Source organism: Rhinoderma darwinii, chromosome 6, assembly GCF_050947455.1.
Source record: "Rhinoderma darwinii isolate aRhiDar2 chromosome 6, aRhiDar2.hap1, whole genome shotgun sequence".
Lineage (NCBI taxonomy): Eukaryota > Metazoa > Chordata > Amphibia > Anura > Rhinodermatidae > Rhinoderma > Rhinoderma darwinii.
In genome coordinates this window covers 62,456,766-62,745,123 of record NC_134692.1, presented here as the reverse complement: position 1 = coordinate 62,745,123, position 288,358 = coordinate 62,456,766, and the positions used below count along the sequence as shown (strand labels likewise).

The 288,358-nt window shown below is 42.1% G+C and overlaps 3 protein-coding genes across 5 annotated transcripts; 2 read left to right on the top strand and 1 right to left on the bottom strand.

Moving 5' to 3' along the window:
* Positions 1–13,089: 13,089 nt before the first annotated feature.
* On the top strand, positions 13,090–21,632 carry FZD5 (frizzled class receptor 5). The gene is made up of 2 exons (XM_075829884.1): positions 13,090–14,146; positions 15,397–21,632. Exon 2 carries the CDS (start codon positions 15,537–15,539, stop codon positions 17,253–17,255), a length of 1,719 nt encoding a protein of 572 aa, XP_075685999.1. The 5' UTR covers positions 13,090–14,146; positions 15,397–15,536; the 3' UTR covers positions 17,256–21,632.
* Positions 21,633–70,401: 48,769 nt separating this feature from the next.
* On the bottom strand, positions 70,402–149,271 carry CCNYL1 (cyclin Y like 1). The gene is made up of 10 exons (XM_075829880.1): positions 148,707–149,271; positions 132,426–132,500; positions 120,006–120,040; positions 117,872–117,972; positions 99,752–99,787; positions 96,956–97,007; positions 95,443–95,562; positions 91,249–91,415; positions 74,748–74,910; positions 70,402–74,194 (listed from the first exon to the last, which is right to left on the bottom strand). The coding sequence occupies exons 1-10, from the start codon at positions 148,870–148,872 to the stop codon at positions 74,078–74,080; spliced, it is 1,032 nt and encodes a 343-aa protein (XP_075685995.1). The 5' UTR covers positions 148,873–149,271; the 3' UTR covers positions 70,402–74,077.
* Positions 149,272–149,310: 39 nt separating this feature from the next.
* On the top strand, positions 149,311–234,702 carry METTL21A (methyltransferase 21A, HSPA lysine). 3 transcript variants are annotated; one of them, XM_075829883.1, is made up of 5 exons: positions 149,311–149,483; positions 172,844–172,921; positions 178,020–178,196; positions 198,744–198,855; positions 233,532–234,702. In XM_075829883.1, the coding sequence occupies exons 3-5, from the start codon at positions 178,050–178,052 to the stop codon at positions 233,918–233,920; spliced, it is 648 nt and encodes a 215-aa protein (XP_075685998.1). In that variant the 5' UTR covers positions 149,311–149,483; positions 172,844–172,921; positions 178,020–178,049; the 3' UTR covers positions 233,921–234,702. The 3 variants fall into 3 exon arrangements, with proteins under 3 accessions (XP_075685998.1, XP_075685997.1, XP_075685996.1); XM_075829882.1 differs by lacking the exon at positions 172,844–172,921 and adding an exon at positions 168,124–168,280; XM_075829881.1 differs by lacking the exon at positions 172,844–172,921 and having other exon boundaries at positions 149,312–149,483.
* The last annotated feature ends 53,656 nt before the right edge of the window (positions 234,703–288,358 follow it).

The following is a 288,358-nucleotide window of genomic DNA, read 5'->3' as shown; positions in this document are numbered from 1 at the left end:
ATAGGATAAAAGGTGATCAAAAAGTCGCATTTACCCCAAAATGGTACCAATAATAACTACAGCTCGTCCCGCAAAAAAAAACCCTCATGCCACTACGTCTATGAAAAAATAAAATTAGTTAAAGAGGCTCTGTCACCAGATTTTTCAACCCCTATCTCCTATTGCAGCAGATCGGCGCTGCAATGGAGATAAGAGTAACGTTTTTTGTTTTTTTTTAAAACGAGCATTTTTGGCCAGGTTATGACCATTTTTATATTTATGTAAATGAGGCTTTCTAAAGTACAACTGGGCGTGTTTAAAGTAAAAGTACAACTGGGCGTGTATTGTGTTCGTTACATCTGGGCGTTTTTACTTCTTTTACTAGCTGGGCGTTGTGTATAGAAATATCATCCACTTCTCTACACAACGCCCAGCTTCTGGCAGTGCACAGACACAGCGTGCCGATGTGTCCTCGCTCGACCGACACGATGCAGGACCTGGGGCAGGAAGTGAGTGACGTCACAGCGTGATCTCTCGAGAACACGCTGTGTCTGTGCACTGCCAGAAGCTGGGCGTTGTGAAGAGAAGTGGATGATACTTCTATACACAACGCCCAGCTAGTAAAAGAAGTAAAAACGCCCCGATGTAACGAACATAATACACGCCCAGTTGTACTTTTACTTTAAACACGCCCAGTTGTACTTTAGAAAGCCTCATTTCCATAAATATAAAAACGGTCATAACTTGGCCAAAAATGCTCGTTTTTTTAAAAAAAAAACGTTACTCTTATCTCCATTGCAGCGCCGATCTGCTGCAATAGGAGATAGGGGTTGCAAAATCTGGTGACAGAGCCTCTTTAAGGCTCCAATAAGTCAGGAAATAAAAAATATGCAGTTGTGCTGGCCCGAGGGGAACATTTCTTCTGTTTCAAGAGGCGATTTATCAAGGACCTAAAATTAGGGAACCAGGAAGGGGAGGGACCAAACATATCTGCTGGAAGCGAGGGTGCCCGTATTATACCAGGACAACACTTTCCCAGCAAAATTCCCCAAACTGCAAAGGTGCGGAGTGTGGACCAAAAGGGGCATAAGAAAGGATACCATTTATCAGTGCGACACCGGCCTGTGCAGAAAGGATTGCTTCACAGCGTAACACACATCTATGGATTATTTTATTGGTTTTTTACCCCATTATTATGCCACCTGACTATGCCCATGTACTCTGCCCAGCTTACATATGTCCCCACATAAACGGAAACACCAGCAATACTCAAACAAATCTACTACCAAGCAAAAGCCGCCCTCCAAAAGGCAAATGGCGCTCCCTCCGCTCTGAACCCAACAATGTGCCCAAACAGCAGTTTCCTTCCACATATATGGCATCGTCATACCCGGGAGAACCCTTTTAACAATTTTTGGGGTGTGTGTCTCCAGTGGCATAAGCTGGGCATGACATATTTGTCACTGAAATGGCATGTCTAGAGAAAAATATAAATTTTTAATTTGCACCATCCGCAGTGCAATCATTTATGGAAAAGACCTGTGGGGTGAAAATGCTCACTACACCCCTTAATAAATGCCTTGAGGGGTGTAGTTTCCAAATGGGGTCACTTCTGAGGGGTTTCTTTTTATTATTTCACATCTGAGCCTCTGCAGTTGTGAACCAATACTTTGTAAATCGCCAAATTAGGCCTCAATTTTACATGGTACGCTTTCACTCCTGAGCCTGGTCGAATGTCCAGGCAAAAGATTAGTGCACCATGTAGGGGGTTTCTAAAACCCGGAAACACCGCATAATAATTAGAGAGCTGTCTTGTTATGGTGGCACAAGCTGGGCACCACATATTGGCATATCTATGGAAAAAATCCCATTTTCACTCTGCAACATCGAGCGCACAGTAATTTCTACAAAACATCTGCAGGGTTAAAATGCTTACTACACCCCTAGGTAAATGCATTGAGGGGTGTAGTTTCCAAAATTGGGTCACTTCTGGGGGGTTTCCACTGTTTTGGGCCCACAGGCGACCCAGAAACCAATCCAGCAACATCTTCACTCCAAATGGTGCTCCTTCAATTCTGAGCCCTGCCGTGTGCCCAAACAGCAGTTTATGACCATATATGGGGTATTTCCGTACTCGGGAGAAATTGCTTTACAAATGTTGGGTTCTTTTTTTTCCTTTATTTGTTGAGAAAATGAAAAATTTGGCGCTAAAGCTACGTCTTATTGAAGAAAAAGGATTGTTTTTATTTTCACTGCCCAATTCTAATAAATTCTATGAAACATCTGTGGGGTCAAAATGCTTACTACACCCCTAGATGAATTTCTCAAGAGGTGTAGTTTCCTAAATGGAGTCACTTTTTGGGCGTTTTCATTGATTTGTCCCCTCAGGGGCTCTGCAAATACGACATGGCCTCCGCAAACCATTCCTGCTAAATGTGATCTTCAAAAGCCAAATAGCGCTCTTTCCCTTCTAAGCACTGCCGCGTGTCCAAACAGCCGGTTATTACCACATGTGGGGTATTGTTTTACTCGGGAGAAATTGCTTTACAAATTTTGCGGTGCTTTTCTTTTTCTCCTTCAGTCCTTGTGGAAATTAGAAAAGATTAGCTAAACATACATTTTCTTTGAAAAAATGTAGATTTTTATTTTCAGGGCCTACTTCCAATAATTTCTGCAAAAAACATGTGGGGTCAAAACGCTCACTATACCCCTAGATAATTTCCTCAATGGGTGTCGATTCCAAAATGGGGTCACTTGTGGGGGTTTCCACTGTTTTGTTCCCTCGGGGGCTTTGTAAATGTGACATGGCCTCCGCAAACCATTCCTGCTAAATTTGAGCTCCAAAAGCCAAATAGCGCTCTTTCACTTCTAAGCCTTGCCGTGTTTCCAAACAGCCGTTTATTACCACATGTGGGGTATTGTTTTACTCAGGAGAAATTGCTTTACAGATTTTGCGGTGCTTTTTCTCCTTTAGTCCTTGTGGAAATTAGAAAAAAAATCGCTAAACCTACATTTTCTTTGAAAAAATGTAGATTTTTATTTTCACGGCCTATTTCCAATAATTTCTGTAAAAAACCTGTGCGGTCAAAATGCTCACTATACCCCTAGATAATTTCCTTGAGGTGTGTAGTTTCCCAAATGGGGTCACTTTTGGGGGATTTTCACTGTTTTGGCACCGCAAGAGCCCTTCAAACCTGACATGGTGCCTAAAATATATTCTAATAAAAATAAGGCCTCAAAATCCTCTAGGTGCTCCTTTGCTTCTGAGGCCGGTACTTCAGTCCAGTAGCACGCTACGGCCACATGTGGGATATTTCCTAAAACTGCAGAACCTGGGCAATAAATATTGAGTTGCATTTCTCTGATAAAACCTTCTGTGTTATAAACATTTTTTTATTAAAAATGTATTTCTGCAAAAAAATATGAAATTTATAAATTTCACCTCTACATTGCTTTAAAACCCGTGAAATGTCTAAAGGGTTAAGACATTTTCTAAATGCTGTTTTGAATACTTTGAGGGGTGAAGTTTTTAAAATGGGGTGACTTTTTGGGGGTTTCTAATATATAAGGCCCTCAAAGCCACTTCACAAGGGAACTGGCCCCTGTAAAAATAGCCTTTTGACATTTTCTTGAAAATTTGAGAAATTGCTGCTAAAGTTCAAAGCCTTGTAACGTCCTAGAAAAATAAAAGGATGTTCAAATAACGATGCCAATCTAAAGTAGACATATGGGGGATGTTAATTAGGAACAATTTTGTGTGTTATAACTGCCTGTCTTACAAGCAGATACATTTAAATTGAGAAAAATGCTAATTTTTGCAATTTTTTACTACATTTTGGTGTTTTTCAGAATTAAATACTGAACATATCGAGCAAATTTTGCCAGTAACATAAAGTCCAATGTGTCACAAGAAAACAATCTCAGAATCGCTTGGATAAGTAAAAGCATTCCGGAGTTATTACCACATAAAGTGAAACATGTCAGATTTGAAAAATGAGGCTCTGTCAGGAAGGTCAAAAGCGGCCAAAGAGGGAAGGGGTTAAGCAGGTAACGAAGGTTTACTAGTGAACCGGGTTAGAACAATATATGGAAAATAGAAATCCCTCACTGAGCCAATATACATGAATATCTATCGGTAGAAGTAATGACATAAGTCATATCATAAGGCCAAGTATAAACATGACACATGTAACAAGCAGTAAAATAGGCAATATATCACCAAGTATCATCTGTCATGTACAGGATATCAGGCGGATCGATGAGGTAAATGCGAAGGGCCATTAGGCAGGTGCCCAAGGGTCACTCAAGCCGGTGAAGGATGCATCTGAAGCCATTCACGTGCCTCGGCCGGGCTATGTAGAAAAACCACCTTTTCATTATAGGCAATTAGAAGATGGGAAGGTTGCGCCATAGAGTATAAAATGTTGCGTTCCTTAAATTTTCTTTTGACTTCTGTAAAGGTGGCTCGTTGCTTCTAAATGTTTGCAGAGAAGTCAGGAAATAGTGGAGTTGTTGAATTTCAATGGAGCTTTCAATCTTGCTTGACGGAAAGCCGTGTCTCGATCTCTGTTATACAGTAGCTGAACCAAGACAGGCCTGGGGGTAGCACCTGGAGGTGGCGGCTTGGCTACAACACGGTGTGCTCTTTCAACCACAAAGCAAGTGGAGAAAGCGGTTTCCTCTAAGTTAGTCTTGAGCCAATGTTCAATGAACGTTTCAGGAGTTTGACCCTCAGATTTTTCCGGTAAGCCAATAACACATAAATTGTTGCGGCGGAGCCGATTTTCTAGGTCATCAGTCTTGGACTGGCAAGCATCTGCTTTCCGTGTAGTAGCAGCATGTGTAGTGGCAAGAGGACCAACCCTGTCCTCTACCTGACAAAGTTGCTCCTCCAATTCTCCCATACGATCTCTCAAGTTCTGCATGTCTTGACGGAGCAGACTGACATCAAGCTTTATCTCATAAATCTTGCCCGTTACAGAAGTTTTGCAAGCATCAATAGCTGTCCGAAGTTGCATAGAGACTTGACGGAGTGAAGGTTCTGGTTCATTGTCAGAATCCATGCCGCTCTGTGATTGAGTGTCTTACTCTCTATATTTGATATGAGTAGATCTTATCTTACGTGGAGAAGAAGTGTTCTCGTCTTGTTCAGTACGAGCAAAATCTTTCAGCTTATCCACCGCCGACTGATGTTTAGATCTATGCATGGTGTATAGTGCAGCTGAAGTGGACAAGTCTCACCCCAACAGTAAATTAGCAGTACAGATAGGATTATTCCAGCAGATACAGTCTTCCTTTCGGACAGCGAAAACAAAAAACATTTTTTCATTTTTTTCAGGTATACATAGCCTTTAACCCCTTAACGCATTATCATGTATATGCATGTGATAAGGGTCATAGGGAAGTATGGAGGGCACTCACGGGCTGAGCATGCTCCATACCCTGTGGGTGTCAGCTGTGTTTTACAGTTGACAAGCCAGATTAACAGTCGGGAACAGCGATCACGCTGTTCCTGGCCGTTTAACCCCTCAAATGCTGCGGTCAATCGCGACCGCAGCATCTGAGGCGTTATAGAGAGGGGGCGCCCCCATCCGACAGCTCATCGGCGCACCCACACCTCGATCGGGGTGCGCCGGTGGTTGTCATGGCAGCCCAGGTATGCCTTTTGTCAGGCTCTGTTAAGCCGTGTCTCTGGCACGGCTTAACAGAAGCCTGTGAAAATGACGATATACTGCAATACATTAGTATCTAACAATTGCTGGTTCAAGTCCCCTAGGGGGACTAATAAATAGTGCAAAGAAAAAAATTAATTAATTTATTAGTAGTGAAAAAAAATAAAAAATATTAAAAGTTCAAAAAAAACAAAACTTTTCCCATTTCTCCTCTAAAGTAATGTAAAAAATAAACATAATTGGTATCGCTGCATCCGTAAAAGTCTGAAATATTACAATATACCATAATTTAACTCGCACAGTGCACGCAGTAAAAACCAAAAAATGTAAACTGCCAAAATCGCTGTTTTTTGATCACATTAGCTCGCAAAAAAAATGTAATAAAATGTGATCAAAAAGTTGTACGTACCAAATGATACCAATAAAAACTACAGCTCGTCCCGAAAAAATATAAGCCCTCACACCGCTCAGTCCATGGAAAAATAAAAAAGTTATGGCTCTTAGAATGTGGTGAAACAAAACAATTTTTTTTTATGAAAAAAGTTTTTCTTTTTAAAAGTAGTAATATATAAAAAAAACACCTATATAAATTTGGTATCACCGTAATCATATTGAGCCGCGGAATAAAGTTCAGTTGACGTTTTTACTGCACAGTTTTTTCCAATTTCAGCCCGCAAATAATTTTTTTTCAGTTTCCCAGTACATTATATGGTACTTCAGGACCAGACCCATTTTTTCAAATCTGACATATTTCACTTTATGTGGTAATAACTCCGGAATACTTATACCTATCAAAGCGATTCTGAGATTTTTTTCTCGTGACACATTGGACTTTATGATAGTGGAAAAATGTGGTCGATAAATTCAATATTTACCAGTGAAAAACACCAAAATGTTGTGAAAAATTGCAAAAATTTGCATTTTTCTAAATGTAAATGTATCTGCTTGTAAGACAGGCAGTTATACCACACAAAATTGTTGCTAATTAACATCCCCCACATGTCTACTTTAGATTCGCATAATTTTTTGAACGTCCTTTTATTTTTCTATGACGTTACAAGGCTTAGAACTTTAGCAGCAATTTCTCACATTTTCAAGAAAATTTCAAAAGGCTATTTTTACAGGGGCCAGTTCAGTTGTGAAGCGGCTTTTAGGGCCTTATATATTAGAAACCGCCAAAAAGTCACCCCATTTTAAAATCTTCACCCCTCAAAGTATTCAAAACAGCATTTAGAAAGTTTCTTAACCCTTTAAACGTTTCACAGGAATTAAAGCAACGTAGAGGTGACATTTTCAAATTTCATTTATTTTTTTCCAGAAATTCAGTTTTTAATCTATTTTTTTGTAACACAGAAGTTTTTACCAGAGAAACGCAACTCAATATTTATTGCCCAGATTCTGCAGTTTTTAGAAATATCCCACATGTGACCCTAGTGTGCTACTGGACTGAAGTACCGGCCTCAGAAGCAAAGGAGCACCTAGTGGATTTTGGGGCACCATGTCAGGTTTCAAGGGCTCTTTTGGTGCCAAAACAGTGGAAATCCACCAAAAGTGACCCCATTTGGGAAACTACACCCCTTGAGGAAATTATCTTGGGGTATAGTGAGCATTTTGACCCCGCAGGTTTTTTGCAGAAATTATTGGAAGTAGGCCGTGAAAATGAAAATCGACATTCTTTCAAAGAAAATGTAGGTTTAGCTCATTTTTTCTAATTTCCACAAGGACTAAAGGAGAAAAAGCACCACAACATTTGTAAAGCAATTGCTCCCGAGTAAAACAATACCCCACATGTGGTTATAAACGGATGTTTGGACACACGGCGGAGCTTAGAAGGGAAAGAGCGCCATTTGGCTTTTGGAGCTCAAATTTAGCAGGAATGGTTTGCGGAGGCCATGTCACATTTGCAAAGCTCCTAAGGGACCAAAACAGTGAAAACGCCAAAAAAGTTACTCCATTGAGAAAACTACACCCCTTGAGGAATCCATCTAGGGGTGTAGTGAGCATTTTGACCCCGCAGGTTTTTTGCAGAAATTATTGAAAATGGGCCATGAAAATGAAAATCTACATTCTTTCAAATAAACTGTAGGTTTAGCTAATTTTTTCTAATTTCCACAAGGACTAAAGGAGAAAAAGCACCACAACATTTGTAAAGCAATTTCTCCCGAGTAAAACAATATCCCACATGTGGTAATAAATGGCTGTTTGGACACACGGCAGGGCTTAGAAGGGAAAGAGCGCTATTTGGCTTTTGGAGCTCAAATTTAGCAGGAATGGTTTGCGGAGGCCATGTCGCATTTGCAGAGCCTCTAAGGGACCAAAACAGTGAAAACGCCAAACAAGTGACTCCATTGAGAAAACTACACCCTTTGAGGAATCCATCTAGGGGTGTAGTGAGCATTTTGCCCCCACAGGTGTTTCATAGATTTTATTAGAATTGGGCAGTGAAAATAAAAAAAATCCTTTTTCTTCAATAAGACGTAGCTTTAGCTCCAAATTTTTAATTTTCTCAACAAATAAAGGAAAAAAAGAACCCCAACATTTGTAAAGCAACTTCTCTGGAGTACGGCAATACCCCACACGTGGTCATAAACTGCTGTTTGGGCACACGGCAGGGCTCAGAAGGGAAGGAGCGCCATTTTCTCTTGGTGTACAGATTTTGCTGCATTTGGTTTCTGGACGCTATGTTGCATTTTCAAAGTCCCTGTGGGACCAAAACAGTGGATCCCCCCCAGAAGTGACCCCATTTTGGAAACAACACCCTCAAGGTATTCACCTAGGGTTGTAGTGAGCATGTTAACCCCACAGGTGTTTTGCAGAAATTCGTGTGCACACGATGTGGGAGAGTGAAAATGGGAATTTTTCCTTAGATATGCCAATATGTGGTGCCCGGCTTGTGCCACCATAACAAGACAGCTCTCAATTATTATGCGGTGTTTCCCTGTTTTAGAATCACCCTACATGTGGCACTAATCTTTTGCCTGGACATTCGACAGGGCTCAGGAGTGATAGAGTACCATGTAAAATTGAGGCCTAATTTGGCGACATATAAAGTATTAGTTCACAACTGCAGAGGCTTTGATGTGAAATAATAAAAGAAACCCCTGAGAAGTGACCCCATTTTGGAAACTGCACCCCTCAAGGCATTTATTAAGGGGTGTAGTGAGCATTTTCACCACACGTGTCTTTTCCATAAATGATTGCGCTGCGGAAGGTACAAATTACAATTTTTCCCTAGATATGCCAATTCAGTGTCAAATATGTCATGCCCAGCTTGTGCCACTGGGGACACACACCCAAAAATAGTTAAAAGGGTTCTCCCGGATATGGTGATGCCATATATGTGGAAGTAAACTGCTGTTTGGGCACACTGTAGGGCTCAGATAGGTGGGAGCGCCATTTGGGTTTTGGAGCGTGGAATTTGCTTGGTAATAGTTTTGTTTGGAGTATCACTGGTGTTTCCGTTTATAATGTGGGGCATATGTGAGCTCGGCAGAGTACATCAGGGGCATAGTTGGTATAATAATAAGGTAAAAAAAATAATAAAATGATCCATAGATGTGTATTACGCTGTGATCGATCCTTTCTGCACAGGCCGGTGTCGCACTGATAAATGTCCTTCCTTATCCCCCTTTTGGTCCAAAATCCGCACCTTTGCAGTTTGGGGAATTTTGCCGGGAAAGTGTTTTCCTGGTATAATACGGGCGTCCTCGCTTCCAGCAGATATGTTTGGGCCCTCCCCTTCCTGGTTCCCTAATTTTAGTGCCTAGATACATCGCCTTTTGAAACAGAAGAAATGTTCCCCTCGGGCCGGCACAACTGGATATTTTTCTTTCCTGAATTATTGGAGCCTTAACTTATTTTATTTTTTCATAGACGTAGTGGTATGAGGGCTCTTTTTTTGGGAGGCAAATTGACTAAAAAACAGCAATTCTGCCACAGTTTTTTAGTTTTTTTTTTATATACAGCGTTCACTATGCGTTATAAACTACATGTTACCTTTATTCCGCAGGTCAGTACGATTCCGGCGATACCTAATTTATAGAACTTTTTTATAACTTTTTGTACAATAAAATTACTTTTGGAAAGAGAATGTATTTTGTCTTTCGTCATGTTGTGAGAGCCATAACTTTTACTTTTTTTCGTCGATGGAGCTGTGTGAGGTCTTGTTTTTTGCGAAACGAGGATAGATTTTATAGGTACCATTTTTGGATACATGCAAATTTTTGATCACTTTTTATTTCAATTTTTGGAAGACAGTGACCAAAACAAAAAGTAATTATGGCAGTGTTTTTGAGTGGTTTTTTTACGGCGTTCACTGCGCTGGATAAATAACATAATATTTTTATAGTTCAGGTCGTTACGGTCGCGATACCAAATATGTATGGCTTTATTATTTTTTTTCTATAATAAATGACTTGATAAGGGAAAAAGGGCGATTGTGTTTTTTTTTATTACATGAAACTTTTATTGTATGTGTTACAACTTTTATTTTTACTTTTTTTACACTTTTTTTTTACACTTTTCTTTAGTCCCACTAGGGGACTTGAATGTCCAACTGTTTGTTTGATGTTCTAATACATTGCACTACCTATGTAGGGCAATGTATTGGAACTGTCAGTTGTTCACTGACAGCAAGCCGATCAGGCTCCGCCTCTGGGCGTGGGCCTAATCAGCTTACGTAATGGCAGACAGGAGTCCATTGTTAGGGCTCCTGTTGCCATAGTAACAGTCGCCAGCCTTGCCTTCGCACGGCAAGGCTGCCGATTTGCTACAAACCTCTAGGATGCAGCGATCACAATGGATCGCTGCATCGAAGGGGTTAATGCCAGGAATCGGAGCTAGCTCCGGTTCCTGGCGATAGATCGGGTGTCCGCTGTAACATACAGCGGACACCCACTGCTGATGACGCCGGCTCAGCTTCTGAGCCGGAAGCTGAGCCGGCGCCATCTTGCCGATGGTACCGGAAGCCTCCTGGGCCCCGCCGACGACAGGTCATAGGAGGATTCCGTTACTGGCGGACCGGGAGGTATTAGCCCTCCGATCGCATTTGCAGCCACTGTCAACCGAGCGATCACGTTGCTGGGGTGCCGGTGGCTATAAACTCCTCACATGCTGCGATCTCTATTGAACGCAGCATGTGAGGGGTTAATCGGTCGGGTCGGAGGCTAGCTCCGGTCCTAGCCGATACCTCAGGGTGCCAGCTGTAACATACAGCTGTCACCCGGCGGTGATGTCGCTGGCTCAGCTCCTGAACCAGCTTCATCTCCATCACGTACAGTAACGTGAAAATGCGGTAAGATACCAGTTTTAATCACGTTACTGTACGTGATTCGGCGGGAAGGGGTTAAAGAAACTACAACTCCTCCTGCAAAGTTATGGCTCTTGGAACACAGGGAGTGAAAAACGAAAATGAAAAAATGAAAAACGGCTCAGTCGTTAAGGAGTTAAATAGTAAGTACAATTTTTACAAAACTTTTGATATGTCAGAGAGACATATCAGTGCGCGTCTGGGTGAGAGACCGCCGCCATCGCTGAAACAAAGAAGCAGAAGGGCTCAGCTGAGCGCCCTAGACCTTTGACTGTGATCCACGCGCCTTATTAGGCTAGATTCACACGGGCGTTGCGCATCTCAGACGTGAAAAATGGGCGTTTTTCACATCTGAGGTGCATTCGTGCTCTGCGCTGCGGGACGCGATATCATGCATCCCCCATAGACTAGAGTCTATGGAGGGATGCGTGGAAAAAATAGGACATGTCCGTTGAAACAGCAGCCGTGGGAACGGCCACATTGAATTATATAGGTCCATGGGACGGCCGTTGTTTTAACGGCCGTCACACAGACGTATAACACGTTCGTGTGAATAAGGCCCCATGCACACGAACATAAAAACGGCCATAATTACGGGCCGTAATTACGGCACGTTTTTACGGGCCCATGGACTTCTATTGGCCACGGGTGCCTCCCCGTATGCTTACGGGAAGGTGCCCGTGCCGTTGAAAAATATAGAACATGTCATATTTCAGGCCGTAATTACGGCACGGGCAGGCCCGTAGAAGTCGATGGGGCTCCTGTAATTACGGGTGACTATGTGTGTGCACACGTAATTACGGGAGCGTTGCTACAGGGAATTACAGTAAATAGTCACTGTCCAGGGTGCAAAAAGAGTTAAGCGATCGGCAGTAACTCTTTCAGCATCCTGGACAGAAACTATCGATCACAATATAGATCAACCTGTAAAAAAAAAAAGACGTTCATACTTACCCAGAACTCCCTGCTTCTTCCTCCAGTCCGGCCTCCAGGGATGACGTTTCAGCCCATGTGACCGCTGCAGCCAATCACATAATGCAGCGGTCTCATGGACTGCCGCGTCATCCAGGGAGGTCGGGCTGGATGTCGATAGAGGGGGATGCGTCACCAAGACAATGGCCGGCTAAGTATGAATTTCTTTTACTTTTACTGCGGAAAGGGCTCCCCCTTCTCTCTATCCTGCACTGATAGAGAGAAGGGGCTGCCGATTACTGCCGATTACTGCAGTGCAATTTTGCAGTGAATACGTGCCCGTAAATACGGGTGGAATACTGGTGACACGTAAATACTGGTGCAATACGGGTCGAATACGTGTGACCAAGGACCCGTATTTACGGAAGGAAAAAAATACGTTTGTGTGCATGAGGCCTCAGACTTTAGCCGGAAGACGGGATCATAGACGTTCTATGTGAGCCATCTTTAGCCTAACAAGGAGCGGCGATCACAGCTGAGCGCTTCTGTTTCCTCGTTTCAGTGTTGGTGGGAATCTCAGCCCCTGAACTCCTACCAGTCAAAACTTCTGATTATTCTCTATGACATATCAGAAGTTACTCTATAAATCTTTTATTAGCAAGTATGGGAGTTTTGAATTAATTCTACGGGGAGATTTTTGGGGCGCAATTCGTCTGATCTGTCTAGGGCAATTTTCTTACGGCCGCGCCTTCAATGTCACACAACTTTATTTTAAAATACTGGAAAACTCCAATAGCTAACATTTTATATGGCTGTATTGCAGTGACAGGGGGGACGGGAGCACAATTTGCAGTTTTAGGTGCAGACCTTCACAGTGCCTGTGACCCCAAACAAACATCAATACAGCTTCAGGGTCTTGTAACATCTTCTGGACGTCGCAGCAGTTCTCATATCTGCGTCATTTCCATAATCCTAATTAGAAAATCAAAACCAATGGATAACTAATACCAGTCCTGCCCGTTACCGCTAATGTCTGGACGCGACCATCAGCGCAGTACACACTGGGAAGCGCTAAGGACAAGGGCGGGGACGTCTTATCTAAAGAGGGAGGGTCAAGGAATTGTAAACGTCCAATCCGTTAGCAGAGGGCGGGGTCACACTGACAAATGGGTGTGTCTGGCGGAGATCCCTTTTGAGCACAGGTAGACAGATAAGAGGAGTGCGGGTGAGCGGCGCGGCGGTGGTTGGTGCGGTCCCCGGGGGATACGAGTTTATAACAAGCCCTGGATCCGGGTGTCACCGCAGTCCTCAGCATGGACTTATTACTGGCAGGGCACGTGATTCACAAGTGTCTGCTCCTCAGGCGGCTATGGGGCTCCAGCACCCGACTGTGAACTTCACTGCAACTACGGAAAAGTGCGATGGTGACCAGCAGCCGTGTCAGGACGGGACTAACTGACTTGTGTCAAGACACCGGGCGCTTCCATCACCCAGAACTTCTTATATGGGGCGAGAATAGCGCCGAGTATCAGTGACAGTCATAGCGCAGCACCGATCACAGCTTCTCATCGGTGACAGCCAGAGCGCTGAACTATTCTGATCATCGGGAGCGCAGAGCTGGGAGTAGCGCCGAGTACCGGTGACAATCTGAGCTCTGCATTATTCTGATCACTGGGAGTAGCGCCGAGTACCGGTGACAATCTGAGCTCTGCATTATTCTGATCACTGGGAGTAGCGCCGAGTACCGGTGACAATCTGAGCTCTGCATTATTCTGATCACCGGGAGTAGCGCCGAGTACCGGTGACAATCTGAGCTCTGCATTATTCTGATCACCGGGAGTAGCGCCGAGTACCGGTGACAATCTGAGCTCTGCATTATTCTGATCACTGGGAGTAGCGTCGAGTACCGGTGACAATCTGAGCTCTGCATTATTCTGATCACTGGGAGTAGCGCCGAGTACCGGTGACAATCTGAGCTCTGCATTATTCTGATCACTGGGAGTAGCGCCGAGTACCGGTGACAATCTGAGCTCTGCATTATTCTGATCACTGGGAGTAGCGCCGAGTACCGGTGACAATCTGAGCTCTGCATTATTCTGATCACTGGGAGTAGCGCTGAGTACCAGTGACAATCTGAGCTCTGCATTATTCTCTCTTTATTCGGACACGTCCAAAGTTCACTTGTTTCTGCTGCTGAGGGAAACCTGCACGACGCTTTGTCCACGTTCTGCACATGGCTCTGAGCTGCCGAACTCCTCCAAGCAATGACATGAAGGTATAATATTATGTAGACAATATTGAAATGATTATATTAATAATAATAATTTACTGAAAATATTTATATCATCAATGTTCATTTATAACTCCATGTTTATATTGTATTTCACTGAACTGTACAGAAAATGTAATGACTAGTTACTACGAGGTTATTATTGCTGTTATCAATCTTATTAGGAGTAGTAGTCCATTATCAATCATTATATAATAACCTATTCCACTGCACTGCACATAGTGATCGGTGAATGCACGAGTTGTAGTAATAGATAATAATAATAATAATTATCCACATTATTTGTGGTGGCGATAGTATAGCATTATTATGTATTATTCTTCACTATATAACATATTCTACATGCTGTGCGGAGAATAAATAGAAGTAGTAGTGGTGTGTTACTGCAGGGGTGATCTTATATCACTCATGTGTTTCCATATTTAATATAACGCATTGTTAGATTAGTTCTTTATGACTAGAATACTTTTCTACAGTATTACATGCTAGGTCTTTGGTGTGAAAATGATCAGTCTAGTCCTGTATGTTCCTTCCTGACATAAATGTAGCGTTCTGTACTGTCAATGCATATGTTCATAAGCATGTATGTGTGTGTGTGTGTGTGTGTGTGTGTGTGTGTGTGTGTCTATGTGTGTGTGTGTGTGTGTGTATATGGTATGTATGTGTGTGTGTGTGTGTGTGTGTGTGTGTGTGTATATATATATATATATAGTGTGTGTGTATAGATTTATATAGGAATATGTGTGTGTATATAGATTTATATAGGAATATGTGTGTGTATATAGATTTATATAGATGTGTGTGTGTGTGTGTGTGTGTGTGTGTGTATATAGATTTATATAGGTGTGTGTGTGTATATAGATTTATATAGATGTGTGTGTATATAGATTTATATAGATGTGTGTGTGTATATAGATTTATATAGATATGTGTGTGTGTGTGTGTATATAGATTTATATAGATGTGTGTGTGTGTGTGTGTATATAGATGTGTGTATATAGATTTATATAGATATGTGTGTGTATATAGATTTATATAGATGTGTGTGTGTGTGTGTATATAGATATGTGTGTGTATATAGATTTATATAGATGTGTGTGTGTATATAGATTTATATAGATATGTGTGTGTATATAGATTTATATAGATATGTGTGTGTATATAGATCTATATATATTAGTGTAAATGTGTGTTACTGGTATTAGCAATATTAATAATCCTCCTCTTTTCTTTAGTAAACACTAGACTAAAGCAATACAAAGTTCAGTGGGCACGCCTGAAGATTCACAGAATATCCCCTCTGAACATGTTTCTAAATACTTCAGGCTGTTCTTAAAGGGGGTTAAAAAAGAATTGGCATTCACCCATTGAAGACATGGCCAAACTGAATCCTGGAGTCCTTGTACTGGGCCTCGTATTCATCCTGCAAGTACCTGTGCCCGTGTCTGCAGCATCCAAAGCAATTGTCTGTCAAGAGATTACTGTACCAATGTGCAAGGGCATTGGATATAATTACACCTACATGCCCAACCAGTTTAACCATGACACTCAAGATGAAGCCGGCTTGGAAGTGCATCAGTTTTGGCCCTTGGTGGAAATTCAATGCTCGCTTGACTTGAAATTTTTCCTGTGTAGCATGTATACACCTATTTGCTTGGCTGACTACAAGAAACCTCTTCCACCCTGCAGGTCTGTATGTGAACGGGCTAAAGCGGGGTGCTCTCCACTCATGAGACAATATGGCTTTGGTTGGCCGGAGAGAATGAATTGTGACAAGCTTCCACAAAATGGAGACCCAGAAAACCTCTGTATGGATTATAACAGGACTGAGACCACCACACATCCACCCTTATTTGTAAAACCAACTCATCCACCTAGAGGACCAAAACACTTGACTCCTCTCCATAGTCAGAGGCAACCAAACGGTGACTGTGATGGGGTATGCAAATGCCGAGAACCTTTCTTCCCCATAACAAAAGAATCCCATCCCCTGTATAATAGAATCAAGACGGGCCAGGTGCCAAACTGCGCCATGCCGTGTTTCCAGCCCTACTTCACTCAGGATGAGAAGACATTTACTACTTTCTGGATAGGATTGTGGTCCATATTGTGTTTCATCTCAACCTTTACTACTGTGGCCACATTTCTGATTGACATGGAGAGGTTTAGGTACCCAGAACGGCCTATCATCTTCTTATCCGCTTGTTATCTCTTTGTATCCATTGGCTACATTGTCCGACTTATAGTAGGTCATGAAAATGTTGCCTGCAACAGGGACCACATTCATTATGAGACGACGGGACCAGCTCTCTGCACAGTTGTTTTTCTTCTGATCTACTTCTTTGGAATGGCTAGTTCTATCTGGTGGGTGATCTTGTCATTTACATGGTTTCTGGCTGCTGGCATGAAGTGGGGCAATGAGGCCATTGCCAGCTATTCTCAATACTTCCATATGGCTGCGTGGCTCATACCAAGCATCAAATCCATAGCTGTGCTTGCTTTAAGTTCAGTGGATGGCGACTCGGTTGCTGGAATCTGCTATGTGGGTAATCAAAACCTGGACAATCTGCGTGGTTTTGTGTTGGCTCCTCTAGTAGTATACCTCTTTACAGGAACAATGTTTCTATTAGCTGGCTTCGTGTCACTCTTTAGAATTAGGAGTGTCATAAAACAGGGTGGCACCAAAACAGACAAACTGGAAAAACTGATGATCAGGATAGGCATATTCACTGTACTGTACACTGTACCTGCCACCATAGTGGTTGCCTGTTATATCTATGAACAGCACTACAGGGAATTTTGGGAAAAATCCCACAACTGCTCTTGTTCTGGGGACAAAAAGAGATCCAGGCCCGAGTATGCCGTTTTCATGTTAAAGTACTTTATGTGTCTTTTGGTTGGTATAACCTCAGGTGTATGGATTTGGTCTGGAAAAACGTTGGAGTCTTGGAGGAGATTCACTAGTAGATGTTGCAGAAGCAGCAAGTCTATCAATGCCTTGGCATACAGTGAAGCCAGCGCAGCGCTAACAGCAAGGACTGGTTTTCCAAGTTCAGCTTTATACCACAAGCAAGTGCCAATGTCTCACGTTTGAACAATGCCCCTTGCACTGCAGAACATCTGGACTGCCATCTATTAAGCTATGGTCCAATTTTTACGTGTTGCTGTTATTTACTATTTCATGCTCTGACAATCTTTACATTGCGCCACTTTTACTATTGTTCGTACGCATATTTCAATATAGATGCCCCTGAACTTAAGACTGTTTGAAGGTGGAGACCAGCTCTAGGTAATATACATGATCATTTTGATAAAAGGTCGTACCTTTTAAATCCTGTCCTATATTACGTTTTCGTCTTCTCTTGCGGTGCGGTGACCTGTTTTTTAACATTTTCTGTATCCAAAATGACATGTAGGGCACAATTTAAGGGACAATGGGCGCTACTGATCACCCGATTCTAAGGCAGGGAAATGTAGAGCACTCCTTTATTTAATTATTCCGAGCTACAAGTTACGGCTCCTCCAAAACGAGAGACTCTTATAATGTTTTCTAAATGTATGTCTTTCTGTTGTAAATCAATAATCAATGAGTAACTTAAAGAGACACTGCCGCGTAGAACAAAACGGAAATGTGCATTTAGTCCAAATAATTTTAATGTAATACCTCTTTGTAATATATATTTCTTTTGGTTCTGCTATGACAATTTGTTACGTGCAGAAGCGGATGTGGTCAATAGCAATAAGGACACCTGCAGGCTATCAGCGGCATTACCGCACAGTATAAACCGCAGGTAATACGTAATACCATTTCTAAATTGACTCTTCTTTCTAGCAGTGGTTGCACAGATAGATATGTGAAGGTTCTCGAGCGGGCCAGCATTTTAGATCCAATGTAACAGATCTATTGTTATTGGTTCTCATTTTTTTTTTAGTGAATTAATTTCTTACACCCTCTTATAACACAGGACCATCTGGTTCATAGATAGTAAAAATGATTCCTAGTCGTGGCTCCGTAATTTATAAACCTATTGTGTGTTTTGTTTTTTGTTTTTTTGTGTAATCTGTACCACCAAATTCTTAAGGGTTAACATGAATTGTGTGTTTAGGCCTAGAAAAAAAAAAGTACAGCCGTTCTGTATGGTGCATTGTGACAATCCGTTCTGTCACGTTTTTGTAATCTGTAAAACTGGTCACCATGTCCTGTTCTAGTATTTGTTTTACCATCCATTGTGTGTGCAGCCGACCCACCTTCTTCTTTATGTATACACTGAAAACTTGTTCTTATGAATTCCACATGGTCACAATTGCTCTGTTTTATGGCTCTAGAACCAACAACATATTCGTGGAGTGAGGACGATGGCAGTGCGCAGAATAAACACAACAGCGTCCCGGTGTATGGGCAACAATTGTTTTTTAATTTCCTTTTAGTCACCAGTGTAACGTCTTTATAAAGTCCGGTCTCTGCATTTGTGAACCACTTATGTCTCCATAAATCTTGGAGAAAATATTAATTTTCTTGTATCCACGGTTCTAATATTTCTGATTTCAGGAATTTTGATCCAAGTAGATTTATATCTGTATTTGCTCACCGGAACTGCCCGTAAAAACCAGAATGCAAAAATCCACAAATGACTTTAGCTCGGACATGTGAATTCTTCTAATAAGACACGAGGTAAAACAAAATAGTCCTCTACAATTCCTAGCATAATAAAGAATGTGAAATAGCTCATGAATTGGCTGGTTCACTCCTGTTGTCACATGCTTCACCCGGGGAACTCAATAAGCGGCCCAGGCTCTTCAGTGCTCTTCTATTTGACAATGGCAAACAAGCAGTGCCCATTGTGAACGCTCTATGGCATTTTTGTTTGATTTGTCACGCTGTTTATCAAAGAATTAGACATGCAAAAATGGTTAATAAAATGAAAGGGCTTCTAAATCTAGGTACAGTCACTTATAATGCCGTTACGATAACAATTCCTACATGGTTTGGGCTAATTTTTAGCCTTGCAACTGATATTTGTTCAATTGTTTTATTGCATCAGTCCTTTTATAGTCCTGCTTGTACAGTAACGACTTCTGCCCCATTTCTTTTTATTGAATTAGTAATTGCCACTTGTCATTTACACACAGCATGACCTAACACCCAACCATATAAAACAAACACATGTAGCAGAGCTCAGTGGTCAGGTAATTCTTTCAGGCTGCTAATTCTCTGATTTAAAAAAATGCAATAGATTTATCTACAGTTCTATACTACATCACTGACCCAATATACATCGTGTCCAATTCTGCTATATCAGTTGACGCTAATTTAAGTTGACCAGACAAAATATGTAGTACCTCAGCGCTGGGTGGTTGCTGTTTCAAATAATATAAAATAACCTCCAAAAAATAATTTAGCACTGATTGTTTATGGCTGTGTTTGTTATGGGTTTACACTTTGCCATACTGCTGTAAAACAATACCTTTATAACATTGATCGAGTGGGTTAATGGGAGGAGACTATCCGATGGCCAAAAATGTCAGATTCATTTCAATTACAATGGCAGAGTTTTTTGGCAACTGAAAAGTTACTAAAATTCATTTACCTGCAGCTATTATTACCGGATACAATTGAAATATATGTGATCTAACAAAAACTCATCGAATGTAAGTTCACCCTGTGATCAGAATTACCCACCCTGTGATCAATATTACCCACCCTGTGATCAATATTACCCACCCTGTGATCAGAATTACCCACCCTGTGATGAATATTTAACCAAAGTTAATTCTAATAAAATCCATTGAAACAAACAATAAAACATCAGCTGAGAAAATTAGTACAAAATGACTTTCTAAAATCAGCTAATTTGTATCTCAATGTTATTTATATTGTGGCATTTTCTTGATCGTATATATTTCAAACTGCAATTCTCTTCTCTTTAGGCCTTCTTACAGGGGCCAATGATCGGCAAATGCTCGCGCATCGGCTCGCGGTGAGGGGTTGGTAATTCCCACAATACTCACCTCTTCTCTACCCACTTAAAAACTGCTGTCTGGCCAATGATCTTCATACGCATGTACCATATTCTGGCAGAGCTCTCCACTAGATTGATCTGGGATGTAGTCACTTACTCCGGTTCAAACACTGCAGTTGTTTCTCGGTTTCCATGTGCCTTTTGTGTATGAAAACCTAGCGAGAGATCTCAACTAGAGACGCAACATAAAGGTCTCCGTCGCTTACCTCCTTTTAGTTTAACTCCGTTAACAATTCTCCTTGGGCGTTATTTACACGAGCGTATCCGATTTGCATCTGGAAAAAAAATAATTCATGCATATAAATAACTGTGTTGCGTTAGAGTGGTGTCTGTGTGTCATCTGTTTTTCTAATCCGTTTTCTCCTCTGCAAGCGTTTCCTGGTTTTAAGTTTATTTTTTTTTCTGCATTTTTTTTTTTCTTTAGCAACTAACCCATGAAAAACAGACAGCACATGTATGTTGTCCGTGTGCTGTGTTTTTTCATACAACCTCAGACTTTAATGAGAGAGTCTGGTCCACAAAAACTGTCCAGAATAGGACATGCTGTGAGTTTCTTGCAATGGACACATACTCTGTGGAAAAAAAATTTTGGAATAGCCCCGCTGAAATGCATGGGTCAGGGTGCTTTACGTTATTAAAATGACAGCTCACTGACCAAAAACACGCTCGTGTGAATAAGGCCTTAAAAAGACAAATGCAAGTGGAAATCTCAACACAACTGCATTGTCTGAACTTGGCAAACTAGCCGGTATCTAGATGTGTAAACCTGTGATCTTATGTTGTACCTCATGTATTGCATCTATAGTCATTTGAAGTCTATGTATATATGGTGTATATGTTGTCTAATGGAATTTATTCTATGTGACCAGGGCTTGTATATCTTCTTGTTGAACTTAATTGTATTTTCTATTACATCACGTTTAATGTTGGATCTTGGCTCTAAATAGGCACTACACAGACCAGGATTAGGTATCGCGCTGGTGAAATATACATACTCGTGCAGAATTTATGACTATGTATCAAGTGGACTAATATTATAGGGTTATGTCTAATTGACAACTGCCTTATAAGATCTCGGAATTTTATATATTGTAGTCTATTTTCACATTGAAAGAAAAACTACAATTCCTGCTAATTGTCAAGAAGATAATCTCTGGTGCTGGTATATTACTGGTAGAATCAGATTTATTCTTTTCTTCCCTCCCGCCAAAGCAAGCTCAGACCCAAGCACTTATTAATATTGGCACCCAAGACTGTTTTGGAATAACTTTAAAGAACGCCATCATTTTCCTCAGTTACTAAAGGGAACCGACAACATGGACATATTTTGTACATTTGTGTCCCCTTGTTTCATTTATATAAAATTCTATGTATTTTATTTTGTGTAAAGTTAAAATTTGAAATTTATTCAAAGAAAATTGTATTAAAGACTAGTTATTTATGATGGGAAGCAAAGAACTGTCTATTTTTGTTTGTTCTACTGTTCTTAATAATTGTAGAGAAAATAAAACTAAAAACAATTTCATTCAGTGGTGTCTCCTTATTTTTCAGTGGCTGCCATCTTTTGCACATCCACCACACAAAGTCTAAGGGCATGGCCAGACGTGGCGTATTTCTGCCGACACTGATCACATCAATGCCGCACATAATCTGCGTTTCAGATTCTGTTGCGGCTTTGACTAAAATGTGCAGGAAATTGATGCGGATTAGCCGTTGCGTATTCAGGTGAAGAGTACACCCTGCTCTCTTTTAAAACATTTCATCTCAGTCTGGCTATAGACCTAGAAACACATAGGTCCAGCCAGAATGAAGAAATATCCTTTTCTTAAAACCAATACGCAACGCAACACATATAACATCTGTGGATTTCATTGCGGAATTTTGAATCTCCATTGAAGTCAATGGAGAAATTCTGCAATGAGTCCGCTACACGTCCGCAACAGCCAGTGTATGCTGCGGACACCAAATTCCGCACCGCAGCCTATGGTCCGCAGCGGAGTTTTCCACCACGTGTGCACGAACCTAACTAAAAAGGTGTGGAAACCAATGGAGAAAATGTCTGCTGCAGAGCAATTCCGCCCCGTCTGGCCATGCCCTAAGAGTCTGCATCTTATAAAATTAAAGGGGCTACGAATATATTTGTATGTAAATGTTACAAAAATCAGGAGACAGTAATTTTTCACGTTCAAGAACATTACCAGTAGTCACCAAAATACTTTATATACAACTTGTAACGGCTATTGCTGCGGACAGTCTCTTCAGACTTACCACCTGATGGCTCCGGCCATGGATGTCTGTGTTCCTGGCGGCGTCTCCCTCCAGAGAGACGCTGGTACTCACTTCCGAGTTCTGTCACTGGTTCCCACAGGGCACGTGCATGGCCTTAATAGACAGCTGGACGCGTACTGGCCCTTTATCAGTAATTCGCCCAGAATGCTGCTGGACTATAAAAAGGGCTCTGCCCACTTGTTTCTTGCCTGTGAATTGTTTGTATACCTAAAGTTTGTCTTGCAAATGGTCTCCCAGTGTTTTTCAGTTCCCAGTGTTACCCGTTCCTGCTGCCTGTACCATGTATCCCGTGCTATCGTATCTACTGTGCCATCTACAGTGTAAGTCAAGTTGTGCCACTGCTACTGTCTACATTGTCTCAGGTACTCTTTCTGGACTATAGACAATGTTTTGTACCTAGTTGGCCAGCTGCTATCCCGCTACGCGGTACGACCCAGTGGGTCCACACCCTGTGCCGTGACACAACTACATCTAATGAGGGATTCATACTAAATCTATATAATATGTTGTGTTCTTACTGCAGTAATTTCAAGTTCAATTAAGTTTGTGAGACATCAATAGTTGGGGCTTGAGGCATTTTTTTTTCAAGAAGACAACCACTGTATTAGGGCATATGGACGTCTTAGAAGGACCCCGTCTATGAGCCAAAACAGAGAGCCAAGCTGTAAGAACAGCTTCTACCCTGGCAGACTCAAGCTGTCCATGTATTTATATGTACTGCAATTTATCTGAATGGGGGCCACTAAGGGGACATTATACTGGGTGGGGTCCACTAAGGGGACATTATACTGTGCATGGGGCACTACAGGGGGCATTATACTGTGTGGGGGCACTAAAAAGGGCATTTTACTTTTTTATGGGTCTTTATTTATGATGGGGGTGGGGTGCCATCTGTCCTAAGGCCGGCCCTAGAACCATCACAATTGCCTCTTGCATTGAGTTCCATCGTTTCACTGCTCTTACAGTAAAGAAACCATTTCTACATGGATGGTGAAATAGACATAATTGATGCCCCTTGTTACAGTCCTAGGTATAAAGCCATTATTAGATAGGTTTCTCTGCTGTCCATTTATATGTGATCTGTTTTGTAACGAATCCGAACGAGTCCCTGTGCCAGGGTGGGGTTGCCACATTAGAGAAAGGGGTACATTTTATGCGCTTTCCTCTCAACTCCTACATTATCCTGAAGCATGTAAAACGACAGCCAGTCCAATATCCTGGGACAGTTAGTGGGAGAGAAACAGCTGATGGTGCCTTGATATCCTCCAGGCTTGGGAAAGGTTACAAGGCCTACACAGCTTTCCTACTGACCATATGAATAAAGGCTCTCTATTTCTTTTATTTGATGGAATTCTATATCACAGTTTTTTCTGCATGACATGTCTCTGCAATAAAGCACCTGTTTGGAAAACACCTTCTTTCCTCAAAGCTATGACGCAGCGTGCTACAAGACAAGGACTTATAATGAGTCCGTCAGGTTTCTGTTTTTTTTTTTTTTATTACAGTGTAAAATCGAATAGTAGACTATGTTTTTCTGCACATCAGATGCCACAGAATGGAATCCTGACCCCAGAATGAACAGAATCTATAACACAACTGAGTTCAATTGTCCTCTAATATTAGATAGGGCATGACCGTAAAGAGCTTTTGTAGCATCAGCTTCAGTTTTGCAATATGTATTTTATTGTTTTGTTTTTAATTTAGTAGGTAAGAAGCTAAAAAAGTTCAAAGAAAAAAGTTTACTACATCCGTCAGTGTAATGCACTGACTTTATTCAAAAGCAGGTGCACAATAAACTCCTTAACCAATGGCTTGTCATCATATTCTTTCGCAAGGCCTAAAGTACAGCTTCTACACCCAATATATACATCAACATGTAACAGATAGAATTAAATACATTGCATCAAACATCTGAAAAAAATGTATCATTAAGAGAAACAAAATAGAAGTATTGCAGAGATGGTACATTTTAATCGCTATATGAAATAACAAAAATGTTAAACAGCAAGCTATCAAGGCTACTTAAGTCTCTTCATCAGTCAGTTACCCATGACAAGGTATTATAACTACAATAGTTTTGTTTTGCTTCTGTTATTGAGAGCAATAAAAAAATATTAATTCACTGGCTAACACAAAACCAAAGTTTTATCAACATTGAAAAAGAACATACAATGATAAAACAGTACAATAAAGAAGAATAACATCTCTGATCCTCTGCTTACAAAAAACAGAAGTCCTAGCGTGGATTATTAGAGAATAATTTATTTGAAGTGCGACCTGGGCATTTGTTTTTTGTCTTGCAAGGGACTTCCGGATCAAGTCTTACGAGGCATGCACCCACATATCCATTTTTCCTGTGCTGCTGATTGTAAATGGGAGCAGCCAAACACAAGATCAAATAAATAGCAAAGAGAGAATGTGTATAATGGCCAAATCTAAAGTTACGAACTAACAAATTTACACTACCGGGTGGTTTTTTTCACCATGAACCTACCTCGTACCAATATGATTTTAATCTAAGTAAATGCAGACATGTTCCATATGCATTTTGTTCCAAATTTTGCAAATCAAGATATTTTTCAAAGACCACATGTCAATTAAAAGTATTATTATTATTATATTAAGAGATATACATAGGTAGACATACAGATATGCTTGTATCCTCCCCAGCATCCTCCGTCAGTAAATTTGTACTTCGCATATAATGTTGGTATATACTTTATTATTTTTGAACTGTGACCCACCTAAATCCACTTGATCTGAACTCCAGCCATTGTAGGAGACTATAATGCATACTTCCAGCATGTTTAACCCTTCTCCATTAATCCCATGGCCTCACAACAAGAGGTTCCTTTAAAAAGCATAGTATCATATTTACACTTTCTTATATTATGATGGCCATTGTGGATTGTGCTTGGTACTACTTTTCATGTATAGCTGATAGTAGTCCGAAATTTCTAGAGCATCAAATTTGTGTGAAAGAAATTGGATTGTGTGGTCACGGTGCTCTTATCCTTTAAAAGAAATGTAATCTTTCATAATTCTGTATTTTTTTTTTAAATGGGAACTACAACAGATCCCAGAATAGGAAACAAGAAAACATTCCAAAAGGAAAATCTTGGGAGTGTTGTCCTTGTTCCCTCTTGATGGTCTGGGAAATTGTCCTATATCATGCTTTTATTATAAGAGGCTGGCTTTGTTGACCTTCCTCACTTCCCAGGACTAATAGACCAATGAATAAATAATTAAAATAGAAGGAATCCAGTAATGACTTTTACTCATTTATTACTGGAATACAGGAGATACGCAAGTCACATACCCATCTAGTAATGTTATGAGACAAATTACTGCCTGGTTAAGCTAATGACATTTTCTTTTACAATACAAAAATGGCTTACTGAACTTTATGGTCCTTATTTTTTGTCGGATACAAAACAGTTTTCAAATAAAGATAAATTTTTTTATTGATAAATAAATACCATATCTTGTTTTTAATTTACAGTACCGGGTTATTGATTAAACCTTGTAGTTAAATAACCACATGATTCATGGATAGTTTTCCAAGCTTAAGCGCCTATTCACACTGCAGGGATAGTCGGCCATGTGACGGCCGTTTATTTAACGGCCGTGACACGGCCGCAGTAAAAACAATAGACCAGGCCGTCAAAAAATGGAACATGCCCTATTTTGGTCCGTTCTCACATAGAAGTCTATGTAAATCCAAATGACAGCCGTGCTTTCTGATGCTCGCTCTCTCCTCCTCCTCCTCCTCCTCCCAGTGCGGAGTGCATGTGAGGAGATTTTTTTTTCTGTAGGTAATGCCACAGCCCCCTTGTAGATAGCACCCTCCGTAGATGGAACCCCCCAAACCAAAGCGGCCATTTTTATCTGCCGACACCCAGACCCTGTCATATGAATAGAAGCGATGTGGGGAACGGCAGAGCACCGCACCAAGTCAGGTATGTATAAATGTACTGTGTAATGTAATGTACTTCAATTGTATCCGCGTCCTTAGGAAGCAGATATAATTGAAAGCGCCGGTGATGCAAGGGAACCATCAGTTCCCTTCCTTATCATTTGGCGCTTTTCTTGTGGCGCAGGCGGCGTGATTACATTATCGAGCCGCCTGCCGCCGTTCCGCTGGAGCATGCCTGATCAGAAAAGACCAGGCCTGCATAGGCAGAAACATTATTGGTGAGCCCCACCGACGTTACACTTAGCACGGGGACTCCTTTGTGTCTGAATGAGTCCCCGCACTAGATTTATAATGTTGCACGCACCCGAAAATTCTGGCGTATCTCGGGTGATCCTGCGCCACTTACAAGGCTCAGTAAACTAAGCAGTGACAGCTCTAAGCTGTCATTGGTTAGTTTACATCACGTGGGGGCCAGTTACCTAAATTCATTGGCCTACTTTTAAAAGGAAGACCTAGGAAGAAATAAGTATGATAATGGTCTTGCTTTTTTACGTATTAGTGTTGCTAATAGTTTTTTTGGGTGTTTTTTTACATGTTTGGTCATTGGACTACATCGGATTCGAGGACTACTTCAATGACGGCGTTTTAATTTTCAATAAATTGCTTAACAAGGGTTGCGTGTGCGGGGGTCTTATTTCAATAAAAAAAAATGTTTGTGTTTTTTTATTTTTTATTTATTACTACTGCCTTAGTAATGGCGACTGTCTGATAGACAGCATCCATTACTAAGGCGGGTCTTAGTATTAGCCAGTGAAGAGGCTAACACTAACTTCCTATTACCCTGGTGCCCACCACCACCACCAGAGTTGCCGGGAAGAGCTGGGTCCAATCCAGTACCCAACCATCTGAAGTGATGGTCGGGTACTGGGGCAGCTGCAGGCTCATATTATTAGGCTGGGAAGCCCAAAAACCATGGCTTGCCATGGTTTACTTTCCCACCCTGGTAATGCTAGTCTGTGGCTGCTTTATTATATCTGGCTGCTTATGAAAATTGGGGGAGAGGGGGGGGGCTATATATATATATATATATATATATATATATATGCGGAAAGCAGCACTGTGATGAAAAAGGATGACCTGGTTGCAAGCCCTTGAATGCCGATCCAGCATCCAAATCACATATACAAAATAAAAGAATGGCAGCACACCTGCAACGTTTCGCTCAATGGAGCCTTTCTCAAGCTAGACATCTATCGATATATATATATATATATCCTCGTCCGGACACGTGACCAATGTCCCAAAATTCGTAACAAACTCCAAAATACAAGGCAGCACTCCAGATTTAGTTAGAAAAAATAGGATCACCTTAATCACCACTTGCGACGTATCAGCCCTACTCCATGGGGCTTCTCATTGCTTGAGAAAGGACCCATGGAGTAGGGCTGAAATGTCACAAGTGGTGATTAAAGTGATCCTATTTTTTCACTAAATCTGGAGTGCTGCCTTGTATTTTGGAGTTTAAAATACAATAAATATTACATAAATAATATGTAATAAGTGTGAGTGGGAGGGCCAGAGAGGGACAAGTGGAGGAGGTGGCAAGATTTGAAAGAGTAGGGAGGCAGGATTGGGGGAGCAGAGGAGGAATAAGAGGAGGGGTGAGTAGGTTGTGACTAAAGTCTGGAGAAGTAAAGGGGGGAGAAGTGAAGGAGGGAAAGCAAGAGGGGGGAAAGGGAAAGAAGGAGAGCAGGAGAGGAAGTAGGAGGGGGGAAGGACTGTACTGTAAATTGAACCTGAGCTGCGTAGAAAGCGAGAGATGTATGTAAGTAGAATGGAACTGCTTGAGAAGAAACTGCACTTTGTTGGGCCTGCATTTTAGGTCCTCGAGCCCGTTGCAGGTGATGGGCAGGAGCAATGGCGTATTATAATATGGGCGGTTCGGGCAGCCGCCCGGGGCTCGAGGCTCCCAGGGGGCCCATCTCCGCCCGAACTGCACACACCGCAAAACTATGCAGCGCTGCTAGCTGATGCGCTGTCCCACTTCCAACTGAATCTGCGTCCGCTCCAGCATTCACTCTGCCGTGAGCGGCTCGGTGCAGGCAGGCGCGATGTAGTGACGTCATCGCGCCTGTCTGCACGGAGTCACTCACAGCACAGTGCAGAGGAGGAGAAGCATCCTCCACCATCGTGGGAACCGGGATAGGTAAGTAATTATGTTTTTTTATTTATTAGGTACGTACATATGGAGGCATTATACTGTGTCGCAGCTATGGGGGCATTATACTGTGTCGCAGCTATGGGGGCATTATACTGTGTCGCAGCTATGGGGGCATTATACTGTGTTGCAGCTATGGGGGCATTATACTGTGTTGCAGCTATGGAGGCATTATACTGTGTCACAGCTATGGAGGCAATATACTGTGTCGCAGCTATGGAGGCATTATACTGTGTCGCAGCTATGGAGGCATTATACTGTGTCGCAGCTATGGAGGCTTTATACTGTGTCGCAGCTATGGGGACATTATACTGTGTCGCAGCTATGGAGGCATTATACTGTGTAGGGTCAGCTAAAGGGAAAATTATACTGTGTAGAGGCAGCTATGAAGGGCATTATACTGTGGGGGCAGCTATGGAGGACATTATATTGAGCAATTACAAGAGCTGCAGGTCCAAGGGGGGAGACGCTGTGTAGCACTATATCTAAGGGGGATTGCTGTGTAGCACTATATACAAGAGGGGGAGGGCTATGTGACGCTATTTACAGAGGGGGAGGACTGTGTAGCGCTATTTACAGGGGGCTGTGTGTGGTGCTATCTACAGTGTTTGACACAATTATATTCAGGGGCGCAGTCTATGGTGCTATAATATTTAGGGGCACAGTGTTTGTACTATTTTATTCAGGGGCGCAGTGTTTGGTGCTATTATATTTAGGGGCACAGTGTGTGGCACCATGATAATATTATCTTTGTTTATAGGTGTGGAAATGTTGGAAAAGTGAGGAGCCAAAGACATCTGAGTGGCAAATTCTGCAGAAATGGGTCATGGCCGGGAAAAGTCGTCATGAAGTCTGGACTGGATGGAGAAGAAAAGAGGAAAAAAACTACGTCGTCACCTGTGAGTCACTAGGTTTATAGACAATCTGTCATCTCTACTGACATGTTTATTATAGGAAATCCTTGTATTTCACAAAGTCTTTGTGCAGTTCAGGACTGATAGACAAATAAGTGTTACTATTCCCCTTGTCAGGAGAATGTGTCCCTACACGGTGCGATACTGTCAGCGATGGTTGGAGACTGTCAGTATGTGGGGACACTGCCTTTTGACAAGGGGAGTAGTAACACCCATTTGTTAATGTCTGGACAAAAAGGAAGTGTTAACAATAGTTACAGGGCGGCGGTGGAGAAGGGGGGCCCAAGTTTGGATAACAGCCCAGGGCCTATGGTCTACTTAATCTGCCACTGGGCAGGAGCCTCCCTGTGATTGTGTGCGTGAGTCATGTGAGCAGTGGTGAGTACGGGCAGGGGCCTTCCCACATGTGACAGCATAAGCAAATGCAGTGCAGTCAGTTGCAGCCTACTAGGCCTTACATTGCCGGACCAACCAAACAAGTCAGCCAGCCAGCCATCATCATCTGCCTGCCTGAATTGTGTCTAAGACTGTGCCTCATATTGAGACAAAATGAACTTTTTCCCTGCTGTGGCTGGTAGCGCTGTGAACTACATGCATAGTAACGTTTGCGTTCGCAACCTCTCTCCTGCTTCATACCATGTTTGCCGCGACACACCTGAATATGGCTGTGGACTCTCCGGGCCCCCACCTTACAACTCCACAGATAATACCATTAACACCAGCAGGAATATTAGGTGTTATGGTGCACATGCACACTAGATAAGTCAGCCAAACTCACTGGGACAAGCTGACTAATGTGTATGGGGTGGCCCTCCCCCGAAAGCAGATGTCAAAGAATAGAAGGATCGTTGAAGTCGAGTTTAAACATGTCAGATCCTTTGTTCCAGCTGGAAGGGAGAGATGTCAGAGCTCAGTTTCAATGCTCGGGACCCACCTCTATGAGCTAGAACAGAGAACCACACTTGCCGACTCCATCATAGATGCTGAGATGTCTACATCTGTCTGTCTTCACCCTGCAAAATCAACTGTGGTGAGACATCCCCTTTAAACCCTTCACTACCCTAAACGAAATGAGATATTAAGTATTAGCCCCTGAATCTATATAGATGAATAGGGATATTCCCAGGAATATTCCAGCATTAACCACTTTTTAAGAACTTGATATGTAGTACGTGGAATGGCCAACAACAAATTTCAAAGGCAAATGCAGGATTTTTAATGACATGAGGGAAATTACGGACCGTAATTACAGACCCATTCATTTCTATGGGCTACGGACACCTTTCCGTATTTTTACAGATGGGTGCCCGTTCCATAAAAACGATCCGTAAAATATAGAACAAGTCCTATTCTTGTCCGTAATTACGGCATGGACTCCACATAGAAGTCTATAGTCGCTTGCGTAATTACGGGCGGCTTCGGAAGTACTGTCGTAGCCGTCTGTAAATACGGAAGCGTTGCTAGGCAACGCCAGGTTTTCAGACATTGCATATCATTTGTGGTTTTCTTCTTTTTGCGGATCCGTAAATACGGATGCATTGCGGACCATATTTACGGACACCATTCCGTACATGCGGATGATTTACGGAGGAGTATAAATGACTACAGATTCATATTTATGGATGGATGAAATCTACGGTCGTATGCACATGACTGTAGCCGTGGGCCACCCGCAATTTACGGACCGTGCACACATGGATTTCAATGAGCCCAGTCCGCAAACCCGGACCGTATAATGACTTGTCCTATCTTTTTGCGGTCCGGGTTTCCAGCCAATGAACAGAATATGGAAACAATGGTTTTGTGCATGAGTAAATAGAAATGAATGGGTCCGTAACTCACCCGCAGATTTGCTGGTGAATTGCGGACGCAAAAATACGTTAGTGTTCATGAGGCCTAACGCTGTAGCTGGCCAACATTGACTAAAACGATCAGGTTACAGAAGACATCAGTTTTTTTTGTATTCGTATGCTGAATATGGGTACATACACAAAATACATTTTCACCCTACAGCTTACAGACATTATGTGAAATCACGTTTATTAGGCATGATAGTTACCGCTTATAATCACCTCTCAAATAAAAAAGTTTATTACAGGGCGTGGCAGAAACTGCAGATGAGACAGGGCTGGGGGAGGGGTGGCACCGTAATTTTCCTAGATAATTTTGTTATGGCCTTCAGCTGGGTTCACACGGGGCATTTAGGTTACTGCAGTATTTTTAATTTCACAAACTGCTGTTTTTTATTCTGCTGCGATTTTGATTAATTTTACAACTTACTAAGGTACATTTAATAACACAGTAGTGTAGAGTATGCCAGTGTGTAATTCTAGAGCAGCAAGCGCCGGTTAAGGAATATAGGGCTATTATTCAGACATCATTTTGTACATACCAAAAGTGGTAGAATGATTCTGTAGATCAGTTGCACAAAGTATGACTTGCAAGGGTCTTCCCCTTTTTTTCTTGCGAGACAAAAATGCTGTTCGGGTGGCAAGCAGTGCCAAGGGGCTTGATAAATACAAAGCTTCATGCTAATAATAATAATAAATTAATAAAGGCCCCCATATGGCACATTGTCGGACAGGGTAAAAATAGTCATACCAAACAGTGTCTAAGAATATGTTCCATAAAGAGTAGTGCCCAAATAACAGTGCCCTATGTTGGCCAAATAACATACACATACAGTTGTCTAAATAACGCAACACAGTGCGGCCAAAATCATACTTTTCCAAAAGAATATGCTATAAAATGCCTAAGCAATGGCACAAAAAGTAAATACAACCATACAGTTCTCAAATAGCAACATACAGTGACCAATTAGCAACTCCATATAGAAAATAATCTAAAAACAGTGCTATACAATGTCTAAATAATAGCATTATACAATTAATATTCTAGTTCTGGGACAATTTCCTAGAACTTTGTCTTTCTCTTTAAATGTACCCACATTCTCAGCAAAAAGTACTTGTCAACAAGACTTTAGCACTCTATTTTACATGGACTGGACCACCGAGTTCATGATATCTATGCTTCTAATTCTTTGTTTTTAGGGACAGCAATCCTTTTCTATTTTATCTCCTTTTTAACCCTTTCAAGACCAAGCTCATTTTGGCCTTCAGGACCAGCCCCATTTTTACAAATCTGACGTGTCACTTTATGTGGTAATAACTTGCTTTTGCCTATCCAAGTGATTCTGAGATTGTTTTCTCGTGACATATTGTACTTTATGCTAGTGTAAAAATTTGGTCAATAAATTCATTGCTTATTTGTGAAAAACACCAAACTGTAGAGAAAATTTGCAAAAATTATGACTTTTCTAATTTTAAATGTATCTGCTTGTAAAACAGATAGTAATACCACACAAAATAGTTACTATTTCACATATTCCATATGTCTGCTTTATATTTGCATAGTTTTTTTAACATTATGTTATTTTTCTAGGACGTTACAAGGCTTAGTACTTTAGCAGCAATTTCTCACATTTTCAAGAAAATTTCAAAAGGCTATTTTTACAGGGACCAGTTCAGTTCTAAAGCGGCTTTGAGGCCCTTATGTACTAGATAGACCCCATAAATCACCCCATATTAAAAACTGCACTCCTCAAAGTATTCAAAACAGCATTCAGAAAGTTTCTTAACCCTTTAGGCGTTTCACAGGAATTAAAACAAAGTAGAGGGGAAATTGACAAATTTTATTTTTTTTGCTGCAATTCATTTGTAATAAAAAAAATTCTGTAACACAGAAGGTTTTACCAGAGAAACGCAACTCAATATTTATTGCCCAGATTCTGCAGTTTTTAGAAATATCCCACATGTGGCCCTAGTGTGATAATGGACTGAAATACCGGCCTCAGAAGCAAAGGAGCACCTAGAGGATTTCGTGGCCTCCTTTTTTTAGAATATATTTTAGGCACCATGTCAGGTTTGAAGAGGTCTTGTAGTGCCAAAACAGTGGAAATCCCCCAAAAGTGACACGGTTTTAGAAACTGCACACCTCAAGGAATTTTTCTAGGGGTATAGTTAGCATCTTGACCCCACAGGTCTTTTGCTATATTTATTGGAGTTTGTCCATGAAAGTGAAAATCTACTTTTTTTCTGAAAAAATATACAAAAAAAATAATATTTGCAAGGAATAAAGAATAAAATGCACCCCAAAACTTGTAAAGCTACTTGTCCCGATTACAGCAATACCCCATATGTGGTACTAAACTGCTGTTTGGACCCACGGCAGAGCTCAGAAGGGAAGGAGCGCCACATGGATTTTGAAGCGCAGATTTTACTGGATTGGTTTTCAGTGTCATGTCGCGTTTGCAACGCCCTGGAGGGAGCAAAACGGTGGAAACCCCCCAAAAGTGACCCCATTTTGAAGACTACACCCCTCAAGGAATTTTTCTAATGGTATAGTTAGCATTTTGACCCCACAGTTTTTTTGCTGAATTTAGTGTAATTAGGCCGTCAAAATGAAAATCTTTTTTCTGAAAAAACATAGAAATGTTTAATTTTTACAATGAATAAAGGAGAAAAATCACCCCAAAATTTGTAAAGCAATTTGTCCTGATTACAGCAATATACCATATGTGGTAATAAACTGCTGTTTGGACCCACGGCAGGACTCAGAAGGGAAGGAACAATATTAGGCTTTTGGAGCTCAAATTTAGCTGGAATGGTTTTCGGGTGTCATGTCGCATTTGCAAAGCCTGAGCCTGAGGTACCAAAACAGTGGAAACCTCCCAAAAGTCCCTTTAGGGGACTGGAACGAGCGATCATTAGGTCGCTGGTACAATACACTGCAATACGAATGTATTGCAGTATAATATCATATTTACAGACTCCTGTAACAGCGCGATCGCTGTTCCTGTCCATTAGGCCTGATTTACACGAGCGTGTGCGTTTTGCGCACGCAAAAAACACGGCGTTTTGCGTGCGCAAAAGGCACTTAAAAGCTGCGTGTGTCATCAGTGTATGATGCGCGGCTGCGAGATTTTCTCACAGCCGCCATCATTATGACACTCCGTTTGGATGTCTGTAAACAGAAAAGCACGTGGTGCTTTTCTGTTTACATTCAGAGTTTGACAGCTGTTGCGCGAACCACGCAGATTGCTCGGAAGTGCTTCCGTGCGGCATGCGTGGTCTTCACGCACCCATTGACTTCAATGGGTGCGTGATGCGCGAAAAACGACGAAATATAGAACATGTCGTGAGTTTTACGCAGCGGACTCACGTTGCGCAAAACTCACGGACTGTCTGCACTGCCCCATAGACGTACATAGGTGCGTACAACACGCGTGAAAAGCACGTGCGTATATTACGCTCGTGTAAATGAGCGGGCCCAGCGCATGAGCCCGCTCCATATATAACCCCCCGCACCACGACATGCTATTAAGTCGTGGTGCGCGAAGGCGTTAATGCGCAGCGGATGGTGCAAAGTGAAAATTAAAATTTTCCACTGATATGCCATTTTAATGCACAATATGTTGTGCCCAGTTTGTGCCATTGAAGACAAATACCTCGTACAATGTTGAGCGGGTTCTCCCGGATATAAAATATCATATATGTGGACGTAAGATGGTGTTTGCGCACGCTGTGGGGCTCAGAAGGGAGGGAGCGCCATTTGGCTTTTGGAACGCAGATTTTGCTTGGTAACTGTTCTGTTTGGGGTTTTGCTGGTATTTTAGTTTATAATGTGGGGGTATGTGTAAATTGGGCAGAGTACATCAGGACATAATAAGAGGGTATAATAATTCTGTAAATAAATAATAATCCGCAGATATGTGGCCAAGGTCGCACTGATAAATTGCGCCCGATCTTATCCGCTTTTGGACACTGCACAATTTCTGTCGTTATACTTTTTGAGCCAGAGTTATTTTTATTTTTTCCTCACGGGAGCTGTTTGAGGGCTTATTTGTTGCGGAACAATCTGTAGTTTTCATTGGTACCATTTTAGGGTACATGTGATTTTTTTATCACTTTTTATTAGATTTTTTTGGCAAGCAAAGTGACAAAAAAAAACAAATTCTGACAATGTTTTTTGTCTTTTTTTAAATTTTTTTACAGTGTTCACCGTGTGCTATATATGAAATTTTACGTTATTCTGCGGGACGATACGATTACGGCGATACCAGATGTATATAGTTTTTTTTATGTTTTGTGGCGTTTGCGCAATAAAATCACTTTTCGTTAAAATTATTTATCCTTTGTGTCACCATATTCTGAGAGACATAACTTTTTCATTTTTCAGTCAAAAATGCTGTGTAAGGGCTTGTTTTTTGCGGGACGGCTTGTAATTTTTATTGCTACTATTTTGGGGTACTTTTTGATCACTTTTTATTCTATATTTTTGGAGGGTTGATGACCAAAAAAATAGTGACTCTGACATTGTTTTTTAAATTATTTTTTTTGCTGTGTTCATCCTGCGGGAAAAATAATATTATAGTTTTATAGTTTGGGTCGTTATGAACGCGGTGATACCAAATATGTGTACTTTTTTTTAACATTTTCATTTTTTTCCTATAATAAAAGACTTATTAGGGAAAAAAGCATTTTTTGTTTTTGTAACTTATAACTTGTTTTTACACTATTATAAAACATTTTTATTACTTCTTTTTTTTACTTTTTACTTGAAGACCTGCAGCACTGATGGCTGCTATAATACATTACACTACCTAGGTAGTGTAACATATTATAAAAGATCAGTGTGACGCTGGGAGTCACACTGACAGGAAGCTTATGAGGACCGGCTGCTGGCTGGTTCTCATAGGCTGCTGTGCATGGCAGACCCGGGCGCTGTTGTATGGCCTCCGGTTTTGCCTTAAAACCGACTGCAGCACCCGCAATCGGTCCCCGGGAAAGTTTGTTGTAGCAACAAATTTTCCAGTTCGTTGCTACAACAAACTTTCCCTGCGATCACATGACCGGGACCTGAACCAATTAGGTCCCGGTCATGTCTCCGGGACTAGAGGCAGGGGATAACAGCGCGATCCGGGTGTCAGCGCTACTCTATGACACCCGGATCGCGCTTTTAACACCCACAGTGAATTCACGTCGGCGCTGTACAGAGCCCAGCAAGTGCCGACGTGAATTTACAGTGGGCGGTCGGGAAGCGGTTAAGGATGTATGGATGTTTTTTTTATGTCCTCGAGATATTTTAATGATATATTTAGTTTTCTTATTTAACCCCTTCCCGCTGCAGCCCTTTTTCAGATTTTCATTTTCGTTTTTTCCTCCCCACCTTCCAAAAGCCATAACATCTTTATCTTTCCGTCGATATAGTACTATGAGGGCTTGATTTTTTCGGGACGAGTTGTAGTTTTTCGTAGCACCATTTATTTTGCCATATAATGTACTAGGAAACGGTAAAAAAAATTATTTGTGGGGTAGAAAATGAAAAAAACAGCGATTCCTCCATCTTTTTTTGCGCACCGTTTTTACGGAATTCACTGTGCAATTAAAATAACATGTTAACTTTATTCTCTGGGTAAATACAACTACGGCGATACCAAATATATATAGTTTTTTCTATATTTTACTACTTTTACAAGTATTTTGTGTCGCCAAATTCTGAGAGCCACAACTTTTTTTATTTTTTCGTCGATTAAGTAGTATGGGGGCTTATTTTTTGCGGGATAAGCTTTAGTTTTTAATAATACCGTTTTGGTGTAAATGCGACGGTTTGATCACTTTTTATTTCATTTTTTGTGGGAGATTAGGTGACCAAAAAAATAGAGATTCTGGCGTTTACAATTTTTTTTTTACGGTGTTCACCGTGCGGGTTAAATAATGACATATTGTAATAGTTCAGACTTTTACGGACGTGGCGATACCAATTATATTTATTTATTTTTTTACTATGCTCTAGGGGGAAAATGGGAAAAGGTTTTTTTTTTTAACTTTTAATATTTGTATTTTTTTTTTACACAAAAAAACAACTTTATATAACAAATTTTTACTCTTTTTTATTAGTCCCCCTAGGGGACTTCAACCAGCGATCGTTAGATTGCTTGCACGATATACTGCAATACTAATGTACTGCAGTATATTGTGATTCTGACAGGTAACTATTAAGCTACAGGGCTTAATAGGTGTACAAAGATGGCGGACCTGGGGGTCTTCATTATGCCCGCAGGCAGCCATAGCAACCATCGCCCCCCCCCCCCCCCGCGATTGCTTTGCGGGGGGCGCGATGAGCTTTTAGAGGAGGTCACCCCCGTCTTTCTCACGATTTAAATGCTGCGGTCTCTGTTGACCGCTGCATTTAACGAGTTAAACTAGCGGGATCGCGCTCGAGCGCGATGCCGCTAGTTACTCTGAGGTGTTGGCTGTAACAAGCAGCTGACACCGGCATCGTATGAAGCTGGTTCACTCCGTGAGCCCTCTCCATACTTCCCCTACCCGACTTTGGCGTATGAATACGTCAAATGTCGGGAAGGGGTTAAAACAAGTATAAAAACCTTTGAATTCCAAAAAAACAAAAGTACTTGTCAAAGATACAGTTGCGGAGATGCATTTTTTTGTTTCTTTTGTAGGATCATTATTGCTCATGTGTATACAATGCCTTAAAGCCTTTTGTCCAATTTGTCTTAAACCCCTTCCCACCCTGCTCCATAAATGCATGGTGCCATCCGTGGGCTGCCCCTAAATCACGGGCCGTGCACATGGCCTTGTACATTCATTTAGACATGTCCTACCTTTTTGCTGTCCAGGGTGCCGGGCATTGAATGGGACCGCAAATCACCTGAAAGTGTTTTTGTGGCCGCAATTCACCCGCAAATCTGCTGGTGAATTGCAGTCCCACTCATTTCTATGGGCCCATGCACACAACCATGGTTTCCACGGTCTGTGCATTGCCCGGGAGCCTGGACCGCAAAGAGATAGGACATGTCCAGGCTCATTGAAATGACTGTGCACGGCCCGTGATTTACAGGCGGCCCGCGGACGACACCATACATTTATGCGCCATTGATTCAGTCAAAAAAACGTAAACCTCACAGAATGGTGACAAATTGAAACCATTCGCAATGTTTCCGTCACCATTGATATCAATAGTGAGGCAAATGTAAACAAAGCTTTCCATTTGCCTTTCCGTTGAGGGGTTCACCCGGCGGACACCTCCGACGGAACCCCTCAACGGAACGCCAACACTGATATGAGCAGGCCCTATGCCTGATCAATTGCAGAAATTGATAAATATACGGTATATTTAATGCACATTTATGTAATGTTAATCAATACTTCTGGAACCAGTTTTGAGTAGAAGTTTTAGTAATCTCACTACTCCCAAATATTCCCTCAGGTATGACATTACAGATCATAGTAACATTAACATAGTTGAAGTCCATCTCGTTCAACCCTTTTCCTTACAATGTGGATTGCTGAGGAAAGCAACACCACTCCCTCATGAGCCAGAAGCCATTTATCCTACTTTTTAGGGGGACATTTTTTTTTCCGGTCACCAAATACAACAAGCAGAATAAATCTCTGGACCAACAACACAACTCATCTCCAGTAATCGAGTGCACTCTTTCAGTGAATTCAACATCACAACTTTCTCTGGCAGAGAGTTCCATAGTCTCACTACTCTTACAGTAAAGAATCCCCTTCTACGTTTGTGTAAAAAACATTATTTTTTCCCCCTTGTCATAGTTACATTACTGGGTATAAATTAGACAGTTCTATGTTTTGACCTCTGTATCCAAATCCATTTGTAATAGAACACTGTCCTCTGTTGTATTATATACTTTACACAGTTTAGTATTATCTTTAAAAAAATTACATTCTACCTTGAAATCCCACTACTTGGTCACGAATATATTACAAATAATAGGGAACATTAATAAAGGGATTTAAAAAATATTCTTTTTAGTTCGTATATTTCATTATTTATTCCTGTATTGTCTGTATAGACAGTGCAGTAGGATGTGTATTTTATAGCAGCTGAAATGAATAGGAGTCAATTGACGAAAAAATCATAAAGAGTATTAAGGTAAGTCCACAATTAGAATTTTACTGTGGATTCACTGAGAATTCCACTCCTGCTACATTAATGGTGCTAAAATCTGCTGCATTTCTGCAGCATGCTAGTGCTATTACCTACAAAAAACTGAAAGGTGTAAATTCACCCTTATAGTTTCCAGGAAGGTATGTAGTACAGACCCCTCCCCTGGAGACCAGAGAGTGACAGGAGATCTGCATAAAGAGCTTATAGGGGTTTTTCAGGGATACTACTTTTTTTCCAGGCGGGCAGCGCACGAGCACTGAGGAGTTTCATTGAGAAGAAAATGGGGCGGGCATTGAGGCGTAAGCAAAGAATTCAACGGGGCGGGCATTGAGGAGACTGTGGACCAATAGGATGCCTCAAACCCGGGTATATGTCAGAAGTCCAAGGTTTGAGGCATCCTATTGGTCCACAGCCTCCTCAATGTCTGCTGCATTTATTCTTTACTACTACTTCAATAGCACAATTTTCTTTGCGTGCATGCTATTTGCTCGTGTGCTGCCCACTCCGAAAATTGCGGAATAGCATGGACGCAAAGAAAATCGTGCTGCTATTGAAGCAGAAGAAAAGAATGAACGGAGCGGACATTGACGGCTGTGGACCAATAGGATGGCTCAAATCCTGGTATATGTCAGAAGTCACGTGTTTGAGGCATCCTATCGGTCACGGCCACCTCAATGTCCGCTCCGTTCATTTTTTGTTTCTGCTTCAATAACGGCACCATTTTCATTGGCGCCTGCATTCTGCCCGCTACGATGGTATCTACATATATACAGGAATGTTGGGGATTACATATATACAGGGATAATGGGGATCACATTAAATATCCAAGGTCCGATCATATGATTCTGTACCCGCACGGCAGATAAAGCAGGTGGGCGGGATAAACTAAAGGGAGAACTAGTGGGGAGGGCCAATAGACACGGAGGGGGCGGAATAACTAGTAAAGAACAGCCCTGTGTCGTTACATAGGTCAGTGAGGTATTGACACGGGACTGTGTGTATACTAACTCTCCTGCACGAGCCGGTGTCGAGAGAAAAAAAAGAGACAGGTGGAAATCAGAACTTCCAGCAGGGAGAATAGGCGGTAAAGGGTATGTTCACACGGCAGCCTCCGTTACGGCTGAAATTCCGGAGCTGTTTTCAGGAGAAAGCAGCTCCGGAATTTCAGACGTAATGGCAAGTGCAGGCGCTTTTCGCTGCGTCCATTACGGACGTAATTGGAGCTGTTTTTCCATGGAGTCAATGGAAAACGGCTCCAATTACGTCCCAAGAAGTGACAGGCAATTCTTTGACGCGGGCGTCTTTTTTACGCGCCGTCTTTTAACAGCGGCGTGTAAAAAAAATGACCGTCGTTACCATACATTGTAAAACCCATTCAAATGAATGGGCAGATGTGTGCCGACGCTTTGGAGCCGTATTTTCGGACGTAATTCGCGGCTAAAACGCCCGAATTACGTCCGTAAATTGGGTGTGTGAACCCAGCCAAATGCTTATGACTTAATACAGAATGTATAGTAGGAACTTTATTCACTATTTACAACGAGTATTAGTTCAAAAATGTTGTGTCCCTGGAAAACCCCTTTAATCTGCGTATATAAGTGTTACTATCCATTATCTAGGCCTCCATAAGTACGATAGAGCTGTTACAAACTTGTCCAACCTCCAATAATGGGATGACTCTCAGCAAAGCGGACAATACAGAAATCAGGAAATATCAGCTCATTGTGACTGCTATAGTGGTCAGCAGGGCAGCCATCAGGAATTTCTGGGCCCCATACTGCCAATGAGTCTGGGCCCCCGCCCCCCTCGTTATTAGGAGGGGGGGGTGAAATGTAAAGGGGCGGGAGGTAGGGCACATCAAAAAGAAAACTCTTTGGAGGAGCAGGGCAGAGACAGGAGATGGGTGTCGGAGGGCAAAGTGGAGAGACTAAGTGCCAGGGCTGGGAGAACTGAAGGTAGCAGTGGTAGCCAGGGGGAGACGCAACCTCACAGGGGCTCTGTGGAGTGACAGGGAAGAGACAGGTGTGTGTGTGTATGTGTGTGTGTGTGTGTGTGTGTGTGTGTGTGCGTGCGTGCGTGCGTGCGTGCGTGCGTGCGTGCAGAATCTGTCAGGGTGTAGGAGGGCAATATAAACAAAAATCATTGCACTGAAGCCCTATACACAGCAGAGTCACTCACCAAAATGTTGTCCCTAAGATCTCCCACAGCCACGGGCATGCCTGGATGATGCTTTTGCTTTCTCTCCACACGCTGCACACACGTTATCTGTGTAAAAAACACACAACAAAATTAATTCAGACACCAAACCAGAAAAAAAATCAGATCCTAGACCAGACCTGTTAGGTAATTCAGACACCTTTCCACCAGACCCCTACCTGTGGCCAGAGTTTAGCATTTAGACTTTTATCTACAGGAGAGTGTGTGTGGCGCTATCTACAGGGTGCAGTGTGTGGAGCTATTTACAGGGGGCAGTGTGTGGAGCTATTTACAAGGGGGCTCTGTGTGGCGCTATCTACAGGGGGGCTGTGTGTGGCGCTATCTACAGGGGGCAGTGTGTGGAGCTATCTACAGGGGGACTGTGTGGAGCTATCTACAGGGGGACTGTGTGTGGAGCTATCTACAGGGGGCTGTGTGTGGAGCTATCTACAGGGGGGCAGTGTGTGGAGCTATCTACAGGGGTCAGTGTGTGGAGCTATTTACAGGGGGCAGTGTGTGGAGCTATCTACAGGGGGGCAGTGTGTGGCACTACCTACAGGGGGGGGTGTGTGGCACTATCTACAGGGGGGGGTGTGTGGCACTATCTACAGGGGGGTGTGTGTGGCACTATCTACAGGGGGGTGTGTGTGGCACTATCTACAGGGGGGTGTGTGTGGCACTATCTACAGGGGGGTGTGTGGCACTATCTACAGGGGGGTGTGTGTGGCACTATCTACGGGGGTGTGTGTGGCACTATCCACAGGGGGGTGTGTGTGGCGCTATTTATTTTTAAAAAACGAGCATTTTTGGCCAAGTTATGACCATTTTTGTAGTTATGCAAATGAGGCTTGCAAAAGTCCAAGTGGGTGTGTTTAAAAGTAAAAGTCCAAGTGGGCGTGTATTATGTGCGTACATCGGGGCGTTTTTAATACTTTTACTAGCTGGGCGCTCTGAAGAGAAGTATCATCCACTTCTCTTCAGAACGCCCAGCTTCTGGCAGTGCAGACACACAGCGTGTTCTCGAGAGATCACGCTGTGACGTCACTCACAGGTCCTGCATCGTGTCAGACGAGCGAGGACACCGGCACCAGAGGCTTCAGTTGATTCTGCAGCAGCATCGGCGTTTGCAGGTTAGTCGATGTAGCTACTTACCTGCAAACGCTGATGCTGCTGCAGAATCAACTGTAGCCTCTGGTGCCGGTGTCCTTGCTCGTATGACACGATGCAGGACCTGTGAGTGACGTCACAGCGTGATCTCTCGAGAACACGGCTGTGTCTGCACTGCCAGAAGCTGGGCGTTCTGAAGAGAAGTGGATGATACTTCTCGTCAGAACGCCCAGCTAGTAAAAGTATTAAAAACGCGCCGATGTACGCACATAATACACGCCCAGTTGGACTTTTGCAAGCCTCATTTGCATAACTACAAAAATGGTCATAACTTGACCAAAAATGCTAGTTTTTTAAAAATAAAAACGTTACTGTAATCTACATTGCAGCGCCTATCTGCTGCAATAGCAGATAGGGGTTGCAAAATCTGGTGACAGAGCCTCTTTAACATAATACAGACGTGGGTAAGATATTTACTTTCTATGGGGGCAGGAGGAGATTTTTTCAGGAGGCTCCGGGCAGCAGCAGCCGGACACAGACATAAGTTAGTACTCACTGTGTCTGATGAAGACGACGACGGCTGCTGCTGCTGCTGGACGTATCCTCCGATGCTGAGCTCATAACTCCCGCTGCTGTGATGTCTCCTCCCCACACGCTGTCACGCTGTTGTGGAGGAGGAGGGGCGGGCACATCTCACGCTCCAGCGGGCCCTTACGGTTTCATTCCGATGTAATGAACAGGCCCCTGCTTCGTGATGGGACCTGTTCCTTTCACCGAAATGAAATCGTAAGAGCCACACTGCCGTGAGTATATTAATTCCAGCAGCAGAGTGCGGGCCCCATTTTTTTAAATTTATGCCCGGGCCCCTCACTGCATTACCCCCAGTACCCCCCTGATGGCGGCCCTGGTGGTCAGTTGTAAAAAGTGGACAATTGTAAAGGTGTTTTTTTTCTACATTGATAGTCACATTTTATTTTTAAATATTTATACTAAAACTTGATTTAAATAATATGTACATTTTTAGTTATATATTCCCTTTAGGCTGGGTTCACACAGAGATTTTGACGAGTTTTTTGATGCGGAAACCGTGCCGCAAAATGCGCCAAAAAACAACCCAAAATGCCTCCCATTGATTTCAATGGGAGGCGGGTGTTTTTTTCCAGCGAGCGGGAAAAAGAAGGGACATGCCCTATCCTAGAGCGTTTACACCTCTGACCTCCCATTAACATCAATGGGAGGCAGATAAAGCGTATTTCACTGCGTTTTATGCCCGCGGCGCTCAATGGCCGAGGGCGAAAAACGCTGCGAAAATCGGCGTGCAGCCAGAGGAAAATCTGCTTCAAAATTCTTAGGCTGGGTTCACACAGAGTTTTTTTGCAGGCGGAAATTCTGCCTCAAAATTCAGTTTGGAAGTTTGAGGCAGATTTTCCTCTCCTTGCATGCACATAGAAAAAATGTGAAGTTGACGGGCCGCTTTACTTTCAAATATGATACAACACAAAATTATTGTTAATCAATTAGTTATTTGAACTACTATAATAATAATACATTACTATAAAATTACTACATTACTATCACAATAATACTACACTACTCTAAAATGACATTACTAGAATAATAATAATAATAATATTACATTACTATAATACTACTACTACAACATTATAATACTACTACATTACTATAATAATTCTACATTACTATAACAATACTACATTACTATAATAATGCTACATTACTATACACTACAATAATAATACTAACTACTATAAAACGACATTACTAGAATAATAATAATAATAATATTACATTACTATAATACTACATTACTGTAATAATACTACTGCATTATAATACTACATTACTATAACAATACTACATTACTATAATACTACTACATTACTATAACAATACTACATTACATTACTATAATACTGCATTACTCTAATACTACATTATTATAATACTACTACATTACTATAATACTACATTACTATAATAGTTCTACATTACTATAATAGTTCTACATTACTATAACAATAAAAGATTACTATAATACTACAACAATACTACATTACAATAATACTACATTACTATAATAATACTACATTACTATAATACTACTACATTACTATAATAATACTACATTACTATAACAATAAAAGATTACTATAATACTACAACAATACTACATTACTATAACACTACATTACTATAATAATACTGCTAGATTTAAACTTACCGGAAATTTTGCGTTTTACGCCTCGAATTACGCCCCTAATACACCTACAAACATCTGCCCATTGCTTGCAATGGGTTTTACGGTGTTCTGTTCCCACGAGGTGTATTTTTACACATCGCTGTCAAAATACGGCACGCAAAAAGACGCCCGCGAAAAAGAAGTGCATGTCACTTCTTGGGACGTTTTTTGAGCCGTTTTTCATTGACTCCATTGAAAAACAGCTCCAATAACGACCGTAAAATACGCAACGAAAAACGCGAGTTGCGACAAAAACGTCTGAAAATCAGGAGCTATTTTCGCCTGAAAACAGCTCCGTATTTTCAGACGTTTTTGGTCACTGCATGTGAACATACCCTCAGTGTCGCTAAATGCAGTCTGGCTGCTCAGTTGGCAGCGCTTGACAGACACAAGAATATCAAGATTGGGCAGCCCCTTTTTAGAGAGTGCAACAGTGCCCTCTGTAGGTATTTCTGCACACCCCCCTAGATACTGCCACAGTGCCCTCTGTATATAGTGACACAGACACACACGCACGCACGCGCGCGCACGCACGCACACACGCACACACACACACACACGCACACACACACACACACACACACACACACACTATAGATAGTGACAGCTCCCTGTAGATAGCTCCATTAGGGCTCACTCTAGGAGTGGAATCCCTAGCCAGAGTGTTGCCGACACTTATCCCACGGGCCGCGTGTTTGAGACCCCTGATGTAGAGCATTTTTCTTTCAGATTTGTTAAGTCCACTGTGCTGCATGCACTTAATACAAAGAAATGTTCCTCCATTTCACAAACATTTGTGTGCAGCTCCTATTTAGGTCAACGAGACCTGTATATACACACCACATGGCCAAAAATATGTAGACAATCCTACTTATTGTTGAGTTCATGTGATTCAGCCACAAATTGCAAACAAGTACATAAAATCAAACACAAAGCTGCAAGTGCTATTATTGTGTAGTGGAAGCGTCTAGGAGTATTAGTGCAGCCACAAAGTGGTACACCATGAAAGCTAGTGTTAAAGATCGTGGTGTGTATAAATCACTCACAATTGAGTTCCAAACTGCCTCTTGAAGCGACATCAGCACAATAATTGTGAGAAGGATCGGCCTGCTTTATGCAGGGTTATCGTGGAGAACAATTAAGATAGAAGAGGCTGTACTGCAGATAAAAAAGAGAATAAGGGGAGGCCTCCATGACTAAAATTTATGTGAGGGGTAACGAGTTGGGTGGTCTATGGGAAGTTTAGGATAGGGTTAGTAGGAGGGATAAGGGGTTGGGTGTTTAGGGGCTGTACCTTTTCCCTGTTGTCTCTCTCCCTCTCTTCGCCAGGACGCTGAAGCAGGAACATGTCCCCCGGCCACTCGCCCTGGATTGGATTTGAGTATTCTGGCAAAAGTTGCTGTTTGGTGGTTTTTACTGGCAGGTGGATGCAAGCTGTGTGGGGATGTCTCAGTTGGTCGTGGTGTGTTGTCATTGCAGCTGCAGGGGGGGGGTCCTTGAAGTAGGTAAAAAAAAAAGTGGTGGGGGGAATGCATCATGGGATGCACTCGCCCAATTAGTTGGAAGACGGCTTCTTAGGGTGTTACCGCTTTTGAAGGCTGTGATATATATGGTGGAGGTCATCTGAAAAAGGTAATCGGTGCCCCAGAGCCGGGTTACAGCTGGGGGTAAGGTATTGGTGGGGAGATGACCAGTAAATTAAATATCGGTGGCTTCAAAGACTTGCCCCTGTCATTCGGTTTGTTAAAATGGTAATGTTATGACCCTGATAGGGTCGCAGTTTGTTATTTTTGTATATGAAGAATTCCTTTGTGGGAATTCAAAAGTTATTTTATTTGGTTATTTAAAATTCCTTGTTATTAAAATAATAAACGGCTGCTGTGGTCATTAAAATCCAACTCTGTTTCGGTGTCTGCTTTATTAAAAGGTAAGAGGCATATAGGGGTACAACTCGACTTATGTGAGTCATGGACGTCATCGCTCTCACGGATGTGTATTTTGTATTTTGTTAGTTGCATGTATAGCTCTGATCCTGGGTTCTCAGACTGATCACCTTTTCTCCTGGGTCAACAAGGATTTTATTCCCTAGTTCACAAATTGGCCAGACGTGTGCAGTGTATTTGCCTTCTTCTGGATCAATAGCTTTAGAGTTGGAATCGTATTTATTGTATCTAAAAAATTATGTTTAATAATAAACATCTTTGGAGGCGCATGCGCGCGGGGCTAATGGTGGACGTGTTTGCCTAGAGCTCCGCACCTCAACGGGAGTATCCAGCTATTTTCAGCCATTTACAGCCGCTCACCTGGCTCACAGGGATATTTTGATGGCGAAAGGGAACGCCATACAAGTCCGGGATCATGACCAGATCGACGGCTGCTGAGCCGGAGCTTCCATTGCAGATTGCACACGCGGAGCAGGCCATGATGGCGCCGGACCCGCCTCACTCACAGTTGCAGGCACCCTCACTGGACCCGATACACAGCGTGGATGGAGGTACCCCATGGTTTCAGAGCCCAAGCCCTACCTCGGATTTGTTTGGTGAAGATGACTCCAATGCTTACTCCACTGAACCTGTGGTACGGGGGTTTTTAATTAGCCTGGCTGGGCAGGAGAGGTCTTCTCAATTATCCCCCACACAGCTGAAACTGGGGCATATTCTGGTGACAAAGTTCTTATTGCACGCTTTTCACAACTCCTACAGCAAGAACTTGAAAAAACGTGTGTAAAGATCACAGCAGACTTTCATGCTCTGGGGTCTAGAATTGAAGCAATGGAGACTAAAATTGATAACACAGTGACAACTGTTAACAGCACTGATTGACATATACCAACAGCTGGAGGAAGCCCACTCTAAGCTTGAAGATATGGAAAATAGATCCAGACGGGAAAAGGGTATAAAGGGTCTGTCAGAAAACATCATGGATTTAGAAACTGCGGTACACGATCTTTTCAAACATCTCCTCCCTGATTTACCTGACGGCAACTTTGATATTGACAGAGTGCATAGGGCACTCACAGCTCCCCGCAAGGATGGTCTGCCCAGAGACGTGTTGGTGAAGCCTCATTTTTACTCTGTGAAGGAACAGGTTCCGAAAGCTTCCAGGACCTCTGAACAGTTACGCCTGCGTAACTGTGATATACAGATCTTCGCTGATCTGGGTTCTCGTGCGATCCAGAGGAGTCATTCATTAGAACCTCTCCTCCAAGTCCTGATACACCAGGAGATTAGATATAGATGGCTTTTCCCTTTTCGTCTCACATTTTCCTATCCCAATCGGACACACAGTTTTGCTTCTCTCCAGGAAGGAGAGGCCATTATGGAACGTTTGGGACTTATTTCAAAAGATGGTGCACCCCCGCCGAGGAAATCACCACCGCCTGCTTCTGCCTCTTCTACAGCCCGTCTTCGACCGCTCTGGAGCTCCAGATCTTCGTCCCGACCTTCGACTTCTACTACCTGAACTTGCAAGTCCTTGATGCATTCCTGATATAATTCTCACAGGATCCTCTGATTGGAACTTTCTCCACGTACTATTTCCCTTTACTGTTTACGATTAACGGTTAATTTTACATTAATATAGCCTTTACGCTGGTATTTTATGCTGTTGTCCTTCAGCTAGATATGGGCTGAGCTGTTGAGAGCTGGCCCTCCCGTTGGGTGATGGCATGCCCTCCTTGGGATCTTGAGAGACCTCACTGATATTATATTGTTCTTGGGGGTGGTGATCTCTCAACATCCCCCTTGGCCCTGTTTTGGCATTGCTCTACATCTTGCTATACGTACCAAAATTATTTGTTTTTATTGTTTTCTCTTTCTTACTATTGCTCCTCTTCCCTCCTTTCCGGTCTCCTTCTTATGATGGTCGAATGTCTAAGGAATTGTGCTTTCTGTGAACATATTACATAGTTACATAGTTTGTACGGTTGAAAAAAGACACATGTCCATCAAGTTCAACCAAGGGATGGGAAAGGGGAAGTGGGATAGGAAAGGGGAAGTAAAAAATTTCTACACATAGCAGTTAATATTTTTTTGTTCTAGGAAATTATCTAAGCCTTTTTTAAAGCCATCTACTGTCCCCGCTGCGACCAGCTCCTGCGGTAGGCTATTCCATAGATTCACAGTTCTCACAGTAAAGAAGGCTTGTCGCCTCTGCAGGTTGAACCTTTTTTTCTCCAGACGGAGGGAGTGCCCCCTTGTTTTTTGAGGGGGTTTTACATGGAACAGGATTTCACCATATTTTTTGTATGCGCCATTCATATATTTATATAAGTTAATCATGTCCCCCCTTAGTCGTCTTTTCTCAAGGCTAAATAGGTTTAGTTCTTTTAATCTTTCCTCATAACTTAGATTTTCCATGCCCCTTATTAGCTTCGTTGCTCTTCTTTGTATTTTTTCCAACTCCAGGGCATCCTTTCTATGAACTGGAGCCCAGAACTGGACTGCATATTCTAGATGAGGCCTCACTAATGCTTTGTAAAGTGGTAATATTACATCCCTGTCCCGCAAGTCCATGCCTCTTTTGATACACGACAATATTTTGCTGGCCTTTGAAGCAGCTGATTGACACTGCATGCTGAAATTTAGTTTATGATTTACAAGTACACCCAGATCCTTCTCAACAATTGACTCCCCCAGTGTAGCTCCCCCTAGGACATATGATGCTTGCAGGTTTTTCGTACCCAGATGCATAACTTTACATTTATCTACATTAAACTTCATTTGCCAAGTGGACGCCCAAACACTTAGTTTGTTTAAATCTGCCTGCAATTCATGAACATCTTCCATAGTCTGAACTATATTACATAGCTTGGTGTCATCTGCAAAAATAGAAATAGTGCTATTAATCCCATCCTCTATATCATTAATAAATAAGTTGAATAATAGTGGTCCCAGCACTGAACCCTGGGGTACACCACTTATAACTGGGGACCATTCAGAGTAGGAATCATTGACCACAACTCTCTGGATACGGTCCTTGAGCCAATTCTCAATCCAATTACAAACTATACTTTCTAAACCTATAGTCCTTAATTTACCCATTAGGCGTCTATGAGGGACAGTGTCAAATGCCTTTGCAAAGTCCAAAAACACTATATCCACAGCGGCCCCTCTGTCTAGGCTTCTGCTTACCTCTTCATAAAAACAAATCAGGTTGGTTTGACAGCTTCTGTCCTTTGTAAAACCATGCTGGCTGTCACTTATAATACTATTTATTGTCACATAATTCTGTATATAGTCCCTCAATAGCCCCTCAAACATTTTCCCCACAATTGATGTTAAGCTTACTGGTCTATAATTACCCGGCGAAGACCTAGTGCCCTTTTTGAAAATAGGCACCACATTTGCCCTGCGCCAGTCCCTTGGCACTATACCACTCATGAGAGACTCTCTAAATATTATGAAGAGGGGGACAGAAATAACAGAACTAAGCTCTTTAAGAACTCTAGGGTGTAACCCATCTGGTCCCGGGGCCTTGTGTACATTTATTTTATTTAATTTAGCTTGGACCATATCTACATTCATCCAATTCAGTATATCAACTGATAAATTAACAGCACTGGCACCGGCTACATCAGCTGCTCCTTCTTCTGTTGTATATACAGAGCGGAAGAACCCATTTAGTAACTCTGCCTTCTCTTGATCCCCTGTGACCAACTCCCCATTACCATTATCTAGGGGTCCTACATGTTCAGACCTTGGCTTTTTTGCATTTATATGCTTGAAGAATTTTTTAGGATTTGTTTTACTATCCTTGGCCACCTGCCTTTCATTTTGTATTTTTGCTGATTTTATTACATTTTTACAGATTTTATTAAGCTCTTTATATTTTACAAAGGCTGCAGATGTACCCTCAGATTTGTATTTTTTAAATGCCCTTTTTTTGTCATGTATTGCCCCTTTCACAGAAGGTGTAAGCCATGTGGGGTTTAAATGTAGTCGTTTATACTTGTTACCTGTAGGAATACATTTTGCACTATAATTACCCAAGGTAGATTTGAAAATCTCCCATTTATCATTTGTCCCATTATTTGACATTAGTTCTTCCCAGTCTATATCCTGAATTGCCGCCCTCATCCTGGGGAAATTGGCTTTCTTAAAATTAAATGTTTTTGCCCTCCCAGCCTGCGTTTGTTTTTTAGAGTATAGTTAAAATGTAACTATATTATGATCACTGTTACCGAGGTTTTCACGAACATTGACATTCCCAACAAGATCTGTATTATTAGAAATTACCAGATCCAACAGAGCTTCACCTCTAGTCGGGTCTTCCACAAACTGGCCCATAAAATTTTCCTGCAACAGGTTGAGGAAATGTCTCCCCTTTGCAGTTGAAGCCGAACCATGACACCAATTAATATCCCGGAAATTAAAATCTCCCATTATCACTACAGTACCCGCCTGTGCAGCCCGCTCCATCTGTTTATATATTTGACCTTCTATCTCTTCAGTTATATTGGGGGGTCTATAGATTACACCAAAAGTAATTTTTTCAGTGTTTACTTCCCTTTGTAATTCCACCCACAAGGTTTCAACCTCCTCACAGTCTTCACCCTCTAATGTCTCATTTACACTCACCTTCATATCGCTTCTCACATACAGACATACACCACCACCTTTCCTATTTGCCCTGTCTTTCCGAAACAGTGTAAAACCCTGTAGATTTACAGCCCAGTCATGTGAAGAGTCCAGCCATGTTTCAGCAACACCAACTATATCTATATCTTCTTCCAGTATTAACCCCTTAAGGACGCAGCCTTGTTTTGGCCTTAAGGCTCAGAGCCCATTTTTCAAATCTGACATATTTCACTTTATGTGGTAATAACGTCGGAATGCTTAAACCTACCCAAGCGATTCTGAGATTGTTTTCTCGTGACACATTGGGCTTCATGTTCGTGGTAAAATTTGGTCGATATATTCAGTGTTTATTGGTGAAAAATTGCAAAATTTAGAGAAAATTTTGAAAAAATTGCATTTTTCAGAATTTAAATGCATCTGCTTGTAAAACAGACGGTTATACCACCCAAAATAGTCACTAGTTCACATTTCCCATATGTCTACTTTAGATTGGCATCGTTTTTTGAACATTCTTTTATTTTTCTTGGACGTTACAAGGCTTAGAACATAAACAGCAATTTCTCATATTTTTAAGAAAATTTCAAAAGCCTTTTTTTAAGGTACCTGTTCAGTTCTGAAGTGGCTTTGAGGGGCCTATGTATTAGAAACCCTGATAAAACACCCCATTTTAAAAACTAGACCCCTCAAAGTATTCAAAACAGCATTTAGAAAGTTTTTTAACCCTTCAGGCATTTCACAGGAATTAAAGCAAAGTGGAGGTGAAATTTGCAAATTTCATTTTTCTTGCTGAATTTCAATTTTATTCATTTTTTTTCCTGTAACACAGAAGGTTTTACCAGAGAAATACTACTAAATATGTATTGTCCAGATTCTGCAGTTTTTATAAATGTCCCACATGTGGCTCTACTGCGCTCGTGGACTAAAACACAAGCCCTAGAAGCAAAGAAGCACCTAGTGCATTTTGAGTTCTCTTTTTTATTAGAATATATTTTAGGCAGCATGCCAGGTTTGAAGAGGTGTTGAGGTGTCAAAACAGTAGGAATCCCCCAATAGTGACCCCATTTTGGAAACTACACCCCTCAAGGAATTCATTTAGGGTTGTTGTTACCATTTTGACCGCACAGTTTTTTCACAGCACGTATTTGAATTGGGCACTGAAATGAAAAAAATGTCATTTTCTCCAATAAAATATCATTTGTGATCAAAATTTCTTATTTTCACAGGGAACAAAATACCCCATTTTGTTGCCCAATTTGTCCTTAGTGTGGCAATACCCCATTTGTGGTGATAAACTGCCGTTTGTGCCCATGGGAGGGCTCAGAAGGAAAGGAGCGCTATATGTTTGTTGGAGTCCAGATTTTGTTGGATTGGTTTTCGGGTGCCATGTCGCATTTGCAGAGCCTCAGAGGTATCAAAGCAATGGAAACCCACCAAAAGTGACCCCATTTTGGAAACTACACCCCTCAAGGAATTAATTTATGGTTGTTGTTAGCATTTTGACCACACAGTTTTTTCACAGCACCTATTTCAATTGGGCTGTGACATTAAAAAAATGTCATTTTTTCCAATAAGATGTAATTTTTTACCAAAATTTCTTATTTTCACAGGGAACAAAATACTCAATTTTGTTGCCCAATTTCTCCTGAGTGCATCAATACCCCATTTGTGGCAATAAACTGCCGTTTGGGCCCATGGGAGGCCTCAGAAGGGAAGGAGCGCTGTGTGTTCTTTGGAGTACAGATTTTGCTGGTTTGGTTTTCGGGTGCCATGTCGCATTTGCAGAGCCCCAGAGGTATCAAAGCAATGGAAACCCACCAGAAGTGACCCCATTTTGGAAACTACACCCCTCAAGGAATTAATTTATGGGTAATGTGACCATTTAGACTCCATAGTTTCTTCACAGAACTTATTTGAATTGGGCTGGGAATTAAAAAAATATATATTTTTTCCAATAATATGTCATTTTAGCTAAAAAATTCTTATTTTTACAAGAAATAAAATACTCAATTTTGTTGCCCAATTTGTCCTGAGTGCGGCAATACCCCATTTGTGGTGATAAACTGCCGTTTGGGCCCATGGGAGGGCTCAGAAGGAAAGGGGCGCTATGTGTTTGTTGGAGTACAGATTTTGCTGGTTTGGTTTTCGGGTGCCATGTCGCATTTGCAGAGCCCCAGAGGTATCAAAGCAATAGAAACCAACCACAAATGACCCCATTTTGGAAACTACACCCCTCAAGTAATTCATTTATGGGTGTTGTGACCATTTTGACCCCATAGTTTCTTCACAGAACTTATTTGAATTGGGCTGGGAATGAAAACAAAATTATTTTTTTCAAATAATATGTAGTTTTGGCTGAAAATTTCTTATTTTCACAAGAAACAAAATACCCCATTCTGTTGCGCAATTTGTTCTGAGTGCGGCAATACCCCATTTTTTGTGATAAACTGCCGTTTGGGCCCATATGAGGGCTCAGAAGGAAAGGACCACCATTTGGCCTACTGGGGATTTTCTAGTGCGAAGTCATGTATGCAGAAGCCCCTGAGGTACCAGTACAGTTGAAACCCGCAAGAAGTGACCCCGTTTTAAAAACTACACCCTTAAGGCATTCATCTAGAGGTGTAGTGAGCATTTTGACCGGAGACCTACACCCCATAAACTGTAATGTGGGTTCTCCCGGGTACGGCAATACCCTACATGTGGCTGTTATCAGCTGCCTGGACACACAGCAGGGCTCAGAGGGGAAAGACGAGGGGGGATAAGATGTGCGGAGTGCATCAGGGTAAGTAAAATTGGGGTAAATTATAAACCAAGGGATGGATGATAAATTTTAAAACACTCTTTCATACAGAGCTCTGGTTATTCGGGACATGCGTCATATTGATATATTGTGTCATCCGTTATCGCCCTCTTATAGCAGACTTTGCACCTCTTTTGACTTTTTCCCTTCTTGCCAGTTTGGGGAACTTCTGGAAAGTGTTGCCCTGGTACGATGCGTGTGGCCTTGCTTCCAGAAGTACTGGGTGCCCCCCCTTCTTGGTCCCTAAAGATTAGGTTCTTGATAATCACCTCTTGAAATTCCAGGAAAGTTCCCGTCTGGCCTGCTCATCGACGTAGCACGTACGCATTGTACAAAGCCATCTGTATGATGTGCACGGCCAGCTTCTTATACCACACCGCATGGCGCTGTAGGGCTTCAGGGCTTTATCTTACAAGTCCATCCCTCCCATGTACCTATTGTAGCCCAGGATGCAGTCTGGTTTGGGGGTGGCCTTTCCTTCATATATCCTAAAACTGTAGGTATACCCTGATGCACTCTCGCAGCTTATACATCTTCACGCCATACCTTGCCCTCTTACCCGGCAGATACTCGCGGAATTGAACCCTCCCTTTAAAATGTACCAGGGACTCATCAATAGAAATACACTTCTCGGGGTGTATGCTGGGAAAACCGGGCACTGGAACGGTCTAATAGGGGTCTCCGTTTATACAAACGGTCAAAACTGGGGTCATCTCGGGGTGAGCACGGCTCATTATCAGTATAATGTAAGAAGCGAAGTGTTGCCTCATTTATTTATTGTTTTAGGTTCCAGTTCAGTTCTGAAGTTGCTTTGAGGGGCCCATATATTAGAAACCCCTATGAAATACCCCATTTTAGAAACTAGACCCCTCAAAGTATTCACAACAGCATTTAGAAATTTTATGAACCCTTTAGGTGTTTCACAAAAATTTAGAGCAAAGTAGAGGTGAAGTTTACATATTTTTTTTGGTCAGAAAATCCTTTTTATACCATTTTTTTTATAACACAAAAGGATTTATCAGTGAAACGCAACTCAATATTTATTGCCCAGATTCTGCAGTTTAGAGAAATATCCCACATGTGGCCCTAGTGCGGTAATGGACTGAAGCACCGGCCTCAGAAGCAAAGGAGCACCTAGTGGATTTTGAGGCCTCTTTTTTATTAGGCACCATGTCCGGTTTGAAGAGGTCTTGTGGTGCCAAAACATTGGGAACCCCCCAAAAGTGACCCCAATTTGGAAACTAGACCCCTTGATGAATGCATTGTAGTTTTCTTGGGGTGCATGCGGCTTTTTGATCAGTTTTTTTACTATTTTTAGGTGGCGTGGTGACTAAAAAACAGCAATTCTACTATTGTTTTTTTATTCTATTTTTTTTACAGCGTTCACCGTGCGCTATAAATGACACATTCACTTTATTCTGCGCGGCGATACGATTACGGCGATACCAGATGTTTATAGTTTTTTTTTATGTCTTATGGCGTTTGCACAATAAAATACGTTTTGTTAACAATCATTCACTTTTTGTGTTACCTTATTCTAAGAGCCAGAACGTTTTTATTTTTCAATCAATAAAGCCGTGCAAGGACTTTTTTTTTGCGTAACGAACTGTAGTTTCCATCAGTACCATTTTTAGGTACATGCGACTTTTTGATCTCTTTTTATTCCATTTTTTGGGAGGTGAAGTGACCAAAGAATTGTGATTGTGGTTCGGTTTATTATTATTTTATTTTACGGCGTTCACCACGCGGGATAAATTATGAAATAATTTTGTAGTTCAGGTCGTTACGGACGCGGCGATACCAATTATGTATAGTTTATTTGTTTGTTTATATATTTTTATTAATAATAAAGGACTGATAAGGGAAAAAGGGGGATTTTTACTTTTATTACTTTTAAATCTTTTATTTTCTTATTTTTACACATCTTTTTTTAACTTTTTTTTTACTGTATTACTTTGTCCCACTAGGGGACATGAGGGCAGGAGGCCCTGATCGCTATTCTAATACACTGCACTACATGCGTAGTGCAGTGTATTAGAACTGTCAGCTACTCACTGACAGCAAGCATAGTGGGTCCTGACGATGTCAGGACCCACTAGGCTTCCGTCTATGGCATAGCCGGACGCCATTGTTTGGTGTCCGGTTGCCATAGTCACCATCGCCGGCCGCTATCGCGTAGCAGGCCGGCGATGGCAGCTTAACCCCTAAAAAGCCGCGATCTCTATAGAACGCGGCTTTTAAGGGGTTAATCAGCGGGGACACAGCGATCGGTCCCCGCTGCAGGAGCTGTGACAGCTGCTGAACAAGACAGCAGCGGCACAGCTCCTGTATGTGTCGGGAGGACGGCCGAAACGGCCGTTACTCCCGAGACGTACTATTACGGCATGGAGCGCGAACGATACAGCTGCCATGACGTAATAGTACGTCAAGGAGCGGGAAGGGGTTAAGGCCTCCAGCTCCCCCATTTTGCTTGCTAGACTTCTGGCATTTGTGAACATACACTTTAACTTGCCTTTAAATGTTTCAATTTCACTATCAGAAATGTGATTATTTGACATTTGGGCCTTTTTATTTTCACTGCTGTTTTGTAACGAAAGGATCTCCTTATCTTGTTGCCTAGTCCTCTCCCCACCGTCTGTTTCTCCCCCCACCAATATAGTCTGACCTCTCTCTAACCTAACTACCCCTTTATTTCCTACATTGGCCTCCCTCCTCAGTCCTAGTTTAAACACTCCGCCACCCCAGCTAGAATTCTCTCCCCCAGCACAGCGGACCCCCTTCCATTTAGGTGCAAATCATCTGCAGAATACAGTTTGTACCCCAATGAAAAGTCAGCCCAGTGCTCTAGGAACCCAAATCCTTCTCCTCTACACCAAGACTTAAGCCATGCATTTAACTCCCTGAGCTCCCGCTGTCTTTCCTGTGATGCGCATGGCACAGGCAGTATTCCTGAGAATACTACTTTGGAGGTCCTTCCCTTCAGCTTGTAGCCTAGTTCTTTAAAATTATTCTTAAGGCTCCTCCACCTACCATTTATTCTGTCATTGGTACCGACATGGACCACAACAGCTGGATCATCACCAGCCCCTCCCAGCAATTTGTCCACCCGTTCCACCACATGCCGAACCCTGGCACAAGGGAGACAGCAAACCATTCGGTTGAGGCGGTCTTGGCGACAAATTATTCTATCCGTCTTCCTGATTATAGAATCCCCTACAACTATCAATTGTCTTGGCTTACCTGCATTACCATCCCGCCGACTACTAGCTGGGCTGTTCTCCCGGCTGTTAGGGAGATCAGTATCCACTAGGGCTGCCATTTCTGCCATATTGGTCATGGCTGACCCTCCATCCTCGTTTAACATTGTCACTCACAATGTTCAAGGTCTCAACTTGCCGACTATATTTATTTAAGCATTCCAAACATATAAATCTTTGCATTGTGATGTTGTGTATTTACAAGAACTGCATTTCTCCATTAACTCTTGTCCTAAATTTATGCATAATCATTATCCTTTGTCTTATCTAGCGGTAGCTGCGGAAAAGAGGAGCGGAGTGGGCATCTTTTTCAATAGAAACCTTCCCTTCACACATCAAACAATGGTGGCAGATACTGAGGGCAGGTATTTGCTCATAAATGGTACACCACAGGACACCCAGGTCACATTTATTGCTTATTATTTGCCAAATGAAGGCAAAATAAGTTTTTACAATGCAATGTTTAGAAAATTACTTCCCGATTTCCTTGGTAAAGTGTTTTTAGGTGGGAATTCTAATGTAGCAATGGATCACCTACTTGACAAAACGATCACAGGTCCCTCGTCCCCCCCCCCCCCAAACAGGGGTTGCAATTAGCCAAACTCTTACACTGCCATGATTTTGTTGATGCTTGGAGATCCGCCAAATCACTCCACCAGGGATTACACCTTTTATTCCCATGCCCACTCATCGTACTCTCGCATAGACCATCTCTTCCCTCCATCTCAGCTCTTAAATAGTCTACTCTATGCCAAAATACACCCCATTTCACGGAGAGATCATGACTTGGTTTTGTTTACATTGGATTGCTTCTGGCTTAAACCTCGGTCTAGTTCATAGCGTTTGAGTCCCTTCTGCCGATTCCCTGACCTGGGAGTACTTATTTTTTGTTTTAAGGCATTGGGGCTTTGGCGATAAATTTATTACCCTTTTGAAAAGTCTATACTCTACTCCATCTACCCAGGTAATGATCAAGGGATTTTTCTCAGACCGTATAGCCATCGCCCATGGGACGAGACATGGGTGCACTCTCTCCCCATTGAGCCCCCCCCGGCCCACCTGATCAGGATGAAGAACGACATAAAAGGAGTTGAGGGTAGGGGGTCAGTACAGTGCAATATATGCGGATGACATCTCATTGGTATGGTCATCCCCTTTTACGTCCCTCCCGAATCTTTATCACACCTTAGACCAATCTTCTCAAATCTCAGGATTGAAAGTCAACCATGACAAGTCCGAGAGGTCTCGAACATCAGCATTCCACGGCCAAGTTGATACAACTAAACTTTGAGCGGAGATGGAGGGAAGGCAAAATCTCCTATCTGGGGGTTCACTTCACACCTTGTATTTCACCCTTTTTTGCACAAATTTCCTCCCCCTAAAACTGAAAACAGAACTGTTGCACTGGGCTTCCATGCCTCTTTCCTAGTTCGGCAGGATAGCAGCTATTAAAATGACGATTCTTCCCAGAATCTTATACTTCTTCTGCACTTTACCAATAGATATTCCTACCCCCTATTTAAAAGACCTTCACAGGCTTATATTGTCCTTTATTTGGGGTCCTAAATGATGTAGAGTCCCACAAAGTACTCTCTATGCTCCTAAAGTATCAGGGGGATTTGGTTTACCGAACCTCACTAAATACTACTATGCTGCTCGCCTGAAACCCTTAGTCTCACTCCACAGTGTAAGTAACCAAACACGTTGGATTTCTATTGAACAGGCAGCTACTCCAGATGTTCCTGTAGACCAGTTACTATGACTGAAACCCAAACAAAGACCACCTGTGTTATGCCCGCTCCTCTCTTCTTCCTTGGCGCTGTGGGATAGGTTGAATCAGATTCCGGCTCTATTCTACACACACCCCTGCAGCCAGATTTGCTAATCCTACCTTTGCTCCTGGAATGCAACAGTCAGCGTGCCAATGGTAGTTGGATAAAAATCTATACCGTATTGGACACTTCTTTCATAGACTAGGCGTAAAACCCTGTCATTTTTATCAGTCTATATATCACATGCCGGACTATGAGATTTTTCGATTTCACGAGATTCACCATTTTATGTCCTCATTTAAACCTACTTCGGTTCTGCAAAGTACTTTAGTATTTGAGTATTTATGCTTGAATAATTTTAGTGGTCCTCATCTCTTGTCTAATATTTACTAGTTTTTGGTTTCTCCATCGGACAAACGGTCATATTTAAACCGAGAAATAATACCTATTGTTTAAAGGGCATATAATTAATATATACTGATTTTGCATATGGGAACCCATATAAGATATGTAAACCGAGAAAACTTCCTTTAGACGCTATAAAAATACCATATCAATCATTGTATAGAAAAAATACAAAAATCTTTATTCAAAGACACACGAACAGTTGTACATACCGTCTTAAAAGAACACACCCATAAAAACAAATGTACAAAAAGTACACACAAGGTCAGTGTATATCATGGGGCAGGGCAAAATAATGGTGATAGCATAAGTCAATTTAAAAATGACATACTATATATATACCCACTATATGCACGACCAAAATTCACATGATAGGACCATAGTTACACCATAACAAAGTTAATATAGATACTTCTCAAACAACCATAGGACATGATACTTCACCCACCATAAGCCATATTTACTGCCAATACATTGTCCAACACCCCAACACGCGTTTCACACCTGGCTTTGTCAGGGGGTGCTGGATAAGTGTGATAAGAGGCTTTAAATAGTCAGCACACAGCTGAAACTAAATATATGTCATATGTCTATGTGGGAGAGGGACTTACACACATCCTTTAATGTTAGGGAATGGCAAGATATGGCAGAACGTACTGCAAAAATTTCCATTTTAACGCTTCGCTGTTCGAAGCCAATTATAAAGTATTTTTACAATAGTACTTAGTTTCCTCTAGACTGGCCAAGACGTTCCCTTCTTCCTCATCTTCTTGCTTCAGACACTATGGATGTGTGGGCGACCCTCTGCATATATGGTGAGGTTGCCCAAAGGTATGCCGGTTCTGGCAACGAATCTTTAATATGTTATATTCTATAACTCAGATTAACTTGAAACTTTCCCCCGTCACAGGCATTACTTAATGAAACCATCCCTGGATTATCTAAGGCCTCTCATTAATTTGTGGAGAAGAAAAGTTGTAGTATTCGGGACACGGCGCCTGACCGGTAAGTATTCAAAACAAAGTATTTTTCAGTAGACTTTATTTGTAATTGATACTACGCGTTTCAGGACCAGACAGGTCCCTTCCTCAGGTTCATACCTGAGGAAGGGACCTGTCCGGTCCTGAAACGCGTAGTATCTATTACAAATAAAGTCTACTGAAAAATACTTTGTTTTGAATACTTACCGGTCAGGCGCCGTGTCCCGAATACTACAACTTTTCTTCTCCACATCCTGTGTTCGATCTCCCTGGAAACAGATTTTTCTCTCGTGGGATAGGAGCGGGTGGCAGTCGACATCCACAATGATCTTCATGAACTCTTGTTTCCACGCTAAGCAGTAGTGTTGTGCCTATCCTAGCACAGCCAGGTAAGTGTACCAGCTCACCTCTCCGCTCACACTGTCCCCCGTTCTTTACAATATTACCTTAGAGGAGCGCCGTTGTCCTCCTCTTTCCTTTTTCTTCATTTAGATAGCTCATTAATTTGTATCCTTTCTTTTCCTGGCAGCCAAAACTGCTATAGCTACATCCTGGAAAAGTCCTGTAATTCCTCTTCATCTGTTTAAGACTAAACTGAATTGGATTATGGTCATTGACTGTTTACACTGTATGGTCTCATATAAGGAAGAGCTCTTCCTTCAAGTTTGGCAGCCATGGCTCAGTTACCTTGGGACTATCTGTTAGGTTAATTTTGCCTGTAAGACATTTGACCCTCATTCTTCTACCTTTCCCCCCTCTTTCCCTCCCTTTATTCCTTCTTTCTTTTTTGAAATGTGGCAATATTTGGACTATATGTCTGTCAGTCATGATTCAATTTATGGGGATTGCCCCCGGATGCTAATTGCATTGTTTGGTGTACAGTTTATCTTGAAAACCTTCAATAAAAATTATTGAAACATAAAAATAAAGAGCTTTGTCTCCCTGAAATTTAAAAAAAAAAAAAAAAAAGAATAAAACACTTCAAAGTCTTGTGGAAAGACTTCCCAGAAAAGTGGAGGCTGTTATAGCTACAAAAGGGAGTCCAACTGCATATAAACGTCCATGGTTTTGGATTGGAATGTCCAACAAGCTCATATAGGCATGATGGTCAGGTGTTCACACACTTTTGGCCATACAGCTTAGTTTTGGGCCATATTTGCACCGATTAGTTCGGTTTATGATGCATTTTTGTTTTCTTTTTGAACCAAAACCAGGAGTAGTGGATCTAAATCCAGTTCGATCTTAAAAAAAAAAAACAAAAAAAAAAAAACTAAAAACCCCCCCAAAAAAACACCATAATAAAACTGCACTGTGTGAACAAATAATACCCCCTAGTGGTGACAACAGGCTGCTGAGTATTGGGAGGGGAGGTATTTGACGGACAGTGATGTTCACTAAAGAACTTTTTTCCGTACAGTAGAATGTAGCATGCTGCCCTATCTATACATAATAAAAGAAACCTGCATCAATGAGAATTGTATTGAAAACATAGTTCACATTTTGAATGTTTGCTTACATATACTCAGTACGTTTTCAAATAAAGTTGGTCTAAAAGCTTATACCACTTCTGTATGGCGATAGCATAGTAAACACTTGTACACTTCCCAATTATTGGTCATTACAATGACTCATTGTGTTAACCGACAACTAATTTCATACCCAGTTATTTGCCAAACCTATTTTATGTCAATTTCATATAACAAATTAGCTTTAATGCCCTACAGGGTAGGTGTTGGATGACTATCTGGGCGTGAACATAATGTATTGTCAAGCGAGAAAAACACGCATGATTTTGTTTGCATGGTACATTGCAGGTAAAATCATGCCACGCTTATCAAGAGATTGAAACACTTCTGAGGATAGACTTCCTGCCTTCTATTTAAAATGAGGGTGTGGCACATTTTTTTTTTCAAGTTAAACTAGATCCTACAAGAACAGAGGACAAGCCAGTTCATTAATAAGGATTTGAGGATTTGGAGGCCAACAGAAGCTTGGAATGTGCGCGCCAGAGGGGAATGACCTTGTTCAGCATTTGTACACAGTTTACATAGACACATTAGCCATGTGCTATTGGAGCTAGATGTAAGCTATCAGCTCATCTCTTAATTACTATGTTACACTGACATTTAATGGATGTATACAGAAATCTTATAGCTGGGGGGCATTCGAATGGAGGTAAAGGCTCAGAATTTGTAACCCAACTCTACTGCAGAAACCTAACAGAGAGCCTGTGGAACCTGCGACTAAAAAAAAAATAAAAAAATATATCCCATAGAAAAAGATATACATAGTTACATAGTTACATAGTTACATAGTTAGTACGGCTGAAAAAAGACACATGTCCATCAAGTCCAACCAAGGGAAGGGAAAAGGGAAGGAAAAATTTCTACACATAGGAGCTAATATTTTTTTGTTCTAGGAAATTATCTAACCCTTTTTTAAAGCCATCTACTGTCCCTGCTGTGACCAGCTCCTGCGGTAGGCTATTCCATAAATTCACCGTTCTTACTGTAAAGAAGCCTTGTCGCCTCTGCAGCTTGAACCTTTTTTTCTCCAGACGGAGGGAGTGCCCCCTTGTTTTTTGAGGGGGTTTTACAAGGAACAGGATATCACCATATTTTTTGTATGTGCCATTAATATATTTATATAAGTTAATCATGTCCCCCCTTAGTCGTCTTTTTTCAAGGCTAAATAGGTTTAATTCTTTCAATCTTTTCTCATAACTTAAATTCTCCATGCCCCTTATTAGCTTCGTTGCTCTTCTTTGTATTTTTTCCAACTCCAGGGCATCCTTTCTATGAACTGGAGCCCAGAACTGAACTGCATATTCTAGATGGGGCCTCACTAATGCTTTGTAAAGTGGCAATATTACATCTCTGTCCCGCGAGTCCATGCCTCTTTTAATACACGACAATATCTTGCTGGCCTTTGAAGCAGCTGATTGACACTGCATGCTGTTATTGAGTTTATGATTTACAAGAACACCCAGATCCTTCTCAACAAGTGAATCCGCCAGTGTAGCTCCCCCTAGGACATATGATGCATGCAGGTTGTTGGTACCCAGATGCATAACTTTACATTTATCTACATTAAACTTCATCTGCCAAGTGGACGCCCAAACACTTAGTTTGTTTAAATCTGCCTGTAATTCATGAACATCTTCCATAGTCTGAACTATATTACATAGCTTGGTGTCATCTGCAAAAATAGAAATAGTGCTATTAATCCCATCCTCTATATCATTAATAAATAAGTTGAATAATAGTGGTCCCAGCACTGAACCCTGGGGTACACCACTTATAACCGGTGACCATTCAGAGAAGGAATCATTGACCACAACTCTCTGGATACGGTCCTTGAGCCAATTCTCAATCCAATTACAAACTATATTTTCTAAACCTATAGTCCGTAATTTACCCATTAGGCGTCTATGGGGGACAGTGTCAAATGCCTTTGCAAAGTCCAAAAACACTAAATCCACAGCGGCCCCTCTGTCTAGACTTCTGCTTACCTCTTCATAAAAACAGATTAGGTTAGTTTGACAACTTCTGTCCTTCGTAAAACCATGCTGGCTGTCACTTATAATGCTATTTATTGTCACATAATCCTGTATATAGTCCCTCAATAGCCCCTCAAACATTTTCCCCACGATGGATGTTAAGCTTACTGGTCTATAATTACCCGGGGAAGACCTAGAGCCCTTTTTGAAAATAGGCACCACATTTGCCCTGCGCCAGTCCCTTGGCACTATACCAGTCACTAGAGATTCTCTGAATATTATGAAAAGGGGGACAGAAATAACTGAACTAAGCTCTTTAAGAATTCTAGGGTGTAACCCATCTGGTCCCGGAGCCTTGTGCACATTTATTTTATTTAATTTAGCTTGGACCATCTCTACATTCATCCAATTCAGTATATCAGCCGATATATTAACAGCACTGGCACCGGCTACATCAGCTGCTCTTTCTTCAGTTGTATATACAGAGCTAAAGAACCCATTTAGTAACTCTGCCTTCTCTTGATCCCCTGTGATCAACTCCCCATTACCATTATCTAGGGGTCCTACATGTTCAGACCTTGGCTTTTTTGCATTTATATGCTTGAAGAATTTTTTAGGATTTGTTTTACTATCCTTGGCCACCTGCCTTTCATTTTGTATTTTTGCTAATTTTATTACATTTTTACAGATTTTATTAAGCTCTTTATATTTTACAAAGGCTACAGCTGTACCCTCAGATTTGTATTTTTTAAATGCCCTTTTTTTGTCATGTATTGCCCCTTTCACAGAAGGTGTAAGCCATGTGGGGTTTAATTTGAGTCGTTTATACTTATTACCTGTAGGAATAAATTTTGCACTATAATAACTCAAAGTAGATTTGAAAATCTCCCATTTATCATTTGTTCCATTATTTGACATTAGTTCTTCCCAGTCCATATCCTGAATTGCAGCCCTCATCCTGGGGAAATTGGCTTTCTTAAAATTAAATGTTTTTGCCCTCCCAGCCTGCGTTTGTTTTTTACAGTATAGGTAAAATGTAACTATATTGTGATCACTGTTACCGAGGTTTTCACGAACATTGACATTCCCAACAAGATCTGCATTATTAGAAATGACCAGATCCAACAGAGCTTCACCTCTAGTCGGGTCTTCCACAAACTGGCCCATAAAATTTTCCTGCAACAGGTTGAGGAAATGTCTCCCCTTTGCAGTTGAAGCCGAACCATGACACCAATTAATATCCCGGAAATTAAAATCTCCCATTATCACTACAGTACCCGCCTGTGCAGCCCGCTCCATCTGTTTATATAGCTGAACTTCCATCTCCTCAGTTATATTGGGGGGTCTATAGATTACACCAAAAGTAATTTTTTCAGTGTTTACCTCCCTTTCTAGTTCCACCCACAAGGTTTCAACCTCCTCACAGTCTTCACCCACTATTGTCTCTTTCACACTCGCCTTCATATCACTTCTCACATACAGACATACACCACCACCTTTCCTATTTGTCCTGTCTTTACGAAAAAGTGTAAAACCCTGTAGATTTACAGCCCAGTCATGTGAAGAGTCCAGCCATGTTTCAGCAACACCAACTATATCTATATTTTCTTCCAGTATCAAGGCCTCCAGCTCCCCCATTTTACTTGCTAGACTTCTGGCATTTGTGAACATACACTTTAACTTGCCTGTCAGTTTTTCACTTTTATTATCAGAAATGTGATTTGACATTAATCGGTCCTTTTTATTTACACTGATGTTTTGTAACGAAAGGATCTCCTTATCCTGTTGTCTAGTCCTCTCCCCACATTCTGTTTCTCCCCCCACCAATATAGTCTGACCCCTCTCTAACCTGGCTACCCCTTTTTTTTCTACATTGACCTCCCTCCTCAGCCCTAGTTTAAATACTCCGCCACCCCAGCTAGAATTCTCTCCCCCAGCACAGCGGACCCCCTTCCATTTAGGTGCAAATCATCTGCAGAATACAGTTTGTACCCCAATGAAAAGTCATTGTTAAATAAAAGTTAGGATTATATAATATGTCATCTTTTGCTAAAATTACGGGACACAACAGTAGCAATGAAGAAGAGTAAACAAAATGAGGGGAAGTAGTTACTCATTTAGGCAAAATACATTTGCAGAAAAGGGCTAAGAGGCGGCAGCTATAGCAGAAACCACCTGTTTGCTTTTGTCTGCAATGGAGACTCCACGTTCACAAGCCACAGTCAAATCGAGTTTTTGATGCCATCTTCACATAACTCCCATTTTTCTGAGATTATGCAAAAATTACAGTAAAAACACAAATTGACCCTAATGAGTACAGACTTTAAAGTGTACCTACCGTTTCAGTTAGAACTTCAGAATAGACCATTGAATGTGTTTACACTAGGAATTACACTATAACTGACCATTATATGACTTCTATCCTGCAATTATCAGCAGCTTTCCCCTCTGTAGGCTTCATTTCGGATTGCCAGTATTTCTAAGCTAAGCTCCAGAGGGAGTGCTTACTTCTATGATGTCTCCTATACACTGTACACAGAGAAGATCCTGCTCCCCCATCTCTCTGTAGAACACCCTTCAAAAGTAGCAGAATCATGGAGGACATTATACAGCAGCACTTAGCAGTGCAATTGTGAATCCAGGACTGGGGTGAGTTTGAGGCAGCACCCAGGGTATTGTACCCATGCCCTAGGAGAGAACATACAAAAACAGCAAAGTAAACGGTCAACAATACCCACACCACCAGACTATATAAACCACAACCACCAAAACAGCAACGTGATTTTTTTTTTCTTTATTTTGTCCTGCTGGGACAGGTAGTTGTGACTACTAAGCAGCAAGTTAATTATTTAGTCTTTTTTTATAGGTTACACTCTGAGGGCACCATCCCGATTAAGGATTTTTTTTTTTAATTTAAGCAATTATATACATTAGACATTGTTCTAATTTTTTCACAAGTCAGGAAATATTATTAGTTTCTAATTTATAACATTTCCCTGTGCTGGTCACTAGAGGGAGCAATTCCCAAAATTGCAGCATTGGCATGTGGTAAATCAACCACATTGCTTTATGCTGCAAAATTTGAGAAGACACACTCGCTCTAGCGTCCTCAAACAATCCTCCCTCCTTTATCCTGGCTAGTGCCAGGAGAAAGGAGGGGATTGAATGTTCAAACCTCCTACACTGTGTGCCGCCATGTTTTGAGCGAACACACAGTGTAGTAGGCTTACATACAGTGTTAATCACACACTAAAACACTTACATACACAGAAATAACTTACCTGCTCCTGCCGCCGGCGCTGCCGCCGCCCCTCCATCCGCTCCTAGCCCTTGCTTCTAATCACACGTCCGGAAGCCTCGACCGGAAGTTGTCATCTTACTGTCCGGCCACGTCTTTCGGTCCACAAGAAAATGGAGCCGGATGTTGCTCGGCCGAAGACCTTCCATTTGGACTGTGTGGGACGGCTCCCGTTCGCTTTCTCTATGGGGATGTATGTGCCGTATTCCATCTCTGTATGTGTCGTTAATAAAAAAAAATGGCAGCCCCCATAGTGAAGAAAAAGTTAGAAAAAAAAAAAAAAAGTAAAAACACAAACACAAATAAATAACATTTCTTTTAATAAAACACTAAAAGCAAATTAATATAAAGAAAAGATTTTATCGCGACACCCTTCCTTTAACTTTAATCCTTTGAAGAATCTTCTGACTAGGTGAAAATTTAAAAAAACAGAAGTCCAACAACACAAAGCGCAAAAAAAAAAATAAAAAAAAAAATCGGACCCAGAGTGTATTAACTTTGAGACCTGCATCAAATCCCTTCTGAAGGGAGAGTAAGATTCCTGGTAAGTCAGACCGTTCAGGGCACTAATTCGCCTTCTTGCACAAGTCACTGAAGATCTTCCAGACTCTATGTTAGTAGAAGGCCTATGGGAGGACAGGAGTGTCTAAACAACATCAGGCAAGCCTTGATTGGAAAATGTCATCCTTTGAATCCCCAAGTCGAAAGACAGAGGTGGTCTAGACTCCCATACGGGAATCCAAAATTTCTTTCCTGACTGGCAGATGCCAATAGATTCCCTTCTATAGACCGAAGTCCAGAAACCAAGCCCTTACGGTCCAGAAGGGTATGATCACTACGCTGTATCACTGTCTGCCTTGTCCTCTCCGATTGTTCGGAGAGCACTCTGAATGCTCAGAAAAGGAAGAAAAATGTTAAACAGGTACCCACACCAGGAAAGGCCCATCGCATGATTCATGTGCTTTCCTATTCTAGCAGTCAGCTCCTTGTGCCACTCTGCTTGTTGAGGTAAAATACTGACATTACTTTGTCCGATTGTCCCTTGACCTGGGAGTGCTGAAGCAGACTCTTGAAATGAATTAAGCCCAGTGTGACTACTGTTCTCTATCATGAGGATAACACTTTCTTCTTGAGACCATATGCCCTGGACACCTTGACGAAGACCTCCCAATCGAAGTATGAGGCATCAATCATTAAGATAAGCCGATTCAGAGGGGCAAAATATTTCCCCTGTGAGAAACTGCTCTCCGTTAACCACCAGGTCAAGGATGGTCTTGTCTGCTTAGGAACCAATGCCTGCTGGTCTAGGTGGGTCAAAATTCTTGTCCCACACCCTGGGAAGAAATGCTTGAAGAGGTCAGAGATGGGCTTTTGCCTAAATGTACTGCATCTATCGTGGTCAGGTACCGCAAAATCTTCATGAAGGACCTGAGGGACAACTGTGGGTTCTGTTGAGAATTGGGGGAAGATATGGAAAGAATCTTCTCTGGAGGAAGCATTTCATGGCTTCTGAATCTATGACTAGACCTAAGAACTTTAGGAGACGTTACAGGCATCAATAGGGACTTCTAAAAATGTATTAGGAACCCATGTTACTTCAGGCACTAAGTGGTTATCTGGATTTGGTCTAGGAGAGTATCCCTGAAAGGAGGCCATCAGGAGCAAATTGTGAAAATAGGGGATTATGGAAATGTCCTGCATCTGAAGAAAAGCAGCAAGGACTACTGAAACCTTTGTAAATACCCTTGTGCGGAGAATAGGCCGAACGATAAGGCTGTGAACTGGAAATGTCCGTTCTGGACGTGAGCCACCCTCAGAAATTTTCTGTGACCTCTGTTGATGGGAACATGAAGGTATGCATCCTTCAAGTAGAGTTCGGCCACTTGTTGTCCGGCTTTGGTACAGCAAACACGTGAGAGTAAAATCCCCTTTTTTGAAGATGAAGCAAAACAAATTTCAGTGCTGCCTTTCTTAGGAACTCGTCTTGGAGAGACGAAACCTGAAAATTCCTGTCTGAGTTCACAATGTATTTAGCTCGGGAAGGAATGGCAAATTCTAGCCTGTAGCCTGAGTGGATGATTTTGAGGACCTATAGATCTAAAATGAACCCTTGTCAGGTTGGGAAATCAGGGCTTAGTCTTGCTCCCCACTAGAGCGTCTGCTCTTCTATCCATTGGATTTCTTAAGGAAGAAATAGTCCGAGGGAAAGATCGATTCGGTAAAACATAGCAGGCTTCAAAAACCTTGACTTCAAGCTTATAGATAGCTTTGAAGCAACTACCTAAAACCAGGTCGTTTGTCGCCCTCTCTCTGTAGAATCTGCTTAGCCACTGGATGGTTAGAAAAAACACTCTGCAGCTGCTCCCTCCTCCTCCCCTTTCCACAGTCCTCTATGGGCAGCAACCGTAACCTTAACCCACAGTGAGCAGATAATCAATTTTCACTACTACCTCACTGAAGACTGACTTTATCAATGAATTTAGAGGGCCTGGTCAGTGCAGAAGATGGGGGTGGGAAATGGGGAGAGGGCAGTGTGTGATAAGTAGTGAAAGGTATTTTCTGTAACAAGTCAAACGCATTTTCTTATCTGCCCTTATACTAGGAGATGTATCCTTCTTTTCTGTGTCAGATTTCTACTGGGCTTTCAGAAAGTATTATAGCCAGATATTGGTATATTTGTTTCCCCTTTCAATTTATTCCTAGATTACATGTTCTTTTACAGTCAAAATCAGAGACAAACATTGTTTAATTAAAATAGAGTTTATTATTAGCGTTTTTTTATTATAGACATGAGGAAGCAAAACCACCTGAAAATTTCGCATTAGTTTTAGAATAAACCAATTTGCTGCAGAGAGCCCCAGAATCTAGAGAGACTACCGACGTGATGGCACCATGTTATTACATAATAGATGGTCTTTAATTATACCCTTAGAACTACAATTATAATCTGCTCTCCACCACCTTCTATATGAATTAGCAACAGTTGTTCTAAAGAAACAAAACATGAAGTAGAAGAATAAAATCTACTTAATAGTCTGGTGTGCTCCTGACAGGTTTGAGACTGAGACATTCCTCTATTGAGAAACCGTTCTTCCAATACAATCTCAAACATTAAAAACAATTCTGTCAAATAGATATAGGGCACAAAGTTTAAGGATTGTAGAATATACTGAGTTAAAGAGGTCATACAATGAGGTCTGATCACTAGACCTTACACACATTCAAACCTTACACAAAAGGTCAGGAGGATCTCCATACTGCATCATGACATGATACATTCATGTTTTCCTACAATTTAAGATCATAGACATTTCCAAATCTAGTAAAAAAACAAAAAATAAAATAAAAAAAAGACACCGAGTATGCCATGTGACTAGTAAGAAACAACAGGGAAAGCTTTACTGATTTGGTGGGAAAGCATATTTAATTTAGCATAAAGATTGAGAATTAAATCAAGAGATTCCTCCAATTACAGATGTAGCCAAGTTTATCTTGACTTGCTGCAGCGTGATATCACAAAAGCCATTGAAAAGTTACTGAAAAAGTCAAGTGAAAGTTTCTTGCCACTGTATTTAATGCGTTAAGAGTCAAGATAAAGATGGCTACATCTGTAAATTTGTAAATAACTATGATAATTGAGGATATCTGATAATTTTAAATAAACGCCAGATACAGTAAAAATAATTTTAGTGTCAAACTGCATCGCCCTGTGTGAACCTGGCCTTGGAGCAGTGTTTTCCAACCAGGCTTCGTTGTGTTTTTTCAGTTCCACGGTCAGGGGTTTCCCCAGAACATAGCAGAAGTTCGACCTGTCAGCTTCATAGTACGGACAGCAAACAGAATTCAACCTGCTCAAAGATTTAATCAACACATCTCAGCCAGAATATAGCGCTAGGAAGAAATTATAGAATACTTTGCCCGGCCCTAGCTTTCAGGTAGGTATGGGAATAGGGGTTCCATAGGAGTCAAATAATTGTTCAAAGGTTCCCCCATGGTAATAAGGTTGGGACTAACTGCCTTATAGAAAACCTTTTAGACCGGGCTATCCTCTATTATTTTATGTAAAATTAAAAGGTCAGGACTATTTGATCACAGCAAATTAAATTAGTGGTGAAGGTTGTGCAACATGAAATTACAGTTAGAATTGTTTAAGTGTCGTAAAAACAAACACGTCCAATTTGATTCCAGTTCCCTTATTTCAGACATACTTTTATAAGCAAATAGCCCAAAACAGAATTGACCATACAATGCATGACCAAGTTATTTAGGAACTCCTGTTCAGGTGTCTGGTAATGCAGCTCAGCCCCATGCACAGGTGTGGCGTGGTTTCTGGGGTTGGTGGGAGCAAATCTTATTCTAAGCTGGTTTATGCAACAGTCAGCATGCAGTGTATACACAGAAATGGCGGGGGACCCGAACAGCGACAGTGAGGCAACCGGGTAATTCTAACATTTAGTATATTTAAGTTTATTATTTTAGGAATTTTGCCCGATTTTTTTTTTTTTTTTTAATCCTGGAAAACCCCCTTAATCATTTTTTAAAAAAACCAAAAAAGTTAGCCTCTTTTTTGCGTGCATATTGAAAAGATGCAGCAAACATGTGTGCCATATCTTTAAAGCATTTGGCTTCTATCTTTATACAGATTTCCCTGAATTGCAATAATATTATTTGGGGTTGTGGCTTATCTTCAAGTTTATAAAACGTGCACCAATTTCACATACGTCTGTGTGACATGTTTATGAATTTGGCACACAAACATATTTAACTATATTTGCCCCCTCCTCTGGCATAGTCAGACTTCGCTACCATAGGAATGGTAAACCATGTAGTAAGGAACTTAAAGAGGCTCTGTCACCAGTTTATAACTGCCCTATCTTCTACCTAATTGAATAGGCGCTTTAATGTAGATAGGTAATGTGTTTTTTTTGACAAAGTTATGAGCATTTTAAGTGTTATGCAAATTTGTTCTTAATGCCCAAGTGGTCGTTTTTTTACTCTTGACCAAGTGGGCGAAGTGGAGGCGATGTCCGGTCATTCTCCCGTCACTTGTGTGAAGGAACTACGGGAGTAAGTGACAGCACAGCGTGATCTCGCTCTGCTGTGGATTAGGCTGGACATGAATGGAGAAGTGTATGATGCGGATTGGTCAGCGTCATACACCTCTTTACTACGCCCACTTGGTCAAGAGTAAGAAAACGCCTACTTGGGCATTAAGAACACATTTGCATAACATTTAAAATGCTCGTAACTGTCAAAAATAAATAAAAAACACCACATTACCTATCTACATTAAAGCGCCTATTAGCTTAGGTAGACGTTAGGCAATTATAAACTGGTGACAGAACCTCTTTAACCTTTTCTGTATGCTTTTCTTGAAATTGTAAGGACTTGTAGAAACACAGCAACTAAACATATTAGGAGTTGCTCCCAGGATGGTAATTACAGAAAAATATCGCTGCATGTTAACATGCCGCATAAATGGTGTCGGTTTTCCAATCTGTAAGCAAAGCAATCTGCAGGGATCTGTAGACTTTACATACGAGTGAATCTGGAACTTAATCCACAGAAAAGGAGATAATTAGTAACAGGAAATGCATGAAATACATTTTTACATCACTATGAGCTCAGAATATGGTGTAAAGTATAAAAATCTCAAATTTATTTCATTTAGCAGTTCCTTATAATACATAATATCCAGAAGAGCACCAAGAATTACAGGAGTACAGGTTAGATTAGGTTGGTCTTGAAAATACACCATTCTTTGGATAGTCCCCATCATAACCAAACCATTTTGTAGTTGTGCTGGTAAATATAGACCAATGGAAAAATTACACTGACCTATTAAAAAGCTTTTGGATCAGAGGACATCATATAACCCCCTCTGCTTAAGCCTTATTTAGTGGCTTAGTGTGGTTAGGAAAAAAATGCATTAACACGTCATCGAGTTAACTGTAGCAAACAATAAAAAAAAAAAAAAAAATGGGTAAGAGGGATCAAGAAGGCAATAAAACAAGTAACTATAATCACATGATTAGTGTTCGTTTCTAAAACGTAATTTCTATATATAGTGTTAAAAAGTCCGTTCACAGCTATAGGCCTACATAGTAAGCATACAAATGTAGGTGGTAGAGGGGTTTTGGAGAGAAGGACATCACTTTAGATGCACCATGTTATTCTGTGTAAACTGACTGCTTCTCTTCATTACAGCCTCTTCACTATATTCATGATGTATGCTCCTTAGTCTCCAAGAAGGGCTTGCAGTGTCCCTGGGTTCACAGTCCATTGCCCCCCACAGCCCTCATGCTGGAAGACACTGCTGGCTTGAAATAGTGTGTAAGAGTGTGTGGGAAGCTTGGTAGTGCCTTGGTATCGGTGATGCACACGGATCATGTTGAAGCTGCTCCTGCTGGTCATGCCTCAGGAAATGATGGCATTAGAGCGCCGAATGCCCACTAGGTTATCAGCACTGATGGACCGGCGCATAGCAGCTTTAGAAAGGTCCTTGTACTTATCTTCACAGAGCCTGGAAATTGCCTGGGCAAAATAAAACAATCACATTAAGGCAAACCACCATTTTCAAGCACTACATGCAGCAATGCAATAATAGTACAGACAATACACAAAAGAGTCAGACAAAATTGAAACAGCACTCCTATGTAGCGTGGGTGCCACTTGGAAAGGTTCTTCAATCCATATCACTTTAGTAAAAGAAATCCACGGCACTCGAGTGAATGAGTGCCATAGATTTCTTTTACTATAGAAATACACAGATTGCCAGCAAAGCAGAAGCAAAAAAACAAAAAACCCAAAAACAAATTCCTCTCTCAAATGGTCATATATCGCTTTTTAAGGATCAGTTCACACAAAATCGTGTAGCGGGAAGATTCCTCCTCCCATTGACTTCAATGGGAGGTTCAGTGCTTTTTACTGCTAGTTGGAGAAAAAAAAAAACAGCTAGCGGGAAAAAGCAACGTCCAACTCCCATTGGAATGAATGGGAGGCGGAATCCTCGGCAAAATTTCTGCTTTGAGAACAGGGCCTAAGAGGATCTCTTATTAATGCAAAAATGGAAGATATGTTGGCTTACCTCTAGTTTCTGTGCTCTCTCTTTACTAAGTGGCTCTAGCTGAAAATTGAGATTGTTGTCATCCGCTAGAGAACGTAGGTCAAAGTAGTATTTGGCATATACACTGGCAGGAACATTAATGTTGAACTGCAGCAACTCCAGGAAGTGTCTCTCCATTTCATTCCTGAAATGAAAATAAATGTTAAGAATAATGTGTAAATCTATAAGACAATCTAAGTTATCAAGAAACAAGCGGTTACTGTGTGGGCTGTGGTCTAGACATACGCATACATAATGCCGTATTTTCAAAATTGTCTGATGTCCAGCCTTGCGCAGCCAAACTCATTCATAAATCCAAATGGACTTAGAGCTAGAAGTAGGCATTTAAAAGGTTAATCCAGATTTTTGTTTTTCGGTAATGGCTGCAAATAAGAAATACTTACCTATCCTTTCCCCCAGCGATGACGCTCCGCAGGCACTCCCAGTAATTAAGGAAGGAGTCTATCTAGGGGGTATAGTGAGCATTTAGACCCCACAGGTCTTTTGCAGAATTTATTAGAATTAGGCCGTGAAAACGAATATCAACATGTTTTTTCACTAAAATGTTTGTTTTTTTTTCATTTTCACAAAGGATAAAGGAGAAAAAGCACCCAATAGTTTGTAAAGCAAATTCTACAGAGTACGGCTATACCCCACGTGGTCATAAATGTTTTTTCATTAGAAATTCATTAAACCCGTCAGGACTGATCCATTTTTTGCTTTTTCAGTTTAGTTTTTCCCTCCCCGCTTGGCAAGAGCCATACCGTTTTTTCTTTTCCCGTCAGTAGAGTGGTGTGAGGGCATATTTTTTGCGGCAGAAGTTGTAGATTCTAGTGACAGCATTTATAGTACCATGTAATGTACTGAGAAACTAAAAATAAAATTCTTTGTTGGAAAAAGCTGCGACTCCCTCCATTGTTTTTTCGAGTTTCACCGTGCGGTAAAAATCGACAACATAATATAAATTACGGTGATACCAAATTTGATTTTATATATATATATATATATATATATATATATAATTTTTTTACTACTTTTACAAAGTAAAAACTATTTGTTAAAAAAAAATAAAAAATAAAATAAAAAAAAAAAACCACATTGTCTTACCATATTCTGAGAGGCATAACTTCATTTTTTGGTCGATTGAGCGGTGTGAGGGCTTATTTTTGGCGGGACGAGCTGTACTTTTTATTGGTACAATTTTTTGATCACTTTTTTTTTTTTTTAAAGCCAAGGTGACAAAAAGAACTGCGATTTTGGGGCTTTAATGCTTTTTTTCACGGCGTCCACTGTGCAAGTTAAATAATGGTATATTGTAATAGTTCTAACTTTTACGGATGCAGCGATACCAATTTTATTTTTTACATTACTCTCCTTATTTTATTTATTTTTTTACACATTGTATTAGTCCCCCAATCTAATGATTGCTGGTACAATACACTGTACACAGTATGATGTCAATTTTACAGGCTCCTGAAACAGCGCGATCGCTGTTCCTGTCTGTTAGTCCCAGGTGTCAGCTGTAACACACAGTGGACACCTGCAGCATATGGAGCGGGCTCAGCGAATGAGTCAGCTCCATATATAACCACCCACAACACGACATGCTAGTAAGTCGTGGTGCGCGAAAGGGTTAATGCACAGCAGATGGTGCAAAGTGAAAATTAAAAATTTTTACTATGCCATTTTAGTGCACAATGTTGTGCCCAGTTTGTGCCACTGAAGACAAATACCTCACACAATGGGGAGCGGGTTCTCCCAGGTATAAATGGTCATACATATGGACGTAAACTAGTGTTTGGTCACGCTGTGGGATTCAGAAGGGAGGGAGCACCATTTGGAGCGCAGATTTTGATTGGTAGTAGTTTGGGGTTTTACTGGTATTTCAGTTTAGAATGTGGGGGCATATATAATCTGTGCGGAGTACATCAGGGCATAATAAGAGGGTTTAATAATGTGGTAAATAATTCATAGATGTGTGGCCAGTGTTGCACTGATAAATGGTGCCCGATCTTATCCACTTTTAAAAGGCTATGCACAACGCTATATTCCAAGAGCCAGAACTTAATTTTTTCTCCACCGGAGCCATGCGAGGGCTTATTTGTTGCGGGACAATCTGTAGTTTTCATTGGTACCATTGGGGTACATGCGATTTTTTCGATCACTTATTTTTCCATTTTTTGGCAAGCAAGGGGAGAAAAAAATAAAATAATTCTGAATGTTTTTGGTCTTTTTTTTTTACTTCTTTTTTTTTTACAGTGTTCACTGTGCTCTATAAATGAAATTTTATTCTGCGGATCAATACGATTACGGCAATACTAAATGTATATATCGTCTTTTTTATGTTTTGCGCAATAAAATCACTTTTCTATAAAATAGTTTATACTTTCACCATATTCTGAGAGCTATACATTTTTTATTTTTCAGTCAAAAAAGCTGTGTAAGGACTTGTTTTTTGCAGAATGGGTTGTAGTTTTTATTGGTACTATGTTGGGGTACATGCGACTTTTTGATCACTGACGCATTGCCGCTGGTCTTCATCTGGGGTTTTAACGCAATCACTAGCTCACAATAGAAGGTTTGTACCGTGTTTCCCCGAAAGTAAGACAGTGTCTTACTTTCTTTTTATCCCCAAAAGCCCCACTATGTCTTACTTTCGGGGTATGTCTTATATTGGAAAAAAATATACCGTAGCATACGTCCTGGATGACGTTTCAGGCCATGTGACCGCTGCAGCCAATCACAGGTCAATCACAGGCTGCAGCGGTCACATGGACTGCCGCGTCATCCAGGGATGTCGGGCTGGATGTGAAGAGAGGGACGCGTCACCAAGACAACGGCCGGGTAAGTATGAATTTCTTTAACTTTTATTACAGAAAAGGCTGTCCCTTCTCTCTATCCTGCATTACCGTATTTCGGCGCGGTGACGTATGGAGAGGGGGGCGGCGCGGAAGTGGGCAGGAGGCGGCAATACCCCCGTGTTTCCCCGAAAGTAAGACATATGTCTTACTTTCGGGGTACGGCTTATATTAGCCGACCCCCCTGAAACCCCCGATACGTCTTACAATCGGGGGTGTCTTACTATCGGGGAAACACGTAGTAAAAGTGAAACATTGATGGTGAATACAGTACAACACATTGCTACTTGTTCAGATCACAGGTATATAAAATCTTCTAGGCTGCTACCAGAAAAAGTTCCATGTAGTGCACAGAGACATGCTCCAGAGCAGCAATCCGCTAATTTTATTTCTTCATTTATTAGGCTAACAAAAGCAATACATTTTAAATATTAATGTATTTTTAACGGCTTTGTCTTGTCCCCGATACCCCTGTTCAGTGCTTCAAATTTATGGCTTGTGGCATTTTGGCCTGCAATACTGTTTATGGTCATATGTCCCTGGGCAGCAATAGCTTAATTTGCTCTTAGAGGGTGCAAAATGGTTTTGATTGGCTTGTATTTGCCACAAATGCTCTTTTTTTTTTAAATACTATTTTTGGGGCTAAAGCCAGGAGTGGATCCAAATGGATGGAAAAGTATAAAAAAAAAGACAGACATGATTCTTTTTTGCATTTACTTCTAGCCTTCGTTTAAACCAGGGTTGGGGAAAGTAATGTGTTCTGGCCCTCTGGTACCCCAGAGTTACCAAGAACAAAGGGCCACAAGTCTATTTCAGGTCAGAGGATTAGCCATGTGCATGCAGCCACTAAAAGAGCAGAGTTCCTATTCACTGTTCTCAGTAATAGTGGGGGTCACCCGGACGTTGTCACTCCACGTACTGCTACAGAGACGTGAAATCAGATGACTGGACCACTCCTAAGCTGGCACGCACCGACCTCACTCAGACCGCCAAAGCCGCAATCACTAGTAGTGAATGACACTACTTGGTTCTGTCCGCCCGTCCTTCTGCTCCTAAAATTTAGAAATATAGCTGAGGCTCCATGTAGAGTTAGGACCTAAATGCATTTGCCACGAGCCATGGCCTACTCAGACACCTCACCAAAGAGAAGCAGTTCCAGCCATCACATCATGGGCGAGTTAATTAAAATGTTTGACCAAATATAGCAGGCTCATTTTTAAGTTCATAATTTTGTATGGCCCGCGAATGATGTTATAAACTGGCCCTTGGCAGAAAGGAAAAAAAAAAAAAAAAAAAAAAAAATAAAGTTTCCCACCTTTGGTCTAAAAAAAGAAAAAAAAGAAAAAAGAAAAAAACCATTGCTTGTGTGAATACAGAGTTACCATACATGTAGTGTGTCCGTGTGGAACATAGCACATGCCTGACATCTGGTTGTCCTTTGGTTCGGTCAATAATTAGATATGTAAAGCCCAATTCTTTTACCCATCCAAGGGAAGTGATCACATTCATTGCTCAACAAGACAAAAACGCCTAAAGAGCGACACCAAATTAATCACAATCAATACATCTGGCTGTAAAGGTTTGTTCACAAGGATGTATTACAAACTAGCCGTGTAGGGAACTGCAGCTTGGAAATTAATTTATTGTGAGCCGGAGATGTGGGCCCCAGGAGTGGAGTCGTTTCTTCCTCCCTTAGCTCTCATGCAGACGCTCTACACTGGAGCAGATGAAAGGAATGATACTTGCTGTTTATTAGCTCCGATGAACTCGGCAACATTTTCACGAGATTGATAACAGGAAAAGGCTCTTTTTTTTTTTATTATTACTAAAGTACAGACATAACAAAAGTGGTTGGCACATCACCAAGGTAACAAATGGATCAGCGCAGAGCCGAAGCTATTATCTCAGTGAAAAAGGGCTCTTGAAGCAATGTGGACTCATCGCATAATAAATAAATGACACTATGGAAAAAGGAATTCCCCTGCCCCCTTCCTGCAGGATGAACAAAAATAAATATATATATAACAAAATAAAAAAGATCAGTAAACAGCAAGCCACCATGGACAATTGTGTTAATATAAACACACCTGCCAATGACGGTTCTGATATGGACTGCACATTTTTGATAGTGGGTAAATATAAAATAACGTAAAAAAAAATAGTGGCCTAAAATATATATATATCTTTAAATATGGTAACAGATAAAAAAAAAAAAACTACTCACGGTATATAAAGAAAGACCAAGACAAGGTCACCATGTACGGTTACCAGGATCTGTGGTGGGCCAGGTTTGGAGACGAAAACAAAAGCTGATCAAGCACTTTTAACAGTGCTTAGCAGATTCTGATCCTACTGCCTTTTTTCAGGAGAGCGGAGGATGGCCGGTGGACTAATGTGAGTCTATAGACTCAGCTATCTTTAGCTCTTCAGAAAGGATAGATGTAAATAATAACCACACAATAAGCAATCAATTCTATTACTAATGGAGTGAAACATTTCCTTATATATTTAAAGAGTAACCACACTTTTAAACTTTATATATAATAGACCTATGAAAAGTTTGGATCGGTGGGTGTCTGGGTGATTAGACGCCCACCATTACCGAAACAAAGGTCGTAAGTGCTCAGCTGAGTGATTTGCACCTTCAGCTGTGATTAGCGCTCCTCTCCAGACGGACTTCTAGACGTTCTATGAGAGCCGTCTTCAGCCTGACAGGGGTTCCTGATCATCACAGCCAACGGTGCAAAGCGCTTTACCGAATGCTTCTGTACCTCAGTTTCAGCAATGGTGGGGGTTTCAGCACCTGGACCCCCACCGATTCAAACCTCTAAAATGTCTCGAAGATATATAATCAAATGTTTGATAAAAGTGCAGTTTCTCTAAGTTAAGAATATGCTCATTACCTATAGGTGAGCTTTACATGTAATTTATTTTCCGCGGTGCTTGCTGCTTTCCAGCTGTGTTCCAATAGGGCATAACTGATCTATGATCTAGCTTCACTACAGCGCCCACAGGGAAGTCTGAAGTAGTCTGGAATCCACCTCCGGCCTCACCACTGCTGGAGGCTGCTGCTCCCCAGATTGGCTGCTATGCGTTTATAGCATGGAGAACAGATTATAGCAAGGACAGAATTACTAGAACGTGAAGGCTACTGTAATTTGAACTGTTTGGGTCCAGGTCTTGCTGCCGCAATACAGACGCTAAAAAGCATCTGCATTATGGCCATAGATTCATGCCACATTGACCACTAAGTATTTAATGTGTTTCTAAAAACCACCACAGCCACTTGAAATGCATGTTAAGGGGGTTTCCGCATCGGTTGGGGTCAGACCCCCATCAGTTAGCAAGTGAGTATATTCCAGCAATATGCGGTCACTTGCTTTGATGGGAGATCGGGCAGGGTTAATATCTCAAGTTTCTAACAATGAACTGATTAAGACATGGGATTAAAAGTATTGAATTTATATTTATACTAGAAATGCAAACATAAAATTCTGCTTGCATATCTTTTAAGTAAATGTATATTTAATTCTCTAAAATACAAAAAACAAAACAAACAAAAATAAATAAATCCCTTTAATAGGGATGTAGAGATAATGACCTTAATAAAGTTCTGTTCAGACATCTACATCAGGGTTTGTCATAGATTGACATTTTTGCTGGACAGGAAAATTACTGAAACAATGTCGAAAACACGATGGAACCCATTAAAGTCAGATCTGACACTTCTGTTTTTCCATTTATTCCTTTCCTCTGACGGTACAGAATGGAAATTTTAGTGCAGATGTGAAGAGAGCCTCAAGGACATCTGCCGACTTAGATGCGTCAGTGATCATAGCTGTAAAACTGGCCGCACAAATGATAAAGGTCATTGGGATCAGCTGTTAAAATGTGCAACGTAGCAGCCCAAAAGACCCCTTCATATTTGCCGTCAGTGGAAAGAAAGAATAGCATGTGAGATGTCAGCATGCCCCATCCTTTGTTCCCCTGGAACATTAGAGCTTCCAGGTGTCAGGCTGTGGCTTAGTCCCCTCTTTCTACTGAAATAAACATGTATGCTCAGCCGATCTAAACATGCATGTTCATGGGAGAGATTAAAAAAAAAGATAGCTGAGCAAACATAGTCTATAGGTATAGCCGGCTTTAGAATGAGTAATAGTAGTTGTATAACCTCGGAAAAATCTAGTCAACATGGAGGTGGTCTTTTTCAGGGACCAATTTTCGATTCTTCTATGTTCTGCGTATAATGGCCATCTTCTTTGAGAGATCCAACCCTCTAAAAGTGCATTTTTCACTGTATATTTATGGTGCTTAAACTGGCTAGAACACATCTAAAAAGCGGACAGGCTGACTATCTTGACCAATGAAATCCTGTGTGTCCCTGGGAGCTTTAGTCGGTGTGGCCTTGCATCGTAAAACAATGAGAAATCTTATTTCTTAAAAAAATTAATAATTCATACAAAAACAAAAACTATATTTATTACAAATGGTCTTCTGCACACGAACACGACTACACAATGAAATACCTGCAAGGGTAAGGTTCTTGAATAGATCACAGCCAAAATTAATTTCCTTTCTGTGCTCAGCGCACAGGTCTATAGAAATGTAAATCAGACCAGACATCAGATGATCATTGCACTAATGAAATCACTTTTCTGCTTTTGTTCCTATTGTCCTAATATATTTTAAATGCACACAAACATAATGCTTCAAGGATCAGCAGCGAATGACTAGAACACTAAAAATACTGCCCACATAATTAAAGTACAAACCCATGAGTGCGGATGTCACCGACAAATAGAATAATTATAGGGGGAGTAAAAGGGAGAAGACCTTTCTAGAAAGGATACAACGTCTGGTGATGAAAATAAGGGATTTGTTAAGGGGATTACGGATTTCACTAAGCATTACAGTTAGTCGCTCTCACAATAAAGACAACGAAATTTACACCAAAGTTTAATCTTCTAGTTCTGCATGTTGCAATATCAATAGGTACAATTTGTATAGCTATGGAGGGGGGGGGGGATTTATTAAGACTGGCGTTTCATAGGCGAGTCTTGAGAAAAAAAAAAAAAAAAAAGAAAAGCTCGAGTAAGAGGTGAGAAATGTATTTAGACCTAATAATTTTGTGGCACCTTTGGCTGTCCACGCACCACTAAGTGAAATCTATGCCAGCCAGATACCGATATAAATTTGACATAAGTCACGCCATCAGACCGCAGTAAGGAGGGCATTCAATAGAGCGGTGACGCATTATTTAACCGGTTCCCGACCACTGGCTGTGTATTTACGGCCGGCCGTCAGGGTCCTTAAAACCCGCGCCATAGACAATTTACAGTGCAGATTTTAGCTTGCTGCCCGAGTGAGTGACTGCCAGGGACCCTGAGGAGCATTCGCTGCTTCTATCTTATAAACGGCGCTCAATGAACGCTGTGTATAGGAATAGAGGCAGCCGTGCTAGATTGGTCCCGGTGATCATGTGACTAGTCACATGATTGCCGGGATTCCCTTATTGGCAGACTGCTGCTGGGTCCATCTAGACCCAGCACAGCCCTATTATTGACAATAGCTGCTGTACAACCCGTTACAGTAAAACATGGTGTAAAAGAAAAAAATAAATAAGTCCCCCAAAGGTCTTTTCTGTCCTTTGAGGAACAGACCAGAGTAATAAAAAAATATAAAAGTAAAGTGCAAAAAAAAAAACAAAAACACACAATACCCACCCGAGAAAAAACACGTTCTCCCCGCCAATCAGTCGTAACGCTAGCCCTGAGCCAATTACACAAAAAAAAAAAACAAACATGAAATATATAAAAATTTACAGTGGACAATGATCACAAATAAAAAGGTGTATTTTGGGGAAAAGGAAAAAAAAAGTAAATTTTTTTTTTTACTATTTTCAGACTTTAACCCCTTGCCGCTCCTGGACTTACTATTAGGTCATGGCAGCTGTATCGTTCGCGCTCCATGACCTAATAGTACGTCTCGGGAGTAAGGGCCGTCCTCCCGACACATACAGGAGCTGTGACAGCTGCTGTCAGTAATGTCGGTGGCTGCGGGCTGTCAGCTCCAGCCTCCCGCTGACAGCCGCAGCCACGAGTCGGCAAGCGCTGGCCCCAGCCTCCTCCTCAGGAGACGCCAGCGCTTGGATCCACTCACATCCGCCGGAGCCCGCAGGGTGCGCGCGCACGCTCGTCCCCGCTCTTAAAGGGGCAGCGCGCGCACCGGACATCTTGAACGACCTTTGACCCGTGAGTACCCTGGGCAATAAGAGAGGTCCAGCCCCCGAGTTCGATGCCTGAGCGTTGTTAGTTTTCCCAGTCTGTCTTGCAAATGGTCCCTTAGTGTTTTCCGTTCCTGTTGTTACCCGTACCTTGTTCCCCGTTCCTGTTTCCCGTGCTTTGCTCTAGTATCTAGTCGTGCCACGTCCTGTGTCATCTGCCACGTCCTGTGTCATCTGCCACGTCCAGAGGAATCCGCCACGTCCAGAGGAATCCGCCACGTCCAGAGGAATCCGCCACGTCCAGAGGAATCCGCCACGTCCAGAGGAATCCGCCACGTCCAGAGGAATCCGCCACGTCCAGAGGAATCCGCCACGTCCAGAGGAATCCGCCACGTCCAGAGGAATCCGCCACGTCCAGAGGAATCCGCCACGTCCAGAGGAATCCGCCACGTCCAGAGGAATCCGCCACGTCCAGAGGAATCCGCCACGTCCAGAGGAATCCGCCACGTCCAGAGGAATCCGCCACGTCCAGAGGAATCCGCCACGTCCAGAGGAATCCGCCACGTTCAGAGGAATCCGCCACGTTCAGAGGAATCCGCCACGTTCAGAGGAATCCGCCACGTTTGGCGCCATCTGCTGCACCCATCTCATCTGTGCCAGAGCTGCGGCCACCATCTGGACTATTCAGGTACCCTTGTGCGGGACATTGTATTTCTGGGGTGTCCTGTTTGGCCAGCTGCCTCCCCGCTGCGGCAGTACGGCCTAGTGGGTCCACTAACCCGCTCCGTGACACTGTCTTGTTCAGCAGCTGTCACAGCTCCTACAGCGGGGACCGATCGCTGTGTCCCCGCTGATTAACCCCTTAAAAGCCGCGTTCTATAGAGATCGCGGCTTTTAGGGGTTAAGCTGCCATCGCCGGCCTGCTACGCGATAGCGGCCGGCGATGGTGACTATGGCAACCGGACACCAAACAATGGCGTCCGGCTATGCCATAGACGGAAGCCTAGTGGGTCCTGACAACGTCAGGACCCACTATGCTTGCTGTCAGTGAGTAGCTGACAGTTCTAATACACTGCACTACGCATGTAGTGCAGTGTATTAGAATTGCGATCAGGGCCTCCTGCCCTCATGTCCCCTAGTGGGACAAAGTAATACAGTAAAAAAAAAAGTAAAAAAAAGGTGTAAAAATAAGAAAATAAAAGTTTTAAAAGTATTAAAAAGTAAAAATCCCCCTTTTTCCCTTATCAGTCATTATTAATAAAAATATATAAACAAATAAACTATACATAATTGGTATCGCCGCGTCCGTAACGGCCTGAACTACAAAATAATTTCGTTATTTATCCCGCACGGTGAACGCCGTAAAAGAAAATAATAAACCGAACCACAATCACAATTGTTTGGTCACTTCACCTCCCAAAAAATGGAATAAAAAGAGATCAAAAAGTCGCATGTACCGAAAAATGTTACTGATTGAAACTACAGTTCGTTACGCAAAAAATAAGTCCTCGCACGGCTTTATTGATTGAAAAATAAAAACGTTATGGCTCTTAGAATAAGGTAACACAAAAAGTGAATGATTGCACAATAAAATACGTTTTGTAAACAAACGCCATAAGACATAAAAAAAAAAACGACGTAATCATATCGCCCCGCAGAATAAAGTGAATATGTAATTTATAGCGCACGGTGCACGCAGTAAAAAAAAAAAAAAAAAAAAAAAAAAAGAATACAAAAACAATAGTAGAATTGCTGTTTATTAGTCACCACGCCACCTAAAAATAGAATAAATACTGATCAAAAAGTGCACCCCAAGAAAACTACAATGGATTCCTCAAGGGGTCTAGTTTCCAAATTGGGGTCACTTTTGGGGGGTTCCCAATGTTTTGGCACCACAAGACCTCTTCAAACCGGACATGGTGCCTAATAAAAAAGAGGCCTCAAAATCCACTAGGTGCTCCTTTGCTTCGGAGGCCGGTGCTTCAGTCCATTACCGCCCGAGGGCCACATGTGGGATATTTCTCAAAACGGCAGAATCTGGGCAATACGTATTGAATCGCGTTACTCTGGTAAAACCTTTTGTGTTATAAAAAAAAAAAAATGGTATAAAGAGGATTTTCTGACAAAAAAAAAATGTAAATTTCACCTCTACTTTGCTATAAATTTCTGTGAAACACCTAAAGGGTTCATAAACTTTCTAAATGCTGTTGTGAATACTTTGAGGGGTCTAGTTTCTAAAATGGGGTGTTTGATAGGGGTTTCTAATATATGGGCCCCTCAAAGCAACTTCAGAACTGAACTGGAACCTAAAAAAATAAATGAGGCAATACTTCGCTTCTTACATTATACTGATAATGAGCCGTGCCCACTCCGAGATGACCCCAGTTTTGACCGTTTGTATAAACGGAGACCCCTATTAGACCGTTCCAGTGCCCGGTTTTCCCAAGCATTCACCCCCGAGAAGTGTATTTCTATTGATGAGTCCCTGGTACATTTTAAAGGGAGGGTTCAATTCCGTGAGTACCTGCCGGGTAAGAGGGCAAGGTATGCGGGAAGATGTATAAGCTGCGAGAGTGCATCAGGGTATACCTACAGGTTTAGGCTATATGAAGGGAAGGCCACCCCCAAACCAGACTGCATCCTGGACTACAATAGGTACATGGGAGGGATGGACTCTTAAGATAAAATCCTGAAGCCCTACAGCGCCATGCGGTGTTGTATAAGAAGCTGGCCGGGCACATCATACAGATGGCATTGTACAATGCGTACGTGCTACGTCGATGTGCAGGCCTTACGGGAACTTTCCTGGAATTTCAAGAGGTGATTATCAAGAACCTAATCTTTAGGGACCAAGAAGGGGGGGCACCCAGTACTTCTGGAAGCGGGGCCACACGCATCGTACCAGGGCGGCAACACTTTCCAGGAGAAGTTCCCCAAACTGGCAAAAAGGGAAAAAGTCAAAAGAGGTGCAAAGTCTGCTATAAGAGGGCGATAAGGGATGACACAATATATCAATGTGACACGTGTCCCGAATAACCAGAGCTCTGTATGAAAGTCAGTTTTAAAATTTATCATACATCCCTTGGTTTATAATTTACCCCAATTTTACTTACCCTGATGCACTCCGCACAGCTTATCCCCCCCTCGTCTTTCCCCTCTGAGCCCTGCTGGGTGTCCAGGCAGCTGATAACAGCCACATGTAGGGTATTGCCATACCCGGGAGAACCCACATTACAGTTTATGGGGTGTAGGTCTCTGGTCAAAATGCTCACTACACCTCTAGATGAATGCCTTAAGGGTGTAGTTATTAAAACGGGGTCACTTCTTGCGGGTTTCAACTGTACTGGTACCTCAGGTGCTTCTGCATACATGACTTCGCACTAGAAAATCCCCAGTAGGCCAAATGGTGGTCCTTTCCTTCTGAGCCCTCCCATGGGCCCAAACGGCAGTTTATCACAACAAATGGGGTATTGCGGCACTCAGAACAAATTGCGCAACAGAATGGGGTATTTTGTTTCTTGTGAAAATAAGAAATTTTCAGCCAAAACTACATATTTGAAAAAAATAATTTTGTTTTCATTCCCAGCCCAATTCAAATAAGTTCTGTGAAAAAACTATGAGGTCTAAATGGTCACATTACCCATAAATGAATTCCTTGAGGTGTGTAGATTCCAAAATGGGGTCACTTCTGGTGGGTTTCCATTGCTTTGATACCTCTGGGGCTCTGCAAATGCGACATGGCACCCGAAAACCAATCCAGCAAAATCTGCACTCCAAAGAACACACAGCGCTCCTTCCCTTCTGAGGCCTCCCATGGGCCCAAACGGCAGTTTATTGCCACAAATGGGGTATTGCTGCACTCAGGAGAAATTGGGCAACAAAATTGAGTATTTTGTTCCCTGTGAAAATAAGAAATTTTGATAAAAAAATTACGTCTTCTTGGAAAAAATTTCATTTTTTTAATGTCACAGCCCAATTGAAATAGGTGCTATGAAAAAACTGTGTGGTTAAAATGCTAACAACCACCATAAATGAATTCCTTGAGGGGTGTAGTTTCCAAAATGGGGTCACTGTTGGGGGATTCCTACTGTTTTGGCACCTCAACACCTCTTCAAACCTGGCATGCTGCCTAAAATATATTCTAATAAAAAAAAAAAAAAAGAGGCCTCAAAATGCACTAGGTGCGTCTTTGCTTCTAGGGCTTGTGTTTTAGTCCACAAGCGCAGTAGGGCCACATGTGGGACATTTCTGAAGACTGCAGAATCTGGACAATACATATTTAGTAGTGTTTCTCTGGTAAAACCTTCTGTGTTACAGAAAAAAAAAATGAATAAAATTGAAATTCAGCAAGAAAAATGAAATTTGCAAATTTCACCTCCACTTTGCTTTAATTCCTGTGAAATGCCTGAAGGGTTAAAAAACTTTCTAAATGCTGTTTTGAATACTTTGAGGGGTCTAGTTTTTAAAATGGGGTGTTTTATCAGGGTTTCTAATACATAGGCCCCACAAAGCCACTTCAGAACTCAAGAGGTACCTTAAAAAAAAATGCTTTTGAAATTTTCTTAAAAATATGAGAAATTGCTGTTTATGTTCTAAGCCTTGTAACGTCCAAGAAAAATAAAATAATGTACAAAAAACGATGCCAATCTAAAGTAGACATATGGGAAATGTGAACTAGTAACTATTTTGGGTGGTATAACCGTCTGTTTTACAAGCAGATGCATTTCAATTCTGAAAAATGCAATTTTTTCAAAATTTTCTCTAAATTTTGCAATTTTTCACCAATAAACACTGAATATATCGACCAAATTTTACCACGAACATGAAGCCCAATGTGTCACGAGAAAACAATCTCAGAATCGCTTGGGTAGGTTTAAGCATTCCGATGTTATTACCACATAAAGTGAAATATGTCAGATTTGAAAAATGGGCTCTGAGCCTTAAGGCCAAAACTAGGCTGCGTCCTTAAGGGGTTAAGCCTAAAAATGTTAAAATGGCAAAAAGGGGTATATAAAAAGGATTGAAAAATAAATAAATACATACCACATTGTCTACAGAGAAAACCATCGCAAAAAAAAAAAAAAAAAATCGCATCGCTAGCCCAATAAATAAAAAAGTTATAGCTGTTTAACTAACGCGTGCTAAAAAGGGCTAAACGGTGTCTGGTCCTGAAGGATCAAAATAGCCCGGTCCTGAACCGGTTAAAGTCTGACTGATGCAACAGCAGCGTACAGCGCTTGGCTGTTTCCAACAGCTCCATACACATTGAATGCTGGCTCGAGCGCCGCTCCATTTAAGCTTCTCACTGCATGAAGTGAAGTGAGAAGAAGCTGGGTGCTGTGGACTCGCTCTTAGGATGGATTTACACGAGCGTGTGCGTTTTACGCGCGCAAAAGGCACTTAACAGCTCCGTGTCATGTTCATATGGTGCGCGGCTGCGTGCTTTTCACGCAGCCGCCATCATTATGACACTCCGTTTGGATATTTGTAAACAGAAAAGCACGTGGTGCTTTTCGGTTTACATTCATTTTTTTACTGCGGTTGCGCAAATAACGCGCGTCCCACGGAAGTGCTTCCGTGTGGCACGCGTGATTTTCACGCACCCATTGACTTAAATGGGTGCGTGATGTGCAAAAAACGACGAAATATAGAACCTGTCGTGAGTTTTACGCAGCGGACTCACGCTGCGCAAAACTCACGGACTGTCTGCACTGCCCCTTAGACTTGCATAGGTCCGTGCGACCCGCGTGAAAATCACACGGGTGGCACGGACGTAAATCACGTTCGTGTAAATCCGCCCTTCGAATGAGGGTTCCTGTGGGTTCAAAATGCTCTACACCCCTAGATGAATTCCTCAAGAGGTGCAGTTTCCAAGATGGGGGGAGGTTCAGTTTTGTCCCTTCGGGGCTTTGCAAATGCGACATGGCCTCCGCAAGCCATTCCTGCTAAATTTCTACTCCAAAAGGCGCTTTTCCCTTCTAAGCCCTGCCATGTGTCCAAACAGCTGTTTATGACCACATGTGGGGTATTTTTTACTCAAGAGAAATTGCTTTATAAATGTCGCAGTGCTTTTTCTCCTTTAGTCCTTGTGGGAAAAAAATTGGCTAAACCCACATTTTCTTAGACAAAAAAAAAAATTTAGATTTTAATTTTTACAGCCTACTTCCAATAATTTCCGCAATAAACTTGTTCGGTCAAAATGCTCACTATACCCCTAGATAATTTCCTTGAGGGGTGTAGTTTCCCAAATGGAGTCACTTTTGAGGGATTTCCACTGTTTTGGCACCGCAAGAGCCCTTCAAACCTGACATGGTGCCTAAAACATATTCTAATAAAAAAGGAGGCCCAAAATCCACTAGGTACTCAATTGTTATGAGGCCATAAGCACACTAGGACCAGATGTGGGATATTTCTAAAAACTGCAGAATCTGGGCAATAAATATGGAGTTGCGTTTCTCTGATAAAACGTTTACAAAACATAATTTATTAAAAATGAATTTCTGCAAAAAAATGTAAATAAAAAATATGACATTTGTATATTTCGCCTCTACTTTGCTTTAATTCCTGTGAAACACCTAAAGGGTTAAGAAACTTTCTAAATGCTGTCTTGAATACTTTGGGGTGACTTATTCAGGGTTTCTAATATATAAGTCCCTAAAAGCCACTTCACAACCGACACTGGTCTCTGGAGAAAGATAAAAAAAATAAAAATAAAAATCGCCTTTTGACATTTTCTTGAGAACGTCACAAATCGCTGCTCAAGTTCTAAGCCTTGTAACATCCTAGAAAAATAAAAGGTTGTTCAAAAATCGATGCCCATCTAAAAGTAGACATATGGGGGATGTTAATTGGCCTCAAATTTTGTTTAGTATAATTGCCTGTCTTACAGGCAGATACATTTAAATTGTGAAAAATACAGATTTTCACAATTTTTTGCAAAATTTGGGTGTTTTTCACAATCGAATACTGAATGTATCGAGCTAATTTTGACAGTAACAAAGACCAATTTGTTACGAGAAAATCTCAGAATCGCTTGGATAGGTAAAAGCATTCCTAAGTTATTACCATATAAAGGGACGTCAGATTTGCAAAATGAGGCTGTCAGGAAGGCCAAAAGTGGCCAAAGCAGGAAGGGGTTAAAACAATTCTAAAATGTACAACAAGCAAATAATGGAAATCACAATGATATTAGAAACTGTGGCAGACATTTTTTGATGATCATAATCATTACAGTTTGGTAATTACCGGTTAGACATCTTCAATGACATGTAATACAAAAATACTAGTCGCAAAGAAAAATGTGGTTCGATACAATGTTTCATTAGAATTACTTGCCTGAGGTCTAGCGCCCCACATTTTTACCAATATATCTGTTATTTGGGGGAGGGACACACACACTTACATGTCTTCTACTGTAATGTCCTTCAAAATCTGGCAGTAGTCCACATTCCATACAGCCTGATCATCCCAAACCTTAGAGGCCAGCAAGATTGCTCCCAAAACAATTCTTTTCCAGTTACTGGGGCAAATATCCATTTCAGCATAAGTCAAAAGTCTTTCCAGGTAAACCTATAGGTGCAGAAATGGATAGCACTTTACTATACGAAACGACAGAATGACTACAGCAACAATGCAACACTGACATCTAGTGGCTAAATAGAACTAAACATTAAACACCAAGGCCTGGTTTTTGTTTGTTTTTTTAACCATAACTAGGAAGGGATTCTATGTAAAAAAAAAAATAAAAAAAATAAAAATAAAAATTAAAAAAAGTACAATTTGAAACCTCTCTTTTGGAAAGGTTTTTATATTCAGGGATATTTCCCAGTTTACTTAAGAAAAAAAACACAAAAGAAACCCCAAAACCAAACCCACAGGTATACTGACCTGTACGCGAATATAATCATATACGTCAGGTGATCTATATGTCAGATGAACTTGGTATAAAGCATAAGAAGATGCAAGATTCACTAAACTGATAGCCCTAATATACTGGTTTTGAAACCATCCACATATTGAGGAGTGTGCCATCTATGGGGCACTTTTTTTTTCTGTAGGGAAGGCAGCACTTTGCCAAATCCAGTCGAGCCATAATATTTTGACCACCAGCTAATATCCTATCCAGAGTATCCGCCGTGTGCAGCATCAATGAGATGCTGGTAGGTTGTCTCAGGTATCTGGAGCCATGCGGACTGCAGTGCATCCCACATTTGCTGGAGGGTGCGAGGGGGAGGATCCATAGAGCGAACAAGACTATCGAGGTGGTCCAACAGGTGCTCAATTGGGTTAAAGTCTGGGGAATTAGGGGGCCAGGAGAGCAATTGGAAGTCTTGGTTGTGCTCTTCCAACCACTGTGAGACATTTCTAGCCGCGTGACACGTCGCATTGTCTTGCTGAAAGATTCCATCTGCCCCAGGGAAGACAAAGAGCATGTATGGGTGGACGTGATCTGCAACTATGTATTCATACCCAAATCGGTTCAGAGTGCCTTCCACATTGAGTGGGCCCAGGGAATGACATGAAAAAATTTCCCAGTCCATAATACTGCCCCCACCAGCTTGTGTTCTTCCAGCCATGGTTGCATGGCGTTTGTTCTCGGATGTTTCTCGCCTGACATGCCAACGTCCATCCGTTCGATGAAGCAGAAAACGTGACTCATCGGAGAATGCAACCCTTTGCCAATCGGTGGTTCAAATCCGGAACTGCGGTGCAAAATAAAGCCATTTTTTTCTGATGCCCCTTTGTTAGCATAGCAGCAGTGACCACCCATCTGCTTCGGACCCCATACGCAGTGGGGTTAGCTTAACTACCGTTTTAGACACACGTCTGGTAGCCCCCCTGGTTGATTTGCATGGTGAGCTGCTCCACTGTAGCAAGTCGTTCGTCCCTCTCGCACCTTTGCAGCCGCCGTTTACATCTCATATTAATGGCACATGGTGCTCCGCAGTTTCCACATTGGTTATTCCCAATGGTGCCGTTTGTCCACTCACAATACACTTTCACCACAGCAGCACGCGAACATTTCACAAACTGCGCTGTTTGAGAAATACTGCCACCCTTGGCCTGAAAGCCAATGATCATCCCTTTTTGAAACTCTGATAAATTGCCCCTTTTACCCATGGCAACAACGAGTGATAGACAGCCTATCGCACACCTTATATACCCACTAAGCCATCCCACGACACATACCCACTAAGCCAGCCCACGACATTAACCTCATTGATTTATGCTACAAATTTGGGGTGGACACGCTCTCCTCTAGTGTCCTCACACAATCCCCCCTCCCTTCTTCTGGCTAGTGCCAGGAAAAGGAGGGGTTTGAAGGTCTGCAAACCTCCTACACTGTGTGCCGCCATTTTTTGAGCGACTGCACAGTGTAGGAGGATTAGATACAGTGCTCAGCAGACAGTATCACACGAACATACATGAACATAAATTGCCTGCTCCTGGTGCCGCCGCTGGTCTACACTCCTTGCTCCTTCGCTTCGTTGAACATATGGCCGGAAGTAGCCATCTTACTGTCCGGCAGCGGCTTCCGGTCCACATGAAAATGGCGCCGGATTTCGCTCTACAAACGGCTCCCGTTCGCATTCTCTATGGGGTTGTATGTGCCGTATTCAATCTCTGTATGTGTCGTTAATCGACACATACAGAGATGGAAAAAAAAATGGCAGCTCCATAGAGAAGTAAAAGTAAGAACACAGTAAAAAGTTTAAAGTCACAACACTAATAAAATTTTTGTTTATATCTTATTAAAAGCAATATAATAAAAAAAAAAATAATTCATGACACCTTCCCTTTAAACACTGCATAATGTTTGCGACTATAATGTCTGCAACTTTAAAATATACTTGGTTTCATTGTCTCACTATTTTCAAGATCTTTGTTGAAAGTGAATGTGAACATTCTGGTTTACATCCAGAGGCTGAAAAACTTGTCATATCCGAGAGTTAAGGTGATATTCCACAGCCAGACGATATTTACATGTGGGATGTCAGCACTCGTTTGCTCCTTTCACAAGGAGCTCGTGCGGGGACAAGCACTCGTTACTCTGATCACTCGTCCCCATACATTTCTATCATGTCGGCAGTAGGTCTCCCTGTTTACACAGCGAGATGCACTGCTGACTACGATATTTTGTGCATTTAGACTGATGCATCAGCCGATAAATGAGCGTTTGCTCGTTCATCAGCCGAACGTTGCCCTGTTTCACAAGAACGCTCGATTGCCGGATAATTGGCCGGTGTAAAAGGGCCTTTACTTGGGCCTCGTTCACACCTGTGTTGGAGGCTCCATTAGGAACCTCCACTGCAGATCCGGTCAAAAACACAGTAAACAATACCATAGACTGTATGCTGCGCGATTGTTTCTGGTAAATCCAAGGACACCTCGACAGAACCCAATAAAGTAAATCGGTTCAGTCGGCCTGCCAGTGGTGTCCGTCTGACAACCAAACCGGCGCTTCAAGTATTTTGTTTCTGCTTCTCTGACTGAGAAGTACAACGGATACACCGACATAGGTGTGAACCCAGCCTTAAAGTGTACCTCCAATTATATAGAAAAACGATTAAACCATGGGATTAGTAGAACTGTAGGTACACTTTAAAGGGAACTATACTTTGACATGTCAAGTTTTAATCAAAGTGACATGTCAGAAGTTTTGATCGGTGGGGGTTTGAGCACGGAGATCCCCACGGATCACTAAAACAAAGCAGCAGAAATGCTTGGGTTAGGAGATGGAAGCCCGGACTTTTATCTTCATTCACTTATGTAACACTTTTACCTTTATTCTTAGATGTCTCAAAGCAAGCTAAAAAGATACGTCCTCTTTCTTAGACAAACTATGAATCTGCTGCATAGCTAAAAATATGAGGATTCTGAGCACGTAGCTAAAATATAGGATGATTACAGTTATAACGAAACACGTGATATAAAATGATATAATGTGACAATGTACACGTGTTCTTTCCTGATGACTCCAGGTCAAAATCCCTTGAGATTTAGAGGAGGAGGAGACATGGTCAATATTGATTGGATAGACTGAAGGCCATGGCCCCTCTTATGTGACTGGAGAGGAAGACATAGCCAACACCCCTTTTAATGATATATAATCCATGTATTGTTTGCGAATAAACTAGAGAAATCTGATTGCACTTACATATATGGCGTCAAGTGTGTAGTTTCTCTTCGTTGCATCGTCAAGCTCTCCCACATATTTTAAACCAGATAAGAGACTACGAGGTCCAGTTGATGACCTGCCTAAATTGATGACCCTAACAGTTAGCAGTGTGCCACTTTGTTTCTGACCAGCTCTGCTTGGCTTTCCTCGGAAAGTGTACAGGATTCATGAACGATCTGACAAACCATTCGTGAACAATTTGACAGGGCCACTTCGATTTATATTTGTGTTTTCTGGGAAACATTTAGACGCAACTAAAAGTCACTCGAGAAAGTGGCCTGGCTGCAATGAAGTAGCAGGGGATAAAAAGGAGAGTATTCAATTTTGTCCAGTAAATGACAGCATTTGCTAATAATTTTTTCTATAAATGCTGGAAAACCCCTTTAAAAACAAATTTCTCTTAACCTCGGTACTTACTAAAGTGACAATTGCACACTCGGCTGTCAGTTGAGCTGCACTGAAGAGAGTCCGCACAAAACGGTAGATGTGCTTATGATCTGGATCATGTTTACAGTATTCTTCGGACACCTCTTCACGCTGAAAAAAACACAATAGGACGTCAGAGGTAACAGAAATGATTTTCAGGACCAAGTTCAATTGAATAGTAATGCGATTTGCTAAAATCTAGTCTTGGCTGTTCATAAGCTCAGTAATTCGTGCAGCTAACAGAAAAATGACTTCATGTTACAGGACTACATATAAAAAAAAAACAGCTTTGAGCAGCATTAGGGCACACTCACCTGTGGCGTACTTGCATTTCTCTCGTTTTTGCGTTCTAGAATATTTTCTACCATAGGCATACATTTTCAAGGTTTACGCATACGACATGTGAGTGCAACCTTACAAGCTGTACCCATTTTATTTCCCCACCAGTTATTATTCTGGCAATTAATAGACTCTCCAACAAGCAATAAGAAAACACTAATGGGAGATGCCATAGAGACTAAGTCGGTTCTAAAATTTCTGAATAGGGACATCTTGTAGACATTACCAAAAGGAAAATCATGATCAAAAGGAGGACCTAAAGAAGAAAGTGTGACTTAAAGGAACAGTGTCATCACAAATTTTTTTTTCATATGTTAAAGATGTTCGTGCTTTATTAAAAACGTTTATATTTATTTGTGTGTTTGTGTTTTACTTTTTCTTATTTTTACACTTTTTCTTCCCTATGGGGGCTGCCATTTTTTGTTCCATTTCTGTATGTGTCGATTAACGACACATACAGACATGGAATACGGCAGCCACAGTCCCATAGGGACTGCGAACGGCTCCCGTCCCATCCACTTCTGTGTACGCCGTCTGTGTGGGAACTGCGCATGCGCCGCTCCCACACAGTCCAATTTGAAATTGGCGCCGTCGGCGCCATTTTCCTGTGGACCGGAAGTCGCGGCCGGACAGTAAGATTACTACTTCCGGTCGCTGTTTCCGGACTTGTGCACTTGGACCAGCGGCAGCAGACGGAGCGGACGGGCCGGAGGGAGCCGCGGCGGTAGGAGCAGGTAAGAGATTTCAATGTATGTTCGTGTTTGTGTGTGTTTACTACTGTATGTAAACCTACTACACTGTGTGTTAGCTCAAAAAATGGCGACACACAGTGTAGGAGGATACACCGTTCAAACCCCTCGTTTATCCCGGCACTAGCCAGGATAAAGGAGGGGGGGATGCTGAGAGCTCACTAGAGCGAGGGCTTTTTACCCAATTTTGCAATGCTGCAATTTTGGGAATAGCTCCATCTAGTGACCAGCAATGGGAAATATTATAAATTAGAATCTAATTTATAATATTTCCTGACTCGTGAAAAAAATAAAAAATTTTTTAACAATGTTTAATCACCTACACACTAAATGTTTAATTAAAAAAAACAAACATGTTTTTCTGGCAACACATTCCCTTTAAACAATGACTGATATGCACGATAATAAAAACTTACCGTTAAAGGATGCAGTTTTTCATCAAATATGTCCAAGGATCTGTCTGCATCTCTAGAAGACAGTAAAGTATGCCAATTAGAATTCTAAAAAGTTTTCAGGTTTGGAATTTGGATTTAATATGTTAAAAAAAAAAAAAAAGTTAAATATAGAAGTAGAATTAGTAAGTAAAATACATTATTTTAATAATTACAATGAATTACCAATATTAACAAATATAAATGTATGCGATAAATAGGGGCACCCGTTTGCTAGCTCCCTTTTATAAAGGTTGCAATTTGTATATTGGGGGAATTGTGGAGTGCTCTTCACAATGTAACACTTCAAATAGTGTCAGTTCACACAGTGCAGATTTAACATGCATTTAAGCCAAAACCAGAACTGGATCCAGGAAAGCAGACCTATAAGGCCCCATGCACACTAACGTAAAAACGCCTGCAATCACGGGCCGTAATTACGGCTCGTAATTACGGGCCCATAGACTTCTATTGGCCACGGGTTCCTCCCCATATGCTTACGGGAAGGTGCCCAGGCCGTTGAAAAATATAGAACATGTCCTATTTTAGGCCGTAATTACGGCACGGGCAGGCCCATAGAAGTGACAACGTGTGTGCACCCGTAATCACGGGAGCGTTGCTAGGCGACGTCAGTGGATAGTCACTGTCCAGGGTGCTGAAAGAGTTAACTGATCGGCAGTAACTGTTTCAGCACCCTGCACAGTGACTACCGATCACAATATAGATCGTGTAAAAAAAATAAAAAAATAAAATAGAAGTTCATACTTACCCAGAACTCCTTGCTTCTTCCTCCAGTCCGGCCTCCCGGGATGATGTTTCAGCCCATGTGACCGCTGCAGCGGTCACACTGACTGCCGCGTCATCCAGGGAGGTCGGGCTGGATTTCCAGAGGGACGCGTCACCAAGACAACGGCCAGGTAAATATGAATCTCTTACGTTTACCTCGGAAAGGGCTGCCCCTTCTCTCTATGCTGCACTGATAGAGAGAAGGGGCTGCCGATTAGTGCAGTGCAATTTTGCAGCGAAAACGTGCCCGTAAATACGGGTCGAATACGTGTGACCAAGGACCCGTATTTACACCAGTATTTACGGGAGGGAAAAAATAAGTTCGTGTGCATGAGGCCTAAGGACTTCCTTTATATATTTCTTGTTTAGATTCCACTCCTGGCTTTGGCTTAAAAAAGACATGCAAAATCTGCAGCAAATCTGTACTGTGTGAACAAGGCCTATAAGGTGGCATACCATTTTTCATACGTCGATATAGCGGAATTTCAAGAAATGTTTAGGCTAGGCTCCCATCTGCATTGGGGATTCCGTTAGGAGCCTCTGTCGCCGATTGTCAAATTTGCTAGCAAACATTTTGCAGAATGCTGCACTATTTTATCCAATAAATTGGACACCATAACCGAACCCATTATAAGTCAATGTGGATAGTCGGGCGCTGCTGTTCATCATTTGACTGATCCATCACAGGATTGACTTTTTTTCCTTCGGGGTGAAACAGAAAATCTGAATTCTTAGCATATATGTGAACCTAGCCATAAACGTGGCCTCTTTAAAGGGGTTTTCCAATGACAGAAAATGTTCCTAATTGGTTAGGCCTCATGCACACGTCCGTATTCTTGTGAGTATTTTGCTTCAGTATTTGGAAGCCAAAACCAGTATCGGAACATAAAAAGATTTGCACCACTTCCGTGTTTTGGACCCACTCCTGGTTTTGGCTTCCAAATACTGAAGGAAAATATGGACGTGTGCATGAGGCCTCAGGAAATGTAATATGAAGAAACTAACTAATATACTTTCACAACTGCAAGGATGTCGAGGATTTCCCTGCCCTGTCATATGGTCCCGGAAGTGGAGCATTTCCCCTTAGCTGTGACGTGTCGAGACAGCCGCAGGATGCAGAGGCTAATTTTGTTGCTTATAATACCATTCACAGGTTGTTACGGTTATGGGGTTACCAAGTAGGTAAATATTTTTTTAATTGCTTTGGAATGTTTATTTAAAAGTTTATTTTTCTTGCTTTATGTAGATTCTTAAAACAGTTAAAAAAGTGGAGTGTTTCTTTATTTCCCCATCCATTTCTACACTGGTGTTTCAGTGGGGTGCTGTGTGCAGAAATACTTACCAAGCGCCGCATCTTGTAGTTTTCGGGTCCAGCGCCACTCACATGATCTACCCTCTGACTTATCTTGAATCGAGGTGCTTTTCAGAAAACGAAGGGAGGCTCCCAATGCATTCCTATGGAGCCTCATTCTGGCTCCGATAGGAATGTATGGAGAGCCTGAGTTCCGGTAAACTGAAAAGCAGTGACATCAGACAGTTTAGCAGGAAGACCACGTGAGCAGCGCTGGACCAGAAAACGACAAGATGCGGGAGATCGGTAAGTAATTCTGCACACCGCACCCGACTGAAAAACCAATGTACAAATGGAGGGGGATATAAAAAAAATAAGTGGAGTGATCCTTTAATGTTAGTTTTACCTTTCTATATTTACTTATTTCTATATGCCTGTACAAAAAACCCACAGGTAAAAGAGGCATTTAAAGTATGCACTCACAGGCATCGTCACAGGACACCTGCTCGGTCTTCACACTCCGTGTAAATACATGTCCATTTGAAAGCGGCCCCTCAACTGCAATGTATATATGTCCAAATGCAGGAAGGGTTTTTCAAAGTGTTTATAAAGAAATACCTATTGATTTGTTAATAATGGATGTAGTGTGCTACTATTAGGCTTTATAGTTAGGTGAATAATCCGCAGAAGAGCATTTTCCATACCTGTTCTTTATGTGGTAATATATTGCTAAGGTAACACTGAAAAACAAAAAGAAAAAACAAACAAAAAAAGGTAAAAAGGCACATAGTGGTAAAAGGAAGAAAAATTACTATGAAAGAAAAAGAAAAAAAAAAAAAAAAATAACAAAAAGCAAAGGATTGCAGATTGGACAACAGATATATTGTATACAATGAAAATGAAGCAAAGCAAGAATATTGAACCTACTACCCAGATTCAGTGTGAATTCATGTAAAAATACCAGTGCTGACAGTGTAACAATTGCCATTTCAGGTTTTTATGTAACAGACCCGCACTGGGTATGACACATAGAATTTTTGTACCTACCAGTAAAATCCCTTTCACGTTGAATTCACTGAGGGACACAGTACCATGGGTATAGACCGCTGTCACTAGGTGTAATATATGTATATATTACACCTAGAGCTGCACCCTCTTCTGAGCACTCCGCTCCTCAGTTTGTACCAAGACATTTAACACAATATGTTTCCAGTGAGAATAGCAAACTCAAGAAACCCAAAAATGTAACAAAGAAACAGGACGGGACCGGCGTCCCCCAGTGAATTCAACGAGAAAGGGATTTTACCGGTAAAGTGCAGAAAAATCAGTTTTTTCATTAAAGTAGTCACTGGGGAACACTAACCATGGGACGTCCTAAAGCAGTCCCTTAGGGTGGGGGAAAAAAAAAAAATCATAGCCATGCGAGCAGCCTAAACCACAGCTGCTTGCAATACCATCCGACCCAGACTGGCATCTGCAGAAGCCAAAGAATGGTTCCGGTAAAACGTCGAAAAAGCATGTAACAAGGACCAGATGGCGGCTTTACAGACCTGAAGGGCAGAAGCCTGATACTGTACCGCCCAGGAGGCCCCAACTGCCATAGTAGAATGAGCAGTGACACGGAAAGGGGGGGGGGGTTCCCTACCCTTAGTGTAGGTCCTTTTAAACAGCAAACTGTATTAAAGCTAGCAATGGTGGCCTTTGAAGCCAGGCCACCCTTAAGAGGGCCCTCAGGAACAAGTAGGGAGTCAGTCTTCCGGAAGGACTTCATATCTGCAATGCAGACACGAAGGGCTCCAACGACATCCAAGCAATGTAAGACACGTCCTCGTGGATGAGAAGGTTTAGGACAAAATGAAGGAAGGACAATGTCCTCATTAAGATGGAAGGTGGAAACCACCTTAGGAAGGATGGCACAGGACAGTAAACTACCTTTCAGGATAAGATCCTGAAAGAAGCTTCCCACAAAGATTTGAAGCGTGCAACCTGGAGAGCATCAAGGACCAGATTGAGCTTCCAAGGTTCCAGAGGAAACAGATGAGGAGCACAATGTGCGACTCCTTGCAAAAAAAAAAATGTCTTCGTTGGAGCACGGAAACCAAAATGAATTGGAAAAGAATACATGGGTCTGAAACCTGCACTTTTAGAATCCAAACACACCTGCAGAAAAGCCAGAAATTGTGGGATGGGAAACCAGCAGGGGTGAAATAACCACCACCACACCTAAAATAAGCCAACCAAGAACAATGGTAAATCCATTGGGATGGAGTCTTCTGGGCATTAATCATGATCTAAATGACCGGATCAGAGAAACCTTTGAACTTCAAAACCGGGGTTTCAAACACCCAAGCCATCAAACGCAGACGAAGTAAAGCAGGCTGGAACATTGGACCTTGGGAACAGAGGAAGTGGCCACGGGGCATCTGCTAGCAGGAGCATGATATCCACGTACCAAACTCTGCGAGGCCAGTCTGGGGCCACAAAAATGGATGGAATTCCTGCATCATTGACTTTCTTCAGCAATCGAGGCAGGAGTGGAAGGGGCAGAAAAAGATAAGAGGTTGAAGGATGTCCAGGGGAGAACCAGAGCATCGGCTCCTATGGCCTTGGGGTTCCTGGTTCTGGTGACGTAGTATAGGCAATTGTGATTGAGGTGAGAGGCGAAGAGATCCACGTCCGGGAAGCCCCAATGAAGGCAAATGCGTTAAAATATCTCTGGAGAATGGTCTCTTCATCCAGAGTCCAGACGTTCCCGGCTCAGGTAATCCGCCTCTCGGTTATCCATTACTGGGATGTTCACTTGCAGGGACGTTTTGTTCTGCCCAGTGAAAAACCTTGGCGGCTTCCCTCCATACGGCCTGGCTTTTCACCTTCCTGATGATTGAGGTACGCCACGTCTGTAGAGTGGTCTGTTTGTATCCACACGGGAATGAGACAGGGCCAGTTAGATGGTCCTCAGCTCCAAGATGTTGCTCTAATGTAGAGCGGAGCTTCTGGGTCATACCAGGTGCCTTGTACGGTGAGGCAGCCGGAGACCACCCCCCCCCCCCCAGCCGGACAAACTTGCAACCATTGTAATGAGTTGCCATTGGAGCGTTGTGAAGGGGTTTTCTCTGAGAGATGTTGGGGAAAGACATCCACCAAAGCAGCTTCCTCTTGACTGAAAGGGCAGATGGATCATCAGATCCAAGGAGTCCGGAGACTTGTCCCAACGAGATAGAATTGCCAGTTGTAGATATTGGAAGTGAAATTGAGCAAATGGGACTGCCTCAAAGGTTGAGACTATCGTCCAAAACTCATGGAGAAGCGGATGGAGCAACGTGCATTCCTGCAGACTAATGTCTCTCCCTGTCAGTGTGGAGATTTTGTCTCTGGCTGCCCAAGTATCCAGGACCATCCCTAGAAACTCCATTCTCCAAGGAGTGAGGGATGACTTGGTGCTCTTGAACAGCCATCCGAATCTGTGGAGACAATCCAGTGTAATGTCGAGGCTGTCCAAGTTGTCCTGTTTGCAAGGTGCCATCACCAGAAGATAGTTCAAGTATAGGATAACCGCTATCCCCCTGGATCTAAAGAACCGTGGCCAGCCCGAAGGGGAGGGCCACAAACTGGAAATGCTGATGTACTTGAGCAATGGGAACATGAAGATAAGCATCCATGCCATCTATTGAGGACAGGAATTTGTCAACCTCCAAGGAAGCGAACACTGATCATCGCAGAGACTCCATGCAGAACCTTAGAATCTTCACATATCAATTGAGATGTTTTAGATCCAAAATGGGTCGAAGAACTCAGTCCTTTTGTACCGTGAAAAGGTTTGAATAAAACCCTTTGAACAGTTCTGGAGTTGGTACTGGAACAATTATTTCTTGATGGAGGAGGCTTTGAATGGCTTGAGAAAAAGCATGGGCCCTGGAGGGAAACAGAGGGTGTAGTGACCGGTAAAAACGCTGGGAAGGTGAAAAGAAAACTATTTTGTAGCCTGTCGACAACCTCCCGCAACCAGGCATCTTCGACGTTTGAGCCATGTCTCCTGGAAGGAGACTATTAGGCTGTGTCAGAGCGGGTCTGTTGCGGGGCTGCCAGGAGTTTCTAGACCGGAAGTAGGGTCTCTGCGCTCTGAAGGGACAGGAGTTCTGCCTCGGACGTTGGGCCGAGTACCGAAATGAACAAAACCCTTCTCGGTCTTATCTGTAAAAAATTAAAGAAAGAAGCGCCTCATGGTGCAGAACTTCCAACGACAAAGGAGATATTGGACAAAGGTGCAAGTGTTATCCTCACCTGAGATAGCTGTGCGATATCCAGGCACAACTCTGATGAAGCGCATAGGGGAGATGAAGTTGCTGCTGCTTGCTAGCCAATGGGACAATAGGACTCCACCGCGATGTTTCAATATTCAAACAGGAAAAAATGAATGCTAAATAGCGCTACTCATCAAGATAAGAGGTCATCAAGCTTATTAAAAGCTGAATGACTATTAGGAAGCTTGATGACCTCTCATGATTAAGTAGCGCTATTTAGCTTCCATTTTTTCCTGTTTGAATATCTTTGTCTTCTGACTGAGGGAACTGGGCGTGGTATTTGATGACGTTTTGGAAGAAAAAAGTGCTCCTTCCTCCTGTAGCCTCAGGAATTATTTGACAAGGTTAGGTCCATATAGGAGATCCTGGGCAAATGGAAGGGTGCAAACCTTTCTAGACCCACTATTTGTATCCCAGTTCCTAGTCCAAATGGCCCTGCTGACAGCTACCGTAGCCATGGCCTTAGCCGCCCTTTGGGCAACTTGGACGGAGACGTCACAGATCTACTTAAATATCTGCAAAAGCATCTACAGTTAGCAGGGAAGTATCCAACGGAGTCTTCTGAATCAATTGCGTCCTGTAGTTGAGTAGCTAGTTCAATACTAGCCAAGCTAACCCAATATGCTGCAAAAGAGGGTCTGACTGAAGCTGCAGCTGTGCTGAAAGTGGTTTTGCCACAGACTCCACTTTGGCGTCAACAGAATCCTTTAAGGCGGAAGCATCTGCAACCGGTAAGATAGTATTTTCATAAAGCCAGGCCATGGGAGCATATACCTTGTGGTGAGCTGACCATTTGGCAATACACTCATCAGAGAAAGGAAACATAGTCCGCACTCTTGGGCACGAGCAAAGACCAGTCAGGGTGTTTCCAAGCATCAGAAAACAATTGGTCAAAACCCTTATGATCTTTAAAGACCAGAGGGAGTCGACTGCGGCGATGCAAGAACTCATTCTGAGGGTATTCAGCAGGATGATCCGCAATCTTAAGTACCTCTCTCACTGCCTGAATGAGATCCTTCACAACAGGAGGACTGGATTTGCTTTTATTACACTCAAACTCAGAAGAGACATCCCATGAAGAAGCTGGTTCAGATATATCTCTTGAATGAAAAGAATGAAGGATGCCGGCAACATTTCTGTCCAAACAGGAATCAGAGGAAGAATGATATCTCTTCGATCTCCCGGTTTGCTTGCAGGATGCACTAGAACGAGTACAATCCAGGGAAGAATGTCTGGGGGCATGATGGACTATTGTGCCTGAGAGGTTTCAGACAATTGGGACGCTAACTGCTGAGGAAGGCGTTCTAAGGCATCTGCTGTGGCCTGAGAGAGGCGGGCGAGATCATCAACTGCCTGGGTGAAGGAAGCCGCCCATTGGGGGGGGGGAATATGCTCACTAGCCATGGTAACAGGGGAATCATGCTGTAATTTAGGCAAAGGGCATTGAACAGACTGAGTCAGCCTGCCTGCATGGAAACTTCGTACTGCACCGCGTACATGCCAAGTGTGTTACAATGGGTTGAGGGTCTTCGGAGCTTTATCCATTGAAGACATAATGAGCCTTTTACAAAAAAAAAACAAAAAACACAATAGCTAATGGCTATCCTACAAGACCCCCTAGGTGCTGTGTCCCCCATGAAAGAATGTTTTCAGCGTTGTATGACTTCTGTACACCCCTCAGTGTAGATGGAATTCACTACTGGTGATAGAGGAAAGCGTCTGAGGAGAACAGAATAACCCCTCTCCTCCAGCAAAAAAAAAAACCCACAGCGCACTGGTTGACAGGGCTGGCATGTGACTCAGGTCCCACCTGGTGACCAATCAGAACGCGAACACAGTGTGAAAAACCGTAGGGGCGGGGATCGAGCATGAGGGGGGTGAGACCATCTTGTGGCCTAGCAGAGAACCAAAGCCAGGGCCTAAATTAATTGCGCTGCTGGCGGAATACGGCGGCTTGTAAAATGCAGTAAAACTGCTGAAGTATGTCTGTCAGCACATAGGTGTTAGAAAAACCATTAGTAAGGACAACACCTCAGAATGTAAAACCCCTCTATATATAATGCCGAAGAGCCCAAACCACAACATCTCCCAATGGTGATGGTGGTGGTGGTGGGGGAGAACTTACCTTTTAGTAGTCTTCAGGCGCAGCCGGTCGCTCCTTCGGAACACGCACACTCTTAGCGTGGCTGTCTGGCATCTTCAACCGCAGGTGCAGTAATAGGGTACTGGGTGACCAAGGTGGGGAACATCCACCAGAGAGGTGGGAAGAGCAACTGCCAAAAAGGTAGGAATCTGCTGAAAAAGTGTGAACTCCTTCCGCCCAGCGCCCGCAGGTGAGTCACCAAGTGGAACACACAAGAGACTCGCATCCTGCACCTGAAAAAGCAAAGGAAAAAAAAAAACCTAGCAGAATTACCGGCAGCGCAGGACTGGTCTGCCTACTATCGACACCATGTTAAAACTGAGTGATCATTGCCCACTGGGCGAAGCCACACTTTTTTAAATATAATTTACCTAGTGTTAGCCTATTAGGAACAGCGGCCTATACCATGGTACTGTTCCACCCCAGTGAATACTTTAATGAGAAAATAATGTAAATTATGTACAATGGCCATACATAGCTGCAGGTAAAACAGCAGTTTACCTGCAAAATTCTGTGGCCATTAATGAATACACCCTTTTATAGTCATGCAATTTTGCAGGTAAACAGCAGCTTTATCCGCTAGAATGCACAGCTATTAACAAGCAATTCGACAACAGGGTGCCGAAGTAACTATCAACCGTGTCAATGCCACTCCGTGGGGCCTTACCCAAACACGAAGAGTAGGGAGGGGGAAAGCTGACAGTCAGGCACAAAGTTCTGTTGAATATATGCCAGAATTTGCAGACCACCAGCTAACTGAAGCAGTTACATAGATTCTACAGCAAAAAAAGGGTAGGAAATTTTAATAAATACTATTTAAAAAGTAGCTTAATTTTGCATTTAGAAGGCACATTAACTAAAAAAAAAAAAAAAAAAAAACAATTTAGTGAGTGTGAAAGGTTTCCATAGCCTTTAAAGAAACCTCTGCTTTGGAGCAACTATTTACAATCTTTCACAACTAAATTTTACATAAAATGCTAAGCGTCTTCATAGCCCTAAGGACTTATTATATTGTACCTATTATGAGTTACAAGGTTTTCCCTCTATTAGGCCTAAAGAAGCACTCTGACTACGCCTCCCATTTGCAAGTGTGTTGTGGTGCAATGTAGTCACGTGTATCGGCTTACCTGGTGCTGTATTTCAAGGGTAGCCACTCCATTCCAGGTTGCCAGTGTAAATCTACATTTATCTTTGAAGAAGCACTACAGCTTTTTGTTTTCCCACCCCTTTTCCCCACGTTTGCAGATGTGTAGTCGTGTATCGGCTTTACCTGGTGCTGTATTTCAATGGTAGCCACTCCATTCTGGGTTGCCGTTGGGTCACCTGATAGTAATTCAGGCTCCCTGTATCTCACAGCATCTACAGTAGAAACCGCAAGTCAGGCTCTCAATGCAAGCCTAGGAGGCTCACATCGAAGCGCTCATAAATTTGCATTGAGAGCCGGACTTACATTTTTTTTCTACTGTAGTCGCTGTGGGATACAGGGATTCTGAATTACTATCACGTGACCCAACGGCAACCCAGAACGGAGTGGCTACAATTTAAATACAGCACCAGGTAAAGCCGATACACATCTGCAAACGTGGGGAAAAGGGGTGGGAACACAAAAAGCTGTAGTGCTTCTTCAAAGATAAATGTAGATTTACACTGGTTTGCTTTAACAAAAGATCAGTGCATTGTGGGACTTCAGATACCCGTTACATAGTTAGGCTATGTTCACACATGGCAGATATGCTGCCTAATGTACATAGCGTTTCTGCCTGGAACCTGCAAGGAATTCTGGCAGAAAAACCGCAAATTGTGGAGGAATCTCCGCTGCAGAAAGACTGCTAGAACAAAAAAATACTTACCCCATTCTCCATTGTTATAGCGACAATTTCTTCTGTTCTCCGTGTAGCCTGGCCTCCTGGGATGGCGCTGCAGTATGTGATTGGCTGTAGCAGTCACATGGGATGAAAAGTCAACCCAGGAGGCTAACCTTGATAGGGAACAGAAGAAAGTGTTGCTATGACAACGCCCAGGGGTAAGTATTAACCTTTTTATTTATTTTAAACAAAAGTTTTTCCTTCTGATTTTTAGGGAGACAACGCCACAACAAACGTAATACTTGCTTTTTGTTGCGGGTTTTACCTCCCTAATGAGTTTAAAGGCTATGTACACCTTAGAATTTATTTTATTTTTACATATCTATCAGTGACATTTGTGCAACTTTCCAAATACTTTTTACTTAAAACTATTAACTTTTTGAGATACAGCCGCTTTGTATCCTGTATACAGAGCAGCTGTATCTAACTCTGAAAGCTGTAACCGTCTGGTCAGCGGCACTGACTGGTTCAGTGATAGACATGCAGGACGCGCTGAGAAGAGGGATAGAGATCTTACCGATTACATCTAAGTTCATAACTTAGATATGATGAACAGGTGGATCCTGCATGGACCCGCTGACACAGAACCTCTCAGTGCTACTGACCTGACTGACTCGTGCATGATACAGCTGCTCTGTATACAGAATACAAAGCAGCTGTAAAAAACACAATTTCAAAAAGGTGTATCAAGCCTTTAGTGGGGAACATTTGCAACAGAATTAGAAAAATAAAAAGTTAGGGCTCTCAGAATGTGGTGAAACAATTTGCACATTTTTTTTTATTTAACAAAAAGTTTTGCTTTTTTTTTAAAGTAGTAAAATATAAAAAAAATCTATATAGTGTGCAGTGTCAGAAGCTGGGCTGGAACATTGACAAGTGTCTGACACTGATTGGTCAACGTCATACACTCCTCTGTACAACGCCCAGTTGGTAAGAAGTAAAAACACGCCAGTTGGACATTTGTCGTAAGTATACGTCATGGAAAGCCAGTGCTTCCCGCAAAATGTCGTATACTTACGACAAATGTTTGGCACCGGCTGAGAAGGTGCCATAATCGCCGGTTCTCAGCTGTATCTTACAGCTGACATCCGGCTGTAATGGCGGGGGCCATAATTAGCTTCAATCCCCGCCATTAACCCCTTAAGTGCAGCGCTCAAACGCAAGTGCTGCACTTAAGGTGTTTGCAACTCATCGGAACCCCAGCAATGAAATTGCCGGGGTTCCGGTGGCTGCAATGGCAACCGGAGGCCTAATACTGGCCTCCCGGTCTGCCTAGCATGGAAGCCGGTCAAGATCCGCCCGGTGGCGGAGCCTGATCGGCTTCCGTAGCTGCCGGCAAGAAGGCGCCGGGTCAGGAGCTGATCCGGCGTCATCAGCGGTGGAAGTCAGCTGTATGTTACAGCTGACATCCACCTGTAATGGCAGGAACCGGAGCTAGCTCCGATCCCTGCCATTAACCCCTTCGATGCAGCAATCGAAAGAGATTGCTGCATCGCAGCGGTTACTACCAGATGGCCAGCCCTGACAGGCAATCAGGACTGGCGACTGCTGCTATGGCAACAGGAAACACAATGGTCTCCTGCTCTGCCATTACGGAAGCCGATTTAGGCCCCGCCGGGAGGCGAAGCCTAATCGGCTTGCTGTCAGTGAATGACTGACAGATCTAATACATTGCACTACATAGGTAGTGCAATGTATTAGAAAAAAAAAATCTGACAGTTGGACCTTCAGGTCCCCTAGCGGGACTTGAGAAAAAGTGTAAAAAAAAAAAAGTGTGAAAAAAATAAAAAAAGTTTGAAAACAATAAAAGTTTGAAGTAATAAAATAAAATACAATCCCCCTTTTAAGCTTATCAAGTCCTTTATTATTAAAAAATAATAAACCTTACGTATTTGGTATCGCCGTGACCGTAACGACCTGAGGTATCAAAATATTATATTATTTATTGCACTCTGTGAACAGCGTAATAAAAAAAAACGTAAAAAACGTTTCCAGAGTTTCTGTTTTTTGGTCACTTTGCCCTACAAATATTGGAATAAAAAGTGATCAAAAAGTCTCACGTATCCAAAAATGGTACCTATAAAAACTATAGCTCGTCCCACAAAAAACAAGCCCTCATACAGCTCCGTCGACAAAAAAATAAAATTATGGTTCTCACAACTTGGCGACAGAAAAAATACATTCTTTTTACAAAAGTAATTTTATTGTGCAAAAAGATGTAAAACATAAAAAAGTGCTATAAATTAGGTATCGCCGGAATTGTACTGACCCACAGAATAACGTGAACATGTAATTTATAACGCATGGTGAAGGCTATATAAAAAAAAACGAAAAAAAGCTGTGCCAGAATTGCGTTTTTTTTGTTTACCTGGCATCCCAAAAAATAGGACAAAAAGGTGATCAAAAAGTTGCATGTATCCCCAAAATGGTACCAAGAACTACAGCTCGTCCCACAACAAACCAGCCCTCATACCACTACGTCTATGAAAAAATAAAATTAGTTAAGGCTCCAATAAGTCCGGAAATAAAAAAAAACCCAGACGAAACGCACGTTGGGGTGGAGCCCGGCTGCATTTATCCCGTCTGTTCATTATGGGTATGTGAGACTTTATTCCTTATGTGTAAACATACTCTCTTTATCTTGCGTCTTTGCATGTTCGATCCTCCTGCATGCATAACGATGTGTGATGCGAAGGTTATTGTACCACGATTGTAATATTAGCACTGTTAATCGCTTTAGGCTTTGACCCTTGCTTGTGACGATATTTAGTCTGTACTATTTTGCACGTGCATATACTTGATTTATTTATTCAAGCAGATTATACTTTTAAAATGTTCACATACATCTGTTATATTACTTTCATTGGGGGATCCACATGCATCTCATGTGCCGTCTGTACATATTTGGGTAAATCTCCAGCCGAGGGTCCGTGTTTTTACTGTTGGCTTATGGATTCTTTTATTATTATATGTTAATAAAGTATTTTTGTATTTTCATTACTTCTTTGTCTCTCAGCATTAATTCTCTCTTTTTGGTCTCATCAATAACACCGGCCTGTGCAGAAAGGATTGCTTCACAGCGTAACACATCTATGGATCATTTTATTGTTTTTTTTTACCCCATTATTATACCACCTGACTATACCCCTTATATACTCTGCCCAGCTTACATGTACCCCCACATTATAAACGGAAACACCAGCAATACTCAAACAAATCTACTACCAAGCAAAATCCGCTCTCCAAAAGCCAAATGGCGCTCCCTCCGATCTGCGTGCCCAAAAAGCAGTTTCCTTCCACATATATGGCATCGTCATAACCGGGAGAACCCTTTTAACAATTTTTGGGGTGTGTGTGTCTCCAGCGTCATATTTGCCACTGAATGGTATATCTAGGGAAAAATATACATTTTTAATTTGCACCATCCGCAGTGCAATCATTTATGGAAAAGACCTGTGGGGTGAAAATGCTCACTACACCCCTTAATAAATGCCTTGAGGGGTGCAGTTTCCATAATGGGGTCACTTCTCAGGGGTTTCTTTTTATTATTTCACATCTGAGCCTCTGCAGTTGTGAACCAACACTTCGTAAATTTGCCAAATTAGGCCTCAATTTGACATGGTACGCTTTCACTCCTGAGCCTGGTCGACTGTCCAGGCAAAAGATTAGTGCCCAGCGTAATAATTAGAGAGCTGTCTTGTTATGGTGGCACAAGCTGGGCACCACATATTGGCATATCTATAGGAAAAATCCCATTTTCACTCTGCAACATCGAATGCACAGTAATTTCTACAAAACACCTGCAGGGTTAAAATGCTTACTACACCCCTAGGTAAATGCATTGAGGGGCGTAGTTTCCAAAATTGGGTCACTTCTGGGGGGTTTCCACTGTTTTAGGCCCACTGGCACCCAGAAACCAATTCAGCAACATCTGCACTCCAAATAGCGGTCCTTCCCTTCTGATCCCTGCCGTTTGCCCAAACAGCAGTTTATGACCACATATGGGGTATTGCCGTACTCGGGAGAAATTGCTTTACAAATGTTGGGTTCTTTTTTTCCTTTATTTGTTGAGAAAATGAAAAATATGCACTAAAGCTACGTCTTATTGAAGAAAAAGGATTGTTTTTATTTTCACTGCCCAATTCTAATAAATTCTATGAAACATCTGTGGGGTCAAAATGCTTACTACAGCCCTAGATGAATTCCTCAAGAGGTGTAGTTTCCTAAATGGAGTCACCTTTTTGGGCGTTTTCATTGTTTTGTCCCCTCAGGGGCTTTGCAAACGTGACCTGGCCTCCGCAAACCATTCCTGCCAAATGTGATCTCCAAAAGCCAAATAGCGCTCTTTCACTTCTAAGCCCTGCCGTGTGTCCAACAGCCGGATATTACCACATGTGGGGTATTGTTTTACTTGGGAGAAATTGCTTTACAAATTTTGTGGTGCTTTTTCTCCTTCAGTCCTTGTGGAAATTAGAAAAAAAATTAGCTAAACCTACATTTTCTTTGAAAAAAATGTAGATTTTTATTTTCAGGGCCTACTTCCAATAATTTCGGCAAAAAAAACTGTGGGGTCAAATTGCTCACTATACCCCTAGATAATTTCCTCAATGGGTGTAGTCTCCAAAATGGGGTCACTTGTGGGGGGTTTTCACGGTTTTGTCCCCTCAGGGGCTTTGTAAATGTGACATGGCCTCCGCAAACCATTCCTGCAAAATTTGAGCTCCAAAAGCCAAATGGCGCTCTTTCCCTTCTAAGCCCTGCTGTGTGTCCAAACAGCCGTTTATTACCACATGTGGGGTATTGTTTTACTCGGGAGAAATTGCTTTACAGATTTTGCAGTGCTTTTTCTCCTTTAGTCCTCGTGGAAATGAGAAAAAAAAAATAAGCTAAACCTACATTTTCTTTGAAAAAAAATGTAGATTTTTATTTTCACGGCCTACTTCCAAGAATTTCTGTGAAAAACCTGTGCGGTCAAAATGCTCATTGTACACCTAGATAATTTCCTTGAGGTGTGTAGTTTCCCAGATGGGGTCACTTTCATGGGAATTTTTACTGTTTTGGCACCGCAAGAGCCCTTCAAACCTGACATGGTGCCTAAAATATATTCTAACAAAAATAAGGCCCCAAAATCCTGTAGGTGCTCCTTTGCTTCTGAGGCCGGTGCGTCAGTCCAGTAGCACGCTACGGCCAGATGTGGGATAGATCCTAAAACTGTAGACACTGGACAACAAATATTGAGTTGCATTTCTCTGGTAAAACCTTGTGTTATAAAAAAAAAATAGTAAAAATTTATTTCTGCAAAAAAATATGAAATTTGTAAAATTCACCTCTACTTTGCTTGAATTCCTGTGAAATGTGTAAAGGGTTAAGACATTTTCTAAATGCTGTTTTGAATACTTTGGGGGGTGAAGTTTTTAAAATGGGGTGACTTTTTGGGGGTTTCTAATATATAAGGCCCTCAAAGCCACTTCACAACTGAACTGGTACCTGTAAAAATAGCCTTTTGAAATTTTCTTGAAAATGTGAGAAAATGCTGCTAAAGTTCTAAGCCTTGTGAGGTCATAGAAAAATAAAAGGATGTTCAAAAAACGATGCCAATCTAAAGTAGACATATGGGGGATGTTAATTAGCAACAATTTTGTGTGGTATAACTGCCTGTCTTACAACCAGATAAATTTAAATTGAGAAAAATGCTAATTTTTGGTGTTTTTCACAATTAAATACTGAACATAGAGCAAATTTTGCCAATAACTTAAAGTGCAATTTGTCACAAGAAAACAATCTCAGAATCGCTTGGATAGGTGAAAGCATTCAGACGTTATTACCACATAAAGTGACACGTCAGATTTGAAAAATGAGGCTCTGTCAGAAAGGTCAAAAGTGGCTAAAGAGGGAAAAGGTTAAGAAACGAATACGGGTCCGGTGTCACCAGTATTCCACCCGTATCTACGGGAACGTTTTCGCTGCAAAATTGCACTGCACTAATCGGCAGCCCCTTCTCTCTATCAGTGCAGGATAGAGAGAAGGGGCAGCCCTTTCCGAGGTAAAAGTAAAAGAAATTCATACTTACCCGGCCGTGGTCTTGGTGACACGTCCCTCTTTCGACATCCAGCCCGACCTCCCTGGATGACGCGGCAGTCCATGTGACTGCTGCAGCCTGTGATTGGCTGCAGCGGTCACATGGGCCAAAACATCACCCCGGGATGCCGGACTGGATGAAGAAGCAGGGAGTTCTGGGTAAATATGAACTTCTTTACACGTTTCTTTATACTGTGATCGGTAGTCACTGTCCCTGGTGCTGAAAGAGTTACTGCCGATCAGTTAACTCTTTCAGCACCCTGGACAATGACTATCCACTGACGTCGCCTAGCAACGCTCCCGGAATTACAGGTGCACACACAGTCACCCGTAATTACGGTAGCCCCATAGACTTCTATGGGCCTGCCCGTGCCGTAATTACGGCCTAAAATAGGACATGTTCTATATTTTTCAACGGCCCGGGCACCTTCCCGTAAGCATACGGGGAGGTACCCGTGGCCAATAGAAGTTTATGGGCCCGTAATCACGGGCGTTTTTACGTTCGTGTGCATGGGGCCTCAGTCTGTGAAAATGAAAATCTACTTTTGTTCTGAAAAAGCATAGGAAATTTTTAATATTTACAAAGAATAAAGGAGACAATGCACCCCAACATTTGTAAAGCATCTTCTCCTGATTACGGAAATAACCCATATCTGATAATAAACTGCTGTTTGGACTCACAGCAGGGCTCAGGAGGGAGGGAGCGCCTTTTGGAGAGCAGATTTTGCTGGATTGGTTTTCAGTGCCATGTCGCGTTTGCAACTCCCTTTTCTAGGGGTATAGTGAGCATTTATACCACACAGGTTTTTTGCAGAATTTAGTGGTATTAGGCCATGAAAATGAATATCAACATTTTTGTCCACTAAAATGTTAAATTTTTTTCATTTTCACAAGGGATAAAGGAGAAAAGGCCGCACAAAATTTGAAACACAATCTCTCCAGAGTATGACAATACCCCACATGTGGTGGTAATAGTTTTTTTAATAGAAATGAATTAACCGTTGCAGGACTGATCCTTTTTTGCTTTTCCATTTTAATTTTTCACTCTCCGCCTTCCAAACGCCATAATTTATTTTTTTCCCATCAAGAGCGGTGTGAGGGCTTATTTTTTGTGGGAAGAGTTGTAGTTTCTATTGACACCATTTAAAGTACCATATAGTGTACTCGGAAACAGAAAATACAATTCTTTGTGGGGTGAAATTAGAAAAAAACTGATTCCTCCATTGTTTTTACCTCTTTCACCGTGCGGTAAAACCGACAACTTCACTTTATTCTGTGGGTGATTAAGATGATACCAAATGTATATAGTTTTTTTTCATATTTTGTAAATTAAAAAAAAAATTGTTTTGTATCAAATTGTGAGAGCCATAAGTTTTATTTTTCCATCAATAGAGCGGTGTAGGGGCTTATTTTTGGCGGGACGAGCTGATACCATTTTTTTGTATATACAACTTTTTGATCACTTTTTTTGACATCTTATTTAGAGCGAAGGTGCCCAAAAAAAAACAGTGATTTTGGAGTTTTGAATTCTTTATTTTTTACGGCGGTCATGATGTGCTAAAAATGACAGTTTTACTTTATTCTGCGGGTTGATACGATTACCATATGTATATCGTTTTATGTTTCGCAGCGTTAGCACAATAAAATTACTTGTTTATACAAGAATATATTTTCTGTGTCACCAAATTCTGAGAGCCATACATTTTTCAGTTGAAAAAGCTGTGTAAGGGCTTGTTTTTTACGGGACGGGTTGTAGTTTTTATTGGTACTATTTTGGGGTACATGCGACTTTTTATTCTATATTTTGGGAGGGGTGGTGACCAAAAAAAGTGATTCTGGCATAGTTTAGTTTATTTTTTGCGGCGTTCACCGTGCAGGGAAAAACATTTGTGTGTACAGTTTAACGCTTTCATTTTTTTCTATAATACAACATTTTTTTTTTCCTATAAGTAGTATTTTTAGACTTTTGTAAAAAAATAAATTAACTTAACATTTTTTTTTTTACTTTTTTTTTACCTTCAGCTCTGATCGCTGCTATTATACATTACACTACCTAGTAGGGATGTCACGATACCAGAATATGGACTTTAGTATTGCGATTTCGATACTAAAATGATAAAAAAAAAGTTCTTCCGTTTTCTGATGTGAGGCGCGAGGTGTGATTAATTTTGAATGTGCCTCACAATAGTAAGTAATTAACCCCATCAGATTTCTCACACATTAACCCATTATGACTGAGTAACCGGATGTTAATTACTATTAATGTGAGGCACATGGAGGTGAAATTCATCACACCTTGTGCCCCACAATAAGTGAAAGTTTTTTTGTTTTTTTTTACAGCGTACACATCATAAATGATGCAAAAAAAATGTGTTGTGAAGGTTATTACGGCTGCGCCAATACGAATGTGTATGTTTTAGGTATTGACTTATTTTAATGTTTATTGTCAAAAAGGTATGGTATGTCCCTCAATTGTGTCACAGGGATTCCTGTGATGTGATCCAAGGGGCATACCCCTTCTTACTTCCTCTTGAATGCTGCAGTCAGCTTTGATCGCAGCATTCAGGAGAATAACGGCGGAAAGGGAAGGTTTCTCTGATCTCCAACGTTATAGAGCGGAGCTGCGGCGGTGTAATACAGCCATTGCGCTGCTCCTGACAAGTGAACGTGCGGTCAGCATGAGGTGATGGGGCCGGCGCTGCACTAACAAGAGGCGGTGCAGGCACTGAAGACAGAACATGGGGGTGTTTTGTAGTGCGCCCGCCATGTTCTGTCTTCAGTGCCGCCGCTCATTAGTGCAGCGCTGGCCGCATCGCATCATCGGGTTGGCAATGGCTGTATGACACAGGGGCAGCCCCGTTCTAAATACATTCATGTGTTACTATACTTAGCTGTGTTGCCACACCGCTTAGTATAGAAATACATGAAATAACGGCATTGAAGCGTTTGGGGATGCACAGTATCGAAGTTTCGATGCATCGTGCATCCCTACTACCTAGTAGTGTAATGTGTTCCAACTGTCAGTGTGATGTCACAGTCACTCTGACAGTAAGTCTACGAGGCTTCCATACACGGCAGACCCAGAGGCCGTTGCCTGGCCTCTGGATGCCTTCACAAGCATCAGCAACCCCCACAATTGCATGGGCGCTGCTGATGTGCTACAAACCCCCTAAATGCGGCGATCGCAATCGAGCGCCACATTTAACAGGTTAATGAGCCGCTGATCGGCAACAGTGGAGTGTCAGCTGTCGGGGACAGCTGGCCTCCCGGTTCACAATGTCACCGCCAGTGTGCACCGGGAACCGCGCAGTAACCGTACGTCTTTGTGCGCTAAGACACTGGCTACCAGGACATACAGTTGCGTCGTGGTGCGCCTAGGGGTTAAGGGCATAAACTGGGACAATGTACTCAAAAATAAAAGTACACAAACTAAATGGGACAATTTTTTAAAGATTCTTCCAGGAATTTAATAATTGTAAGGAAAAAAATAAGTTGTCTAAAAGACAAAAAAAGGCAGAATAGATTGAAACAGGGAGACTCGTTGACAAAGAAAGTAGAAGCAACCCAAAAACATTTTTCAAATACATAAATAGGAAACTCAAAAGTGCTGGCCCACTCAGAAATAATCTGGGTATAACGGAAAGCTCCCAATGTATATGCTAAATGTGTCCATAGGGCTCCATTACCACAATAGGAGTCCAAAATAAAATAAAAAAAAGTGTATTTTTGGCCTTAGTCTGGCTGGTAAACCATTCTTTTTGAAGGATAGAATAACGTACTTGACTACGCTTCTCCATCCTGCCCAACTGCTTGGCATCAGTCATAGAATATATGTCGGGAAGCTGCAGCCAGTCACATAACTGTCCATATATGTGTACAGTTATCGCTCAAGCTCCCCGATGCATCAGAGACTGCTCTACCCGGCGGTCCTATTCCCCGTGACTGCAAGACCTTTACAGCCGAAGTCCCAGTGAAGGAAACTATCCCTCAGGCAGGCTCCAGTGATAGAGCTTACGCGAACAGAGCTAGCAGCCAGGGACTTCAGCAGCTTTAAAGTTCTTGCGGCAAGGGATATAAAGCCACCGTGCGAGTGGTATCTGGAGTCCCTATTTAGAGCGATTCTAATGCTCTGTCCAGGGACTTCGGCATTGTAAAGCTCTTGACATCACGTGACGTCAGGAGCTTCCCTGGGCACAGTGCTTCAGGTAGTTTCTGTATTACAATGCTTAGACCTCCCAACAGTTGTACGGAACTAGACGAATATTACTATAGGATACTATGTTGATCCAAGTCTGGTACAATAAAAACCACACGAGATCTGGGAATTGTGGGAGTAATACAGATGTTAAAATGCACCTGTGTTAGGACGGTCTCAAAGAGCCTAAGTGAAGGTTACGCACATGCGGTGGTATTCCAGGTCTACTTTCAGTCACTCACCACTTTATTGTGCTTCTGAGGTTAGGCTGACTGACTGTGCTGTCATCTAAAAATATTGTTGAACATGAACTGTACTTCTTTGTAAGTTGCCCAGGAGAGACCTGCAAAATATTAAAGAAAAAAGGGAAGTGGGTAATTTATTACATAAAAACAGGACTGCATTTAATAACAATGCTACAGTTTACAGACAGGCGGTGATAGAGTCATGTAAAATGATTGAAGAAAATAAAAGTTATAAAATCACTTGAATTAATGTGGATGGTTTTCTGGATACTGCCACGTTTGACAAACAAATAAAAAAAATAAAAATAAAAACCTGGACTGAAATTAGAAAAATGTGTCTTGTGAACAGCCTTGGAAAAACAGAAGGAGTCTGCCTGCAACATGGAAGCCAAAGCCTTTTATAAAGCCAGGTTTTCCCTTCATAAACATCCACGGCTTGTTAGAACTCACATGGCAAAGAGCTTAGCTGTAGCATGTACCATCCAGATACATGAACAAAGGAACGGGGAGTGGGAAAAGTAGTGTGTTACATCAATGTTAAAAATAAAAAATACTTTATTGAATAATTATTAAAAACAATGTTAGATGAAAAAATTTTTGACGTTGTGCCAAAGTCCCCTAGATTGGCACACTGAGACGATATTATGTCTAAATTAATTGCTTCGTTTTATTAAAGATATATGTGTCTAGCCTCCCCCTGTGTATGTGCGAGGAGGCTCTGCAATAGTCCCTGATCCAGAGATTAAAGTGTTAATTATTAGCAAATGGCTGTCCCCCTCAGTATCAATGACGAGACAGTCAACCTGCATATGACACTAAAGGTTCCTCCAACGGGCTGTAATTAAAGCCCTGCGGTGGAGAAATCCCTGCATCAATACAACCATATGGGTTGTATGTGCATGTGTCCCATGCAAGTAGACACGGCACAGCAGAGTTGAGACTGTTGCGTGCTAGCTAGTCCTCTATGTATGAGCTTGACATAGCAGAGCTCTGTACACATATATGGTTGTATTGATGCAGGGATTTCTCCACCGCAGGGCTTTAATTACAGCCCGTTGGAGGAACCTTTAGTGTCATATGCAGGTTGACTGTCTCGTCATTGATACTGAGGGGGACAGCCATTTGCTAATAATTAACACTTTAATCTCTGGATCAGGGACTATTGCAGAGCCTCCTCGCATATACACAGGGGGAGGCTAGACACATATATCTTTAATAAAACGAAGCAATTAATTTAGACATAATATTGTCTCAGTGTGCCAATCTAGGGGACTTTGGCACAACGTCAAAAATTTTTTCATCTAACATTGTTTTTAATAATTATTCAATAAAGTATTTTTTATTTTTAACATTGATGTAACACACTACTTTTCCCACTCCCCGTTCCTTTGTTCATATATCGATAATTGGTGGTGTACACCTAGTGTGAATTACTCCAACATATTATATATAAAATTGTAAGAGGGTAATACCTATCTAAATATATTACCATCCAGATACACAGCTGCCTGTCCAGTCACTGCTGAGAAGGGCTGCAGGTTCGCGCCCCTCATGAATAAAAGCACATCCATAACCACGAGTTCGCAGAGTTCTTTGCTAGCTACTAGAAGCCAAATTGTTGTTTTTTTGTGTTATTTGGGATAATAGTGCAATGGACTAAAAAAATAATAAAAAAAGAAAAAAAAAGGTTGTTCCCATTGCAAATGATGGCATATTGCTAGGACTGCAGGGACCCCCACGAGCCTGAGAATGAAGGGGACGCAGTATTGCTTTAGTGCAGAGTTCCCTCCACCTTTTTTCCCTGCACGGCGGTGCTCCAAGGACAGCTCCATTTACGTAATTGGGCTGTACTGCCGATGTCGTCACTGTGCAGGGGAAACATTGTAGGGGTCCCAGTGCTTAACCAATGCTGCGGTCCATTCAATCTCAGAATCGTTGGGGGTCCCTGCAGGTAGACCTCCACCGATCACAAAGTAATGGCATATCCTAGTGCTAGGCAATCACTTTGTGTGACGGGAATAACTCAGTAACAGATATTGACATGGTGAAAACCATAGGGAAACCATGAGTAACTGAGATGTGCTATGGTATCATAAAAGAAACAATAAATCAGCAGATTGGAATTACTTACATGATTTATATGGTTACTCTTCCTCTTTTCTCTCACTGTAAAAAAAATACATATTACTAGTCTCGCAGGAGTACTAGAAACTTAAGTGTCCAGGCAAAATAGAATTGTAGAGAAAATGAAGTAACAGAGTGGGGTCCAGAACGCAGCAAAAAGGACAATGTGTGCACAAAGTCTGTAGACATATTAACTATAGACCAATCCAGATAGTCAGGAAAGCATGCCAACAAGAAAAGACCAGGAACGAAACCCATTTACATTCTAACTTTGAATTATAAGATGCATCCAAAGCGACAGAACCCTGTCACAACTGTGACAGATGGAAACCATCAGCTAGGTTTCCGTCACCATGGAGTTCAAAAGGGGAGGGAAACTGAAGTTTCCTTTTGAATTCCCACTGAGAGGTTAACCCGACGGAAACCTCCGACGGAACCCCTCAGCGGAAACGAACGCTGATGTGAAAAGGCCCTAATACAATTTTAAAAAAATTAAAAAAAATCGCCCTTTCCCTTATCAAGTCCTTTATTATTAGATTAAAATAAATAAACTATGCATAATTGGTACTGCTTCCGGTCACGTCACAATGACAGTTGGAGTAAATAACACTATATGGGTAACATAGGAAAAAAAAATAAAAATAATAAAGTGTCAAAATAAGTTCCAAGTTAAAAAAAAAAAAAAGCTTTTTTGCCTAGAAAAAATTAACACGTTAAAAAGTACACATATTTGGTATCACCGCATTTGTAACGACCCCATCTATAAAACAATAAAATATTTTCCCCACACTGAACCATGCAAAAAAACGCAAGTTAAAAACCATGCCAGAATCATTATATTTTGGTCACCGCCCCTCCCAAAATATAGAATAAAAAGTGATCAAAAAGTACCTCAAAATAGTACAAATAAAAACGACAACCGGTCCCGCAAAAAACAAGCCCTTACACAGCTTTTTTTTGACTGAAAAAGAAAAAAAGTTCTGGCTAAAAGTGGCTAAGATTGGGCACCATTTATCAGTGTGACACTGGCCACATATCTATGAATGGTTATTTACCCCACTATTATACCCTGATGTACTCCTCACAGCTTACATATTCCCCCACATTATAAACTGAAATACCAGTAAAATTCCAAAACAGAACTACCACTAAGCAACAATCTGCTTGCTTCAAGGCACTCCCTTTCTTCTGAGCCCTACAGCGTGTCTAAACAGCAGTGTACGTCCACAGATATGGCATCGCCATACCCGGGAGAACCAGATTAACATTTTATGAGGCATTTGTCTTCAGTGGCACACACTGGGTACAACATATTGTACACTAAAATGGCATATCAGTAGAAAATTTTAATTTTCACTCTGTACCATCCTCTGCACTTTAACCCCTTTGCGCACCACGACTTAATAGCATGTCACGGTGCGGGGGGTGATGCATGGAGCGGGCTCATGCGCTGAGCGCGCATCATACGCTAAAAAATTCAACATTTTAGTGGAAATAACTTTGCTATTCATTTTCACAGCCTAATTCTAATAAATTCTGCCAAAGACCTGTGGGGTCTAAATGCTCACTGTACCCCTAGATTCCTTAAGCGGTGTAGTTTCCCAAATGGGGTGCTTCATCTGTTTTGGTCTCCCAGGGGCCTTGCAAATGCGACATGACACCCGAAAACCATTTCAGCTAAATTTGAGCTCCAAAAGCCAGATAGCGCTCCTTCCCCTCTAAGCCCTGCTGTGGGTCCAAACAGCAGTTTATTACCACATGGCATATTGCCATAATCAGGAGAAATAGCTTTTCAATTGCCTTGTAAAAATCAATCATTTCTATGTTTTATTGGAAAAATTTTGATTTTAATGGTCTAATTCCACTAAATTCAGCTAAAGACCTGTGAGGTCAAAATGCTCACTATACCCTTCTATAAATTTCCACTGTTTTAACCCCACAAGAGCTCTTCAAACCTAAGATGGTGCCTAAAACATATTCTAATAAAAAGGAGGCACCAAAATCCACTAGGTGCTCCTTTGGTTTTGAGGGCGGCGTTAAAGAGGCTCTGTCACCACATTATAAGTGCCCTATCTCCTACATAAGATCGGCAATGTAGGTGACAGCAGCGCTTTTTATTTAGAAAAACGATCTATTTTTACCATGTTATTAGTGATTTTAGCTTTATGCTAATGACTTTAATGCCCAACTGGGCGTGTTTTTACTTTAGACAAAGTGGGCGTTGTACAGAGGATTGTATGACGCTGACCAATCAGTGTCATACACTTCTTTCCATTCATGTATTCAGAACATAAGGATCCTACTAGATCACTATGTGCTGTCTTATACTAACACATTAACATTACTTAAGTGTTTAGACCGTGAATAGACATTCCTTCCAGCCAGGACGGGATCTCTATTCACAATCCCGACACTTCGCTAACGTTTCTGTGGCACTTACATCAGAGCAAGCGTAATCTCGCTGTAACCGGTCATTTATAACACACCAGGTACAGAATCTTCTCCAGATTTTGAAATAAATAGCAGAAAGGATTTGCTTCCTACTAGATTTTAGTGTGTTAATCCCTTCCTCTGATAGTCCCTTAGTCCTTAGTAGTGACACCTCAGAATCCAAGCGGACAGATGCAGATGATCCAGTCCCTAAAAATTAAGAGGACCCTGGAAGGAGAGACCCTGTCTGAAGGAAAGAAAAACAAAAAACAAAAAAAAAGTCTTCTTCCAGTGTCAGATGGAGAGATGAAAAAAAAATCAAATAATAACTAATAATAATAATAGAAAAAGTCTTCTGTTTGGCCAATAAGACTTCTTGAATGACTGACTTTATTCTGGCAACTTTTCTATAGCACTATTTATATTAATGGCAGGAGCGGAAACACAAGTGAAATCCATATTACTCAGATGAGAAAGGGTCCCTCACTCCTTGAGTTTTTTGTCTTGGATCCAGAGAGAAGAATAAGGTTTTCTCCTCTCCTGCTGGATCATATAAACATCCTTTCAGACAATACGAGTAATTTCTTCCACACCAAGGATAAAAAAAAAAAAAAAAAAAAAGTAAAAAATATTTGCCTGAGCACAAGAAAAACAAACCGTCCCTTTCTACAGCTCACCTGAAAGGCACAGACAAGGTAGACTATTTCAGCAGGAAGGCTTGAAATACTTCTCCATTAAAAGTCCCATCTCCCTGATTTATTCATCTGGTCGAAATCTGGGGACAGACCCAGGTAGATCTCTTTGCTACCGATATAAATGGAAAACCAGTTTTTAGTGTCTCCCAGACTGAACAGATCTCCTGGTAATTTTAAGACTCGGACCGTACAAATTTGGACCAGACTCCCTGAAGATATTTGTCCAAAAGTCTCGCTTCCCAGCCTCTTAGGCTGGCCTCTGTTTGAATTGTAAGGACTGGAGTCTAGTGCCAAACTACCTGTCTGCAGATTAACTTTTTTCCACCACCAGTGTACAGATATTTTTATTTTAATGGAACCTTCACCTTGAAATCTATGGTTTTCTGTTTCATACTGATAGAATCCAGCTTTGAATTGGTCTTGAACGAGGTTGACTCCATGCGGTCTGCTGAATGCCGACTGTCACCTGTACCAGTAGACTCATTGCATACAGACTAACTGGAATAGGGCAATGTTGGTAGTTTGATTTTCCAGTTTGTCTGCAAAAAGAAAGTTAGGAAAGTGGAGTCCAAGAGAACTCCCAGAAACTTGTGCGTCATCGGTACCAGCTGACTTTTGATGGTTGACTATCCAACCTAGGTTTAAGAGAAATTGGCTTGTGAAACTTACCTGAAAAACAAAGAGTTTCTGCTGAATTTGCGATGAGCAGGAAGTCATATGATACGATCAGGATATAAACTATCCAAATTTTTTTTAAACCGGCGGCTTTTTCTACAATCTTGTCTAGTTAAGGTCCAATCACTTATCTGCTGAAGTTTATGGAAATGCTATGGCAGATCATCGAAGACTTTATAAATTTTTCCCTCGGTTATGCTTTTATAGATAATTTTCTAACTCGTTCATCCAAATGTACATTGATCTGGTGACAGAGGTCGCTACAATATTAAGGTTTCATGGTTTTCATAGAAGCTTCCCATCGGAAACAAATCTTCAAATGGCAAGGAAGTTTTTACAACCTGAACATTTATCTTCAGAATCTCATTTCAAAATTTACTTCTTAACATCAAACTGAAATCCCTAATTCATAGTTTTTTCCCATTCTTCCCCCCCAATTTTTTTTTTTTTTACATGTTTTCTACAGGACTTTCAAACATCTTATTTTAAAAATATCTAGGTTTCCTAACCTCTTTAACAATCCGTTGTCTTATGGCTTTTAACCGATTCCATTTCTACAGAAGAAAAAAAACTTTTTTTTATTTTTTTATTATGGTAGTCTTTATATTCTGAAGGTAATAAATCAAAATCTGCCCTATCTCTGGAGTGAGTAAGAGTCTGACCCACCTTCAGATTCAGAAGATACCACTTGAACTTTAGATCTTTTCCTAGGGATCGTGGAATAGAGGTGAAAAAAAAAAAAAATAAAGCTACGGAAGACTGAATATCTTTTGACCATAGAGCGCAAGTCCTCCATAACAAATGGTTGCTCATCTTTTACAATCTTAAAATAGAAGCTTGGCATAACTGTTTTGTGTATGCTTTAGGACGTTTTTGGGACATGAAGCACATTCACAGACTTTTACAATAAGTTTGTCTGTAGGCTGCCTCAAAAAGAGAAAAAAGGTAGCGAAAGAGAGAGACCCATAAGCATCTTAGAAAAGCAAACCAAATTTTATTTTATTTTTTTGCAATCCTCCCTGGTTGGGGTATTCACAATACTGGATGTAGACATATGCGTTGCAGATTGGGACAGAACACCAAATGATTCAGAGCACAAGCAAACGCCCCTTTTAAATAAGCTTACCAGACCTCAGACTAGGAATCCATTGGGAAGCTATAACATTCCATTGACCAGCCTTCTTCCCATCGCATCTGATGTCATAGAAAAGCACACTCCGACCTCTGCCTAATTTACGATTACGGAGCTCCACTCTGGCTATAGGCTGGCCTTTTACAAAAAAAATTAATTCCCGTAAAAAAAATATATAATTCTCACGGAGACCCCTCTGAACCGGACCGCTGTAGGGAACGGAAACACTGGGCTAAGGGGTGGGGTATGTAGACCTTTGTATCCTTAAATGCCATTAAACATTTTTTAAATGTATTTATTAAAAATGCTTTACTTTTTGTGATGCAGCTTTTCTGTATGCACCAAACATAGAATTGCATAGCGCTGCTGTAAGCAAAATCCATCGGTCAGCCGGATTGACAGCGGCTCCTGTGTGCCTCGAACACACAGGATAACCCATCCTCCAATTGTGCAATCATGGGGACGTAATGGAATTAAAAAAATTATGCGAATGATGGTGTGCACCATTTTTTATATTTTTCAATGCCTTGTAAACCTTTTAACCCTTCCGTAACCATGGGCGTGAATGTCATTGATACAAATTAAGATGCCATTTATAATGGAGCATTTCAAAGTGTACACTTTTGTATTTCTTAAATTTTGCAGATCACAGAGGGATATCCATTTTTTTCAAAATTGGAGTGGATATGCTTATATTCTTTAAGGCAGTTAGTTCAATCAATACCCCAAAAAGGAATCCCCTAATTTTCCATCACGGAGCGATACAAAAGGTATACATTGTCTAATGTAGAACACTGCTATAGCGCTACAAGAGTTTTATCTGAGCATTCTCTCCAGGAGTTGAAGGCATTCACATGGTGCATATTACGTGCAGTTTGGAGTGTGGCAAATGCTCAGCATAACACAGTACCGGTAAAGTAAATGAGATTTCGGGAAATCACACGTACACGCGGTTTTTCTTTTCTGCACGTAAATGGACTGCGGTGTGTATTGTAAAATACGCATGACAATTTATTTTGCGTTTCCGCTTGCGGATGGAATAGTTCTATGGAAAAGAGAACCAAAACCCGCAGAACGAAAACGCACCGATCTATGCATCAAAACGTAAAAAACGCACGATTAGGCCTCATGCCCACTTTAGTGTTTTTCTTCAGGGTGCTAGCTGTTTTTCTGACAGCTAGCCCCCTGACCCATTCATTTCAATGGGGCCATGCACACTTCAGTTTTTTGACGGTCCCGTTGCTCCGTTCCGATCCAAAGCAGAGCATGTCCTACTTTGATCAGAGATTCCATGACTCTGAGGCCCATGCAAGTCAATGGGACCGTCAAAAAAAACTGAAGGAACACGGAAGGCATTCGTGTGCGACGGAGCCGTTGCCTAGCAACGGCCGGGCGGACAGAAATACATTACAGATATATTACACTAATCGGCAGACACTTGTCTCTATCAATCACTGATAGAGAAAAGAGGCTGATTAAAAATAAAATAGAAAGCAGTTCATACTACCAGGTCGTTGTCTTCGTGACGAGTCCCTCCTCTTCCTCCAGTCCGACCTTCCTTTCTTACGCGGCAGCCTGTGATTGGCTGCAGAGGCCGCTGCAGCCTGTGATTGGCTGCAGAGGCGGTCACGTGGGATTAAGCGTCATCCCTGGAGGCCGGCTTTCTGACGTCATCCTGACGTGCGTGACTGCCACTACAGCCTGTGATTGGCTGCAGCGGTGGCATCGATGAAACGTCATCACTGGAGGCCGGACAGAAGGAAAGTATGAACTTATTTTATCTATTTTTTTATTTCATTAAAATTGTATTTTCCGAGCGCCGAGCATGGTACTGTCCAGGGTGCTGAAAGTTACCGCCGATCAGTGCAGCCCATTAACTCAGCACCCTGGACAGTACCATGCTCGGCAATCGGAAACACGCAGTGCACACGGCCGCTAAAACGGGCACACGGATCCGTCAAAAACGGCCGTGAAAACGGTGTCGGAAGTGTGCACGAGGCCTAAGGTGAAGTTTTTACATGCGAATCTCCTGCGGTTTTGAGCGGTATTTTCCGCAGGAATATACGCAAGGTGTGCATGTAGCCCTAAAGACCAGGACATATTTCTGTTCATGGTCACAGTATGGGGATAGCGTGTCACGTCAGCCCAAACCAGTTGATGACGCTCTTTGATTACACGGCTTGCTTCAGTGCAGAGAACAGAAAATAGTGAGGACTGTCATTAGCCTGTAAATCCAAGGCAGGCAGGAAGAGGTCAATAATGAATTTCAGTCAAACATACGTCTGTTCAGTGCAACAGCTTCGCTTTCCTCTGATCCCACTAAGACAGAAGCAGGGGGGAGTATTTTGCACAGCAGCGGGCAATTCTAAAGTGGTTAATAAAATCCCCCCCAAAACAGCTCATTTTAAAATTGGTCCCCCCCCCCACAAATAGCTGGTAAGGTCCAATTTCCATCACGTTCATGCCCTCCTAACGTGTGTGTTAAACGTGTTCACAGGGCCAACAGTGTCCCTTTGGTCTCTGTTGGGTTGGTATATGCCAGTATACTTTATGGAATCTGTTACAGGCCTCCGTTAAACATATGCGTCAGGAAGTTCTAGTAACGTAACCGTCCATACACGGACAGTTATCACTGCAGCTTCCAGATGCAGCCCTTCCCACACACACTGGCCACCATTCTAGTCAATGTCTGCTCTGTGGCATTCGTTACAGCCTATGCTTAACGTATCATCAGGAGCTAGTTCCTGAGGTAGAAGTTAAACGTAGGCAAAGAAATGACACGTGCACAGGGCCTAAACCGCATCACACACAATTGCAAAGAGTACATTTAAAAGCAGAGGGCCACAGCTGAACAGAAAACAAAATTGACTGATCACAAGGATTTATTTTTTATAAAAAAGACAATTATTCTGTGTGACTGACACTTTCCCTAGCACATATGAACTGCACTATTGAGTTCAATATGTGAAAACGTAAAAAAAAAAATTTGAATTCTAATGTGGGCTTATTTTAAGATCTCTGGCATTTCCATGTTGCAGTTTAGGTATAAAAGTAGGACTTAGCACTTATTCACACGACAGGGTTTCCCGGCCGGGTGACGGCCTTTCATAAATCGGCCGTCACCCGGCTGCATTAGGAACAATAGACCCCTAATGGGGTTATTCACACGACCGATTTTTTGACGGCCCGGGAAACCTGGCCGTCAAAAAATGGGACATGCCCTATTTTCGGCCGTTTACCTGGCCGCCCGGCTCCCATAGAAGTCTATAGGGCCGGGTAATACACGGCCATCACCGGAATGTGTCCCGAGTGATGGCCGGGTCTACCGTCGCTCGCGCTCTCTCTCCTCCTCCTAGTGCAGAGTGCATGTGAGGAGGAGGATCTTTTCTTGCTCCCTGTAGGAGTCGGAATCCCCAATCCCCGTCCGGGGATTGGGGATTCCGCTACAGGAGAAGTGCGTGACTACACTGTCCATATATGGACACAGTGAAGTCACTCACTTGTGCAGTGGAATCCCCGACTCTATGGCCGGGGATTCCGCTACAGGAGAAGTGAGTGACTACACTGTCCATATATGGACATTGAAGTCAGTGACTTCTCCTGGAATGTGGGGGGGGGGGGGGGGGCAGGGTGGCATCTACAAAGGGCTGTGTGTGGCAACAAATGTAAAATGAAATTCATCCGATTTTTAAAACGGACAGGGAAAAAAACCGGATGCAAAACGGGTCAAAATCGGCCATTAAAAACGGCAACACGGCCCGGAATCGGAACGGATGCAAACCGGCCAGGAAAAACAGCCGATTTTATCGGCCGACACTCGGACCCTGTCGTGCGAATGAGGCGTTAGGCTGGAGCAGCTATTGATACTTGCAGTGTGACGCTTCACTAGTAGTAATAACAAATGTATCTGTTCTCTTTCTGCTTTTGTTTTTAATTTCTTCGTTCCTTTCAAATTTTCATCTTCATTCAAATTCCGATAAATACCTTTGATGAAAGGCCAAAACATATTCCACCATATGACATCTGCTTCAACCGGGGACTGGTGCTGGGAAAGCTCTTCATGTCACAGTCCATACATGGCAGGGCCCCAAAGGAATACAAAGATGGCAGACCTGGGGGCCTTCATTAGGCCCCCGGGCTGACATGACAACCTGCGTCGCCGGCCAATCTAGTCACGTGAGGGAGCGACTGCGTGTTTAAGGGGGCGGCCCCCTTGTTCTAGCAATTAAAATGCTGCGATCGTGATTGACTGCAGCATTTAAGGTGTTAAACGGGCAGAATCAAAGTGATCTTTGATTCCGCCTGGTGTTGGTTGTATAACATAGCAGTCACCTGCTGAGTATGGAACAAGCTCAGCCCGTGAGTCCGCTCCATACTTCCACTTAAACAGCTGTCAAGTACATGTACGTGACACGTCGTTACAGGGTTAAAAGACCTCCAGTGGAAACAACTTTCCATATCTGCATTCTCCACCTGACTGTATACCACACTACACTTTTATGTATACTGTACTTACTTTTTGAACTGCTGCCTTGTCTGATTCAAAAACGCCTCCATCTTGATTTAGATTTCCCCAGCTTTCCCCTATGCTATCAATCCCATGATGCTTAGGAACAGCATCACATGACCAGCTCAAGACCATACCATTTCTGCATGCGGGGGGACACGGTGATGATCATTCTCTCTATATTCTCCTAAATAAGCAGAGAAGCCATAAGTATACAGACAGGGAGGCTGCACTATATTATACCGGTGTGACAGGAACCTGTCTAAGTATCAACGGTAGCCGATAATAGAAGTTTCTGTCCCACCCTGTGCAGAACTAGTGTGGTACAGGAACTGCTGAAGCCTGCGATGGGTGACACATAAAACTCCATAGAATGTAGTAGAGACAGTGTCACCGAGCCGGATTCACACCGGTGCTAAGCAACCATCCCATGTGATCGAGAGCTACACTGCAACAAAAAGAACAGGTGAGAGACTGACACGTGGAATACCAGAATGGTACACATGGGAAATTTTCGTTTTGGCCGGAATGCCCCTTTAATAGTTATTCGAGGATCTGCAAATTAAAAATTCCACGGAAATTCACTAGAGTGTAACCAAGACATTTACAGAACAGTTTATTTAGAGAAAAAAAAAACAGGACAAGCTAAACATTCCTTAACCCCTTCCCGACCACCCAATGTAGATTAACGGGCTCCAGAGCTGGGCCTTGTGCCTGCAGCCCGTTAATCTACGTGTGCTCCTAACAGAACACACAGGCGGTCCCCGCAGCCCGGCATCTCCCAGTTCAGGCTACTACTAGCAGCCTTAGTACTGGGGGAAAAGATCAAGTCAGATCACAGCAGTGATCCGAACAGATTAACCCCTTAAATGCAGCAGTCAATAGCGACTGCCGTATTTAAGTTGTTATAGCAACATCGGCACCCCGCTACGCGATTACGGGGGCCGATTGCTATGGCCACCGGAAGCCTAACAAAGGCTTCTGGTCTGCCATCTATGGAAGGCGATTAGGTCCTGATAGAGGCAGGACCTAATATGCCCCCGGGCAGTGTGAAAATGACAGGTATTATAACGATCCAACAATTGGACCTTCAAGTCCCTAGTGGTACTATTAAAAAAAAAAAAAAAAAGCCCTTACCTTATTAGAAAAAAAAAAGTATGCATAAAATTGGTATCACCGCGTCCATAACGGCCCGAACAAAAAAAAATGACATATTTTTATAATCACTTCAGCTCCCAAATAATTGCATAAATAAGGATCAAGAAGTCAGGTACCCAAAAATGGTACCAAAAAAAACTAGTTTGTTCCGAAAAAAACAAGCTCTCACACAGCTTTCCTGATATATAAAAAAAAAAAAAAGGAGGTTGTAGCTCTTAGAATATGGCGACACAAAAAAGAAATAATTTTTTTTAAAACTGTGATTTTATCATGCAAACACCGTAAAACATAAAAAAAACTTGTATACGTATGGTATCACCGTAATCGCATCGACCCACAGAATTAAATATGTCATTTATAGCACATGGTGAACACCGTAAAAAAAATAAAAGAATAGAAGCTTTGACGGCCTAATTACACTAAATTCAGCAAAAATCCTATGGGATCAAAATGCTCAATATAACCCTAGACAAATTTTTAGGGCTGTAGTTTCCCAAATGGGGTCACTTCTGGGGGTGTCCACTGTTTTGGTCCCTCAGGGGATTTGCAAATGCGACATGTAACCCGAAAACCAATTAAGTAAACTTGAGCTCCAAAATCCAAATAGTGCTCCTTCCCTTCAGAACCCTGACATGTGTCCACACAGCCGTTTATTACCACATATGGGGTATTGCCGTAATCAGGAGACATTGCTTTACAAATCTTGGGGTACTTTTTCTTCTTTATTCCTGGTAAAAATGTATACATTTTTACGTTTTATTGGAACAAAATTTAGATTTTTCATTTTTACGGACCAATTCCACTAAATTCAGCAAAAAACCTGTGGTGTTAAAATGCTCACTATACCCCTTAATGAATTCCTTGAGGGGTCTAGTTTGCAAAATGGTGTCTTTTTGGGGGTGTTTCCACTGTTTTGGCACTACAAGACCTCTTAAAACCTGGCATGGTGCCTAAAACATATTCTAATAAAAAGGAGGCCCCAAAATCCTCTAGGTGCTCCTTTGCTTCTGAGGTCTGTGCTTCAGTCCATTACCACACTAGAGCCACATGTGGGATATTTTTAAAAACGGCAGTATCTGGGCAATAAACATTGAGTTGTGTTTCTCTGGTAAAACCTTTAGTGTTACAGATTTTTTTTTATTAAATTGGATATTCCGACAAAAAAAATAAAAAAATAATTTGTACATTTCCCCTCTACATTGCTTTAATTCCTGTGAAACGCCTAAAGGATTAAGAAACTTTCTAAATGCTGTATTGAATACTTTGAGGGGTGCAGTTTTTAAAATTGGGTGACTTATGGGGGTTTCTTACATATAAGGCCCTCAAAGCCACTTCAGAACTGAACTCGTAACTATAAAAATAGGTTTTGGAAATTTTCTTGAAGTAGTGAGAAATTGCTGCTAAAGTTCCAAGCCTTGTAACGTCCTAGAAAAATAAAAGAATGTTCAAAAAAACGATGCCAACATAAAGTAGACATATGGGGGATGTTAATTAACAACTTTTGTGTGGTATTACTATGTGTTTTACAAGCAGATACATTTAAATGGAGAAAAATGCCAATTTTTGCAAATTTTCTCTAAAGTTAGGAGTTTTTCACAAATAAATACTGAACTCACATTTTTCCACTAACAAAGTACAGTATCTCAGAACTGCTTGGATAGGTAAAAGCATTCCCAAGTTACCACATAAAGTGACACGTCAGATTTGAAAAAATTGGCTGCGTCCACAAGGCCAAAACAGATTCAGTTCTGAAGGGGTTAAACACAAGTGAAGCTTACCCTAAGAAATGTAAATAGGTTACAAAGTGGTCCATGCAGAAGGTAAACTCACCATCAGTCTGGGATTTACTGAGGAATATTGTGCTTGCTCTTGGGTGATCAGAAGGGTTAGATTCAGGGGCCAGGTCTAAAATAAAAGAAAAATTATTATTTTTTGAACATCAAACTTTAGAATAGTACAAAAGCGTCCATAAAATGACCATCAGTAACTCACAATGTGCATAGAAGAGATTTGAGAAATTCGATGAGGATTTTACTACATGCTTTAGGGCTCTTTCAAGTTATTCTGTTCAAGGACACGCTCGGCTCTCCATTTTTAGCTGCACATTCACCTTGTGTTAACATTGAACATACTAGCAGATATCAGTTAACATAGCAAGTATAATATGGTATAAAAAAAACACACACAAGACATACATTTATGTAAGTTGTTTATTTTTAAAGATTATACATGGGAGTTTATGGGGGAAAATGGCAAACGACTGACGCATTTTACAAGTTTGTTTAACATCTCACGGGATCTGTCGGGTTTACGGTATGTTCCCACCGTTTTTTTGCAGGCTGAAAAATCTGCCTTATAATTCCTTCAGGAATTCTGTGGCCGATTTTGACCTGCCTGCACTCTGTGCCGTGTTTTTCGGCCATTGTGTGCCAGGGGCAAAAAAAAAAAAAAAAAAACACGCAGCAAAACCAGTTTCTCTGCCTTCTATTGATGTAAATGGGAGGTCAGAGACGGAAACGTCTAAAGAGTGAGCAGGTTTTGTTTTTTAAATCAATGGGAAGAGATTTCGGCCTTTTTGGCACGGTTCCCGACGCGGTTTCCACATAAAAAAAAAAAAAAAAGAGACTGTGTGAACTAGGCCATAGAAAGAAGTTAAGTGAGGACGTAACTGTATAGAACATACTAAACAAAAGCAGCTTAGGTCACACAGGGATACGAGTGTGGCACTTACACCAAGAACGCACAAGAAAAACTAGAGGAACAAAAACGACACCCAACCCATCTCCTTATCAGAACCCAGCCCAAGAATCAAAAGATTATATATCCCGGGACTGTTCAAATACAACTGAACCACACAAGTCTTATCTAAAGCTCATACCAAGTCACTATAAGAGCCAGTCACGAAAACGTGTTTTCTTAACAGCTAACATTACTTGGGCTTCACATTCAACTGTATTTATTCACTTCCATAACGCAGCTCGGCACGGGTGCCGCAAACTTTATCCAAAATTTAAGAGTAAACCGTCTGGTGACAGCAGCTAAACCACTCAGAAAAGCCTTTGGGAAAAGTTTTATGAATTATGACTGGGAATTGAACAAGTGTTAGGGGTAATATGACAACCCTAGGAACTCTGGTCAGGGCAATTACCTGTTATTTTTCCCACAAGCTCAATAGGTCAGTAACAGGGCATGTGGAGGGTTAAATAGGGAAAGTCATCATTCCTACGTCCTGCCTCAGACTACACAGATCTGCAAACATCTGGAGGGACGAAACCAAAACAGTTTACTGGCGTTTAACCCGGACTATTGCCGGTGTCAGTTTTAACTAGGACCAGTAGGTATTTGTGTTCTTGCAGTGGGCCCAGGCCTTTGCAAACATATTCAGGCCTTTGGCGCATCACCTATCACTACTGAAGTGACCCTAATCCTGAACCCCTGATCCTACACTTAACACCCTAACCTATGAAAAAGGCAGGTGTACAGGACATAGCTACATTGCTTAGGTTTATTGAATGAGAAGTGTTATTAGGGCCCCATACGACAAGATTATTTGTACACTGTATCTATGTATTATTTGGGAAATTATATGGCACTCCATAGGGAATGGCAGTAGTCAACAGAAGATACTGCACAGGGCACCATCCTGTGTCCGGTCCTGCACTCATCTATTGGCGTTTCTAAGCTACGGTGGCTTATTGTTCGGGCAGTTAAGAGTTGCATTTTATTATTATTCCTGACTTTTTGGGCCTGTGGTAGTGTTTGTGGTCTTTTGGATGATCTCAGATTTCATCTATAAAGTTGCCCTATAGTAGTGGGCGATAGCTGCTGCATAAAGTAATAAACATCCAGTTGGCTAGGTAGGAGTTGGTATTTCTGAGTACCACATTGAATGCACGCCTGCAAAAATCAACAAATACCATTTTATATCCGAGGCCATAAGAGTAGAGGATAAACCTTAGTGAATGACCTGCCGACCAACTCAAGGTCATCAATAGGCACATGCAGAATGGTATTTGATAGATAGCAAGTTGTCATCATTTTTACTTGTCCTTCACATCCCAGTCATGGTGACTGTTTATTCACTCAGTGTAGCGTGTGACCGTAAGACGAATACATGGAATTTGGATCCTGATAAGTAAATCACTCAGAAACTGACTCCAGCATTCAATGCAATACCATGTAGTCAAAATTATATAACAGTACAAGGGGGATTGATTTATACATAGTCTGTGCAAATCGTTTCAATACCATTTCCTTTCAATTGCAAATTATTGAAGAACTAAACCTCTTTCCAAGTCGCAGTACTTCTAACACTAGTGACAATAACGAATATTTGATGTTTTAGGGTCACTAGCCTTTTCCATTAATAGGCAGAGTAGGAAATCCTGAAGTTCCGGCCTGTTGGAAAGAATTCAGAAGTCATTCCTCAAGCGCGTTTCCAAGTACATTTAAGGAACAGTGTCATCACAAATATTTTATTTATATGTTAAAGATGTTAGTGCCTTAATATAAACGTTTATTTTCATTTGTGTGTTTGTGTTTTACTGTTTCTTTTTTTCACACTTTTTTTTCCCTATGGGGGCTGCCATTTTTTGTTCCATTTCTGTGTGTGTCGATTAACGACACACACAGACATGGAATACGGCAGCCACAGTCCCATAGGGACTGCGAACGGCTCCCGTCCCATTGACTGCCGTGTACGGCGTCTGTGTGGGAACTGCGCATGCGCCGCTCCCACACAGTCCTATTCGAAATTGGCGCCGTCCGGCGCCATTTTCCTGTGGACCGGAAGTCGCGGCCGGACAGTAATATTACTACTTCCGGTCGCGGCTTCCGGACAAGTGCACATGGAACAGCGGCAGCAAAGGGAGCGGACGGGCCGCGGCGGCAGGAGCAGGTAAGCGATTTCAATGTATGTTAGTGTTTGTGTGTGTTTACTACTGCATGTAAACCTACTACACTGTGGGTTACCTCAAAAAATGGCGACACACAGTGTAGGAGGTTAAACCTTTCAAACCCCTCGTTTATCCCGGCACTAGCCAGGATAAAGGAGGGGGGGATGCTGAGCGCTCACTAGAGCGATAGCTTTTAACCCAATGTTGCAATGCTGCAATTTTGGGAACTAGCTCCAAACAGCTCCATCTAGTGACCAAAAATGGGTAGTATTATAAATTTGAAAAAATTTATAATATTTCCTGACTCGCGAAAAAAATAAAAAAAATTTGAACAATGTTTTATCACCCACACACTAAATGTTTCAATTTTAAAAAAAAAACATGTTTTTGGGGCGACACCATGCCTTTAAAACAAAAGTTCACATAGAACAAAAACATCTACATCCAGTTTGTCTGCAGAAATCTCTAAGCTTACTCATTTTAATATCTTGGGGTTCAGGCCTGAAACTTGGAGTTATAATAGTCTTGCCTCTTAAAGAACCAATTGCGATGTAGCTAGATTCTTAAACTACAGCGCTGCTGGTGCACGAGGTCAGTAGTTAATAGGATTGAAGCATTCCTGCTATGATCCCTTCACGGAGCGCAGCCATCGTCATCACACTCCTTTTTATTTCTGGAAATAAAAGTCCTACAATTGTTGGAACTAGAACACAACTTTTACTAGACAAGACTCATGGAAAGCAATAAATTAACGGGGTTTTCGGAGACTAATATCTCCCCCCCCCCCCCTGCTATACATGATGAAGGCATTTTTAAATGCGTGGGTATTCCCTTTGCGCTGTTGAATGCAGGGAAACATAGTTTTCAGCATCATTCTGAAACTAACTGCACACCGACAACAGGAATACAATGAAAACGTAAAACGGTGATGGAGGTATACAATGAAAAAGGTTTCTCTATACTGCTTACGGATTTATGGATAAACATATTAAAGATTTTTTTTATGCAAAGAGTTGCGCCTAGAGGGAAGGAACAAAGTTTGATGCTTTTCTTTTTTTGGGGTCTATCAAAACTATATGCAAACGGCACTGTGAACTAGACCTAATAAACTTTGGAGGTTCCTGTAGCCACAGGACGCTGGTGGGGAACTTATTGAAGGCTTTATGCCACTTTTGTGAAGATAAAAAGACTTTGTGTACACCATATTTGTGACTTCACTCCACTCGCCATTTTTAAAAAGGTGGCGAAAAAAGTGGGCAAGGTTTAGCAGGAGGGCGCAGGGCTTCCCACGGACCGACAGATTTACAAACGGACACCAGAAACTGGTGTCAATTATGGAGCACATCAAAGCAGGCCTAGATATTTTCGGGTGCACAAAAAGGCAAAGATGTGGGGAAAAAAAAAGTATATTATATATATATATATATATATATATATATATGCACCCGCCTCATAAGATTTATCAATTTCATGCGGACATATGTAGTTGTTAAAGACAGACATATGGAACTCCAGTCTTTGTAAATTTACCCAGATTTTGTTTTCTTTTTCAGGAAATAAGACAAAGCCAGTAAGACCCCATGCACACGCCCATGGTTTTTATCCGCAATTTTTAGACTTAGAAATGAGCGGCAAAAAACATCCTATTTTTCGCATTTACGAAGCGTACTCCTATACTTGTTACTGTGAGCGCGGTCCGCAAATGCGGAAGACACTGTGGCCCGTCCGTGCATTATTTGTTGACCATAAATACTGCATGGACGTGCGCATTCAGCGTGAAACTGCAGAATAATTGTCTGTTCACATCTGCGTTGGGGTCCCGTTCTGACGTTCCGTCGGAGCGGGACCCTAAAAAGACACAAACTGAAACCAGAGGTTTCCGTTTCCATCACCATTGATTTCAATGGTGACGGATCAGGTGCCCATGATTTCGGTTCGTCTCTGTTGTGCACCGGATCCATCATTTTGCCGAAAATCAGCTCGTCATCTGAATAGGATTTCTAAAATATTTGCACCAAAATCTGCAGCAAGTGCATGGGGCCTAAAGGGGTGATTCAGTAAATCATTTTAATACCAAAAGTCCTAAAAAGTTGTTAATAGCGTTTTTAAAGCGATTTTTTATCCTCTATTGCTTCCCTGTGTCCCTTTTGGTGTTGCTGCTAATCTGTGCCGGCGGGAGGGGGAGTTCTCTAAGCAGAACCAGTCTCCTACCTCTGGTAGCTGACTATATAGTTATCTCACTTTCCAATCCAGTTTAACAATCCTAAAGAGTCTCCTCCGCTATATTGCCAGGTTACTGCAGAGACTCTGCCCCTTCCCTGACAAGCAGGGCAGAAAGCCATTTCTATTGGCTGCTCTGAACAGAGGATCACTATGCACAGGTCTGGTTGTGGGGAGTGTGTGTATGAACACCCGGTGTCTACATACTCTTAGTAAATTGAATAACTGCAGTGGATTATTTTTGTTTAAGAGGACCTGTTGACCTCTCCTGACATGTCTATTTAAGTAAATACTTGTAGTATTTCCCATTTAATAATTCTGGAGCATCTTTTCTTACAACTCTACATTGTGCTGTTACTTGGTTATTCCGCCTAGAAATTTATGAATAAAATTGGCAACTGGGGGTTACAATTACACTGTCTCACTGTCAGCATTGATTGGACATTGCCAGTCTATGTAGGTTAACACCCCCAACTGGTAACACCCAGTTGACATGTTCATACATTTCTAGAAGGCATAACAAAGCAACGAAGAGTTGTAAGAAAAGACACTTCAGAATTGTTATTTCATGGGGAATACAAGGTCCTCTTTAGGGTATGTTCACATGGAGTCTTTTGCAGGCAGAAAAATCTGCCTCAAAATTTGACCTGCCTGCACTTTGTCGCGTTTTTCCGGTCGCAGCCATGGAGCTCCGCAGCCAAAAACAAAAAAAAAAACACAGCGAAAACCGCTTTCCCTGCCTCCCATTGATGTCATTGGGAGGTCAGAGACAAACATGGGAAGAAAGCATGACGTTTTTTTCCCTTTGCAGGAAAATCAATGGGAGTAGATTTTGGCAGTTTTTTTTGCGTGGTTTCAGATGTGCTTTCCACGTCAAAAACAAAGCCAGCTGTGTGAACTAGCCCTAAAGGAGTTTAAAAAAATCTGCATGAACATAACCCATAGGGTAAAATTTTATTTATACCGTATGATTAGCTGTGTGGAGAAAAAAAAAAAGTGGCAAAAATTGTGGCTCTCTCTCCCCTTAGAATAAAACAGTTATCAGTGAGTTATACCCCAAAATCTTACCTATTAAAAAGTTGTGTATATGTATGTATATATATATATATATATATATATATACATATATATAAAGGTTCACACCTACATCTTTCTGCTCCATCAGAGGAGCAGAACGACGACGATACTGGAAGAGCCGATTCGCCATCAGCACCCAACGGGAACCATTGACTTTGAGTTCCGTAAGGGTGTCGGTTTTCTGGAAAGAGAGCAGCATGCTGGTCTATGGTTTCTGGCATTTTTGTCCGGATCCATGACAGAGGCCCCTAACAGAGCCTCCAGTGCAGATGTGAACAGGCCCCAAGTATATTAAAGTTACGGATCTCTGAATGCGGTTATGAGAAAATATCACAGCACCCTGAAAGCCCAAAAAAATAAAAAAAAGTCACATCCTTAAAGAGGCTCTGTCACCAGATTCTCAAATCCCTATCTCCTATTGCATGTGATCGGCGCTGCAATGTAGATAACAGTAACGTGTTTTGTTTTCTTTAAAACGTTCATTTTTGGCCAAGTTATGAGCAATTTTATATATATATATGCAAATGAGCTTTGAAATGGACAACTGGGCGTTTTTTTTCGTTATGGCCAACTGGGCGTATATTGTGTTTTTAACTGGGCGTGTTTACGTGTATGACGCTGACCATACATTGCAGCGCCGATCACATGCAACAGGAGATAGGGATTTGAGAATCTGGTGACAGAGCCTCTTTAAGGCCTAGTTCACACAGTATTTTGGAGGCAGATTTTGACCTGCCTGCACTTTTTTTGCCCACGGTCATTGAGCACCGCGTACCGTGGGCAAAAAAACGCAGCGAGAGATGCTTTTTCTGATTCCCATTCATTTCAATGGGAGGCCAGGGGTGGAACCGCGGTAACAAAGGACAGGTCACTTTTTTCCTTCAAGCGGCTAAAAGCATAATGACTGACGATTTTTTGGCACAGATTCCGACATGGTTTCCTTGTCTAAATCAGCGCCAAAAAAAATATTGAACCGACCCTAAGAGGTTGAGAGGTCTAAGTACAGCAGCAACATACTATTAGAAGTCCAATGGTTCCATTAACCCTATTAAACTGGCTTCAGTATGCAATTTCAAATACTTTTGTGTAAAAAAAAAAAAAAAAAGACAAAAGTATAGATACCCTTATTGGCCAACCATAAAAGTTCTATATGCAGCTTTCAGAGCACAGAGGCCCCTTCGTCAGGCAATTTACAAATTAATGACTGAGAAACAGGCGCAACACTAAAGATGTTATACAAAGACAATTAGTACATGAGGTGATACATCATTAAGGTAAGCCAAGGGCAATAAAACTGAGGTTATAGGGGTGATGACTTCGGAGTTAAAGAGACTGTCACCACATTATAAGTGGCCTATCTTGTACATGATGTGATCGGCGCTGTAATGTAGATTACAGCTGTGTTCTTTATTTAGAAAAACGATCATTTTTGACAGAGTTATGACCTATATTAGCTTTATGCTAATGAGTTTCTCAATGGACAACTGGGCGTGTTTTTCTTTTTAGCCAAGTGGCCGTTGTGGAGAGAAGTGTATGACGCTGACCAATCAGCATCATACACTTCCCATTCATTTATACTGCACATAGAAATATAGCTATATCGCTACGTGCAGCCACATAAACACACTATAACATTACTGCAGTGTCCTGACAATGAATATACATTAACTCCAGCCAGGACATGATGTCTATTCACAATCCTGACACTTCGCTAACAGAATCCCGACACTACAGCACAGCAAGCGTAATCTCGTTTTAGATGTACAGGAGAACGTGTCAGTGATTTTATAGTCCTGCTGCATGTTTGGTATGTGGATGGTGTTTGATGACAAGATTTTGGTACAGGTCTTGCATTTTCTACTGTTGCAAGGAAAAATGACAGTCTCTGATGGTGATGAGATTCACTTCTGACCAGGAGATTCCTTAGGTTTGGTGGCTGTCACCACATTATAAGTGGCCTATATTGTACATGTCATCGGCGCTGTAATGTAGATTACAGCAGTGTTTTTTATTTAGAAAAACGATCATTTTTGACAGAGTTATGACCTATATTAGCTTTATGCTAGAGTGTCTCAATGGACAACTGGGCGTGTTTTACTACATGACCAAGTGGGTGTTGTACACTCCATTCATTTACACTGCAGATGGCGATACAGCTATGCGCAGCCACATAAACACCTTCCTTTAACGCTACTCATGTGTCATGACAATGAATATACATTACCTCCAGCCAGGATGTGATGTGTATTCAGAATCCTGACCACTTCTGTAGCGTCTCTGAGACTACAGCACAGCACAGAGAGATCTCGCTATGAATGACAGCTTACAGCATAATCTCTCGAGACGACGCCTGCTATGCTGTAACTCAGAGACGCTACAGAAGTGGTCAGGAGAATGAATACACATCACGTCCTGGCTGGAGATAATGTATATTCATGGTCAGGACACTTCAGTAACGTTAATGTGCGTGTGTGTATGTGGCTGCACATAGCGATATAGCTATATCCCTACCTGCTGTGTAAATGAATGGAGAGGAATGTATGACGCCGATTGGTCACTGATTGGTCAGCGTCATACACTCCTCTGTACAATGCCCACTTGGTCATATGGTAAAACACGCCCAGTTGTCCATTGAGAAAGTCATTAGCATAAAGCTAATATAGGTCATAACTCCGTCAAAAATGATTTTTCTAAATAAAAAAAACACTGCTTTGATCTACATTACAGCGCCGATCACATCATGTACAATATAGGCCACTTATAATGTGGTGACAGAGCCTCTTTAAGCAGGGTTTAGTATTTTTTGTCTGAGAGTTGTCTATGTGCCTCCTGGATGTTGTCAGATGTATTCAGAATTACTACAGCCCCTCCTTTTTCAGCTGCTTTAATGAGGTCTTTGTTGGATTTTAGTGATTTTGTTGCATTCCTTTCCTCCATGCTGAGATTGTGTGTTACTTTGTACTGTTGGTCCAAGATCTCAGATTTCACTTTTTTTCTGAAGCAGTCAATGTAGTAATCCAGAGGTTGATTGTATCCATGTTGTGGGGTCCAGTTTGTCATCTTCGCCTTTCTTGATTTTTCTTTTCCCATCCCAGCTTGTGATGTAATCTGCGGAAGTATTCCTCCACGTCACTGCAAAACTGGGCTCTGACAAGTGGTTTAGTGGGACAAAATGTAAGTCCTTTAGATCGAACATTCATTTCCATTTTGCTTGGTTCATACTGAGAGAGGTTTACAACAGAGGATGGTATATCCAAATGGTTATGTGGATTTTGCTTTCCTTCTTGTATTTTGAGACCCGCTCTCTTCCTAAGGCCTGATTCACACGAGCGCTGCGCATCGCGGACATGAAAAACTGCCATTTTTCACGTCCGAGGTGCATCTGTGCTCAGCGCTGCGGGATGCGATGTCAAGCATCCACCATAGTTGAGAGTCTATGGAGGGATGCAGGATGCGTGAAAAGAACAGACATGTCCTATTTTCCCACGGACCGTTGAAACAACGGCTGTGTGAACGGCCACATTGAATTACATAGGTCCGTGGGACAGTCGCTGTCTTAACGGCCGCCCCACGGACATTTAACACGTTCGTGTAAATAAGGCCTTATTCAGTGGAGTTTCTTTTGTTTGCAGACGATAAGTTGATTTTGTAACTTATTGTAGAATTCCTTTAATACTTTCTTGGTTAGACTTGATCCATGTCATTGTATTGTATCATTTAGGGAATTAATCTTACTTTGGATGGTTCTCTTGTTGTAAAAAAAAATAAAAAAAAATCCAATAAAGTGATTCCTCAGTCTTTCGGATGATCTGTAGCAAAGTTTCTGTGAAAAGTGAGTGTTGTAGTATATTCAGTTGGATTCTTGATCATGAGGCCTTTGGGGATAAGATTCTCCTTGTTACATCTGTTTAGGAAGAATATGTCACTATTCAGTTTTTTTTCCTCAGTAATTCATTTGTAAACTGCCTGACGAAGGGTCCTCTGAAAGCCGCATATAGAACTCTTATGGTAAATATAAAAGTATCATACCTACTATACTTTTGTCTTTGACACAAAAGTATTTGACATTGCATCTTGTTTCTGGCTAACACGGTGCTACACTTTTTACTGTACTTCGTGAAACTGGCTTCAGATATCAGTAGGATCTGTAAAATAACTGCGGCCAATAAAAAACGTGCTACCGGGCAGATAAACACTCGGTGGCGCTGGGTTTTATGAACTTCCTCATTATTTCTCTGTACTTGTGCAGTTTCTTCAATAGCAATCAAACCCTCAAACTATTACAGTCACAAGTCATCACACATCCAACTTCAGCTAGAAAGTCCATTATTGATGGTGAACCCAAGGTTTTCTGACCTCACCCAGCAGCTGTCTCAGAAAATGAATAGCAGGGGAAGTAGCACATTCTTTATTCTCAGGGCTACCTTCCTGTTCAACGCTGGGAAAATAGAACAAAGGGTGTGCCTGGACATCCAGGACAGCAAAAAGCTTAGCATACTGCGGCAATAAACAGCTCCACTTGTTCTATTGGACGGCTAAATGAATGCGGCGATGGCAATTGATAATTCAGCAGTGCACCGGGCAACACGAGTCACAAGAGTCTGATCAGATTACCTCTATTATAATCTTGTCCTCTAATGAGTCTGAATGTGATCCCGACACTTCATGCCCAGTCTCACCTACAAAGCACAGTAATGCTTGACCAAGTCTACAAAATAGAACAATATCGTTCTTACTAGTAGTGGTACATTAACGAAGACAAAATTAGCCATACAACAAAAACTATCAAAAATTAATAAATGATGTTGGGTCATTAAAAATACCACAAGGTCATGAAATGTTCAAAAAATAATTTCTGGATTATCCTTTCTAATCAAGATCCACATGAAGCCCTACAAACGATAAAGTATTTACAGATAGGAGATGTACCAAATAAATAAGACAATATAACATGGCACTAAAATTCAGAGTTGCACGAACAGTGTGCAGTTATCTAGAGGCGTGTGATACGTTAGTGGAAGTGCGACGACTGGTAAAACTGTATTCAGTTGGGAGATCTGGTACTACCGAGGCTAGGGTTGTACCCCAAATGGTGTGATGGGAATCTGCGTGCCAAACAGCCATACTATAAACGGATCTTTCCTACACGGCCTTCAAACGACAATATACCAGTTAACAAGTCTTCTTGGGGCTCATCAACACCTAACAAAATTGCTGTAGAAAACTTCCACAGCAACTCCGCTGAAAGTAGCGGACATTCTGCTGCGGAAAAAACGCACCATTTCCTGTGTTTTTTTACTGCAGAAAATGGTGCGGATTTTGCTGTGTTTTTCTCAATGTTGGGAGATGGTGACATCTCCTCTGAAAAACGCAGCAATACAGTCCACTTTCTGCAGCAGGAACGGACACGCTGCTGTACGAAATATATGACAAATTCTGGACAGAATTTGTACGCAGCGTGGATGAGATTTGTTGAATCTGACACTTTGCTGCTACTGTATTCTGCCGCATATTATCCGACCACAATTGCAGACAGAAAATATGCAGCAATTCCGCTATGTGTGGACAAGCCCATATAGTATTCAAGGAAAACTTGACAATTGAAAAAAATTATAAAACAACATATAGAGATATCCTTTCCGGTTCCTTGGATTTGTGATGTGGAGAAGACCAACAAAACTAAAAATGCCAGTATAAACCAGGGAACTCGATTCCACCTTTGAGAAAAACAGCAAACTAGGGGATCCCCGCCAGTAAAAAGGAAACCCCTATTTTGGTGCCAGATTTCACCTAGACTATCAAGGGTATCAAAGTCTTGCACACTAGGTAAGGCCTCATGCACCAATCAAGAGAATTTAGGGCCGCAATATGGAACTATATTAAGCTCCAAAATGCGGTCAGTATTGTTACGTACCAGACATGGTATATGGCACTACACACCCCACCCAAATCGCTGGACAGTGCTTCTAGAAGGGTACCGTCTGAAATATGGCATTTCATGCGGCATGCTCCCATGTATGTTGTCTGCAGCCATTTTTGGGATCCATGTGAAACGAATCCAGAATATGTGCATAAGGACTATCGGAAACATTACATGTGAAATCAGAAGTTAAAAAAATAATAAGCTCAATGGCTGCGGGCGAAAAATGCTGCGATAATCGGCGTGCAGGCAGAGCAAAATCTGCCTCAAAAGTCCAAACAGAATTTTGAGGAAGATTTTCCTCCTGCAAAAAAACTCTGAACCCAGCCTAATGTGGTTTTATGATGTTAGATTCACGCTGCCCCCACCTGCGGATTACCACATTTCTTCCTATTATGGTGTATTTACATTGTGCGGTTATGCCGCATGGCCAAATACCACACTGCAAAAACGCATTTGCTTCCACCGCAATTTGTCAAGTTTCACAGCCAACACGGAAACGGTGGCAAATCACTGTAAAAACGAATGCACTTTCGGTGCAGATTTTGGCTTGAGGCAAAGAATTTGGAAAAAATACTTGACAGGTGACGTCACTCTCTGCACTGGCTCTGCCGCTTTGTTGATCTTGAATTCTTTGCCCGGTATACGACACGTCACTTGTGACATGCCGTGTATGGGCTGCTTCACAGCCTGTAACGCGCATGCGCTGTCACTGCTGTTCTCGCGGTCCCTGCTGTTCGAGACAACAGCAGGGGCCGCGCATGAGCGTTACAACAGAACAAGCCGATAAATACCACGTCACAAGTGACGTGTCGCATACCCGGAAATGAATTCAAGATCAACAAAGTGGCCAGAGTAGAGTGACGTCACCCGTCAAGTACCCCATGGCAGGATCTGGAAACGGGGCCACTGTGGAAAATGTAAGTATAGTACAAATGTATTTATATATTACAAGCATTAACACAAAGTCATTAAATCTCGGACAACCCCTTTAAGCTTTCAGAACTGGCCACACGCCACAAGTATAACTATTTTATCCTCAGAACCTGCAGTGCATCACCGAATAAGTGACAGACCACTGAAATCAGCTTGTCTGTCACTTTATACTGCCTTCATGATCATGCGCCGTCTCATGTACCCCAAAACTGTACCAATGCAAAGTACAGCTCTCCCTGCAAAACAAATAAATAAGCCCTCATATCGCTCAATTAACGGAAAATTAAAAAAAAGCTATGGCTCTCAGAATATGGTAACAAAACTCAAATTGTATTTTTAACAATCAGTTTGTTCCTTGTAAAAGTAGTAAAAAAAAAAATATATAAAAAAAAAACGATATCAATTTTGTATCGCTGTATCAACACGCAGAGTAGTTAAAGAGGCTCTGTCACCAGATTTTGCAACCCCTATCTGCTATTGCAGCAGATAGGCGCTGCAATGTAGATTACAGTAACGTTTTTATTTTAAAAAAAACGAGCATTTTTGGCCAAGTTATGACCATTTTTGTAGTTATGCAAATGAGGCTTGCAAAAGTCCAAGTGGGTGTGTTTAAAAGTAAAAGTCCAAGTGGGCGTGTATTATGTGCGTACATCGGGGCGTTTTTAATACTTTTACTAGCTGGGCGCTCTGACGAGAAGTATCATCCACTTCTCTTCAGAACGCCCAGCTTGTGACAGTGCAGATCTGTGACGTCACTCACAGGTCCTGCATCGTGACGGCCACATCGGCACCAGAGGCTACAGTTGATTCTGCAGCAGCAACAGCGTTTGCAGGTAAGTCGATGTTACCTGCAAACGCTGATGCTGCTGCAGAATCAACTGTAGCCTCTGCTGCCGATGTGGCCGTCACGATGCAGGACCTGTGAGTGACGTCACAGATCTGCACTGTCAGAAGCTGGGCGTTCTGAAGAGAAGAGGATGTTACTTCTCTTCACAGCGCCCAGCTAGTAAAAGTATTAAAAACGCCCCGATGTACGCACATAATACACGCCCACTTGGACTTTTACTTTTAAACACACCCACTTGGACTTTTGCATGCCTCATTTGCATAATTACAAAAATGGTCATAACTTGGCCAAAAATGCTCGTTTTTTAAAAATAAAAACGTTACTATAATCTACATTGCAGCGCCTATCTGCTGCAATAGCAGATAGGGGTTGCAAAATCTGGTGACAGAGCCTCTTTAACATTGATGGAAAAATAAAAAAGGTTCTTCACGTACACACACTGCTTATTCTGAAAACACACCTAAATAGTTACTGTAGGTACAATTTAAAAACTTTCAGGATACAGGAACGGCACTAAATGAGTATATAGCAAATATAGCAAAAAGAAAGGCCCCCTTTTGTTCATCTGCTTCTTGTTGGTCACGAAGTCTCATGAAGAAGTCATACACAGATGACAGCCTTAAAAACAGGTATTCCCATCTCTGACATATCCACAGGGTATGGATTAAATGTCCGATAGGCGTGGGTCCCTCCCACCTACACTATATGGACAAAAGTCTTGACAGCTACAGGAGCTTTTAGGACATCCCATTCTAAATCCATAGGCATTAATATGGAGTTGGTCCTCCTTGTATAGCTGGACCAGCCTACACTCCAAAATCTTGTAGAAAGCCTTCCCAGAAGAGTGGGTCTGTGGGAATTTTTGCCCATTCATCTAGAATAGCATTTGGGAGGTCAGACACTGATGTTGGATGAGAGGGCCTGGCTTGCAATCTCCATTCTAGTTCATCCCAAAGGTGTTCAATAGGGTTTTGATCCAGGCTCTGTGTTGGCCAGTCAAGTTCTTCCACAACATACTCACCCAACCATGTCTTTATGGACCTTGTTTTGTGCATTCGGATTGTCACGCCGGAACAGAAAAGATCCTTCCCCCAAACTGTTCCCACCAAATTGGAAGCTACAATTGTCCAAAATGTCTTGGTACGCTGAAGCATTAATATTTCTCTGCACTGCAACAAAGTGGCCAAGGCCAACCCCTGAAAGACAACCCCAAAGTATGATCTTCCCAATAACCCCATAGAATTCTCTCTTCCACCAAACTTTACAGCTGGCACAATGCAGTCAGGTAACGTTCTCCTGGCATTTGCCAAACCCAGACTCATCCATCAGACCACCAGATAGAGAAGGGCGATTTGTCACACCACAGAACCCGTTTCCACTGCTCCAGAGTCGGCGTGCTTTACACCACTACATCCGACGCTTGGCATCGTGCTTGGGGATGTAAGGCTCGCATGCAGCTGCGGATGTTTTTGTTTGGATGTTATTGCCAGAGGTTTGGAACGCTGCAGTTGAGTCCACAGGTCGTTGGCGACTTATGCACTATGCGCCTCAGCACTCGGCGACCCCGCTCTAACTTCACGTGGCCTGCCATCTAGTGGCTGAGCTTCTGTGGTTCCAAATTGCTTCCACTTTACAATAATAACACTCACATTTGATCGTGGAATATCTAGGAGGGAAGACATTTTATGGACTGACTTGTTGCAACAGTGACATCCTATTACAGCACCACGCTGGCATTCAGTGAGCTCCCTAGAGTGACCCGTTCTTCCAGACATCTTAGTAATGACAGACTGCACGGCGAGGTGCTGGATTTTATACACCTGAGGCAATGGGACGGAATAAAACACCTGAACTAAATTATTGAGAGGTGTCCCAATACTTTCGTCAGTAATGTATCCTTCTGCCGCAGATCCCTAGCAATACAATGACCGCAAAACTGACCCATGCGCCCATTTCTACAACCAGAGAGTGGCATTACCATCTATAAAGAAACATGCATGACCCACCCACAGACAGAAGGTCACCCTTGTACAACCAGTACTGGCATAGAGGAGGGCACAGCTGGAGAGGTGGGTTCATGGCATTTGGAGACTGCTGTTGCCCAATGACATAGTACAGGACATGCCACTTACTAATGCCACAAATGAGACAAGTCAACACCCAGCCCACCAGCAAGGCTTCTCTATGACAGATCCTGACATGTGCATCTGCCTTACCATCCGGCAACTCTCGGTCACTGATGTGCTGTAAGTGAGGCCCGGGCTCGGCTTCTCCCAGTTCCACGTCTACCTGGTATGGATCTGCCCGTTCCAACACTCCGCGGGCACGGCCTGGCTTGGGGCTGGCGTCCGGGGACACACAACAAGTCACCGTATTGCCCATACTGGCTTCCCTGTGAGGCGGCGGTGAGGAAAACCTCAAACGGCCAGACTCTCCTACTCCTGCTCGGAGGCCTCCTCCTATCCGTCACGGGCAGTCACAACACCGACATGGAGAGTTAGGCACGGAGCTACAGGAATGAGGGACGCGGGTGTGAATGCTGCTAGGACGGCCGGGCTGGACGCCGCATCCTCTTCTCCCAGCCGGTCCCACGGGAGCTGAGGGCGGGAGTGAATCCGTGACGCTACGCACACCCCCTTCGCCGACGTCAGGCTTTCCTCTCGCAGCTCCTTTCCGCTATCTCCAAAGTCCACCAATGGGCACTATGGTGGGCGGAGACACCAGGCGAGATTTGGTTTTGATCACAGCCAATCACATATCAGTTTTTGGCTGAGGCGGGTGTGTTGCTGTAAGTACTGCACAAGCTTCAGCCACCGTCACATGTAGGTACTTCTCTGCCGAGCCTGTGCAGCGCGCCAATCAGCGTGCTTCTTCAGAATGAGGGTTGGAACGCACGTTTTCCTGACATTTTTGCTGTTTGATTGTGTAGTGCATAATTTGAATGAGCGAGAACTAGGACTTACTACCTCCTGAGCGAGCAATAGTGCAACCCGGTAATTATGCTGAATAACGTTTTGCCGATCTTCTGGGTGAACGTGGGTGTTGTGATGGTATGAATGAAGCTGCATCACACGTGGCGAGTAAGGGTATGTGCACACACACTAATTACGTCCGTAATTGACGGACGTATTTCGGCCGCAAGTCCCGGACTGAACACAGTGCAGGGAGCCGGGCTCCTAGCATCATAGTTATGTACGATGCTAGGAGTCCCTGCCTCGCTGCAGGACAACTGTCCCGTACTGTAATCATGTTTTCAGTACGTGACAGTTGTCCTGCAGCGAGGCAGGGACTCCTAGCATCGTACATAACTACGGTATGATGCTAGGAGCCCGGCTCCCTGCACTGAGTCCGGTCCGGTACTTGCGGCCGAAATACGTCCGTCCATTACGGACGTAATTAGTGTGTGTGCACATACCCTAAGGGTATGTTCACACGGCGGGGGTCCGTAACGGCTGAAATTACGGGGATGTTTCAGCCTGAAAACATCCCCGTAATTTCAGCCGTACCGGCATGTGCAGGCGCTTGAACGCCGCGTCAATTACGGCCGTAATTAGCGCTGCTATTCATTGGAGTCAATGAATAGCGGCTCCAATTACGGCCAAAGAAGTGACAGGTCACTTCTTTGACGCGGGCGTCTATTTACGCGCCGTCATTTGACAGCGGCGCGTAAATATACGCCTCGTGTGAACAGACAAACGTCTGCCCATTGCTTTCAATGGGCAGATGTTTGTCAGCGCTATTGAGGCGCTATTTTCAGACGTAATTCGGGGCAAAAACGCCCGAATTACGTCCGTAAATAGGCCGTGTGAACATACCCTAAACGTGATCGGGTGCCTCAGCGACGTTTTGACTATAGCTTGCACTAGAAACAAAGCAGCTGTTATTTGGTCGCTAGGGCAACAGCACTAGAGTTAGTAAATAAGCTCCAGAATGCAAACAACAGATTTAAAATGCTTTTATATTGATGCACCTCGACTTTTGGGGGGGGGAGGGCAATATATTGACCAAAAGCAGATAAAAGAGAGACTACTATGTGTGGTGCCCATCATTGTTCAGACCCCGAGTATTTCCCATATTTATCACACCATAGTGCCATACAGTCTCGTAATAGTGTTGTATAAATAATGTCCACATTGTCCAGCGAGAGCCATGCAATACAGCATCTATTTACTGCATACAGGTCACAAAACGTACATACAGTGCCCTTTATTGCCCAGAAACTCAGTGCCATTCATTCATTGCCATGTTAGTGCATGCTACATTACCCAGTGTCATACTGTAGTGTACAGGAGTTACATTACAAAGGGTTGTTCACTACCGGACAACTGATGGCCTGTCTACCGGATAGGTCATCGGTATAAAGAGGCTCTGTCACCAGATTCTGAAATCCCTATCTCCTATTGCATGTGATCGGCGCTGCAATGTAGATAACAGTAACGTGTTTGTTTGTTTTTTGAAAAACGATAATTTTTGGCCAAGTTATGAGCAATTTTATATTTATGCAAATTAGCCTTTCTAATGGACAACTGGGCGTGTATTGTGTTTGTAACATCTGGGCGTGTTTACATGTTTTAACTGGTTGCCGACACAGGACGAGTATGCTCGTCCTGAGCGGCGAGCACTTCGCGCATTAGGACGAGCATACTCGTCCTGTGTGACAGCCGTCCCTGCGCGTGTCTGTGTGTGCGATCGAGAGCGGGGCAACGGCTGTAATACACAGCCACGGCCCCGCTCTGACAGCGGAGAGATGAGAAACATCTTCTCTCCGCTGTTAACCCTTTGAACGCCGCGATGACAGCTGATCGCGGCGTTCAAAGAGGGGGGACTGCACATTGATCGCGTCACAGAAAATAACTGTGACGCGATCAAAGCCCACAACTCGTATGGCCAGACAGCCCAGGGTCCAGTGAAGGACCCCAGGGCTGTCTGAACATATTTCCTGTTGTTAGGGCATACTGAGGTATGCCCTAACAACTGCCTGTCTACAATCAGTACACAGACTAATGTACTGGCATATAGATCTATGCCAGTACATTACAGTTTCAAAATGATAAATCCCTTTATGGGATTAAAAAAAAAAGTTAAATGAATGTAAAAAAAAATAATGGTAAATAAATAAATAAAAAGTAAATAAAATACAGAGAAACACACATTTTTTATAATAAACTTTTTAAAATATAAGTCCCAAAACATGAAATAATATAGACATATTTGGTATCGCCCCGACCGTAACAACCTGTACAACAAATGTATAACATTATTTATGATGATCGGTGTGTGGTGTAAAAAATAAAATATTAAAACTGCTGCGGAACTGCTTTTTTTCTGCATTTTAATCGAATTAAAAATGTATAGAACTTAAACGATAATGTATTTGTACCAAAAAATGGTACCTACATAAAGTACAACTCGTCCCGCAAAAAACAAAGTCTCATACAACTACGTTGTACAAAAAATAAAAGCGTTATGAGCGTCGGGATGCAAAGAGGGAAATGTAAAAAAAATTGTTCTGTCCTCAAGGCCAAAATTGGCCGTGTCCTTAAAGAGGCTCTGTCACCAGATTTTGCAACCCCTATCTGCTATTGCAGCAGATAGGCGCTGCAATGTAGATTACAGTAACGTTTTTATTTTTTAAAAACGAGCATTTTTGGCCAAGTTATGACCATTTTTGTAGTTCTGCAAATGAGGCTTGCAAAAGTCCAAGTGGGTGTGTTTAAAAGTAAAAGTCCAAGTGGGCGTGTATTATGTGCGTACATCGGGGCGTTTTTACTACTTTTACTAGCTGGGCGTTCTGATGAGAAGTATCATCCACTTCTCTTCAGAACGCCCAGCTTCTGCCAGATCACGCTGTGACGTCACTCACAGGTCCTGCATCGTGTCAGACGAGCGAGGACACATCGGCACCAGAGGCTTCAGTTGATTCTGCAGCACCATCGGCGTTAGCAGGTAAGTCGATGTAGCTACTTACCTGCAAACGCTGATGCTGCTGCAGAATCAACTGTAGCCTCTGGTGCCGATGTGTCCTCGCTCGTCTGACACGATGCAGGACCTGTGAGTGACGTCACAGCGTGATCTGGCAGAAGCTGGGCGTTCTGAAGAGAAGTGGATGATACTTCTCTTCAGAACGCCCAGCTAGTAAAAGTAGTAAAAACGCCCCGATGTACGCACATAATACACGCCCACTTGGACTTTTACTTTTAAACACACCCACTTGGACTTTTGCAAGCCTCATTTGCATAACTACAAAAATGGTCATAACTTGGCCAAAAATGCTCGTTTTTTAAAAATAAAAACGTTACTGTAATCTACATTGCAGCGCCTATCTGCTGCAATAGCAGATAGGGGTTGCAAAATCTGGTGACAGAGCCTCTTTAAAGGGAATGTGACGCTAGAAAAAATTTATATTTTTTTTAGTTAAACAATTAGTGTATAGGTGATTAAACATTCTTCTAATTTTTTTTTATTTTTTTCACGAGTCAGGAAATATTATAAATTAGATTCTAATTTATAATATTTCCCAGTGCTGGTCACTAGATGGAGCAATTCCCAAAATTGCAGCATTGCATGTGGTAAAGCAACCACATTGCTTTATGCTGCAAAATTTGAGAAAACTCACTCGCTCTAGTGAGCTCTCAGAATCCCCCCCCCCCCACCACCCCCATTTATCCTGGCTAGTGCCAGGAGAAACGAGGGGATTGAACGGTCAAACCTCCTACACCGTGTGTCGCCATTTTTTGAGCTAACACACAGTGTAGTAGGTTTACATACACTAGTAAACACACAGTAAAACACTTAGGCTATGTGCACACACACTAATTACGTCCGTAATTGACGGACGTATTTCGGCCGCAAGTCCCGGACCGAACACAGTGCAGGGAGCCGGGCTCCTAGCATCATAGTTATGTACGATGCTAGGAGTCCCTGCCTCGCTGCAAGACAACTGTCTCGTACTGAAAACATGATTACAGTACGGGACAGTTGTCCTGCAGCGAGGCAGGGACTCCTAGCATCGTACATAAGTATGATGCTAGGAGCCCGGCTCCCTGCACTGTGTTCGATCCGGGACTTGCGGCCGAAATACGTCCGTCAATTACGGACGTAATTAGTGTGTGTGCACATACCCTCACATACACAGAAATAACTTACCTGCTCCAGCTGCCGCCGCTCCAAGTCCAGAAGCCGCGACCGGAAGTAGTAATCTTACTGTCCGGCCGCGACTTCCGGTCCACAGGAAAATGGCGCCGGACGTCGCACAGTTCAACTTTGACTGTGTGGGAGCGGCGCATGCGCCTTCCCACACAGACGGCGTACAGCATAGTGGATGGAACGGGCCCCGTTCGCATTCACTATGGGACTGTATGTGCCGTATTCCATGTCTGTATGTGTCGTTAATCGACACATACAGAAATGGAAAAAAAAATGGCAGCCCACATAGGGAAGAAAAAGTTCAAAAATAAAAAAATTGAAAACACAAACACACAAATAAATATAAAAGTTTTTAATAAAACACTAAAATCAAACTGATGTAAAAAAAATAATTTTCGTGACACTGTTCCTTTAAGGGGTTAATAGCTGGGCGTTGTGAATAGAAGTGTCTGATGCTGACATATGATGCTGACAAACACTTCTATTCACAACGCCCAGCTAGTAAAACAAGTAAACACGCCCAGATGTTACAAACACAATACACGCCCAGTTGGAAATAAGAGAAAATACGCCCAGTTATCCATTAAAAAGGCTCATTTGCATAAATATAATATTGCCCATAACTTGGCCAAAAATGATCGTTTTAAAAAACAAAACAAAACAAAACTTTACTGTTATCTACATTGCAGCGCCGATCACATGCAATAGGAGATAGGGATTTGAGAATCTGGTGACAGAGCCTCTTTAAGATAGGTGGGGGTCCGACACCCAGACCCGCACCAATCAACTGCTTCGGCCGCCTGCGGGCACCGGATGTCATTGCACAGTATGGAATGTACAGAGCCGGAAGCAGTTGGCTCCGTACATTGCATAGCGGCCGTGCAGAACTGCAGCTCTGCTCCTATTCACTTGAATATGAGCAGTACTGCAGCTCGGCCGCTATAATGTGACGGGAGCCATCTGCTTCCGGCATGGACGTCCGGTGCCCGGAGGCAGCCGGAGCAGCTGATTGTTGTGGGGTCCGTTTTGTGCACCCTGCAAGTGGGAACTGCATATCTAGAATAGCTGACCAGGGAGTGCGAGACCTACAATGTTTCTTATCAAATTTGTTTAGTCACAACTATGTCTTACATCAGCCTTATTAAAGAGAACCTTTCACCTCCCCATACATGTGCAGCATGGAATGGGGAGGGCTGCATGCACGCTCTCATCTCTTCAGCTCCTGTGAGAGATCAGTCTTGTACTTTGTCTGCCGAACACGCAAGGGGACGTGTCTCTGCTACGGACAGCGTAAGAGCTGGGGATCGCTTCCACTGTCCGTAGCAGTGACACGCCCCCTTGCAAGCTCGGTAGACAATGTACAAGACTGATCTCTCGCAAGAGATGAGAGCTCGCATGAAAGCTAAAGAGTGAGAGCGTGCGCGCTCGCGTACACTCTCTCCTCTATCCTCGCTCTTGCTATAACACTGTCCATATCTGATTGGACAGTGTCACAGCCATAGTAACACGCCTCCTTGCCAGTACACGGCCCGATAACAGTTCAGGGGGTTATTTAAATATCGGGCGCAAAATATAACGGCACCGATATCTAAATCATGGAGGTGGGTAGAATTGTTTTTTAAAGTGCCCCAGGGTTTGTGCAGCCCTCCCCATTACATGCTGCACTCAGCTGCACATGTATTGGGAGGTGAAAGGTTCTCTTTAATTTGTGTCCCACAAGACAGTACTTGGGAGATAATGATGTTTTATAATGTTTTAGGACATTTTGCACTTTTAGGTACTGTCACTTTAAAAAATAAATGCAAACTTGCAATGCACTGTTTGGCAGCCTATGCAGGAGTGGCTTTTCCTAGATGCTTCCAGAAGGTAGGAGTGGCTTAGCTTATATAAAGTGGGCCCTGGCCCAGATAGTTATTTACACTAGTCAGTCAGACAGTGCGAGTTAGGCTGAGTTCACACTGAGTTTTTTGCAGGCAGATTTTGTTCGGCCTGCACGCCGTTTGCCACGGTTTTCGCTGCGTTTTTCGCTAGCACCCACTGAGAGCCATGGGCAAAAACGCCACGAAATATGCTTTCTCTGCCTCTCATTGATGTCAATGGGAGGTCAGAGGCGTAAACGCCCGAAGATAGGGCATGTCGCTTCTTTTTCCCGTAAGCGTTAACGCCTCCGCCTCCCATTGAAATCAATAGGAGGCATCTTCTGACTTTTTTGGCGTGTTTTCCGACACGGTTTCCACGTCAAAAAAGTGTAAAAAAAATCAGTTAACCGCAAGGGGAAGTTGTTCCTGGGTCCATCCATCTAGGATCCAGAGACAGAGATGCCTATAATATCAGGCTATAGAGAAGCTTGCAGAAAGAGAACAGCCTTGAGAGAAGGAATTTCTATAAGGCCTTATTCACACAAACGTGTCCGTTTTGCGCGCGCAAAAAAGCTGCGTTTTGCGTGCAAAAGGTCCGTGTGGCATCAGCATATGATGCGTGGCTACGTGATTTTCGCGCAGCCGGCATCATGACACTCTGTTTTTATGTTTACAAACAGAAAAGCACGAGGTACTTTTCTGTTTTCATTCATTCTTTTTTTTTTTTATAACATATTTTTATTGGATTTTTCGAAAATACAGATCATACAATAATGCATTGCCTTAATAAAATATTACAGAAGATATACAAAAGAACAGGAGATAATAAATGCATCCTAACAGAGTAGGTTCAATCGTGAATGGTATTTCCAGGAGGCAACCAACTCTCCGTCATCTCCTCTGTCCTATCCATCCTTTTATCTCACTTGTCGGGTAGCCCTGTAAACATAGTCACATAAACTCACGTAACTACCTAACTAACAAAACAAAACAACTGGAGCTTCGTGGAACAGTTCACCCGCTCAGGCAGCTAGGCGATGAAAAGAAGGAAAAAAATCGAATAGGAGGAGATATAAGCTTTATTCTCGTGATATTTTCAGTGTCCCTAAAGTGCCCTTGAGATCCTCGATCAAGTACCAAGGCGATCCTGTGAATGGGCCTATGATGTCCCTTCGTTCTGAACTAGTGAAATGATTTGTGAGGAAAAGCTTCCATTTCTCAAAGAATTTTTTACTCTGCGTGTCTTTATTCTGTAGTATGCTAATGCAATCTAGATAGAACAATTTCCGCAACCCCTGGACAACCATATTCTGGGTTGGTATCTCTGCTACCAGCCAGTTCTGGAGTATGCATCTCTTTGCCACTATCAGTGTGGCATGAGCCATGGGGGATAGATGTGCCACTTCCGCCTCTTCCAATTCTCCATCATGTCGTACATGAAATAAGACCTCCATTGGCCCTACAGTCCCATTGAACCTGCCCACCTGCTGCAATAAGGATGTTATCTCCCTCCAGAATGGCTGAATATGTGCGCATGCCCAAAGGCCATGATACATGTACGTCTTTGGGATATTGCATCTAGGGCAGGATGTTTTCCTATCTGGTTGTGAGGTGGACGGGGCCAGAGTAAATGCATATATTGCTTGATGTATAATCTTCAATTGAGTTTCCCTCCAATTTTCGTTATGTACATGCGCCCTAAAGTCCACCAGCCCCTTTTCAATATGCTTTTCAATGCCTGGCAAGTTAAACAGTTTTTCCCATCTCCCAAAGGCCTGTTCCAGGGGCATCTTCAGTAGTAATGGTCTGAGAGTACTATATATTTGGGAAATGGAGCGTCTGTGGTTGTCCGAAAACCATGAGTCAAACAGGTTGGGGGGGACCTCATCCGCTATATCCGCAAGTTTAGTTTTGCAGTGATTTACTATTTGCAAATATTGTAGGTGCTGATGCCGTACAAAGTCGTATTTAGTCTGGAGCTCCTGCAAGGTTAACCACCTCTTATCCTGTGCGTGAAACATATCCCCCAATGTCGCTATCCCTTTCTCCCTCCATTTTGACATTAGTTTGTTAGATCTTCCCGCTGCAAACTCTGGGTGCTGCCATAAGGGCATATTTTTTGAAATGCGGTAAGAAAGGTTATAATGTTTGCGCAGTACTTTCCAGGCAATGATGGTATCTCGTAATAGAGATGACTTCTTGACGATCTTCGGAAGACAAGCAAATGTTGTGTGTACCAGAGCCATGAGATCCCAAGGTTTTGCTAGCTGCCTCTCCAATCTAGTGTTGGAGTGGAACCTTGTGTTATGTTTCCAATCTACTCAAACATGCCAGGTTGTACCCCCGGATTTTGGGGAAATTGACCCCTCCCTCAGCCTTCCGCATCATGAGTTTCGTGAGTGCTATTCTCGGTTTCTTTCCCCCCCCAGATGAATTTTGTAAAGGATGAATTGAGTGTATTGATATCTGAGTGCTTAACCAGAAGAGGGATAGTCTGGAGCGGATATAGTAGTTTCGCAAACCCTGACATTTTGACCAAGCAACACCGTCCCATGAATGATAGAGGTAGGCTGTGCCATCTCAAAAGATCCGCTTGGATATCATGTATAAGAGGAGGATAATTTAAATCATATAGAGAGTTGGGTACCCGATCCACCTTAATACCCAGATAAGTAATGTTTGGCTTTGCCATCTCAACATTCAGGGTGGCTAGGGACCGCCTATATGCGGGGTCCTGTGTTCCCAAATCTAATAACTGACATTTTAACGTGTTAACTTTGTACCCTGAATAGCTCCCAAAGTCATTCAATGCCTGGAAAATACGCGGAACATCTGTAAGGGGGCTTGAGAGAAATAAAAGGATGTCATCTGCAAACAACGTTTCATTGACCTCCATGTTCCCCACCCTTATACCCGTATATAAATTGGATGACGCCAAATAACGTGCCAGAGGCTCCAAAGCCAGATTGAACAATAGAGGCGACAGCGGACACCCCTGCCTTGTACCTTTACACAGACGGAATGGTTGAGATAGAAAGCCCGGTGTGGAAATTCTAGCCTTAGGGTCCTTGTAGATGTGGTGTAATAAGATCCTGAAAGCCCCAGTTATTTCCATCCTATCCAGGATCGCATCCAACCATTTCCATCGGACATTGTCAAAAGCTTTCTCCGCGTCTAGTAAAAGTAAAGCCGAATGTTCCTTAGGTAATGGGCTATGCTGTACCCTATCCAACACTGCAAGAACCGTCCTAATGTTTGTGACCGCCGACCTACCTTTAATAAAGCTTAATTGTTCTGGGGCTATGAGGTACGGCATTATATTCGCTAACCTATCGGCGATGATTTTAGAAAGGAGCTTGGCGTCTACATTTATAAGCGATATGGGCCTGTATGACCCTGGTAGTAGGGGGTCCTTTCCGGGTTTTAGCAATAATTTCACATAAGACGTGTCTGCTGATGGTGGTAATCCCTCCTCTCCCAAGGCATTGTTAAACAAGGAGACCAAAGTCTCCGTAATCTGTTCCCGCATTGCTTTAAAAAATTTGCCAGTCAAGCCATCTAGGCCAGGTGCCTTACTATTTTTTAGATTTCTAATTGCCCCATCTACCTCCTCCCTTGTGACCCTGGCATTTAGGAGTTGTAACTGTTCCGCGGAAATGACCGGTAAGGTGACCTTGTCTAACAGTGTGTCTGTCAACGGAGGGGAAGATGCATCAGAGTACAGCTCCTCATAGAATTTGGCCAGAATGGTGTTAATATGAGATGGATCGCATGTTTCTCGCCCATTATGATCCCGCAATTTCGCTATGTGTTGCATTGGACGTTTTCCTCGAGCCACATTGGCCAAGAGCTTGCCCGCCTTATTACCATACTTATGTAAAGTAGCTTCAAAATCACGATTATGCAAGGATTGTTTTGCCTGAATCCAGGCCTGTCTAGCCTCTAATGTAGAATGTGCCAAGTATGCTGTATAAGTTGCCTTCAGTGTAGCACTAGAGGTATTAAATTTTTGCGTTATTTCCCGTTTTTTACTGACGGTGTATGCCATTATCCTCCCCCTCAGCACTGCCTTGGCCGTATCCCAAAACAATGAGGGGTCATCCCTGTGTCCTGAATTCGTCAAGGTGTACTCTAACCACCAACCCCGTAGCTGTCTCACGAAAGTGTCGTCAGACGCTAAATGAGCCGGGAATCTCCATATGAAATCTGATCCTCTGGGATAGATTTCCTGAAAAGCTACCCATACCGGGGCGTGATCTGAGATCACTAGATCCCCTATCTCGGCGGACCCCAACCTCGGTTGTAATGTTGGAGATATTAAAAGGTAGTCTATCCTGGACCAGGACTGTTGAGCGTGAGAGTAATGCATAAATTCCCGGGCATCCGGGTTACCCCTACTCCAAGGATCTATTAAGTGTGTGCTTTCTATCAAAGGTCCTAGCACTCGGTCCTGTTTTCTGGGGGCCCTTGTAGGAATGGATTCAGTGTTGTGTGGATTGTGTGAGCGTCTATCCTCCCTGTGGTCAGAAACTGAATTAAAATCGCCTCCCACTATTTTGTGCTGGACAGTATCTGACAGACGGGCCCTTTCCAGACCGTTGAAAAATGAGACATTATCACTGTTAGGTCCATACATGTTATAGAGGCTTAAAGGGAATGTGTTGCCAGCAAAACATGATTTATTTTTTTTTGTTAAACAATTAGTGTATAGGTGATTAAACATTGTTCTAATTTTTTATTTTTTTTTCACGAGTCAGGAAATATTATAAATTGGATTCAATTGGATTCTAATTTATAATATTTCCCATTGCTGGTCACTAGATGGAGCCATTCCCAAAATTGCAGCATTGCATGTGGTAAAGCAACCACATTGTTTATGCTGCAAAATCGGGTAAAAAGCCCTCACTCTAGTGAGCTCTCAGCATCCCCCCCTCCTTTATCCTGGCTAGTGCCGGGATAAACGAGGGGATTGAACGGTCTAACCTCCTACACTGTGTGTCGCCATTTTTTGAGCTAACACACAGTGTAGTAGGTTTACATACAGTAGTAAACACACACAAACACGAACATACATAGAAATCTCTTACCTGCTCCTGCCGCCGCGGCTCCCTCCGGCCCGTCCGCTCCGTCTGCTGCCGCTGGTCCAAGTGCACAAGTCCGGAAGCCGCGACCGGAAGTAGTAATCTTACTGTCCGGCCGCGACTTCCGGTCCACAGGAAAATGGCGCCGGACGGCGCGCATTTCAAATTGGACTGTGTGGGAGCGGCGCATGTGCCGTTCCCACACAGACGGCGTACATTGAAGTGGATGGAACGGGCCCCGTTCGCAGTCCCTATGGGACTGGAGCTGCCGTATTCCATGTCTGTATGTGTCGTTAATCGACACATACAGAAATGGAAAAAAAAATGGCAGCCCCCATAGGGAAGAAAAAGTGTAAAAATAAGAAAAAGTAACACACAAACACACAAATTAATCCAAACGTTTTTAATAAAGCACTAACATCTTTAACATATTAAAAAAAAAATTGTGGTGCCACTGTTCCTTTAAGACCCCGCAAGGTGTTCTTAGAGCAATATGGAGCAGCCGTCCTTCCTTATCTGAATCAGTATGAATTACCTCATGTACCAGGTTTCTATTGATTAAAATAAGTACCCCCGCTTTACGGCCACAAGTTGAAGAGCCGTATACTGAGCCCACCCACATTTTTTTCATGCGGTGGAAGTCGCTCTCCTCCAAATGTGACTCCTGAAGAAGAGCGATATCTGTATGGAGTTTTTTTTAAGTGGCGGAGTACCATCATTCTCTTATTAGGGGATCTGAGCCCCTTTACATTCCAAGAGGTCAACTGCATAAATTGGGTGTTCCGAAAAGGTTCAATAGTGACTGGTCATATATATCTATTTCTAGGCAAGAGTGCCCCTCTACCTTGGTAGCCGCTCGGCGGCGTCTGCTCCAGTTTGCTCCCAACATTACAATAACAACGCCAGAGAATTGACATAACCCTTAACAACAAAATGCACATCCTAGGAATGTCATAAGCAATCCCAGTGAAACAATCTTTAGATCGGCATACATGACTTCACTTTTTTCTGATCTGTGACCCCTCCCCCCCTCCCCTTCCCGCCATCCATTCGTGACAGACCGAAACAGCATATTCCAAGATAAGTTGGACTTTCTAGACATCATGGATACAAATGCTTATGTCTAGTAGAGCAGGAACTTTGTCTAATAACGTCCAACCAAAACCAGTAGCCATATGTATATAAGGCACAATCAAATCATTTAGCACATATGAGATACTTATCAGTCCGAAAGGGTTGCAAGCCGGTTTTCTGATCGTTGTCGATGTAGGGTCTTGGACGATTCTGCCCGTTGTTGCTTGGGTGAGGAAGTGCGGGCGATATCCGACCAAGTACAGTCCCTCGGTGGAGAAACTGATGTAAGGGGCCCGTCCCCTCCAGTACCTTGACTCGCAGTCTCCGCTCCAGACTTTCTATGGCTCCGAGCTCCAGGGATCTTGTCCACGTACAATGCCGCCCTCTCAGGAGTGTGGAATACCTTGGTGGAGCCATCCGTCTGTGTGATCCTCAGGGTAGCCAGATATTGTAGCTGAAATTTGATTTTGTGTTTGTAAAGGGAGGTGCAGACACCTCCAAATGCTCTCCGGCGCCTTGTGACTTCTGCCAAATAATCTGCAAACAGGATGATTTTTGCACCCCTTATATGCAGAGGGGTGGTACGGTTCCGGAAAGTGCGCAAAAGTTCCTCTTTATCATTGTAATCCAAGTAACGCATGATCACCTGGCGTGGTCTGGTTTGCGACTCTCCTTTGGCGTTCGCGCTCGGACCTGGAGGGCCCACTCGATGCGCCCTTTCCACTCTGCAGGATCTGGTCAGGCCTAGCGCTTCTGGCAACTCCGTCTCGCAAATCCCCTGGAGAAGCTGTGGTCTAATATGCTCAGGTAATCCTACAATCCGTAGATTATTTCTTCTGGAACGATTTTCAAGATCTTCTAAGCGGTCCCTGAGTTTTGTGTTATCTCGCATTAGGCCACTAATGCAGGTATGAGCCCCTGCGGAGTCCTCTTCCATGAGACCAACGCGCTGTTCCAATTCATCTAATCGGTTGCCATGAGATGTCACCTCGTTTTGGAGTTTTTGGAGCGTTGTTGTAACTGTGGCTATTAGGGAGTCTCTTATGTCGGGGGCCAGTTGGGTAGCCACCTGTATTGCCAGCTTCCGGTAATCGATCTGTGAGTCGGTAACTACCGACGGCGATATCATCTCCCTATGGAGTACTGGGCTCTGAGACCGGCTCTGTGATAGTGATGGCTGCAGCGGCGCCGCCATCTTGGATTGCGCCTCACTTCGTGTGCTGTATTCGGCCGGGCAGGAGATCTCTCTGCTGCCGCTCCGGAGGAGATATCTCTCCATAAACCCTCCGGTTCCTGGCGCCAAGCCCTCTGCTAAGTGCCGGGGAAATTATATCCTGCGGGTGTGTGGCGGCGATGGGTTAGGGGATCAGGGCTTCAGGAGCTCATGCAGCTCCGTCCTCAAATGTCAGCGCCGGAACCGGAAGTCTTCATTCATTCTTTTTACTACTGTTGCGCGAATCACGCGCGGCACCCGGAAGTGCTTCCGTGTGCCGAGCGCGATTTGCACGCACCCATTGACTTCAATGGGTGCGTGCTGCGCGAAACACGGGCAAGTGTAGGACATGTCGTGAGTTTTACACAGCGCACATACGCTGCGTGAAATTCACTGACAGTCTGAACGGCCCCATTCACTTACATAGGTCCGTGCGACGCGCGTGAAAATCACGCGCGTATCATGGACGTATAACACGTTTGTGTGAATAAGGCCTAAGAGAAACTGAGAGTAACAAGAAGCCATTGAACAACACCACCATAAATGTTGGTGAGCCTCATCCTTCATAATATTAACCCTCACTAAACATTAGAGGCAGAAGTCGCACAGGCCAGGAGCCATTACAGAGAATTGCAGAATTAGACAGATATTGTATCGTCCCACTTACTACAGGGTCAGCTATGCCCTAGAATTGCCAAGGGTAGTATCAGAAGAGAAGCAGAGAGAGAGGGGCACCCACTCCTTCATCTGGTGCTTTTGAAAGGACTGAGTTTATTACAAGAATTGTGCCTCCATTTCATGTGGAAGGTTGTAACCGCTATTTTGGAAATTTAAGTAAAGTGAGCCGCGAGCTAGCCTGTTCAACTGCCACCACAGCCTCTTGTCTTTAATGGCACCTAACACTAAGGGCATTCCAAACGCCATCAGGTTGGAGTCTGTCACAAGAGTGCGCCCTGGGGGAAAATACTGTCATCATTTGTGCAACCCCCTCATAACTAGCTGTGAGTAAGCCCTAAAAGAGTGGGAAGGCCGCCTGTTAGCCACCGCAATCCACGCTGAGGGCCCAGCGGCAGCCATTTGGTGGGCCTACACATTTCCCCTACAATACCTTACCCAGATTTCAATGACTACCCACATAAAGCCAAAGAGTACCCGTAAAGCAAAATAATACTGAGATAACGCCATACTTTCCCACAGAAACAACTCCCACAGAGTGCCTAATAATGTCCATAGAATACCGTTGTTTACCCACACAGAGCCACACAAGGGTCAGAGAGTGCTGTACTTTGCCCATATAAACAATGCTTAGTGTCCAGCAACAAAATGGTCCCCAATTTAGAGCCATCCACCACATTCCTCTTCACTCTTTCACTGTGCAAGAGAGTTATGCTGCTGGCGGCATCCTGTAAAACTAGTAATGTCTTACTGATATTACTAGAGTCACTATTACAGCAGGTTTCCCAGTCCTGAAGGTCCTCCCAGCTGTCAAGACTATTAAGGAGGACCTGTAACCTCTTTTGACATGTCAATTTTTTGTAAATAATTGTATTCCCCATGACATAACTATTCTGGAACATATTTTCTTAGAACTCTACGTCTTGCTATTCCTCTGCTATTTCTCCTACAAATGTATGAATTATTTGACAACTGGGTGTTACCAGTTGGGGGGGGGGGGTGTCCCTACACATGACCGTAAAAATTGTTCGGAATTGCAGACCGTAATTACGGCCCGCAATTACGCATCCATTCACTTCTATTGTCCACAGACACCTTTCCGTTTAGTTACGGGAAGGTTGTCGGGCTGTTGAAGTGTATCGCAAAAGATAGAACATGTTGTTTTGCGGGCTGTTCTCCCATACTTTGTATGGGCCGTGCCCGCAATTGCAGGCCATGTGCATGGGGCCTTACACTGTCCAATCAGTGCTGACAGTGAGACTGTGTAGGGAAACTCCCCTTTTGACAAGAGAAATAGTAACACAGTTGTTTATGTATATACATGTCTAGGAGGAATAACAGAGGATTGGAACAACACAAGTTCTCAGAATATATGTTCCAGAATTGTTATTTCATGGGTAATAGAAAATTTTACTAAAATAGACACGTCAGGAGAGGTAACAGATCCTCTTTAACTCCTTCCCGACATTTGTCGTATGGATACGTCATGGAAAGCCAGTGCTTCCCGCAATTTGCCGTATCCATACAACAAAGGGTGCACACCGGCTCAGAAGCTGAGTTGGTGCCACCATCCCCGGGTGTCAGCTGTATGTTATCAGCTGCTGCAGATTTGGATAAACGTCCTGGCACGGCTGGAGGCGATGTCTGTTCAGTCTTCCGTCGCTCCGGTGAAGGACCTGCGGGGAAAAGTGACGTCACAGCGTGATCTCATGAGATCACGCTGTGCTGTGAATCAAGCTGGGCTGGAATGAAGAGGTGTATGACACTGATTGATCTGCGTCATACACTTTTCTATAGAACGCCCACTGGGTGAATAGAAAAAAAACGGCCAGGTGGGCATTTAGAAAAAATTTACAGAAATCGAAACATTTGCATAACTTAATAATAAACATTTGTTTAAAAAACAAAAAATCAACAGTAGTTATCTACATCAAAGCACCTATTAGATTAGGTAGGAGATAGGGACGTTGTAAACTGGTGACAGAGCCTCTTTAACCCCTTCCCGACATCCGCCGTATATATACGGCGCTGCTGGGAAGGTGTTCCCGCAAACCGCAGTACAGTTACGTCGCAGTGATGGTGCGGGCTCAGAAGCAGAGCCGGCACCATCACCGCGGGGTGATAGCTGTATTATACAGCTGGCACCCTCCTGTAACTGCCAGGACCGGAGCTATTCTCCTGCGGCGTGTCCTCATAGGCTTGCTGTCAGTGAATAACTGACAGCGCTAATACACTGCACTACGTATGTAGTGCAGTGTATTAAAGTAGCGATCAGGGCATCAGGCCATCAAGTGCCCTAGTGGGACAAGTCAAAAAAAGTTAATAAAAATGTCGTAAAACAATAAAAACACACAAGTTTCAAATTAAAAAAAAGCTAAACTGACTTTTTTCCCATAGTAAGTCTTTTATTATGGGAAAAACCGTAAAAATTTAAAAAAACTATACATAATTGGTATCGCCGCATCCGTAACGACCCAAACTACAAAACTATTATGTAATTTATCCCGCACGGTGAACGCAGTAAAAAAAAAAAACATGAAAAACAACGCCAGAATCTTTGTTTTTAGGTCACATCTCCTTCCAAAAAATGCTATAAAAAGTGATCAAAAAGTCACATTTACTCCAAAATAGTACTAATAAAAACGACAATCTGTCCCGCAAAAAATAATCCCTGACACCACTTTGTGCACGCAAAAATAAAAAAGTTATGGGTCTTAGAATATGGTGACACAGAAAACAAATGATTTTATAAAAAAAAGTGATTTTATTGTGCAAAAGCTGCAATACATAAAAAAAAACTATATAAATTTGGTATCGCCGTAAACGTATCGACCCGCAGAATAAAGCTAGTAATTTAGGGCGCACTGTGGATGCCGAAAAAAAAAACAATAAAAAACTATTCCAGAATTGCTTGTTTTTGGTAATTTCCTTTGCCAAAAAATGTAATAAACAGTGATCAAAAAGTCGTATGTGTTCTACAATGGTACCAATAAAATCTACAGCCCGTCTCGCAAAAAACAAGCCCGCACCCAGCTCCATCAACCGAAAAATAAAAAAGTTATGGCACTAGTAATGAGGTGATGAAAAAACATCTCAATGCGCAGGCCGGAGGGGAACATTCCTTCAGTTTCAGGGCCCTAGTATTTAGGAACTAGGGAAGGGACATAGCACATCCGCTGGAAGCGAGGGCTCCCGTATTATACCAGCGCAAAACTTTCCCAGCAATATTTCCCAAACTACGAAGGACAAAAAGTCCCCAAAAGGTGCAGAGCGTTACAACAGGGGGATAAGAAAGAAAACTGTTTATCAGTACAACACCGGACTGCGCATAACGGATTGCTTCACATTGTAACACACATCTATGGATAATTGTATTATTTACCCAATTATTATACCCTCTTATTATGCCCTGATGTACTCCGCACAGATTACATATGCCCCCACAATATAAACTGAAATACCAGCAAAACCCCAAACAGAAAAACTACCAAGCAAAATCCATGCTCAAAATGGCGGTCTTTCCCTTCTTAGCCCTACAGTGTGCCCACACAATAATTTATGGCCACAAGTAAGGCATTACCATACCCAGGAGAACCCGCTTAACAATTTATGGGGTAAGATTCTCTAGGGGCACAACATATTGTGCGGTGAATGGGCAGATCAGTGGAAAAATTGCAATTTTCCCTTTTTCACCATCCACTGCGTATTAATTTCTGAAAAACACCTGTGGAGTCTAAATTCTCACTACACCCCTTCGGAAATTATAAAGAGCTTAATAAAATCTACAAAAAAGTAATAAAATCAGCAAAAATACAAAATGAAAGGCAGGTGGCCATTGATAGTAAAACAAATCCCAAACAATTCTTCAAGTATATAAATGCAAAAAAGCCAAAGTCTTAACATGTAGGACGTCTAAATAGTGGTAATGGGGAGTTGATCAAGAGAAGGCAGAGCTACTAAATTGGTTCTTTAGCTCTGTATATACAACAGAAGAAAGAGCATCTGATGTAGCCGGTGCCAGTGCTGATAATACATCAATTAATATACAGAATTGGCTGAATGTAGATATGGTCCAAGCTAAGTTACATAAAATAAATGTGCACAAGTTTCCGGGACCAGATGGGTTACACCCAAGAGTTCTTAAAGAACTTAGTTCAGTTATTTATGTCCCCCTCTTCATAATATTCAGAGATTCTCTAGTGAATATATATAATTTTGTACTGTTTATAAGGTATTGTTAGATTTATACTGTCTGTAGAGTATATCCCCCCACTTCTCCCCGCTGTCCTTATTCTCCTTAATTCCTTTTTAAAAAATTGATCGGGCCTACCCCTCCTTTTCAGGAGACCTCAATCAGGTCTTGGATGAGCAAATGTAGAAGGAATGAAACAGGAGGAATATATATTAGGAACATCCTTGGCAAAAATGCTAGTGAAACCAGGATGCACGACATATGGAGATTAAATAGTCAATAACTTTTCAACAAACTTTGCATAAATCAATAGTACAAGCGAATATAAGAAACTTTGTACTATATATTATTAGAGAAAAATCCCCCCCCCCCATCTATCTGTCCACTCTGTAGTTACTGCTTAACCCGTCTCCTCAAGCGAGATGGACCGCCTCACTGACGGATCCGGTGACAGCTGCCCATAAATCTATGGAGAGGGGAGGTGAGAAGAACAGGAGCAGAGAGAGAGAGAGAGGCGGAGAGACACAAAGAGATGCTGCTGCAGCTTCTGGTTAGTGTTTTATCTCACCCTAGTGCTGGATTTACATCTACTTCTCATTACTGCTGTATAACGTCCTCAATGTTGCTGCTGTTTCTGAGGGTGCGCTACAAAAAGATTGGGGAGCAAGATGTTCTCTTCTCTATGTGGGCTGTGTATGGCAGACATGATAGCAGTTAGGCTCCACCCACTATCAGGGAAAACTGAGAATTAAAACCTACAGAGGGGAAACCTGCTATAAATGCAGATACAGGTCATGTAATGGCCAGAAATAGTGTTATTTCTTATGTACACACATATGACCGCTTATTCTAAAAAGTCAACTAAAGGTTAGATATGCTTTAAGGAATCTTAAGGGTGTGGTTTTCTCCTGCTCTGGGGAATGCAGAGATGCTTCACTTAGTGAAAAGGGTTTTGATGTGAAACTCGGGGCATCTCGAATCATGTCTAGTTTGTCATGTACAGGAGAGTTGCCCAAATAGACGTCCAATCCTTATTAACCCACAGTGGCTTAAAGGGGTTGTCCACCTTCAGACAACTGATGACCTATCCACCGGATAGATCATCAGTATGTCATCGGTGCGGGTCCGACACCTGGACCCCGCACCAATAAGCCGCTCCGGTGGCCTGCGGACACCGGATGATGCGGCACATAATGCTATGTACGGACCCCGGAAGGAGTTGGCTCCGTACATAGCATAGCGTCCGTGCTGCAGAACTGCAGGTCTGCTCCTATTCACGTGAATAGGAGCAGAGCTGCAGTACTGCAGCTCGGCCTCTATTCCGTGGCCGTAGCTAACTGCTTCCGGCATGTACGTCCAGTGCATAGAGGCACTGGACCAGCTGATGTGTGTGGGGCCCGGGTGTCGGACCCCCACAGATCATGTACTGATGACCTATCCGTCAGTTGTCAGAAGCTGGAAAACCCCTTTAAGTTGATAAACTCAGGAAAAGATATCTATTCAAATTAAGGAATTCTTCTGAAATAATTCTGGCACTGCATCTGGACAATAGTATGGGACTAATTCAAGACTTTTTTCTCTTTCTTTTTTTTTTTTTTTTTTAGAGGAATTATGTTTAACCCCTTCACGACTGCCATACAGCTATACACGTTCTAACTGCCGATGCCCCGTACAGTTCGCACGTGTATAGACGTTGACAGCCTGGAACGGGTTTAATGAGTGCAGTGCTGCTTCAGTGTGAGCAGCACGGCACCCTCATGTCGGCCGGGCTTTGTGAGGCCCCGCCGTCTCTCCATCCCAGCTGTAGATAGTGCCAGTAAAAGTAGTTGTGATATCTTTGGAACCGCTTTGAATATTATTGTTTAACCCCTTAGTGACCACCATTACGCCTTTTCACGTCGGTCACTAAGGGGCCTTAGGCTAGGCTGACGCCTTTTCACGTTCGCCTAGCCTAAGTCCTGCACGGGTCTCCCGTGCAGGCTGGAGCCGGGGCTCTGCTGTCTGATGACAGCTGGGCTCCTGCTCCAACGCCTGCGATCGAAGTTTACTTCGATCGCGGCCGTTTAACCCGTTAAATGCCTCCGTCAATAGCGACCGCGGCATTTAACTTTGTTTACAGAGGGAGTGAGCTCCCTCTGTCACCCATCGGCGGCCCGCGAATGCAATCGCGGGTCTCCGATGGGGTGTCATGGCAGCCGGGGGCTTGATAAAAGCCCCCAGGTCTGCCCTGGACATATGCCTGTTAGGATGCGCTGGAGGCACGTCCTAACAGATTGCCTGTCAGATTTACACTGACAGGCAATAATGCTCTGGTATACGAAGTATACCAAAGCATTATAGCAGCGATCGGAAGATCGCACAGTAAAGTCCCCTAGTGGGACTAATAAAATAAGTCAACAAAGGGAAATAAAGATTATTAATAAAAAGTACAGTAAAAAAATAAATAAAACCATTTTTTTCCATAAAAAGTGGTTTTATTTAGTAAAAGTGTAAAAAATAAATAAAAGTACACATATATGGTATCGCCGCGACCGTAATGACTCCATTAATAAAGTTAATATGTAATTTAAACCGCAAGGTGAACACCGTAAAAAAAAAACGCAAAAAACAATGGCGAAATTGCAATTTTTTTCCATTGCCCCCCAAAAAAGTCATAATAAAAATGAATCAATAAGTCCCATGCACCCCAAAACAATACCAATCAAAACTACGTCTCGTGCCGCAAAAAACAAGTCGAAAAAATCACTACATTGATGGAAAAATAAAAAAATGACGGCTCTTGGAAAGCGACGATGCAAAAACAAATAATTTTAGTTCAAAAGTGTTTTTATTGTGCAAAAGTCGTAAAACATAAAAAAACCTCTACATATGTGGTATCGCCGTAATCGTACCGACCCATAGAATAAAGGTAACCTGTTATTTACGCTGCACAGTGAACGGCGTCAATTTAAAAACGCATAGAACAATGGTGGAATTTCAGTTTTTTTTAATAATCCCCCCCCAAAAAAGTTAATAAAAGTTAATAAAAAAATTATATGTACCCAAAAATGGTGCTATTAAAAAGTACAAGTAATCCCGCAAAAAACAAGTCCTCATACAGCTATGTAGACGAAAAAATAAAAAAGTTATAGCTCTTTGAATGCGACTATAGAAAAACGAATAAAATATCTTGGTCATTAAGGCCTAAAATGGGCTGGTCATTAAGGGGTTAAAGAAGTGCATATCAAAAATTTAAAATTTTTACCTGGACTCAGGGGCATCCATGACCCTTGATCATGAAAGGGTTAAAGAGATCAATGAATTTAAAAGAAAGTCAAAGGAAGAAGTGGTCCTTGGGGAGACTGTGAGACAGACATAGTAGTCTGATCAGCAGGTTAAAAATGAGGCATCTAGGAGACCTCTCCAGAAGGTGCAAGTTTGATATTATATGTATCTTAATGGTAAGGCAAGGCATTATATGTTGATATGGCAAGTTTCTTTCTATAAAAGATTTCCAACCAAAATCCTAAACAGCATATTTGCTCACTAAGAACTAAGGATTGGAATATGATTAATATTTAGGAGTTCAAGAAGAGATGTTTAATTATTCTAAGTCCTTATACATGTTCCAACTGAATTGTGAAGACGAGGAAATGGTTTCTTATCTTAATATATTGTCCTCTCTTAGTTGAGCCAGGAGCATAGGAAACTCCTGGAGATGTCACAAGGTGTAGAATAGATTAGCGAAGTCTTGAAGTCACTCCCTAAAAATAAATATCCTGGTCCAGACGGTCTTCTTTTTGAAATCTTGGGACAGTACAGAGACTATTTGCAAAACAATGTTAGTGTAATAACAAATAATTAATTCATGGAAGGTTTTCTTCCATCTCCTAGGATCAAAGCCGCTATAACATTAATATTAAAACCAGATAAAGATCCACTGTAGCTCCATTCCTATCACCCCATTTCTCTGCTGAATTCTGATGTAATATTTTGGCAAATATGCTGGATTCACACAGGACGGAAAAGCTGCAAATTTTCTGTGCGGAAAATCAACAGCGCATTAGTCCCAGCCATGTGGATTTTTTCAAAACCGCAGCATGCTCCTTCTGCTCTAGGTGTTTACTGCAGATTTAAGCCTTTTCAATGTAGAAGGGCTGAAATTCGCAGAAAAATACTCATGGAAAACATGCTGTGGAAAAATCTACAGATTTTCCGTCCCGTGTGAATCCTGTCAAAATTCTTATACATATTGATCAAACAGGATTCATACCAAGAAGGTCAATTACAATGAACATTAACAGATTATTTGGGGCCTTTCAGAAGAAGGATGAGGAGAAGGAGAATGGCACAATCCTTTCCTTGGATGTATCCAATGCGTTTAAAAGCGTGAAGTAGGGGTACCTCTGGCAGGTATTGGGCTTGGGGCCTAATTTTTTTTTAAGTGGATTAAAGTACTATATAAAGATCCAAGGGCCAATGTCTTTGTAATGGGGATGCTACCTACCTCCAGAGGGACAAGACAGGGATGCCCCCTCTCCTCACTATTGTACACCTTGGCCATTGAACCTTTGGCAGCTCACATTAGAAGAACTCCTCAGAAATAACAGCTCCTACTTCACAGAAATATAAAATTCTACTTTACTCTGATGTTGTTTCAAAATTCCCGAGCACTGTAACTAAAATGGTTGAAAGATTTGGGAAATCTCAGGGGCAAAAACAAACCTGGAATAAATCGGCTATAATGTGCTTAGGTATTATAGACTTAAAATAATAGATCCAGGGGAGTTCTTCAGATATCTTGGTATAAATGTGTCCAGGGAAGCTGAGGAATATATACCCTCTTTTAGGCAAAAAACAAGAACAGTTTCTGGAGTAAGCTACCAGTATCCATGATAGTCCGTTTGAGCTTGGTAAAATGATCCTCCTTTCTAAATAAGTATTTCTGCTTTCCAATTATTCCATTTGGTTATTTGGGGAGGTTTTGAAAACATTCAACAGGATAATGGCAGATTTCATCTGGAAGGGAAAAAAACAAGGATGAAGTTAGAATACTTGCACGCAACGATGGATAAGGGAGGGCCTTATTAATTATAATAATAATACCCCTTTTATTTGTATTTGTTGGGACCAGGTACATCAGTACCTCACTGGATTGTAACCCTCTGAGGAGAAACCCCACCTTGGAGGATTTCTACAAAATTACAGCTAGGTATAAAAAGAGAATACCTGTTACTTATTTTATGTGGGAAATACTAATACACGGGAGAAGAGACCATGGTGCTAGGGCAATAGATGATTTTAGGTACTTCCAAATTAGACATGTGTTCTTGAAGACACAAAGTAATATGTTATATACAGTGGCGTAACTACCGCTGTAGCAGCCATAGCGACACGGGCCCCCACCATGGCTGGAGGCTCCGCTAGCTGCCGCTATAGCTACTACAGCGCGACGCCACTGAACACTACGGCAGAGCAGGGAGGTATCTCCCCGCTCTGCCCTTAAACAAAAGACATGTATCCCCTATCTACTGGCAGCGATAAGGAAAACGGGGGACCGAAAGTCCCCTGAAGTTCTCCATCACAAACCTCGGACTTCCGGCTTCTGTGTCGGCAGCTCCGTAGAAATGAATGGAGCGCTGGTCGCGCTTGTGCGCATGCGTGACCAGCGCTCCTTTCATTTTTATTGAGCTGCGCAGACGCTGGAAGTCAGAGGTTAGTCATGGAGAACTTCGGGGGACTTTCAGTCCCCCGTTCTCCCTATCGCTGCCATCGATCACACATGTATCCCCTATCCTGTGGATAGGGGATACATATCTTTTGTAGGACACACTATAATGTAATTAGCACCAGTATTTTGCACCCAATTTTTTTTTTTTATTGTGTGCCATTTGACAGATATAGCGGAGCTGCAGCCCGGTCACGGTCACTTTCTCTACAAGCTAACATTACACTTGTCCCTTCTCCTCACGCTGCAGAGACTACACACTTGAAACTGCTAAGGATGCTGTAAACAGAACATTATTAACCTACAAGTTCATTCTATAGACAGACATATATATATATATATATATATATCTCTCATGTACAATATGCAGTTTGCAAGTGAAGGAAGCTATTAAACTATTAAACAGCATATAGCTTTCCTTGTCATTTTAGATTAGAAACTTCAATTTACAAAGTAGGATTTTTTTTTTCCTGCGGTCCCCTAGAATGGCCTTAGAGAACTGAATTGTATTTTGGTAATTTGGAACACCACACACGTTCAGCTCTTTTTACTTTGTAAAGTATTTGTTGTGCTGTTTTAGCTCTGTATGTACTGATATGCTGTGTTATCCGTGGAAGTTGGCTTAGTTTTGGTAATGGTTGATTATTGTGCTTAAAATATCTAAAACAGATTGCATTTGTTTGATACAATCTTATAGAATGCTCAAAGATTTGCAAAAAAATATAAGTAACAAATGGCTACGTTAATATTCTGCTATCCTGCAGCTGCGGCCTTATTCTTTACCCTTTATGTGCTGCTGAGACATATGGCGATCATCACAGCTGCCAGCAACTGCAAACAAATGCCTTCCAGCCAACGTGCTGCTATTTATAACAGAATGCACAGCCCCAGTGGCGAGCAGTGTCCTTACTGGGGTGACCTATACTTCTTTCACGATCCAATAATTATGTCTGATAAAATGGGAGAAATATATTATAGGTTTATTGGTAACAGTGACCCTAAACTGCTATATTATGCATATATGTGTAACAAGTGTTAATCAGGGTTTACACTAATATCTTTTATAATTCACTTTATAAAAATTAACATTTAATGAATGTTTTTTTTAATTTTTTATTGTAGCTTATTGCCCCCTATCTTTATCAGAAAATGACCACTACCTCTGCACAGCGCTGTATTTACATCTCATGCTGCCCTAGGCACTGAGACTCAATATACCCTGTCTAGTCGTCAACCACTCTTCTTAACACAGAGAATGGGGCAGATTTAGTAAGACCGTGTAAACTTAGACCAGGCAGTCAGAAGATGCACCAAATTTATCACATTGCTGCATGCTGTAGGAAAAATTTGCTGCATCTAGCTAGACTTGAAAGACACTTTTCTCCTCCTTCTACCACTTTTGATTTGGCTTAATATGAGACAGAATTTTAAAGAGGCTCTGTCACCACATTATAAGTGCCCTATCTCCTACATAAGGAGATGGGCGCTATAATGTAGGTGACAGTAATGCTTTTTATTTTAAAAAAACGATCTATGTTTACCACTTTATTAGCGATTTTGGTTTATGCTAATGAGTTTCTTTGTGCCCAAGTGGGCGTGTTTTTACTTTCGACCAAGTGGGCGTTGTACAGAGGAGTGTATGACGCTGACCAATCAGCATCATGCACTCCTCTCCATTCATTTACACAGCAGCATCGCGTTCTTACTAGAACGCGATGTGCAGCCACAAACACAGACATTAACGGTAATCAAGTGTCCTGATAATGAATATACATGACCTCCAGCATGGACGTCATGTGTATTCAGAATCCTGACACTTTTGAATCTTTTCTGTGAGATTTCCAGCAAGCCACGCGTAATCTCATGAGATCTTTGGCACACTTTTGCACATTTTAAACCATAACCCTTCTGTTTTTTTTTTTAAAGTGTCTAGAGAGGTGCAAACATCTATTCTAAAATGAAATGCGCCAAATTGTGGTGAATTTTTCGACAAATTTTAGACGCAGACACATTAGTAAATCTGGCTGAATGTTTTTCATTTGTTCTGGGAAAAGGAACGTAGCCTTAGGCCCCATGCACACAAACGTGCTTTTGCGGCCGCAATTCCCAGCAAAAATCCACGGGAGAATTGCGGCCCCATTCATTTCTATGGGGCCATGCACACGACCGTAGTTTTTACGGTCCGTGCATGGCCCAGGAGCCCGCACCGCAGAAAGAACGGACATGCTCATTGAAAAGAATGTGCATGGCCCGCGATTTGCGGGCGGCTCGCGGCTGACAGTCCGCATCCGGCCGACCCGAAAATCATGGCCGTGCACACTGCTACGGTCATGTGCATGAGGCCTTATAGTCTCTTTTTTTATTTTATTTTTTACTTAAAGTATATTAAACATTATCTTAAAAATGTCAGCCACTTATCATCAGAAAAGTCTCGGTGAACCACACCAGATAAATCCTAGTATTGTTATGTAGTGTCTTCTACAGTTTGGCAATATAAGAAACGCTCTGATTATGACGATATTGAGAGAGATGTCACAAAAAATATTAAAGGGGTATTTTCATCTGACCCAACCACCATCCCGCCTGGTGACGCCAAGGTATAAAAAGTTAATTCGAAAGATCTTTTAATTGTTTATTCATATATTTGTACATTGTAATTCGATCACCACTAAGCAGTCTTTTTTCTAAACGGAAGAACCCCAAGTTTGATAACAGGTGCCCAAAATTGTCATAGTGACATTTGCTGGATAATAAATTTGGCGCACCATTAGACACTTCTGTCTTACTTTATATAATTTCTTGGATGTCATACTTTAGACCACTTTTTGGCGCACTTTGGCACATCTTAAGCCAAGCCCCATCCCTTGCCTTTCTGATCACCCCTTCTTGATACAATATGTAGTAGGGAATTGCTTCTTATGCCCGACCTTTGATAAGGCTATGATATAAACTGTCCATAAAAACACGGACTGTGTAGTCCATAAACTTTATGCAGTGTAGAAAATCCTGTTGCCACCTGGAAACTGTCAATACGCAGGTTAGTTGCTGCTCTTAGATTTTAACTTTTTTTTTTTTTAATCATTATGCTATTGTGTACCCTAATCTACCTGTCCTCTCAACTGAAACCTGCTGCAGTCTGCAAGGTAACTGCAAATTGAAATCGTATCCTGCATACAAGGTTAAAATAATATCTAGGGATCTTCTGACAGGTCCCCTTTAATTCACACTGTAGCTAGAAATCGTTATGAATAGTTTTAACCCCTTAATGACCAGCCTATTTTAAACCTTAATGACCAAGCCATTTTTTACGTTTTTCCATCGTCGCATTCCAAGAGCTATAACCTTTTTATTTTTGCGTCGACATAGCTGTATAAGGTCTTGTTTTTTGCGGGACAAGTTGTATTTTTTAATAGCACCATTTTTAGGTACATATTATTTATTGATTAGCTTTTATTAACTTTTTTTGGGGGGGGAATAGAAAAAAATCTGAAATTTCGCCCCTATTTTTTGCGTCCTAAATCTACGCCGTTTACCGTTTGGTATAAATAACACAATAACTTTATTCAGCGGGTTGTTACGATTGCAACGATACCAAATTTGTATAGTTTTTGGATGTTTTACTACTTTTACACAGTAAAAACGCTCTTTTTTCAAAATTATTTGTTTTTGTGTCTCCATGTTTGAAGAGCCGTAACGTTTTTATTTTTTCGCCGATGCGGTTGTATGAGGGCTTTTTTTTTGCGGGAAGACTTGTAGTTTTTATTGGTACCATTTTGGAGTAGATACGACTTTTTGATCACTTCTTATCACGTTTTTTTAAAGTCAGGATTCACAGAAAACAGCAATTTTTCCATAGTTTTTATTACATTTTTTACGGCTTTCACCGTGCAGGTTAAATAATGTAATACATTTATAGTCGGGGTCGTTACGGACGCGGCGATACCAAATATGTGTAACTTTTTTACTTTATTAATCACTTTGTAGCGTCTGGCAGACGCCATAACAGGACATACACATCCTTCTCTGAAACAGCGATTCAGACAAAGGCCTGGGATGGGCCGAAACAGCTTTAGAAAATCGCCTGACAAAAAGACAAAAAACAACATAACAAAAAGTTTAATTACTTTGAATAAAAAAAACTATGATTTGAGAAAATCTATTTCTACGTCCATCATTTTTATAGAGTGCTTGGGTTTTTCTACTATACTAATTGATAATATGGACGTTTAAGTATATAGAGTGACAGGTTGACCCTCAGCTTATTCAAAGATGCTTGGTATGAGGCAGACAACATTTTCAACAAGTTTGAGCTATTTCATTCTTTTGTTGCCCTTACATTAGCAGCGAACATTGCATTAAATTTAGCCTAAAGTTATGTTATACATTGGTGTAGGAGGGAGTATGAGATGTGTGTTATATCCATGTGTTGGGGTTCTGTATGTATATCTCCATTATGATAGTACTGACTATTGTTAGTAAGGGTTGGGAAGACTTTTTTTTTTTGTCGTATCAGTAGTTTAAAATATATAAACAATAGTGTATTTATATAATAGACTAAAAATAATTATATATTATTTTTTAGGTCACTTGCATGTAATGTGGATTTACTAAAATGGCTTTGGTACCTTATGATGACCATACACTGAGTGGCCTGAAGAGGTTTTATAATTCCAGCACCACCTACACTTTTTCCAACCACACCATACGGATCAAGCAGGACTGGAAAGAGCTCGGAGTGGCGGCAGTTGTCTGGGATGCAGTATGTATCAATGAACGAGCAACATACTTTTCTGCTTTTTTTTTTTGGTCCGTTTTTCATTGTCACCATTCCTCTAGCCGTAATCTGTAGAAACCAAGTTGTCACCTTTTTTTTTTTATGCCTACAGTAACAAGAAATTATTATTATATATCCACAGAATATGCCATAAATGTCTGATGATGCAGGTCCCGCTTTTGGAATCCGTACCTATCTCTAGAATGAGGACCCCTGTCATACCTTCTGTCAATGGGCTCCAGCCACTGACTAAGGGTTCTTTAGAAACAGACAAGCACATTTTGCTATGCTGTTTCCAGAAGTCCCATAGAAGTGAATGTAAGTTACAGAAGCAGTGTAGCGACGCAGGCTACGCTGTCTCCAGAACACGAAGACGGCTTAGCTTGCTGCGCTGCGCTATTCCAGGAGTTCCTATTCACTTCTATGGTTGTTCCCTGAAACAGCTTAGCAAAAAACGCTCGCCTGTGTCTGAAAAACTCAGCCACTTAATCAGTCAGTGGCCGGAGCCCAGCAACACAAGGTAGGACAGGGTCATGGGGCCCATTCTAGATATTACTTAAAGAGGCTCTGTCACCAGATTTTGCAGCCCCTATCTGCTATTGCAGCAGATAGGCGCTGCAATGTAGATTACAGTAACGTTTTTATTTTTAAAAAACGAGCATTTTTGGCCAAGTTATGACCATTTTCGTATTTATGCAAATGAGGCTTGCAAAAGTACAACTGGGCGTGTAGAAAAGTAAAAGTACAACTGGGCGTGTATTATGTGCGTACATCGGGGCGTGTTTACTACTTTTACTAGCTGGGCGTTGTGTATAGAAGTGTCATCCACTTCTCTTCACAACGCCCAGCTTCTGGCAGTGCAGCACTGTGACGTCACTCACAGGTCCTGCATCGTGTCGGCACCAGAGGCTACACTTGATTCTGCAGCAGCATCAGCATTTGCAGGTAAGTAGCTACATCGACTTACCTGCAAACGCCGATGCTGCTGCAGAATCATCTGTAGCCTCTGGTGCCGACACGATGCAGGACCTGTGAGTGACGTCACAGTGCTGCACTGCCAGAAGCTGGGCGTTGTGAAGAGAAGTGGATGACACTTCTATACACAACGCCCAGCTAGTAAAAGTAGTAAACACACCCCGATGTACGCACATAATACACGCCCAGTTGTACTTTTACTTTTCAACACGCCCAGTTGTACTTTTGCAAGCCTCATTTGCATAAATACGAAAATGGTCATAACTTGGCCAAAAATGCTCGTTTTTAAAAAATAAAAACGTTACTGTAATCTACATTGCAGCGCCCATCTGCTGCAATAGCAGATAGGGGTTGCAAAATCTGGTGACAGAGCCTCTTTAAATGTCCGAGATGGGAATACCCCATTAATTATGCTACCCTTTAGAGTATATTTACACGGTCAAATTGCAGTTTATTGCCGGAATTTACCATGGAATCGCAGTGCAGGCACAGCTCCTGTTATCACTGTACCATACATTTTCGGCACTGGTTCTCAACAGCAGACTTTCATTGCCGCAAACAAATAAATAAATACAATTTAGCTGATTTTAGAGATTTATATCTAATGAGATTTTGTTTAAAAATAGCCCCTTTGCATTAGAAAGGGGAAAGGCAAAGGAAAATAAGTGGGAAAAAATTAGCAATTTTCAAAAGTAAAGCTTCACATAATTTTCAAAAACTGCATTAGAGATGGAAAACTTGACCCACACATAGATGCTTTCCATTAGTACATGTAAAGCAGTCGTGCATCTCGGCCACGCTCTGCTTCCATTAGAGGATAAAACCCCTTTAATTGGTGCATACTAGAAGACCCATCTAAAACCAATTGCAGAGTGGCCCCCTGGATATCTGGTCTTTGTTTGTCTCTTTTTTTATTTTTTTATTATTATTGTGAGCTAGAAAAACATTATAAGGTCCATGCTGTGGTTCGCAGACCAGCAGAAAGGTGTGTTTCACTTTGATCCGGCCTAGACCTGTCACGGTCAGCAGAATGTTTCAATAAAATTACGAATCCCCTCACCTCTTTCAATGTGGCCATCTAGGTGGCCACCTACCCTGCTTACCTCTTGTCCTGGCCCTGCCTAGGCGGTGACCTTGGGCTGCTTTCAAGGTAGCCTCTAACCTAGCAGATACTGGGAGAAATGTATTTATATTGCCCAAAAGTTAGACAGGATAAAGCTAGGCTATACAGGCAAATACTGCACCAAGTTTATTACAGTGACATATGCTGAATGATACATTTGATGTATCTTGCTAGACATGTTAGACACTTTTCTCTTTTGCTGCGCTAGAGCGAGGAAAGGGGGCAGACTTCACTGCTATAGCATCAGTGCACATCACCCGACTACAAAGAAACCACTTTGGGCCTGTAGACTATGGATGGGCGGATCTATGACTAGAACAGGAGTTAGGAAAGTATTGGATTTATTTTTTTTCTCTCCTCTGTGGAAGGGAAGCACAATTACTAATGAGGTCATTCATGGAGAGCAAAGTTACAAATGGGGGTACTCTGGGGAGCATTATTACTAGTGGAGGCACTATTACTAATGCGGACACTCTGAGGGAGCATTATTACTAATGAAGGGCACTTGGGGAGCATTATTATTATGGGGCACTATTACTAATGTGTCCCTCTACGGGGCAATATGAGGGAGCTTACTAATGAGGGTATTCTGGGGGAGTAATATTATTGGGGACACTATTACTAATGGGGGCACTATGGGGACGCACTGTAACTATTGGGGAAACACTGGGTAGCACTATTACTATGGAGGCACTCTGGGGTGCATTATTACTAGTCAGAGCACTATGGGGAGCACTATTACTAATGGGGCACTCTGCTTTGCACAAATCTTTATGGGAGCACTCCTTGGGCACTATTAAAATCAGGTGGACTCTCACCGTGGCACATTATTTTTGGGGGACACGATGTGGCATTATTACTGTCAGGGGCACTATTTGCTGGGCACAATTATTTTTTGATACATTATGTGTGGCACTGATTACTGTAGGGGGGCACGATCTGTAGAAATAGTATTTTCAGGGGGAATAGCTGTATGGCACTTATAGTTCTGCAGTACAGCATTTGGGGGCACCAGGCAATATAGCAGACACAGTATTAGGGTACCAGCATAGGGATTTGCATTTGAGAAGTTGAGGGGGATGATGAAAAAGTGAGAAACCTAAGATGTCTGAATAGAAAACTCTGCAGGGGCGAGTCTTGGGTGGTAGAAGCTTTCAGGGCCATCAGGGCCAAATGGAGAAGATGAGGAAAAGGAACATCTACCATCAGAGAAGATGTTATCTGTTAGACAATGTATGTAATTATTGTGTATTTTGCGCGTGACAACATCTGTTCAGTGCTGGATTCTCCTGTATTTTCTATAGTGCTGAATTTAGTGGGTAATATCCGTCCAGGAACCAATTCTTTTAGGAACCCAGCATTGCCCCTGATAACTTTCACATCATTCCCTCCATGGTCCTGTCACAACTCGGTACCAAATAGATCTCAGGATGCTCCCAAGTTACAACTGTAGATCTCAACTTCGCTAAGGTTTCCTACCCCTGTTCTACATAATAAACCCACTGATTTAATGTTTGCTTTATACACTGTTGCCATTCTCATAACCAACTCTATGAGGCCATCTGTCCTCTTGAAAGCAAAATGATGACCATCTAAGCATCAACAAAATGGAATAGTAAGTCATGCCGGTTAACTATGCCTTCAGTTCTTAAAATGGTTTTCTAGTTGTATCCAAATAAAGCTTGATTGCTGTGTAAATGAAAAGTTGTAAAACATTCTAAGCAAGGCCTCATGCGCACGACCATAATTTTTTATAATTATGACCCATTCATTTCTATTGGCATCGGACACCTTCCTATATATTTAAAGGTGTGTGTCCGGGCCGTAGAAATGACCTGCAAAAAATAGGACATGTCCTATTTTTTGCATTTATGGACTGTGCTCCTATACTTTCTAATGTGATCACGACCCGCAAATGCGTGTGACAGTCCGCTGCCCAACCATGCAGTATTTACTGACCGTAAATACTGCACGGTTGTGTGCATGAGGCCTAACTGTCTCAATTTCTCACAATTTTCAAGGTATATTTGTTTATTGATAGTGAATGAGAGCACTCTTTACATTTACAGACTGCAAAACTGTACAGACTTGGGCCTCATGCACACGGCCGTGCCCGTAATCACTACCCGTGATTGCAAGCATGGCTGGCCGCGGGTCGCATTTTCGGGCCATGCTCTCATACAAAGTATGGGAGCACGGTCCATAAATAACGAAAAGTAGGACATACTCCATAATTCCTGGCACGGTTCTACAGCAAGGACACCCTTCCGTAGCGATACAGAAAGGTGTCTGCGGCCAATAGAACCGGGCGGGTCCGTAATTGCAGACCGTATTGTGGTCCGCCATTACAGAGTTTTTTTTACTGTCGTGTGCATGGGGCCTTACGCTTTGTTCACACTTGAGTTCGGCTTTCTGTTATTATGCTTCGTCAGAGGAGCAGAACAACGGAAAAACTGGAGGCGCTGCTTCCGTTGCACAAGGGATACCACTGGCAGCCGACAGAAACCATTAACTTTAATGGGTTCCGTCAGGGTGTCCGTGGTTTTACCGGAAACAATAGCGCAGCATGCTGCGCTATTATTTCCAGTACTCTCGGGCGGGATCTGCGATAGACGCCCCCTAACGGAGCCTCCAACACATGTGAACAAGGCCTTAGTCCTGCTCTCAGCTGAAAAGTGGATAGAATTGTATCTAAATATATTAGCAGCAGCTGCACAAATCCCACTGATGGTGCCCGTACACTAACTGCAGTGTGCTTCACCTGCACTTGCAGCCGAAAAAAGTATCACAATACAGTGGCAATTTGGGTCCTAGTCGCACGGCACAAACCGCTACGCGTACTGGCATCCTAATAGTTTGCCATATTGTATCCGTCTGTGTTAAGCTCACAAAGCATTTCGCATCACCTCTTTGAATTGCTTAAAGTGTAACAGAAGTTTTGATCGGTGGGAGTATGGGTGCTGAGACAGCCTCCGATTTCTAAAATGTAAGCGCTTCTGCACCTTCGTTTTAGAAATCGGAAGGGGTCTCCTCACCCAGTCCCCCAATGATCAAAACTTGTTACTATAACTTGTTAAAAGGTATTATGAAAGTTTAGTTACATTTTAAAGGGGTTATCCTATGAATCATTTTCATACCAAAAGTGTTAAGAGCTGTTGCAATGCTTCTAGCATAACAAAACAAAAAAAAACACGTATTTTTTTTAATTATTATTTGCTTTTATGTGTCAACCTTGGTGCTGCTGCTAATCTGTGCTGTTTAAGAAGGGGCTATAAGCAGGATCAGCCTCCCTCCCTCTCTAGCAGCTGACAATATAGTCCCTTCTTACTTCCCCTGCAAATATAGTCCTCAGCTATACCGCCATGCTACTGCAGAGGATCTGCTCCTTCATTGGCAAGCAGGGAAGAAAGCTATTTCTATAGGCTGCTCTGCAGTTAACAGAGGATCACTATGCAGAGAACTGTGAGGCTGGATTCACACGAGCATGTTCGGTCCGTAAAGGACGGAACGTATTTCGGCCGCAAGTCCCGGACCGAACACACTGCAGGGAGCCGGCCTCCTAGCATTATAGTTATGTACGACGCTAGTAGTCCCTGCCTCTCCGTGGAACTACTGTCCCGTACTGAAAACATGATTACAGTATGGGACAGTTGTCCCGCAGCGAGGCAGGGACTCCTAGCGTCGTACATAACTATGATGCTAGGAGCCCGGCTCCCCGCAGTGTGTTCGGTCCTGGACTTGCGGCCGAAATACGTTCCGTTCTTTACGGACCGAACATGGTCGTGTGAATCAGGGGTGAACCTAGCCCGTCTGCCGCCTGAGGCGACCTATAAAAAGGCGCCCCCCCCCCCCCAAATCTATCGCAGTTTTCTCATTACTAGCTTTACACATCAAACACGCAATATATTAATTTTTTAAATAGGAAAACATTTCATGTTTATTTGTTAGGCCCTGTTTACACTGAGTATTTTGATGAGTTTTTGGGCGCGGAAACCGCTCCGCAAAACTCGTCAAAAACCGGCCGAAAATGCCTCCCAAGAAAGAAGGGACATGCCCTATGTTCGCACGTTTACGCCTCTGACCTCCTATTGACATCAATGGGAGGCAGAGAAAGGGTATTTCGCAGAGTTTTTTGCCCGTAGCACTCAATGGCCGTGAGCGAAAAACACGGTGAAAATCGCGGCAAACGACGTGCAGGAAGGACAAAATCTGCCTCAAAATCCCAAACAGAATTTTGAGGCAGAATTTTCCTCCTGCAAAAAACTCAGTGTGAACATAGCCTTAAAGTGCTGTTTGAAGTATGGAAAATATTTAAAGAATTCTTCTTACTGCCAATCAGTGCAGTACAAATAGTACGGTCTGCCCTGCACGGCCCCATATCTCTCCTCGGCAGCCAGTCTCATTTGCGGCGTCACTCTCTGCAATTACATTCAGGCCAGTCCAGGACGGATCGCACTTAGCTCTGTTTTGAAGCGGCACGTCCTGTTCTGGTTTCTTTGCTCTACCTGCTGTATTGTAGTCTGCCTGTGCTGGCTCGATGCCAGTGGTGGATTAATATGATCTTAGGCCCTGGGCTGTACACAAGTTATGGGCCCACATCCTACACGTAAGTATCACCTACATGTCAAAGTACATCACATGCCACTCTGCAGACTGTCTCTTAGCCTGATCATCTACTGCCACACTCACACTTCCCCACAGCCCCCACCACAGTAATTTACATAGATTGTAAGACCATCATTACAAATAATACCCCCATACTGTTACTGAATAATACCCCATACTGTTACTGATTAATACCTCCATACTGTTACTAAATAATACCCCCATACTGTTACTGAATAATACCCCATACTGTTACTGAATAATACCCCATACTGTTACTGAATAATACCCCATACTGTTACTGAATAATACCCCCATACTGTTACTGAATAATACCCCCATATTGTTACTGAATAATACCTCCATACTGTTACTGAATAATACCTCCATACTGTTACTGAATAATACCCCATACTGTTACTGAATAATACCTCCATACTGTTACTAAATAATACCCCCATACTGTTACTGAATAATACCCCATACTGTTACTGAATAATACCCCATACTGTTACTGAATAATACCCCATACTGTTACTGAATAATACCCCCATACTGTTACAGAATAATACCCCATACTGTTACTGAATAATACCCCATACTGTTACTGAATAATACCTCCATACTGTTACTGAATAATACATTTATACTGTTACTGAATAATACCTCCATACTGTTACTGAATAATACTCCCATAACTGTTACTGAATAATACCCCATACTGTTACTGATTAATACCTCCATACTGTTACTAAATAATACCCCCATACTGTTACTGAATAATACCCCATACTGTTACTGAATAATACCCCATACTGTTACTGAATAATACCCCATACTGTTACTGAATAATACCCCCATACTGTTACAGAATAATACCCCATACTGTTACTGAATAATACCCCATACTGTTACTGAATAATACCTCCATACTGTTACTAAATAATACCTCCATACTGTTACTGAATAATACCCCATACTGTTACTGAATAATACCCCATACTGTTACTGAATAATACCTCCATACTGTTACTGAATAATACATTTATACTGTTACTGAATAATACCTCCATACTGTTACTGAATAATACCCCCATAACTGTTACTGAATAATACCCCATACTGTTACTGATTAATACCTCCATACTGTTACTAAATAATACCCCCATACTGTTACTGAATAATACCCCATACTGTTACTGAATAATACCCCATACTGTTACTGAATAATACCCCATACTGTTACTGAATAATACCCCCATACTGTTACAGAATAATACCCCATACTGTTACTGAATAATACCCCATACTGTTACTGAATAATACCTCCATACTGTTACTAAATAATACCTCCATACTGTTACTGAATAATACCCCCATATTGTTACTGAATAATACCCCATACTGTTACTGAATAATACCCCCATACTGTTACTGAATAATACCCCCATACTGTTACTGAATAATACTCCCATACTGTTACTGAATAATACCCCCATACTGTTACTGAATAATACCCCCATACTGTTACTGAATAATACTCCATATCCAAACATGTACATGCCAAACACCAGGGTAAAGCAGAATGTTTGAAATTCCAGGCTATTGAACTCATAAGGCCTCCAAAACGGGGGGGACGGGGGGGGGACTGGGATAACCTCATTCTGCGAAAAGAAGCCCAGTGGATTTACAAATTGTCATGTGTACAACCAGATGGTTTAAATGAGCAGACCAATTTTGCCTGCTTTATTTAAATAGGATATCCGTGCTAGGGCTGTCAATGTGTGGTCATTTTGTCATGTGGTCTCTGTCACATCTTCTTTCAGTCTAGGTTTGACAGACATGGTCCTTCAAGAGAGATTTTTTCACAATTTTTTCACAAATTGTAAAGCGTGGTAGACATATACTATTATTCAACCTTCCATACAATATGTACTTTTTTGGTTAGGTGGTTTATGGCTGTCCAGTTGCGGGCAGGAGCTGATCCGTAATAATTATCCATTTTATCAAAAATCGTTGGATTCCTTCCTTTACCTAGGGTCTTGTGCAGCATGGGTGACGCGACTGCGATCTCCACTGCGCCTGCGCGTTCGGTCTGATGCGGTCGATGTTGATTCCTGGCTGTCAGCTGATGGCCAGGGGTCACATGGACAGGCGTCACGAATTCCGGGGGAGTGAGTGCGATTGGCTGATTTGCAGACCGCTGCCGAGGACGGGGGGAGGAGTTTACTGTTTATTATGACTCAGAGTCCCGGAGTGAGGCATGCCGCTGATATCAATGCGAGCATGCTTCCGTGGTGTACAGCAGAATACCTGCTGTTGAATTAAAGGGAATGTGTTGCCAGAAAAACATGTTTTTTTTAAAAAAATTAAACATTTAGTGTGTGGGTGATTAAACATTGTTCAAATTTTTTTTATTTTTTTCAAGAGACAGGAAATATTATAAATTTTTTCTAATTTATAATACTACCCATTTTTGGTCACTAGATGGAGCTAGTTCCCAAAATTGCAGCATTGCAACATTGGGTTAAAAGCCCTCGCTCTAGTGAGCTCTCAGCATCCCCCCCTCCTTTATCCTGGCTAGTGCCGGGATAAACGAGGGGTTTGAAAGGTTTAACCTCCTACACTGTGTGTCGCCATTTTTTTGAGGTAACCCACAGTGTAGTAGGTTTACATACAGTAGTAAACACACACAAACACTAACATACATTGAAATCTCTTACCTGCTCCTGCCGCCGCGGCTCCCTCCGGCCCGTCCGCTCCCTTTGCTGCCGCTGTTCCATGTGCACAAGTCCGGAAGCCGCGACCGGAAGTAGTAATATTACAGTCCGGCCGCGACTTCCGGTCCACAGGAAAATGGTGCCGGACGGCGCCAATTTCGAATAGGACTGTGTGGGAGCGGCGCATGCGCAGTTCCCACACAGACGCCGTACACGGACGTGAATGGGACGGGAGCCGTTCACAGTCCCTATGGGACTGTGGCTGCCGTACTCCATGTCTGTGTGTGTCGTTAATCGACACACACAGAAATGGAACAAAAAATGGCAGCCCCCATAGGGAAGAAAAAGTGTAAAAATAAGAAACAGTAAAACACAAACACACAAATGAATATAAACGTTTTTATTAAAGCACTAACATCTTTAACATATAAAAAATTTATTTGTGATGACACTGTTCCTTTAATATCGCTGGCATCCCGGCCAGAGTGACCAAGTACAGACCCCTGATGATAAGTACAAGAAACGCGTAGGGTCGTGTTAGTGAGGAATTGTAGCATTGGGGACAGTGTGAATTGTTGTATCCTTTAACACTAGGAGTTCCAGGTGCGGTTATCGCGGGCTCTAGTGTGTTTCAAGGTTTATACTACTGTTATGCCCATGGTTATATGCTGATTCCGGTTTGATATCTGTTATAAACATACTGAGTCATAGAGGGTTCGCAATGGTATCAGGACTCAGTAGTTTACTGTTTAATACGTTTTTAAATTCACACGGTGGGGCTTTTGTCACGGTGGTGATTGTACCCCTGTTTTTAGAGAGTTATCTAAATAAACTTATATTTTACTCATATATCACTTCAGTGAATCCCCATACTGTTACTGAATAATACCCCCATACTGTTACTGAATAATACCCCCATACTGTTACTGAATAATACCTCCATACTGTTACTGAATAATACCTCCATACTGTTACTGAATAATACCTCCATACTGTTACTGAATAATACCCCCCATACTGTTACTGAATAATACCTCCATACTGTTACTGAATAATACCTCCATACTGTTACTGAATAATACCCCCATACTGTTACTGAATAATACCCCCATACTGTTACTGAATAATACCTCCATACTGTTACTGAATAATACCCCATACTGTTACTGAATAATACCTCCATACTGTTACTGAATAATACCCCCATACTGTTACTGAATAATACCCCCATACTGTTACTGAATAATACCTCCATACTGTTACTGAATAATACCCCCATACTGTTACTGAATAATACCCCATACTGTTACTGAATAATACCCCATACTGTTACTGAATAATACCCCATACTGTTACTGAATAATACCTCCATACTGTTACTAAATAATACCTCCATACTGTTACTGAATAATACCCCATACTGTTACTGAATAATACCTCCATACTGTTACTGAATAATACCTCCATACTGTTACTGAATAATACCCCCATACTGTTACTGAATAATACTCCCATACTGTTACTGAATAATACCCCCATACTGTTACTGAATAATACTCCCATACTGTTACTGAATAATACTCCCATACTGTTACTGAATAATACATTTATACTGTTACTGAATAATACTCCCATACTGTTACTGAATAATACCCCCATACTGTTACTGAATAATACCCCCATACTGTTACTGAATAATACCTCCATACTGTTACTGAATAATACCTCCATACTGTTATTGAATAATACCTCCATACTGTTACTGAATAATACCTCCTTACTGTTACTGAATAATACCCCCATACTGTTACTGAATAATACTCCATACTGTTACTGAATAATATCCCCATACAGTTACTGAATAATACCCCCATACAGTTACTGAATAATACCCCCATACAGTTACTGAATAATACCCCCATACTGTTACTGAATAATACCCCCATACTGTTACTGAATAATACCCCCATACTGTTACTGAATAATACCCCCATACTGTTACTGAATAATACCCCCATACTGTTACTGAATAATACCCCCATACTGTTACTGAATAATACCCCCATACTGTTACTGAATAAAACCCCCATACTGTTACTGAATAATACCCCCATACTGTTCCTGAATAATACCCCCATACTGTTACTGAATAATACCCCCATACTGTTACTGAATAATACCCCCATACTGTTACTGAATAATACCCCCATACTGTTACTGAATAATGCCTCCATACTGTTACTGAATAATACCCCCATACTGTTACTGAATAATACCCCCATACTGTTACTGAATAATACCTCCATACTGTTACTGAATAATACCTCCATACTGTTACTGAATACCTCCATACTGTTACTGAATAATACCCCCATACTGTTACTGAATAATACCTCCATACTGTTACTGAATAATACCCCCATATTGTTACTGAATAATACCTCATACGGTTACTGAATAATACTCCCATACTGTTACTGAATAATACCTCCATGCTGTTACTGAATAATACCCCCATACTGTTACTGAATAATACCTCCATACTGTTACTGAATAATACCCCCATACTGTTACTGAATAATGCATTTATACTGTTACTGAATAATACCCCCATACTGTTACTGAATAATACCCCCATACTGTTACTGAATAATGCCTCCATACTGTTACTGAATAATACCCCCATACTGTTACTGAATAATACCTCCATACTGTTACTGAATAATACCTCCATACTGTTACTGAATAATACCCCCATACTGTTACTGAATACCTCCATACTGTTACTGAATAATACCTCCATACTGTTACTGAATAATACCTCCATACTGTTACTGAATAATACCTCCATACTGTTACTGAATAATACCCCCATACTGTTACTGAATAATACCTCCATACTGTTACTGAATAATACCCCCATATTGTTACTGAATAATACCCCATACTGTTACTGAATAATACTCCCATACTGTTACTGAATAATACCTCCATACTGTTACTGAATAATACCCCCATACTGTTACTGAATAATACCTCCATACTGTTACTGAATAATACCCCCATACTGTTACTGAATAATACCCCCATACTGTTACTGAATAATGCCTCCATACTGTTACTGAATAATACCCCCATACTGTTACTGAATAATACCCCCATACTGTTACTGAATAATACCCCCATACTGTTACTGAATAATACCTCCATACTGTTACTGAATAATACCTCCATACTGTTACTGAATACCCCCATACTGTTACTGAATAATACCCCCATACTGTTACTGAATAATACCTCCATACTGTTACTGAATAATACCCCCATACTGTTACTGAATAATACATTTATACTGTTACTGAATAATACCTCCATACTGTTACTGAATAATACCTCCATACTGTTACTGAATAATACATTTATACTGTTACTGAATAATACCTCCATACGGTTACTGAATAAAACTACCAAACCATGATCACATATTACTACAACATTGTGTCAGAAAAAACCCACCATACTGTTAGTGAATAAATCACACTATATATAGACCAATATTACCACCATATAGTGACCTTATAGAGGTAGATGCCAGCTATACACAAGATATCTGCAAACCATATAAGTGATTACAGTATAGTTATATCGAGTGACTATTGTGGCAAATTTAGTTTTTTTTAATTTTTATACTGCTTTTTTTTGGTAGGTTCCGCTGGAGCGTTTGGACTACGTCGTAGATTCATTGGACTACTCCGATGATCTACTTTTAAAAAAATAAATAAATGGTGAAAGAGGGTTGCATGGGGGAGTTTAGATTTCAATAAAAGTTTTTCTTGTCTGTTTTTTTTAATACTTTATTATGGCCTTGGTAATGGCTGCTGTCTGATTGAGAGCATCCATTACTAAGAAGGGGCTTAGTGTTAGCCAGTAAAAAGGCTATCACTAACCCCTATTATTACCCCGGTTCTCACTGCCGCGAGGGGAGTACGATCCAGTACCCAACCATCTGAAGCGACGGTAAGGCAGCAGGGCGGTCACAGGCTGGTTTTACCAGTCTGGGAAGGGATAAAAAAACGTGGCCCTTCCCACCCTGGGGATGCTAGGCTGCAGCTGCTTTATTGTATCTGGCTGGTTGTGAAAACCCCACGTCTTTTAAAAAAAAAAATAATAGAAAAAAAATTCTGTGAGATCCCCTCCATTTTTCATAAACAGCCAGATACAATAAAGCAGCAGCAGCCTAGCATTACCAGGATGGGAAGGGCCATGGTTTTTGGCCATTCCGAGCCTGATAGTAGCAGCCAGCAGCCACGCCAGTAACCCGCCCTTCTCTTCAGACGGTCGGGTGCTGGATCGTACCCAGCTCTTCTCGGTACTCCTGGTGTCGGTGGGTACCGGGGTAATAATAGGGGTTAGTGCTAGCCTTATTACTGGCTAACACTAAGCCCCTTCTTAGTAATGGACGCTCTCAATCAGACAGCTGCCATTCACTGGCGTAGCTATAGGGGTCGCAGCGGTCGCAATTGCGACCGGGCCCCGAAGCCAGGGGGGCCCACGGCCCCCCGCACCACATCAATAAAAAGTTACTATAGTAACTCGGGCCGCGGGCCCCTGTTACTATAGTAACATACTTTACTTACCTTCCTGGTTCCGGATCGCAGCGGAGGTCCTGACGTCAGGCGCTGTGCGCAGCGCATGACGTCACAGCGCTATGCCGCCGCGCACAGCATCGAGACTACAGAACTCCCGCCGCGGCCGAAGAGGAAGGTAAGATAGCCCTGACTGGCGGGGTCCGACTCCCGGGACCCGCCAATCAGCTGTTTTGAAGGGGCCGCAGCACTCGTACGAGAGCTGCTCCCCTTCATTCCTGTCACTTCATTCCGGTCACACTGTGAATCGGTTTCGGCGATTCACAGTGTGGGCGAGTAGTGAAATGAAGGGGAAGCAGCTCTCGTACGAGTGCTGCGGCCCCTTCAAAACAGCTGATTTGCGGGTCCCGGGCGACACATCAGCTATTGATGGCCTATCCTGAGGATAGGCCATCAATGTTTAGGGACTGCACAACCCCTAAGCCTACGATGTAGCAGGCTTAGGGGGCCCATGAGACAGGATCACAGATTGTGTGATGCTGTCTGCTGGGCCCTGTATCTAAGCCAATCACATGGTAGGCTTAGATACATGGCCCATGCGTGATCCTGTCTGCTGGGCCCTGTATCTAAGCCTACCACACTGTAGGTTTAGATACAGGGCCCCAGCACACAGTAATCTTATACTGTATAAGATTACTGTCTGCTGGACCCTGTATCTAAGCCTACCTTGTGGTAGGCTTAGATACAGGGTCCCACAGACAGTATCACACATGGGCCCTGTATCTAAGCCTTAGGGTATGTGCACAGACACTAATTACGTCCGTAAGTGACGGATGTATTTCGGCCGCAAGTACCGGACCGAACACACTGCAGGGAGCCGGGCTCCTAGCATCATACTTATGTACGACGCTAGGAGTCCCTGCCTCGCTGTGGGACAACTGTCCCATACTGTAAACATGTTTTCAGTACCGGACAGTTGTCCGGCAGCGAGGCAGGGACTCCTAGCGTCGTACATAAGTATGATGCTAGGAGTCCGGCTCCCTGCAGTGTGTTCGGTCCGGTACTTGCGGCCGAAATACGTCCGTCAATTCCGGACGTAATTCGTGTGTGTGCACATACCCTAACACATGTGTTACTAATCATTTTTTGTGTGTTTTCTTACAGGTTCGGTCGTTGGACTACGGCAGATTCCAGGACTACTTCGATGACAGCTTTTTTTATTATTAATAAAATGGTTAATGAGGGTTGTGGGTTTTTTTTTTATTTCAATAAAATATTTTTTCTATGTCTTTGTGTTTTTTTTAAACTATATTACTACCGCCTTAGTAATGGCCGCCGGCTGATTGACAGCATCCATTGCTAAGGCAGGGCTTAGTGTTAGCCGGTGCAGAGGCTAACACTAACCCCCTTTATTACCCCGGTACCCACCGCCACCAGGGGTGCTGGGAAGAGCCGGGTACGATCCAGTACCTGACCATCTGTAGTGATGGTCGGCCACTGGGGTGGCCGCAGGCTGGTAGTATCAGGAGGGGAAAGGCCAGATACAGTGGCCCTTCCTACCCTGGTGATGCTAGGCTGCTGCTGCTTTATTGTATCTGGCTGGTTATGAAAATGGGGGGGACGCCACGTCATTTAAAAAATAATTAGAAAGAACGATGTCGGGTCCCCCCCAATTTTTATAACCAGCCAGATACAACACAGCAGCAGCAGGCAGCATTACAAGGGTGGGAAGGGCCACTGTTTTTGGCCTTCCCCAGCCTAATACTACCAGCCTGCGGCCACCCCGGTGCCTGCCCGTCACTACAGCTGGTCGGGTACTGGTTTGTACCCGGCTCTTCCCAGTACCCCTGGTGGCGGTGGGTACCGGGGTAATAATGGGGGTTAGTGTAGACTCTGCACCGGCTAACATTAAGCCTCGCCTTAGTAATGGAGGTTGTCAATCAGCCAGCGGCCATTACTAAGGCGGTGATAATAAAGTTTAAAAAGATACAAGCACATAGAAAAATTTTTTATTGAAATAAAAAAACACAAACCTCATTAACCATTTTATTGAGAATAAAAAAAACGCTGTCATTGAAGTCCTCGTATCCGAAGTCCAACAACCGAACCTGTAAAAAAAACACAAACACACAAAAATAATCAGTAACACATAAAGAAGCAAAATTATTATTCTTACCTATCCTGGGTCCAGCGCTGGAGCCGCAATGTCAGCGAGCTGGGCCCTGTATCTAATCCTATCATGTGTGATACAGTCTGCTGAGCTGTGTATCTAATCCAATCATGTATGATACTGTCTGCTGGGCCCTATATCTAATCCGATCATGTGTGATACTGTCTGCTGAGCCACTGTATCTAATCCTATCATGTGTGATACTGTCTGCTGAGCCACTGTATCTAATCCTATCATGTGTGGTACTGTCTGCTGAGCCACTGTATCTAATCCTATCATGTGTGATACTGTCTGCTGAGCCACTGTATCTAATCCTATCATGTGTGGTACTGTCTGCTGAGCCACTGTATCTAATCCTATCATGTGTGGTACCGTCTGCTGAGCCACTGTATCTAATCCTATCATGTGTGATACTGTCTGCTGAGCCACTGTATCTAATCCTATCATGTGTGGTACTGTCTGCTGAGCCACTGTATCTAATCCTATCATGTGTGGTACCGTCTGCTGAGCCACTGTATCTAATCCTATCATGTGTGATACTGTCTGCTGAGCTGTGTATCTAATCCTATCATGTGTGATACTGTCTGCTGAGCTGTGTATCTAATCCTATCATGTGTGATACTGCCTTCTGAGCCACTGTATCTAATCCTATCATGTGTGATACTGTCTGCTCAGCCACTGTATCTAATCCTATCCATAGTTTATAGGGTCGTAGTGCTATAGATATGCTATGCTGTCTCATATACACACTTTTTTTGGGGGCGGACACATATGTATTGGGGCTATTTCCCTGACATTTTAAGCCCTGAGGGTATGTTCACACGGCAGCGTCCGTTACGGCTGAAATTACTGTGCTGTTTTCAGGAGAAAACAGCACCGTAATTTCAGCCGTAATGGCATGTGCAGGCGTCTTTTGCTGCGTCCACTACGGAAGTAATTGAAGCTGGTTTTCCATGGAGTCCATGGAAAACGGCTCCATTTACATCTGAAGAAGTGACAGGCAGTTTTTTACGCACCGCCTTTTGACAGCGGCGCGTAAAAAAAAATGACCATCGGCACAGAACATCGTAAGACCCATTCAAATGAATGGGCAGATGTTTTCCGACGCTTTTGAGCCGCATTTTCGGACGTAATTCAATGCTAAAACGCCCGAATTACGTCCGTAAATAGTGTGTGTGTGAACCCAGCCTTAGTGACGCCCCGGCTGCTAGTGCTGCATTGTTGGGTCACTTAGGAGACCCAGCGATGCAGCTGAAAGCGGACCGTCGGCCATGAGAAGTTTGCGGGGGGGGGGCCCAGTAAGAATTTTTGCATCGGGGCCCATGAGCCTCTAGCTACGCCCCTGCTGCCATTACTAAGGCGGTAATGAAGTATTAAAAAACAGAGACATAAAGAAATTTATTTTATTGAAATGACAACTCTTCCACACAATCCACTTTAACCATTTTATTAAAAAAGCGGAACCTGCAAAACAAAAATTAGCAGTATGAAAAATAAAAATAAAGTTGGCTGCCCCCAGACGTACAAACATATGAATAAATAGCTACCTTTGGAAACATATTAAAATAATTAGAAAAATTAGGCCCATAAAATAAAACATATCAAATAAAAAATAAATAATTATAACACCTTTCTTTTAAAGAGAACCTTTCACCTCCCCATCCATGTGCAGCTGAGTGCAGCATGTAATGGGGAGGGCTGCACAAACTCTGGGGCACTTTACATTTTTTTCTTAGACTCCTTCGTTATTTAGATATCAGTGCTGTAATATTTGGCGCCCGATATTTAAATAACCCCATGAACTGTCAATGGGGAGGTAATTGGCAAGGGGGCGTGTAACATCGCTGTGACACTGTCCAATCAGCTACGGTCAGCGTTACAGCAAATGTAAATCTGTGGGCAGGTGAAAAATTCTCTTTAAAGTGTAACAACTTTTTAAAAACTTTTTGCATGTCAGAAGTTTTGATCAGTCGGGTGAGCGTGTGCCGCTTCAATTCTGTTTGGCTTTCCTTGGAGCAGTGTACAGGCTCAATAGAAAGTCTAGGAGTCCGTACACCGCTCACTCGGCTGAAAGTCGATCATAAATGAAGAGGCACAGCGCTCACCCGAGCACTTCTGCTGCTTCGTTTTAGCGATCGGTGGGGGCCTCAGTGCTCGGTCCCCCACCAATGAAAACTTCTGACATGTCAGTATGATATATAAAGATATCTATTAATGCGATTGGTGCAAGTTTTAATTACTTTTTATTGAAAATTATTTGCACTTTTTGAGATACAGCTGCTTTGTATCCTGTATACAGAGCAGCTGTATATAGCGCTGAGACCTGAATCCATTAGGTCGCCTATTACCGATCACATCTAAGTTATGACCTTAGATGTGATCGGTAACAGCTCGATCCTGCAGGACTCGCTGACACTGAATCAGTCAGTCCCGCTGACCTGACGGATACAGCGCTATATACATTATATAATATATTTATTTTAATTAGCGGGGGCAGGTTTATGGGGAAGGATTAGGGCCTGTTCACATCAGCGTTGGCTTTCCGTTCCGGGGTTCCGTGGGAGGTTTCCGCCGGGTGAACCCCGCAACGGAAAGTCAAACAGAAACCACAGCTTCCGTTTCAGTCACCATTGAAATCATTGGTGACGGAAACATTGCTAATGGTTTCCGTTCGTCACCATTCCGGCAGGTTTCCGTTTTTGTGACTGAATCAATAGTGCAGTCGACTGCGCTAATGGTGACGGAAACGGAAGCTGTGGTTTCAGTTTGACTTTCCGTTGCGGGGTTACCTCCGACGGAACCCCAGAACGGAAAGCCAACGCTGATGTGAACAGGCCCTAAGGCTTCTTTCACACTAGCATTAATATACGTTTACCTCTCCTCCGTCAGAGGAAGAGAGGATCAATACGTTAAACGGAAAGCAACGGCTCCATTAGAATTACCATTGCTTTCAATGGTAATTCTTTTGTATCAGTTGCTTTCCGTTTGTCTCCGTTCGCTAAGTTTCAGTTTTTTTTAAAGGAAACAAAAGTGCAGTCTGCAGAAACCTAGTTCAAAAGAACGGAAACCTAGCGAACGGAGACAAACGGAAAGCAACCTTCCATATGTAAGGCAGACAAGCTGACTACTACACTATAGAAGCCATCTAAGTCAATGCCTGTGAAACTGTAGTAGTTGAGGGTTTATCAGTCTATCCTCTCTGTCTGCTGCGTGTGGGTGGTGACTGGTCAGAGACTCACAGTCAGACTGGCGGCCGCAGCTGCCGCATGCAGTGTGCACTGGGAGTGACTGGGAGACTCACCAGTCACAGCCGCGCTTGTAGCTTTCCCACGCTAATTAAGCACAGGAAAGCTACAAAGCCCTTATACTGCGCTCAGCTTCCTGCCCCTGCCAGGAGTATACTCCAAGGGGGTGGGGGGTCTGGGCGTTTTACTGACAGCAGAGGGCTCTATAGGGGGGAATTATCCCCCCACCATAGAGCCCTGACTAGTTACTATACTGAAAGGTTAGGGGGGGTCTGAGCATCTGACTGACTGCTCTGAAGGGGGGGGGCAGAATCCCCCCCTATAGAGCTCTCTGCAGTAAGTCAGATGCTCCCCCACCCACACTAATCCTTCCATTATAGTGATGTGAGGGCTCTATGGGGTGGATTATTCCAGCCCCATAGAGCCCTTTGCTGTCGGTAAAATGCCCAGACGCCCCCTTGCAGTATACCCACGTCAAGGGTCCCGGTCCCAGCAAGGCAGGAACTTACCTCGTGCTTCTCGTCGCTCCTCCTGCAGACTTGCTCCTCTCTGGCTGCATGTGCTGTGTACAGCGTCAGAGAGGAGGAGGAGGAGTGTTTCAGACGTTCGTCACGTCTGCTATGTGCGTCTGCATGGCCCCTCCCCCCGGTCCAGTCCGTCCCGGGCTGAAAATGCCGCCCCCCAAGTTTGGGTAGAGGCTGTCGGCTCACCTGGCCTCATGGCAGGTGCGGCACTGGTGTGAATCCAGCCTGAGGAGAGTGACTGAGCATGGGTGTCCACCAGCACTCTGCTCGGTGGATGTACAAATTGTTATACACTTTAAACACCAGGTGGCGCCATTCCATTCAATTAAAAGTCATTATTCACTGGATCATTTATATTTTACAGCATATTGTTCATTTTTGTTATGATCTATGCAATGAATATGATAGTCCATGGTGTGGCAGCCCCTTTAATTTGTAAATGTAGAATAAAATAGTTAACATTTTTAACATTCAAATAATACAAATTCTAATATATTTTAATAGCATATAAATATTCAAGAATATCCAATGAACACTGTAAATATGCCCAAAATAATAACTTTAATATTCTACTCTGATTCCAGGCTGTTGTTCTCTGTATGTACCTAGAAGCTGGAGGAGTTAACTTGCAAGGACGCTCTGTAGTTGAACTGGGCGCGGGGACTGGATTGGTTGGAATTGTGGCAGCATTACAGGGTACGTTTTACATCACCAAACAATGTATTACATCTCATGCATGCAAATAAAACCTCATCTAGAGTAGATAATATCAGTATATTATGAATGGCTGGATTAAGATTATTTTTAATTGGATTAGCATACAATCTGAGATATTTAATAACAAGTATTCCAGCCATATTTGCTATAAAAAAAATGCAATTCTAGCCATATTGTAGCGTTTGTATCCGTAAAAGTGGGCACGGCTTTCCACTCGTATGAAGAACTATATGAGAGTTCCCCTTCACTTTTCTGTTCTGTTTGTATTAATCAGTTGTTATTGGTTTAACCTGGTCTTGTTCTGCAGCATAATCCATATTCCACAACAAGGTGCACACGTGTATATGGCACATGCTGAAACAATAGGATTAGGTTAATCTACAGCATGCTCTGAAATCTACATGCGTTTTTTTCTGCAGTAGATGAATGGGGTTTTCTAAATCAAATTTACATGCATTGTGCTGTACTTTGTTGTGGCTTTTGGGTGTGAATATGGCCTTACAGATATTTACTTCTGCCTGGGCAATATGTATAATCATTTTTTTCCCCCCAACACTACATCTAAGCCTCCCTCAATTTACAGCCCCTACCTCACTCCTATGGCACAGCTCCAGCACTGGCTTTACTAGCTACATGATTGCTTATGACCTGTCTGGTGCCATTCTTTTATAGGCTACTTCACAAATGTGGCTTCTTTAATAGACGTGGCCCCCTGACTCTATCATCAGACTCACCCAGTCAGACAAAGCCATTATGTGTCTGCCATTTTGCTGTGAGCTCCATCTGTCCAGCCCTGATGATATCTTCTGTATAGCCCTGACAATATCTAGCCAGGGACCGGCTATTATATATAGACAGCTTGAAAGATACTGTTATACTTTATAGCTCAGGCATCATGTCCATGAGACTCTTCGACTCTTCGCCTTTCCCTGTTGCATATGGTATGCGGAGGGAAAAGGTGACCCCTTCCCCACACACTTATTGAGAAGTGGGTTTAGGCCCCCTTCATACCCTGGTGGCTGAAATTCCTCACTTTAATAATGCATTCAGATGGTATTTATTCCCAGATACCATACAATAGATCCACCACTCTGCTGGAGATGTCAGAGAGCCCTGGGTACTTACTTCTATATCTAGTAGAGTTGTCTAAAGAAACAAAGACGGACCAGCGTTTATTCTTTATACAATGCATGTTCCAGGGCATGTTTATTGTACAGCAGAGACAGCGCTACTCCTCCCTCATACCCAGAACCGACCGTTCAGACTGGCAATCCTTTCGTGACACCTTGTCTGTGTGTTTCTCACGGGACGTGTTTATTTCTATGTTAATTCATGACAGTACGGCTCAATCACAAACTCTTGTGACCGTCCAACACACACACACACACACACACACACACACACACACACACACACACACACACACACACACTTGTTGTTGTTGTTGTTGTTGTTGTTTTTTCTTCCTCATCCTCTTCTTGTCTTTCTTTCTCTATGAATGGGTTTTGCCGGTAAGTTGTGAGCCAACAAATATCCACAACTTTAAAAATATAATATGAAAATGAAATAGAAGGCAGATGTGCTTCTTGGCATGTGTATTTATAAACTGTATTTTCGCATAGTGTTAATCAAGTATAACAAATAGCTAGTAGTAAATCTTAGTGAAAGTTTTTGTTTAATGTCACTCAGTCGAAATCCCTCTGGGTAGGACTTGTGATGGAGATTGCCTAACAAAGCTATAGTGACTAACAGCGATACACGTGGGGATGACCACTACGGTACATTAATGATCACATGAGATACTCGGGATTCTTAACCCCTTTAGGACACAGCCTGTTTTGGCCTTGTGGCACAGCCAATTTTTTCAAATCTGACGTGTTACTTTATGTGGTAATAACTCCGGAATGCTTTTACCTATCCAAGCGATTCTGAGATTGTTTTCTCGTGACATATTGTACTTTATGATAGTGGAAAAATTTTGTCGATAAATTCAATATTTATTCATGAAAAACACCAAAATTTAGAGAAAATTTGCATAAATGTGCATTTGTCAAAATTTAAATGTATCTGCTTGTAAAACTGATAGTAATACCACACAAAATAGTCACTAGTTACCATTTCCCATATGTCTACTTTATATTTGCATCGTTTTTTGAACATCCTTTTATTTTTCTAGGACGTTACAAGGCTTAGAACTTTAGCAGCAATTTCTCACATTTTCAAGAAAAATTCAAAGGCGATTTTTACAGGGGCCAGTTCAGTTCTGAAGTGGTTTTGAGGGCCTTCTATATTAGAAACCCCCAATAAGTCACCCCATTTTAAAAATTGCACCTCTCAAAGTATTCAAAACAGCATTCACGAAGTATTTTAACCCTTTAGGCGTTTCACAGGAAATAAAGCAAAGTAGAGGGGAAATGTACAATTTTTTTTTTTTTTGCTGAAATTCATTTGTAATAAAAAAAATTGTGTAACACAGAAGGTTTTACTAGAGAAATACAACTCAATATTTATTGCCCAGGTCCTGCAGTTTTTAGGAATATCCCACATGTGGCCCTAGTGCGGTAATGGACTGAAACACCGGCCTCAGAAGCAAAGGAGCACCTAGTGTATTTTGGGGCCTGCTTATTTTTAGATTATATTTTAGGCACCATTTCGAGTTTGAAGAGGTCTTGTGGTGCCAAAACAGTGGAAACTCCCAAAAAGTGACCCCATTTTGTAAATTAGACCCCTCAAGGAATTTATCTAGAGGTATAGTTAGCACTTTGACCCCACAGGTATTTTGCTATATTTATTGGAGTTAGGCCTCATGCACACGACCGTATTTTTGTCCACCCGTAAATACGGGTCCTTGGTCACACGTATTCGACCCGTATTGCACCTGTATTTACGGGCACGTTTTTGGCTGCAAAATTGCACTGCACTAATCGGCAGCCCTTCTCTCTATCAGTGCAGGATAGAGAGAAGGGACAGCCCTTTCCGTAATAAAAGTAAAAGAAATTCATACTTACCCGGCCGTTGTCTTGGTGACGCGTCCCTCTGCTGACCTCCCTGGATGACGCTGCAGTTCATGTGATTGGCTGCAGCGGTCACATGGGCTGTAACGTCATCCCAGGAGGCCGGACTGGAGGAAGAAGCAGGGAGTTCTGGGTAAGTATGAACGTCTTTTTTTTTTTTTTTTACAGCTTTATCTATATTCTGATCGGTAGCCACTGTCCAGGGTGCTGAAACAGTTACTGCCGATCGTTTAACTCTTTCAGTACCCTGGACAGTGACTATTTACTGACGTCGCCTAGCAACGCTCCCGTAATTACGGGTGCACACACGTAGTCACCCGTAATTACGGGAGCCCCATAGACTTACATGGGCTGCCCGTGCCGTAATTACGGCCTGAAATAGGACATGTTCTATCTTTTTCAACGGCACGGGCACCTTCCCGTAAGCATACGGGGAGGTACCCGTGGCCAATAGAAGTCTATGGGCCCGTAATTACGGGAGTTTTTACGGTCGTGTGCATGGGGCCTAAGTCTGTGAAAATGAAAATCTACTTTTTTTCTGAAATTAACATAGAAATTTTTCATATTTACAAGAAATAAAGAAGAAAATTTACCCCAACATTTGTAAAGCATCTTCTCCTGAATAGGGAAATACCCCATATGTGGTAATAAACTGCTGTTTGGACCCACGGCAGAGCTCAGAAGGGAGGGAGCACCATTTGGATTTTGGAGCACAGATTTTGCTGGATTGGTTTTTAGTGCCATGTCGCGATTGCAACCCACTGTAGGGAACAAAATAGTGGAAACACCCCAAAAGTGACCCCATTTTGGAAACTAGACCCCTCAAGGAATTTTTCTAGGGGTATAGTAAGCATTTATACCACACAGGTCTTTTGCAGAATTGAGTAGAATTAGGCCGTGAAAATGAATCTAAACATTTTTGTCCACTAAAATGTTGAATTTTTTCATTTTCACAAGGGATACAGGAGAAAAAGTTGCCCTAAATTTGTAACGCAATCTCTCACCGAGTACGACAATACCCCACATGTGGTAATAATTTATTTTTTTAATAGAAATGAATTAACCTTTGCAGTACTGATCCTTTTTTGCTTTTCGATTTTTAGTTTTTCACTCCCCGCCTTCCAAACGCCATAACTTTTTTATTTTTCCATGAATTGAGCGGTGTGAGGGCTTATTTTTGGCAGGACGAGCTGTAGTTTTTATTTGTACCATTTTTTGGTAGATGCAAATTTTTGATCACTTTTTAGTTAGAGCTTTGGTGGCCAAAAACAGTGATTTTGGCTTTTTAAATTCTTTATTTCTTACGGCGTTCATAATGCGTTATAAATGACAATTTTACTTTATTCTGCGGTTCGGTACGATTACGGCGATACCATATGTATATAGGTTTTTTTATGTTTTGCAGTGTTTGCAAAATAAAATCGCTTCTTTATAAAAATAATTTATTTTCTGTCACCATATTCTGAGAGCCGTAACTTTTTTATTTTTCAGTCAAAAAAGCGGTGTAAGGGCTTGTTTTTTGTGGGACGGTTTGTAGTTTTTATTGGTACTATTTTCGGGTAAATGCGACTTTTTCATCACTTTTTATTCTATATTTTGGGAGGGGTGGTGACCAAAAAATAGTGATTCTGGCATTGTTTTTAGTTTATTTTTTTGCGGCGTTCACCGTGCGGTAAAAATAACATTGTTTTATAGATTGGGTCGTTACGAACGCGGTGATACCAAATAGGTGTACTGTTTTTTAACGGTTTAATTTTTTTCCTATAATAAGAGACTTATTATAGGAAAAAAAAAAACTTTTATTTTTACACTTTTGTAAAACATTTTTATTAACTTTTTCTTTTTCTTTTTTCTTTACTTTTGACACTTTTTTTTTACCTAAAGCTCTGATCGCTGCTAGAATACATTACACTACCTAGGTAGTAAAGAAAGAATAGATCCGGAGTACTAAAATATAACTTTTACTGATGTAGGTAAAAAATGAACAAACATGTAAAACAACATGAGGATCCTATCTGCCAATACTGCATGCAAATATATATTTAATGATTTCCATCAAAATATTGTCAAGATTTCCTGTTGACAGCAATGAACAGCAATAAATCAGTCCACCTTTTGTATGGTTTCCTAGTGTGAATGGTGCTAGATTCTTGGATCACATGTGGAAAGAGTGTAAAAAACAACAATGGGGCAATTGCCCTCCTACCCCGTGTCTGGTTGGTAGTCTTCCACGTGAATGTGTCCAGAGTAGAATATTGAATCCTCTCTTTGGAAGGTGAAAAACGACAGGTAATTCTCCCAACGCGTTTCCTGCTGACCAGGCAATTCCTCAGGGGAGATAGGTCGCTGAAGCAGTGATGTCCAAAGTCAGGGCTTGCTGCTTAAAATGTAGCTGTCAATCTTGATAGAGAGGAATGCTCAATAACTTAGAGCATGTTAAATCAGAGCAGCAGTTATTTTCAATGTGCTGCTCAGCTGTCATTTCTTGCACAGGGAAAAGCTCAATTAGAGCAAGTTTGCAGTGGCAAAAGGAATCCTTTAGATCAATCTTGCAGTGGCAACGATTATATCCTTCCTGGTAGGAGGTAAACAAAGAACGCCTGTCCCTGGCGTGTGCCGTCAATGTACTGAGGGATTCCCTGCTTTTTATGCTCGATTATTTCCCCTAGCCCATCCCACCTATCACACCCCCTTGTGACGTATCGAGGGAGGTGTGTGTTAGAGGTGACAGATCTCTCCTCCCCGCGGCTGCAACGCACGCCGGGCATGAAAATCATGCCACGGCTGTGTGAGCAGTCGCGCCGAGAATGAGTGCCACTTAGAACCCCCGGCAAACTTATCCAGATTAGTATACTGCAGATATAGCTGCACATCCTGTCTGCGAATAAGTGCAGACAGGGTATGCATTAAGGTGACGTCCCTTATGGTGACGTAGCGGCCAATGATTGGCTGTGACGTACCCAATGTATTTCTCGTGCATCAGGTCCGTGTGCCAATACAGGCATCACGGGTCTGTGTTAGAGAAAGTAACATGGAAGATATCCATGCTTGGTGATAAGGAGCGTGGTCAGGGAATAACTGGTGGGATGATGAATAGGGAAGTGTCAGAACGGAACAAATGCCGTGTGCAAGGGACAGTGATGCCGACATAAACATGTCAGCACTCATTGAACCAGGGGCACAGCATTATATCTGAACATAATCAAAAAAGCTATGTTTAGTTTAGGGTAATCCATTTGTAGATAGTCATGTGACTAAAATTCTTTGGATATTTAAGTGGCAAACTGAGTTTAATATTTTTAAAGCTATTATCAGAGGTTGAAAAAATTCAAAATGTATTAAAGATACTTTGCAAAGATATTCTTCAATATTTGAATATTGAAAATAAAGTGTATTTAAATGAAACAACCAAAGTCCAGTTGTTCATTTAAACCATTTGGTACCATAGTTCCTAGTTTGAAAATCCACTTGGATTCTCTTTGTAACAGAGTTCTATCCAGATCTCCACCCCTTATGGATGGTCGTAATTGTTCAATTACCATAAATTTAAGGCAATTTGGATCTCCTTTGTGTTTCAAGTGTACATGACGGGAAACTGGTTTATCTCTCTTATGGCGCACGTCACCTATATGTTCTAAAATTCTCTTTCTGAATTCTCTTGTTGTTTTTCCAATGTAGTCCAAGGGGCATGAGCAGGTGATTTTATATACCACGTTGTTGGAACTACAATTTGAGAAGCTTTTAATCGGGTAATAAATTCCTGTGTGTGCACTGTTGAACATTTTAGTGATTAGTATGAATGTACACGCTTTACAGTGCCCACATTTGAAGGATCCATTTATTTTACGATCCAGCCAACAGCCTTCACTTTTTGTGGTTTCTAGATGGCTGTGCATTAGTTGGTCCCCGATACTTCTACCTTTTCGATAGGTAACTTGTGCTTTAGGTGTAACTATCCCCCTAAGATCTGTGTCCATCTGGAGAATTCTCCAATGCTTGTCTAATATACTCCTGATTGTATGGTTTGCCATATCAAATGTGCCTATTAGTCGTATAGGTTGTTGTTTAGTTACTTTCTTTTTAGGTATAAGTAATTCCTCCCTTTTTGATGAGTGTGCATGTTGAAAAGATTCTTTCAAAATTTTTGATGGGTAACCTCTCTCCATGAATCTAGCCTTAAGGTCCCTGGCCTTTACTTTAAAATCATGCGGGTCAGAACAATTTCTTCTAAGACGAAGATATTGGCCCTTAGGTATACCTTTTTTAAGTGGTAGAGGATGGTAACTCTCCCACCGCAGGAGACTATTATTGGCTGTAGGTTTCCTATAGATTGAGGTTTTTATTTTTCCCCCACCATCTATAAAAATATGCACATCCAAAAAGGGTAGGGAATTCAGACCAATTTCAAAAGTAAATCTCATTCCTATGTTGTTCTGATTTATGGATTGAACAAATTCTCTGAATATGTCATGTGGATCGGTCCATAAGACAAATATATCGTCTATGTAACGCGCCCACATTGAAATCGGAAGGTTCTGTAAACACCGTTCGTCAGTGAATATAATGGTTTCTTCCCACCAACCCAGGAACAAGTTGGCATATGTAGGAGCACATGAGTTGCCCATTGCAGTGCCCCTGAGTTGGTGGTACATTCGTCCGTTAAATAAGAAATAATTTTTAGTTAGAACAAACTCCAATAATTTCAATGTGAGCGCGTTATGGTCCCTATGATGTATTCCTCTAGTGTCCAGGAAGTGATGTACTGCTCTAAGTCCCATTTCGTGAGGGATGGATGAGTATAGAGCTTCTACATCTATACTGCATAAAACAGTACCTGGTTCAGTTGGTAAACCATCAATTTTGGAAAGCAGGTCCATAGTATCCCTTGTGTAGGAGGGTAGTGTTTCCACAAATCCTCTCAAGACCCTATCCAAATAGACCCCCACATTCTGTGTCAAACCCAAAATACCAGAGACTATAGGGCGCCCCTTCAAGGGATTAGTACCCTTGTGTATCTTGGGAAGAGCATAGAATGTGGGGGTCCTAGGCTTATCAATCATCATGAATTTGAATTCATGCTCACTGATGAGGTTGTTTTTCATTGCTTCATTTAATATTTTAAAGAGCTCTCTTTTATATTTGGATGTGGGATCTTCTGTTAAGATCTCGTAACTGATGGGATCATTCAAAATATTTTGGCACATTTCGATATATTTTCTTTTATCCAATATTACCACATTACCCCCTTTATCTGATGACTTAATCACTATCTTATCATCCCTTGCTAAAGCAATTAATGCGTTGTTGTCATTTCTGGTTAGATTAGTGAACTTTTTTTGTATATTGATCTTCATTAGGTCATTGATGACCAAATCCTGGAATACGTCAATAACTGACGTCTCTCCTATTGGGGGCATTTTCTGGCTTTTAAGTTTGCAATTGGTGAATGGACCTGTCCCTCTTTGTTTGTCATTGGAGGCCAATAAGTTAGCTAGGTCTCTTGCATGCGGTAATTCTTCGAGTGTAATCCCTAACTCGGAGCATTCTTTTTTGTCTTTTAAAATGAATAATTTGTGCCATTTCAATTTTCTCGTGAACAGATTGATGTCTTTCACCCAATTAAAGGTATCGAATCCTGTTGTTGGTACAAATGATAGTCCTTTAGTAAGAACAGAGGTCTCGATATCAGAAAGTTCTCTTTCGGATAAATTAATGACCGTGAGCTCTTTTTTGTTGTTTATTTGCGGTTGTTTGGTTTGTTTCGTAGTTGGTAAGGAGTTCTCGCTTCCTCTCTGTCTAAAAAAGGAGAAATTTCTGCATTTGGTCCAAGGTTTTGACTTGCTCCTGCAAAGTTGGAGATACCCGAATTTTGCGCAAAGTCCCATCGTCTATGAGGGTTTCTATCTCTCTGGGAGTATCTGCTCCTTCCAAAACGGCTGGGATTCCTTCCTCTGTTGTTTTTTGACCAATTCTGATAGTTTGATTCTTGGTCTGTATGGTCTGTATCAGATGAGGATTGATCTGTTTCGATTCTGGATTTTCCTTTTTTTACTTCAAATGTATATATTTTGTTGTCCTTGAAATCTTGCAAATCCCGAACGAACTGGTTGTGTTTTCTTTCTGTGAGATTAAATTGAAATTTTTCAAAAGTATTTTGTAACATCAATTCTTTCGCAGTGTATTCTGGTTCGGATTTGAATTTAAGGACAACTTCGATCTGTTCTTTCAAGTTTTTTGTAGTAATGTCCAGAATGCGTTTTTCTTCATCCAGTAAGATCTGAATTAGTCTCAAGGAGCTGTTAGTTGCTTCAGTTTCCCATTTGTGCATTAATTCAGGAGTCTGCAATCTAATTGCAGGTGTAAGCAAGATTCTCAAACCTCTTGGGACAATATTACTTTTCAGATAATTTTCAAACGATTGTACTTCCCACCAGGAGGTAGCTTGCTCTTTATAGCATTTTAACAATTCGGAAAATGCTGATTTCAAAGATGGTGTGAATTTTTTTTGGGAGAACTCTTTCTCTGAAAAAACATCCTTGGCCTGGTGTAGCCAAGCCTCTGTGTTAATAGCGTTTGTAATGAAGTTTGCCATATCCTTATGTCAATTGAATAGATAATTCGTGGTGTAGTGTATCCCCCACCTGGATTATTGTGAATTCGCTTCTCCGTAGTATCGAAAATAAAGAAAGAATAGATCCGGAGTACTAAAATATAACTTTTACTGATGTAGGTAAAAAATGAACAAACATGTAAAACAACATGAGGATCCTATCTGCCAATACTGCATGCAAATATATATTTAATGATTTCCATCAAAATATTGTCAAGATTTCCTGTTGACAGCAATGAACAGCAATAAATCAGTCCACCTTTTGTATGGTTTCCTAGTGTGAATGGTGCTAGATTCTTGGATCACATGTGGAAAGAGTGTAAAAAACAACAATGGGGCAATTGCCCTCCTACCCCGTGTCTGGTTGGTAGTCTTCCACGTGAATGTGTCCAGAGTAGAATATTGAATCCTCTCTTTGGAAGGTGAAAAACGACAGGTAATTCTCCCAACGCGTTTCCTGCTGACCAGGCAATTCCTCAGGGGAGATAGGTCGCTGAAGCAGTGATGTCCAAAGTCAGGGCTTGCTGCTTAAAATGTAGCTGTCAATCTTGATAGAGAGGAATGCTCAATAACTTAGAGCATGTTAAATCAGAGCAGCAGTTATTTTCAATGTGCTGCTCAGCTGTCATTTCTTGCACAGGGAAAAGCTCAATTAGAGCAAGTTTGCAGTGGCAAAAGGAATCCTTTAGATCAATCTTGCAGTGGCAACGATTATATCCTTCCTGGTAGGAGGTAAACAAAGAACGCCTGTCCCTGGCGTGTGCCGTCAATGTACTGAGGGATTCCCTGCTTTTTATGCTCGATTATTTCCCCTAGCCCATCCCACCTATCACACCCCCTTGTGACGTATCGAGGGAGGTGTGTGTTAGAGGTGACAGATCTCTCCTCCCCGCGGCTGCAACGCACGCCGGGCATGAAAATCATGCCACGGCTGTGTGAGCAGTCGCGCCGAGAATGAGTGCCACTTAGAACCCCCGGCAAACTTATCCAGATTAGTATACTGCAGATATAGCTGCACATCCTGTCTGCGAATAAGTGCAGACAGGGTATGCATTAAGGTGACGTCCCTTATGGTGACGTAGCGGCCAATGATTGGCTGTGACGTACCCAATGTATTTCTCGTGCATCAGGTCCGTGTGCCAATACAGGCATCACGGGTCTGTGTTAGAGAAAGTAACATGGAAGATATCCATGCTTGGTGATAAGGAGCGTGGTCAGGGAATAACTGGTGGGATGATGAATAGGGAAGTGTCAGAACGGAACAAATGCCGTGTGCAAGGGACAGTGATGCCGACATAAACATGTCAGCACTCATTGAACCAGGGGCACAGCATTATATCTGAACATAATCAAAAAAGCTATGTTTAGTTTAGGGTAATCCATTTGTAGATAGTCATGTGACTAAAATTCTTTGGATATTTAAGTGGCAAACTGAGTTTAATATTTTTAAAGCTATTATCAGAGGTTGAAAAAATTCAAAATGTATTAAAGATACTTTGCAAAGATATTCTTCAATATTTGAATATTGAAAATAAAGTGTATTTAAATGAAACAACCAAAGTCCAGTTGTTCATTTAAACCATTTGGTACCATAGTTCCTAGTTTGAAAATCCACTTGGATTCTCTTTGTAACAGAGTTCTATCCAGATCTCCACCCCTTATGGATGGTCGTAATTGTTCAATTACCATAAATTTAAGGCAATTTGGATCTCCTTTGTGTTTCAAGTGTACATGACGGGAAACTGGTTTATCTCTCTTATGGCGCACGTCACCTATATGTTCTAAAATTCTCTTTCTGAATTCTCTTGTTGTTTTTCCAATGTAGTCCAAGGGGCATGAGCAGGTGATTTTATATACCACGTTGTTGGAACTACAATTTGAGAAGCTTTTAATCGGGTAATAAATTCCTGTGTGTGCACTGTTGAACATTTTAGTGATTAGTATGAATGTACACGCTTTACAGTGCCCACATTTGAAGGATCCATTTATTTTACGATCCAGCCAACAGCCTTCACTTTTTGTGGTTTCTAGATGGCTGTGCATTAGTTGGTCCCCGATACTTCTACCTTTTCGATAGGTAACTTGTGCTTTAGGTGTAACTATCCCCCTAAGATCTGTGTCCATCTGGAGAATTCTCCAATGCTTGTCTAATATACTCCTGATTGTATGGTTTGCCATATCAAATGTGCCTATTAGTCGTATAGGTTGTTGTTTAGTTACTTTCTTTTTAGGTATAAGTAATTCCTCCCTTTTTGATGAGTGTGCATGTTGAAAAGATTCTTTCAAAATTTTTGATGGGTAACCTCTCTCCATGAATCTAGCCTTAAGGTCCCTGGCCTTTACTTTAAAATCATGCGGGTCAGAACAATTTCTTCTAAGACGAAGATATTGGCCCTTAGGTATACCTTTTTTAAGTGGTAGAGGATGGTAACTCTCCCACCGCAGGAGACTATTATTGGCTGTAGGTTTCCTATAGATTGAGGTTTTTATTTTTCCCCCACCATCTATAAAAATATGCACATCCAAAAAGGGTAGGGAATTCAGACCAATTTCAAAAGTAAATCTCATTCCTATGTTGTTCTGATTTATGGATTGAACAAATTCTCTGAATATGTCATGTGGATCGGTCCATAAGACAAATATATCGTCTATGTAACGCGCCCACATTGAAATCGGAAGGTTCTGTAAACACCGTTCGTCAGTGAATATAATGGTTTCTTCCCACCAACCCAGGAACAAGTTGGCATATGTAGGAGCACATGAGTTGCCCATTGCAGTGCCCCTGAGTTGGTGGTACATTCGTCCGTTAAATAAGAAATAATTTTTAGTTAGAACAAACTCCAATAATTTCAATGTGAGCGCGTTATGGTCCCTATGATGTATTCCTCTAGTGTCCAGGAAGTGATGTACTGCTCTAAGTCCCATTTCGTGAGGGATGGATGAGTATAGAGCTTCTACATCTATACTGCATAAAACAGTACCTGGTTCAGTTGGTAAACCATCAATTTTGGAAAGCAGGTCCATAGTATCCCTTGTGTAGGAGGGTAGTGTTTCCACAAATCCTCTCAAGACCCTATCCAAATAGACCCCCACATTCTGTGTCAAACCCAAAATACCAGAGACTATAGGGCGCCCCTTCAAGGGATTAGTACCCTTGTGTATCTTGGGAAGAGCATAGAATGTGGGGGTCCTAGGCTTATCAATCATCATGAATTTGAATTCATGCTCACTGATGAGGTTGTTTTTCATTGCTTCATTTAATATTTTAAAGAGCTCTCTTTTATATTTGGATGTGGGATCTTCTGTTAAGATCTCGTAACTGATGGGATCATTCAAAATATTTTGGCACATTTCGATATATTTTCTTTTATCCAATATTACCACATTACCCCCTTTATCTGATGACTTAATCACTATCTTATCATCCCTTGCTAAAGCAATTAATGCGTTGTTGTCATTTCTGGTTAGATTAGTGAACTTTTTTTGTATATTGATCTTCATTAGGTCATTGATGACCAAATCCTGGAATACGTCAATAACTGACGTCTCTCCTATTGGGGGCATTTTCTGGCTTTTAAGTTTGCAATTGGTGAATGGACCTGTCCCTCTTTGTTTGTCATTGGAGGCCAATAAGTTAGCTAGGTCTCTTGCATGCGGTAATTCTTCGAGTGTAATCCCTAACTCGGAGCATTCTTTTTTGTCTTTTAAAATGAATAATTTGTGCCATTTCAATTTTCTCGTGAACAGATTGATGTCTTTCACCCAATTAAAGGTATCGAATCCTGTTGTTGGTACAAATGATAGTCCTTTAGTAAGAACAGAGGTCTCGATATCAGAAAGTTCTCTTTCGGATAAATTAATGACCGTGAGCTCTTTTTTGTTGTTTATTTGCGGTTGTTTGGTTTGTTTCGTAGTTGGTAAGGAGTTCTCGCTTCCTCTCTGTCTAAAAAAGGAGAAATTTCTGCATTTGGTCCAAGGTTTTGACTTGCTCCTGCAAAGTTGGAGATACCCGAATTTTGCGCAAAGTCCCATCGTCTATGAGGGTTTCTATCTCTCTGGGAGTATCTGCTCCTTCCAAAACGGCTGGGATTCCTTCCTCTGTTGTTTTTTGACCAATTCTGATAGTTTGATTCTTGGTCTGTATGGTCTGTATCAGATGAGGATTGATCTGTTTCGATTCTGGATTTTCCTTTTTTTACTTCAAATGTATATATTTTGTTGTCCTTGAAATCTTGCAAATCCCGAACGAACTGGTTGTGTTTTCTTTCTGTGAGATTAAATTGAAATTTTTCAAAAGTATTTTGTAACATCAATTCTTTCGCAGTGTATTCTGGTTCGGATTTGAATTTAAGGACAACTTCGATCTGTTCTTTCAAGTTTTTTGTAGTAATGTCCAGAATGCGTTTTTCTTCATCCAGTAAGATCTGAATTAGTCTCAAGGAGCTGTTAGTTGCTTCAGTTTCCCATTTGTGCATTAATTCAGGAGTCTGCAATCTAATTGCAGGTGTAAGCAAGATTCTCAAACCTCTTGGGACAATATTACTTTTCAGATAATTTTCAAACGATTGTACTTCCCACCAGGAGGTAGCTTGCTCTTTATAGCATTTTAACAATTCGGAAAATGCTGATTTCAAAGATGGTGTGAATTTTTTTTGGGAGAACTCTTTCTCTGAAAAAACATCCTTGGCCTGGTGTAGCCAAGCCTCTGTGTTAATAGCGTTTGTAATGAAGTTTGCCATATCCTTATGTCAATTGAATAGATAATTCGTGGTGTAGTGTATCCCCCACCTGGATTATTGTGAATTCGCTTCTCCGTAGTATCGAAAATAAAGAAAGAATAGATCCGGAGTACTAAAATATAACTTTTACTGATGTAGGTAAAAAATGAACAAACATGTAAAACAACATGAGGATCCTATCTGCCAATACTGCATGCAAATATATATTTAATGATTTCCATCAAAATATTGTCAAGATTTCCTGTTGACAGCAATGAACAGCAATAAATCAGTCCACCTTTTGTATGGTTTCCTAGTGTGAATGGTGCTAGATTCTTGGATCACATGTGGAAAGAGTGTAAAAAACAACAATGGGGCAATTGCCCTCCTACCCCGTGTCTGGTTGGTAGTCTTCCACGTGAATGTGTCCAGAGTAGAATATTGAATCCTCTCTTTGGAAGGTGAAAAACGACAGGTAATTCTCCCAACGCGTTTCCTGCTGACCAGGCAATTCCTCAGGGGAGATAGGTCGCTGAAGCAGTGATGTCCAAAGTCAGGGCTTGCTGCTTAAAATGTAGCTGTCAATCTTGATAGAGAGGAATGCTCAATAACTTAGAGCATGTTAAATCAGAGCAGCAGTTATTTTCAATGTGCTGCTCAGCTGTCATTTCTTGCACAGGGAAAAGCTCAATTAGAGCAAGTTTGCAGTGGCAAAAGGAATCCTTTAGATCAATCTTGCAGTGGCAACGATTATATCCTTCCTGGTAGGAGGTAAACAAAGAACGCCTGTCCCTGGCGTGTGCCGTCAATGTACTGAGGGATTCCCTGCTTTTTATGCTCGATTATTTCCCCTAGCCCATCCCACCTATCACACCCCCTTGTGACGTATCGAGGGAGGTGTGTGTTAGAGGTGACAGATCTCTCCTCCCCGCGGCTGCAACGCACGCCGGGCATGAAAATCATGCCACGGCTGTGTGAGCAGTCGCGCCGAGAATGAGTGCCACTTAGAACCCCCGGCAAACTTATCCAGATTAGTATACTGCAGATATAGCTGCACATCCTGTCTGCGAATAAGTGCAGACAGGGTATGCATTAAGGTGACGTCCCTTATGGTGACGTAGCGGCCAATGATTGGCTGTGACGTACCCAATGTATTTCTCGTGCATCAGGTCCGTGTGCCAATACAGGCATCACGGGTCTGTGTTAGAGAAAGTAACATGGAAGATATCCATGCTTGGTGATAAGGAGCGTGGTCAGGGAATAACTGGTGGGATGATGAATAGGGAAGTGTCAGAACGGAACAAATGCCGTGTGCAAGGGACAGTGATGCCGACATAAACATGTCAGCACTCATTGAACCAGGGGCACAGCATTATATCTGAACATAATCAAAAAAGCTATGTTTAGTTTAGGGTAATCCATTTGTAGATAGTCATGTGACTAAAATTCTTTGGATATTTAAGTGGCAAACTGAGTTTAATATTTTTAAAGCTATTATCAGAGGTTGAAAAAATTCAAAATGTATTAAAGATACTTTGCAAAGATATTCTTCAATATTTGAATATTGAAAATAAAGTGTATTTAAATGAAACAACCAAAGTCCAGTTGTTCATTTAAACCATTTGGTACCATAGTTCCTAGTTTGAAAATCCACTTGGATTCTCTTTGTAACAGAGTTCTATCCAGATCTCCACCCCTTATGGATGGTCGTAATTGTTCAATTACCATAAATTTAAGGCAATTTGGATCTCCTTTGTGTTTCAAGTGTACATGACGGGAAACTGGTTTATCTCTCTTATGGCGCACGTCACCTATATGTTCTAAAATTCTCTTTCTGAATTCTCTTGTTGTTTTTCCAATGTAGTCCAAGGGGCATGAGCAGGTGATTTTATATACCACGTTGTTGGAACTACAATTTGAGAAGCTTTTAATCGGGTAATAAATTCCTGTGTGTGCACTGTTGAACATTTTAGTGATTAGTATGAATGTACACGCTTTACAGTGCCCACATTTGAAGGATCCATTTATTTTACGATCCAGCCAACAGCCTTCACTTTTTGTGGTTTCTAGATGGCTGTGCATTAGTTGGTCCCCGATACTTCTACCTTTTCGATAGGTAACTTGTGCTTTAGGTGTAACTATCCCCCTAAGATCTGTGTCCATCTGGAGAATTCTCCAATGCTTGTCTAATATACTCCTGATTGTATGGTTTGCCATATCAAATGTGCCTATTAGTCGTATAGGTTGTTGTTTAGTTACTTTCTTTTTAGGTATAAGTAATTCCTCCCTTTTTGATGAGTGTGCATGTTGAAAAGATTCTTTCAAAATTTTTGATGGGTAACCTCTCTCCATGAATCTAGCCTTAAGGTCCCTGGCCTTTACTTTAAAATCATGCGGGTCAGAACAATTTCTTCTAAGACGAAGATATTGGCCCTTAGGTATACCTTTTTTAAGTGGTAGAGGATGGTAACTCTCCCACCGCAGGAGACTATTATTGGCTGTAGGTTTCCTATAGATTGAGGTTTTTATTTTTCCCCCACCATCTATAAAAATATGCACATCCAAAAAGGGTAGGGAATTCAGACCAATTTCAAAAGTAAATCTCATTCCTATGTTGTTCTGATTTATGGATTGAACAAATTCTCTGAATATGTCATGTGGATCGGTCCATAAGACAAATATATCGTCTATGTAACGCGCCCACATTGAAATCGGAAGGTTCTGTAAACACCGTTCGTCAGTGAATATAATGGTTTCTTCCCACCAACCCAGGAACAAGTTGGCATATGTAGGAGCACATGAGTTGCCCATTGCAGTGCCCCTGAGTTGGTGGTACATTCGTCCGTTAAATAAGAAATAATTTTTAGTTAGAACAAACTCCAATAATTTCAATGTGAGCGCGTTATGGTCCCTATGATGTATTCCTCTAGTGTCCAGGAAGTGATGTACTGCTCTAAGTCCCATTTCGTGAGGGATGGATGAGTATAGAGCTTCTACATCTATACTGCATAAAACAGTACCTGGTTCAGTTGGTAAACCATCAATTTTGGAAAGCAGGTCCATAGTATCCCTTGTGTAGGAGGGTAGTGTTTCCACAAATCCTCTCAAGACCCTATCCAAATAGACCCCCACATTCTGTGTCAAACCCAAAATACCAGAGACTATAGAGCGCCCCTTCTAGCACCATTCACACTAGGAAACCATACAAAAGGTGGACTGATTTATTGCTGTTCATTGCTGTCAACAGGAAATCTTGACAATATTTTGATGGAAATCATTAAATATATATTTGCATGCAGTATTGGCAGATAGGATCCTCATGTTGTTTTACATGTTTGTTCATTTTTTACCTACATCAGTAAAAGTTATATTTTAGTACTCCGGATCTATTCTTTCTTTATTTTCGATACTACGGAGAAGCGAATTCACAATAATCCAGGTGGGGGATACACTACACCACGAATTATCTATTCAATTGACATAAGGATATGGCAAACTTCATTACAAACGCTATTAACACAGAGGCTTGGCTACACCAGGCCAAGGATGTTTTTTCAGAGAAAGAGTTCTCCCAAAAAAAATTCACACCATCTTTGAAATCAGCATTTTCCGAATTGTTAAAATGCTATAAAGAGCAAGCTACCTCCTGGTGGGAAGTACAATCGTTTGAAAATTATCTGAAAAGTAATATTGTCCCAAGAGGTTTGAGAATCTTGCTTACACCTGCAATTAGATTGCAGACTCCTGAACTAATGCACAAATGGGAAACTGAAGCAACTAACAGCTCCTTGAGACTAATTCAGATCTTACTGGATGAAGAAAAACGCATTCTGGACATTACTACAAAAAACTTGAAAGAACAGATCGAAGTTGTCCTTAAATTCAAATCCGAACCAGAATACACTGCGAAAGAATTGATGTTACAAAATACTTTTGAAAAATTTCAATTTAATCTCACAGAAAGAAAACACAACCAGTTCGTTCGGGATTTGCAAGATTTCAAGGACAACAAAATATATACATTTGAAGTAAAAAAAAGGAAAATCCAGAATCGAAACAGATCAATCCTCATCTGATACAGACCATACAGACCAAGAATCAAACTATCAGAATTGGTCAAAAAACAACAGAGGAAGGAATCCCAGCCGTTTTGGAAGGAGCAGATACTCCCAGAGAGATAGAAACCCTCATAGACGATGGGACTTTGCGCAAAATTCGGGTATCTCCAACTTTGCAGGAGCAAGTCAAAACCTTGGACCAAATGCAGAAATTTCTCCTTTTTTAGACAGAGAGGAAGCGAGAACTCCTTACCAACTACGAAACAAACCAAACAACCGCAAATAAACAACAAAAAAGAGCTCACGGTCATTAATTTATCCGAAAGAGAACTTTCTGATATCGAGACCTCTGTTCTTACTAAAGGACTATCATTTGTACCAACAACAGGATTCGATACCTTTAATTGGGTGAAAGACATCAATCTGTTCACGAGAAAATTGAAATGGCACAAATTATTCATTTTAAAAGACAAAAAAGAATGCTCCGAGTTAGGGATTACACTCGAAGAATTACCGCATGCAAGAGACCTAGCTAACTTATTGGCCTCCAATGACAAACAAAGAGGGACAGGTCCATTCACCAATTGCAAACTTAAAAGCCAGAAAATGCCCCCAATAGGAGAGACGTCAGTTATTGACGTATTCCAGGATTTGGTCATCAATGACCTAATGAAGATCAATATACAAAAAAAGTTCACTAATCTAACCAGAAATGACAACAACGCATTAATTGCTTTAGCAAGGGATGATAAGATAGTGATTAAGTCATCAGATAAAGGGGGTAATGTGGTAATATTGGATAAAAGAAAATATATCGAAATGTGCCAAAATATTTTGAATGATCCCATCAGTTACGAGATCTTAACAGAAGATCCCACATCCAAATATAAAAGAGAGCTCTTTAAAATATTAAATGAAGCAATGAAAAACAACCTCATCAGTGAGCATGAATTCAAATTCATGATGATTGATAAGCCTAGGACCCCCACATTCTATGCTCTTCCCAAGATACACAAGGGTACTAATCCCTTGAAGGGGCGCCCTATAGTCTCTGGTATTTTGGGTTTGACACAGAATGTGGGGGTCTATTTGGATAGGGTCTTGAGAGGATTTGTGGAAACACTACCCTCCTACACAAGGGATACTATGGACCTGCTTTCCAAAATTGATGGTTTACCAACTGAACCAGGTACTGTTTTATGCAGTATAGATGTAGAAGCTCTATACTCATCCATCCCTCACGAAATGGGACTTAGAGCAGTACATCACTTCCTGGACACTAGAGGAATACATCATAGGGACCATAACGCGCTCACATTGAAATTATTGGAGTTTGTTCTAACTAAAAATTATTTCTTATTTAACGGACGAATGTACCACCAACTCAGGGGCACTGCAATGGGCAACTCATGTGCTCCTACATATGCCAACTTGTTCCTGGGTTGGTGGGAAGAAACCATTATATTCACTGACGAACGGTGTTTACAGAACCTTCCGATTTCAATGTGGGCGCGTTACATAGACGATATATTTGTCTTATGGACCGATCCACATGACATATTCAGAGAATTTGTTCAATCCATAAATCAGAACAACATAGGAATGAGATTTACTTTTGAAATTGGTCTGAATTCCCTACCCTTTTTGGATGTGCATATTTTTATAGATGGTGGGGGAAAAATAAAAACCTCAATCTATAGGAAACCTACAGCCAATAATAGTCTCCTGCGGTGGGAGAGTTACCATCCTCTACCACTTAAAAAAGGTATACCTAAGGGCCAATATCTTCGTCTTAGAAGAAATTGTTCTGACCCGCATGATTTTAAAGTAAAGGCCAGGGACCTTAAGGCTAGATTCATGGAGAGAGGTTACCCATCAAAAATTTTGAAAGAATCTTTTCAACATGCACACTCATCAAAAAGGGAGGAATTACTTATACCTAAAAAGAAAGTAACTAAACAACAACCTATACGACTAATAGGCACATTTGATATGGCAAACCATACAATCAGGAGTATATTAGACAAGCATTGGAGAATTCTCCAGATGGACACAGATCTTAGGGGGATAGTTACACCTAAAGCACAAGTTACCTATCGAAAAGGTAGAAGTATCGGGGACCAACTAATGCACAGCCATCTAGAAACCACAAAAAGTGAAGGCTGTTGGCTGGATCGTAAAATAAATGGATCCTTCAAATGTGGGCACTGTAAAGCGTGTACATTCATACTAATCACTAAAATGTTCAACAGTGCACACACAGGAATTTATTACCCGATTAAAAGCTTCTCAAATTGTAGTTCCAACAACGTGGTATATAAAATCACCTGCTCATGCCCCTTGGACTACATTGGAAAAACAACAAGAGAATTCAGAAAGAGAATTTTAGAACATATAGGTGACGTGCGCCATAAGAGAGATAAACCAGTTTCCCGTCATGTACACTTGAAACACAAAGGAGATCCAAATTGCCTTAAATTTATGGTAATTGAACAATTACGACCATCCATAAGGGGTGGAGATCTGGATAGAACTCTGTTACAAAGAGAATCCAAGTGGATTTTCAAACTAGGAACTATGGTACCAAATGGTTTAAATGAACAACTGGACTTTGGTTGTTTCATTTAAATACACTTTATTTTCAATATTCAAATATTGAAGAATATCTTTGCAAAGTATCTTTAATACATTTTGAATTTTTTCAACCTCTGATAATAGCTTTAAAAATATTAAACTCAGTTTGCCACTTAAATATCCAAAGAATTTTAGTCACATGACTATCTACAAATGGATTACCCTAAACTAAACATAGCTTTTTTGATTATGTTCAGATATAATGCTGTGCCCCTGGTTCAATGAGTGCTGACATGTTTATGTCGGCATCACTGTCCCTTGCACACGGCATTTGTTCCGTTCTGACACTTCCCTATTCATCATCCCACCAGTTATTCCCTGACCACGCTCCTTATCACCAAGCATGGATATCTTCCATGTTACTTTCTCTAACACAGACCCGTGATGCCTGTATTGGCACACGGACCTGATGCACGAGAAATACATTGGGTACGTCACAGCCAATCATTGGCCGCTACGTCACCATAAGGGACGTCACCTTAATGCATACCCTGTCTGCACTTATTCGCAGACAGGATGTGCAGCTATATCTGCAGTATACTAATCTGGATAAGTTTGCCGGGGGTTCTAAGTGGCACTCATTCTCGGCGCGACTGCTCACACAGCCGTGGCATGATTTTCATGCCCGGCGTGCGTTGCAGCCGCGGGGAGGAGAGATCTGTCACCTCTAACACACACCTCCCTCGATACGTCACAAGGGGGTGTGATAGGTGGGATGGGCTAGGGGAAATAATCGAGCATAAAAAGCAGGGAATCCCTCAGTACATTGACGGCACACGCCAGGGACAGGCGTTCTTTGTTTACCTCCTACCAGGAAGGATATAATCGTTGCCACTGCAAGATTGATCTAAAGGATTCCTTTTGCCACTGCAAACTTGCTCTAATTGAGCTTTTCCCTGTGCAAGAAATGACAGCTGAGCAGCACATTGAAAATAACTGCTGCTCTGATTTAACATGCTCTAAGTTATTGAGCATTCCTCTCTATCAAGATTGACAGCTACATTTTAAGCAGCAAGCCCTGACTTTGGACATCACTGCTTCAGCGACCTATCTCCCCTGAGGAATTGCCTGGTCAGCAGGAAACGCGTTGGGAGAATTACCTGTCGTTTTTCACCTTCCAAAGAGAGGATTCAATATTCTACTCTGGACACATTCACGTGGAAGACTACCAACCAGACACGGGGTAGGAGGGCAATTGCCCCATTGTTGTTTTTTACACTCTTTCCACATGTGATCCAAGAATCTAGCACCATTCACACTAGGAAACCATACAAAAGGTGGACTGATTTATTGCTGTTCATTGCTGTCAACAGGAAATCTTGACAATATTTTGATGGAAATCATTAAATATATATTTGCATGCAGTATTGGCAGATAGGATCCTCATGTTGTTTTACATGTTTGTTCATTTTTTACCTACATCAGTAAAAGTTATATTTTAGTACTCCGGATCTATTCTTTCTTTATTTTCGATACTACGGAGAAGCGAATTCACAATAATCCAGGTGGGGGATACACTACACCACGAATTATCTATTCAATTGACATAAGGATATGGCAAACTTCATTACAAACGCTATTAACACAGAGGCTTGGCTACACCAGGCCAAGGATGTTTTTTCAGAGAAAGAGTTCTCCCAAAAAAAATTCACACCATCTTTGAAATCAGCATTTTCCGAATTGTTAAAATGCTATAAAGAGCAAGCTACCTCCTGGTGGGAAGTACAATCGTTTGAAAATTATCTGAAAAGTAATATTGTCCCAAGAGGTTTGAGAATCTTGCTTACACCTGCAATTAGATTGCAGACTCCTGAATTAATGCACAAATGGGAAACTGAAGCAACTAACAGCTCCTTGAGACTAATTCAGATCTTACTGGATGAAGAAAAACGCATTCTGGACATTACTACAAAAAACTTGAAAGAACAGATCGAAGTTGTCCTTAAATTCAAATCCGAACCAGAATACACTGCGAAAGAATTGATGTTACAAAATACTTTTGAAAAATTTCAATTTAATCTCACAGAAAGAAAACACAACCAGTTCGTTCGGGATTTGCAAGATTTCAAGGACAACAAAATATATACATTTGAAGTAAAAAAAGGAAAATCCAGAATCGAAACAGATCAATCCTCATCTGATACAGACCATACAGACCAAGAATCAAACTATCAGAATTGGTCAAAAAACAACAGAGGAAGGAATCCCAGCCGTTTTGGAAGGAGCAGATACTCCCAGAGAGATAGAAACCCTCATAGACGATGGGACTTTGCGCAAAATTCGGGTATCTCCAACTTTGCAGGAGCAAGTCAAAACCTTGGACCAAATGCAGAAATTTCTCCTTTTTTAGACAGAGAGGAAGCGAGAACTCCTTACCAACTACGAAACAAACCAAACAACCGCAAATAAACAACAAAAAAGAGCTCACGGTCATTAATTTATCCGAAAGAGAACTTTCTGATATCGAGACCTCTGTTCTTACTAAAGGACTATCATTTGTACCAACAACAGGATTCGATACCTTTAATTGGGTGAAAGACATCAATCTGTTCACGAGAAAATTGAAATGGCACAAATTATTCATTTTAAAAGACAAAAAAGAATGCTCCGAGTTAGGGATTACACTCGAAGAATTACCGCATGCAAGAGACCTAGCTAACTTATTGGCCTCCAATGACAAACAAAGAGGGACAGGTCCATTCACCAATTGCAAACTTAAAAGCCAGAAAATGCCCCCAATAGGAGAGACGTCAGTTATTGACGTATTCCAGGATTTGGTCATCAATGACCTAATGAAGATCAATATACAAAAAAAGTTCACTAATCTAACCAGAAATGACAACAACGCATTAATTGCTTTAGCAAGGGATGATAAGATAGTGATTAAGTCATCAGATAAAGGGGGTAATGTGGTAATATTGGATAAAAGAAAATATATCGAAATGTGCCAAAATATTTTGAATGATCCCATCAGTTACGAGATCTTAACAGAAGATCCCACATCCAAATATAAAAGAGAGCTCTTTAAAATATTAAATGAAGCAATGAAAAACAACCTCATCAGTGAGCATGAATTCAAATTCATGATGATTGATAAGCCTAGGACCCCCACATTCTATGCTCTTCCCAAGATACACAAGGGTACTAATCCCTTGAAGGGGCGCCCTATAGTCTCTGGTATTTTGGGTTTGACACAGAATGTGGGGGTCTATTTGGATAGGGTCTTGAGAGGATTTGTGGAAACACTACCCTCCTACACAAGGGATACTATGGACCTGCTTTCCAAAATTGATGGTTTACCAACTGAACCAGGTACTGTTTTATGCAGTATAGATGTAGAAGCTCTATACTCATCCATCCCTCACGAAATGGGACTTAAAGCAGTACATCACTTCCTGGACACTAGAGGAATACATCATAGGGACCATAACGCGCTCACATTGAAATTATTGGAGTTTGTTCTAACTAAAAATTATTTCTTATTTAACGGACGAATGTACCACCAACTCAGGGGCACTGCAATGGGCAACTCATGTGCTCCTACATATGCCAACTTGTTCCTGGGTTGGTGGGAAGAAACCATTATATTCACTGACGAACGGTGTTTACAGAACCTTCCGATTTCAATGTGGGCGCGTTACATAGACGATATATTTGTCTTATGGACCGATCCACATGACATATTCAGAGAATTTGTTCAATCCATAAATCAGAACAACATAGGAATGAGATTTACTTTTGAAATTGGTCTGAATTCCCTACCCTTTTTGGATGTGCATATTTTTATAGATGGTGGGGGAAAAATAAAAACCTCAATCTATAGGAAACCTACAGCCAATAATAGTCTCCTGCGGTGGGAGAGTTACCATCCTCTACCACTTAAAAAAGGTATACCTAAGGGCCAATATCTTCGTCTTAGAAGAAATTGTTCTGACCCGCATGATTTTAAAGTAAAGGCCAGGGACCTTAAGGCTAGATTCATGGAGAGAGGTTACCCATCAAAAATTTTGAAAGAATCTTTTCAACATGCACACTCATCAAAAAGGGAGGAATTACTTATACCTAAAAAGAAAGTAACTAAACAACAACCTATACGACTAATAGGCACATTTGATATGGCAAACCATACAATCAGGAGTATATTAGACAAGCATTGGAGAATTCTCCAGATGGACACAGATCTTAGGGGGATAGTTACACCTAAAGCACAAGTTACCTATCGAAAAGGTAGAAGTATCGGGGACCAACTAATGCACAGCCATCTAGAAACCACAAAAAGTGAAGGCTGTTGGCTGGATCGTAAAATAAATGGATCCTTCAAATGTGGGCACTGTAAAGCGTGTACATTCATACTAATCACTAAAATGTTCAACAGTGCACACACAGGAATTTATTACCCGATTAAAAGCTTCTCAAATTGTAGTTCCAACAACGTGGTATATAAAATCACCTGCTCATGCCCCTTGGACTACATTGGAAAAACAACAAGAGAATTCAGAAAGAGAATTTTAGAACATATAGGTGACGTGCGCCATAAGAGAGATAAACCAGTTTCCCGTCATGTACACTTGAAACACAAAGGAGATCCAAATTGCCTTAAATTTATGGTAATTGAACAATTACGACCATCCATAAGGGGTGGAGATCTGGATAGAACTCTGTTACAAAGAGAATCCAAGTGGATTTTCAAACTAGGAACTATGGTACCAAATGGTTTAAATGAACAACTGGACTTTGGTTGTTTCATTTAAATACACTTTATTTTCAATATTCAAATATTGAAGAATATCTTTGCAAAGTATCTTTAATACATTTTGAATTTTTTCAACCTCTGATAATAGCTTTAAAAATATTAAACTCAGTTTGCCACTTAAATATCCAAAGAATTTTAGTCACATGACTATCTACAAATGGATTACCCTAAACTAAACATAGCTTTTTTGATTATGTTCAGATATAATGCTGTGCCCCTGGTTCAATGAGTGCTGACATGTTTATGTCGGCATCACTGTCCCTTGCACACGGCATTTGTTCCGTTCTGACACTTCCCTATTCATCATCCCACCAGTTATTCCCTGACCACGCTCCTTATCACCAAGCATGGATATCTTCCATGTTACTTTCTCTAACACAGACCCGTGATGCCTGTATTGGCACACGGACCTGATGCACGAGAAATACATTGGGTACGTCACAGCCAATCATTGGCCGCTACGTCACCATAAGGGACGTCACCTTAATGCATACCCTGTCTGCACTTATTCGCAGACAGGATGTGCAGCTATATCTGCAGTATACTAATCTGGATAAGTTTGCCGGGGGTTCTAAGTGGCACTCATTCTCGGCGCGACTGCTCACACAGCCGTGGCATGATTTTCATGCCCGGCGTGCGTTGCAGCCGCGGGGAGGAGAGATCTGTCACCTCTAACACACACCTCCCTCGATACGTCACAAGGGGGTGTGATAGGTGGGATGGGCTAGGGGAAATAATCGAGCATAAAAAGCAGGGAATCCCTCAGTACATTGACGGCACACGCCAGGGACAGGCGTTCTTTGTTTACCTCCTACCAGGAAGGATATAATCGTTGCCACTGCAAGATTGATCTAAAGGATTCCTTTTGCCACTGCAAACTTGCTCTAATTGAGCTTTTCCCTGTGCAAGAAATGACAGCTGAGCAGCACATTGAAAATAACTGCTGCTCTGATTTAACATGCTCTAAGTTATTGAGCATTCCTCTCTATCAAGATTGACAGCTACATTTTAAGCAGCAAGCCCTGACTTTGGACATCACTGCTTCAGCGACCTATCTCCCCTGAGGAATTGCCTGGTCAGCAGGAAACGCGTTGGGAGAATTACCTGTCGTTTTTCACCTTCCAAAGAGAGGATTCAATATTCTACTCTGGACACATTCACGTGGAAGACTACCAACCAGACACGGGGTAGGAGGGCAATTGCCCCATTGTTGTTTTTTACACTCTTTCCACATGTGATCCAAGAATCTAGCACCATTCACACTAGGAAACCATACAAAAGGTGGACTGATTTATTGCTGTTCATTGCTGTCAACAGGAAATCTTGACAATATTTTGATGGAAATCATTAAATATATATTTGCATGCAGTATTGGCAGATAGGATCCTCATGTTGTTTTACATGTTTGTTCATTTTTTACCTACATCAGTAAAAGTTATATTTTAGTACTCCGGATCTATTCTTTCTTTATTTTCGATACTACGGAGAAGCGAATTCACAATAATCCAGGTGGGGGATACACTACACCACGAATTATCTACTACCTAGGTAGTGTAACGTATTCCAACTGCCAGTGTGACGTCACAGTCACTCTGACAGTTAGTCTACGAGGACCAGCAGAAGCTGATCCTCATAGGCTTGCATACATGGCAGACCCGAGAGCCGTTGTCTGGCCCATCACAAGCATCAGCAGCCCCCACAATTGCATGGGGGCTGCTGATGTGCTACAAACCCTGTACATGCGGAGATCTCAATCGAGCCCCGCATGTAACGGGTTAATTGCCGAAATCAGCGGCAATGAGCCGCTGATCGGCAATAGTGGAGTGTCAGCTGTCAGGGACAGCTGACCTCCCGGTTCTCGATGCACACTGTCGCCGACACTGTCACAGACACTGTCATCGACAGAGTGCATCGCGAACGGCAGTGACGTCCTGTCACTCTGACAGGAAGTCTATCAGGAGGCTGAAGCTGATAGGCTTCTGTACATGGCAGACACGGAGGCCATTACTTGGCCTCCAATCGCCATCCTAGCTATCTGCAAACCTCACGATTTCTTCGTGAGGTCTGCCGATGAGCTAGAAACCCCTGAATGCGGTGATTGCAATCGATCACCGCAATCAAGGGGTTAATTGACAAAATCAGCGGAAATAAGCCGCTGATCGGCATACAGTGGAGTGTCAGCTGTCAGGGACAGCTGGCCTCCCGGTTCCCAGTGCACACTGTCGCCGACAGTGTGCACCGGGAACCACGCAGTAACTGTACGTCCCTGTGCCTTAAGACACTGGCCACATGGACGTACAGTTGCGTCCTGGTGCGCCTAAGGGATAATGTTGTTTACCACACTTGTTGATTTATATATTTGATGGTTTTTTTTCTACGTTTTTATGTGGATGTCATACTATTGTTATATACTATATGGGCAAATGTATTGGGACACACCTCTTAATCGTTGAATTCAGGTTTTTCATTCAGTCTTATTGCCACAGGTGTATAAAATCTATCACCTAGCCATGCAGTCTACCTTTACAAACATTTGCGAAAGACTGGGTCATTTTAAAGCACTCCGTGAATTCCAACTTGTGACTGTAATAGGATGTCATCAGTGCAACAAGTCGGTTTGTAAAATTGGAGCTTCATTAAAGAGGCTCTGTCACATAATAAGTGGCCTATATTGTACATAATGTGATTGGCGCTATAATGTAGATTACAGCAGTGTTTTTTATTTAGAAAAACGATCATTTTTTACGGAGTTATGACCTATATTAGCTTTATGCTAATGAGTTTCTCAATGGACAACTGGGCGTGTTTTACTATATGACCAAGTGGGCATTGTACAGAGGGGTGTATGACGCTGACCAATCAGCGTCATACACTTCTCTCCATTCATTTACACTGCAGATAGCGATATATCTATATCGCTATTTGCAGTCCCATAAACACAGTATAACGCTACTCATGTGTCATGATAATGAATATACATTACCTCCAGCCAGGACGTGACGTGTATTCATTCTCCTGACCACTTATGTAGCGTCTCTGTGATTTACAACACAGCACAGCGAGATCTCGCTGTGAATGACAGTTTACAGCGTAATCTCGCGAGACTACGCCTACTGTGTTGTAAATCAGAGACGCTACAGAAGTGGTCAGGAGATTGAATACACGTCACGTCCTGGCTGGAGGTAATGTATATTCATTGTCATGACACATGAGTAGCGTTATACTGTGTTTATGTGACTGCAAATAGCGATATAAATATATCGCTATCTGCAGTGTAAATGAATGGAGAGAAGTGTATGACGCTGATTGGTCAGCGTCATACACTCCTCTGTACAACGCCCACTTGGTCATATAGTAAAACACGCCCAGTTGTCCATTGAGAAACTCATTAGCATAAAGCTAATATAGGTGATAACTAATAAATGATAGTTTTTCTAAATAAAAAACACGCTGTAATCTAAATTACAGCGCCGATCATATTATGTACAATATAGACCACTTATAATGTGGTGAAAGAGCCTCTTTAACTCCTACACGACTGCCATACAGCTATATACGTTCCAACTGCCGATGCCCTGTGCAGTTGTCACATATGTAAACGTTGGCAGCCTGGAACGGGGGTTTAATGAGTTCAGTGCGCTGCTTCAGTGTGAGCAGCGCTGCACTCTCATGTCTGCTGGGTCTTTAAGACTGTAGATATCGCAACACAACACACAACCCCTGCAAAACCCCCTGCAGATAGCGCCACCTAATCACCCTCTAGGAGCGGAAACCCCACGGTCAGCGCTCTGGCTGCGGATTCCCCCCTAGAGGGAGCCCCTGACGTCTCAATATAAATAGTGCCATCCCCCTGTAAATAGCAACCCTCCCACTGTAGATGGCATCAAACCCCCTTTCCCCCTGTAGCGCCTCCTAAACTCCCACTAGGAGCAGAATTCCCGAAGTCAGATCGCTCTGTGCTGGGGATTCCGCTTCTAGAGAAAGCCCGTGACGTCACTGTCCACCGTCAGGGGCTCTCTCTAGGAATCCCTGGCCGACACTCTGACCGGTGATTCAGCTACTGGAGAATCCCCTGGCGTCACTATCCATATATGGACAGTGACGTCAAGGCTCTCTCTAGGAGCGGAATCCCCGGCCGACATTCTGACAGGGGATTCCGCTACTGGAGAAGCCCCTGGCGTCACTATCCATATATGGACAGTGACGTCCGGGGCTACTCCTGGAGCGGAATCCCCGGCCACAGCACTGTCGACGCTCAGGCAGTGGATTCCGCTTTTAGAGTTAGCCCCTGACGTCACTGTCCAAATATGGTGGCAAAATACATCGGAAATCCGATGTATTGGAGTACAGGCTCATAGACTTTCTATTAAGTCCGTCCTCCGATACATTTATTTCCGGAAAAAGCCGAACAGAAACGAAGCGGCTGAGCGCTCACACGAGTGCTTCAACTGCTTCGTTTTAGCGATTGGTGGGGGTCTCCGTGCTCGGACCCCCACCAATCCAAACTTCTGACATGTCACTATGACATGTCAGAAGTTTGTTTAAACATTTAAACTTTAAAAGAGCTAAACCTATTTAGCTTTGAAAAGAGACGACTAAGGGGGGACATGATTAACTTATATAAATATATGAATAGCCCATACAAGAAATATAGTGAAAACCTGTTCCATGTAAAACCCCCTCAAAAGACTAGGGGGCACTCCCTCAATCTTGAGAAAAAAAGGTTCAATCTCCAGAGCCGACAAGCGTTCTTTAATGTGGGAACGGTGAATCTGGAATAGCGTACCGCAGGAGCTGGTCACAGCAGGACCAGTAGAAAAGGCTTCGATAATTTCCTAGAACAATAAACATCAGCTCCTACGTCAATGTGTAGAATTCTTGTTTGAATGTTGGTCCAGTCGGATTAAACCTTCCTCAGGATCAATAGGGGTAAAACAAAGTTCTATAATTTCTCCCATCCCTTCTCTTTCTCCCATCTCTTGGTTGAACTTGATGGACATATGTCTTTTTTCGACCGTACTATGTAACTATGGCATTGGTTTCCATGGTCGAACAGCTGCCTGCAAGCCTTAGATAACGAAGCACAATTCCAAGCGTCAGATGGATTGGTGTAAAGCACACCGCCACTGGACTCTGGAGCAGTGGAAACGTTTTCTGTGGAGTGACTAATCTCTCTCCTCTATCTGGCGGTCTGATGGACCAGTCTGGATTTGGCGAATGCCAGGAGAACATTACCTGCCTGACTACATTGTGCCAATTGTAAAGTTTGGTGCAGGAGGGATAATGCTATGGGGTTGTTTTTTCAGGGGTTGGCCTAGGCCCCTTCATTCCAGTGAAGGGAATTTTTAATGTTGCAGCATACTGAGACATTTTGTACAATTGTATGCCTCTGACTTCGTAGGAACAGTTTGGCGAAGGATCTTTTCCGTTCCAGCTTGACTCTGCCCCAATGCACAAAGCAAGATCTGTAAAGGCATGGTTGGGTGAGTTTAGTGTGGAAGAACTTGACAGGCCCACACAGAGCCCTTACCTCAACCCCATTGAACAGCTTTGGGATGAACTAGACCGGAGATCGCGAGCCAGGCCCTCTCATCCTACATCAGTGTCTGACCTCACAAATGCTATTCTGGATGAATGGGAAAAAATTCCCACAGACACACTCCAAAATCTTGTAGAAAGCCTTCCCAGAAGAGTGGAAGCTGCTTTAGCTGCAATGGGGGGACCAACTTCATATTAATGTCTATGGATTCAGAATAGGATGTCATAAAAGCTTCTGTAGGTGTATTATGTAGGCATCCCAATACTTTTGTCCATATAGTGTATTTTGTAAGAACATTGCACTTTATTGGATTAGCACTTTAGGTATTGATTTCATATATGGACCATGATGTCAGGGGCTACTCCTGGAGCGGAATCCCCGCTCTGGCAGGGAATTCTGCTTTTAGAGTTAACCCCTTACATCACTGTTCATATATGGACAGAGACATCAGGGGCTTCCTGTAGGAGCGGAATCTTCGGCCAGAGAGATTCCGCTCCTACAGGGAGCTACAGTGGTGCTATATACAGGATGAGGATACCCTTTACGGGGGAGGGGGGATATTGCTAAATACAGGGGGGATGTTGCTATCTACAGGGGGTGGCGCTATTTACAGGGGGTGTGGTGCGATCTACAGGGGGTGCTATATACAGGGAGTGTGGCACTATCTACATGGGTACTGTGGCATTATATTACCACTATTTACAGGGGACACTGGCGCTTTCTACATGTGCACTGTGTGTGGCACTATGTGGGCATTATCTACAGAGAGAACTGTAGCACTATGTGGGCACTGTGGCAATATTTACAGTGGGCACTATCTATGTGGGCACTGCCACTATCTATGTGGGCAATGTGGGACTATCTACAGTGGTGTTGCCTCACTATCTACATGGGCACTGTGGTGTTTTCATGGGGTTGGGACCAAAAACCCTAACGAATGAAATTCATCAATTTTTTTAATGTCCATGAAAAACGGATGGCAAATACCAATTAAAAATGGTCAGACGGCCGGGAAATGGATTCAAATTTTGAGACACGTTGATGCAAAACAGCCATGAAAAACTGACAGTTGATTAGTTGTTGACTGACATTTTTTTTCACAGTCGTGTGTACAGTGAAGGAAATAAGTATTTGATCCCTTGCTGATTTTGTAAGTTTGCCCACTGTCAAAGACATGAACAGTCTAGAATTTTTAGGCTAGGTTAATTTTACCAGTGAGAGATAGATTATATATTAAAAAAAAACAACAGAAAATCACATAGTCAAAATTATATATATTTATTTGCATTGTGCACTGAGAAATAAGTATTTGATCCCCTACCAACCATTAAGAGTTCAGCCTCCTCCAGACCAGTTACACGCTCCAAATCAACTTGGTGCCTGCATTAAAGACAGCTGTCTTAAATGGTCACCTGTATAAAAGACTCCTGTCCACAGACTCAATTAATCAGTCTGACTCTAACCTCTACAACATGGGCAAGACCAAAGAGCTTTCTAAGGATGTCAGGGACAAGATCATAGACCTGCTTAAGGCTGGAATGGGCTACAAAACCATAAGTAAGACGCTGGGTGAGAAGGAGACAACTGTTGATGCAATAGTAAGAAAATGGAAGACATACAAAATGACTGTCAATCGACATCGATCTGGGGCTCCATGCAAAATCTCACCTCGTGGGGTATCCTTGATCCTGAGGAAGGTGAGAGCTCAGCCGAAAACTACACAGGGGGAACTTGTTAATGATCTCAAGGCAGCTGGGACCACAGTCACCAAGAAAACCATTGGTAACACATTACGCCGTAATGGATTAAAATCCTGCTGTGCCCGCAAGGTCCCCCTGCTCACGAAGGCACATGTACAGGCCCATCTGAAGTTTGCAAATGAACATCTGGATGATTCTGAGAGTGATTGGGAGAAGGTGCTGTGGTCAGATGAGACTAAAATTTAGCTCTTTGGCATTAACTCAACTCGCCGTGTTTGGAGGAAGAGAAATGCTGCCTATGACCCAAAGAACACCGTCCCCACTGTCAATCATGGAGGTGGAAACATTATGTTTTGGGGGTGTTTCTCTGCTAAGGGCACAGGACTACTTCACCACATCAATGGGAGAATGGATGGAGTCATGTACCGTCAAATCCTGAGTGACAACCTCCTTCCCTCCACCAGGACATTAAAAATGGCTCGTGTCTGGGTCTTCCAGCACGACAATGACCCGAAACATACAGCCAAGGCAACAAATAGTGGCTCAAAAAGAAGCACATTAAGGTCATGGAGTGGCCTAGCCAGTCTCCAGACCTTAATCCCATCTAAAACTTATGGAGGGAGCTGAAAATCCGAGTTGCCAAGCGACAGCCTCAAAATCTTAATGATTTACAGATGATCTGCAGAGGAGTGGGCCAAAATTCCATCTAACATGTGTGCAAACCTCATCATCAACTACAAAAAAACGTCTGACTGCTGTGCTTGCCAACAAGGGTTTTGCCGCCAAGTATTAAGTCTTGTTTGCCAAAGGGATCAAATACTTATTTCTCTGTGCAAAATGCAAATAAATATATATAATTTTGACAATGTGATTTTCTGTTTGTTTTTTTTTTATATAATCTATCTCTCACTGGTAAAATTAACCTAGCCTAAAAATTCTAGACTGTTCATGTCTTTGACAGTGGGCAAACTTACAAAATCAGCAAGGGATCAAATATTTATTTCCTTCACTGTATATAGCCCTCTTCACTCTCCCCCTCACAACGATCCAGGGTGACACAGAGACGTGGACTAATTGTTACAGAGCTCTACAGTGGATGGATGGATGGATAGATAGATTAGATAGATATAAAAAAATAACAAACAAGTTTTGTTTTTTTAATTTTTAGTGATTTGTCTGCTCATAATAAAAATTAAAAACTCTGAATTAATTAAACTAATCTAGAAAATGAAAGCCTCATAAGTCTTGTAAAAAAAAAAAAGTTTTTTTTTTTTTGTAATATTCAAAGCAGTTCCAAAGATATTATCGTTTAAAGAAGTGCATATAAAAAATTGAAAATTTGACCTGGACACAGGGGCATCAATGACCCTTGGTAATGAAAGGGTTAAGTACTGGCTTTTAAGTGTTTTTATTTTCTAAATAAAGTTTGGTGATTGGATTGTATTTGAGTGTGCACAGAGAATTCATGTGTACTTTCTCTCTGCTGACATTGATTGTGAATCACCCTGTTTTTTGTCTTCATTTAGCAGTTTAATTTTATTCATTGCTTTATGTTAAAACATTTTCTAACAATTCACATAATCACCGTTGCAGAATTTGATCAACCATGTTTTTTATTTCCTTCTCTAGGTGCTAATGTTACTGTGACTGATCGAGACTTGGCAATGGAATTTCTCAAATCAAATGTTCATGATAATCTTCCCAAAGAACTAGAGCACAGAATGTCTGTGAAACCATTAAACTGGGGAATCGGACTTGAGCATTTTTCTCATTTTGATGTAATCCTTGGAGCAGATATAATTTATCTTGAAGAAACATTCCACGACCTTTTAAAGACTTTAATCCACCTGTGTTCAGATCACACTGTGATCTTGTTGTCATGTAGACTCCGATACCAACGTGACCACGACTTTCTTGCTATGATGAGAAACCATTTTACTGTGGATCAAGTCACTTATGACAAAAATTTAGATGTCTTCATCTACAAGGCTCAGAAGGCTCAAAGAGAAGAATTTTGAAAGATAACAGGGATGCCAGAAAGATACTCTACTTCAGATGAAGATTCATATAGACTATTCCTTTTGTTTTCCGCCTCACAAAATCTTATTGTGTGTTTCCGCATACAGAAAAGTGAGAAAATGTAACACATTTTTCCTGCAGACAGATCAAATCTGGGTGTCACTCGCCAAATAATTAAACTTGAAGAGGACCTGTCACAAGATCATATAAGTTAAACTGGTTTACTGACCTGAATAGCGCTGTCTCCCTGATTCCAGCTCTTTTTTGGGGTTTCTTGGACCCCCCCTGTTCGACATATGGCCCACTGTTCTGTTTGCTCCTTATCTGCCAATTTGCTGTAGTTAGCCAACAGGTGAAACTAGCTTCCCTGCCTCTGATGCTGACCAATCAGCGTGAGGCAGTTTGATGGTAGTACTTTATAGCCAGTTTGTTAACTACAGCAAATTAGTATATAAGGAGTCAACACAACAGAGGGCCATATCTCTGGGGGGTTGGGGTCAAGGAAAAAAAAACAGCGTTGGACTCAGTAAATTAGTTGAACTTATATGACCTAGTGACAGATCCTCTTTGAATGAGTTCTCTAGGGATACAGAGCTTGACCTACCATGCCACATGCGACTCTTTGGCCATACGTCATTAAATAAGCTCTCACCTTCCGTTTTAACAAAAACTCACTAAGTGACAGTAGATGAAAATGTAAGACTTTTTTTTTTTAAATGTATATCATTAGCAGAACAAAATGATTTCCCTTAATATTAAAGGACAGATTTCGGCCTCCTTATTTTCCAATTCTCATGAGATTTTACCTGCACAATGAGATTTCCATCTACTCTGGGAGTCACCAAACGTTGGGGGGGGGGGGGGGTTTACTCTATACAGCATCTTAAAATGCAAAGTAGAACACTGTGCTCAGATCTGGCCTGGACTAGGGGTGAGTGAATCGACTCGCCAGTTTCACAGGTTTTTTGATTTGCTGGTCCATAGATTACAATGGGAGAATCGATTCCCCTATGTCTCTCCTTAATTCACAAAGAATCTCAAACTTAATGAATTAATTCACCAATGCATCCTAGAAGCTTTACTTTACTTCATACAGAATATTGTCATTTATCAGCCATGTTCTAGGATTTCCCTGTACGTTATGCAGCTGAGCTGGAGGAGACTGTTGCTTGTAAATGGTTAATCTGCTAGAGGAGGATAAAACCGCTGCTTGTAAATGCTTTAATTTGCTAGAAGAGGAGGATACAGCTGCTTGTAAATAGTTAATCTGAGTCCATCACTAGATACACAGAAAACCAGCAGCAGCCACACAATGAGAAGAAAGTGGAAGCTGAAAGTGACAGGATTTACATCCCTTCTATCTCCCTTGTGCTTTTTCTAGTGAGAGACCCTTCAGATTACCTAGCAGCCTCCTACTCCTCCACTAATTGCTCCATAATATACAGGAGAGCCTTCTTACATTTGCTGCTAATAGATCAACATGTAGCATGAAGTAAGATAACAGCAGAGATCTTCACTGTGTACACAGCTGCACACTCAGTCGTCCCCCCCTCACAGTGGACTCTCCCAGATCAGAAGCAGGAAGTCTAACAGAGAAGTCAATCTGGTAAGATTTGAACTACTCACCACTCACTGCCTGTGAAGAGTGACTTCAGCTGATGTATGCTCTGACCAGTTTTTGTCTCTAAATTAGAAAAGATTATTTGAGGTTTCCAAAGCAGTAATGGTACCTCTTTAAATCGCATAATCTCCACCTAACCCATCCCTTTTCTCCTTTTCTCTTCTCTCTATTTTATTCCGCTCTACATTCTTTCCTTCCCATTGTCTAACTCGTATTGGTCTTCCCTTGACAATGGGGTTTTAGGTTTTTACTATGGGTCAGGTGGATTCACTAGATGCTTATATTGATACCTAACCTTAATAGAATTGTGCCTTTATTGATGTCTTCACCTTGCTACTTTGCTTGTACATACTATGATTTTGAGAATTGATGTTTGCTTGTACTTCTCTTTAGTAAAAAAAAAAAATTAAACAATAAGCGCTCTAAATTCAATGAGATAAACCATCAGTCATGCAAATCATTTAAAGATTTTGATGTGACTGCACATGTTTGTCATGTTATAAACACAGCAATATAAATCGCTCAACAAAAAACACATTCTAAATATATACAAAGCACTTGCAATTGACTACAAACTCGTATGTGTTCCTATTCTTTAGCATTATAAACATTGACACATTTTTTGACAATGGTGAAGCAAAAGTTATTGATTATTTCAGTATTCCAAGTAAATTGCATATAATCGGTTGGTTTCTTTTAACCCCTTCCCGCATTTGGGCGTAACTGTACGTCCAAATTCTGAGTGAGTTCCCGCATTTGGGCGTACAGTTACGCCCTGCAGATAAAGCGAGCACAGGAGCTGTGCGCGCTTTATCTTCAGCGGCTGTCAGCTGTTATACACAGCTGACATGCCGCTGCGATGGCTGTTACCGCCGATCGCAGCCATTTAACCCCTTCAATGCGGCTGTCAATGACGTCTGCCGCATTGAAGTGGTTGACAGAGGGAGGGAGCTCCCTCTGTAACCCCCGGGGCCCCCCGCGATGGATTGCGGGTGGCGATTGTTGCTATGGCAACCAGGAAGCCGTTACTAGGCTTCCTGGTTGCCCAGGTACGGAAGCCTATTAGGTCCTGCCCGAGGCAGGACCTAATACGCTAACTGTCAAATGAAGAATGACAGTTACAATCCACTGCACTACATAAGTAGTGCAGTGTATCGTACCGGGGATCAGAAGACCAGATCTTCATGTCCCCAGGTCAGTGTAAAAGAAAAAGAAAAAAATGTGAAAGAAAAATAAATAAATAAAAGTTAATAAATAATAAAAACAACACTTGCCCTGTTTCCCTGATCAACTCCTTTATTATTAGAAAAAAAATGAAAATATGAAAAAAAACTATACATAATAGGTATCGCCACGTTCGGAACGGCCTGATCTATAAAAATATCACATTATTTTTACCGCACGGTGAACACCGTAAAAATTTTTAATAAAAAACAATGACCGCATTTTCTTTTTTGGTCATCTTGTCTCAAAAAAAAATGTAATAAAAAGTGATCAAAAAGTTGCAAGTGACGCATAATGGTACCAATAGAAACTACAGTTCGTCACGCATAAAACAAGCCGTCCCGCAGCGATATAAACTAAAAAATAAAAAAGTTCTGGCTGTCAGAAAATGGCGACACTAAAACATGATTTTTTTAGAAAAGAGTATTTTTACTGTGGGAACGCAGTGAAACGTAAAAAAACGATATCAATTTGGTGTCGCTGTAATCGTATCGACCCACAGAATCAAGTTAACATGTTGTTTATACTGCACGGTGAACACTGTAAAAAAAAAAAGAAAGAAAGAAACGTGCTGGAATGGCTGTTTTTTGGTTTCCTCATCTCCCAAAAAATGGAATAAATAGTGATAAAAAAATCGCATGTACCCCAAAATGGAACCAATAAAAATTACAGCTCGTTCCACAAAAACAAGCCCTCACATTGCTCCGTCACCGGAAAAATAACACGTTATGACTCTCAAAACGCAATGATGCAAAATTATTCTAAATGACGGCCCAGACTAATTTTTAGGTCCAGTAGAATTTCACTAAATACCCCACATTGTCATTTGCTGGACCTCACAGGTGGACCCTGTAGATGCAGCGGAGATGAGGAAACTTTAGGGCCTTGTGCGGCTTATAGGGCTAGTGAAGAAGTCAAATATAAGGCAACACTGGAGCGCAGATATTTCGTATAATACCCAATAAACCCGGCCTGTGTATAAAGGATTGGTTCAAAGCGACCACACCAATCCATGGATTATTCATTCACCCCATTATTACATCATCCTATTATGACCTGATGTACTCCGCCCAGCTTACATATGCCCTGATGTACTCCGCACAGCTTACATATACCCTGATGTACTCCGCACAGCTTACATATAAAAACCTATAGGGTTGAGGGTTCAATTAACACATAACAATGTGGTATGGAGAAAAATACAAGCTTTATTCACAAAAAATATATAACAATGTAGATTAAAAGATGAGTCATGCAGAGCATAGACAAGGCGTCGCTCATTGCAGGATGGGTGTATACACACACTATGTAATGCATGAGTATAGAAAAATGAATAAATAAATGAAGTAATGGTACAAACTAATTTATATCAACAGTTGAACCCAAACTGAAGCGATTGCTGATAATACATAAGATAAGGTAGCCATGCCTGGAAGCATTCAGCCTGGGAACATGGAAAATAGCTGTTTACATACCCATATGAGGAAACCTGCTGGAGAGAGACGCCAGACCCGACGCGCGTTTCGGCGGAAATGCCTTCGTCCGGGGGTGGCGTCTCTCCAATGGGACTCGACATTAAAAGAAACAAGCAGCCAATCGGACACCAAGAGGGCGTTACCATCCACGGTCATGTGTGTACTGATAACAGCGTCACACGACAGGTGTGGATGTGGCCAGAGGCGTGTCTCCGGCCGAGCGTCATCGAGGAGGGCGGGGGTCAACGACGTCTGACATCGTCAACACACGCCCACCGAGATGCAGACGCCCGAACCGCAACACAATCCAGCCACTCCCCCCGGCGTGAGCGCACAGTCACCATGCCTGAATATCAGGTACGTACAGATGGAGATATATCCGACAAATTGAATAGTGAGGAGAACTATTTGGACCGGATGATTATTCAAATGCATATATATCTTATAACAAATGCCATAGTTTTCTTTACACATTGTGTGCATATAAAAATATAATGAAAGTAATAATAAAAGTAAAAATAAAAATCAATATAAAAATAAAAGTAATAATGACGTGGCAAATAAATACATAAAATACGAATTAATAAATACAGTGGTAAACTTATCCTGTGTATGAAAAATATAATATATTAAAAAGAAATGAGTGAACTACACAATGGTGGAAGATATATATATTCAAGTAATTCATGAATAAACGATAAAGTAAAATGAATAGATAAATGGTTTCAAGTGACAAGTATGTGTGTGATGAACTATGAGACCAGCTCATATGTGAATGAAAATATTAGAAAATGTATGTGAAAAGGAAACAAATATGTCGTGACTTTCTTTTGAATGTGAGCATATGAAAATGTATAAAAAATATAAAATAAAAAATAATAAATAAATGAAAATATATGTATGATGTGTATATGAAAGTGAACATAAAGAAGTGATAAATAAATAATTGATTATATGTGTATGTACTACTATGAGTACCAGCTCATGTGTGAGTGGAAATGATGAAAAAATGTGTGTGTGACAATATATGTGATATAATAAATAAACCCGTGTTAATAAATCCAAATAAATCCAACCACGTGAAAAGTCATATTGATTTATCCCACCAAAAGTATCAGCAAATGAATGATAAAAATAATAAATGTAAAAGATGCCATGTAATGAAAAAATGATGAAAATTATATATAATCATATAATTGAATATGTGTATACAGAAGAAGATATATGTAATATTTAGATCTCCATATGAAATGACAAACACATATAATATCTAGCAAGTCTCTCAGTATAAGTGCGTATAATATGGAGCAAGTACAACAATAATATACATGTATATACAAACACGATATACAGATCATAAATATGTGTGTCATGTACATACAGCAAAAAATGTATCTATGCCACGCGTGCATGAATGCGTATGGCATAAAACTGAGAAATAATAATAATAAATTATTTCTCAGTTTTATGCCATACGCATTCATGCATAAATTCATGCATCGCATTTATTATATCACATATATTGTCACACACACATTTTTTCATCATTTCCACTCACACATGAGCTGGTACTCATAGTAGTACATACACATATAATCAATTATTTATTTATCACTTCTTTATGTTCACTTTCATATACACATCATACATATATTTTCATTTATTTATTATTTTTTATTTTTTATTTTATATTTTTTATACATTTTCATATGCTCACATTCAAAAGAAAGTCACGACATATTTGTTTCCTTTTCACATACATTTTCTAATATTTTCATTCACATATGAGCTGGTCTCATAGTTCATCACACACATACTTGTCACTTGAAACCATTTATCTATTCATTTTACTTTATCGTTTATTCATGAATTACTTGAATATATATATCTTCCACCATTGTGTAGTTCACTCATTTCTTTTTAATATATTATATTTTTCATACACAGGATAAGTTTACCACTGTATTTATTAATTCGTATTTTATGTATTTATTTGCCACGTCATTATTACTTTTATTTTTATATTGATTTTTATTTTTACTTTTATTATTACTTTCATTATATTTTTATATGCACACAATGTGTAAAGAAAACTATGGCATTTGTTATAAGATATATATGCATTTGAATAATCATCCGGTCCAAATAGTTCTCCTCACTATTCAATTTGTCGGATATATCTCCATCTGTACGTACCTGATATTCAGGCATGGTGACTGTGCGCTCACGCCGGGGGGAGTGGCTGGATTGTGTTGCGGTTCGGGCGTCTGCATCTCGGTGGGCGTGTGTTGACGATGTCAGACGTCGTTGACCCCCGCCCTCCTCGATGACGCTCGGCCGGAGACACGCCTCTGGCCACATCCACACCTGTCGTGTGACGCTGTTATCAGTACACACATGACCGTGGATGGTAACGCCCTCTTGGTGTCCGATTGGCTGCTTGTTTCTTTTAATGTCGAGTCCCATTGGAGAGACGCCACCCCCGGACGAAGGCATTTCCGCCGAAACGCGCGTCGGGTCTGGCGTCTCTCTCCAGCAGGTTTCCTCATATGGGTATGTAAACAGCTATTTTCCATGTTCCCAGGCTGAATGCTTCCAGGCATGGCTACCTTATCTTATGTATTATCAGCAATCGCTTCAGTTTGGGTTCAACTGTTGATATAAATTAGTTTGTACCATTACTTCATTTATTTATTCATTTTTCTATACTCATGCATTACATAGTGTGTGTATACACCCATCCTGCAATGAGCGACGCCTTGTCTATGCTCTGCATGACTCATCTTTTAATCTACATTGTTATATATTTTTTGTGAATAAAGCTTGTATTTTTCTCCATACCACATTGTTATGTGTTAATTGAACCCTCAACCCTATAGGTTTTTGTGTTAACTCATAGGGTCAATGCACCAAAGTTACTTGGCGTACATATTGTCCTGTCTATACATGATCCACATATTGATTTCACATGTATTTTGACAGGTCTTTCCTGAATGTACCAATAGGTTTGTACAGCTTACATATACCCTGATGTACTCCGCCCAGCTTACATATACCCTGATGTACTCCGCACAGCTTACATATACCGATGTCCTCCGCACAGTTTACATATACCCTGATGTACTCCGCCCAGCTTACATATACCCTGATGTACTCCGGCCAGCTTGCATATACCGATGTACTCCGCACAGCTTACATATACCCTGATGTACTCCGCACAGCTTACATATACCCTGATGTACTCCGCACAGCTTACATATGCCCTGATGTACTCCACCCAGCTTACATATACCCTGATGTACTCCACACAGCTTACATATACCCTGATGTACTCCTCACAGCTTACATATAGCCTGATGTACCCGCACATATTACATATGCCCTGATGTACTCCACAGTTTACATATATCCTGATGTACTACGCACAGCTTACATATATCCTGATGTACTCCGCTCATATTGCATATACCCTGATGTACTCCGCACAGCTTACATATATCCTGATTTACTCCTCACAGCTTACATATGCCCTGATGTACTCCGCCCAGTTTACATATACCCTGATGTACTCCGCCCAGCTTACATATACCCTGATGTACTCCGCCCAGCTTACATATACCCTGATGTACTCCGCCCAGATTACATATACCCTGATGTACTCCGCCCAGATTACATATACCCTGATGTACTCCGCCCAGCTCACATATGCCCCCACATTATAAACTGAAATACCACTAATACACCAAGCAAAATCTGCGCTTCAAAAGCCAAATGGTGGTCCAACTGAGCCTGGCAGTGTGCCCAAACGGCAATTTATGACCACATATGGGGTATTCTGGAGAACCCGCTTAACAATTTATGGGATGTGTGTCTACGGTGGTACAAGCTGGGCACAACACATTGGGCACTGAAATGGCATATCTGTGGAAAACAGCAATTTTCAATCTGCAACATCTATTGTTTACTAATTTTTGCAAAACACTTGTGCGGTCAAAATGCTCACTACACCCCTAGATAAATTATTTGAGGGATCTAGTTTCCAAAATGGGGTAATTTTTCGGGGGGGGGGGGGGTATCACTGTACTGATACTATTGCTCAATGCAACATGGTGTCAAAAAACGAGTCTTATAAAATCTCCACTCCAAATACTAAATTGCGCTCCTTCCCTTTAGAGCCTTGCTGTGTGTCCAAATAGCAGTTTATGACCACGTGTGGGGTATTTCCCTACTCTGAAGAAGTTGCTTCACAAATGTTACGGTGCTTTTTCTCCTTTATTTGTTGAGAAAATGAAACATTTTTAACTAATGCTGCGTCTTATTGGAAAATAATGTAATTTTTCATTTTCACTGCCCATTTCTAATAAAATATATGAGACACCTGTGGGGTCAAAATGCTCACTACACCCCTAGATTAATTCCTCAATGGGTGTAGTTTGCCAAATGGAGTCACTTTTGGGTAGTTTCCACTGTACTGGTACCTAAGGGGCTTTGCAAAAGCGACATGGCGCAGAAAAACCAATCCAGCAAAATCTGCTCTCCAAAAGCCAAATGGCGCTCCTTCCCTTCTGAGCCCCGATGTGTATTCATACAGTACTTTATTACCACATATGGGGTATTTCCGTACTCTGGAGAAGTTGCTTTACAAATGTTATGGTGATTTTTCTCCTTTATTTGATGAGAAAATGAAACATTTTTACCTAAAGCTACGTCTTAGTGGAAAAAATGACATTTTTCATGTTTACTGCCCAATCCTAATGAAATCTATGAAACACCTGGGGTGTCAAAATGCTCACTACACCCCTAGTTGAATTCCTCTAGGGGTGTAGTTTCCCAAATGGAGTCACTTTTGAGGGGTTTCCACTGTACTCGTACCTTAGGAGCTTTACAAATGTGACATGGTGCCGAGAAATCAAACCAGCAAAATCTACTTCAAAAGCTAAATGGCGTGCCTTCCCTTCTGAGTCCTGCCGCTTCCCCAAACAGCCGTTTATGACCACATGTTTGGTATTTCCGTACTCTGGAGAAGTTGCTTTACAAATGTTGGGGTGCTTTTCATCATTTATTTGTTGAAAAAAATAAACATTTTGAGGTAAAGCTACATCTTATTGGAAAATAATGTAATTTTTCATTTTCACTGCCCAATTCTAATGAAATACCTGTGGGGTCAAAATGCTCACTACACCCCTAGATGAATTCCTCAAAGGGTATAGTTTCCTAAATGGAGTCACTTTTGTGGGGTTTCCTTTGTTTCGGCACCACAAGACCTCTTCTAACCTGACATGGTGCCTGAAATATAATTTAAGAAAAGGAAGGCCCAAAAATCCTCTAGGTGCTTCTTTGCTTCTGAGGCCGGTGTTTCAGTCCAGTAGCGCACTGGGGCCACATGTGGGATATTTCTGAAAACTTCAGAATCAGGGCAATAAATATTCAGTTGTGTTTCTCTGGTAAAAACCTTCGGTATTACAGGAAAAATTGATTAAAATTGAATTTCTGCAAAAAAAATGAAATTTGCAAATTTCCCTTCCACTTTGCTTTAATTCCTGTGAAACGCATAAAGGGTTAAGAAACTTTCTAAATGCTGTTTTGAGTACTTTAAGGGGTGCAGTTTTTAAAATGGGGTGATTTGTGAGGGTTCCTAGTATATAAGGCCCTCAAAGCCACTTCAGAACTGAACTGGTCCCTAAAGAAATAGGCTTTTGAAATTTTCTTGAAAATTTGAGAAATTGCTGCTAAACTTATAAGCCTTGTAACGTCCTAAAAAAATAAAACAATTGAAAAAAATGGCCGCCTCTTAAGTACTAAGACACATTTTAAAGGAGTTGACGTTAACAGCTATCTAAATTTTAATAGTGCACATTACCGTCCATGGCTAAAAAATGTACCGTTTGGCCAATTCAAACGAATAAGAAAAAATTGCACTAGCGATAAAGATTTCTCCGTTGAATGTAATATTTTGAAAAAAAGATTTAAACAAAAAAACTTTCCAACTAGTTTGATCAAGGGAGCAGAGTCTAGAGCAAAAGCGCTAACACAATCTGAATGTATCAACCCCACATCCCGGGCAGTTGTGAAACCAACTGATTTTAATTGTAATTTTATCACTACCTTTAATAAAGAGAGTAAATTAATTAATTCTATACTTCTAAAGCACTGGCACATTCTAAAAAATGACCAATACATGAAAAGTATCCTTCCCATTAGGCCTAGGATCACATATAGAAGGGCAAAAACTTTAAGAAACATGATAGCGCCGAGCAAACTGCATAAAATTACCCAAGACCCTCCAAAAACTTCATTAATCATTAACGGGTCGTATCGTTGTGGCAAATCCAGATGTCTCTGTTGTCTAAACATTTCAAACAAAAAAACGCACTTCACTTCCATAATTACGAATGAAAGTTTTCCGATAAAAAGTTTTCTCAACTGTGGTAGTGACTATGTTATCTACCTGTTACAATGCACGTGCAATCGACAATATGTGGGTCGTACCACCCAAACCCTTAGATGTAGAGTCAATAAACATAGATTTAATGTTAGGACTGGGTTTGAAAAACATAGCGTGTCCCGCCACTGTGCCATTGAACATAAATGCAATTTTGATTCTATCACTGTGACTCCCATTGAAAAAATACCCCTTGATATATCTAATAGATTTATTAGATTAAAACAAAGAGAAAATTTTTGGATATATAAATTGGCGACCTTATTTCCTAATGGCCTTAATGATATTACGGAGTCCGCTTTGGATTAATGTCAAACATTTTTCATGTGTTGTATTCTATGGACAGCCTATTAATTATTAATTCTATTGATTTTTTATTAATTACTAATTTCTTCGATGGTGTATTAATTATTAATTTTATTTGATATGGTGTTTCTTAAGGTCTATACTAACCTAATTTTAAATTTTCATATATTTCTTCCATTTTTTGCATTGTACTTTCCATATTGAGATTTATATATGCACTAATATTTCCAGAGCTATCCGATGTTGAGGTTATACATATTCCTCATATTTTATTATTCTATTAGTTTTATTCCATCATTTCTTACAAATATATACAGCACACACCATTACAAGTATGTCTATTAGCTGTATTTATGATATAATTAGCAGATATGCTCCAGCTATCTGCTGGCTCAATTTGCCCTTGTGTATAACTTCCCCCTTGCGCTCTTTGCGCTTCACCATGCGTTCCAACACATTTCCCCTCTCTTCCGGCATGCATTTGTTTATGGTTGCCATGACAACGCGCCAGTATGCGCGTTATGAATGATCTCGTACAGTTGTTTTGACATTGTAATATCTCACTATCCCCCTGACTACTTCAGACTACTTATTCCTTCCACATACCACAAATAAAACTTTTTTATGTACAACATACTGTTTGCATTGAGTGCAGCATTTCCCTGCTGCCCTGTGACTGAACGGAACCCCTTGTTCGTCTATTTACTGTAACAAATGTGGCCCTTTATGTCATTTTATGTCATTCATTATCTGCTAGCAACCCATTTGTGACTTTTATTCACCTCATTTTTACTGTTTACTGTTTTTATTTTTTCTGACATTTCTGAACTTTGACCTGCAGGTTTTGGCGGTTTTTGGCCAGGAGGCTGGTCTGAACTGGTCCAATGAACTTACTTTTCACTTGTACTTTTGTGTATATATATGTGTGTTTTTTTACTACTCTCATGATATGCCTGATGAAGATGCCGGTCCGGTATCGAAACGCGTAGCAATTATCGTCATTAAACCTTTCTTATTAAGCAGCGCCGTGTATCCCGTTTTTTCTTCCTGTAATTTCTACTATTTTGGCAACCCCTTGGGAGTTTGCGTTGGGATTGGCAGCAGCTTCTCTACTACGAATTACATGCCGGTAATTCACAACCTTGGAGGTGAGCATATATTGTTTTTTCTCCGCGCATTATATATTGATACCGCAAGTTTGGCGCCGTGTTCTTTTTTGTTTCACTTCAGTAAAAAAATAAAAGGATGTTCAAAAAACGATGCCAATCTAAAGTAGACATATGGGAAATGTTAGCTAGTAACCATTTTGTGTGGTATAACTATCTGTCTTACAAGCAGATACATTTTAAATTTAGAAAATGCAAATTTTTTGCACATTTTCTCTAAATTTTGGTGTTTTTCACACAAAAATATTGAATATATCGACCAAATTTTTTCACTAACCTAAAGTACAATATGTCACGAGAAAATAATCTCAGAATCGCTTGGATAGGTATAAGCATTCCAGAGTTGTTACCAAATAAAGTGACACATGTCAGATTTTAAAAATGAGGCTGTGTCATAAGGTCCAAAAGTGGCTGCGTCCTGAAGGGGTTAAAAACAGACTAGACATAGAGTCACATAAACGAGTCACATGCTGTTTTTGATATTCCAACTCTGCTCTCGCTTAACAATTGTGTCGTGTTCACATGCCAATAGACATAGTTGTCTGACACCCAGTTATTTAAGAGGCTGACTGTCCTAGTCAGTTACTGATGGCAGACCCAGGGGCCATTATTAGGCCCTCAGCTGCCATGGTAACCCATTAATAACCTGCGATTGCATCCAATGGGCTTACAGAGGGAGCCCTCTCCCTCTGTCAAATACCCAAGATGTTTCGGTCGCTACCACCATCTAAGGGATCTTGATCTGCCAAAATCGAAGTTATCTCCAATCCTGGCAGTTGTGGCAGGAACATTGCTGTGTATAATAGCCGTGTTCCTATCGCTGATCTTGTGGGTACAGTGGCAGTACCCACGAGATTCCAATGATGGACATATCCCTCACAGAGAGGGAACTGGCACCTACTTGTGATGGATATATCCGTCTTGGGTCATTATGGATTAAGCATACATTTTAAGATTATTTTTATATATATATATATATATATATATATATATATATATATATATAATATGTATATATTATTTTTTTGTTATTTTTTTTTTCAATGTCCTTATCTATATAAAGAAATAAAAATAAATCCTTACATCTTGGTTCCACCTTTGGCAATTGATCCTTATAATATGCTGAAAACTTCCATTTGTGCAGAGATTACTTCTCCACAGTCATCTCATTATCATCACAGGCAGGATTACAATGAAAGGTGAAGGACTCCGCTTCCCCCCTCACCCCCCCCCCCCCCCTCTGTAAAATTACTTCTGCACAAGTTACTGGAACACTCTTCAAGACAAGTAAATCACTCTATTGACTATAGTGTCCTATGGTCCATGTTGCAGCTGTAAGGCATATCTTTAAATGCGGTTAACAGAGTAGAGCAGCTAATTAGGCAAAATGGCTGCCCCCATAATCATGTACAGAAAATATAATTTAAAAAGCTACATTCAGAAAAAAAAAACAGATTAGAAAAAAAAAGTCTCACAATCTGGTTTTGAATATTATAAAAAATAATAGTGATACATTCCCTTTGGTAGCGTCCATTCTGAAGATGTTATAGGGGTTGTCCGTCAACAGAAAATGTTCCTAATTGGTTAGGAAATGTAAAATGGAGACACTTACTAAAATACAGTACTGTGCAAAAGTTTTAGGTAGTTGTGGAAAAATGCTGCAAAGTAAGAATGCTTCCAAAACTAGAAGTGTTAATGGTTTTTTATTTATCAATTAACAAAATGTGATGTGAATGAACAGAAGCAAAATCTAAATCAAATCAATATTTGGTGTGACCACCCTTTGCATTCTAAACAGCATCAATTCTTCCAGGGAGGTTGTTCCAAACATCCAAAAGATCTATTGTTCTAGATGGAAGCTTCCTCAAATCCCTCTGTCTCTTCATGTAATCCCAGACAGACTCGATAATGTTGAGATCAGCCTTCCTTCTTCTTTACGCTGAAGATCGTTCTTAATGAGATTGGCTGTATGTTTGGAGTCATTGTTCTGCTGCAGAATATATTTGGAGCCAATCAGACGCCTGATGGTGTTGCATGATGGATAAGTATCTGCCTGTCTGCATCTTGTTTTCAATAGTTTTTTTATTAAACAGTTTTTTGTAATATAATAATAACACAGACTCGCAGAGTCTCAACTTTTGCATATCAATAATACAATTAAACAAAGTATTAGACCAACATGGTCTCCAATAAATCTCACATTATATATCATTCATGATGTCAACACTCCTGCCAAATATATAGTATATAAATGTCTTCATTACTAACATAGGTAACCAATCTTGACATCACATTGCTTTATAGAGTACCTTAACATGGCCTCTAAGGAAAAAATATAAGAGAGAAAAACAAAACACACACAATAAACAAAAGAAGGATAAGGAGGGGGGGGAAGGAAAGGTGTAGGGTAGAAGGGTTTCCTAACCATCTCTATGTATTCACGAAAATGTGTGGTTCCTCCATGGGTCCCAAATGGCATCAAATTTGTCTAATGTACCCGCCAGCAGATGTGTTAGGCGGTCATTAACCATTATCCATGAGATCTTAGCGATCAACATATCCATAGACAACGTGGATGTTCGCCAGGCCCTAGCAATAGTTATTTTAGCTGCCAGAAACACATATCGGAGAAATTTACATGCGGGGGCCCGAACCTCGGGAATAGGACCGCATAGCAGAGCCGTAATCACATCCCTGGGGGGTTTGACTTGGATCACTGTGTTAATGAGCTGGTATACCTGGTTCCAAAATGTGGCAACCACTGGACACTCCCATAGAATATGTATTAGTGTACCCTCCGCACCACATTGTCTAAAGCAGTGCTTATCCACCAATGGGTTAAATCGAGCTATACGAGTAGGGACCATATACCATCTCATTAATACTTTATAACCCGCTTCCACCAAGGACGTATTGATAGATAGTTTTGAGGTCGTACATGCCATCTCCCGCCACTGCTCCAATTCCACTCCCGTACCTAAATCGTGTTCCCATCGGGTCATGTAAGGGAGTTTACCTTCCGGAGTAACCAGATCGGAATATATCGTGGAAATTTTATGTCGTAAGCCAGAAAGCCAACACAGCCGTTCAAAAGTGGTCAATGTGCTGATGTCCCCCCTCCTGGATTTCCAGTTCAACAAGAAGTGGTGTATCTGTATATATCTAAAATGCTCCGATGGGGGCATCGAGTGTGAGTCCTTAAAGTAATCCAGAGTTCTGATGTCCCCCCCTACAAAAAAGTCCTTAATCCTGTAAAACCCCTTATTGAGCCACCACCGGAAGTCCATTCTACGCAGACCCGGAGGAAAGGCAGAGTTACCCGTGATAGTCATGAGCGGATTATGGAGTGATTTAATATGGAATCTCTTTCTAAGCGAGTCCCACAGCTGTAACATCTGAGAAAGCACAGGGGAGAGAACCGGAGGCCTGTCCGAGGACTCCATCCACAGTAGCGTTTCCAGCGGGAAACTGGTACATGCGGCCGTCTCAATTTGCGTCCACTGGGGACAGTATGGTCTCGCATACATATCTGTAAATTGCGCCAGACGTGCTGCGTGATAGTATTGTTGGATATTGGGAACCCCCAGACCCCCCGCCGTTTTAGGGGTGAATAAAGTTTGTCTCTGTATTCTCGGTCTTTTAGAACCCCAAATAAACCCCATGATGAGCCCTTGGATTTGTCTAAGCGCCTTCTGAGGGACCACAATAGGGAGCGTGCGAAAATAATATAGCAATCTGGGCAATATCGTCATTTTGATGGAGGCAATGCGGCCAAACCATGAAAGATTAAGAGGGGACCATCTAGTGAGATCCGTAGTTATTTGTTGAAAAAGTGGAGGGAAATTGTCCTCGTAAAGGGACTCTATGGTGGGCGTCAATTTAATACCTAAATACGTCAATCTACGTGCATCCCAATGAAAATCAAAGTTAATTTTTAGGAGCTTCACTACCCCTATTGGCAATGTAAGATTCATTGCCACCGACTTGGAGTGATTGACCTTAAGCCCAGACAGCTTGCCAAACTGATCAAGAATATGAAAGAGATTCGGCAATGATGTGAGAGGTGTCGATATGAAAAGCAGTATGTCATCCGCAAACAAGGCACATTTATGTTCTACTCCTCCCACCTTCACCCCCCTAATGTCGGGAGAATCTCGTATAAGGTTGGCCAATGGCTCAATAGCCAGCGCAAACAGGGAAGGCGATAGCGGGCACCCCTGTCGCGTTCCTCTGCATATTGGGAAAGCTCCCGACATAAATCCCCTAGAATTTATTTTTGCTGTAGGAAGACAATATAAGATCTTAAGAATAGACAAAAAACCCGTACCGAAGCCCATTCTCTCAAGGACATAAAACAAATAGTCCCAGGATAGCGAGTCAAAGGCTTTCTGAAGGTCAAGGCTTAATAACATACTTTGACGTCCGGAAGTGCCATCCCACCCCGAACGAACAGCTGAGATAATGTCCACAGCCCGTCTCGTCTGGTCTTCCGCCTGGCGGAGGGGTATAAATCCCGCCTGATCCTTATGTATATATGTGGCTAGGAATGAATTCAATCTAACCGCCAGAATTTTTGTCATAATCTTAAGATCCACATCAAGAAGGGATATCGGGCGATAGTTAGCCTGATCTGTATGATCCTTATGAGGCTTGGGGATAAGATGTATATAGGCTAGATTCGAAAAAGGGGGCAAATTGTTACCCTCCCGATAAGCATTGAACAATTCAACCATGTGCGGGGCCAGGACCTCCCTAAAGTTTTTGTAATAACCTGAGGAAAACCCATCTGGCCCCGGGGCTTTGTGAGCCTTCAGATTTTTAATAACATCCAATACCTCCTCCAATCTAAATTCAGCATCCAGTGTTTCTCTATCCCCTTGGGACAGTTTAGTAGGGAATGTTTTTTCCAACAAGACCCTAGCCTTATTTTTATCAAACTGAGGTGGAGCTGAGTACAACGCTGAATAAAAGTCCTGAAAGGCCTTTACCACTTTTGTGGGATTCTGTGATAAAGATCCATCCGCCAATCGCAGTTTCGGTGGTGTTGAGGTGTTAAATCGGGGCGTGAGGCGTCTAGAGAGTAATGTTCCCGGTTTATCCCCTTGTGTAAAAAACTTATGTTGTGACCAACGCAGACTTTTTTCCGCCCAACTTGTCAGACATAAATTTAATTCTGTTCTAGCTTCTGCTAATTTTGCTTTAATAACTGCTGAGGGGTCTGTTTTAAATTTCTTAGACAGATCCGCAAACTTCCTCTCCTTTAACGCCAGAACCTCCTTCAACCGTTTCTTATTACGCGAGGCTATCTGGATGAATTTCCCCCTAATCACTGCTTTGTGAGCCGCCCAATTGGACATAATTGAGGTGTCTAGTGCCTTATTAAGTAGGAAATATGTGTCCAATTCCCTTTGGATTTCTTTAACTATCTCCTGATCCGATAGTAATGACTCATTCAATCTCCAAGAGGAGATAGGCGGTCTCCCACATAAATCTGACAACCGAACCACAATCGGGTCATGATCAGACCAGGGTGTAGCCAAAATCCTAGCATCCGTGACCTTAGGGAGTAAGCTAGTTGACATCATAACATGATCAATACGGGTGTGGATATTATGGGCTGAGGAGAAATAAGTATAATCCCTCTCTGTGGGGTTAAAATCCCGCCAGACATCTATGACGTCCACCGAATGGAAGAAACGTGCTACTTGTATGCTGGTTGACGTAGGAGGTATAAGTCGCACCCTGAATGCGTGGGATTTATCCATGGACGCGTCCAAGGCGATATTAGAATCCCCACCCATGATTATCGGGCCCTCTATCGATGAATGGATTTTGCGCCACATACCCTGGAAGAACGCCGGTTGATTGGAGTTCGGGGCATAGTAGTTAATAAAGGTTATTGGAGATTCATGTAACAGACCCGAGACCAGGATGTACCTGCCATCCGGGTCAGAGATCGTGTTGTGAGGTGTAAACGGGACCGACCGAGACAACCATATGCCCACTCCCCTGTGCTTAGTAGAGGCGCTAGCCAAAAATTTTTGTGAGTAGTGTTTATGAAAGTACGATGGAGCAGAGGAGGTAGAAAAATGCGTTTCCTGTAAAAATAGTATATCAACATGAGAGGATTTATAATACAAGAAAGCTTTTCGACGCTTGATCGGGGAATTAAGGCCCTGCACATTATGTGTGAGTAAGCTAAAGGTTTTAGCAGATTCCATGGCCGCCATCATAGAGCAGGAGGTAGAACCATGTGCGTATTAGGATCCCGCCATAGAGACAAAGGTCAGAAATAGGAAAGAAAGGAAAGGGAAGGGGGTAAAAGACAGAACAAAAATAAGACATACACAAGGTATCAATAGTACCGAACATAGTCTACCGACTAGGCAGTCAAGAAAAGACTGCTAACAGGGGAGCAGCAGACCGTCGTGAAGGCACAGCATTTCCGAAAATATATACCCAGACATTCAACCCCTTAACCTATATCAACCCTGAGCATAATAGGCATTCACATGTTAAATATAAGGTAAAGCAAACTTTCATATTTTTAGAAAAACAAAAAACAAACATATCTATAGCCATAGTACCAACTCACTGCGAACTTGACCCATCCAGACCCTTCCTCGCCTTTTTTCGGGTCAGCTTATAAACAAATTTCCATTACTATAAGTGGGAGTCCAGAGCAGCAAAAGAAATCCCCACATCCCCCCCAACGTATGGGTCCCCGGCTCCCAGTCCGCTGAGAACTGCAAATGGCGGTATCCGGCTGAAATTCAGCATCCGTGCTGCTTGAAGACATCTCCGGCCGATATGAAGAATAAAGAAACAGAAAGAAAAAGAAACAATCTGCTTCTATAATCGACCTCCTTTCCGTCATGTCGGATTCAATTGTTGCCGACGAGATTCCACCCTCTGTTCCCGAGGAAACTCTGGACGGCCTCCTTGGGTACGCCATATTGGTGACAACGGGGGATCCCGTATGGGGGGTCGGGAGGAGCTAGCTTTATCCTGGGGTGGTAGAATATGTAAGTCCCTCAGCAGGTCCTCTCCCTCCTGTAGCGTAGAGAAGCCATATTGCCTATTATTGCGCATGAAGAGGAGACGAAATGGAAATGCCCACCGGTATGGAATCGCATGGTGTTTGAGGGTCTGCAGAATAGGGCGAAGCATCCGCCTTTTTTGAATGGTTTGGGGAGCCAAATCAGCATATATCTGAACCGCTGTATTATAAATGGTGATCACCGGAAGCTTCCTAGCTCTTTCCATCACCTTCTCCTTAATCGAATAATAGTGGACTTTCACTATAATATCTCTGGGAAGTCCATCCCTCCTCATGGCCGTCAAAGCTCTATGGGCCCGGTCAATTTCCATATGTGATTCCGATATATCAGGTATCAATGTAGTGAGTAGCAGGCGAACCACCCCCGGTACCTCCGTCTGAGATTCCGGGACCCCTCTGATCCTGAAGTTATAGCGTCGAGAACGATTTTCCAGGTCCTCAATTCTGGTGTTCGCTTCCTCCAATTGCTCCTGCAGATCCTCCATAAATCTAGTATTCTGGTTAACTCTTGCAGTGACTGAGGTCATTTTGGTCTCAATAGCCTGCATATGCGCCCCCACTTTGTGTAAATCTTGATGTACCGCGGCTATCTTGGAGCTTATTTCCCCCATCTGAGCTTGCATGGCTCTTGATATGCAGGAAAAGATGGCGTCCTCTGTCAACCCGGAAGTTATGGCCGACTGCATGGGCGAGTGCTGTGAGACGTGAACGGGCGCTAATTGCGGCAGTCCCAGGTCTGGGATCGGGCCCTCTCCTTGCAAATCCTCCTGTGCCTGCAATAGTGATGTGCTGCTATTTTCCCGCAGGAGCACAGGATAATCCTGTGATAACACCGCCGAACTGGATTCTATCTGTGTCCCCTGCTGCTGCTGCAGCAGGCCTTGCTCCGCCATGTTCGGCGCCGCCATCAGCATATCTGCCACGGACCTCTGAGCCTGGGTTTGCTTACCCCTTCTTCCACTCCCTCTGGCCATAGGTGGATGCCCGAACCTCTAAGGTACCTCTCCTTTCTTTTATGGGTCTCGATGTCTGCTGTTAGCGATATATATGCTGAATTGCCTTCACGAGGTGCGGAGCCTGGTTAGAACGCGTCCACCATGTTCAGCTGCGCGCATGCGCCCCCCCTGTCTGCATCTTGAAGCTGTGTTGGCACATCACAGCTGATGGGAGAAGCTCCACTTCCAGGACCACATCACAGGGCAGGGAAATCTTGATATCCTTGCAGTTTCCAAAGTAAAAATATATTAGTAAGTGTCTACATTTTACATTTCCTTACCAATTAGGAACATTTTCTGTCGTCGGACAACCCCTTTAATGGCATGAGAAACGTGGTATCGGTGTATTTAACTATACCACTTCTAAGCATTTTACTAGTGCAAAGGACTGGATTGGAACATCACTGTAACTAGGTACACATTGTAACCTTTTAAACAATATAATTACATAATTTTGTGACGCTAAAAAAAAAACCTGAAGTTACAACATTTTTTTTACTTACATTGGCTTTTCCTTGAAAACACATTACATTTTCAATGTCACAGACCGTGCTGCAGTGCAGAAGGTTCAGCTGATCAGCCAGGGCATTTCATAGGTAAATAAAATCCGAGCATGACATTGGTACTAAGAAGTAGTGCGTCCTTGAGGTATAGTACAGTTTTATATGTAATCTACTGTTCTCTTCATGTACTACATGTATTGTACTACTCTCTATCTGCGAGAAAATAAGCTGCTACATTGGACACCAGGTGAGGCTCCATTTTATATTTACTGTACAATGCACATATTGTACTGGACCCCTAAAATGCTTCTTTGTTTTACACGGAAACACTCCCGATCTTCCTCGGTATTGACTGTATCAGTGGCTTGACTCCATGCTAGCAAGAAAGAGTTCAGAGCAAATAAACAATCTTATTTCCAAAGCAAGCAGAACCTCCACACATTGATCCTTAAAAGCCATGAGGTGTACCCGTGCCAGACCATATTTATTGACCGGTATCTAAATGTATTTGGGTTTCAATTTCCAGTATGAGCGTTTTAGCTTCGCTTGACTGAGATCTGCCTTGACATGTAAAGTACCTTTAATGTGAACCGCTGTAAAGGTCCTTTTACACGGGCCAATGATCGGGCAAACGAGCGTTCATATGAACGCTCGTTCCTGATCATTGCCCTGTGTAAACAGAGCAACGATCAGCCGATGAGCGAGCAAATGCTCATTCATCGGCTGATCGTAACGTTTATGCTGCAGAAAATATTATCGTTGTCGGCAGCCGACATGATGGAAATGCATCGGGTACGAGCGATCGTAGTAATGATTGTTCGTCCCCATACATTACTGATCATAGCTCCTTGTGAAAGAAACAAACAAGCACGATCAACGAGCAGTCTCGTTGATCGGCGCTTGTTGTTACGGACCATATTGGCCGGTGTAAAACGACCATACAGCTCTGAAAGCTTAAAGTGTACCTAAACATACCTTCGGTAACTTTTTAGAATAAGCTGTCATATATGTGTACATGAAGAATAACACTGTTTCTTGCAATGATATGAATTTTATCCAGCATTTTTTAGCAGTTTTCCCCTATGCAGGCTCTATCTCTGTTTTTCCCTCAGCTAGTGGGTGGAGCCTAACTGCTATCTGCATGTCTACTATACAGAGCACACATAGACAAGGTGAATCGTGTTCATCTATCTATCTATCTATCTATCTATCTATCTATCTATCTATCTATCTATCTATCTATCTATCTACAAGAATATTCATGTGCACATGAATTATGCTTGAGAAAGGCTTCAGTATCCGAGCCGAAACGTTGCATCGGGGCGAGTAAAGAAAAACATTTTTTGCTTTCAATTGGAGTGCTGCCTATTCTTGTATTCCTGTGGATTGCATTGGGAACTTGGGTCGAATCCCTAAGGCGTGCACCGATCCACAACCTTTGCTGGTGCTGCTGGACTGTGGATTTATCTATCTATCTATCTATCTATCTATCTATCTATCTATCTATCTATCTATCTATCTATCTATCTATCACGTATATACATTAGAAGCCGCATGGAGAACATCATACAGCAGTAATAAGCAGTAAAGGGGCTTATCCACACGTAGCAGAATTTTTTCTGTCCAGAATTGTGCAACGGTCTCCTGGGATGAAACGTGATCCCAGGAGCTTAGCCTGCTAGCAAACCGATTAACTTAAATGCGGCAGTCAATAGCGAACGCCGCATTTAAGTTGTTATATCAACATCGGCACCCCGCTACGCAATTGCGGGGGCCAATTAATGCAGGGGGGCGATTGCTTTGGCAACCGGAAGCCTAACAAAGGCTTCCTGTCTGCCATCTATGGAAGGTGTTTAGGTCCTGCCAGAGGTAGGACCTAATATATCCCCTGTCAGTGTGAAACTGACAGGTATAATACCCTGCAATACATAAGTATTGCAGTGTATTATAACAACGATCCAATTGGATCTTCAAGTCCCTAGTGGGACTATAAAAAAAAAAAAAGTTAAAAAAGTGTACAAAAGTAAAATGTCAAAATAATTCAATTAAAAAATCGCCCTTTTTCCCTTATAAAGGCCTTTATTATTAGAAAAAAAAATGCAAAAAATAAATAAACTATGCATAATTGGTATCGCCGCGTCCATAACGGCCTGAACTATAAAAATATAATGTAATTTATCCCGCACGGTGACCGCCATAAAACAATAATTAAAAAAAACTATACCGGTATCGCTATTTTTAGTCACTTCAGCTCCGAAAAAATTGCATAAATAGGGATCAAAAAGTTGCATGTACCATGTACCAAAAAACTCCAATAGAAACTACAGTTTGTTCCGCAAAAAACAAGCCCTCACACAGCTTTCCTGATAGAAAAATAAAAAAGTTGTGGCTCTTAGAATATGGCGACACAAAAACGAAAGATTTTTTTTAAAACCGTGATTTTATCATGCAAACACCGTGAAACATAAAAAACCTATATACATATGGTATCGCCATAATCGCATCGACCCACAGAATAAATTAAATATGTAATTTATAGCGCACGGTGAACGCCGTAAAAAAAACAAAACAATAGAAGTTTTGACGGCCTAATTACACTAAATTCAGCAAAAAAACGATGGGATCAAAATGCTCACTATACCCCAAGACATTCTTTTTAGGGCTGTAGTTTCCCAAATCGGGTCACTTCTGGGGGGTGTCCACTGTTTTGGTCCCTCAGGGGTTTGGCAAATGCGACATGACACCAGAAAAGGGTTAAGAAACTTTCTAAATGCTGTATTGAATACTTTGAGAGGTGCAGTTTTTAAAATTGGGTGATTTATGGGCGTTTCTAATATATAAGGCCCTCAAAGCTACTTTAGAACTGAACTGGTACCTATAAAAATAGGTTTTGAAAATTTTCTTGAAAATATGAGAAATTGCTGCTAAAGTTCTAAGCGTTGTAACGTCCTAGAAAAAAAAAAAGGATGTTCAAAAAACGATGCCAACATAAAGTAGACATATGGGAAATGTTAATTAGTAATGCTAATTTTTGCAAATTTTCTCTAAAGTTTGGTGAGTTTCACAAACAAATACTGAATTTATTGATCACATTTTTATACTAACATACAGTACAATATGTCACGAGAAAACAATCTCAGAATCGCTTGGATAGGTAAAAGCATTCCCAAGTTATTACCACATAAAGTGACACGTCAGATTTGAAAAAATTGGCTGCGTCCACAAGGCCAAAACAGGCTCAGTCTTAAAGGGGTTAAGACAAAACTTAAAGAGACTCTGTCACCACATTATAAGTGCTCTATCTCCTACATAAGGAGATGGGCGCTATAATGTAGGCGACAGCAGTGCTTTTTATTTAAAAAAACAATCTATTTTCACCATGTTCTTAAAACAAACAAGAAAAAACGGAGTACAAAGCCATATTTATAAAGATAACAAATTTTTATTAAATCACATAAAATAAGACAAATGTTTTAAAAAGGTACAAGATGAAAGTTGAGACTCTATAATATATTACAAGGTAAACCAGGGATACAGATAATCCATATAGAAGTACTATGATCCCTGCAATGAGGGTATATGGAGTGGATAGTAGGTAACCCTATCAGTGACTAATCCCTCAAATAGAAATCAATAAAATAATGGACACAGTGGCCACGAGGGAAAATAGAAAAATCCTGAATGTCAAGAAACCTTACCCATGTCGATAATCGGGAACCCTGGATACCAAGAATAGAACCCCAACGCGCGTTTCGCGATGTGTGTGCTTCCTCAGGGGGTATATAGTGTCCTGTTGTAGTCTGTACCTTATATAGTACAGGACCCAGATGTCTTCTATTGTTTAATTGGCGCCAGTGATATTGCGGTGCATGTCCACAGACGCGGCCGGAAGCGTGACATACCCCACTTCCGGCCTCCAGCGCCGTCGCGCACATCCGGGTTCCTGACGCGTACGAGGAATACCGGACATGCGCAGTGCGCTCTGGGAGGCGGAAATGGAGCAGGCGACACGCCCGGTCACATGCAAGTGGAGTGCGCACCTCATTGGACAGCCGAAGAAGAAGATGAATAAAAGGTAATATGAATAACATACTATTGACGTAACTGCTCCCATTGCTATGTAACAGAAGATCCCCTAAAAGGGTGACGGATACTCTACACTAGATGTAGTATAAGGTGTACAGATGATGAACTAAAGTAAAGGATCATATCTAAAAAAAAAAAAAAAAGGGGGGGGAAGAGGGGGAAGGAAAATCCCCCACAATAAATAGTACAGGTTTTATGAACTAAGAATTATGATTAGATAGAGTGACATAACAAAGCTATATACATAGCATCATCAACGTGATGCTAAAAAACTCATTAAATAATTTATAGTGAGTAATAAAGTGAATTATAGTGACATTAGTGCAAGACAGCCATATGTCCCATATCAGGATAATGTGTGTATATAATAAATCAAAAAAGGGGAAAATGCAATCACATCTAAGAAAAATAAGTGACAAAAAGAACATTGCACAAAAAAATAAAATTTAATAAAAAATATAGAGACAATTCATCAGTATTAAATATACATCAGATAGTAAAACACCTCATATAATAATTAATAAGGTCATATCATTATAATAGCAATATTACACATCAAAAATATGTTCTATCACAAGATAATATATATGGAGAAATAAATAAAATAATATAAAAAAATAATGGGTGATATAAGAACATTACATACGAAGGGGGGGGGGGAGAAATGAAGACAATACATCAATATTATACATAAACAGCAATGAGTATAATAAAATCTGCTCTCTTCTCATAGTAATGAACATCAGGGTCTGAACCTTGAGGTAGCCAGGCAGGAAAGTGATGGTGAATCACATACCTATTAAAAATTCTGTGCAAGAAACAAAAAATTATAAGTTAAAAACATGCAGATGGTAAAGATTATATTAGAGAAAAGGTGCAAAACTAAGTTTCTCGTTAAGACCACCAGGGTTCATGGATCCCAATTTAACAATCCACTGGCACTCTCTTTGTGCCAAAACCTTCTTCAAATTCCCCCCTCTGATGCCACAATGTATACGTTCAATTCCACGAACCTTCATAGATTTTGGGTTACAGCCATGATGTAACTTAAAATGCCTTGGCATGGTTTTTTACTGTGTGAGGTCATTTATGCTAGCTGCTCCGGCAATGTCTCGCACATGTTCTCTAGTACGCAGCCTCAGTTCTCTAGATGTCAAACCTATGTAGACTTTAGGACATCCACATAGTGTGCAGTAAATCACGTGTGGTACTGCAAGAGATGTAATCTCTTATTGCAAAGGATCTTTTCCCATCCACTGATGTGAAATCCGTTGCTCTGCTCACATTAGGACATGCTATGCAGTCGCCACAGGGGTAGCACCCCACTCTCGGTCCCCGTGATCCAAAGGGGTTTTTACTTTTCGGTATATAATGGCTTTTGACTCAGAGATCCCTGAGATTTCTAATTCTCTTAGCAGTCATCAAGGGTCTCTCAGCCAGACAAAGAGCCAAAGATGGTTTGGATCTCAGGACAGACCAGTGTCGCCCTAGGATCGTCCTCATCCTCTCCCATTGGCTATTAATGGTTGTTATAAACCGTACCCCAGTTTCTCCGGTTCGGTGGACTTTATTTCTCAATAGGTCATTGCGTGATGTCTGTTTAGCCCTATTGTATCCAGACTGAATTGTCCTTCTACTGTATCCTCTATTTTCAAACCTAAATCGAAGGTCCTTGGATTGCTGTTCAAAGAGACTATCAGTAGAACAGATCCGCCGCATCCTGAGGAACTGGCCAACCGAGATGGCTTTGATTGTGGCACATGTATGCGAGGATGAAGCATGCAGCAGTGAATTTACGGATGTAGTTTTGCGAAACACATCAGTCTGGAGAAATCCAAACTGATCTGTAAAAATCTGTATATCCAAAAACTCAATATGATGTCTATGAAAAGTATATGTTAATTTGACATTCATTTGATTGGTATTCAACAGCTGCATGAAATTCATCAACTCTAATTCAGTGCCTTGCCACACAAAAAGAACGTCATCTATGTAACGTAGCCAGCACTGCACATGGTCTGCGGCGTGGGCGCCATCCCTATGAAAAACCTGCCTCTCCCAAAATCCGAGAAACAGGTTCGCATAGGACGGCACGCACGCCGCACCCATGGCAGTGCCCCGCGTCTGAAGATAAAAATTATCCTTAAACACGACTAAATTATGGCTCAAAACATATTGTAGCAACTCCAAGATTAATTCGCATGTTTCTCCATCCTGGTTGCTGGTCCCCAGGAAGAAGCGGACCGCCTCCAAACCGTCAAGATGGCATATACAAGTGTATAATGACTCGACAGCTGCCGTTACAAGATACATGACTGGTTCTATTTGAATCCCATCAATCCTCCCTAGAACGTCCGTCGTATCTTTTACATAAGATGGTAACTCCATGACTAATGGTTTTAGGTAATAGTCTATAAATTTACATATAGGGTTACATAAACCTTCCATACCTGACACAATGGGACGTCCTGGGGGGTCCGTGGGGTTCTTGTGAACCTTTGGTAAGAAGTAAAGGGTGGGAATCTTGGGATCGTTGGTCATAAGTCCTTCATAGATTTTTTTGCGGATGATCCCCTTATCCAGGGCTTTATTTAAAATTTTAACCAATTCTGAAGAAAATGAGGACAGTGGATTAAATGTCAATTTGGCATACATCTGTTTGTCCCGCAGTTATATAAAAGCTTCCTTTTCATATTTTTCTGTCGGCCAGACCACAATGTTACCCCCTTATCTGCGACCTTAAAGACAACATCGTCAAAAGATTGAAGCTCCCTAAGAGCCCTCCTCTGAGGAGCTGTTAAATTATCGTTATTCCTAGAAGTGGACAGTTGTTTGAACTCATCCACAACCAGTTTAGTAAAGATTTCCACTTGAGGGCACAGAGATAAGGGGGGGAAACCTTGTGGACCTAGATAAAACAGATGTTGGAAACATACCTGTTGTCTCTGCAGTCTGTTTACGCAATAATTCCTCTAGGTCATATAGGGCCTCCCTTTCCATCTCACTGGTAATCTCCAAGGATCCAGAACCCCTACTATGTAATTTTTTGAGCACGAATTTATGGGAAAATACTCCGCTCCTAGTCTCTTTTGACGTAGTGGCGTTCTACACTAGCATCTAACATGACAGAGGCTTAAAGACTATACAAAGTTGTCTCGCCAGCAACGGATGCGACCCAGGGTGTGGACAATTCGTCCTCGCACTGTTGGAGCTGGTACTGAGAAGGAACTATTTCCTCTTCGGTGACCGGTTGTACCAACAGCGTAGGGGGACAGCGATGGGGTCCGATGTGGCCCCCACGTATGCTAACATTTTCATGTCCTCCTTTGAGGACGAATATGTCTACACCTCTACGGGTTACATCCGTTTCTGGTGGAGATATATTGATGATATCTTTGTCATCTGGGATGGTGACAATGACTCCTTGGATAATTTTCTTCTCAAACTCAACAGTTGTGTTCCGGCTCTGCAGTTCACCATGGTTTATTCAAGGAGTGAGCTGCAGTTCCTGGACACACTGGTACAATTGAAAGATGGTAGATTAACAACTGATTTGTTTATTAAACCGACGGACCATAACAATTTGCTTTTATTCAATAGTAATCATCCAATTCACATGGTTGACTCTCTCCCATGGAGCCAACTCCTGAGGATTGACCGTATAGTATATGATGACACACAGAAACAGATCAGATTGACGGAAATGTGTGGGAAATTCAGACAAAGGGGGTACCCCAAACATCTTATACAAAAACATAAGGATAGACTCATTACTGAAACAGTACAAGCTAAATGTAAGGTCAGACAAGAAAGGATACCATTTATTTCCGCGTTTGGATATCTAAGTGGTCGCATTTCACATGTTTTACGTAGAAACGGGCCAATTATATCTAAGGGGCACAGTGGGATTGCTGCATTGAACGCACCTCCCATTATGTCGTACCGAAGGGCTAAGAATGTAAAAGATCTAGTAGTGAAGTCAGATATAGGAAGTTATAAGAAGGATACACAGAATGTCCTCTGCCCCCCTAAAAAAGGCAATTTCCTTGCTTGAACTGTTGCAACTGTAACAACATCTTGAAGGGTGATAATTTTCGTCATCCATACACTGGTAAGGAATTTCAGGTTAGACAACGTTACACCTGCAACTCGGACTATGTTGTCTATATGATAACTTGTCCCTGCTCCTCTCTATATATAGGGGAGACCACAATGCCTATCAAACTAAGGATTAATAAACACAAGAGCACGATTAGAAAGAAAATAATAGAGCTGCCGGTAGCGAAACATTCTATAGAAAAAAACCATCAGCTTAACCAACTGAGATTTAGGGTCATTGACACTGTTCCAGTATTGAGGAGAGGGGGTGACAGGTAGAGAATGCTTAAAAAGAAGGAACTTAGATGGATATATGAATTAGATACTTTGTATCCAAGGGGATTGAATCTTGAATACAAGGTTGTGCCAGGTCTTTAAATCCTCATTGTTATATTGTTTAGATGATTTTAACTATGGTTTTATTACATGGAATTCATATACACTTGGTGTTTCACAAATTTTTAAAATATTTTTAGATGCTGGAGATGATATATACATTGAGAGGGTTTGCTCACCACGCATCGGCGACTTGGATTATGGGAGGAGTCAGGATATAGAGTCGAATATCACTTCTAGAAATGGATGGACAGAGATGATTATCCCCTTATGCCCCCCAAAAAAATGTGTCAAACATTTTTGGGGAAAAGATAAAAATATGAACATTATGTATTACAAATATTTTTGTATACGGAGGGGTTGGCTAATCTGTGTGATTGGGAAGATTCAGGGATATTAATTATTTTTATGATGCTGCGCTAGGCTAAAGTTCGATCAGTTAAAGCGAACATCATGATGAGCACTCCCTTAAATAAGTGAGATGTCCTCTCAGAGGAAGGGATTTAGGATCATTGAGACTAAATATCTATACAATATACCCTGCACTCTGCTGCAAAACAGTAGGAAAACGAATCCCACTCACTACTCAGAAGAAATGGCCCTGTGTTAACCTTATCACCTCCTCCCAACTCTCATTGGATAAGTGTGATCAGGGGGTCTAGGTTGCCTAGTAACGGCATCATGTAGAGTAATGTGTTACAAGCAGTGAACATTTGTGATTCTATGTACTCTGCAGCACGATCAGTCCCTGGGGTGAGTAGGAGACTTACATGATATGGAGTGATCATCTCTGTCTGTCAACGCCTTCCCTATCTCTGTACGATCTGACTAATCCAGAAGTAAACACTGGACAGGCATGTGCAGTAACACTAGCTGAACACTGACTGCTGCAGTGTGGTGAGCTCATCCACTCCTTGTATTTCTTTGCTTTATGCCTTTTGTCTCCTCTTGTTTTGTCTAATGACATGTATAACTGATTGTCATTTAGTGGAATGTTTAATATGATGCACTATGAACACTTTTATATGAGAACACTGCTATGCAAGTAATTGTACACCTGTGTGAGTCTCTGTGACGTGCTGATGTCTTGATTGGATTACCTGCACCATGTGATGTTGTATACTTCCCTATTTAAGCTCACACTGTTAGACACATTGTTAGGCTTGAGAAAGACCCTTCACTTGTCACGGGTGAAAAAACATTGCCATTTTTTACTGGATGTTTGACCAATAAAAGAAGATATTGATTGAAATTTGGGAGACGTGTGCTGCTGTTCAACCACGCTTTTTCTGAGGATTACATTACGTCAGACTGGGTTTGTCTGATCTTACAGCGTGTCACCGCTCCTGATATCGGGATTTGTGCTGCTTCAAACACTTTATTTTTTGGATTATTTCTAAACCACGGAAGCGAGCACTTGGAATATGAATCAGGATCCTCCCAACACTTTGGGTCTGATTCCCCGTGTTGATATTGTACCAGTACTACAAGGTATGTCAAACACCTTTGCTTATAGCAATGAAGATGCTTTAAAGAGGCTTTGTCACCAGATTATAAAATCCCTATCTCCTATTGCATGTGATCGGCGCTGCAATGTAGATAACAGTAACATTTTTTATTTTATTTTTTAAAAACGTTCATTTTTGGCCAAGTTATGAGCTATTTTATATATATATGCAAATGAGCTTTGAAATGGACAACTGGGGGCGTGGCTTGGACATGGCGCTGACCAGACGTGCTGCTTGAGAGCTCCGTTCCTGCACTTCCCTAACCCGATCATAAGCACATTAATCAGCAATATTTTACTTACCTGATGGTCAGGAAATCCAAGGCCTCCACGGGGACTCCTTATTGCACGCGGCAGATGTCTTCAGCCGGCTCCATCCAGCGATTCCTTACCGACGCTGCTGCTGGAACTTCTAAGATGGCGCCGCTGGAGGGGAGACAAGATGGAACCGGGACTTCACTTCCAGAGGGGCTGTCATCTGCGGCTGGCGCTGCTGCATCAGGTACCGACTGTACCTTCTCTTCGGTCTCGGGTTCTCCTGGGCAGTTTCCCTCCCTGCTGGCTGGGATAGAGCCGTGCTCTTCTGGGGCTGTGATGGCGCTGCCTGCTCGGGACTGCTCGCCACGTGGTGCCTGTCATGGCGGCCGGGTCTCTCCTTCTTCCTCCCTTCATGTGCTGGGGCCTGCATTGCTGCCTTCTAACTCCCCCAGATATTTGGCTGTTCATCCCTCCTCTCATATAGGTGGTTCTGCTGTCCTAGGGGATGATTTACAGGGCCTGAGACAACAGTTATTAGCATTGCCCACTAAACAGGACATGGAGCGTTATGTAAACCGTCTGGAGACGACATACAAATCAGAGATACAATCTCTTACCACTAATCTCTCTCAATTGTCCGATCAAGTGCAGCGCATGGAAGGCGACATTTCCACTGTTACACAGCAGCAAATTTCTCATGCCGACCGATTGGATCAACACTCCCATCAGATTCACGCGCTATTTAACCATGCTGAGCACCATGAGAATCGGAATCGCCATAATAATATTCGGCTTCGGGGCATCCCTGAGGATATCTCTCCGGGTCAACTCATTCCTGCTTTACAGTCTCTGTTTAATTCATTACTAGGGCGCCCTGCTGATGACCCGCTGGAGCTGGATAGAGCTCACAGGACTCTAGGCCCTCGTAACCCGGATCCTGATAGGCCTAGAGATGTGCTATGCCGTGTCCATTTCTTTTCTCTCAAGGAACAGATCATGAGGAAGGCCCGGGATAAAGGCGAGGTTTTATTACAGGGGGTCAAGATCCAGCTGCTGTCTGATTTGTCCAGGATGACTTTGGACAAACGCAGAGTGCTACGTCCTTTGCTGGATGTCTTGAGAGAATACGAGATCTCCTATTCCTGGGGTCACACCTTTCAGCTGCAGGTTCGCAGGGACGGGGCGCTGCTGTGTGTCCGAGACCCAGGGGATGTTCCGGATTTCTGCGCTGCTCTCCATTTGCCTAGTTTCTCTCCCTGATTGGCCTTATGTTCCCGTCCCGCCGCCGCATCCACGATCACGCAGGCGAGGTCGTTCTCCTGCTTCTCCTATGAGGCGTCACGATGGTCGTCCTGCTGATCCGATGTGATACCTTCCTAATGTCTCCTTGCGGCCTGCTGTCAGAGTTTAATTTCAACTGTTATTATATTTATCATATGAGGCGACTGTCTCCTGAGTTTCATGTAGACATTACTGTTTGGGTCTACCTTTTGTTCTAGGTGATTGCTGCTGGAGATCTGGTGGCTACTTGATGGTGGTTGATTGCTGTCAATGCGCTACAAACGTGAATGTTTATATATTTTTTCTATTATTTCCTTTATTGCTAACCTGTATGTACATTTATGCTGACAATGAATGTATTCAGGGGTGTTCTCTGCTGGCTTTTCTTTAGGTCCCTACTAATGCTGTATACCCTTGCTTAATTATTTTGGGGTAGTATGCTAAGTGCCTTGGTTTTCCTTCCTTTTATGTTATATTGCTATTTGCTATGTAATAATTTGCTGGGTTGGCGGGTGCGGGGCGCTGGCTAGACCTTGTCCTGACACTTCTCCTCTTTGGGACTCACTGGTTGTATCCGGTGTATATTGGATTGTTTCTCCTTGATTAGATCAAGGAGTAGGTGATTGTTTCACCCGCTTATTTGGCTCTGTTGTCGTGTCTCCCTTCCTTGTCTGTCTTGTCTTTCTCTTCATTGCTGTAGCGCATTTATTGGTTTGCTAGTCCTGCGTGCGCTGGAAATGGCACAGTTGAAAGTCTGTACCTTTAATGCTAGAGGGCTTAATGTCCCGGAAAAACGCTCGCAGATATTGTACAACATGCACAAAGAGCGCGTAAATATCTTGTTTTTACAGGAGACTCATTTTCAGGTGGGCCATACACCACAGTTTACGAATCGTTATTATCCAGTTTGGTTCCACAGTTCCAACCCGGAATCCAAGTCCAAGGGCGCTAGTATATGTGTTCACTTTCTCATAAACTCGTAGATGTCCTAGTTGACCCGGGTGGTCGGTATGTGTTTCTTAAATTGTCCATTCGGAATAAGCTGTTCACCTTGGCTAATTTGTACCTCCCCAATCAGGATCAGGCTCGGGTGTGCTGTGCGTATTTGCGGAAATTAGAGGCGTTCACGGAGGGAGTTTTAATTGTGGGCAGTGATTTTAACCTGACATTCGATTCCAGACTTGACACCTCCTCGGGCAGATCTGCTGTTCCTAAGTCCCACTTGGGAGCCTTGAAGACTGTGATGCATTCCATGCAATTGATTGATGTGTGGAGGATTCTGCATCCTCAGGTAAGAGAATATACTTACTTCTCCCCGCTACACAACATGTACAGTCGGCTGGACACCTTTCTTGTTAGCCACCATTTGCTTACCTGGCATCCTACTTCTGAAGTGGGCCCTATGGTTTGGTCGGATCATGCCCCCGTATTTCTGTCACTTACATTTCCTAGCTCGGTACCCAATTTCCAGTCTTGGAAACGTAATGATAATTTACTGCGTGACTCGGTGTGTGTGTCAGCCCTTAAGGACTCGCTTACCGGCTTTTTTGAGGTTCATGCACATGAACCCACTCCATTACCATTACAGTGGGAGGCGCTGAAATGTGTGGTTAGAGGAGACCTGATACAACATGGGGCACGTTTGAAGCGGGAAAAAGGGGTAGCTATTGCGCGGCTCCTTACTCAGATACGGGAACTGGAATGCTGTCATAAACGCGTTCTTTCCTCACAGATTTTTGCGGAACTTACTACAGCGAGAGAATCATTGCGTTCTCTAATAGACCAGTCGCACGCTCGGTTCAGGGACCGGATGCAAAAGCATTCTTACGAATTTGCTGACAAATGTGGCAGGTCTCTGGCACGGATACTGCATCCTCGCACACAGGCGTCGTACATCCCTAAAATTACATCTCCCTCGGGCGGGGAGGTTCATGATCCGGTGGGCATCACTGGTTGCTTCAGACAGTATTACTCGGCCTTGTATAATCTTAAAGGTCATTTTCAGGATATGCAGGCGGATGCGTTGCGGGATAAAATAAACCGTTATGTGCACGACACTGCGTTGCCGTCCTTGGGGGGCGGAGAGGCTTTGGGACTTGAGGAGGATTTTTTGGAATCGGAAGTGGAGCGTGCTATTGGAGACTCTCCCTTGGGTAAAGCCCAGGACCCGATGGGTTCAATAATAAATTCTACAAGACATTTAAAGATCAACTGGCTCCATTCTTGACTAAAGTTTTTAATTCCGTGTCTTCCTCGTGTCCCTTTGCACCTCAGTCCCTTGAGGCCCATATTACCCTTCTACCAAAACCGGGCAAGGATCCGACGTCGTGCGCAAATTTCCAGCCAATATCGTTGATAAATGTGGACGTTAAGATTTTCCCGAAGCTGCTTGCCTCTCGACTCTCGCCGTTCTTACCTGCCCTGATCACGGATGACCAGGTGGGGTTTGTACGTGGTAGAGAAGCGCGGGATAACACTAATAAGACCCTTCTTTTAACATCATACTGCCAAACCCGTAAGATACCGATGTGTTTACTCTCGGTCGATGCCGAAAAGGCTTTTGACAGGGTGCATTGGGTGTTTCTCCACAGTGTCCTGTCACAGGTTGGCCTTGGCGCCACTATGGTGGATAGGATTATGGCATTATATCATGGGCCTTCGGCCCGTGTTCGAGTTAATGGTTTGTTATCGGACTTTTTGTCTATTACTAATGGCACGAGACAGGGGTGCCCACTCTCACCTCTACTATATGTTTTGGTCATGGAACACCTGGCTGTGGCACTGCGGAGCAACCCTAATATCAATGGCGTATGTGTAGGCGCACACCATCACAAACTGGCGCTTTATGCTGATGATCTCCTTGTGTACATTACGACTCCCATGATTTCCTTGCCATCTTTGACGGGGGAATTTGAGCGATTTGGTCATTTGAGTAATTTTAAAGTCAATTACTCTAAATCGGAGGCATTGAATATATCTCTCGATACTACTCTAGCCGCTCATCTCGCTCGGGTCTTCCCGTTTAAGTGGCAATCTAAATCTCCAAAATATTTGGGGGTTCATATCCCCACACAACAGTCGGATTTGTTTGCCTTGAATTACACGCCCATTCTGCAGCGTACCTTGAAGGATCTAATGTCGTATGGCGGGAACCGCATGTCGTGGTTTGGGCGCATTAACACGGTTAAAATGGATATTCTGCCCAAATTCCTATACATATTCCAGACCGTCCCTATTATGGTACCAGCGAGTTTCTTCCAAACCTTGCATAGGGCCTTGTGTGGGGCTCCTCTAAGCCTCGGATTCGTTTTGCTGTACTTATTCAGCCAAAAGTGGAGGGGGCGCGGGTTTGCCGGACTTTAAACGCTACCATCAAGCTGCGGTCCTCATGCGACTGGTAGACTGGTTCCGCTCAGGTGCGGGTAAGCAATGGGTGCGCATTGAGAAGGCTATGTCTCCCCTAGCACTGTCGTCTCTGCCTTGGTTGTCTGTTCTCCAGCGACCTTCATCTTCTCTGCCTTCCCTCACACGTCAGTTTCTTGTAGTCTGGGAGCGGATCATAGCTACGTTGGACCTTGTTCACCGTCCAGGTCCTCTGACTCTTCTTTTTAATGACCCTTCCTTCCTTCCCTCCGGCGGTGGGTGTGGACACATTCCTCTGTTGGGAGAGACAGGATGGTGGATATTTGGCTAAGACTCTTACACCTGAGGGTGCAATTTTGTCGCAGACTGTTGTCTCTGAGGCCTGCCCGGGGAGACGTTCAATATGGTGGTACTATTTTCAGTTGCGCTCATACCTTTCTTCCATGGGCAATTGTCTTGTGTTGCTACAGGATAAGACTCCTCTGGAACACTATTTGTTGTTGACTTCTGCTCCTTCTCACGTGCTGTCCTATTTACATGGGATCCTCCTACCTAAATACGATTACTCTCAGTTGACATTCACTACAGCATGGGACGAGGAACTGGGGATTCGACATTCTGCAGAGGAGTGGGGCACTTCTTTCTTCCTGGCACACAAGTTACCGACCTCGTGTTTCGCTCAGGAAAAAAATTATAAGATACTCACCAGATGGTACCGCTGTCCTGCCTTGTTGCATAGGATATTTCCTGATGTATCTGATGATTGTTGGAGGTGTGGGGAGGCTCTGGGAACTATGCAGCACATTTGGTGGGACTGTCCCAAGCTCCGTCCCTTCTGGGAATTTTTTTTTGATCTCATACTGAGGTTCAGACTTTGGCCTCCATTGGCTTACTTTCCATGATTACTGGATCACTCCCACACCTCAAAAAGGGTGTCTTTCGGCATTTTTTGATCGCAGCAAGAACGATGATCCCTCGTAATTGGAAGTCCAGTACTGTGCCTTCCTTGAAGGAATCGGTAACGAAAGTGAACGGGATTATGAGGATGGAGGAGTTGATGTCCGCTGATCGGGGCAAATCTGAGCTCTTTGTCCGCACTTGGGCAGTGTGGTCTGGATTCCAGGGTGGTACTGATCTACCTCTCTGGCTGGATGGCCTTTTTTGAAACGCTTATATAGCCAACTTTTGTGTGCTATGTTCGTATGTGTTTCCCTTTGTTGTCTTGTGTCTGTGTAAGTATAAAGTTTTAATGTGCACCTGTATGTGACAATTCTTAACCAATTGTGAGGACTGGTTTCCCTAAATATTGCACTAATTCCGCTGCACACATGGTACTGTTATTCTCATTGCATCTCTTATGTAGCCTATATCTGCTGGTTGGGAGGATACCTCCTACTGCTGTTTCTATGTTTTTGTAATTTTTATGCGATATTGAAGTTATTATATTGCACTGCGTGCAAAGTTTTGCAAATTTATTAAACAATGTGTATGCTATGTTATATTTTTATATTTTCAAAATAAAAATCTTTGATAAAGGAAAAAAGAAATGGACAACTGGGCGTTTTTTTTTTTTTAAGGATCGTACAAGGTGCAACCTATGATTCTGTTTTTTTAAGTACTCCGTCAAATGAAGCCTTGAAAAGGCAGTATGAGAGTGAGTCAAAGCGAAAAATCTCATTGGATTTGCATTTATCCACTCTATTGGAGTACTACAAGGCACAGCGGATCCCAAGGGGGCTAAGATCACATCTACGCCCGAATTTATTCCCAAACAATGAATATTTTTGTACTAAATTTGAACATATATCCAATAAGTATGCATTCTATTTAATTCTCCTGAACATTGAATATTTACAGTCAGAGACTATATCGTTGGAGAGAAAATTAAAGGATAATGAAACCTCAATGATTGATTCTTCTACTGAGCAGTCTGTCAATTCTCTTAAGGAGAAACTTTCTGGTACTCTTGAAAGGGTTAAAATGGAGATTGAAAGGACGAAAAGGGACCAATGGCATCGGGACCTTGAAGATTACCGTAATGGCAAAGTATATAATTGGCAGAGTAATAATGTGAATTCCTTTGCAGCTCAACGCCGAAAGAAACCGAGGAAACCAAAATCTGGTAATTTACTCTATACGACCGGAGATTCCGATTCCACGGATGATTCTGTTCACAAACCTTTTTTAGGCAAAGGATCCCATGGAAACACAGATGTGCCAGGAGAGGTGACGCAAGAGGACATCTCCAACGGGAACGCAAGAGGACATCTCCACATGAAGTTGAGACCTCCAATGTGGAGAAATCCCGCACGGGTAAAAACCTAGTGGTAAATATATCCTCTATAGCCCTTACTGATGATCATGTACGGGTTTTACAGAAGGGATTGTCATTTTATCCTGATACTGACATTGACTGGTTTCAGTTAGATCTGGATCTGAGGAATTTCTTGAGGCGTCTGAATTTAAAAGTGCTATATTCTAATGGGCCAAATGTGTTAATGGATGATGTTGAGTCTGTTTGTACTTTTCAAGCTAATAAGTTGGGTCTTAGACCGGTTAGTTCCTATATCCCTCCATCCAGTCCTGTTATAGACACATTTTCTAAAATTGTATTGAATGAGATTAAGTCTTTGAGGGAACAAACCAGGGAGAATACTAGAATTAATCCAAACCTTTCTAAAAGAGAGAGAAAAGCCCTGAAGGAACTAATGAGCAATACATTTATCACAATAAAACAAGCAAAGGTGGGGCCACAGTGATTATGGATACTACTAGTTATGAGGCAGAGATATATACACAGTTAGCGGATACTTTATGGTATATTAGTCAAAGATTCTAAATTTGATCTCTTAAATGAGATCAATGACATTGTTGAGAAAGCGGTGGAACAAAATATTATCGATCGGAAGTTGGGAGAATTTCTAAGAGTGGATAATCCAGTTACACCACTACTATATACACTCCCTAAAATCCACAATAATTTATTTACCCCCCCCCCCCCAGGGAGACCAATTGTATCGGGGAAGGGTTACGTTTTCAATAATGTTGCAATATTTTTAGACAAAATCCTGAGAGAATTTGCAGTAAAAGCTCCCTCGTATATTAAAGATACTGCAGACTTCTTGAAGAGGTTAAAAGATGTTGATTCTAGTGGTACTCCGCTCCTAGTCTCATTTGACGTAGTGGCGTTATACACTAGCATCGAACATGACAGAGGCTTAAAGGCTATACAAAGTTGTCTCGCCAGCACCGGATGCGACCCAGGGTGTGGACAATTCGTCCTCGCACTGTTGGAGCAGGTACTGAGAAGGAACTATTTCCTCTTCGGTGACTGGTTGTACCAACAGCGTAGGGGGACAGCGATGGAGTCCAATGTGGCCCCCACATATGCTAACATCTTCATGTCCTCCTTCGAGGATGAATATGTCTACGCCTCTACTTCTATGGGTCGCATCCGTTGCTGGTGGAGATATATTGATGATATCTTTGTCATCTGGGATGGTGACAATGACTCCTTGGATAATTTTCTTCTCAAACTCAACAGTTGTGTTCCGGCTCTGCAGTTCACCATGGTTTATTCAAGGAGTGAGCTGCAGTTCCTGGACACACTGGTACAATTGAAAGATGGTAGATTAACAACTGATTTGTTTATTAAACCGACGGACCGTAACAATTTGCTTTTATTCAATAGTAATCATCCAATTCACATGGTTGACTCTCTCCCGTGGAGCCAACTCCTGAGGGTTGACCGTATAGTATCTGACGACACACAGAAACAGATCAGATTGACGGAAATGTGTGGGAAATTCAGACAAAGGGGGTACCCCAAACATCTTATACAAAAACATAAGGATAGACTCATTACTGAAACAGTACAAGCTAAATGTAAGGTCAGACAAGAAAGGATACCTTTTATTTCCACATTTGGACGTCTAAGTGGTAGAATTTCACGTTTTACATAGAAACTGGCCAATTATATCTAAGGGGCACAGTGGGATTGCTGCATTGAACGCACCTCCCATTATGTCGTACCGAAGGGCTAAGAATGTAAAAGATCTAGTAGTGAAGTCAGATATAGGAAGTCGTAAGAAGGATACACAGACTGTCCTCTGCCCCCCTAAAAAAGGCAATTTTCCTTGCTTGAACTGTTGCAACTGTAACAACATCTTGAAGGGTGATAATTTTCGTCATCCATACACTGGTAAGGAATTTCAGGTTAGACAACGTTACACCTGCAACTCGGACTATGTTGTCTATATAATAACTTGTCCCTGCTCCTCTCTATATAGAGGGGAGACCACTATACCTATCAAACTAAGGATTAATAAACACAAGAGCACGATTAGAAAGAAAATGATAGAGCTGCCGGTAGCAAAACATTTTATAGAAAAAAAACCATCAGCTTAACCAACTGAGATTTAGGGTCATTGACTCTGTTCCAGTATTGGGGAAAGGGGGTGACAGGCAGAGAATGCTTAAAGAGGCTCTGTCACCAGATTTTGCAATCCCTATCTGCTATTGCAGCAGATAGGCGCTGCAATGTAGATTACAGTAACGTTTTTATTTTTAAAAAACGAGAATTTTTGACCAAGTTATGCCCATTTTTGTATTTATTCAAATGAGGCTTGCAAAAGTCCAAGTGGGCGTGTTTAAAGTAAAAGTCCAACTGGGCGTGTATTATGTGCGTACATCGGGGCGTTTTTACTACTTTTACTAGCTGGGCGTTCTGACGAGAAGTATCATCCACTTCTATTCAGAACGCCCAGCTTCTGGCAGTGCAGACACACAGCGTGTTCTCGAGAGATCACGCTGTGACGTCACTCACTTCCTGCCCCAGGTCCTGCATCGTGTCGGCCACATCGGCACCAGAGGCTACAGTTGATTCTGCAGCAGCATCAGCGTTTGCAGGTAAGTACGATGTGACTAATCCAGAAGTAAACACTGGACAGGCATGTGCAGTAACACTAGCTGAACGCTGACTGCTGCAGTGTGGTGAACTCATCCACTCTTTGTATTTCTTTGCTTTATGCCTTCTGTCTCCTCGTTTTCTCTAATGATATATATAACCGATTGTCATTTAGTGAAATGTATAATATGATGCACTATGAACACTTTACTATGAGAACACTGTTATGCATGTAATTGTACACCTGTGTGAGTCTCTCTGATTACCTGCACCATGTGATGTTGTATACTTCCCTATTTCAACTCGCACTGTTAGACACATTATTAGGCTTGAGAAAGACGCTTCACTTGTCACGGGTCGAAACGTTGCCATTTTTTACTTGATGTTTGACCAATAAAAGAACATATTGATTGAAATTTGGGAGACGTGTGCTGCTGTTCAACCATGCTTTTTCTGAGGATTACATTACGTCAGACTGGGTTTGTCTGATTTTACAGCGTGTCACCGCTCCTGATATCGGGATTTGTGCTGCTTCAAACACTTTATTTTTTACAGTACTGATCTGTCATAGGGAGAATAAACATTTACATTTAGTTACTCACGAGTGACGACTTCTCAGAGTGGAGTCGTTCTTTTTCTCTTTTCTTTTCCATCTGGTCCAGACCTCTATGATGACGCCTCCTGGCCACCACCCATTTCTGCAGAGTTTGCCGCTCAGATGTCTTCAGCTCCTTACTTTTCCAACATTTCCGCACTTATAAATGAAGATAAAGTTCTCATGGTGTCACACTCTATACTCCTAAATATAATAGTATCATACACTGTGCCCCCGAATATAATAGTGCTATACACTGTGCTCCTGAATACAATAGTACCATGCACTGTGTCCATGAATAAAATTGTGTCACACACTGTAAAGTAATGCACCTCACACAGTGCCCCTTTTAGATAGAGCCCCCTGTAGATAGTGCTCCCCGTAGTCCCCTCTGTAGATAGTGCTCCCCATAGTGCCCCCTGTAGACATGCCTCTCATAGAGCCCTCTGAAGATAGTGCTCCCCGTGGTGCCCTCTGTAGATAGTGCTCCCAATAGTGCCCCCTGTAGACAGTGCTCCCCATAGAGCCCCCTGTATATAGTGTCTCTTATAGAGCCCTCTGTAGATAGTGCTCCCCGTAGTGCCCCCTGTAGATAGTGCCTGCTGAGGCGTTCCCTGTACAGGCCCTTATATAATCCTCCTCTGTAGTTAGTGCCCCCAATATAGTACTCCCCTGTATTTAGTGCCCCCAATATAGTACTCCCCTGTATTTAGTGCCCCCAATATAGTACTCCCCTGTATTTAGTGCCCCCTATATAGTCCTCCCCTGTAGTTAGTGCCCCCTATATAGTCCTCCCCTGTAGTTAGTGCCCCCATATAGTCCTCCCCTGTAGTGTCCCCTATAGATAAGGCCCCCAACTCTGCCCATAGTAAAAATAAAAAAAACATGCTTACCTGCCCCGTTCCCGCACCATCCTCCAGCGACACGTGGAACGACGTAGCGGCGCGATGACGTCATCGCGCCGAGTGCATCATCACTAAAGCGTAGAATGGCGAGGCATCATGTGCCTCGCCAGGGCAGCGCTAGTCAACTCAATTGTATCCGCGTCCTACGGATGTGGATACAATTGAGTGCAGGGGACCAGTTCGGGTTTCCCGCTTCACCCCGATTCTGCAAACAGGCTGTAATTTTAACAACCGTTTTAACACTAACTACTCCTTGAAAATTGAAGTCTCTATGAAGTAGGTTGGGCAAGGGCTCGATCCCCGGCATGTAAAAGTGCTGGGGACAGAGGGCACAATTGAATCATACCGCAATAAACCATAAAAGGGTCAGAGTAAAATCCTCTAATGCAGACCTTGGCAGGAAGCGCCGCATAAAGAGCTTGAAGAGTGTTGAGGAACACTGGACCAAATCCCATACGTCTCAAAGCATACGGTAAATAGGGCCACAAGGCAAACGCTTTGCATAAATCTAAACACAACAACATTCTGTGTGGAGGGGCCTCCATCCCAGTTTGAATTCAATATAGATATAGCATTGAAGTGCTGACGGTCGTTGTACGCTGCCTATTGGAAATTAACCAAGTCCAAAGAGATATCAGTGTGCAATAAATCCTGATGTTTAGAGGATAGGCTAGGGACAGTGTCAGGAGAAAGGACTTAATCAGCAAGTGATTTAGGAAAAGAAGCAGAAGGCTCATAAAGTTGGGAATAAAAGTAATCAAATTCTTTTAAACTGCGTTTAGGGTCTTGAGTGAGATCACCCCCCGATTTACGCCACCTGGCTGTGGGAATATTAAAAACTAAGCAAAGTTTCATGCAAAATTTCTGAATCATTGTACCTTAGCATTGTCAGATAATCGGTACAACATGTTGCAGCTTTTTAAATGATTACATCTCATTCCCTTATGTCCTGCAGCAGCACAATAATGGGGTATCTCTGCCCCTTTGAACTAGTAGGACAGATGGAATTTTTTATTTATTCAAACTAATCAACTAGAGTCTCCTCCCTACATAAGGACATTTAGCCCCTCCTACCATGTTTTTTTTTCCTGTCCTTTGGACTAGATGGGTTTGCACTGCTTGTTTGCATTGTGTTACTGTTTTCATATTGTTATGCTGAACTTCTGACATTCCTGGGAGGTGTTTTAGCCTTATGCTGCCTGGAGATTGCTGCTGCAACCTGCTATTAATGATTTAGCTGTTGTTACAAAAAATGCACCTTTTTTCCTCCCTCTAGGAAGCTGAGGGCAGAAGTGCCCTGGAGAGTTCAGCGTTTGTCAGATAAGAGTCTTTGAGGAAGTTTAGCATGAAGAGCAATCCTCTTCCGTTTGTTCATGTCTGCATTTAGTCTGAACATATTGCTGCACTGCCTCGTTGAGCGTTGCTATATCTTGGTATAAAGTGCTAACTAATCCATTTCTTAGATGTCTTCAGCAGGTTCTGGCGACAGAGATTGGAGGAAGCTCCTCAGCAGAAGCAGTCAGGATAGTTGCAACCCACGGCTTAACAACATCCTACACTTCCAGCAGGAAGGATTTAGGAAAGGATTGAGTGTATCGACCTGGAAGGTCCAAAATTTACTCCAGGCTGTATTTTGTGTAAGATCCTTGTCACAAGAGCCCTTAGTGAAAAGGTTCCTGAAACGGTCTGCTAAATGAGACCCATTTGCAGACCTATTGCAAAAGGAGACTTTGCATTAGTCCTAAGAAGTTTATGATCAACTACCTCTGAACATCGGTCCCACATAATTACCTATCCTAAGAAGTTATATCCTTCCGGTCATAATCAAGGGCGGACAAAAGCGGTGGAGAGCCTTGTGTAGGGGGTGGGGTGGGGTGTGTGGGATCCCATACTCTCTAATAGTTTACCATGGCACACTAGGTTGTGTCATTCCACTGGTTCACCAGTAACTGTGAGCACAGTTTCCGTCCCTCAATTATATTATACTGGGCTCCTGTGCATCGGCACTATTTGCACATGAGGGGTGTCCGCCCGTTACCATAACATCTGTCAGAACAGGGGAACTTCAAGCCTTGTCATCAGTCGATCCATACACCGTGTTCCAAATTATTATGCACATTGGATTTAAGTGTCATAAACATTTAATTATTAGTTTTTCAATTAAACTCATGGATGGTATTGTGTCTTAGGGCTCTTTGGATCACTGTAATCAATCTCAGACACCTGTGATAATTAGTTTTCCAGGTGTGCCCAATCAAAGGAAAACTACTTAAGAAGGACGTTTCACATTATTAAGCAGGCCACAGGTTTCAAGCAATATGGGAAAGAAAAAGGATCTCTCTGCTGCCAAAAAGCGTGAAATAGTGCAATACCTTGGACAAGATATGAAAACATTGGATATTTCAAGAAAACTTAAGCGTGATCATCGTACTGTGAAAATATTTGTGGCTGATTCAGAGCACAGACAGGTTCGTTCAGATAAAGGCATAATGAGGAAGGTTTCTGCCAGACAAATTAATAGGATTAGGAGAGCAGCTGCTAAAATGCCATTGCAAAGAAGCAAACCGGTATTTGAAGCCGCTGGGGCCTCTGGAGTCCCGCGAACCTCAAGGTGTAGGATCTTACAGAGGTTTGCAAGTGTGCATAAAGCTATTATTCGGTCACCCCTAAACAATGCTCACAAGCAGAAATGGTTGCAGTGGGCTCAGAAATACATGAAGACTAATTTTCAAACCGTGTTGTTTACTGATGAGTGCCGTGCAACCCTGGATGGTCTAGATGGATGGAGTAGTGGATGGTTGGTGAATGACCACCATGTCCCAACAAGGCTGAAACGTCAGCAAGGAGGTGGCGGAGTCATGTTTTGGTCTGGAATCATGGGGAGAGAGCTGGTAGGCCCCTTTAGGGTCCCTGACGGTGTGAAAATGACCTCTGCAAAGTATGTAGGGTTTAGGGCTGACCACTTTCTTCCATGGTACAAAAAGAAGACCCGTGCCTTCCGTAGCAAAATTATCTTCATGCATGACAATGCACCATCTCATGCTGCAAAGAATACCTCTGTGTCATTGGCTGTTATGGGCATACAAGGAGAGAAACTCATGGTGTGGCCCCCATGTTCCCCTGACCTCAACCCTATTGTGAACCTTTGGAGCATCCTGAAGCAAAATATCTATGAGGGTGGGAGGCAGTTCACATCAAAACAGAAGCTCTGGGAGGTTATTCTGACATCCTGCAAAGATATTCAAGCAGAAACTGTCCAAATACTCACAAATTCAATGGATGCAAGAATTGTGAAGGTGATATCAAAGAAGGGGTCCTATGTTAACATGTAACTTGGCCTGTTACGTTTTTTTTTATTGAAAGAGCTTTTGATTTCTGTAAATATGACCTCCTGATGCTGCAAATTCAACAAATTACCATTTTCGTCCTCTTTACAACCTTTAAAATGTTTTGATCTCTGTTGTGCATAATTTGAAAAAGTGCATTTTGAGTTTTTTACTTCTAAACAAAAATCTGTTATCATTAGATTTGTTCAATAAAATTTGCATCATACTCCAACGGTTGATGGCTTGAAGATTATACTGACTGTCATTGCATCGACTATTTAGGAAAATCAAAGAAAAATAACATTTGCATAATAATTTGGAACATGGTGTACATCAGATTCCTCCAGAACAGAGTCTTGCTGAAGCTGCTACCAAACTTCACTCCAAAGTTAGAAATCTACTCATAGAGACAGATTCCTATTTGTAGAAAGTTGCACTGTTAAAGGAAAAGTTCAGGAAAGAGAATTTAGAGCAGTATTTTAATCCAAAAGGGCCAGACTGGTTTAGCTATTTTAACTGGTCCCCGACCGCTGGCTGTGTATTTACGGCCAGCGGTCAGGGTCCTTAAAACCCGCGTCATATACTATTTACGCCGCGGGTTTTAACTTGCCCTAGCAATCGGGCAGCTGAATGTCGGGTCTCCAGCAGTCAGTGACTGCCGGGGACCCTGAGGAGAAGATAGAAGCTTCTCCGATCTCTTTTACACAGCGGTCAATGCGCACTGTGTATAGGAATAGAGGCAGCGGCCGCACCGCTGTCTCTATTGGTCCCGGTCACATGATCGCCGGGTGCCATTAGTGGCAGACTGCTGCTGGGTCTTACTAGACCCAGCACAGCCATATTAGTGACAATAGTCTCTATAAGAGGGCTGATTTCCGCTGTAACTGGGGCTGTTACAGTGGAAAAAGATGGTGTAAAAGAAGGAAAAAATAAATATAATGTCCCCCAAAGGTCTTTTCTGACCTTTGAGGGACAGACCATAGTAATAAAAAAATAAAAGTAAAGTAAAGTGCAAAAAAAATTAATAATAAATACACATAAAATACCTATCCCCAAAAAAACTTTCCCCCCGCCAATCATTGTCGTAACGCTAGCCCCGAGCCAATTACCCTAATGTAGACATGTAACATATTCCCTTACGAGGACCCTTAGGAACAACAAAAATGGAGTCAGTCTTCCAGAAGGACTCCGTTGCTACAATGAAGACCCGAAGGGCTCAAACAACATCCAGACAGTGTAAAGCACGTTCCCTCAGATAAGAAGGCTTTGGACAAAACGAGGGAAGAAAAATGTCCTCATTGAAATGGAAGGCAGAAACCACCTTAGGCAGGAAGGATGGCACCCATCGCAGCACCACCTTGTCCTTATGGAAAACCGTAAGCGGAGGTTTACAGGACAAATCTGCCAGCTCAGAAACTCTACGGATAGAGGTGAACGCCACAAGGAAAACCAACTTCCAGGATAAGATCCTGAGAGAAACTTCCCAAAAGGGTTTAAAAGGGGCAGCCTGGACAGCGGCAAGGACCAAGTTGAGATTTCAAGGCTCCAGAGAAGACCAGTAAGGTGGAGCAGTGTCCTTATTGGAACGCGGAAAGCCAAAGTGCGCTGGAGAATAAGAGAAGGCTCAGACCTGCCCCTTATGGTTAGCCAATACCTGAGCCAAACCCACCACGAGGAAAGCCAGAATACATGGAATATATAATAACAGAGGGGGTGGAACTAATGGGATTCACACCACCTAACTGAAGCCAACCAGGTACGAAGGCAAAGCCTTTGGGATTGAGTCCTCCAGGTCTTAATCATGGTCTGAATGACCGGATCAGAGAAACCGATGAACTTCAGATCCGCGGACTCAACAGCCAAGCCGTCAAATGCAGCCGAGGTAAAGCAGGGTGGAACATCGGACCTTGGGAAAGGTGGTAGCGTCCACGGGGCGTCTGCCAATAGGAACATGAAATCTGCATACCAAGCTCTGCGAGGCCAATCAGGGGCCACCAGAGTGGCTGAAATCCCTGCATCCTTGACTTTCTTCAGCACTCGAGGTAGGAGTGGAATAGGTGGAAAGAGATAAAAGGAGGCTGTAAGACGACCAGGGAAGAACTAGAGTGTCGGTTCCTATGGCTCTGGGACCCCTGGTTCTGGTGACTTAGTCCAGGCACTTGTGATTGAGGTGAGAGGCGAACAGATCCTCGTCCGGGAAGCCGCAAATGCGTTTAAATATCTCTGGATGAAGAGACAATTCTCCAGGGTCCAGATGTTCCCGTCTCAGGTAATCTGCCTTCCAGTTGTCCACTCCTGGGATGTGCACTGCTGAGAATGTGTTTTGTTCCGCCCAGCGAAGAATCTTGGCAGCTTCTTTCCATACGGCCCTGCTTCTTGTACCTCCCAGATTGAGGTATGCCACTGCTGTCGGTCTGTACCCGCATGGGATGACCCTGGAGGCGAGATGTCCAGTTAGACAGGGCTCTCAGCTCCAAGATTTTGATCTGGAGCGGAGCTTCTGGGCCGGACCAGGTGATGACCTGCCAGTGGAGTTATGAAGGGTTTTCACTGAGAAATGTTAGGGAAGGACATCCACAACAGCAGATCTTTCTTGACTGAAGGGGGGTAGACGGATCACCAGATCCAAGGAGTCCAGAGACTTGTCCCAACGTGATAGGATTGTCAGCTGTAGAGATCGGGAGTGAAACTGAGCAAATGGTTGAGACATCATACCCAGGACTTTGATGCAGAAGCGGATGGAACAAGGAATTCCTGCGGAGTACTGTCACTTTCCTGCCTGAGGGTGGTGATCTTGTCCTTGGGTAAGAATATCCTGGCTGCCTGTGTATCCAAGAGCATCCCTACATACTCCATTCTCAGAGGAGTGAGAGAGGACTTGGTGCTGTTGATCAGCCATTTGAATCTGTGAAGACAATCCAGGGTAATATTGAGACTGTCCAAACGGTCCTGTTTGGAAGCAGCCTTACCAGGAGGTCATCCAAGTATCGGATAACCGCTGGTTTTGAGTAGTGCCATGGGTGCCGACCATGACCTTGGTGAAGACCCTTTGAGCTGTGGCCAGCCCGAAGGGAAGAGCCACAAACTGGAAATGCCCGGAACCCACCACGAAGCGCAGATGTACTCGAGCAATGAGAATTTGAAGATAGGCATCCCTGATGTCTATGGAGTACAGGAACTCGCCCACCTCCAACTAAGCCACCACCGATTGCAAGGAATCTATGTGAATCCTTCACATCGGTTGAGACGTTTCAGATACAAAATAGGCAAAGGGATCAGTCTTTCTTCGGTACGGTGAAGAGACTTGAATAAAACCCCTTGAACAGTTCTGGTGTTGGCACTGGAACAATTACTCCTTGTTGGAGGAGGCTTTGCGTGGCTTGAGAAAAAGCTTAGGCCCTGGAGGGGCACCTACAGGAAAAACCGCCCAGGAGGGCAAGAAGAAAACTATCTTGTAGCCTGTTGACACAACTTCTCAAAGCCAGGCGTCTTCTAAGTTTTTGAGTCTGGTCTCCTGGAAAGAGAGCAGCCACCCCTCCACACGACGGAGCAGCTTGGGTGAGGGCAAACCTTCAGGCTGCGGAACCCCGTTGGGCCAGAGCAGGTCTAGTGGGTTTTCCTAGGAGTTTCTAGACCGGAAGGAGAACCTCTGTGTCCGGAAGGGGCGGGAGTCACATGAGTTTTGCCTCTGATGTGGAGTAGAGTTCCGAAACGAAACCACCTTCGTCTTCTGGTTGAGGGAACCGGGCGGTGTGCCGTTGACTATGTTGTAGAAGTGTTCCTTCCTCCTGTAGCTTCAGAAAGGAGTTTGACCAGATCAGGGCCATAAAGGAGATCTTGGGCAAACAGAAGGGTGAAAACCTTTTTCCTAGAGGCACTGTCTGTATCCCAATTCCTAGTACAAATGGCTCTGCGGATACCCACCGCATTAGCCATGGCCCTAGCTGACTGTTGGGCAGCTTGGTCAGAAACGTCAGACATATTTAGACATCTGAAAATGCTGTGCAGCTAACAGGGAGGTATCCACTTGAGTACCTGAATCAATCGCGTCCTGTAGTTGAGTAGCTTGTTCAATACCAGCTGAGCTGACCCAATATGCAGCAAAAGAGGTTCTGATGGAAGCCACAGTCGCACTGAAAGTGTCCTTTGCTATAGACTCCACTTTGGCATCAACTGGATCCTTTAAGACGGAAGCATCTGCAACTGGTAAAGTAGTATTTTCAGACCAAATGGAAATACACTCCTAAGAGAATGGAAACATATTGTCCACACTCTTGGACACATGCATAGGCCAGTCAGGGAATTTCGATGCATCAGAAAACTGCTTGTCAAATCCCTTGTGATCCCTGTTGTGATGCAATAGTAACTCATCCTGAGGGGATTCAGCAGGATCATTCGCAATTTTAAGGATCTCTCTCACTGCCTGAATGAGGTCCTTCACTGCAGGAGTAGATTCGTTCTGTTACACTCAAACTCCAAATCGGAGAAATAGGCATTCCTTGAAGAAGCTGGTTAAGACAAATCTCTTGAATGAAAGGGATCAAGGCCACTAGCAGCATTTCTGTCCAAAGAGAAATTTTTAGGAGGAATGATATCTCCTTGATTTCTTGGCCCGCTTTCCCACTAGGAGAACTAGAACGAGTTCAATCAAGGGAAGAATGCCTAGGGGCCTCAATGGGCTCGGAGAGGAGCCAGACACTTGAGATGCTAACTGATGAGGAAGGCGCTGCAAAGCATCCACCGTGGCCTGGGAGATGCGGGCAATATTATCAACTGCCTAGGTGAGAGAAGCCGCCCACTGGGGGGGGGGGGGGTAACATGCTCAGCAGCAGTAGAAGCTGGGGGATCCAGCGATGGTTTAGGCGGGGGCACTGACCAGACTGGGTAAGCCTGCCTTCATGGAAACTTTCTACAGCTCCGCGTACACGCACACTGGGTTACAACAGAGGGCAGGGGGGATATGAGGTCTTGGGGCTTTGCTCTTTGCAGACATATGAGACCTTAACAAAAGTAGTATCACACAAAAAACTATAGCCAGTGGCTATCCTACCAGACCAACTAGGTACTGTGTCCCCCGAGAAGCAGAAACATTCCCAGCACTGTATGAATTCTACACTCTGAACTCAGTGTACTGTGGTGTTCACTACCGGTGAGAGCGTGAAAATAGCGCCTGAGGAAAACAGAAACCCACCTCCGGCTAAGCCCGTGCCGTGGTGATCGGACAGGGCGGGCACGAGACTCGGGTCCCGCCCCACAGTTAAAGCATGAAAATGGCACGGGAAGTCACCAGGGCAGGGAGGAGACTGGGCGGGAGCTTGAGAAAGCGTGGCCAGCTTGTGGCCTAGCAGAGAACCGGGTCCTAGATTAATGGCGCCGCCGCCGTAACCTGAAAATGCCGGAAGATCGCATATGTACTGTGTACTGCCGGCACAAAGACTAAAAACCCATTAGGAAGAACAAAGCTCTTACGAAAACCCCTTCCTTATGCCTTTACGAGACCCACCCCTTGCCCTAAAAGTCACCTGCTAACATTGTCTGAGGGTGGTGTGGGGACACTAGGGGGGACGGACCGGTCAGTCTTCGGGCACAGCCTGTCACCCCCTCGGAAAACGCACACGTGGTGTGGCTGTACGGCATCCTCGACCACTGGTGCGGTAATAATAGGAGACTGGGTGACCAAATGCGGGAAACAGCCACTGAGGATCAGTGAAAAAAAAGCATCCACCAAGATAGCGGTCATCCACTGAAACAGTGGGAATCCATTCCACCCAGCACCCGCAGGAGTTCTCCAAGTGGAGAACACGAGGCACCCGCACCCTGCACCTGAAATCAGAAATCACTTGGAAAAAAAACTGATAATCAGCACTAAGACTGGCCTACCAGACCCCTGGTGCAGGGTAGCACTTGGCAGAAGACTGGAAAGGCTGAAAAAAACGATGAAAAACAATGGCTCCAGGAGCATGACCTCTCCTAAGCAGCAGCGTTGGAAAGTGGCACTGGCACCCGGAGTCTGGCTGAGAGAATGCAAAGCAAAAGGACCTGCGGTATCTCACACTGAGGAACGTCTGTCCTGCTCCAGAGCCCGCTTTCATAAGAGAGGCTCCAGGCGTCTAATAGCATGATGCTGGCCGAGGGCAGCCGGGACCATGTGAAAGTTAAGGGGCAAGCCACGAGTGGTCGAGATTGCGGCCCACCACTGATGCAAGCTAGGTACTGAAGTAGAAAGAACCCAGGCTGTAACACCAACAGGACAAGTGGCACAATATCGCAAAATAGATATGGGAAAAAAAGGCACTGAAAGGCCCCAAAAGGGACTGGTCACTGGGGCAGCGTATTCCCTAGGTATGTCCCCATATCAGGTCCACTTTCTAGTAAAACATAAATAAAAAAAATGCCCCCCTTAAATAGGGAGTGATCCGTAACAAAATCCCTATAGAGTACAAGTGGGAATAAGTGACCCCCTTAAAGGGATTTTCATACTTGCCCTCCTGTTACTGGTACTCCACCTGCAAATGCAGATAAGATTGGTGACCGTCGGGTTGGGAAAGTCCATATAGAAAACTGCCGGTTTGATTGGCACCTGTAGGGGCATAACTAAGCTAGTGACCAGGCTGACAACCCACCTGCAGCTAAAGAGAAAATAAATAAAACTAAAACAAAAAAAGTAGCAGACCTGAGAATCAGGTAAAAATCGATTTAGCCAGTGTCCGTGATAAGACTACATACTTTCTAAGCAGATCAAAGACTTTGCTACTAGGTGACTGAAACTAGAAAGGAAAACACCTACAGTATACCTATGGTGCTGTGTCCCCCAATGATATAAATGAGAAATAGAATTTCAATTCCATTTAGAAAAGGTAATGAAAGCTTTAGATACTGTAATTCTTAGGAGTAGCAATCCACTTCAAATGCCTAACACTACCTTTAAGGCCTAGTTCACAAATAATTTTTTGCAGGCAGGAAAAAAATCTGCCTCAAAATTCCTTCTGTTTTGAGGCTATTTCCCCCGCGGCCATTGAGTGTAATGCAAAGAACGCCGTGAAAAACCGCTCAAAACGAGCTGCAGGTTATTCCTGCCTACCACTGATTTCAATTGGAGGTCAGAGGCGGAAATTGATCACAGAAAGAGCATCCTGCTTTTTCCCCACAAGTGGCCATATGCTCCCCGGTAAAAAAAACGCATCTGCCTTCTATTGAAATCAATATGGGACAATTTGGCCCTTTTTTTGGCGCTGATTTCGACGTGGTTTCCACGTTAAAAATCCGTTCACACAGAGCATTTTTAACTATACCATCATTTTTGTAAATAAATTCAAAGTAGTTTCAAAGTGGAGGTATGCTTTGTGAAAGACGATTATAGTGCAGGAGTGTGTACTATAATAGTTTTTCTAAACCACGGAGGTTAGCTCTATAGGATTCAATAGTTATGCCGGCCATTCTGCATATGGGAGCCATGGAGACGAGCAGAACGCTCTGTCTCCCGCTGAAGAGTCATGAGCAGCCGGCAGCACACAGCCCGTGCTGCTGCTAGATGCAAAATCAGTAATACAAGTGTTTTTTAAAAAAAAAATATTATAGTGAACGCTCCTACACTATAAGTATTTTTCACTAAAAGTGGAGGTATGCTTTAACCCCTTCCCGCTTTGGCCACTTTTGACCTTCCTGACAGAGCCTCATTTTTCAAATCTGACATGTTTCACTTTGTGGTAATAACTTCGGAATGCTTTCACCTATCCAAACGATTCTGAGATTGTTTTCTCGTGACACATTGGACTTTATGTTACTGGCAAAATTTGCTCGATACAGTATTAGATTGTGGAAATACACCAAAATTGAGTGAAAAATTAGCATTTTTCTAAATTCAAATGTATCTTGTTGTAAGACAGGCAATTCTACTACACTAAATAGTTGCAAATTAACATCCCATATGTCTACTTTAGATTGGCATAGTTTTTTTGAATATCGTTTTATTTTTCTAGGACGTTACAAGGCTTAGAACTTTAGCTGCAATTTCTCACATTTTCAAGAAAATGTCAAAAGGCCTTTTTTTTTACAGGGGCCAGTTCAGTTGTGAAGTGGCTTTGAGGGCCTTATGTATTAGAAACCTCCAATAAGTAAGCCCATTTTAAAAACTTCACCCCTCAAAGTATTCAAAACAACATTTAGAAAGTTTCTTAAAGAGGCTCTGTCACCAGATTTTGCAACCCCTATCTGCTATTGCAGCAGATAGGCGCTGCAATGTAGATTACAGTAACGTTTTTATTTTTAAAAAACGAGCATTTTTGGCCAAGTTATGACCATTTTTGTAGTTATGCAAATGAGGCATGCAAAAGTCCAAGTGGGTGTGTTTAAAAGTAAAAGTCCAAGTGGGCGTGTATTATGTGCGTACATCGGGGCGTTTTTAATACTTTTACTAGCTGGGCGTTCTGATGAGAAGTATCATCCACTTCTCTTCAGAACGCCCAGCTTCTGCCAGATCACGCTGTGACGTCTCACTCACAGGTCCTGCATCGTGTCAGACGAGCGAGGACACATCGGCACCAGAGGCTACAGTTGATTCTGCAGCAGCATCAGCGTTTGCAGGTAAGTAGCTACATCGACTTACCTGCTAACGCCGATAATAAAAATGCTGCTGCAGAATCAACTGAAACCTCTGGTGCCGATGTGTCCTCGCTCGTCTGACACGATGCAGGACCTGTGAGTGACATCACAGCGTGATCTGGCAGAAGCTGGGCGTTCTGAAGAGAAGTGGATGATACTTCTCATCAGAACGCCCAGCTAGTAAAAGTATTAAAAACGCCCCGATGTACGCACATAATACACGCCCACTTGGACTTTTACTTTTAAACACACCCACTTGGACTTTTGCAAGCCTCATTTGCAGAACTACAAAAATGGTCATAACTTGGTCAAAAATGCTCGTTTTAAAAAAAATAAAAACGTTACTGTAATCTACATTGCAGCGCCTATCTGCTGCAATAGCA

Bases quoted from the DNA above. Each gene is read 5' to 3' on its own strand.
- FZD5 (XM_075829884.1), top strand. From the start codon at position 15,537: ATGGCCAAACTGAATCCTGGAGTCCTTGTACTGGGCCTCGTATTCATC.
- CCNYL1 (XM_075829880.1), bottom strand. From the start codon at position 148,872: ATGGGCAATACGGTGACTTGTTGTGTGTCCCCGGACGCCAGCCCCAAG. The intron at 99,788-117,871 runs GTGAGTGACTGA...TTTGTTTTTCAG, and splicing joins CTCAGAAGCACAATAAAGTG to TGTTACCTTAGCAATATATT. The intron at 95,563-96,955 runs GTAAGTTTTTAT...TGTTTTTTTCAG, and splicing joins AAAAACTGCATCCTTTAACG to CGTGAAGAGGTGTCCGAAGA.
- METTL21A (XM_075829883.1), top strand. From the start codon at position 178,050: ATGGCTTTGGTACCTTATGATGACCATACACTGAGTGGCCTGAAGAGG. The intron at 178,197-198,743 runs GTATGTATCAAT...CTCTGATTCCAG, and splicing joins CGGCAGTTGTCTGGGATGCA to GCTGTTGTTCTCTGTATGTA. The intron at 198,856-233,531 runs GTACGTTTTACA...TTCCTTCTCTAG, and splicing joins AATTGTGGCAGCATTACAGG to GTGCTAATGTTACTGTGACT.